The following is a 235,418-nucleotide window of genomic DNA, read 5'->3' as shown; positions in this document are numbered from 1 at the left end:
ACCCCCTGGACTTGTCCCATAAATCCTGCTTGTCTGCTTTTGACCCTTAGCAGTTGTAAATCCTCCTGCCGTGGGCAATGCCTGCCCTGGTCCAGATCCCCAGGACCCCAATCCTAGCTGGGGCTACCTAGGTGGACCTGTCACCTGTGAGGGCTTGGGTCCCTTACCTCCTCCAACATCTTTGGACAAAACACTGCATTGTTCACCTGTGCCCATGGAACTGGAAAAAGAAAGCCAGACTGCAGAATTTTCTGGACAAGATAAGGACCCATGTGTGGATACAACATATGTGGGTGTAAGAACTTTCCTAAGCTCTGCTAACTGAAGAGCCTGCCTGGAAAAGAATCACTGAGGAAAGATTTGCAGAGAGGAGGAGCATACCTTGAAGAAGGTAACTTCTGTTCTACTCTCAGTGCTGCTTCCAATTTAGTATATGACCTTGAGAAAGTCACATCTCCTCTGGATCTTGGTTTCCCATCTGTGAAATGTCAAGATTGATTCTAAGGTCTTTTCTGCCTCTAAAAGGCACTGGTTTGCTAAAAAAATAAAGGATGGGGAACAAAATAAGGAGCATTCTTCTTCCCTGAAATTGAAAAAAAAAAAAAAAAACTAAGAGGAAACCCCCTCAATCCCTTTCTCTTCCTGTTTTGCTTTTTCTATGTTGCGATTCATTAATTTTTTAAATGGCAGTAGCTTCTTCCAATAATATTAGCACATCAGTCATTTATCCTATAGATGATTGAAATAGAAAATGCCTTAAGAAGGGAGGAGCAGTCATTTATTTAGCTGAAAAGTGTTGGGGTATCAGGCATGGCTGGATCCAGGAGCTTAAATAGTACTGCCCACTTGCTCACAGGCTCTTACTCATTGATCTAGCTTCCATCTTTTAGCTCTGCTTGTCTTTATAAGTTTCCCTTGTTTCCTTTCTCCAAATAGTTTTCTCACACCATTCTTATAACTTTAGCCCCCTCCCTAAGGAGAAATATGATTCCCTAGCATATCTGCCAAAAAGAGAAAAAAAAAAAATCCTGAGATGCTAGACATTCTGTATCACAGACCCCTTTGAGATTCTGATGAAAGCTATAGGCACACCTTCCAGGGGAAAAAAAAAATGCATACAAAAAAAATTACTACATGTTCATCAAATTTCAAGTGACTCAGCTCTGTTTAAGATCCTATGAACTAAGCATGATATCCCAGATTCACTGGTGACTTGAATGAAACTGAATGTTCAGAATTATGTCGGCCAATGCCCTCATCTTAACAGATACAGAGGGTGAGGTAAATAACTTGCCAAGTCATACTAACCTAGGACTAAGACCTGCTGCAACCCTGTCCAGCATGTTTCCCTTCCCTTGTGCTGCCACCTTGGGATTGAGTATATTCTCCAACAAAGAGCAGGTATCTCGCTGCCTCTATAGAAAAAAGGGAGTCCTTGGGAAGGAAGAGCCTGTGCCCAATTCCCAGAGAAGAAAGTACCATTTGAGAGAGTCCTCTGGAAATATTTTCTTAGCAACACAAAAATTTCAAACAAGTCTGTCACAGAATCCTGATGCAAGTGTGGCCTGGAGTGAAGTAGGAAAAGGAAGACAGAGCCTCAGCCCCTTGGCCTCCTCCTGCACCTCCTCAGCCCCTTCCCTGGCCTGCCCCAAACACTCAAGGGCTCCACAGCATGAAGTCTGAAGATCACCAGTGAACGGGAGTTGGAGTCAACAGGACCTGGGTTCAAGATCTTGGGCAATTGACCTTGCCTCTTCTCATCTGTTTCCGCATCTATCAAATGGACACGATCATCAGAGCCCAGCAGGATGCACAAAGCATTCAATGAGCTCACTGTGGTGTAAACACTGAACTGTGAATCACTGGGCAGACGCAAGTTATAATTTGGACCTCGGGTATCTGAAGCCACAGTCACCAAAGGTATTCCTTGAGTTGCTCAGTTCCAATGACCTCAGACATGATTGGTGTTTGGAGGCCACCCAGGCAGCACAAATAGCAGTGACAGCCTCATACCTCTTTCCAGAAGGAAGGTTGACCAAGCCATGGCTCACATCCCCAGAGAATGCTAGGTTCCGGATCTGCCCCCAACCAGGGCCTGCATTACGCTGACCTCTCCAGGAAGTCTCACTGCGGTGTACCCCAGCCAAAGCCACGAGTTCATCAAGAGCCCTTGGGGAGAGCAGATCCTCTCTGCTCTGACCTCGCAACTGGTCGTAAAGCAGCCCTACTTTATCATCTCCAGCTACCCAACCACTGCTGGGTCATTTGTCACCCCTGAGGCATGCACAGGGATACATTTTTACAGCAAGTAAAGTAAAAAGGGCAGTGGCTTAGCAAGGGCAGTAGTTAATCCTGCAGTTCTGGGCTCAAATCCCACTCCTGCCACAACCTCAGTTTCCTCAACTATAAAATACTAATAATAATAATAATACTTACTTCATAGGGATATTAGAAAGATCAAATGAGATTATGAGGGTAAAACAACACCATGCCAGTCACTTGGCACCCTGAGATAAAGGGTAGCTATTCGCAGAGTATTAGTTATTCAGTTCATTAGTTTGATAGATGAAGTTCAGAAAATCTGAGTAAAAGGACAAAGAAAAAAAATTCAGTGCTATTCATCAGATGTCAGGGTTTTAGGACTGAGGTCCAACTTGAGGAAAAAAGACACAAGTTTATGACAGAGTAAAAGAATTTTGTGTCTTATAGCACAAAGAAACGTATCACTCAAAGCAGTCAGCCCAAACTAAAAGGAAAAGTGAAATTTAATAAAAAATAATGTTATAGAACATTCTAGAGTGACAAAGCCAGAATATATGTGTGAGGGAAGCCTGGGTGTCTTAGGGATAGTGCATCCCATGATAAAGGAGTGGGAGAAGGGGACACTGGGCTGCTCTGAACATGTACCTGGGTTCAAGGCCCATCTCCACTGTCTGAACCAGCTACTCAGGCCTGAGATTGATCACCCTGCCTGAAAATAGTGGATACAATTAGCACTGACCTCACAATGGGATGAGACGAAATACAGAAGAGCTTGGCCAGACTGGGCATTATTTTTAATATCTGTGGGCCACCTTATGTGTACTGAACCTTCTTAAACCAACAGCTCCTTTAAAAGTCTGATAAAAACCAGAGAAAACTGAGCATAACAACCCAAATCTCCTAACAGATACATGGATTTCAACAGATTTTACTCTCTTGATATATAGAAGTGGCCAATCCAGAGAGAAACATACACAAGAGAGATGGAGCCCTCACAGAGCCCAGCCTGGATGAGAGGTGGCTGAGTCACCAGGGAATCCCATTTACGTGTGTGACAGGATTTGGGGTGGGGTGGTGTCTACCACCATCGTCTCCTGGTGAGACCCCAAGTGTCAGGCTTTGTCTACCATCTGGGGCATGGAGGTGATAGGTAAGTGCCCTGGGACTTTGGGAGGGTAGTGCATGGGACCTAGGCAAAGTACTGAGCATCACTTCTCCAGATGAAGGTTGGCCTCACTCTGCCTGTTATCCCCAAGCGTCCTCAGCAGATGCCAAAAAAGAGAAGAGCAACCAATCCTCAGCTCAGATTCTGGGTGGACTTCCACCTAGCCCTGGAAACAGACATGGTAGCTTCCAGCTACCCAACCTGCTCTCAGTAGATTCCTTCAGGACCATCTTCACCCTCCCTATCAGTCCACAGAAACTTTATTTAGGCTGACTGAGGGTGAGAGTGAAGCTATGAAGAAATGTCATGTCACTTCAGAAGAACTTGCATCCTTTCACAGTCCTCCCACCTTGTACCTGGACCTGCCTTCTGAAGCTTAGCAGCCAAGAATTGGCCATGTTTGTCTTCCTATTTAGTTCACTGAAGAGTGTGCGTTGGGAAGTGGGGAGTGAACAAATGTTCAGTCTGCTCTGACGTTCTTTCCCAGGCTCCTCCCCTTCCCTCCCTCCATTGTGGCCACACTGGCCTCTGCTGTTCCTCAAATTGGGGAACACTCCAGTACTCTTGCCTGGAAAATCCCATGGATGGAGGAGCCTGGTGGGCTGCAGTCCATGGGGTCGCTAAGAGTCAGACATGACTGAGCGACTTCACTTTCACTTTTCACTTTCATGCATTGGAGAAGGAAATGGCAACCCACTCCAGTGTTCTTGCCTGGAGAATCCCAGGGACGGCGGAGCCTGGTCGGCTGCCTTCTATGGGGTCGCACAGAATCGGCTACGACTGAAGCGACTTAGCAGCAGCAGCAGCAGCTCCCTACTCAGGGCCTTTGCACTTGCTGACACCTCTGCCTAGTTCCCCTTCTGTCCATGTGGCTTCCTCCCTCAACTCCTTTCCATCTTTCCTCAAGTGTCACCTCTCAGGGGTCATCTGATTCCTCTGGCTGTCCTATTTAAAACTGACCTCCTCACCGCCCACATCATTCAGCGCTTATTGATGCCTAGAATGTTATATGACCCACTGGAAAAGACCCTGATGCTGGGAGAGATTGAAAGCAGGAGGAGAAAGGGACGACAGAGCAAGAGATGGTTGGATGGCATCACCAATTTGAAGAATATGAGTTTGAGCAATCTCCGGGAGATGGTGAAGGACAGGGAGGCCTGGCATGCTGCAGTCTATGGGGTAGCAAAGAGTTGGATACAACTGAGCGACTGAACTGAGCATGTTATATATTTTTATCTGTTTTTATGTTTTGTTTTTTGTCTTCCTGTGCTCACTAGAAATGCAAGCTTCGTGAGGGTGGATATTATTGTCTGTTTTGTTCACTCTTATATCCTCAGCATCTAAAATAGTGCTTCCCATACAGTAGGTGCTTGAATATTTTTGAATGAATGAGTGTATGTTACCTCCCATGAGTGTCAGAATGCTCTCACAGCAGAACAGAGTGCTAGGGGACCTCATGGCAGGGGCTCCTACCTCTAACCTGGGAGCTGGGCCAGGGGCAGTCCTGGTCAGGGAAGGCTTCCTGTAAGAAGTGGCATCTGAAGAATGTCAGCTGGGTCCTGCCTACCCAGCACCCCTGTGTTTTTGTAGTTAGTGCTTTCATATACCCCTCAGTGGAGGCGGGAGTCTGAAGGCCGGGCATCTGGTCATAGCCCAGCTCCCAAATCCCCACCCTTCTCTAGGCTTCTGTCTATTGTCTGACAATCAGAAGCACTGAGTCAAAGACAACCCCTAAGCTCTGCCAATCTATGATTCCACTTTTGTTCTCTCTTCAATGCACAATCCTCCAAGACAAGCTATTTGTGGAGACAACTTCATTGGGATTAGTAAGATAAAGAGCATTGGCCCTTGCTGATGGCCTCATTCAGAAAAGCAGCATCTATATACAAGGCTTCCAGAACAGCTCAGGAGCAGATGAAAGTGTAAAAACCTGGTGACTGTTCTCACGTGTAGTGCCAGCTGCTACTGCTGGAAGCACGTTCGTGTCTCTGCCAGACACCACCTGAAACCCAGCAACCACTCACACCTGTACTTCACTCCCCCACTGTTCTTTCACTTATCCTACAAGCAATTGTTGAGCACCTACACAAAGCCAGGAGCCAACAAAACAAAAGCAAATAAAACACAGGGTTTGTCTTATGAAAATTTCAGTCTGGAAGAGGAGATTGGACAGTCCCTGAAGACACAGGAATTTTGGAAGGACACAGTGTCGTTGCCATTGGAGGCCAGTAGATAAAGGGGTTTGGGAGTTCCAGGGAGAAAGGATTCGAGTTGAAGCCCTAACCTTTGATGTGTTGGTGTTAGGAGGTGGAGCCTTCAGGAGGTAATTAGGTTTAGATGAGGTCAGGAGGGTAGGGCCTCTGTGATGGGATGGGTGCTCTTATAAGAGGAAGCAACACCAGAGCATCCTGTCTCAGTCATGAGAGGACGCGGTGAGAGGGAAGTCACTTGCAAGTCAGGAACAGGGTCTTCACTGAGGACCAGGTCTGCTCGTGCCTTATCTCAGACTTCCAGTCTCCAGAACTGTGAGAAAGAAATGTCTGTTGTTTAAGCCACCCCGTCTGTAGAGTTTGTTTGGCAGCCCAAGCTGATGGATACAGGAGGCTCTAAGAGGCAACAAATGAGAACCTGGATGAAGAGGCATGTCAAAGAGGTGAGAGGTGACAGGGTGGGTATCTTTAAAGGACTGGCCCAAGCAGTTCCATGTCCATAGTGTTCCCAGAGCAGTTTTCCTAAGACAGGCTTAGCAGGTACAGGAATCCCCACCTGACAGACTGGGAAGCTAAACCTCTAAAAGTTCCTTTCCAGGGTCACATGGCTGATAAAGGGGAGAGTAAGAACAAGACTAAACACTGCCTGGCCCCAGCCTAGAATTTGTCCTCTCCTACCAGGTCTGTCTGTGTGATAGACGTGTTTCAAGCCTAGGTTCCAATCAGAGCATAGCTTGGAAAGTGGCAGTATAGCCTGGTCATTAGGCTGAGTTCAAACCCTAGCTCTGCAGTTGACCAGCTGTGTGGTCCCAGTGAAGTGATTTAACCTTTCTGAGCTTTAGTTCCCACACTAGTAAAACCTCCATGATAGAATCTTCTTCACACAGTTGCTATGAGGAAGAAATGAGCCAATGCATGGAACTGAGAAGTGTTGGGCTTACAGAAAGTGTTCAACTAGTGTTAGTGATTAGCTCAGTGTGGGGACACAAGGAAAGCCAAGGGTCTCAGAAATGGCCAACAGGAAAGTGAAAACCTTCTGTCTGAACCAGGGTTAATGGGTGTTAGAGGGTTCTCTTTTTGCTGCTCCACACCAGCATGTGGAATCAGAGTCTCCTGACCAGGGATCAAACCCAAGACCCCTGCATTAGAAGTGCACAGTCTTAACCCCAGGGAAGTCCCAGAAGGTTCTCTTCTGAAGCTACTTATGTCCACACTCCAACTCTCCTGGGAGAAATCCTATTTGGGGAGATCTGACAATAAAGTCAAACCAGGAGAAAACAAATAGTGCATTCAGATCCTCTGAGCAGGGACAGATGCCATTAGGGCCTGGTGAGCAAAGCTCAGCGGCAGAACTAGGTTCAGGAGCTGGACTTCCAAGCAGTCTTCTAGGCTAGGGAATCTCAAGCTTTTTGACTACAACCCACAGAATGGAACATTGCACACGGCAACCCGGTACACGTAGATATCGATATATAGGTATACATATACCAGGGTTTCTTGAGGGTTTGAGTTGAATAATTTATTCCTAAGGGAGTGGGGAGAGGGCTCTCTTGTGAACTGTAGGATACTTAGCAGCATCCCTGGCCTCTACCTGCTCAATGTCGGAAGCATTTCCTGTCCCGCTTTAGTTGTGACGATCAAAACTGTCTCCAGACATCTCCAAACGTCTCCTTGGGAGACAAAATTGTCCACGGCTGAAAACCACTGAGGCATACAGATATAAGGAATATAAGTTTCATAAAGTTTATACTTGCTTTGTACTGTTTCTCATTTTGTATTATTAATTAGATGGTCACTTAAAATAATGCTAACTGTGGCCCACTAACTCAATTTCACATGCAAGAGATGTGGTTTAAGGAATGCTGTTCCAGGTGAGGGTTTCTACTTATCTCAGACCAGAAACTCAGTTGTAACTGTTTTCCAACGTCCCCTGTCCTTCCTGGAGAAGAACCTTTGCTAAGAATTGGGAAGATGTTTGGGTTGGGAAAGTTTTATATCATCTTAGGACCCCTATCCTACCCTCTGTAAAATGGGTGTCAAATGCCTACCTCAAAGGCTTGGGTGGATGGTAATGAGATAATCCCCAGAATAATCACTGCTGCTGCTACTGCTGCTAAGTCGCTTCAGTCGTGTCCAACTCTGTGCGACCCCATAGACAGCAGCCCACCAGGCTCCCCTGTCCCTGGGATTCTCCAGGCAAGAACACTGGAGTGGGTACCTCTGAGCAATTGCTACGTGCTAGGCACTACACTTGGGGGTTTACACACATGCTCATTTAATTCTCATAACATGCTATGAACAAGGTTACCATTACTTTGTAGATAAGGAAACTGAAGCATGAAGAGGCTAACTTGCCTAAAGATACAGATTTTAGAAGATGTGGTGGTTTTAAAAAAAACTTCTACAGCTTCTTCTTATTAAGAGGCAAATAGAATGCAGGGTCCTAGTGACCCTGTAGGACTTCCAAAGTCCTGTAACATAATTCAGTTTCCCCATGTCTTGCTCTCTTGGGATGCTTGCTCTTGGAACCCACCTGTCATTTTATGAGGAACCCTAGGCCACTTCAAGGGGCCACAGTAGATGTTCTTGCCAGCTGAGGTCTCGGCCAACAGCCAGCCTCAACCACCAGGCGTGTTAAGTTACCCTTGAGTAAGAATCACCCAGCTGAGCTCAATCAACTCCCAGAATCATGATAGATAACAATTAATGACTCACTGTTCTGTATCACCAAGTTTATTTTATAGTAACAGATAACTAGTAAGGAAGGGAGGACCTAAGATTTCTACATGGACAGTTTGATCCTGGAACCCACACTCATAACCATTACCCCTAGCACCAGCAAATGCCCGTGATATGTTCATTCTGACACAGCTAAGGGAATGCTGGGCAAGATTTAACTTACAAAGGAGACAGAGGGCACAATAAAGGAATAGAGAATCTGGGCAGGAAGCATTTGTACTTTGTGGTTTGAGTTCCCCCCTCACCCAGCTTTACTAAGATGTAATTGAAGAGTAAAAATTGAATAAGGTGTATACATGATGTTATAAGTATACACTATGACATGATCACCACAATCAAGTTAATCAACATATCTATCACCTTATCTATCACCTCACACGTTACCTTTTTGTGTGTGACAAGAATATTTACTATTAGCAGATTTCATCTATACAATACAGTATCATTAACTAGAGTTAACCATCATGTACATTAGATCTTCAGAACTTACTCATCCCTTATAACTGAAACTTTGTACCCTTTGACCAACATCCCCCCATTTCTCATACCTCTCAGCCCCTGGCAACTACCATTCTACTCTGTGTATATAAACTCAATGTTTTTAGCTGGTCAGACTCAGGGAGTAAGAGAACTGCTGCTGCTGCTAAGTCGCTTCAGTTGTGTCCGACTCTGTGCGACCCCATAGACGGCAGCCCACCAGGCTCCCCAGTCTCTGGGATTCTCCAGGCAAGAACACTGGAGTGGGTTGCCATTTCCTTCTCCAATGCGTGAAAGGAAGCCGCTCAGTCGTGTCCGACTCTTCGCGACCCCATGGACTGCAGCCTACCAGGCTCCGTCCATGGGATTTTCCAGGCAAGAGTACTGGAGTGGGGGTGCCATTGCCTTCTCCGAAGAGAATTACTCCCACAAATGTAACACAGACCCACGGCTACCACCTCTGGCCTCTTCCGGCTGATTTAGTATATGTAAGTAAAGCCCGGTAATCTGCATTTTTCGCAAATGATTCCACTGGTGGGTAGACCACATTTGGAGAAGCACACAAACCCTGTCAGGAAAAGGATTAGGTTTTACTCCCCTTCCACATACACCAGAGTCGACTGTTTTCCAGGACCTGCTTGGGTAAACACCGAGTTGGCCATCTGCCTTAAGCCTAGGTGGCTTCAGAGAAACGAAGTTTCTCCTCTGATCTTTCTGTCCCAAGTTGTTGACCTCCCACCCCTGCCTCCGGCGAGTAAGAAGCCAGCGGCGTGTAAAGGAGGGGGGCGGGGGAAAGGACGGTGTTGTAACAAGCTTGGGGAGCCAGTTCCCAGAAATCACACAGCAGTTGTTACCATGTCTTTTAAGTCACACCAAGAGGTTTCAATTTCCTTCTCTAGTAGGCTCATAAATAAGTGGCATAAGATTTCTGTTTTCTGCCGCTGCCAGGAGTTGGCGACCGCTGTTCAGTAGCGGGGGGCTCAGTGCGCGCCGAGGTGCACTGGGCTCTCCTGCGGGGCTGGCGCCGCCGCGTCTCCAGCTGCGCACATCAGGGATGAAGCCTCCCGGGACCGCTCCTAGCCTCCCAGAGTCGGGCTTCCTTCCTGTGTACGTGCAGAGACTGGGAAACAGTACTTTAGACACTGCAGTGACCGACACCGCTCCAGGGCTCCTTCTCCGGAGCAGGTGCTGGGAGCGGGACAAGCTCTGCGGTGAGGCAGACCCGGGCGCCACCTGTCGTCCAGCGCGCCTAAGCGAGAGGAGTGTGAAGGCATGAAATTGCTTTGCAATTCCCTGACCTCCCCAACTAACAGGTCAAAGAGAGGGAAAGTGCACCAAACACTGAGTGAATTTACTGAACTTCCTCTCTGTACCAGACAGGTAAGTCTACATCTGAGTCTCTTTTGGAGAACTCTGGGAATAGTGAGGAAGATCAAACTAAGATTGCATTTTTCTACCTGAGTATACAGATGTGCCAGGGACTTCACAGAAATGTGGGATCGATGTGGGGCATCTCCTGAAGCACCAATTTTATGGGGTGAGACATGTATTAAAACATTTTAAATATAAAACTAGAATCTTAAAAACCGAGGGATTTGAAAGAAATTTTCCTCTCCCTATGCTATGCTCAGTTGTGCCCAACTCTTTGAGACCCCATGGACTGTAGTCCGCCAGACCCCTCTGTCCATGGGATTCTCCAAACAAGAATACTGGAGTGGGTTGTCATTTCCTCCTCCAGGAGATTTCCTGACCCAGGGGTGGAACCCACGTCACTTGAATCTCCTGCATTGGCAGGCAGATTCTTTACCACTGAGCCACCGAGAAACCTTGAAATTGTGCTCCCCAGACATTCCAGATTCTGCTTTTCCTCTCTCCTGCCGGTAGAGAGATTTTGATGGGTAAGCCTGAAAAGCTCTAGATTAAGAAACAGGTGCTGTTGAAGAAGCAGTAGAAGGTGCAGTTAGATAGGCTTGGACTCCATGGAGGCCTCCAGGCAGGAGGTGAAGCCCTGGTGTCCAGGAAAACTGCTGAAGCAGGGGAGCTGCAGCCCACCAGAAGGATTTGGAAAGGGACTGGGGATAGTGGGGTCAGGGAGGACATTCCTAGAGAGAGAGATAGCAAGAACAAGACCTAGCTGGTGGCCACTGTGTCAGTGGAAAAATGGGCCATTTGGCTGGGGTTCTGTGGGCTTTTGAAAGCCCAGCAGGAAATATTTTTTAAACTGATAATCTAGTGAGAATGTGAAGACAAGGCAACCTCATGCAGTACTAGGGCGTGGTCTTAGTGAAGGTGTGTTGGAAGGCAGTTTGGCAATATCTGTAACATTTTAAGGGAATGTTCCTTCAACAGAGCACTTGTAGGCTTGTGACCCACAGGGAGACTCTTACAAGCCCACAGGGATGTACAAGGATGTTTACTGCAGCTTTGTCTGGGGAAGGGGTAAAATGGAAACTATGTAACTGTCCATCCAGAGAAAAATGCTTAAATAGATTATGCACAGTCCAGCTATGAAATGCAGTGTGATGGTTAGAAGGAATCCAGTCACTGGCTGTATACTGACATAGAAAATCTCTAAAATGAGGTGGACACTATGGAAAGGGCAGATTACCTAACCATACATACAGTTTCACTCCATTTACGTACATTTTAAAGCTATATATTTGTGTGTGTAACTCTCAACAGGAAATGGGAATGAGCGTATGTACTAGAAAGAAAAAAGAACAGAGAAAGGTTTTTCTTTTTAATTGTATATTCCCTGTTTGGCTTTTTTTGTATACAGGACATATATATATATATATATATATATATACACACACACACACACACACACACACACACACATTCCTAAAGTGCTCTAAGGTTTTTTGGTTGGTTTTTTTTTTTTTTAATTGCAGTCAAATACACATCACATAGGGCTTCCATGGTGGCTTAACGAGTAAAGAATCCGTCTGCAGTGCAGGAGACCAGGGTTCGATCCCTGGGTTGGGAAGATTCCCTGGAGAAGGGCATGGTTACCTTCTCCACCTCTCCAGCATTCTTGCCTGGAGAATTCCATGGACTGTATAATCCATGGGGTTGCAAAGAGTCAGACACAACTGAGTGACTTTCACTTCACTCACCCATAAGATTTACTGTCATACCCATTTTTAAATGTGTAATTCAGTGGAGTTAAATATATTCATTGTTGTATACCAATCTCCAGAATCATCTTGCAAAACTGAAGCTCTGTACCCATTAAACAGCTCCTTATCCACCCCCCACCTCCCTGCCCTGCCCCGTCAACCACCATTCTGTTTTCTGTTTGTATGAGTTTGACCAGTCTAGACACCTCACGTACAGTATGTCTTTTTGCAATTGGCTTATTTAACCTAACATAATATTCATCTATGTTGTAACATATGTCAGTTTCCTTTCTTTTTAGGGATAAATAATATTCCATTGTATGTATATACCACAGTTTGTTTATCCATTTATTCTCTGATGGACATGTAGGTTCCATCTTTTGGCTTTTGTGAATAATGCTGCTATGAACATGGGTGTATAAATACCTCTTCAAGACTCAGATTTCAATTCTTTTAGATATTTATCCAAAAATGGAATTGCTGAATCATCTGATAATTCTAATTTTTAAGGAACTAACATATTGTTTTCCATAGCAACTGCACCATTTGACATCGGCACTAACAGTGCCCAAGTATTCCAGTTTCTCCAAATCTTCAACAGTTGTTATTTTGTTTTTTTTTTTAATAGTAACCATCTAAATAGATATGAGATAGTATCTCATTGTGGTTTTTTAAGATTTTTTTTTAATGGACCATTTTAAAAATCTTTATTGAGTTTATTACAATATTGCTTCTGTTTTTTATGTTCTGGTTTTTTTGGCTGGGAGGCTTGTAGGATCTTAGCTCCCCCAACAGGGATTGAACCTGCACCCTCTGCATTGGAAGGCAAAGTCTTAACCACTTGACCTCCAGGGAAGACCCTCTCACTGTGGTTTTGGCTTGCATTTTCCTAATGGTTAGTGATATTCAGCATCTTTTACATGCCTGTTGGAAGTCCTTTGCCCATTTTTAAATTAAATTATTTCTTTTTTATGGTTGAATTTCAAGTAAGTATTTAAGCCAGTTTTATTGGGTATCAGTTCAGTTCAGTCGCTCAGTCGTGTCTGACTCCTTGCGACCCCGTGAATTGCAGCATGCCAGGCCTCCCTGTCCATCACCAACTCCTGAAGTTCACTCAGACTCACGTCCATCGAGTCAGTGATGCCATCCAGCCATCTCATCCTCTGTCGTCCCCTTCTCCTCCTGCCCCCAATCCCTTCCAGCATCAGAGTCTTTTCCAATGAGTCAACTCTTCGCATGAGGTAGCCAAAGTACTGGAGTTTCAGCTTTAGCATCATTCCTTCCAAAGAAATCCCAGGGCTGATCTCCTTCAGAATGGACTGGTTGGATCTCCTTGCAGTCCAAGGGACTCTCAAGAGTCTTCTCCAACACCACAGTTCAAAAACATCAATTCAAAAATAAAACAAAAACAAAAACATCAATTCTTCAGCGCTCAGCTTCCTTCACAGTCCAACTCTCACATCCATACATGACCACTGGAAAAACCATAGCCTTGACTAGACGGACCTTTGTTGGCAAAGTATTAGCTCTGCTTTTCAATATGCTGTCTAGGTTGGTCATAACTTTCCTTCTAAGGAGTAAGCGTCTTTTAATTTCATGGCTGCAGTCACCATCTGCAGTGATTTTGGAGCCCCCCCAAAATAAAGTCTGACACTGTTTCCACTTTTCCCCATCTATTTCCCATGAAGTGATGGGACCAGATGCCATGATCTTCGTTTTCTGAATGTTGAGCTTTAAGCCAACTTTTTCACTCTCCTTTTTCACTTTCATCAAGAGGCTTTTTAGTTCCTCTTCACTTTCTGCCATAAGGGTGGTGTCATCTGCATATCTGAGGTTATTGATATTTCTCCCAGCAATCTTGATTCCAGCTTGTGCTTCTTCCAGCCCAGCATTTCTCATGATGTACTCTGCATAGAAGTTAAATAAGCAGGATGACAATATACAGCCTTGACGTACTCCTTTTCCTATTTGGAACCAGTCTGTTGTTCCATGTCCGGTTCTAACTGTTGCTTCCTGACCTGCATACAAATTTCTCAAGAGGCAGGTCAGGTTGTCTGGTATTCCCATCTCTTTCAGAATTTTCCACAGTTTATTGTGATTCACGCAGTCAAAGGCTTTGGCATAGTCAATAAAGCAGAAATAGATGTTTTTCTGGAACTCTCTTGCTTTTTTGATGATCCAGTGGTTGTTGGCAATTTGATCTCTGGTTCCTCTGCCTTTTCTAAAACCAGCTTGAACATCTGCAAGTTCACGGTTCACGTATTGCTGAAGCCTGGCCTGGAGAATTTTGAGCATTACTTTACTAGCGTGTGAGATGAGTGCAATTGTGTGGTAGTTTGAGCATTCTTTGGCATTACCTTTCTTTGGGATTGGAATGAAAACTCACTTTTTCCAGTCCTGTGGCCACTGCTGAGTTTTCCAAATTTGCTGGCATATTGAGTGCAGCACTAAAATAAAACTCTTGGAGATAAACTAGGAGTTTGTGATTAACATATACACACTACTATGTATAAAATGGCAACCCACTCCAGTGTTCTTGCCTGGAGGATCCCAGGGATGGTGGGGCCTGGTGGGCTGCCGTCTATGGGGTCGCACAGAGTCAGACACAACTGAAGTGACTTAGCAGCAGCAGCAGCAGCAGCAGCAGCACCCTCACCCTAGGAGAAGGCAATGGCACCCCACTCCAGTACTCTTGCCTGGAAAATCCCATAGGCGGAGGAGCCTGGTAGGCTGCAATCCATGGGGTTGCAAAGAGTCGGACACGACTAAGTGACTTCACTTTCACTTTTCACTTTCATGCATTGGAGAAGGAAATGGCAACCCACTCCAGTGTTCTTGCCTGGAGAATCCCAGAGACTGGGGAGCCTGGTGGGCTGCCATCTATGGGGTCGCAGAGAGTCAGACACAACTGAAGCAACTTAGCAGCAGCATGTATAAAATAGATAACAGGAACCTACTGTATACCACAGGGAACTATATTCAGTGTCTTCAAATAACCTATAATGCCATGGAATCTGAAAAATACATATATAGTTTACTCACTTTGCTGTACACCTGAATCTAATACAACATTGTAAATTAACTATACTTCAATTTTTTTTTAGTAGTTTAAAAATCTTTTTAGACTTACTCTCTTTTTTAGTGTATGGTTTGATAAATTTTGACAACTGTATGCATTTGTGTGACCAATACTGAAATCAAGATCTAGATGTCAACACCTCCAAATTTCACTCATGCCTGTATGTAGCCACTCTCCTCCCACTTTCAGTTCTAGAAACCACTGGTCTTCCCTACAGTTTTCCCCAGTGTCATAGATATGAAATCCTCCCTAGAGGAACTAAATATGGGAAAAGTGAAAGTCATTCAGTCCTGTCTGACTCTTTGCAACCTCATGGACTATACAGTCCATGGAATTCTCCAGGTCAGAATCTGGAGTGGGTAGCCTTTCCCTTCTCCAGGGATCTAACCCAGGTCTCCTGCATTGCAGGTGGATTCGTTACCAGCTGAGCCACAAGGGAAGCCTGACTGTTATTCCCCTCATCAGACTCTGTGTTTCTCACAGTGGAATCTTATGAGCTACTTGGGGTTTTTTCTAGTGTCTGAAACACAAAGCCTATATAGCATTTTTATCTGGCATTTTTGAACTTCATCCCCTGGAAAACTCTGTAAAAGCAAAGACAAGACTGATAACTTAACATCTTATATGTCTCCTTTGTGATGGCTGAAAATATCCTGTAAACACATAGCAGGCTGACCTCTGCTGGGGAGACCTTTTCAGCACAGCCAGCAGCTGAGGATCTTTGTGTGTGAACATGTGGATGTTGGTCTTTCTTTGGGGTAAATAGCTAAGAGTGGAATTGTTGTGTTGTATCATAACTTTACCAAAACTTCCATACTGTCTTCCAAAATTGCTGTACCATTTGCATTCCTGTCAACAATGTGTGAGATCTTTAGAAGCTCCACATCCTCACCAACACCTGGTAATGCTAGTCTTTGCAAATTTAGTCATTCTAGTAGATATATTGGAGAAGGCAATAGCACCCCCACGCCAGTACTCTTGCCTGGAAAATCCCATGGACAGAGGAGCCTGGTAGGCTGCAGTTCATGGGGTCGCTGAGGGTCGGACATGACTGAGCGGCTTCCTTTCACGCATTGGAGAAGGAAATAGCAACCCACTCCAGTGTTCTTGCCTGGAGAGTCCCAGGGACGGGGGAGCCTCGTGGGCTGCCGTCTATGGGGTCCCACAGAGTCGGATGAGACTTAGCAGCAGCAGTAGCAGCAGTAGGTGTATAGCTTCTATTGTGGCTTTAATTTGCATTTCCCTAATGACTAATGATATTGAGTGTCTTTTTACATACTTATTTTTATGTGTGTTTTCCTAATGACTAATGATATTGAACATCTTTTTATGTGCTTACATCTTTGATCATATGTCTAAATTATCTGCTCATTTTTGTTTTAAATCTTATTGACTTTTAAGAGTTCTTTATATATCTTAAGCCCAATTCTTTGAATATATATGTGCTTTGCAAATATTTTCTCCCAGTTTGTCTCATCTTTTCATTTCCTGAACAGTGTTCATGCTTTTTATTGTCCTATGTGTTTTTTGAATTTAAGAATCAAGCAAACCCAGCAGACAACCCTGCATGCTTGATGAGGTTTTGAGGAAGGGAAAAGTTGTTCTTTGGGCAAAGGAATGCAGAGAAAGGAAAATTCATCCTCCTTCGTTGGGAGGACTGAATGGACAAGGGGAAAGACAATTGCTCCAGGTTCAAGGAGTGTCCAAGGCCTCATTGCTGACTGTTCTGCAGAGTGAAGGTAGAGCTCTCCAACAGGACCAAATAATGACATGAATAAATATGTAACTGCAAACAGGAGAAGGTGTTAAAAAGGCGAAATGCACAGTGCTCTAAGAGCTAAGGACAAGCCCCCTAGCCTGGTTGGGGGGTGGCTTTCCTGGAGAATGAAGCCTGAGCTAAGCTTTGAGGATGTGGGAAGGGAGCATTCCAGGCAGAGGGAACTCTCCATGCTCGGGCAAGAGGATGCTTTCTGAAAAGGCCTGGGTGGAATGGTGCCGGTTGAAAGGCCAGACAAGGACCAGGTCAAAGTCTGGAGGACTTGGGATGTTTTTGTCTTCATCCTAAGATATTGGGATCAAAAAAGCAGATGATGTGATCAGATGTGCATTTTGGAAATATTAATTTGGCTGCTGAGTGGAGAATTAATCAGAGAAGAAATGGAGAGTTAGTGTTCAGTCAAAGTTAGTTAGTCTATCTCTCTAAAATGGCTACAATTTAGCAAACAAACAAAAACCCCAGAAAATAACATGTGATGACAATGATACCGAGAAATTGGAACCTTTGTACATCGCTGATTGAAATGCAAAATGGTATAACCAACCCATGTGGAAAATAGATAGGCAGTTCCTCAGTGACTTAAACATAGAATGACCATTTAACCTGACAATTCCACTCCTAGGTATATACCCCAGAGAACTTAAGACAGGGACTCAAACAAAACTTTGTATATGAATGTTCATAGCAGCATAGAGCAAAAGGTGGAAGTAACCCAAATGTACCTCAGCTGATGAATGGATAGACAAAATGGTACAACTGTAAGTGGAATAGTGAAAGTAAAGTCGCTCAGTCGTCTCCGACTCTGCAACCCAGTGGACTGTAGCCTACCAGGCTCCTCCATCTATGGGATTTTCTAGGCAAGAATACTGGAGTGGGTTGCCATTTCCTTCTCCAAGAGATCTTCCCAACCCAGGGATTGAACCCGGGTCTCCTGCAATGTAGGCAGATGCTTTACCGTCTGAGCCACCAGGGAAGTCCCTGGTGGAATATAAATGGAATATTACTTAGCCATAAAAAAATAATGAAAAGTACTAATACATGCTACAACATGAATGAACCTTAAAAACATCATTCTAGGTGTAAGAAGCCAGATACAAAAGGCCAGATGTTGCATGATTCCATTTATATAAAATTGTAGTGTGCGCAAATCCATAGGAACAGAGATCACATTAGTGGTTGCCAGGGCTAGGAGAGGGGGTAGTGAGGAATGACCGATAATGGGTCCAGGGAGGCCTCTGGGGATGGTGCAAGTGTTGTGGAACTAGAAAGCAGTGATAGTTGCACAACACTGAATACACTACATGTCACTAATAGTGAATTTCATTTGTATTTGACTACAATAAAAAATTCAGTTTGTCCTCATCTCCCCTTATCTATGCAAGAAGGAAATTGATTTCATTATGACCTTCTGATCCTTTTTTAAAAAATATTTATGGAGAAGGTAAAGGCAACCCACTCCGGTGCTCTTGCCTGGAAAATCCCATGGACGGAGGAGCCTGGTGTGCTGCAGTCCATGGGGTCGCGAAGAGTCAGACACGACTGAGTGACTTCACTTTCACTTTTCACTTTCATGCATTGGAGAAGGAAATGGCAACCCACTCCAGTGTTCTTGCCTGGAGAATCCCAGGGACGGGGGAGCCTGGTGGGCTGCCGTCTCTGGGGTCACACAGAGTCGGACATGACTGAAGTGACTTAGCAGCAGCAGCTGGGTCTTAGTTGTTGCACTCTGGATCTTTGATCTTTGTTGTGGCATATGGGGTCTTTAAGTGCAGCATGTGGGATCTAGTTCCCTGACCAGGGATCAAACCTGGACCCTGCTTGCACCACCGGAGAAGTCCCTGATCATAACTTTTTAAGATCCTGTAACTGCTCAGCTAGAGTACTTTGCACGCTGCCTACCTATAGGATGACTTAAGTAGAACACTGAATAGGCAATAATATTAGACCGTAAAATGAGAAAGTACTCTCTCTCCAGTTTCCTTTAGTCCTTCCGATTACATCATATTGAAAGTCTGACTTTGGTGCTAGTAAAGCCCAAACACCCCTCTTTCACTTTCCCCTCTCTGTTTCTCTCTTCCTTCCTCCCTCTCTTGTTTAAGTAAAGAAGTCACACACCTTAGGCCCAGGGCTTTAGGCAGGCAGTCTCAGAGCTCAACTTTAATCATATTGTTTCATTTTCATTGTATTTACTTCTGCTGAAAGCTTCTCTTTAGAGCAAGTGGCACTAGTATTTCAACTATGCAGATGACATAAAATTTTTCCTTTTAAAATATATTTTTTAAGTGGTGAAGTTATTTTTTGTTCAGTCAGAAATTATTTTTAAATATACATAATTTATTATTTTTATTATCTTAAATATACAGAAATAATAGAGGACCCCAGAAATAGCAAAAATTATGCTGTGACTTTACTAATGACTGAAGTTTGGGAAACAAGACACTGTTCAAATACTGCTGTTACTTTTCAGGAACTGGAGCCCATCAAACCTGTGGAAATTATAGGCTGTGGACCAAGTTCTGGCGAAGGCTCAACTTGTAGCAGCCCCCACCCACCCCACCCTGTCACCGTGTCACTCTGAGGGAGTACATGGAGTGAGCCAGGGAGGCCTGCGGCTTGGAAATTAAAGCTGAGGAGGCAGAATCTGGCTTTTCCCCCAAGGCCCTTGGAGCTGACCTTGAAGGTAACTGGGGACTCAGCCATGATTCTCTCACAGAAGTCCTCAACAGGGGAAGGGATGGATGAGTGGTGACAAGAATCAATCAACTTGATGTGTTTCAAAACTATTTTATTTTTTTTTTTTTTCTGTTTGCTGTGCTACAGCATGTGAGATCCTACTTCCCCAACTAGGAATGGAACCATGCCCCCTGCAGTGGAAGCTCAGAGTCCTAACCACTGCACAGGGAAGTCCCCAAGAATCAGTCAGTCTTGTCCGTCTCACTACTTCCCAAACCCCAACTCATCCTCCTGAAGTGAAAGGATCTTCTAGAAATGGGTCTTCATGAGTTATGTTCACAGTGCTGGTCATAGCTATCCTCCCACGAGGATGCTACCAGCAGAGTCCACTCCTCTCTAAGTAGCCTCGACAAGCACTCAGACTTCTTTTCATCATTCATCCATTCAAGGAGCCCCTCAGAGCAATCATTACTAAGAAGCCCCCAAATGAACACTATTTCTAAATCTAAGATCTAAAAGGCTATTCATTTTAAGGTATAATAAAAGCAGCTCTCTGCATTTTAGTCTTAGAAAAATCTTCCTAGATAAGAAAAAACATTCTGAGGAGTTTTCAGTGTCCTTCAAATTGATGCCTTGAGAGCCTCAGGACTTGAGTGTCGATGACTGGATTAAGTAGCACACCAGCTCTGTAGCTTCCGGGGGTGGACAGGGAGTGGGGCGGGACCTATAAAAAATGCTAAAACATCACTGGCGTAAATAAGTGGAAAAGTTAACTGGTCTCATTCCTGCTCTAAAAGACAGTTCTTGATGTGGACTTTTTTTTTTTTTAACCCACTCTTTTCTTAAAACAGGCCTAACTTTGTGCAGTACACATGTTTGGTCAGAGTCAACAAAACATTAGCAATCACAGCAAAGAGAGTATCTTTAAAGTTCTACTTCTGCCTGTGCCTGGGAACATTCTCATACAAATGTTTCTTCTCCCTTTAAAAACAGAATTTAAGAGAAAAAGAAAAGATGTGCAAATAGTGATTATATTTTGGCACAAAGTGTGTCACAAATCAACATATAACTTTGTATAATTCCCCAGCAGAACCTAGCCAAAAGAAAGCCTTCCCCAGCTGAACTCAGCTTCTAGGGAAGAATAGTCCTGTTTACAAACATGGAAGAGATGGGCAGTAGGAACCTGGTTCTGGTTTAGGGGGCAAGATTGGAAGGTCAGGCATGGAAGGGGTCCTTGTTGGACCCCGGAAATTCTCACATGTATCATCAGCACATGGCCTCATGAGCAGCTCTGTCCTTGGGCTTTCCTAGACACAGGAAGGGGAGAGCCGAGTTCTACACTCTGATCCAGAAGGAGCAGTGATTTTGGGTAAGAGATTTCCACCTAGAAAATAGGTCCCGATCTCAGGGTGTCCCTTGTCCCGAAGTCAGGAAAAAGAGGAGTGGAAGGTAGACAGCCGATGTTGCTTCTTGCTTTTCCTTTATGCCTACATGAGAGAAGAAGTAGTTTTCTTCCTAAGTGCCTGGTGGTAAAAAGTGATAAATTTCTTTGAACCATGCAGATGGGATAGAACTAAAGCATGCCAAAAATAATTGAAGTTAGCCTCACCATAGCTGAAATTTTGACACTAAATAATGCACAGTGTGAACCTGTTTATGAGGACTGGGTAATTTGTTAAATAGTCTTCATTTTGCACCCTTTAATCTGCCTCCCCAAAATTTGTCTGATTCAGAAAAATCACAAAAGGGAGTTAACAAGAAAATAAGTACGTGGAACAATAAGAGATACTCCCCTGAATTTTTTTCTTAGAACATTAATTTTGCTTTGCCAGCAGAAGTGGACCCCTCTGGGTGGTTAATCCATTTCTATGCATTTGTATTTCTAGAAAATCGGTTCCTTCTCATCCTCACTCAATCAAATCTAAAGGGGAAAGTTTGACAGTATACTTGAGATAATGTGGGCAAACATTACCATGTAGTGCTCCTAGGAATGGAAGTGAAGAAAATCTCTTAAGGGGTAGGGCACTTCAGCCACCCCTAAGCTATGGAATAACAAAAGCTGACTTTCTCCTTGGTAAAAGGAGAAAGGAATAAAGGGGTTGAGCACAATGAAACATTTTGATACATTGTCTGGCTCATGGACTTACTTAATGAAGTACTAGTGAGCCCAGGTGGCCAAACCACAGACTGGGTGGCTTAAACAACAGAAATTTATTTTCTCATAGTTCTGGAGGCTGGAAATCTAAGATCAAAGTGTTGGTAATGTTGGTTTCTCCAACGCCTTCTCACCATGGCCTGACATGGCCTTTTCTCTGGCCTGCACATCCCTGGTGTCTCTGCCTCTTATAAGGTCATCAGTCTTATTGGAGTGGGGCCCTACCCTTATGATTTCATTTAACCTTTATCACCTCCTCATAGGCTCTATCTCCCAATACAGTCACATTGGGAGTTAGAGTTCTAACCTATGAATTGGTGTGCTAGGGGGTGGGCTGGGGGACACACAATGCAGTCCATTACAGTGTATGGAAATTTTCAGGAAGGATACACAGCAAATTGTTGTTAATATAACTTCTGGGGAATGGTGCTGGGGTTCCAAGTTAGTCCTATTTCTTCTACAGGAATTTTTTAAATGACACTATTTTAATAGTTGGTGATGATGATAAAAGGATATTAATTGGAAGAGGTGCCAAATTTTAGCCTGCCCATTACACATACAGAGCCCCAACCAGCCCTGAGTGCAGAGTAGTGCTCCATGGCTAAGAAAGCCTACTTGGAAGGCATTAGCATCCCAAGTGGTCCCCAGTCCATCACTCCTGGGGCAAGAGATGTCTAAGGAAAAAAAGGACCAAGTGGGGAAATAGCACCATCCTGTTGTCAAGACCCATAGGCAAGAGTGCCATCCATAGGACCCCAGCTTGGGTGGTAAAGGGCCAGCAGAGTAGCCACGGGAGCAGGGTGGAAGGGGCATTTGGGGTCTGAAGGCTCTTCACAACACCCTCCAACCTCTCCACTCACTCCTCATCCCACAGTCTTCCTGTGAAGTCAGCATTGCTGGTTGGAAATAACATCTCCAGGGCTTATACAAGAAATCTGAGGAATAAATGAGAAGTTGCTTCCATTCCCTGAACTTGTACAAACCTCCTAATTGCTTCCATGTCTGTGGTTGTTAGCCACTAATTATTAGGTGTTTTGCCTCTGTCAGCATTTTCACAAACTATTCCTTTCTGTGAGACATGATAAGTACTTAATCAGGGTTGAGTTAGAGGCATGTGTACCAGAGGGAGGGGGAGAGGGGTTTTGAGGGGGTGGGAGGGTGGATAGGAATGGTGAGGCTGTGTACGTGGTTTTGCAGCTGTGAGCCAATATGGAAGAAAGAGCACTGAACCGCAAGACACTAAAATGAGCCACAAGGCACTGAAACAATAATAGAAACAGCAGCTGCCTTTTTCAAAAAAAAGTTGAAATGTAGTTGATTTATAATGATTTACAATGTTGTGTTAATTTCTGCTGTACATCAGAGTGATTTAGTTATATATATGTATATATATTTTATATTCATTTCTATTATGGTTTATCATAGGATATTGAATATAGTTCTCTGTGGTATACAGTGGGACCTTGTTTTTTTATCCCTTCTATATAATAGTTTGCATCTGCTAACACCAACCTCCTACTCCATCCCTCCCCCAACCTCCTCCCCGCTTGGCAATCACAAGTCTGTTCTCGATGTCTGTGAGTTTCTCTATAAGTTCATTTATGTCATATTTTAGATTCCACATATGTGATATCATACGGTATTGGTCTTTCTCTTTCTGACTTACTTAGTATGATAATCTGTAGGTCCGTCTGTGTTGCTGCAAATGGCACTGTTTTGTTCTTTTTTATTTTTTGTTGTTCTTTTTTACGGTTGAGTAGTATTCCATTGTATATATGAACCACATCTTCATCCATCCATCTGTTGTTTCCATGTCTTGGTTAGTGTGAATAGTGCTGCTAGGAATATAGTGGTGCATGTATCTTTTTGGATTAGAGTTTTGTCTGGATATATGCCCAGAAGTGGGATTGCTGGATCATATGGTAATTTCGTTTTTAGTTTTCTGAGGAACCTCCATACAGTTTTCCATAGTGGCTGCACCCACTTACATTCTCACCAGCCGTGTAGGAAGGTTCTCTTTTCTTTACATCTTCTTCAGCATTTGTTATTTGTAGACTTTTTAATGATGGCCATCTGACCAGTGTAAGGTGGTACCTTACCGTAGTTTTGATTTGCATTTCTCTGATAATTAGCAACATTGAGTATCTTTTCATGTGCTCATTGGCCATTTGTATTTTTTTCTTGAAGAAATGTCTATTTAGATCTTCTGCCCATTTTTTTGATTGGGTTGTTTGGTTTATTTTGTTGAGTTGTATGAGCAACAACAACTGCCTTTAACTGTGCACTTGAAATTGAGCCAGACACTGTGCTGAGTCCTCTGTATACTCTGATCCTTACCAGAAAACCTTGATGTTGCTCTTTCAGATGCAAAGCTCAGAGAGAGTCAGCCACCAACCAGCAAGAAGCGTGTGTCAGTGAGTGAACTGGCTACACATAACAGAACACGAGTAGCAGTGGCTTGAACAACTCAGAAGATCTTTTTTCTCATGTGAGAAGTTTGGGAGTAGTTAACCCAGGGCTTGTGTGGTTGCTCCTTACCATTGAGGATGGAGGCCCTATGTCCCTTTCTAGCACTTGCCTGCGTTGTCCTTCTAATGTGGACACCAGGTCTCTCTTTTGGACAGGAAAAGGAAAGGGACAGGAACAAAAGGCACATCCTGCTGACTCTGTCCCCCTTTTATTTAAGGAGATTTCCAGAAAGTTCTCTCTCTCTGTGCTTCTACTGTATCACCTGGCCTTTTTTTTTTTTTTTTTTTTTTTTTGCAAGATGGCTATTGTGTGCCTGATACTGTGCCAAACATTCACATGTATTGTATTTATTCTTCATAACAGCCCTGTATGAGAGCTTTTAACAACCCCTGGGCTCTGGTTTTATCCTTTCTATTATATAGCTAAGCAATCCAAAGTAATCACTTTCTGACCCCCCGTTTTCTCATCTGTTTTATGAAGGACCAGACTAGAGAAGGAGTTTTTAAAGTCTCCAGACCCTTACAGGGACCATGGATAAAACCCAGGAAGAAGGGTTGTGAATTTGGATGGGGAAAACCATTTCATTCTTATTTTCTCTAACCTCTAGTTGAAATTTAGCATTTCTTTCTATTATGACTGTAGACAACAGACCACAGTAATAGTAGCAGATTCTGTGACTTTTTTTTACCAAAGGAAATCACAGATATTTTAGAGCCTATTATAGTTGTTTCAGATATGTTAAGATGTCATTTATGTTCATCATTACCTAAAACTGTGGTCATTATTACACCTGCCATATTTAATGTTAATTAAGAGGCATACATCTATATAGATCTACCTTACAAATTTTGTTTTTAATATTTTAGTAACTTAAAAAAATGGGGCTTCCCTGGTGGCTCAGCGGTAAAGATTCTCCTGCCTGTAATGCAGAAGTCACCGGAGACTCACATTTGATCCCTGGATTGGGAAGATCCCCTGGAAGAGGGAGTGGCAACGCACCCTAGTATTCTTGCCTGGGGAATCCCATGGACAGACAAGCCTTGCGGGCTAAGGTCCATAGGGTTGCAGAGTCAGACATCATTGAAGTGACTGAGCATGCATATTTCAAAGTAATTTACTTTCTTCATAATCATGTGTATTTTGCTTTATGCCTTTAAAAACATTTTCTGAGAAGGGATCCATAGGCTTCATCAGACTGCCAAAGAGCCCATGGAACAAATAAGACAAAGCTCCTGAAATATGAGAACTCTGCCTCTCTGGCTGTAAATGAGACTGTGCCACTAACTATCATGGTCGTCCTGAACAACTCCCTTCAGTGCTCTATTTCCTCAGTTTTCTCTTCTGTAAAATGGGAATAATACTAGCGTTATCTAGTTAAGAGCTACTAAGAGAACCAGAGAAATCTGCATGTGAGTACACACAGATGCAGAGCTTATGCCTGTTCAGCTGTGCAGAGTCAGCTTCTTAAGTGGTAATAAATGAGGGTTATTAAGTTGTTCAACTTTAGACCTATTTCCCAGAGATGCTGATTTTTTTCAATCACTTCTAGATAAGTGTCCTGAGATAGTCATATAGATTGGGATTGACCTAGGAAAAAAACTCAATAATAAAGGGGAAATTGCACCTTAAATGCACTTGAATAGAACTACTGAAGAACACAGGAGAGAAAGTGAGATTTTTCCCAATGGATCATATAACTCCAATTATCCTAGGCTCTGAGAAACTAGGAGCCTAGGAGCCATGGAATTTTCCAGCTAAGAGTTCTGGAGTGGGTTGCCATTTCCTTCTCCAGGGGATCTTCCCGACTCAGGGATTGAACCCAGGTCTCCCACATTGCAAGCAGACGCTTTTACTGTCTGAGCCACCAGGGAAGTTGGGCTTCTCTGATAGCTCAGTTGGTAAAGAATCCGCCTGGGTTGGGATGATCCCCTGGAGAAGGGAAAGGCAACCCACTCCAGTATTTTGGACTTCCCTGGTGGCTCAGATGGTAAAGCATCTGCCTACAATGCGGAAGACCCCGGTTTGATTGCTGAGTTGGGAAGATCCTCTGGAGAAGGAAATGGCAACCCACTCCAGTACTCTTGCCTGGAAAATCCCACGGACGGAGGAGCCTGGTAAGCTACTCCATCCATGCACTCACAAAGAGTCGGACACACTGAGCGACTTCACTTCTGAAAAACTTCAGTCAATAAACCATGTCTAAAAGAAAAAAATCACAGATCAATCAGTCATTTCCTCTGTAATCTCTAAATACAGGGATAATTGGACAAATGACTAGAAAGTTGAGAAAGTTGGTTTCTTTCATAGTCTGTGCCTTTAAAATATCTGTGAGTACTTACCAAAAATTTATTCATCCAAGATATCTGCTGAGGTGACTATAATGTTTTAAGTAGCAAAGTAAATATCTACAAATATCTTATTTGTTCAACAATATTTTAGAAATGAGCTCAAATTATGTTTGGGGTGTTAACTTCATGCTTTCATAGTCTTAAACTCAAAGACACAGTGTACTGGGAGGTAGGTAGTCAGCTTGGCCAAGAAAAATGGTTCCTAAACAAGGTGATATTTTGATCGGTTTCCCCAAGGACTTTTGGAAATACCCTGGGATGTTTTTGTTGAAGAGGATGTCTGGTTTGCACAATGGAAGCTGCCCTTTTTTTCTGGCTTTGAGAGAATGGAAGTCTGATTCTGCTGTCTTAGCCATATAGAGAAGAACTCGGCTAAAAGGTAGAATTGAGGAAAACTTTTATTCTACTAAAATAGAAAAAAGCCTACTTCTATATTTAAAAGAAAAACAACAGAGAAAAAACTCCAGTTTTCTTATCTTGATATTAATGAGAGGTCATTCATTTATTTACAAGTGTTCCTTGATTGCCCACCTTTAGCAAGGCACTATGCCAAGCACAACAGATGTGGCCCCTGCCCTCCTGACACTTAAGACTAATGTTGATAACGTTAAAAATTTTAAGAGACAGGCTCTGTGCTAAGTATTTTACTTATGTGAATTCATTAACGCTTCCCAGTCACCCTAGAAGGAAAATACTGTTACCCCACGTTACATTACAGGTAAGGAATCACAAGTTTAAGGAGCGTGTTCAGGTTTACAGGGCTAGTCAAGGACTGAGCTGGGATTCAGTCTTGGCCAATCTGATGCCACAATCTGTGCTCTGAAACGGGTTGGCAAACTACAGCCCACTGGCCAAGTCCAGCCCAATGTCTGCTTTTGTAAATAAAGTTTTATTGAAACAGACAAGTTCCCATTCATTTACATGATGCCTTTGGCAGCTTCCGTGTAACAGTATTAGTCCAGTAGTTGCAGCAAAGACCACATGGCCCATAGAGCCTAAAATATTTACCTGTCCCTTTACAGGAAAGAGACTGCTCTAAAACTTCAACTCCCACTGCTTCCTCTCCCACATAAATGACAAGAGGTAAGTAAAATAATTGAAAATAATTTTTTAACATACCATGATTCATGAAATGGAACCCTGTGAAAGAGAATCACTGGAGTGGTGGGGCATGAGCTCTTTAAAATGTGAGTCCCCAGAGAGGGGACCTTGAAGCTGAGATCTGAAACCTGGGACAGAGCTTCTCCCTGAAGAACTTGTAGCTTATTTAGCTCCCCCTATATCCACTACATCTGCAAAGGATGACAAAGAAGACAGTCTCCTTTCTGGAGTTAAAAGATTGCCTCCCCCTTTAAATGGGAGCCTGGGAGGATTCAGTGAGGGGAATGGCAGATGAAAATGTTCAGCATGGTACTTGACATCCAGTTGGCACTTCCCGAACAGCCCTCCTTCCTTCTGTCTCCCATCCTTGCCACCTGCTGAACCAAAATTGGTCTGCTGCCTAAACTTGCAAAGGTTTATACATCGTGAACACAATGCTTTATTCTTTAAAATGGGCATTGACATTTAATATAGTAAAGTGAGGGTTGGAAGTACGTGTCCTAACTCAGAATAAATTGTTTGGTCCAGTGGATGAGTCCCAAGGGGGAAAAATGTGCTAGCTAAGTCATTCCATTTGTGGTTAGGGCACAGATTCCCTTTCTTGATCCAAATGGCCAAGGCTGAGGGCAGAGGCGGGGTTGGGCAAGTGGGTGCAGGATGCTTGCCTTGGCAGTCTTCTGCGTGAGTCCCTCTAAGACTGTCAGTCTCCATTTTATATGGTACCTTCATCCATCCATTACCAACATTAAAGGCCTCATCTTTAACCGGGCTCTGGGCCATTTGCTTGACAGTGAAAAACTGCTGAGTTTTCCTGCCAAGTATATATCCATATATTTTTTATAGATATATATTGCCTTCAAGGCCACTTCTCCTCTTAACAGTTAAGGTTACTATATCTGCCCACTCCTTTGGTTCTTTAGAAAAACACAGACTTTGTGGTTAGACCTGGCTTTATGCCCTTGTTCTGTTCAACTAGCTGTGTGACCTTGGGGAAAACTTTTAACTTCTCTGATCCTCAGTCTTGTCATTTTTAATAATAATATCTATTACTGTCATCCATTTATACAATATTTGAGTGTTTCTTGTGTGCCAGGCACCGTGCTGGGCTCTATGGATTTCACAGCAAACAAGACAGATGAGATCTCAATCCTTGTGGCTCTTATAGTCTAGTAGAGGGAGTTATTATAATCAAGTAAATAAATGCTTAAGATTGTTACAGATGTGATCAGTGATATGGAGGAGACAGGGTGATGTAATAGAGTGAGCTACTTAAGTGATACTGAGGCAAGACCTGTAGAATAAGAATGAGCAAACCATGGGAAGAGCTGTAAATTACATCAGGCAGAGGGAGAAAGGTCTGGAGGCAGGGAAAATGTGTTTTAGGAAGACAGAGTAGTCAGTATCCAAGAGGCGCAGTGGTACAAGACAAGGTCAGAGAGGTGGATAGAGACCAGCTCACATGGGCCTTTTGGGTCATGACAAGGAGTTTTAGGTTTTATTCTGATCAGCCTGAGAAGCCAATGAAAGTGATTGAGATATGTATAGGAATCGCATGTTTTAAAGATCTGTCTGGTTACTGCATGGTGAAGGGATCATAGGGAAAAAGGGTAAAAACAGGGAGGCCAAGGTTGTAAGGATTACCTAAAATTACAAAGGTAAAATAATGAGCATGCCTCCTGACACATAGAATTTCTCTATGAATGTTAGTTAGCCTGTTTTTCTGAAAAATCTAAGCCTGTCTTATCTAATACAGTAGACAGTGGCTTCATGTGGCTGTTGAGCATTTGAAATGTGACTAGTGCAATCATGCAAATGTATTTTATTTCATATTAATTAAATTTAAAAACTAGTATTTGACTCGGGAAGAACTTTTGAAAAACTTGGATATATGAGTCTATTTTTTAGCTGTAAATTTTACAAAATCTGAGTATAGAGTCAACTATTTTTGATGAAAATTTAATGTCCAAATTGAGATGTTCTATAACAGTAAAATGCACACATGATTTCAAAGATTTAGTATGAAAAAGAAAATGTAAAATTCTGTTAATAATTTTCATATTGATTATATGTTCAAATTTTGGACATACTAGGTTAAATTAAATGTTATTTAAAAAATTAATTTCACTTATTTTACTGTTTTTAAAGCTTTAAAAAAAATTTTTAATTAACATATGTTGCTGAGTCCAAGATTACTACTTCTTGCCATACAACAAGCTAATAAATTAAGAGGTGAGATGTTGGGACAAGGAATAGAGACTTTATTCAGCAATCCAGCAGACTGAGAAGATGGCAGACTAGTGTCCCAAAGAGCTATCTTCTCTAAGTTAGAATTCAGGCTTCTTTTATGGTAAAAGGAAAGGGGGTGTGGCTCGATGTTGCAAACCTTGGTGCCAGAATCCTTTGTTCCTGCCTTCCTTGTAGGTCTGTTTGGTAACAATGTTCCTGTAAACCTCCAACAGGACAAATGTCATTCTCTGTTCTGTGGTCTTTAGAGGAAAAGTGTTGTATCTTTAAAGGTCAGAGCCTTGAGAATGGGTTCTCCTGTATATTGCAGGCTATAGGCAACATTCTTTTACAAAGGTGCAAAGCCAGCATGACTAAGCATGGGCCACAGAGCACATGGGTTAGAGCTAAAGAAATAGATCCAATATGGAGTCAGGTTTATTCTTGTCTGTTACACATAAGTGTCTCGTGTATTACTATTGGACATGCTGGTCAAACAGATACAGAAATCTAGAAATTTAAACGTGCAGGATGTTAACTCTTGATTATGTCTCCTATCTAGAAATCTCAATTTGAAGATTAGAACTGGGAAAAAATAAAAAGCAATAGTATCTTTTAGAAACACTAAGAATACAGGATCTGCATGTTAATTATATATTTGATGTCTGTCTCAACCTCAGGGAATTCATTTGGCATCCCTGACTATTCCTGGATATTGAACCTTACTTTAGCGAATTCAAGCACTCCAACTCTGGGAGAAGGAGCCCAGGACTTAAAGAACCTGCAGGTATAAAGCTGAATCCCCAAAGCCAAGCTAAGTAACCTTGTGGTATTAATATATCCACTTTGAGCAGGAAAAGGACCAAGTAAGTCTAGCATAGATTGAAATCTCTAGCTCCAGGGAGCATAGATGCACAGAGCCTCCTAAAGGTTTAGGACAGTGTGTTCATAGTAAATCACTGGGACAGGTAGGAGTGATTTCCATCTCTGCCTGCAGATTCTCCACAAAGCAATTAAATAAATTGCTTTAACTTAAAGTATAGTTAAAGTTTGTACCAGGGTCTGTATATAGAGCTTTAGGTTCGTTATCCCATTCAAACTTCATGAAACCTTCTGAGGTAGGTGTTAAGGTTTAGTGACTTGTCCAAGATCAATCATATCACACAGCTGCTAAGAGGCAGAGCAGGGATTCAAACCCAGGCAGCCTGACACCAGAACCTACACTCTTAGTCACCATACAGGCAGCAATCCTATTGACATGCCAGTGACCCAAGGGACCACCCTTGAATATAAGACTTCTTCTCTACTTCCATCACTTCTAGCCATTGCTGAGACTCGCTTACCCCTTGCTAGTCCCTGCTCTGCTCCCAGCCCTGAGCTAGCAGGCCATGACTAAGTGGGCAACTCCTTATGATTGAGAGATGGGTGTGTGCCACTGAGAAATCACCCAGTTGCTCCCTCCAGAAAGAAAAACAAAGAGTAAATGATTATTTTGCTATTCTCCAGATATATCACTGTACCCACCACAGGGTCTAGTATGCTGCATTCATGTTCAGCTTTCATTCTTTCAACAAATTTATGTGATCAGTTCCCTGTCTTGTGAGATGTGAATGAAAACTTCACAAATACTATCACTATTAGTAATATTACTGGTCATCATTAGTAACACTAATAATCAAGTTATATTACTATTAGTAATTGGTCTTAATAATGGTAATACTGTAACACCTTAATTAATAATATTTGTGGAGCACTTGCCATGCTAAATACTATTAATATCACTTAATTGGCACTTAGTAATTTTTTTTCTATCTTGAGCACTTAATTTTCTGTGTTTAATTCTCACAACAATGGTATAAGGAAATTCCAGAAGCCTCAGAATACTACACAACCCATGAGAGCACTGGGTTATTCAGTGTTTCGGCTATAAATTCCTGAAAGAGGGTCATTCACCCGTGTGATAGCAGGATATTCACTGGCCCCTTACAACTGTAAACAAAACAGACATGGTCTCTGCACTGGGAAAATCACAACAGAACCACCCCCTGGATGGAAAACACTTATTTTCCTTTTACAGAGCAGGGTTGCAAGAACGAAGAGACAAAATCTCTACAGTTTCCAGAATTGATTGGTGGGCTTGCATCTCTAAAAATGTTTCTTGTCTCATGCTCTATACCTCTGCAACATCCAACTCCTTCTCATTCCCCAAAATGCTCTGAAGGTTTTCATGATGTCCTCCAACCTTTCTTTTTGTCCTTTTTATCCTCTTAATGAATTATTCCTCCTCCAACAGACTAATTCAGATATCTTCTTAGTGAAGATCTACCAAACAGGTCCCACTGCTTGTTTGTTCTTGGTATAAAAAGAAAAGAATGGAGTGCTTCTTCCTTTAGGCTCAGTAGTGCCTTCCTTCATCCCCAGTCTCCAAGCCTACGCCTCTAGCCTGTGATCTCATGAGGATGGAGGAAGGCAGGGACTGTTTCTTATTAGGTGTCCTGTACCCAGCTATTGTCACAAGGCCTGTCACATATTATTATTGTCTCTAATGTGCATTAAATATTATGTGCCAAGCCTGTGGGTCCTTGTCTTCTAGTTTATATTATTTTCTGCCAAAAAACTGAAGAGGGAGTAACCACTGTTTTGTTGTTGTTCAATTGCTAGGTTGTGTCTGACTCTGCGATCCTATGGACTACAACATGCCAGGTTTCTCTGTCCTTCACTATCTCCTGGAGCTTGCTCAAATTCATGTCCATTGAGGCAGTGATGTTATCTAACCATCTCATCCTCTGTCACCCCCTTCTCCTTTTCCTTCAGTCTTTCCCAGCATCAAGGTCTTTTCCCATGAGTTCACTCTCAACATCAGGTGACTTTCAAAGTATTGGAGCTTTAGTTTCAGCATCAGTCCTTCCAATGAATATTCAGGGTTGATTTCCTTTAGGACTGACTGATTTGATCTCCTTGCAGTACAAGGGACTCTAAAGAGTCTTCTCCAACACCACAGTTCAAACGCATCAATTCTTCGGCACTCAGCTTTCTTTATAGTCCAACTCTCACATCCATACATGACTACTGGAAAAACCATAGCCTTGACTAAATGGATCTTTGTTGACAAAGTAATGTCTCTGCTTTTGAATATGCTATCTAGGTTGGTCATAACTTTTCTTCCAAGGAGTAAGTGTCTTTTAATTTCATGGCTGCAGTCACCATCTTCAGTGATTTTGGAGCCCAAAAATATAAAATGTGTCTTTGCTTCCACTTTTTCCCCATCTATTTGCCATGAAGTGATAAGACCGGATGTCATGATCATAATTTTTTTAATGTTGAGTTTCAAGCCAGCTTTTTTCACTCTCCTCTTTCACCTTCATCAAGAGGCTCTTTAGTTCTTCATTTTCTGCTATTACAGTGGTATCATCTGCATATCTGAGGTTGCTGATATTTCTTCCAGCAATCTTGAGTCCACCTTGTGATTAATCCAGTTCAGTTCAGTTGCTCAGTCGTGTCCGACTCTTTGTGACCCCATGGACTACAGCACGCTGGGCTTCCCTGTCCATCACCAACTCCCAGAGCTGACTCAAACTCATGTCCATCGAGTCAGTAATGCCATCCAACCATCTCATCTACTGTTGTCCCCTTCTCCTCTCGCCTTCAATCTTTCCCAACATCAGGGTCTTTTCTAGTGAGTCAGTTCTTTGCATCAGGTGGCCAATGTACTAGAGTTTTAGCTTCAGTATCAGTCCTTCCAATGAATATTCAGGACTGATTTCCTTTAGGATAGACTGGTTGGATCTCCTTGAAGTCCAAGGGAGTCTCAAGTCTTCTCCAACACCACAGTTAAAAAGCCTCAATTCTTCAGCGCTCAGCTTTCTTTATAGTCCAACTCTCACATCCATACATGACTAGTGGAAAAACCATAGTTTTGACTAGACAGACCTTTGTTGGCAAAGTAATGTCTCTGCTTTTTAATATGTTGTCTAGGTTGGTCATAGCTTTTCTTTGAAGGAGCAAGCGTCTTTTAATTTAATGACTGCAGTCACCATCTGCAGTGATTTTGGAGCCTCCAAAAGAAAATCTGTCACTGTTTCCATTTTTTCCCCATCTATTTGCCATGAAGTGATGGGACCAGATGCCATGATCTTCGTTTTCTGAATATTGAGTTTTAAGCCAACTTTTCACTCTCCTCTTTCACTTTCATCAAGAGGCTCTTTAGTTCTTCTTCACTTTCTGCCATAAGGGTAGTGTCATATGCATATCTGAGGTTATTGATATTTCCCCCAGCAATCTTGATTCCAGCTTGTGTTTCATCCAGCCTGGCATTTCTCATGATGTACTCTGCATAGAAGTTAAATATGCAGGGTGACAATATACAGCCTTGACGTATTCCTTTCCCAATTTGGAACCAGTCTGTTGTTCCGTGTCCAGTTCTAACTGTTGCTTCTTGACATGCATACAGATTTCTCAGGAGGCAGGTGAGGTGGTCTGTTATTCCCACTTCTTTAAGAATTTTCCACAGTTGTTATGATCCACACAGTCAGAGGCTTTGGCGTAGTCAATAAAGCAGAGTAGATGTTTTTCTGGAAGTCTCTTGCTTTTTCTATGACCCAACGGATGTTGGCAATTTGATCTCTTGTTCCTCTGCCTTTTCTAAATCCAGCCTTGAACATCTCTAAGTTCATGGGTCACATACTATTGAAGCCTGGCTTGTAGAATTTTGAGCATTATTTTGCTAGTGTGTGAGATGAATGCAATTGTGTGGGAGTTTGAGCATTCTTTGGGATTGCCTTTCTTTGGGATTGGAATGAAAACTGACACTTTCCAGTCCTGTGGCCACTGCTGAGTTTTCCAAATTTACTGGCATATTGAGTGCAGCATTTTCACAGCATCATCTTTTAGGATTTGATATAGCTCAACTGGAATTCCATCACCTCCACTAGCTTTGTTCGTAGTGATGCTTCCTAAGGCCCACTTAACTTCGCATTCCAGGATGTCTGGCTCTAGGTGAGTGATCACACCATTGTGGTTATCTGGGTCATGAATATCTTTTTTTGTATAGTTCTTCTGTGTATTCTTGCCACCTCTTCTTAATATCTTCTGCTTTTGTTCAGTCAGTTCAGTCGCTCAGTCGTGTCCGACTCTTTGCGACCCCATGAATTGCAGCACGCCAGGCCTCCCTGTCCATCACCAACTCCTGGAGTTCACTCAGACTCATGTCCATCGAGTCAGTGATGCCATCGAGCCATCTCATCCTCTGTCGTCCCCTTCTCCTCCTGCCCCCAATCCCTCCCAGCATCAGAGTCTTTTCCAATGAGTCAACTCTTCGCATGAGGTGGCCAAAGTACTGGAGTTTCAGCTTTAGCATCATTCCTTCCAAAGAACACCCAGGACTGATCTCCTTTAGAATGGACTGGTTGGATCTCCTTGCAGTCCAAGGGACTCTCAAGAGTCTTCTCCAACATCACAGTTCAAAGGCATCAATTCTTCACGCTCAGCTTTCTTCACAGTCCAACTCTCACGTCCATACACGAGTACTGGAAAAACCATAGCCTTGACTAGACAGACCTTTGTTGGCAAAGTAATGTCTCTGCTTTTGAATATGCTATCTAGGTTGGTCATAACTTTCCTTCCAAGGAGTAAGCATCTTTTAATTTCATGGCTGCAGGTCACCATCTGCAGTGATTTTGGAGCCCAGAAAAATAAAGTCTGATACTATTTTCACTGTTTCCCCATCTATTTCCCATGAACTGATGGGACCAGATGCCATGATCTTCGTTTTCTGAATGTTGAGTTTCAAGCCAACTTTTTCACTCTCCTCTTCCACCTTCATCAAGAGGCTTTTTAGTTCCTCTTCACTTTCTGCCATAAGGGTGGTGTCATCTGCATGTCTGAGGTTATTGATATTTCCCCCAGCAATCTTGATTCCAGCTTGCGCTTCTTCCAGCCCAGCATTTCTCATGATGTACTCTGCATAGAAGTTAAATAAGCAGGGTGACAATATACAGCCTTGACGTACTCCTTTTCCTATTTGGAACCAGTCTGTTGTTCCATGTCCAGTTCTAACTGTGGCTTCCTGACCTGCATACAGATTTCTCAAGAGGCAGGTCAGGTTGTCTGGTATTCCCATCTCTTTCAGAATTTTCCACAGTTTATTGTGATCCACACAGTCAAAGGCTTTGGCATTAGGTCCATACTATTTCTGTCCTTTATTGTGCCCATCTTTGAATGAAATGTTCCCTTGGCTCCATCCCAATTTACGTATGAGGTACATTTATATATTAAGCTTAGAAGCATTAAGTAATTTGTCCCAATGTCACACAACTAGTCAAATGACAGAGCTAGAATTAGGATTCAAATAATCAAATCATCCACCTAGAGCATTTTTCACAGCATATAGCACCTAATAAGCATGTAATCAGTAAAGGCTAGCTACTAGAACTATCATCCAAAGTTGGACAGCTATTAAAATAACTTGACATTGTAATGTGTCTGTTGAATTTATTTACTTTCTTAGTTTTGCTCTGAAATTTACAGCCTATCACACCAGAATTTAACAGGACTTCCTAAAGATCATAAGACCTAACCACTTAACTTTTTGAAGGTCTTACTGTATTTAAAAAAATAAAAACTATAAAAAGGTTTCTAAAATTCTGATATATTTTTAATATTTACTTCGGGCATATTAAAACTTTTGATTTATACAAAAATATAACTGTATGTATAACCTCATTCAGATACAAATTCAAAAAGCAAATGTTATACCCTTCTTGAAAGTCACTTCCAGCTTTCTCTGCAGTAGGTTCTGTGAATTATAGAAAACTAATATTCTGCTGTTATCCTTGGTTATGTATCTGGCTACCTTAAAGGGATATCTCAGTTCTGTATTCCTAGTGGGCAATGCTTGGGGTCTGATTAATATTCAGTAAACATCTCTTGAATGAATGTAAAAGCCAACAGTTCGCTTTTGGTTCCAGGACTGCTTAACACTCTCAAATATTATTGAGGACCGCAAAAACCTTTTGTTTATGTGGGTTCTACCTATAACTGAAAATACTGTAATATGTTTATTAATTCACTTAAAATAACAATACACCCATTATATGCTAACATAAACAATCTTTCTATAGATAATTAAGTTTTCCAAAACAAAAAATGTACATATAATGAAGAGTGGCATTGTCTTACATTTTTGAAAATCTCTGGCTTAATAAAAGACACCTGGATTCTCATTGCTCCTGCGTTCAATCCATTGCGCTATCACAGGACACATATCCTCTGGAAAAATCCATTGTACATTCATGAGAGGAGTATAAAGTGAAAAGTGAAAGCGAAGTCAGTCGTGTCCGACTCTTTGCGACCCCATGGACTGTAGCCTACCAGGCTTCTCCATCCATGGAATTTTCCAGGCATGAGTACTGGAGTTGGTTGCCATTTAACAACTTATCAACACTGTTTTGATCTAGCTGTAGACCCCTTTCGACAAAAACACACTTTAAGAAACATTAGAGGGAAAACTATTTTTGAACAGGATCATGCTTCAGGACTCTTCTGTACACAGCACAGCTGGCATTTGAGAGGTCAGAGCAGAGGAGTAAAAGGAACATTATAGAAACAGCCTTTCTCTTTTCCTTTTTTTCTCCAGAGCCCGGTATCGCGGAGTCTCGCCGTAACCCAAGATGGCAACCATTGCTCATTTTCAGTCCGTACAATGACGTGATAGAGCGACAGTGCCGCACCCTCTCCCTGAGGTTTTACTACATTTCCCAGGATGCTTTGCCAACGCCGACGATATTGGCCGGCGCCGACGGAAGAGCACCTGACTGAGCGGAAGTAGAGATCTCAGAGGCGAGGAAGGTGAGGACGAGAGGAACAGTGAAGCTGTGAGTAGCCACATGGGTCTTTAGTCTTGGCGGTGAGGGACACAGCTACGGGAGGAACGTTTGGGAAGTGTAGGGGTGGCCCTCCTTAACTCAGGAGCGTCAGACTAATGTGTTCTTATACTAGGCTTGGGAACTGGGAAAAACAAAACGTTGCTGTGGAGTCAAAGTCTCCGTATTAAAATCGTGCTGTTTAAAGTTTTCTTGGGACGAGATAGGGGCTAATTCGGGTTCTGTCGCAACCCAAGGGTCTGCGTGATTTTACTGCGACCGGAGGAGGGGAGCTGCTGACGGTCTGACTCAGCGTCTACAGCACTAGTTCTGAATTGGCTGCACCTGAAAGTCACCTGGGATGCCGTTTTAAAACTACAGATGCCCTGGCTCCACGCCAGACTAGTAAATCAGAATCTGTAGAGTATACAGTCTGGTCAGCAAGACTTGCTAAAGCGTTTTGAGTGTTAACGATGTGCATCCAGGGTTAAGAACCACGCTTTTCATGGCTAATTCTGACCCCTTCGGGAATCCTGATTAGGGCTACCAGAGCCAAGGCCTCCCTTCCACTGTAACCTGCGTGGGCTGTATCACATGCAAGTGGGTGAAGTTGATGATTGCTCTGTTGGCACGGATTATATTTTGAACTGTACCAGAAACTTATTTTTGAGCTTCCTGCGGTGGTGCTGGAAATTATTTACGACCTGGTTATTCAATATGAATAAAAATTAGAAACGCATCGTTTTTCTTGCCATTGTTTTCGCTTCTGCCAATTTTTTGCAACCCTGAAAAACTAGGAGCAGTAGAAGATGGAAGAATCACATTAAAAGCGGTGTCTCCTCTTGGCTTGTAAGAAGTTCTGAAAAGGGTAGCAGTTAGAATTACATTTGGCATTATTTGTGGGCTTATTAAAGCCTTTATGTATGAATATATAATTGAGTCAATGAGAAGAAGTTCGGATGTGATTTGAATTTTGATGCAGAAGTTTGTTTAAATGTGATAGTTAGCATTGGATAGGTAGGTAGATAGCATTACCTAACCTATTTTCTCTTTCGCAGTTTCAGCTTCACCTCCCTCACTGATTCAGCAATGGGGGAAAAGTTGAACTGTAGGGTTCCAGAGGATCTGTTCACTGGTTTGAAAGTTACAGATCCCCAGGAAGCAGAGTGTGTTCACCCTCCAGTATCCAGTGGCAAAGAGCAGCATTCCCAGAGCGAGCTGCTCAAGGATGTCGACGCCCAGCCCCAGGAGGACCAGGAGGAGGAGGAGTGCTTTCATGACGCCAGTGCCTCATTTGAGACGGAGGAGCCGGGAGCAGACAAGCTTGAGAACAAACCTGAGGATGATATGAATCCCTCTGAACTAGATGAAGAATATCTAATGGAGCTGGAGAAGAACATGCCAGATGAAGAGAAAAAGGTAAATGTTCTATTTAGTGTGCATGATTTGCCACATAAACTTTTGTGAAGTGCTAAATTTGATTGATACTATTATCATAGATTGCAGCATTTGTGGTAAAGAGTGACTTGCCCATCTGTGTCCTTATTGCTTTAGTAATGATGGATCTGAGATAAATCAGTGACATGGTGGGGCCGCATTGAGTGTGTCTGCTTAGCAAAGAAGTTTCCACTTTTTTTCTGTGAACTTTGAGTTCTTACGTTCATCTTGTGCAACTATTTCTTATATATATACCCTTTAGCTTTTTTTAATGATCTTATTGATGGTTGGCTGCCGAAATTCCTGTCGTGGATATTTTTTGGTCTTAGTATGCTGCCTGTTTGTTAATCCTTTGTTAGCAAAAAATGACTGCCTGAATATCCTGGTGTTGATTCGCTTACTGGGACCTGTGTCATTTACATTTTGTTCTTGAGGAACAGAATTATGTGTGATAATAGCTCATTTGTTAAGCACCAGTAATATGCCAAGCACTAAGCTTAAAATGTTGCTTGTGTTTTCATTTAATCTTTACAACATGCCTATGAAATGTATACTGTTAGTATCTCCATAAGATAGCAGCTTAGGGTAGTACAGTAACTTGCCTAAAATCACATATCTTTTAAGTAGTAGAACTGTTTCTCAAACCCGGATCTCTTTGATTCCAAAGGTAAAATATAATGCAGAATTTAATAACAAAAACAACTGTCTTCCTACAAAGCAGATCCACTAATAAAATGTATACTGTCCTGCTACTCTGCCCCTGGGCTAGTGACTGAGCAAGCATTTATTTTGGGAGACAGAGGCTTGGTGTCTTCTATATATTCTTCCTTCTGATCTCAGAAGCAAGGTGGCTTAAAGAGGTACTGTAACATCTGAGTTTGTCTGCAGAGAATATGAGTGAGATTTGTAGCTTATGCCTCTGAAGCACTCACTCACCGAACAGGTTATGATGCATTGGTGATGGGCTGAGATGGTAAACATGCAGTGTAATAATGGGAGGGGGGATGTAGCAGGAAGTGAGGAGAAGCATCTTAGGCACTTTTCATTATCAAATCTTTTGGTTTTAACACGCATGTGTTAGCTTTTGTACTAGTGTGTGTCACTAGAGGAGAATGATAAAGGGCAAAAATAAGCCAAGTTCATAAACTACCTCCAGCAGAAACGACTCAGAAAATTAAATCAAGTACTATTTAATAACATTAGAGAAATGATTTTCCAGAAAGTGTTTAGCTTAATTTTCATAACACTGGTCCTTTTAAAAATTAAGATATAATTTACATGTTGTAAAACTTTAAGTTATATTGTGTACTACTCACTGAGTTTTGACAACTGTGTATACCTGTGTAACTCACAGCAGTTGTAGTATTAGCTTTCTTTTATGATGCTTTGATAAATATCTTTGTGAAATTAGTATTAGGAAATCAGCTAAACAGATGAAGAAATGTCTCTTTGTTGCACATAAGGTTTAGTTTTATAGGTCATTGGGAAAAGGATATGTTTAAGCTTGATTCTTTTAAAGTAGACACAGTTCAGATAATTCAACAACAAAAATAAACACAAAGGGCCACATGGGAAGACTTTCAGTCTCAGTAATAATTTTTAAATGCAAATTAAAACATATGTCATTTCTCAGATGAGAACATTGTTCAGATGTTGACAAGAAAAGGAAGTAGCAACTAATGTACTAACAGTGGGAGTTTGAATTGCTACATCATTTCTGTGGTGTACAGATAGCAAATTTTTATATGAGCATTTCTTTAGATCAGGGCTACCATGGAACCTTCTACAGTGATGGGAATGTTCTATATCTCCACTGTCCAATATGGTAGCCACTGGCGACTACATTTTAACAGTCATCTGGCCATTAAGCAGGTAAAATATGGCTAGTGCAGCTGACAAAATGAATTTAAAAATTATTTTTTTAATTTTAGTTAAATGGTCGCACGTGGCTGGTGAGTACCATAAAGACGCTTTGCAGGATCATTCATAATTTCAGAAAACTAGAACTAATGTTGAACAGAGGGGATTACTTTAAACGGTTTTGGCATATTTATATGTGGTGTACAATGAAATCATTAAAAAGAGATAAATCTTGTCTCGACATGGATTAATGCCTGAATGTTAAATAAATTAAGCAGGTGTTATAATATGATTTATAATAAATATGTATTTGGTGTTTATCCAGTTCCTGACAGAGTTCCTAAGACCTTTGACATTTCCTAAGGGAAAAGAGATGAAGGTTTATTTTGTTATTCATAGCAAGGCTTTTTCAACCACATCTGAGTTAATGAGATGACTTTGGGAAAATCCCTAAGGATGAGGTCTGGTTGTCAGTTTGGGGCTCTCAGCCCCACTCCCACTCCACCCCACCTCTGGGGAGGGAAGAGATGCTGAAGGTTGAATTAATCAATCATGCTTACTTAATGAAAGCTCCATAAAACCCCTAAAGGATGGGGTTCAGAGAGCTTCAGAGTTGGTGAGCACATACAGAAGCTGAGAGGGTGCACATCCATAGAGCCTGGAAGCTCAGTGCCGCTTCACACAAACCTTGCCTTACGCATCTCTTCCATCTGACTGTTCCTGAGTTATATCCTGTATAGTAAAGTGATAATCTAATAAGTGAACTCTTTTTCTGAGTTCTCTGAGCCCCTCTAGCAAATTAGTTGAACCTGAGGAGGTTGTCGTGGAAGCTGTCCATTTATAGCCCATGGGTAAAAAGCAGAGCTGACAGCAGCAACATGGGTGGACTTGGAGGTCATTATGCCAAGTCAGAGAAGCCAGAGAAAGACAAGTACTGTATGGTACCACTTATATGTGGAGTCTAAAAAATAAAGCAAACTGGCGAATATAGCAGAGAAGAAACAGACTTGCAGATACAGGAAACCAACCAATGGTTACCAGTAGGGAGAGGGAAGAAAGGAGGGGCAGTATAGCGGTAGAGGAGTAAGGGGCACAAACTACTGTGTATGAAATAAGCTATGGGATGTACTGTACAACACGGGATATAGCTAATATTTTATAATAATTAGAAGTGGAGTGTAACTTTTACAATCATGGATCACTGTGTTGTACACCTTTATATATAACATATAATATTGTGCATCAACTATAGTTTAAAATATATATACACATATAAACAGACCCCCCCCCCCCCCAAAAAAAAAAAAACAAACAGCAGTGACAACCTGGACTTGCAGTTGCCATCTGAAGTGGGGATGGATCCAGTCTTGTGGAACTCAGCCTATAACCTGTGGGGTCTGGCACTGTCTCCAGGTAGGTAGTGACATAATTAAGTTAAAGTGTAGGACACTGGCTGGTGTCCACTGTAGAGTTGGAGTTGCTTGGTGTGGAAGAAACTTCTACACATGTTCTAAGTGAGTGTTGAGAGTAGAAAAGACATGCAGGTGTTTTCTTTGTCAGAGGTTATAGAACAGTCCGGAGAAGGCGATGGCACCCCACTCCAGTACTCTTGCCTGGAGAATCCCATGGACGGAGGAGCCTGGTGGGCTGCAGTCCATGGGGTCACGACTGAGCGACTTCACTTTAACTTTTCACTTTCATGCATTGGAGAAGAAAATGGCAACCTACTCCAGTGTTCTTGCCTGGAGAATCCCAGGGATGGGGGAGCCTGGTGGGCTGCCATCTATGGGGTCACACAGAGTCTGACACGACTGAAGTGATGCAGCAGCAGCATAGAACAGTCAGTGATTCCTTTTAAGTTACAAACCTGTGTGAAAATAGTTTATACATGAAAATATATTTATACAGGAATGCTTGGAAGGGTATACACCAAATTATAAAAAGTGAGTAGCTCTGAAGGATGTGGTTATTGGAGAATTTTCATTTATATTTAATACAATTTTATAATGTTTGCAGGATTTTTTTTTTATGATAAGCATGTTACATATGACCAACATCAAAAAAAGTAACTCCAATTTGAGTATATAAATAAATAAATTTTTTATTCTTTATAACCAGGGCAGACTTTTTACTAAAGTAAGTACATAAAGCTGACCTTTGGAGATTTGGGAGAGATTTACTATCATAGGATCTATGTATTGCCAAACGTATCAGGTATCAATAGTTGAAGTCTGTTATTCAAGTTGACTTGACTTGCCCTGTGGCTGAGGAGAAGATCCAGGCTCAAGTGAGTGCCAGTTCTCAGCAGAACTTGTAGATTAGGAGTAATGGAGGAGGGAGGCAGTTAAGGTTTGGTTAAAACTGGCAGAATCTCTTCAAGAAAGCACTGTGTGTGCACGTGTGTTTCAGCAGCAATCCTGACTATTTGTGAAAACTTAAATGTAGACATGAGTACCCAGAGGGATGGGATTTTTAACTCACATTTGAGATGTACTAGATCTGCAAAGCAAATAAATGATTTTTAAAGGCTTGACTGAGGTGGACTTACCTGGTAGCAGATGAGAATTATTACTATAATAATATTATGATACAAAGATGCTTATAGTTTGGGAAACTATAGAATATATTTCTTTGTGGTGGTATTGATGTAAGAGAATCATTTTTTGTGGGCTGCTTATCAAAGTGGAGTTCTCTGGGTGTTCTTATGCACACACTAAAATTCAAAGACCACTCTCTTGGAACCTTGCACACTGTCTTCCTTCATTAAATAGCTGAGTAAGTAAGGTTTTCTCTCTCCCATGAGGGCCAGTAATTGGTCTTACAGATATCAGAGATTTTATCATTCATTTATTCAAGAAATATTTGCATTTCTTCCACATGTCACGCATTGTTTGAGACATTTAGGAATACGGTGGTGAATAAAACACTCATGTCTCATATTCTAGTTGGGAGGTATGGGTGGAGGTGGGGGGAGTGATGAAAAACGCATGGGGCCTGGTGGGGTGGGCGGGACTACTTTATTTTTTTTTATTGGAATATAATTGCTTTACAATATCGTATTAGTTTCTGCAGTACAACAGCATGAATCGGCCATATGTATACATGCATCCCTCTCTCTAGAACCTCCCTCCCACCCCCGTCCCACCTCTCTAGTCGTCACAGAGCACCAAACTGAGCTCCCTGTGCCGTGCAGCAGCTTCCCGCTAGCCCTCTGTCCAACACGTGGTGATGCGTGCATATCAGTGCTGCTCTCCCCGTTCAGCCCACCCTTTCCTTTCCCCTCTGTGTCCATAAGTCCGCTCTGTATGTCTGCATCTCTATTCCTGCCCTGCAGGTAGGTTCATCGGCACCATTTTTATAGATTGCATATATGTGTGTTAATATATGGTATTTGTTTCTCTCTCTCTGATGTACTTCACTCTATGTTATAGATGCTAGGTCCATCCACATCACTACAACTGACTCAATTTCATTCCTTTTTATAGCTGAGTAATATTCCATTATGTACCTGCACCACATCTTTTTTATACGTTCATCTGTTGGTGGACATCTATCTAGGTTGCTTCATGTAGGCAGGACTACTTTAAATTGGTTGGTCAGGGAAGACCTCTCTGGGGACGTGCCATTTTAGGAAAGACTTTGCGGGAAAAAGGAGTCAAGTGTGTGAGGATCTGATGAGAAAATATTCCATATAAAGGGAGCAGTTAGTGTTAAAGGTTGTACAGTAGCTGTAAACTTGATGTATTTTTGGCATGGGCTTCCCTGGTGGCTCAGATGGTAAGGAATCTGCCTGCAATGCGGGAGACCTGGGTTCAATCGCTGGGTCAGGAAAATCCCCTGGAGAAAGGAATGGCCACCCACTCTAATGTTCTTGCTTGGAGAATCCCTTGAACAGAGGAGCCTGGCGGGCTACAGTTGATGAGCGTGCAAGGAGTGCAAGGCCTGGGAGCTGGAGCAAAGTGATTAAGGAAGAGAATGGGATGATGAAGTAAGAGAGAGTCTGATGATGGAACACCTTGGGAGCTGTGAGTAAGGAATTTGAATTTTTTTCCGAGTGCACAGATGGAAAACAGATGGGAAATTTTAAGCCAGAGGAAAGATGAAAGTTATTAGCATTTTATTGATATTCTGTTGGTCATGGGGACAGGGATGGTGCAGAACACTGAGACCAGTTAGGGCTTAATCTGTAGCCTGTGAAAGATGATGGTAGCTTGAACTGTGGACTGAGTGGATTCATTTTGGAGGAGAAGTTGACGAGACATACTGGATTCCTTTGGGAGGGCTGGACAGAGGAATAAGCATGATTCCTTGGCTTTGGCTACTGGGTAGCTGGTGATGCCCATTAGAAATACGCAGATGATGGACGGCTTTTTGAGCTTGTCAGGTCTCTGGTGATTTCATTTTTGTGTGCAAATAAAAAAGGTTTTTTATTTGTGAGCGAGAGTGCAGATTGCTTCCTTTTAACGGATTTGCTCCTTGTTGCCAGTTGTGTGCACATCGGGTTCATTTACAAAAAGTCTGTTGCTTGGTGAGCATGGACTCAGAGCATGTTGTTTCTGCAATTTTAAAACATTTTCCTTAGGTTCTGAAATTGTAAGGATTGTTTTTTGCTTTAGGGCTGTTTAATCTTTAACCAGGAATAGTTATTGGTTTAGTGCTGAAGTTCTTTATTAGTCTTTCCCTCGTCACTCCCATATTTCTTAAATCCCACATTACTTTATCCTTTTGATTTCCATGTATCTGCTGCCTCATTGCATTATTTTTTTTAATATTATTTGTTTTATTTATTTGTCTGTGGCTGGTCTTAGTTTTTGCATGTCGGATGTAGTTCCCTGACTCGGGATTGAACTCAGGCCCCTTGGATTGGGAGCACCGAGTCTTATCCATTGGACCACCAGGGAAGTCCCCATTGCATTGTTTTCATAATCTTATCAGTGTTGTTGTAACTGTGGGCATGGTTACCAGGAACAGTTCTCTTGATTGCTTCCAGAAAATTTTCAGTAACTTAGTGCCCTGCATATTCTGTTAACTTCATGAGAAAACCCTTTCTGATTTGTTCTTTTCCTTTTATTTCATTTCTAATGTGCATTCTTTTGAACTAAGGTTGCCATATTTAATTTTATAGCGTTTACCAGTATTAAGTTTAATGAATGCTACTGACAAGTGATTAAATAAAATCCTAGAATTTAAGAACTGGAAGGGACCTTAGATTTCTGATCCTGATTTTAAGCCAGGGGAAGTAAGGGTCCTTTACTCTAAAACATTTGGAAGTTATTTGCAGATGAAAGAGTTAAAATGGCATTCAGTGTTTCTTTTGTTTACTAAGGAAGATCTCATTGTGTAGATAAGTGGTTCTCAAACTGAATTGTGTCTGAGAATCACAGGAAACTTACTAACCATGCAAAGCCCTGATAAGCAACCACAAAATTGTGAGGTAGCAGCCAGGAGTCTCCTTTGTTAACAATTGAAGTTAGTTGATTAACAGCTTTGTGTTCATTTCAGGTGTACAGCATAGTGATGCAGCTGTTCAGCTCAGTTGTGTCTGACTCTTTGCGACCCCATGAACCGCAGCACGCAAGGCCTCCCTGTCCATCACCAACTCCCAGAGTCTACCCAAACCCATGTCCATTGAGTCGGTGGTGCCACCCAACCATCTCATCCTCCGTTGTCCCCTTCTCTGCCTGCCCTCAATCTTTCCCAGCATCAGGGTCTTTTCAAATGAGTCAGCTCTTCGCATCAGGTGGCCAAAATATTGGAGTTTCAGCTTCAACATCAGTCCCTCCAATGAACACCCAGGACTGATCTCCTTTAGGATGGACTGGTTGGATCTCCTTGTAGTCCAAGGGACTCTCGAGTCTTCTCCAACACCACAGTTCAAAAGCATCAATTCGATTCAGTTGTACTTTTTCTCAATTATATTTCTTTATGGGTTATTACAAGATATTGAATGTAGTTCCCTGTGCTATACAATAAATCCTTGTGGCTTATTTTCCATGTCATTTGGGTTCAGGTAGAACTGTGACTCCACTTGGGGAGACAGAGAGCTAGATGGATGCAGATGACTAAGCTTCCAAAATAAGAAATATTGACTAACCAGTATACTGACTCCATCTAACATCAGAAGAAGAGCTTACTAATAGGATATATATATTTTTTTACCCTGATCTTGCACTCAGGGTTCTAAAAGATTAAAAGAATAGGACAGAATGTAAGCAGTACCAAAATAAGAAAATTTATTTCTGTTGAATTGAGTTTTGGGAGATGGGACTTTCTGAGTCAAGAAACAGGAAACTGTTTCGAAGATCAGTTGTCTTTCCTCAGAAGGACAAGGCTTAGTGAGAGGTTCTAACTACAGCTTCAATCTAGAGATTCTCCCTCCAAGTTCCTAGTAGACTAATAAAAGTGACTTGTGGAAAGAGCAAATGTGTGAAGCAAATGATGTCTTATTTCAAAGAAGACAAAACTGAAGCTTCTGTTTCCTTTTTAATGATAAACCATTCCCTTCAGGATAATTTGTAGGTCAGTGTATCTAGCCTTTTCAGTGTAGGGATTCCTCTTCCCATCTAAATTAGGGCTGAAGCAGAAAGTTTTGTCTGTGCTTCCACTTTCCAGCCCTTTAGCAAGTATGTAACTTTTTTTATTCCTCTTTTTTAGCCAGATAAGATTGATCTCTGTTTGCTGCTGCTGCTGCTGCTGCTAAGTTGCTTCAGTTGTGTCCGACTCTGTGCGACCCCATAGACGGCAGCCCACCAGGCTCCCCCATCCCTGGGATTCTCCAGACAAGAACACTGGAGTGGGTTGCCATTTCCTTCTCCAATGCATGAAAGTGAAAAGTGAAAGTGAAGTCGCTCAGTCGTGTCCGACTCTTCGTGATCCCATGGATTGCAGCCTACCAGGCTCCTCTGTCCATGGGATTTTCCAGGCAAGAGTACTGGAGTGGGGTGCCATTGCCTTCTCCAGATCTCTGTTTACTGTGCTTTAAGTTTGTACTTTTTTATTTTGTAGCAATTACTTTACAAAGCTGCAGGGGGAACCAGAGAGCTGCTGATAGATTTACAATATGGAAATTAATCTGTGGATAGTGAACCTCTTGTTTTTCTCCCTGTTGTCTATAAACACATATTCACTACAGAATTATTTAATTATGAGAAGTTTTTTTTAATGTACTTAATGCAAGTTTTTATCATTTAATAATGATAGAAGGCATATAAACTTGTAAGTTCCAAGTCAAGCTTATTGTATTTATGTTTTGTTCACTGACCTGAAGTATAGCAAATATCCGTAGCCAGCCACTGCATTGAGAGGGTCTCTGGTGGAGAGTGGATGTTTTGTGATTAATAAGGGAATGGTTGAACACCTTCTGATATTTTTTCCAGGTTACACCAATATCTAAAGTTGTGTCAGTTGAAATTCTGTAGGATTCTGAGTTACAGAAAGCCATTCCCTACACCGAGCTTAAAGAGGAATTCACCTGTTTTTTTCCCAGTAGTTATAGATTTTTACATTTAGATCTGCAGTCCAGTTGGAGTTTATTCTTGTGTGTAGTGTGACATAGAAATCCAAATTTTTCATTTTTCAAATAACTACCAACTTGTCCCAGGACTGTTTCAAAATGTCCATCTTTGCCTCGAAGATCTAGTTATATTTTAGTGTCAGCTGAGTTTGTTTCCTTTCCCAAATGCTTACCTTCTTCCTGTTTGTCAGATTATCATTTAAATTTAGGTTATAGTGGCATTAGAACCTCATTTAGACTCAGACTGGATTACCAGAGATTTGAGTAGTAATAAAATTTTAAAATAACTGGAGAATTATTTTAAAAGTATAAAACCATGCTGTGGAGATGGCTTTCTGCAGTATAATATTTCAGTTCTTTCATAAAGGACTATGCCCCATGTCATGTGAAATTATTTTACCCTATGACCCAAGAAAATAATTTCCTAGAAAACAGAATAAAAGATCCCATGCATCTGTATATTTGTAAGGGCAAAGAATAAGGGAGACCTGCGTTCAGTCCCTGGGTTGGGAAGATTCCCTAGAGAAGGGAAACGCTACCCACTCCAGTATTCTGGCCTGGAGAATTCCATGGACTGTGTAGTCCGTGGGGTCGCAAAGAGTTGGACATGACTGAGTGACTTTCACTTTCAAAGAATAAGTACTTGCAGATTGAATTCATCCATCTTCAAGGAATCCATTTTGCTAACTTACTGGAAAATGAACTTGGATTAACTGTAGAAGAAAAACCCAAGACCAGTGGTACAAGTCCCTGATTCACAGTGAGGTGGAGGTTTATTTTTAACATAGGTCTCAGAATCGTTATAGATCAGATCTCTGACTTGATGACATGTTCTGAAGTAGTGTCATCTTTCACGTGCCCTAATTCTTGGTAGCAAGGGAATTTAAAGTCACTTTTTCTTCAGGACAGTGAAACGTGTAAGCTCTGTGCTTTTACCTTTCTGCAGCAGTTTCTGTGTCTTGCTCAGTTATTTCTTCCTGCAAACAATTTGTTATTTCCATACAGTGAAAGACAATATACTCTTGTAGTTAAAAGCATGAAGGGTTAGACAGATCTGTCCTAGTTCCATCATTTAACTTGGTATAAGGTGGGATAATAATACTACCTTTCTCACAAAGTTATTGTAAGGATTAAATGACTAGCACATGAAAGCAATCAGGCAGTGTTAGTTGTTAGCAAAGTTGCAGCTAAACTTCAGTGGAGTGTAGACTGCAGAATACTTAGGGGCCTAGAGCAGCCTCTAAGATCTCTGAAGTCCTTTCTGGATACGTTTCTCACAAGGTGGTAAGCATAAGTGAATATTTCAGATTTTTAGAATTATGTTAACCTCAGTTAATAATACATAAATTATTCTTCAAGTTAATCTATGAAGAACAAGTTGAGTGTTTGCTGGGGGATGTGGGACTGGGGTGAGAAAGAAGGTATTACAGATTTGGAAGGGACACCTGGGAAGCGTCTGAGGTTCTGGCCGTTTGTCCTCTTTGTGTATTTTATAACTTTACCACTTTACTGTTAGGTAGATAACCGTTTTTATAGCTATTATATTTTCCTAACTTGACTCTCCTATCATCATGAAATGTTCCTTGTCTCGAGCAATATTTCTTGTTTTTAAAACTATTTAGTCTGATACTTCTAGAGGCACTGCTATAGACAATATTTTCATCCTCCCAAAATTTATATCTTAGACGCTTACTCCCAATGTGACGGAATTAAGAGATGGAGCCTTTCAAAAATGATTAGGTCGTGAGGGTGGAGTACTCATGAATGAGATTTGTGCTCTAATAAGAGATCTAAGAGCCCTTGACCATTCTGTCACATGAGGCTGTAGTGAGAAGACCCTTAGGATCCAGAGAGCAGGCACTCACCAGATATTGAATCTGCCAGCCCCTTAATCTTAGACTTTCAGCCTCCAGAATGCTTGTTGGTTATAACCCAGTCTTTGATACTTTTGTGATAGCAGCCCAAACTAAGACATCCACTCTCTTTTATGGTTACTGATTCATATATTTTTGATATCCTTAAACTTTCATCCTGTTTGCATGTTTGAATCTGAAGTGTGTCTTAGAGACAGCATGTGATTGGATCTTCTTAATTTCAGTCTGACAGTCTCTGCCATTTCATTAGTGTTTAGTCCATTCACATTATGCTTATTGACATGGTTAAATTTATATCAGACATTTTGTCTTCTATATGTCTCATGTCTTTTTTATTCCTTTTTCTTTTACTACAGTCTTTTGTGTTAGATAATTTTTTTTACTGTACCATTTTAATATTTCTGATTTAGCCATCTGTTTCTTAGCTAAATTTTCTTGAAAGTGAAAGTTGCTCAGTCATGTCCAACACTTTGCAACCCCATGGACTATACAGTCCATGGAAATGTCCAGGCCAGAATACGGGAGTGGGTAGCCTTTCCCTCCTCCGGGGGATCTTCCCAACCCAGGGATCGAACCCAGGTCTCCCACATTGCAGGCAGTTCTTTACCAGCTGAGCCACAAGGGAAGCCCTAAAAGAGAAAATAACGTATTTATAGAGCATTTGGTATATTTCCCATTTATAATGCCCTTCATTTCTTCATGAACTTTTACTGTCTGTTGTCATTTTTTGTCCAAAGGACTCCCTTTAGTATGTCTTGTAAGGCAGGTATGATAGCAGCAAATTCTCTGTCTTTATCGTGAATGTCTTTATTTAGCCTTTATTTTGAAGTATGGTTTTCTTAAATATCTAATTCTTGATTGACAGTCTTTTTTCTTTTACCATTTAGAATGTGTCATTGTACTGCCTCTGCCCTTCATTGTTTCTGGTGAGAAATCAGATATTGACAGTTTTGTTGTTCCCCTGTACTTGATAAGTTGTTTTTATCTTGTTGCTTTCAGATTTTGTCTTTGAGCAAATTTGACTCTGGTGTCTCTAAGAGATGGATCTGTGTACTTGGGGTTCACTGAGCTTCTCGGATCTTTAGATTAACTCTTCATCACAGTTTTGAGATTTTTAGTCACTTTTTCAAATACCTGGTCTCTCCTCATTTCTGGAACTCTAATCACATATATTGTGACAGGTCCATTCCCCCCACCCCCCGTCTTTTTTTCCCGCCCTTAGTTCTTCAGATTGGATGTCTATTGCTCTAACTTCAAGTTTACTTATTCCTTATGCTGATATAAGTCTGCTGAGCCCATCTGTGAATATTTTATTTCAGTTATTGACTCTTTCATCTTTGTTTTCATTTTGTTTTTCTTTGTAAATAATGTCTGTCCTTTTTTCATGGTTCTGTTTTTTTAAATCATTGTCATCATGCTCATTTAAGTTTTTAAACATACTCCTTTTAGTTTTTGCAACAAATTATTTATAACTTTTTTAATTTTTTATCATCTTAAAATTTTAGAAATTTATATTGGAGTGTAGTTGATTTATAATTTGGTTAGTGCATATATACAGCAAAGTGAATCAGGTGTGTGTGTGTGTGTGTATCTCCATTCTTTTTCAAATTCTTTTCTCATATGTCACCACAGAATATTGAGTAAGAGTTCCCTGTGCAATAGTCAGTCTTTATTAGTTATCTACTTTGTATTTAGTAGTGTGTGTATGTTAATCCTAATCTCCCAATTTATCACTTCCTCCCTGTGTTTTTCCTTTGGTAACCATAAGTTTGATTTTGAGATCGGTGGGTCTGTTCTGTTTTGTAAGTAGGTTCATTTGTATCATTTTTTTTATTAGATTTCACATATCAGTGATTTCATATGATATTTGTCTGACTTAACTTCAGTTAATATAATCTTTTGATGATGGCCATTCTGACCAGTGTAAAGTGATATCTCACTGTAGTTTTGATTTGCATTTCTCTAGTAATTAATGATGTTGAGCATCTTTTCACATGCTTTTTGGCTATCTGTATATCTTCTTTAGAAAAATGTCTATATATTTCACCCATTTTTTATTGGGTTGTTTGTGTTTTGTTTGTTTATTTTGAACTGCATGAATTGTTTGTATGTTTTGGAGATTAACCCCTTGTCAATTGCATTGATTAAAAATATTCTCATTCTGTGAATTGTCTTTTCGTTTTATTTATGATTTCCTTTGCTGTAGAAAACTTAAAGTTTAATTAGGTCTCATTTGTTTATTTTTATTTTCATTACTGTAAGAGGTGGATCAAAAAAGATATTGCTGTGACTTATGTTGAGCCTATGTTTTCCTCTAAGAGTTTTATAGTTTCCAGCCTTACTTTTAGGTCTTTAATCCTTTTCATTTTTGTCTATGGTGTTAGGGAGGGTTCTAATTTCCACTATTTTACATAATAGCTGTCCAGTTTTCCTAGCACCACTTATTGAAGAGACCATGTTTTCTGCATTGTATGGTCTTGCCTCCTTTATCACAGATTAGTTGAAAATAGGTGAGTGGGTTTATCTCTGGATTTTCTGTCCTGTTGCACTGATCTTTATTTCTGTTTTTGTGCCTGTACTGCATTGTTTTGATGACCGTGGTTTTGTAGTATAGTCTGCAGTCAGGGAGCCTGATTCCTCTAACTCCCATTTTTCTTTCTCACGATTGCTTTGGCTATTCAGGGTCGTTTGTGTTTCCATACAAATCCCTAAAATTTTTGTTAGCTAATTCTGTGAAAAATGTCGTCAGTAATTTGATAGGGATTGCATTGAATCTGTAGATTGCTGTGGATAGTATAGTCATTTTGACAGTATTGACTCTTCCAATCCAAGAACACTATATATTTTTCCATCTGTGTCATCTTTGATTTCTTTCATCAGCATCTTGTAGTTTTCTGAGTACAGGTCTTTTTGCCTCCTTAGGTAGGCTTATTACTAGGTATTTTATTCTTGATGTGATGGTAAATGGGATTGTTTCCTTAATTCTCTTTCTGATCTTTTGTTGTTAGTTTATAGAAATGCAAGAGATTTCTGTATATTAATTTTGTATCCTGTGGCTTTACCAGATTCCTTGATGAGCTCTAATAGTTTTCTGATGGCATCTTTAGGATTTGCTGTGGATAGTATCATGTTATGTACAAACAATGACAATTTTACTTCTTATCCAATTTGAATTTCTTTTATTTCTTTTTCTTCTCTGATTGCCATGGCTACTACTAAGTCGCTTCAGTCGTGTCCGACTCTGTGTGACCCCATAGACGGCAGCCCACCAGGCTCCCCTGTCCCTGGGATTCTCCAGGCAAGAACACTGGAGTGGGTTGCCATTTCCTTCTCCAATGCATGAAAGTGAAAAGTGAAAGTGAAGTTGCTCAGTCATGTCCGACTCGTCACAACCCCATGGACTGCAGCCTACCAGGCTCCTCTGTCCGTGGGATTTTCAAGGCAAGAGTACTGGAGTGGGTTGCCATTGCCTTCTCCGATTGCCGTGGGTAGGACATCCAAAACTGTGTTGAATAGAAGGGGGAAGAGCAGACGTGCTTGTTCCTGGTCTTAGAAGGCGTGGTGTGTGTGTGCTGTCCTGTCTTAACTCTTTGCCCTCCCATGGGCTCCCCGTCAGGCTCCTCTCTCCATGGAATTTTCCAGGCAAGAAATAAGAGTGGTTTGCCATTTCCTTCTCCAGGGGCTCTTCATGACCCAGAGATCAAACCTGCATCTCTTGCATCTCCTGCATTGACAGGCAGTTTCTTTACCACTTGTGCCACCTGAATGATCTAAATTTTTCACCATTGAGAGTGATGTTAGCTGTGGGTTTGTCATATATGGCCTTCATTTTGCTGAGATGGGTTCTCTGTACCCACTTTCTGGAGATTTTTTTTTTTTAGTGATAAATGGTTTTTTGAATTTTGTCAAATTCTCTTTCTGCATCTATTGAGATGACCGTATGGTTTTTCTTCTTGAGTTTGTTAATGTGGTGTATCACACTGATTGATTAGCATATGTTGAAGAATCCTTGCATCCCTGGGGTGAATCCCATTTGATCATGGTGTATGATCCTTCTAATGTATTGTTGGATTTGATTTGCTAATATTTTAAGGATTTTTGCATCTGTGTTCATCAGTGATATTGGCCTGTAATTTTCTCCCTTTTGTGATGTCTTTGTCTGAATTTGGTTTTAGAATAATGGTGGACTCGTAGAATGAGCTTAGGGGTGTTCCTTCCTCCGCAGTTTTTTGGAAACATTTCAGAAGTATAGGTGTTAACTCTTCTCTAAATGTTTGATAGAATTTACCTGTCAACATTTGTTGCAAGTGTTTTGATCACAGTTTCAATATCAATACTTACGATTGACATGGTCATATTTTCTGTTTGTTGTTCAGTCTTGGAAGATTGTACCTTTCTAAGAATTTATGATCTTTTCTATTTCTGTGATGTCTATTGTAACTTCTTTGTCATCTCTAACTTTATTGTTTTGAGCCTTCTGCCTTTTTGTATTGGTAAGTCTAGCTGAAGATTTATCAATTACATCTTTTCAAAGAACCAGCTTTTACTTTCGTTGATATTTTCCTTTGTTTTCTTCATCTCTATTTCATTTGCCTGCTCTGATCTTTATATCTTTCCTTCTACTAACTTTGGATTTTGTTTGTTCTTCTTTCTTTAGGTTTAAGGCTGTGTTGTTTGATATTTTTTGTGTTTCCTAAGGTAAGATTGCATTGACATAACTTCCCTCTTAGAACTGCTTTTGCTGTATCGCATAGGTTTTGGATCATCATGCTTTCGTTATAATTTGTGTGTAGGTGTTTTTTAATTTCCTGTCATTTCTTCAGTGATCTGTTGGTAGTTCAGTGTCAAATTGTTTAGTGTCCACGTTTCCTTTTTTTTTTTTTTACAGGTTTTTTTTTTTCTGTAATATATTTTTAATCTCAGTGTTGTCAGAAAAGATGCTTGATATGATTTCAATTTTCTTAAATTTACCGAAGCTTGATTTATGGCCCAAGATGTGACATATCTTGGAGAATGTTCCATGTGCACTTGAGAAGAAATTATATTCTACTTTTGGATGAATTTTTCTATGAATATCAATTGTCTGTCTCGCTTAATGTGTCATTTAAGGCCTGTGTTTCCTTATTGATTTTCTGTCTGGATGATCTGTCCATTAGTGTTAGTGGGATGTTAAAGTCCCCCACTATTACTATCTGTTTCCCCTTTTATGACTGTTAGCATTTGCCTTACATATTGAGGTGCAACTAGGTTCAGTGTATATATATTTATAGTTGTTAAATCATCATCTTGGATTGATCCCTTGATCATTACGGAATGTCCTTCCTTGTCTCTTTTAACAGTCTTTTTTTAAAAAGCCTGTTTTATCTGATGTGAGTATTGCTACTTCAGCTTTCTTTTGATTCTATTTGCACAGAATACATTTTTCCATCCCCTCACTTTCAGTCTGTTTGTGTTCCTGGATCTGAATTGGGTCTCTTATAGGCACCCTGTACACAAGTCTCATTTTTGTATATATTCAGCTGTTCTAAATCTTTTGGTTGGAGCATTTAATGTTTACATTTAAGGTAATTATCTATCTGAATTCTTAACTACCATTTTGTGAATCATTTTCAACTAGATTTTGTTAGGTCTTTTTTTTCCCCTTCCCCTTTTGTTCTTTTGTGACTTGAGGATTATCTTTATTTAGAGTTGTGTTTGGGCTGCATTTCCTTTTTTGTGTGTGTTGTAGTTTTTTGGTTTGTAGTTCCCATGAGGTTATGATATAGCAGTCTATATCAGATCAGTTCAGTTCAGTCGCTCAGTCATATCCGACTCTTTGCAACCCCATGGACTGCAGCACCCAGGCCTCCCTGTCCATCACCAGCTCCCGGAGTTTACTCAGACTTATGTCCATTGAGTCGGTGATGCCATCCAACCATCTCATTCTCTGTCATCCCCTTCTCCTCCTGCCTTCAGTCTTTCCCAGCATCAGGGTCTTTTCAAATCAGTCAGTTCTTCACATCAGGTGGCCAAAGTATTAGAGTTTCAGCTTCAGCATAAGCCCTTCCAGTGAATATTCAGGACTGATCTCCTTTAGGATGGACTGGTTGGATCTCCTTGCAGTCCAAGGGACTCTCAAGAGTCTTCTCCAACACCACGGTTCAAAAGCATCAATTCTTCGGCACTCAGCTTTCCTTATAGTCCAACTCACATCCATACATGAGTACTGGAAAAACCATAGCTTTGACTAAATGGACCTTTGTTGGCAAAGTAATGTCTCTGCTTTTGAATATGCTATCTCAGTTGGTCATAACTTTTCTTCCAAGGAGCAAGCATCTTTTAATTTCATGGCTTCAGTCACCATCTGCAGTGATTTTGGAGCCCAAAAAAATAAAGTTGGACACTGTTTCCACTGTTTTCCCATCTATTTCCCATGAAGTGATGGGACCAGATGCCATGATCTTAGTTTTCTGAATGTTGAGTTTTAAGCCAACTATACAAGGTTGTTTTTAAGTTACTGGACTTTTATTTTCAAATGCATTTCCCACTTCCTGCAATTGTAGTCTCATCTCACAGTTGCTGGTTTTAATATCTTACTTGTATGGATGAGTTTTTACATTTACTGTTTATTTGCCTTTATTGGTGAGCTTTCCCACTTGTGATTTTCTTGTTTCTAGTTATGGTCTTTTTCTTTTTCCTTCCTTTCTCCCCTCACCCCCCCCAACCCCTGCCTAGAAAAGTTCCTTTTTATCATTTGTTGTAAAGCCAGTTTGGTGATGCTGAATTCTCTTAGCCTCTGCTTGTCTGTAAAGCTTTTGATTTCTCTGTCAAATATGAATGAGAGCTTTGCTGAGAGTATTCTTGGTTTAGATTTTTCCCTTTCATCACTTTTAATATGTCATGCCATTCTTTTCAGCAAAGTTTCTTCTGAAAAATAGCTGATAACTATGGGGATTCCCTTGTATGTTAAAGTTATTTGTTACTGTTAATGTTTTTCTTCGTGTCTAATTTTTGTTAGTTTGGTTAATATGTGTCTTGATGTGTTCCTTCTTGGGTTCATCCTATATAGTAATATCTGTGCTTCCTGGACTTGAGTGTTTTCTTTCTCGTATTAGGGAAGTTTTCAGCTAAAATCTCATCAAATATTTTTTCCAGGCCTTTCTCTTCTCCTTCTGGGACCCCTAAAATGTGAATGTTGGTGCATTTAATGTTCTCCCGGAGGTCTCTGAGATTGTCCTCATTTCTTTTCATTCTTTTTTCTTTATTCTGTTCTGTGGTGATAATTTCCACCACTCTTCCAGCTCACTTATTTGTTCTGCCTCAGTTTTTCTGCTATTGATTCCTTCTAATTTAGTTTTCATTTCAGTTACCATACTGTTCATCTCTATTTGTATTTTAAATCTTATAGCCCTTTGTTAACAATTTCTTGTATCTTCTTGGTCTATTCCTCCATTCTTTTTCCAAGATTTCATATCATCTTTACTATCATTACTCTGAATTCCTTTTCAGGTGGATTGCCTATCTCTTCTTTATTTAGTTGTTCTTGTGGGGTTTTATCTTGTTCCTTTGTCTGAAACGTATTTCTCTTGCCATGTCATTTTGTGTAGCTTTCTGTGTTTGTGGTCTCCTTTCCACAGGGTGCAGGAGAGTAGTTCCTCTTGCCTCTAGTGACTGCCCCCTGCTGGGTCTTGTCCCTCTGGTGGGTAGGGCCGTGTCAAGGAGTATGTTTTGAGGTGGCTGTAAACTCAGTACAGCTTTAGGCAGACTGATGTTGTGGTGACCAGGGCTTGCACTGGATATTGAGTGGGACCTCCCCTTTGCTCTGTGGTTGCACTGCCCTGTCAGGGGCGGGATCTGCTCCCTTGCTATTGGAGTAGAAGCCCCCGGAGGTGTTTCTGAGGTACGATTCTGAGCTGTGGTGCAGGATAGGTGGGATTGGAGCACTCCCACGGGAGAGGTCCCTGAGTGCCTCCCTTGGAGCTGTTCACCTGTGCGTGTGCTCTGTCGTGTCACGTTTCACCGTTGTGCGGGCTCACGGGTTACACCGTTGTCAGCACTGCTCTCAGCCCTGTCGTAACCCTGGGTAGGCCTGTGGTTGGCCCTGGTGTCTCTCAAGCATTATTTTCACCAGGCCACCAGCACAGATTCACTGAAGGTGGGTCTCGGCACTGTAGTAGCCATGCCCCTGGACCTGCTGTGGCAGCTATGGCAGCAGCTCAGCCTCTGGCCTGGCCCAGCCCCCTTGTGTATCTGCCCACAAAGCCCACAGCTCTAAAGCTGGACCCATCTTAGCTTTGAGAGCACTCATTGTCTATTGGGATGTTCTGTAGGTGCTGAATTTACAGAATGGGCAGCACGGATGTAAATCCACAGTTTGCACAGCCATGAGCAGAGATATCATCTCTTCTCTCTCAGTCGCATGGCTCCTGGGACTCAGCTGGGGTGTCAGCCCGCTTCTCCATGTGCACTCCCTAGCTGGTGTCTTCTCCTGAGGCTGCGCCAGGGCACATGAGCCTGCCCAGGCAGAATGGGGCCAATGTACAAAAACCCGGGTTTATGAGTCTGCCCACAGGTGGTGGGCAAGCCACTCCTCCTAGTGCCCGTGGTGGCAGGGGCCAGGGTGAGGGGGAGAGGCTGCAGTGGAGGCCGCGCCCGCCGTGCACTGCTCAACCATGGAGCTTCATTTCTATGGAGGCCCAGGCTTCTTCCACAGGCATTCCCGGTTCCTGGTTGTGGACTTCCTTGCTCCCATCCCTACACGCTGTTTCTTCATAGCCAACAGCAGTCCTCTACCCGGGTCTGTTCTCCAAACCCCACCTTCCAGCCCCCAGCCCCCATCCACACTAGCAGACCCACACTTCAGGCTGGGGTGCATGGGGCTGTGGCACACACCATCCGGGTAGGTCTCACTCTGTCCTGCCTGCCGCCGACCAGTTGCTGCACGCTGCTCCAAGCCCCCAGAGGTCCTTTTTGACCCTGCTGATCTCCCTGCTGGTGAGGGGGCTTCCCCAGGTGCGGGACTTTTTCTTTTCCTTCAGCTCCTCACCCCTCCCCAGGAGTGCAGGTCCTGTGCTGCTTCCTCTCTTTCCTCTGTCTTGCCCCTCCTGTGGGGATCTTGTTTGTCCTTCAGGTGTCCAAGGTCCTCTGCTGGCTTTCTGCGGGTACTCTGTGAGAACTGTTTCATTCGTAGTTGTATTCTTGATGTATTTGTGGGGAGAGATGAACTCCGTGTTCTCCTGCTCTGCCATCTTGATTCCTCCCTTCTATAGCCACTTTTTGTGGGTTAGATCTAGTATCCCTGTATAATCAGATATTTCTGTCAGCTGCTGCTTTTTCCTGATTGTGGTCAGACTTTCTCTTTGCCTGTCTTACAATTATTTTGTTGTTGATGAATCTGGGTATTTTAAGTAATATTGTTGCAACTGTAAAGTCTGACCCTCCCCCATGCCCCAGTTATTTTTGTTGTTGCTATTTTGCCTGTCTGCTTATATGTGTAGTAATTTATCTGGACTTACCTGGACTTAGCTGTGTGATTCATTTCCTCTGGGATGTGTGGCCACTGATGGCTCTGTTTAGTTGGTTTTGGTTTTTGTTCTTGTTTTTTTTTTTTTTTTTTTTTTTTTAAATTCTGGCTTTCTTGAGGTTGTGTCTGTTTCCACACAGTGTAGTGGCCATCCAATACTGGTCAGAGATTATATTCAAACATATCAAACCAATATGGCTTCCACTTACTATCAGTGGATCTGTATGTGAATTCACAAGTATATTCCAGGTTTAGATAGTCTTCAGGTCTGCACCTCTTGTGTTTCCTTAGTGCATGTGCACAGGCTTCTGATAAAACAAGGATGCGTGAATAGTTGCATCCTTCTCGAGCGTGCACACCAACTCCAGTCAGCCAGGATATTTGAAACGCTTGTTAAGTGTCTCTATGACTCTGTCTTTTTATCTTCCCATTACATTTTTCTCTCCCATGGCTTTTTTACGTTTGTCTTTGCCCAACCAGGACTGCAATCACAGATCAGTAGAACCCCTGGCTTTCCCCATTTGCTTGGCTCTCAGATTACAGCACCACGAGGCATGGATTATTTCACCTTCTTTAAATCAAGTCAGTCCTCCAGCAGTAAAACTGCTGGTTATTCACAGCCTACCTTGTGGTGTGAAAATTACCACACTGAATGATGGGAGGAAGAAAGGGAGCAGTCCCTAGGAAGTATGCCAGGGATTTTCATGGTGATTTCCTGAAGTTCAATAGTTTTTTCATAAATAAGCATTGTTCAATTTGTCGTAAGCCTGTGATCCATTTCCAGGACACTGAAATGGTTGTGTCTGATCTTTTTGTCGTTTTGTAGTTGCTCTTAGAGGGTTTGGAAACCTCGTTTAGCCACATCAGAAGTCTCATTTAGTATTGTTTTGAACTGTGCAAGTATTTTACACTTTCAAATGTTAAAATTAAATCAGAAAGGATAAGGGAAATTAACCCTTAAAATGGATTACAAACAGAAACAAATTGCTGTAACTATATCAAATTGATTACATGTTAGCATAACTATTTCAAGTTAATTACATAGAGAAGGTAATTTCAATAAATTTGGACATAATACTCTGGGTGTATATCCTTAGTAGAATATATTCTAAAGTTGGAAAAAAATGAGATCTTGAACTTTATGTAGTAGATAATAAGTAGTAATAGTCACATAGTATTTGAAATTTTTGTTTATTGTTGGATAGAGCAAAATGAGTTAAGTATTTTGCTGTTACTGGGATTTCTGTTTTATTTCTGTATTTACTCCTGGGATTTCTGTTTTATTTAAGATGTAGTTTCATGAATCTCTTCACTGAGAGGACCTAAAAGCAATGACTCCCTCATAACACCTAGATCTTGGTTTTGAAAAAATGACTGATTCCAGGTACAGGAAAGGTAGAGTACAAACTATTGCACTTGGAATATAATGTATGCCTGCAGCAAAGCTTACCCTTAGGGGGATAGATCCAGGCAAAGACTCGTGCAGATCCTGAGAGTGGGCTAAGAAGTCTTGGGTAAGAAATCTGGAGTATGGCCTAAAGGGGCCCCACAGGAGGAAGAGTGCAGTCAGAGGAGGCGCTTGACTGGCCTATTTTGCCCAGGCCTAAGGAATGTGCAATGTTCTTCAACTCATGAAACCATCTAAGCATTTTGTAACCATCTAGACTTTCTGCAGTGCTTTTTAAAAAAATTCTCTTATAATTTTTAAAAATAACCCGAGGTAGAATGAATTGCCCAGTTAGAGGCGTTTTGTACAGTTTACATTCAGAGGAAGATCATGTGGGGAAGGAAGTGAAGGTAGTCCTGGGGAAGAGGTCTGGTTTGTGTTAGACTTGGAAAACAGCAAAATTTGGTTTGGGCAATTGAAAGGAAAATCTGGAAGAAAAACAATGGCATTTCCAAGGTGGGTGCATAAGCAAAAGAATGGAATGAAGAATAAGAGATCCAACTATTTAGAAGAAAGGACTTGTGTAGTAATGGGAGATAAGACTGAGTAGGTTGGAATAGAAGTTTGTTGCAAAAAATAAAAGATCTCTGAATCTTGAATTTTTTTTTTTTTTTCTAACCTGTAAAATAGGTTAATACCTACATGCGTATCTCTCAGAATTGTCTTGGGAAGCCGATGAGTAGAGCTCTAATGTGTATGATAGCAGATGTCAAGCAGTGAAATCTGTACTGGTAGAGTTTATAGTGAACTGAATAACAGGCTGAAAAGTTGGCAGTTGCAGTGATAACTGTTGAAATAAACTCCCTTCATCAAGGGCATTGTGTTTTTGAGGTTTTCCATGACAGCTCCTGTGATGATTCACAATACAAAATAATGTCATTATTTCCCCCTGAGCTCTCAGTGATGGGGAGGTCTACTGAGTTTAGAGTCCTGTAAAATTTCTTTGGTTCCCATTCTTAAGGAAACAAAATTCTAGAACAGATGTTACCCCATGCGGCCTCCCCAGAATCTGGAGGCATGTGAGAGGGCCCCTAACCACATTAGACCAGAACCTGGAAGATTTGCACCCAGTAATGCCGCAGGACACCAGCCCTGCCAGTTCACTTATGTGTGATGCTCTTGGCACTTGGCAGGCTGAGTAAGACTATGCACTGTGGAGTCTGTCCTTGGATTCCACAGCATTTCACAGTGTGCGTGCCATCCTCGGGTTAAAGAATGTGTTCCGGCGGCAGAATAAATCCTAGTCTTTGTACTAGGATCAAGTTAGTCTCCTGGCACAGCCGGGAGACAGTGCAGCGTTCTTTTCAAAGTGCTATTTTTAGCTGTTGCCAAGGAGATATTCAGCATGATATTGATAATTGCATTAATCCTCAATTTAACACAATCTGTGAAAGCAGCAGCTCTTTTCCAGTGTTTATTACTTAATGGGTCACTGAGTTGTGATTTATCAGACCAAAAAAATAAAACGCCTTCCTTAGAATAATTGGCGTCTGTAGTATGTTCCAGAGCCTCTTGGCCAGTTCAACTTTTAGGCCCAGTTGTAACAACACAGTGAACTTCTCTCAGGCTGCCTGCTCAGGCTGGCCCCTGTCAGTAATTCCTTCTGGGTGTACTTTGGATCTAGGCTTTTCTTTTTGGAATATTAATGTTCTCAATTTACCAAATAATGATTAAACTCTTAAAACACACTCTTCACGAGAGCCTGATCTGGCAGTCTGAATGACTGATCTGTGTTCATAAAACATTCCTGGTAAGTTGGCATTGGAGAACAGATTATAGATCAGAAAGTAGCTTAAAATTAGAGAGATTGAAATTGTTGATGGATGGGCATTGAACTCTTCATAACTTAATGAACTGCCCTTCCCTGAAGAATTTTTATTTTTGATAGTACTGTTTTAAAAAAATATATTACAGACCTGTGATGCATTTATTCATGTGATCCTATAATTTTCTCTTAATTCATTAATATGCTACCCTGCATTAATATATTTTCTAATGTGAAACCAATTTTTCATTTCACTGTTAGAACTTTATTAGCCAGTGATATATGGTTGGTTGTGTTTGTGTGAATTTAAGATTGATTGAAGTCACCTCTATTTATAGGGTTTTCATTTTGCCCTAATTGAAATTATTTTAGAATTTTTAAGTGTTTTTTTTTTCCCCCACCCATTTCTCCACATACCCTCCTGCCCCAACCTTTGAGCTTGGTGTTTTTTGTTTCATAATTTGTTTAGATTCTGCATATAAGAGAGAGCATATGGTGCTTGTCTTTCTCTGATTTATTTCCCTTAGCATAATACCCTCGAGGTCTATCCATGTTGTGGCAGATAGCAAGATGTCATTCCTTTTTTTCTTTTGTCTTTTTTGTCTAAGATGTCATTCTGTTTATGGCTAAATAATATTCCTTTGTGTGTGTATAACCGCAGTTTCTTTATCCATTCGTCCTTTTTTTTTTTTTTTTTTTTTTTTGAGGTATGTTTCTTCTGTCTTTGGCTGTGTTGGGTGTTCTTTGCCACGTGCAGGCTTTCTCTCATTGTGGTGAGCAGGAGCTGCTCTTTGCTGTGGTGGGTGGGCTTCTCATTGCAGTGGCTTCCCTTGCTGCAGAGCGCAGGATCTAGGCACGTAGGCCCGCCCGCGGTAGTTGCAGCACGTGGGCTTAGTTGCCCCATGGTGTATGGGATCTTCCTGGACCAGGGATTGAACCTGTGTCCCCTGGATTGGCTGGTGGATTCTTAACCACTGGAAAGCCAGGGAATTCCCTATCCATTTGTTCACTGATGGCCATTTCAGTTGTTTCCATATCTTGGCTATTGCATATAATGTTGCAGTTGAACATGGGGATACAGCCATCTTTTTGAGTTAGTGCTTTCATTTTCTTCAGATAAACACCCAAAAGTGGACTTGCTGAATCATATGGTAGTTCTTTTTTAAGTTTTTAAGAAATGTCCAAAAAAAAAAAAAAAAAAGAAATGTCCATATTGTTTTCCATAGTGGCTTCACAATTTACATTCCTACCAGCAGTGCACAGGGGTTTTCTTTTCTCCACATTCTTGCCAGCACTGGTTATTTCTTGTCTTTCGATGATAGTTATTCTAACAGGTGTGAAATGATATCTCATTGTAGTTTTGACTTGCATTTCCCTGCTGATTAATGATGTTGAACATCTTTTCATGTTCACCATGTATGTCGTCTTTGGAAAAATGTCCATTCAGATCTTGACCCACTTTTTAATAAGGTTGGGGCATTTTTGCTTTTAAGTTGTATGAGTTCTTTTTGTATTTTAGATTACCCCCTTATCAAGTAGATGATTTATAACTATTTTCTTCCATTCATTTTGTTGATGGTTTCCTTTGCTGTGCAGAAGCTCTTTAGTCTGATGTGGTCCCACTTGGTTATTTTTGCTTTGGGTATCAGATTCAGAAAATCATCACCAAGACTTACTTCAAGAAGCTTACCACCTTTGTTTTCTTCTAGGAGTATTATGGTTTCAGGTCTTACATTCAAGTCTTTAATCCATTTTGAGTCAACTTGTGTGTGTGTGGTGTAACACAGTGGTTTGTTTTCATTCTTCTGCATGTGGCTGTCCAGTTTTCCCAGCACCACTTACTGAAGAGACTGTCCTTTCCCCATTATATATTAGTGGCTCCTTTATCATAAATTAATTGACCGTATGTGTGTGGGTTTATTCCTGGGCTCTCTATTCTGTCTCAGTGATCAGTGTGTCTATTTTTATACCAATACCATACCATTTTTATTACTAGAGCTTTGGAAGTGTAGGTTGAAATCAGGGAGCGTGATGCCTCCAGCTTTGTTTCTCCAGATCACTTTGTCTATTTGGAGTTGAAATAACTTTTAACTGGATTCTTTGTGGGGTTTTCTTTGCTTCCAGCGATTCCCTTTCTTATGTGGAGAAAATTCCCCTTGTTGAGTGCTGGTCAGTCCCCTGTGTTCACTCTGGTCTCTTGACAGCCAAGGCATGTGACTACGCTTGGCTCATTGGATGCTTCTGATCGAAACTTTAAATCTAAATTAGGACAAAGAAAGGGGAATGGTTAGGGTCTGTTGGCTGTTATTACAGCCCTATCTTGGCAAGACTTTTCTCCTAGAAGACACATCAATATTTTTTAGCTTTTTGACTTCAGAGTTGCCTTGAGTCCTGTCTGTTTTATAAGCCCATGTTTTAGGCCTCCCCGTGATCGTGTGAGCCCCACGGTAGCTTTCCAGTAAAAAACTACTACAAGAATACCTTGGGAAAGGTTAGTAAGTTCATTCTCCAGGGCAATACCTAAGACTATGAGAGGCCCCAGTCCCCAGAGAATTTTCTAAATAGCAATGAATACTATTAATACTGAGAATGATGATATGTTAGGACCTTGTTACTCTAATAAAGAGTTTCCTCTGCCTAAAAAAAAAAAAAAAAAAATTTTTTTTTCTTTTTTGCCCAAGATAGTCCTTTTGCTTGCCTCCAGAAATCCTAACCGGGCTTCCCAAATGGCTCAGTGGTAAAGAATCTGCCTGCCAATGCAAGAAGACGTGAGTTTGATCCCTGGGTTGGGAAGATTTCCTGGAGGAGAAAGTGGCAACCCACTCCAGTATCCTTGCCTGGGCAATAATGGACAGAGGAGCCTGGCGAGCTACTGTCCATGGGTTCGCAAGAGTCAGACATGACTTAGCAACTAAACAACAAAAATACTAATCAGTTCAATAGAGAATATTACAGTTCAGGCACCTTCCTCTGGGTGGTTGTAGGTAAATGTGGCCACATTTTTATATTTTGATTGTCATCACCACTACCCATCTTATTTTTTCCTGTATTCCCTTGGAATAGGCCTTCTTCAGATATGTTATAAATGAATTATTATTGTCTGCTGAACATCTGGCCTATAATAGATGTCGTAAAAATTAGATTCTGTTTATACCTATTTCTTAGTTTCTTTATTGAGATTCATCAAGTGTTCTTTTTCTTTCAGAGTATAGTAATAAGGTATTTGGAAAGCACCCAGATCTCAGCAGCTCATTTACAGATCTTCTCCAGAAGCATTATATTTTTTTAATTTGGTTCCTAATATTTAGAGTACCAACTGTTTAGGATGTCAGCTTGTATTGTCGATGAAAAAGTCTGCTAATTTTGTTTCCTCCCATTGGAGTTTTTATTGAGTCAGAAACTTCAAGAATGAAGGAAGAGATTTTTGGAGATTCTCTATTTTTTTTTAATGCTGTCAAAGGTGGCATGCTAGCTCTGCTTATGCTGGCCAACTCGCTGAGGTGTTCAGGGCTGAGAGCACACGGGCTCGGCACGTGTCTTTTTGGCTCCACAGACTAACATTCACTCTGCCTTTGAGTCCCATGAGTGCTCTACCATCTGTGTGAATTTCTGTTGATAGAAGAGGCTAGGAAGAGAGATTCCTCTGGGTTTCTTCAAATTCCCCTGTGTTAGCCTGCTAGCAGCATACCGCCTGACCCTGCAAATAAGACTCATCCCCCATAGTGCACTCTGCCAGCCTCTCTATGTCTGCATCATGACACAGAGTGCAGTTGTAGCTAAATAAGTATTACACTATTTATTTTACAGAAAAATAATAGCTAATTTTTGAACCCTTATTCACCAGTGGATTGGAAACTGTACATACATTATCACATTAACCCATAAATCTATTAGCCTTAATTTTTAGATGAAGAAATTAATGCCCAGAAAGATCTGAAACTTGTCCAAGATCATCTACAATTAATAAGTAGCAGATCTAGAATTTTAATTTATAAAGGTAAGCATACCAGTGGGTATATTAGTTTCATTTTTAGTAAATGGAAATTACTGTCCATGCAAAAGCCGGAAACAAAGAAAACCTGGGTTTTGTCTTTTTAGTGTCAAGAATTCACTGGATGTTTAGCCAGATGGTCATGTGTTTTTTTTCTGTGTGTTTGAGATTTAGATAAAACTGACCCAGTTCTCAAAAGTCAAGCTGCTGCCCGTTGAATAGCCTAATGTGTAATGAAAGCTGGCCTTTCTGTTCACTTATCATAATACTGTATTTATGTCATTCTCTGATCTTTTTCAGAGAAGGAGAGAAGAGAGCTCTAGACTAAAGGAGGAGGGAAATGAGCAGTTTAAGAAGGGAGGTAAGATGTGTTTTTCAGCACTGATGCTGGCTGTCTTGACTCATTCTTTTGTAGAGTCTGTGAAGAAACACTGAAGAATGTTTGGAAACAGCTAGCAGATCTGAACTGCTAACAATACTGAAGAACAAAGCTCTTTGAGTTTTTGCTTTGGGAAACTCTGATCTGGAATGTTAAAAGGCTATTTGCTGCATTGCTGTAAAAAGAGGGTCTCAGTTCCTCACTTTGTGACAGTGCTGTGAATACTGGCCCACTGCGTCCTGTGCTGCCTAGAAAAGGGTTTTGCTTACACTTGAGTTGCTCTTTCAGGTTCCTTTTTCTGTAGATGCCTTAACTAGAGAGATGGTCCTTCTTCATTTCTTGTATTTGCTTAGGGATAATTGAGGTTCATTTTTATAATTTGGGAGAACTGTTTGATCTTTTTATCAAATTTGTCGCATCTCAGAGTATGTATGCTTTGGATATCTAGGAGTAGTAACATCTTCCTTTTGTTATTTTTAGATTAAAAAAAATTTTTTTTTATCATGATTTATCAATTATCACTTCTTTTTTCTAAGAGAACTAAAGGTTCTCTGCAAGTTTTATCTCTTTATATTTTAGTATTAAATATTTCAAACCTGAGAAAGGAGTGACTAGGCAATTATCTTTTAGTATCCTAACTATAATTCTGTATGTGGCAATGAATGTATGAGTTGATCACCATTTTCTCTCTAAGGTATTTAGTCAACTACTGGTTTTTAACATAGTTGCTTTTAGCTCTATAAAATGTCTCTCCAGACATTTCATGGAAGCATTTTTAGCCTGGTTGACTCCATGAAAGCAGAATATCTTTAATGAAAAATATATAGAGTTTTTTCTTCATCCTGGGCTGTTAATTCCAGATTTTAGTCTCTTTCCTCTGTCCAGTTTCCTAATCCCCTTTCAAAACTCTTTACTAAATTGATAAGCCAAGTGAAAGGTGAATGTATAGAATGGAAAGCTATACATCCTGAGGTCATTTGGAATACAGTGATATCAGAAATAAAATCATAACGACTTCTTATATTTTCCCTTATCCTCAGATTACATAGAAGCTGAAAGTTCTTATACTCGAGCCCTGCAGACGTGTCCCTCCTGCTTCCAGAAAGACCGGTCTGTTCTGTTTTCCAACAGAGCTGCGGCAAGGATGAAACAGGTATGTGTCTTGGACCCTGTCTTTTTCAGAAGCACATGAACTTGCACTGTGTTTGTAGGCTAGCTTCTCTCCAGAAACAAGCACAGGGGCTTTAAAGTCGCTGCCTCTCTTTTCCTACCCCTATATTTCGCTGATTTAAAGGGCATGAGAAGGATAGAAGCATAATTTTGAAAAACTTAAGTCAGATTACTATTCGTATTCCTTATTAAAGTGGCTGAGTGAATACTTTCACAGAAGGAAGCCTGGCACAGTTTCTACTAAACCAGGGTAGGTTAATGAATCAAACAGCCAAGTAGTACATGTCCTGGAATAGCTCCAGCTGCTTATTCCAGGCCTCTGAAACTTCAGATAAGACTCGAAGGGACGGGAAGCAGTGCTTGAAACTGGACTTCAAGGTGCTTATCCCTGAGATTCTGATTTTCTGTTGAAAGTATGGATATAGGGAGAAGCATCCAAGAGTTGGGGTGAAAAGTACCCTTAAATGCAAAATAGGTGTCAGGGAAAATTCAGAAGCATTTTTGTATTTCCAAAGGATTGAGAACCTGATGTTGCAGGGTGAATGTAGAGTAGAGGAGAATGTAGTGATATTTGTTGGTATTAAAAGTTAGATTGGTGATTTGTTGATATTCCTGTTTAGACACCTAGTAAATCTTGCTGGATTGAAATGGTGAGAGCTTGAAAAAAAAACAGTACCCCTTGTTAAAGACTGCTTATATTCAAAGCACAAGGGTAGAGGTTTTTTTTTTACCTTTAAGCAACCACAAAGCAGGCATAAGATTGGGTGAAGTGGTTTTCTGTTTGTTTTGATCAGGTATCTATGTCATTTTCATTTTGATGTCAACTGATGAGGGTTTTTAAAGCGGAGAGTGGGGGGGTGCACTTGAATGTTTGGACATTCAACAAGTTTTATTTTAATCCAGGCTTGTATGTTTTGTTACTGGATTCAGCGTCCAGGGTGAAGTTTTTAATATTTTTAGAGTGATTCATGTGACACGAGAGAGGGAATAATTCTAGAGCACATAGAATATACAAACAGACATTTTGTATTAGGGGAAATAAAACAATTTTTAGATTTATTTAAAACAACATTCATTAATACGTTCTACCATCGATCAGAATTCACAACTAATGGTCTTTCCACTTAGCTGGAAAATTCTGATTTCACTTTTGCCTCTGGGAGGTATCAAGCCACATTCATAGACTGGAAATTGTCGTTGTGAATTGAGATCGAGGACACCTTCAGTGTCAGAGAAAACACACCATACCCGTTTGGCTCCTGGAATTTGGGATTCTTTGTTCTCACAATTACCAAAATTAGTGACATTGCTAGCATTAGGCTGCTGCTGCTGCTAAGCCGCTTCAGTCGTGTCCGACTCTGTGCGACCCCATAGACGGCAGCCCACTAGGCTCCTCTGTCCCTGGGATTCTCCAGGCAAGAACACTGGAGTGGGTTGCCATTTAGGCTAGCATTAGGCTAGTATGAGCAACTCGTTCCTGAGTTAGGAAGATGGATGGCCTTGCTAGTCTTCTGTCTGAAAAGAACTCAGCCAAGGGGAACTCAGAAGAGACTTGCTCTGTAACTCTGACCTCTACAAGGGATAAGTTTGCTACTGGGCTCTTTTTGTTTGTTTTATTCTTTCAACTTTCATTCTTAATATTTTAAGAAGATTCTAAAATTACAGACTTGAAGACGTTCAGGAATGCACTGAAGTGATTTAAGGAGCCTATTCTGAGTATAAGGAAGTGATGGGTTAACTATTTTAAGAAGAATCTCTGAAAGACAAGTTTGCAGGCTCAGCATCCCTGATTGGGTATGCCTGGCCAAGCTTTATGTTTCGCGTCTGGAGGGGGAAAAGGCAAACTTGGAGTTAGGGCAGGTTTCAGCTCTAGGCCTGACTACACAAGAGTAAACAAAGTCCCCCCAAAAATAGGTTCTAAGAATAGCTACTTGGGGGCACAAAGAATACCACCACATCAGCTGTACACACAAGTTATAGAGATTTACTCCTATATCAGAAATCTTAAAAATGATATTGTGTGTCTCAGACTTAACAGTTATCTAAAAGTTGGGAAAATACTGACTTCCAGTTTTCTATACTGCAGGACTTCTTGTTAGAGTTTTTAATATGTGAATTGCTGTTTTGGACATTGGAAGAGATAATGTCGTTAGTGTTTCCCAGACAACTCTGGAACCTTTTTTTGCTTATTGTGGGTAAAGTACACATACTATAAAATTGACCATTTTAACCATTTTTAGATATATTCATAGTATTAGGCAATGATCATCATGTCCAGTTCCAGTAATTTTTTATGACCTTAAGAAAAACCCATTAAGCAGTCACTCCCCATCCTGGAACTGTTTTTGATTGAATCCTGAAACTCAATTTGGTAGACAGTGCTTTAAAATATTCTACAAAGTATGTGGCATTTGCCATAGTAGCCATTATGGAAGTATTAAACACTTGTTTGAACTAACATCTAACATTGTAGAACATTTCCAATTTGGAAAAAAATAGACATTTTAGAGCCTAGAAAAATTAAATAGCAGATGAATATCAGAGCTAGAATCTAGTTCTTTTGAGAATCTGGTTCTCAAGCTAGAATCTAGTTCTTTTGAAATCCTGTGTTCTTTTCACTACACCATGCTTCTCAATTCAGCAAATTAAATTAGATATTTGGCAAATTCTTTTGTATTTTTGTTTGGTCAGTGAATCAATTAAGGTTCATAACTGAGACTACATGACAAGCCATGCTCTATCTGTATATGGACCACCTCTGTACTTTCTGGAAAATACCACTTTGGGTGTGATATGTAACAGTTCACCAAAGAGGAAGGTTACTCATTCAGTTATTCATGTATCAGTCATTTGTCCTGTTTATTGATCAGAGTTTTCTCACTATCAACATTCTAATGTAAAATGTCGGAGGCCAATTGCAGCAGTCTTTAAATAAAGATACTTCAGGAGGAAGTTCCTTGAATAATTTGTTGCCAGGAGACTTTCAAGTCAGCTGTCAGCATAGTTTGAATTTTAGCTTGGAAGTGGCATGCATGTTTTGGTGTGATTTCCTTAAAGAGCATGCATCTATCTCTGTAAGCAATTATTAATGATCAGTTTATGTCATTGAGCCTTTAAGCTGTTGAGACAGAATTAGGGTGACACATATTAATGATCTATTTCCTTTTAGGACAAGAAAGAGATGGCCATCAGTGACTGCAGCAAAGGTACAGCTTTTTGGTCTTGTACATGTTAACATACAAGAGCATTACCTCAGCTGTTGTTTAGCTGCTGAGTTGTGACTGACTCGTTTGTGACCGCATGGACTGTAGCCCACCAGGCTCCTTCGACCATGGGGTTCCCAGGCAAAGAATACTGAAGTGGGTTGCCATTTCATTCTCCAGGGGCTCTTCCTGACCCAGGGATTGAACCTTTGTCTCCTGCTTTGGCAGGTGGATTCTTTACCACTGAGTCACGTGGAAAGCCTATTAGTTCAGCTAGACAGCAAATACAGAGGCTCTCAGTCAGGTGTGTACTTGTGCACATGCACGCTTCTGGGGCTGCTAAATGAGAAGCTCTGGGTCTTTCTTGGAGGTGTACTGTGCAGTAGTCATCTTAGTGAAAGCATTTTTTGAATGGATAGTTCAGTCAGTTTATCCTGTATTGGTAGATACGTGGAGAAAATTCAAACCTACCTTGGCCACAGAAACAGTATATACTTCTTGTGTGCTTGCCTTTGAAATGAAGATCTCAGCTGCTGTTGGGGCTTCTGAATCTGTGTGCTTGGATAGTGGTGGTGGTTGCTCTCAGGGAAATGGTGCTCCATTCAGATGTTGTACTTAATCCAAATCTCCTTGCCATCATTTTTTATCAAGTTCAACACAGTGAATCCAGTCTTTGTCATCTGATGTCTGAGTTCCATAATGATGTTTGCATTCTCCCACCTCATAGAGACAGCTCCAGACATAGGGTCATTATTGTTTTTGTTTTTTTTTTCCCCAAAATTTCCTGACAGGCCAGATGGTTGTCTTGTCTTTATAACCTGCTTGGTGTGGGAAACACACATAATCTTGTTCCTTGCATCTTGCTACTCGCATGAGTTTTTTCAAGCTAATATTGTTTTTTTAATTTGTATTTTCTTTTCTATTTTGGATAATATTTTCTCTGAGAGAATCAGATTTTAAAAGAACTTTATTTAAAAAAAAAAAAAGAAGAACCCTATGTATTATCTAATCCTTCTCTCAGACCAAGCATGAATTCCCTCATCTGTTTTGTTTCTTTCGATTTTTTAATAACATTAACTAGTCACCCTCTCTTCTTTATACTTGGCAATTCATTAGAGTCTCTGAATGAAACTTAACACATTAGGATCCAGCAAACTTATTCTGATCTATTACTGTCTTGAGCTGGAAGTAATTCTAAATGTACTGTTTTGTTTGGAAGAAGGTATTTAACCTTAATCTCTGTGAGATGTGTGGGTTTGACGAGTTTAAGTTAGGAACAAGCTGCGATTTTCAGAGTTCTTTTCTTGGTAACCAAATGGTGAGAAAATGGCTTGTAAGCTGATTAGCGGGGAATACACTAGAAAACTACATTTCTAGCTGTCGCCCTCAATCTAGGAGCCAAGAGAATGAGAGGAAGTGGGGGGAAGTGTTTGTTTTCCAGATTTGTTTTTGGTTTTGGTTAAACCAAAATACATGTGCTTATACTTAGTTGTTATGGCTACATATGGTTTATTGAATCCATGTGCAAAATACATTAACAATAGTACAGTTTATTTGGATTAAGTAGTATAGATTATTTGGGTATACAGGACCTTTCATTCCCCTGGCCCCCAAATAAACACATGCCCACTCTGTGTACAAACTTTGGCAAAGGACTTAACTCATTTGGAGCTCTTTGCTATGAAATACTATATAAGAAACTGTATGAAAACTGTGGAACAGTATTTAATGCCAGTCACCTTTATGCTTTTAGCCTTAGCATGTAAATAAAGTTTAAGTTAATTCTCTATAGGGATTGAGAAAGCAAAGCACAAGTTAGAGTGATAAGTTGGTGTTAGAGGTTTCTATAAAGTAGTCATAGGGAATTCCCTAGTGGCACAGTGGTTGGGACTCAGTGCTTTCACTGCCGGGGCCCGAGTTCAGTCCTTGGTTGGGAAACTAAGATCCTGTCAGCTGTGCGGCCAGTAAGAAGAGTAATCCTGGAAGGATTCCATCTCTTCGGTCAATATTTGCATTGTTAGAAGTTATCCACTAGTTGAGAAGGGGGCAGTATAGGAGTTAAAATGTAAATTAGGGGGTTCAGTTTTTTAAAAGATGGTGTAGTAGAAGTCACTGGAGTATTTTAAGAGAATATGGTGTGCTAGACTAAGGGGAGGTTGACAGTGTGTAAAGATGAAATCCTGCAGTTTAGGTTCTTTCAGAAAACCTTCTCCTGAACCAATATCCCCTTCCAGCCACTGCACCATTTCTGTCATCTGCTTCATTGAAAGACTGTCTGCCCATCCATACCATGTGGTTTATATCTTCAGCCCTGCCCTGTAGTCTGGAGCCCTGTACCCCACTGCAAACTTGACATCTCCCTGCGACATATGGTCCCATGGCGTAGCAGATGTGCCCAGAACAGACTCTGGTGCCTCCCAGTCCCCCACACATACATGAATGCATGAAAACAACTTGGTAGTTTTTTTCATACTAGTAAATGGCATTATTATCCATTCACTTGCTGAAACTCGAAAACCTTTGGAGTCATCCCTGAGTTATTCTCTCATTCCACATGGCTTAATTAATTAGCAAGTCCATTGGGCTCTGATTCAGAGACATGCCCTTAATCTGGCCTCTCCTTTCCATCTCCACGTTTAGCAGCTTAGTGAGCACCCTCTGGCATCTGGGCTATTGCAGTGCCCTCCCAGCTGTCTCACCGCTTCCACCCATACCCTTCACACTATAGCCAAAGTGAGCTTTTAAAACTGTAAATCAGATTATGTTTTAATTCCAGTGGCTTCTTATCACACTTAAAAGGTCTAGTAAATGAACTATATTCCAATAAAAGTTATAATAAATAACTAAAATACACAATCAGCAAGGACTTACTCCATAGCACAGGAAACTCTACTCAGTACTCTGTATTAACCTAAATGGGCAAAGAATCTGAAAAAGAATAATAGATGTGTGTGTGTATATAACTAAATCACTTTGCTGTACACCTGAAACTAACACAACATTGTGAATCAACTGTATTACTCCAATATAAAAGCTTTTTAAAAAATACAAAATAGAAAAAGTCCAAGCTCCTTTCCCTGGCCAGCAAGGCCTCCATGACCTGCTTGTTGTGTATCTTCAACCTCATCTCTTCTGCACCTCTACCTATCACCAAGATGCCAAAGTTATTCCTGCTTTTAGATCCTTTACTCTTTTTAGTTCTTTTTCCTATACTGTCTCCCTCAGCTTTTCAAATAGCTGGCTTCCCTCAAATAATCCCTTTTCATATTCTTTCCACTCTTTATAAAGTCACTTATTCCCCTCTTCTCTTGAATTTACATCACCTTGTTTTATTTCTCTCTGTAGCTCTACAGCTATCTGAAATTATTTGTATGCCATCTTCTGTTGCCTCCTGGAATAGCTTAAAGCTTCATGAGGACTTGGACCTGGTCTGTTCTGGTTACACTGTACTCTGGAGGGTCACTACCCTAGGTGCATATATTAGGTATAAACAAACAGTTACTGAAACCATGAATGAATTTAAAAATGAGGATATCATTTGAAAAGAAAAAAGTTTTAGAGCCATGATACTGCTTTTTAACAGAAAAAAGAAAAAACACAAAAAATAATAGAAGAATGTAGTGTACTTGAACCAAAACATGGGCACCAGATTATTATAAGGCATTTGTTGTTGGATAAAAGAGAGGATATTATACACTAGTGACCTAAGGGTGTTAGAGCAAGAGTTTGAAGGAACAGTGAGGATTTAGCTAAAAATACAACCTCAGTTGTCATTATGTGACCTCTGTAGTTGAGGCCTAGAAAACAAGAGAGTAAATGATAGTCTGCCACTGTTCTGCCTCAGTTCTTTAACATGCACCTTCAAATTCCCTCTCACTTTTTCACTGTGCACTTGAGCTCTGTTGTTCTGGATTGTTCTAAAGTGGGTGAAGGATCTAGGTGGAAACCAGGACTTGGGGTATAGACCAGGGTTGGGTAAACTACAGCCACAAGCCAAATGCAGCCTGCATGCCACCTGCTTTTGTACAGCCTGCAAGCTAAGAATGGTTTTTACATTTGTAAATCATTGGAAATAAAATCAAAAGAGAAGTAATATTTCAGGACACATGAAAATTACGTGAGATTCAGATTTTCATACCCATCAATAAAATTTTATTGTGATACAATCACCCTTATTTGCTTATGCATTGTCTGTGCCTGCTTTCATGCTGCAATAGCAGAGTTCAGTAGTCATAACAGTCTATCCCACAAAGCCTGAAATCTTTACTACCTGCCCTTTACCGAAAAAGTTTGCTGACCCTAGGTATAACCTTTAACAAATAACTCTTCCTACGGAGCCATGGAGAATGATTATTGAGGAAACTTGATATAACTGAGGGTGTGTAGGCCTTTTCCTCATGGTAATAGTTACTTCTTCCCTTTTTACAGCAATTCAGTTAAACCCCAGCTATATCAGGGCAATACTGAGGAGAGCAGAGTTGTATGAGAAGACTGACAAGCTGGATGAAGCCCTGGAAGACTATAAATCCATATTAGAAAAAGACCCATCAGTACATCAAGCAAGAGAAGCTTGCATGGTAAACCTGATGTTTTACAAAAATATTTTCTGTTCCTTGTGTTACTAGTCATTGAATCTTAAATAATCTTCTGAGACACAACTACATGTCATTTCTATGCTTTTGAAAAGCTTATTGGAAGGAATATGCAGGAGATAGAGCTTTGAAATGGCGGCTGCAACGCACTGCGCCCTGTACTATTTAACCTTCATTCTAAAACTGTTGTATAAACCTTTGACCTCTAGGGTTAAAAAGAACTTTATTTTGTTGTTGGACTAGGGAAACCTTGTCTGCTTATAGGTGTACAGTTTAGTCGAAAGTGAGCCTTAATATTACAGATAATAAATTTGTGGTTTTCTTTTCCTTACTCAGTCACCAAGTTTCTACTCATTGTCATATGTGCAGAACATTTCCAGTTGAATATATCCTAATCTTTTTATCCTTCTTAAAATGACTCTAGTTCTTGTCCTTGTCACTAAAAATCCTTTTCCTTCTAAATGTCATATTTTTATGTCAGTAGTAAATTAAAACTAAATATTACTTGTTTTCCTCTCTTTAAAAGTAACTGTATATTTGTGCTTTTACCTTTATCTTCACTCTTTATCTCCAATGCATAGAGTATACTCTTAAGGATTTGCTACAAAATTGGATGTGTGTCTCACTGCCCCAAAATAATAGGTGTTCAAATAAGTTCGACTGACACTGGCTTTAACTAAACAGGTTTCTTGATTGCCAGACTTTTCAGAGGGCATTAGAATAGGGAGGTCTGTCCTGAACCCAGTATGTAGCTGAGATGGCAGGAGCCAGAGAGCTACAGACATCTTTTATTTAGCCAGACTTTTTGGTTTTGTTTTTTTAATTGAGGCTACTTACCAACATTTAAAAATGGAAAGAATTTTTAAATGGATAAACTTTTATCCATTTCAAGTGGATAAAATTAAATGGATAAAAATCTAAGTCGGGCTCCTTTTGAAAATTGGAAAATGTGGACGTGCGGGCTCCTCCTGCACTCGCACATGCTGGCGTGGGGCTGGAGCTCCGATTACGTGGCTGAGCACACCAGTGCTGTTGGCTTACACCCGGTCCATTACTTATTTACGTTTCCTGTCAGTTCCCTGAGGGCATCTGAGCCCCTACTCCACAGGATCTCCCCTTTAGTTCATGGGACTGTTTTTCCACCAGGCAGACCTGAGAAATGTTGACTCGTCTCCATGCATTAATATCAGTATCCTAGGTAGTTTGGGTTTTGTTTTGCTTTGTTTTTATACTTGAGGTGAGTTCCTTCGGTTAAAACAGGTCTTTTATTTACCTAGATATGGAGTAATCGGAGAAAGGTTCATTTGGGTAATTAAAATACATACGCAATTTGAAAGCAGTTTTAATCCTTTATCTGACTTTTAACGTATCTCTGAATGGTGTTAGGATTAACTTAAATTGGACATGAGGAAAGGGAATAGAGTACTTAAAATCCTGGCTAAATTCATGTTGGCCTTTATCCTCGTCAAATTAGTGTTAAGACAAAGGGAGCCTTTTATTAAAGCTTGTTGTTATAGGCGTAAAGAATTTATTTTATCTTGAATTATTACAACAGAGTTAATACTGGAATCGCAGTGTGTGTGGGGGCAACTCCAGAGCTAAAAGTGCCCAGAGAAGATCTGTGGCTCTCAGCTGGAGGCGGTCTGGTTCCGGGGGACATTTGGCTGTGTGGGGGTCACTTTGCCATGGTGGGGAGGGTCCTGTTGGCATCGCTAAAGGCCGGGGGTGCGCTGACCACTGCACTGTGCACAGGGCAGCCCCGACAGCAGACTGCCCCATCCAGACTGTCGGGCCAAGGTTGCAAAGCCCTAATCTGGGTGATCGCTTCAGAATATCGAGTATCAATCTGATGCTTTCTCAACAATTAAGTTACATAAAGAAAGGACTTCAAGTTAAAAAACACAAGTGAGCAGAAAATATTTATAAATATCAGCCATTATCCCACCACCTGAATATACCACTGTAAACATCTGATGTTTATATCCTTTCAGATGTTGTGTGTGTGTGTATATATGTGTATTTTTCACCAAATTTTTATTGAGGCCCTGCTGAGTCCACTCCAGTGATCCAGGAACTGTGCATAGCATTGAGCCAAACAAAACTCCTGTCTCTGTAGTGCCCCCACAGAGAAATATTTGGGATTTTTCTATAGTTGGTAGGATGATATATGTGTGCTTTAACCTGATCTCATTTTCACACAAGGTTTGTAAAAATGTTTCTCAAATTCAAAATAAAGCCAAAAGATTTTCACAACCCTGTTTTGGTGCTTTTTCCCTCAGAGATTACCTAAGCAGATTGAAGAACGCAATGAAAGACTGAAGGAAGAGATGTTAGGTAAGTCTGCCTCCCTTGCCTTGTCTTTACCGTAAACAGCTCAGAAGCTGGGGAACGCAGCCATCCGTCCTTTTATTCATTAGAGGAGAACTCAACAGTTGGAAACAGCTTTGAGGCCCTTCTGTGGTTCAGTACCAGTATCATGGGGCACCAGCACCTTGGGGCTTGTGACTTCTTACTCAGTTTTGACTCTAAAGGACCAATGTGGTTTAGAGTGGATATCAGCTTTTCAAAAACTAAACTTCCATTTTGCTTTTATTTTTTTGGTAAGTTTTCCTGCCTTCAAAATGCAAACATAATTAACTCCCAACTCTGGGAGTGCCACCAACCTCTCTTTCAGATCATCAGTTTCATAAAAACAGTTGAGTTTGTTCACTGAGGAAACAACTTCAGTTTTTAAGTTCATTAGGATGCAGTCAGCACAAGCCAGTACCCTGTGAAAACCAAGGGGATTTTTGTTTTGAAAATAACATTCAGAGGCCCTTTAGTATTTGAGAAGACATGAGAGGGTAAGAATTCGTAGTAAATGGGAAGAGGGGAAAAAACTGTGCGGGTGGAGGGTCAGGTGAAATAGTTTCATTTGACCCATGTTTTAGTTCTTATATTGGCCAAACCGTGTTTATGGTTGGGATTAGAGGGCTCTTCGTTGTAAACAGTCTGCTTGACCGAGAGGAGTAAAGGTTCCTGGACAGAGACCTGCCCAGCACAGTCTGCTTAGAACCTGTGTGACAGTTGTCTGTTCATGACCTCCTGTGTATTTTCCTTATGAAGAATCTACATCATGAATTGCAGTCGCATGGGCCAAAAGGAAAGATCACTTAAAATAAATTGAGCCTGGCCATTTATGGCCTTTAGGAATCAGTGTCAGAGAATGAGACAGATTTCCCAAAAGATCACTGACAGAGTTGATTGAGGAGAAACTACTGGCCTAGTAAATCCAAGTGTGGGCCCTGCTGGGTGGACTCAGACTCCTAGGAGAGCTGCTTCAGACATGGGCAGATCTCTGGAGCCTTCCTCAGTTCTTCCAAAATTGGCTCTTTCCCTAATTTGCATTTTTAATCAAATTTGACACCATGTTTGAGCCAAAAAGTTATTTTGGAGGTACTTTTTCTTCAAAGAAGGAAGAAAAGAGTATTCCTCACCTATTCACAATGATTATTTATTTTAGCAAAAAGGAAAAAGGTGTTTGCATTTAGCTGAGCTGGATTTTGTGCTGAAAGAGAAGACTTGGTGAATGACCGTACTGGTCACTTAGGCACTGATCTCTGGGTCCATTTTTTTTTTTAATCACCATGAAACAATAAATGGATAGATATAAACTGAATCTTACTGCCATTGTCAGTTCCAGATGGAATTAAGTTCCATCTGTCCTTGTCACTTAGTTCTCATAAGCTAATGTTTCTTGTCCTGTGGTTTTGGCAGTTACTTACGTTGCTCCTTTCATGAAATAACTTAAGTTGCTTGGTAAATAACGCGTCAGTTTGTTGTTACACATCAGTAGTCTGAATGACCGGACTCCTTTATTTTCTTCATGAATATAATGATAGTGCATAAAATACTGCTTCTTGGTATCATCTACCATAGGAGAGCCTGAAAGGGAGAAGTCACTCTCAGCATTGTATGAGCTTCCTCATTGTAACGAGGAAGGTGTGTTCCTTCCTCGTTACACATGAACTAGCTTTGATTCGTGCACTTTGAGATCCTTGGAGGCTGGTCCCTCCAGATGCGCAGAGCCATATCACTTACTCAGAAGTCCCGTGCAGGCTTTTTGCAGTGGACTGCATGACTTTTAGTTTGTTCGGTACTCTTGATTTTCTTTTCCTTTTCTGTCTGTAACTTGACTTCCTTTTTCTTGGAAATGTACCCCCCTCCTTGGGAAAAAAATTCTAATTGAAACTATGAGTGGGCAGAACATACTTGCTCCTCTGTTCTTAGCCTGTTGTTTGTAAATGTCATCCTTAGAACAGGAGTGGCCATTGGTCATAGTGCCACAGTCCTTGCCAGAGAGGATGATCGTGCTGACGTTAGATTAGAGGAAAGGGGTCAGTCACTGGAGTGTTTACTTGTTTGCCCTCTTCTCTTCTCTGGGAAGACAGCCTCCTTGTTGTAGCCAGGGAACATAAGGTTTAAAAGGACTGCAGGGTATAGTCACTGGTTTGATGAGGTGGGAAAGATGCCCTGGACAGAGCATCTAGCTTCTGTTCTGCCCATTCCAGATGATCTGTCTTCCCACCTCAGCTGAGAGTCTGTCCTGACCTGGAAAACCTAGAGCTGGACTTGAAACTTATTGACTCCTTCAAAGGTCAAGAGCTGTGGGCGAGGTGTTGCCCCAGTGACCCTGCCTTTCTTTCGCTAGCTTCCAGCTGCTCGGCACACACGGGGGCCTTGTTTGTCATCCAGTCCAGCTTTCCACTTGTACCATCCCCTCCTTCCACCTTCTTGGAACATGTTACCAGTCCCCTGAGTCCTGAAGTTACTCAGGTGTTCGCTCCTGGCCACTAGCATCCTAATGAGTGTGCATTTGTGAACTAAATTAAGAACACCACCTTGTATGATCCATGTTAAAAAGTGAGATTTGGAGCTGGAGGTAACTTGTTCATGTTATTGTAAGGGTTCTTTTGACTATTCCTTCACATTAAGGGCTTCTGTGCAAGTGATTCAGGGTCCTAGAATCTGGTCGTTCCCTCGCCTGTTACTGGCCCTAAAAGCTGCTGCAGCCAGGCTCCTTTGCCACGTTCTTCTTCCTGCTGCACTCCCTAGTCCTTAGCTCAGACTGTGCACTTGCCACGTGGTGGGTCTGGCCAGCAGAGAGTCTCAGCCAGCCCGCGTTGCTGTTGCCGCTCAGTAGGGAAGGCCAGTTGGGGGTTTTCAGTGCCCTCCCTGCACTTTGCCTCATTTCCTGGTTGCTATTCCCATAGCTCCTCCTCTCGGGAGAATCACTCCTGCTGCTTTGATAGTTAGCTTGGTAAGGAACTGACTTCCACTTGCACCCAGGAGCTAATATATAAGCATTTGAATTGGGTGTAAATTTTATTTTCTGTTTTCTGTGCTGTCTCTTAATTTGCCTTTTGCTCAGAGGACATTAGGAGTCAGCTGCATGGCTTAGTTTCCTGCCTCAGAAGAGGAAATGCAGTGTCAGGATTCACTTGTGTGCAGCCTGGTTCTCCTAATAGAGGATCTATTCCACGAGGCCTCCACCTCAGTGATCTTGAGAAGGTGAAAACAAACTGTCTTCCTGCCTCTCCTTACAGTAAGCTGACTACTGCACAGTCACTGTCTCCAAAGAGAAGTGATGTATAACAAGTCAGTTGGTTTATTACAATGCAGTGTTGCTTGCAGACACAGAAATTCAATATTTATCAGAAGTGGATCCAGTGCCAAGCCTTGGTCTCTAGTCGTAAGTGTTCTTGTCTGAGCCCAGGCACTGTTGGACTCTTCTCTTTGCCATGGGATCTGGTCTGAGGGATGAGATCCTTGCAGTTAAGGACATGTGGACACGTTCAGGCCGAGTGGTGGTACCAGGTTTGCTACAAGTGGAAAGAAGGGAACCTGATTGATTACTGCCCAGATAAGGGGCGGGTGAAATCTGGCAGCCAGTGGAGAGTGTCGGAGATGGGCCAGATGGCAGATGGTCCTGTCTGGGGTCTGCAGAAGCTGCTTGAGGCTCTGAGAGTCCAGCCTGACTGAGCAGCAGCAGGAAGTCTGTGAGCATGTGATCGTGTGCACAGCCGAAAGCTTGCTCTCGCTGAAGGTGCTTGTCTACCACCATCATAAACAATAAGGGTGAGTTGTGCAGACACCACAACTTGGTTCTGCCTTAACGTTGGGCTCTGTTTCCTCATGTCCCCATTGGTCCTACGCTGATTTTAGAGCGTCGTCAAATTGAACCGTAGTTGATTTACAAAGTTGCTCAGCAGAAGAAGAAAAAAATACCTTCAGTGCAGAAGAGGCAGGTTCCATCCCTGGGTTGGGAAAATTCCCTAGAGAAGGAAATGGCAACTCACTCCCATATTCTTGCCTGGAGAATTCCACGGACAGAAGGGCCTGGCAGGCTATAGTCCATGGGGTCGCAGAGTCGGACCTGGCGTGACAACTAAACAGACCGTCAGCACCACTGTGTTAGTGTCAGGTGTACAGCACAGTGCTTCGGTATTTTTGCAGATTATACACCATTTGAAGTTTTTACAAGATAACAGGTATAATTCCCAGGGTATCCTTTTGCTTATCTATCTTATATATAGTAGTTTGTGTCTTTTATTTCCATACCCCTAATTTCAGAGCTTCTTTACCCGACAGCATAGACATCAGCTGTTTGTTGAGTGAATAAATGGCCTCTTTCTTGTAATGTTGCACTAGCTCTCTGTCGGAACCTTTGGGTTTGTTCTTCACTTTGCCACACAGCATTATTAACACTGAAAACTGTTCTCCAACTATCAGTGGCCTTGGCCGCACCCTCCCACCTTCCTTTCAGTCCTATGGACTTGCCGCCCTCCCTTGCCCTCCCTTGCCCCCCTGTCTCCATCCATTTTTACTGCACTGCCTACTCCCTCTGTCTCAGACTGTTGCAGTTCTGCCTGTCCTTGGTGACTGAAATGCAGATTCACGTACACAGCTCTGCCAGGTCTCCCTCCTTCCTGCCCAAGCTGGAGGGGATCATCTGCTTACTGACTCTCATAGCATTTTACATCCTGACTCCATGTGAACTGGCTTGTGTGTGTTCTTTTCCATCAGACCTAAGCTTATTTTGGTATAAAGACAGTGTCATGTATCTTTGCATCCCCACTGCACATACATACTTGGTACATGTTGGTTAATTCAAGTCAGGTAACCTCAGGTCTTCTCTTACATGGAGACTGTTTGATCATGTTTCTTTATTACGTGTCTGGTACCTGCCAGGGATTTTATGTGCGTTATCTATTTAGCAGGCAGACTTCCCATCTTCAGTTCTGCTGTTCTGGTGGTAATAGTCAAGCTATTGTGGAATGTTAGGAGGGCAGAGATACGAGAATAAAAGGAAAAAGTGATGCCACATGTGTTAGATTGGGACCTTGGAGAAACAGAAGCAAAGATTGGATTAGAAATATGAGGGGTTTATTAGAGGGAACACCTGCGAGGGGAGGTGAGCAGAGACAGGGAACTGGACGTGACTGGGATCCTGTCAGGTCCCTGAGAGGAGTAGGGACCTGGGTCAGAGAAGTCCTGCCTTGCAGGTTAGTCCCGGGGACGCCTCAGCAAAGCCACTGGGGAGCCAACACCTGTGACAGGGGCCGGTCACAGAGGCCCCTGCTCTGTTCTGCAGGGCTCGGTCACTGACTGAACAGCTGTGGGACCTGCGACCTTGGCGTGGAGGCGCCCTGCATCCAGAGAAGTGTGTGTTCTGGCTGCCACTCAGTGGAATCAGCCAGGCCAAGGTCCCCAGCTCCTTGCGGTGCAGGCGCTTCAGCCTGATGGGCAAAGCGAGGGCCGGTGCACGGCCCCTGCTCCACTCTGTCCTCAGTGTGAATACTTGTGCTCTGGCTTCACTGCCATCTCCAAGGTACAGGGGCCTCCTCACCACCTTCAGTACCTGCTCCCATCCTTCAGGGCCTCTGCCCTCCTGAAACGCCTGCCTCACACCCCCGCACAGGCCTGGGGGCTCCTCTGCGCTCACCCCAATCTGTGTCTGCCTGCTAGACTGTGAGCATCTCAGAAGTTACACCAGAGTAACTCGTACTTTTTAGATCCCAGTGCCTCCTGTAGTGGACACCAGATAATACACACATTTGCCCTGGAGATTGTTGTTCCAGCCGTGGACGTGGCCATGCAGTGATCCCTTCCCCCGGGTGGTGGCCCCAGGCTTGGCTGACAGTCCAGAGCCTTGGGACAGGCACCTCCTTGCTTCACTCACTCTGTGTCAGAGGAGCCAAGGATTGTGCCAGCAGAGACATTTTATTGGGCTTTTTTAAATGTTTGGTTCCCTCCCTGTCCTCTTTCTTCAGTCCCAAGACAAACTGCCAGAGTTCTGGCTGACTCTCGCTCTCCTGGGGAGGCCCTGTCTTTCCTGGCTTCCTATTCACGCATCTGTCTCCTGGTCTACGCGGGGCCTCTCTGTGCTGCCCCTGGCGCGCAGGGACGAGGCCTGTGTGATGACTCTTCCTCCATCAGCAGCGCTGAGCACGTGTGTTCCAGGTTTGGGAAGCCTGTCTAGAGAGTGGTCAGTCTGGGTTTCTGTGAATATGGTGAGCTTTTCTGGGGGCTAAATCTCAGACTGAGTCCAGAAGTTCTTTGCAAGAGTTCCCAGGAAAGGCCTTGGCATTTAAAGGCATGCATCTTTAAGTTCTTTATCTGGGATTTATTTCAAAGTGGGAGATCTCAGAGTAACAAAGCTGCCAACAAGGGCAGCAAGGTGAGAAGGAACCTGTACCTCTGATGAGCAGGGGTTTCTTTTTCTTTTATCCTCTTCCTCCTCTCCACTGGAAGCAGACCTGCAAGAAAAATTAGAACCGTTTAGAAATGATTGAAATGCGTATTTACTCATCCTAGCCAAGATTTTCCAAAACACCCTAGTTTCAAATATTCCATCCTGTTGCCCCACAAATCCCAGTCTCCCAAATGTCCTGGAAACTCCTACTTTTGTATAAGCTCCATGTCCCCCTTACATGGAGAATCAACATAAAAATCCATGGTTATGCTGTGTGTGTTCATTTGACTTTATGACGTGAACTCACCTGGTGATTGACAAAGAAAGCCCAAAACTCGGGGAGGGAAACTAGGCTGTTGAGGTTGATGGAGCTGTGCAGGAGAACAAGATCTCCTGTTTCCCCAGAAATGATGAGTTTGGTTTGGAAGCTGAGGCTTGACTTGGAAAAGCAGGAGGCTCTTGAGTTTCAACCTCAGGTTCAGTAGAAATCTGCTGAGTGGAATTAGATTCAGCAAGTGGCTCTGCTGTTTCATGGAGAACAGACTTGGAGGCGCCTCAGCCCTCCCCGCAAGGCTTGGCCTTCAGTCCCCGGGGCAGCAGCTCATCACTCAGCCCAGAGAGCCTGTCCCCTGGGGATTCTGGCCAGTGTGGCCAAGAAGCTTTGCTGTCCCAGCGGGGCCCCTTGTGCTCATCTGTGCAAGCGATGACTCAGGTGGATGGCACTGAAATGACTGCTCTGCTGTTGGTACATTGGGGGCTGAGGGTTTCATAATTTTAAAAGCAGGAGCTTTAACTGCAGAGGAATACTCTGTTTTGTAGTCAGATAGGAAGGCAGTTGGAATCTCCCGCTTCTGCCGACTCCCTGTTTTTACTGGACTTTTTGCTTTTACGTTGCAGGTAAACTAAAAGATCTTGGGAACTTGGTTCTCCGGCCTTTTGGACTCTCCACAGAGAATTTCCAGATCAAACAGGATTCCTCTACTGGCTCCTACTCCATCAATTTTGTTCAAAATCCAAATAACAACAGATAACAAAGATAACAATAGCTTTTAAAGCTGGCTTGGAAATTGTGTGCTGCTTGGATTAGCAAGGGGAAAGGCCCTGCTAGTGTTTAACTTCTAAAAGCATCTGATCTCAGAGACAGGCTGTCTCGTAGAGCCCAGTGCTCCCTTCTGCCCTTTGTTTTACGATCAGGGTGAAATGCACTTCCTGATACAGTGAGCCTAATTTGATTTCCATTTTACGGTGGTGTCTGTGCTGCTGTTGCCCTGGTTCCAGCTGTCCTTTGTTTTGTCCAGGAGAAAGCCTGCTTATCGAGACGCACCTCCCTGAGCTCCACAAACACAAACCCAGCTGGAGTCTCCTGGGCCGAGCAAACCTGCTGGGCAGAGACCACCTGGCCATGTGTGATGGGGTCCCCGCCTGCTGTCCCCTCGCCCCGATAGCACACACTGCCCTGTGTGGGCTCCAGCATCTCCTGGTTTCCTCTGGTAATAAATGCTTTCTGTGACAGTCTGAGCTGGGTTGTGAATTTTGTCCCCAAAATAACAGCTAGAGCGGAAGGCGTTCTGGCTGTAGGAGGCAGTGTTGATTTCGAGCAGTGTTACTGGAGTCCAGTCCTCCCAGAGCCTGAGCTGCCACCTTGAAGACGATCTGGAGGAGCTGAGCATCCACCATGTACTAAGATTCAGAAACCCACTTCACAAGCTGTCCCAGGCCTCTCAAGGTTTGTGCAGTTGCTTATGAAATCAGTGTTTTTGACCAAGTAACCAGTCTTAGTGATTTCAACTTAAAATGGCTTCATTTAGGAATGCTGGTATGTGAATCCCAGAACAAAACCGTATTCTCTTAGATTCCATGAACCCAGAAATTTCAAAGGTAGTTTTTTTCTAATCCTCAGTGCTGGTGAAAAGCTTTTGCTTATTATGGTTTAAGTGTTAAAAGCAGTGACATTCAGGTTTCATGTTAGAAATGAAGTACACATATAATTCTGTAATGACATGGCAGTATGCATGCTCCCAGTGTTAAGAATTGTGCTGTTCTTTTGATCAGTTCCTCAAAGCTTCTTAGCGTCTGTTGTTAGGCAGTGGAATGATCCACACTCTGTGGTTCGCTAAGCCTGTCTCCCAGGTTTTTTGGCAGGGGTAGCATGAGAGATCTTAGCTCCCCAACCGGGAATTGAACCCATGCCCCCCTGCAGTGGAAGCACTGGACCCCCAGGAAGTCCTGTCTCCTAGATGGAAATCAGATTCTTCATGCAGTTTATAAGGGGGAAGGAAAAAGAATGTGGTTAGTTTTGCTTTGCTGTCTTCATGATAAATCTGGCATCTAATTTTTCCCAGAAGGTGTGTGAGAAATTGCACAAGTAGCACAGAAACCTTGGCTGAAAGCTGCATGGTCCGCCTGGCGGTGGTACATGCTCCCTGCAGCACTCCACCGACCTCTCGATCTCAGCACTACTCCACGCTCAGAACAATGTAAGGAGGGGACTTCCCTGGCAGTCCTGTGGTTAAGACTGCACGCTTCCACTGCAAGAGGCATGGGTTCAGTCCCTGGTCAGGGAACTAAGATCCCAGGTGCCACACCGTGCTGCCAAAAAAATAAAGCAAAAAAAAACTTAAAGAGCTCTTTGATTTATGTGGACTAATGCCTTGATATTTATCAATATTTATATAGAAGTTAACATAGAAATTTAAAATAAAATTTATTTTTTGTTAGTAAGTTATTTCATAACCACTATGAAAAGTTTTGACCTCGTAGACACCTGAAAGGGTCCCAGGAGCCCTTGGGGAGCCCTGGACCACCTTGAAATTCGTTTTGTCAGATTATGGTGGCCTGTATTTACCTCGTGTTATAAGATGTATGATTTAAAAGTCTGTGATGCTTTTGTCACCCCACAAAAAAGGTATACCAGAATAGACTTCTAAGGTAATCCACGCTGAGACATTTATTTTTATGCCAGTGACATTGCAGTGGATCACAAAAATTTTGGATCTTCTAGAATTTCCTTGAAGACTCAAACACATTTTAAAAAATATTACTTATTCCTTATCTGCCTCCATGAATAGACCGTGAGCTTCTGGAAGCTAAGGGCCGTATTTATCTTCATAGCACCTACTGCTTTACTAGAAGCTTAGTAAACTGTTGTTGAAGGCTGTTCCACAAGAAGTGGTCTCAGTGTGAACAATCATTCTATCCAAACGTCTCTAGGTTCTGTGGCCTTTATTTCTTGATTTAGTACCTGTGTTGGTTGGTTGGTTTTTTGCAGCTTAAAAAGACATTTGTAGAGAGCCCCTTAAAGCCGGTCGAGCCCCTATTGTGCAGCCACGTAGAATATCCTCGGATGGTGATCATTCACCCTGGCCTGTAAACATAATGCCTCCTGATTTTTAAATTTTCATTTCTGCATCTTGGATATTTACAAGGATTTGTCTTGAGACTTTCAGAAACCCCCAGCTTGTCCTCTGGTTTCATGCTCCCCTTATGGTCTCTATTTGTGTGTCCGCAGTCTCGGCCACCTCCTGGTTCTCACGTGAGCAGCTTTCTCATACATGGGAGCCTCTGCAGTAGGCCTACCCAGGGCTTGGCTCTGTTACAGTCACACTTGGGTGGTAGTTTTTCTGTGCAGAGTATACTGTGGATTTAGTTCATTTTGCGCATGCATCATGGATCTGAAGTATGGTTAAATCCTATTCTTAAAATCCAACCCTTTTCTAAGAACGCCTTTTCTACGTTTCCATCACAAGCATTGCAGCTGGGTTTTTTCCCTATCCTTTTGCACCTAGTCTGACCCACTGCCCAGATACCGTAACTTAAAGTTATCGTGTGTACTGGACTAGAGCATGTTACCGCATGCCGAGATGCTGAGGCAGGGAGTGGCCGAGCTGCTAGGTTATGACCTGAACGTTGCAGCACTGGGCCTGTGTTTCAGCTGCAGTAAAATGACAAGACCTCACACACTGGACCTCCAGAGTTTCTCAGATAGAGTCAAAGGTGTGAATGTTTAGTCCTACAGCACTTTGTGTAGTTGAAGATAGAGAACTGCTTGAGGAAATGTGGCGGGGCCTGGTGATTCTTTCTGGTGCTCCCTGATCTCTATGCTGGTGTCCGAGCCTGTTGCTGAGTTTCTCACAGCTCTCAATCCAGACTGCTGTAGGAAGAGGCACAGGGACTTTTTATGGAGGCATGTTACTGTCAGGTTGGACTGGCGTGGAATGGGGAGCTGGCAGTGGCTGTTAAATCTAAGCCCGATTAGAAGGTGTATTGGGAAGGTTATCTGTTCCCAGGAGCTAATGAGCAGACCTGCAAATTGCCTTACAACCGGTTTAGCAAAACTTGGAATGTCAAAGGGGAAGACTATGATAGGAGGCCAAGGAGGATGGAAAGAAGTTAATGGCTGCTTTAATCGTGAGAAGGATCTTTAAAGCACAGGACCCAATAACCTTCTAAGACTAGAATGTAAACCTGAGACACCACACCGGACAGGAGCCAGCAGCAGCTTAAACTCATTTCCTCCTCAGCTCTGGGTGTGCAGTCCTCTGTGGGAAAGGAAGGCCCTTGGCTGCCAGAGCTCAGTCTTGCTGAGCCTGCAGCCCAGGGGTCACTGCCAGCCCACAGTTCTGTCCATGTTGCTCTCGGATCACTTCTGCTTTTGACCCTGTCTTACTTGTTAAGGCACTGAAATCTTCCTCTAATCCTCCTATGGGTGTATACTGTGTACCTGATAACACATTCCCACACCCTAGGAAAAATCTCCTGGAAGCAATTTCAGTGAGATGTTCCTCATCCTTTGCAGCCTACCCCTCTCTGCACTTCAGTAGTAAGCAGCTTAGTCCTTCTCTCATCTGAATTTCCTTTAGAAAAGGAAGCATTGATATGTGAACATTCCACCAGAAGTGGCTGGAAGTTCTCTTTCTTCAGGGAAGCTGCACAGCTAATGCAGAGAATGGCAGTTTCCAGTCACTATCTGTTGTCTGGAGAGCAGCCTTGAGCTCATACTAGACTGAGTCCATTAGTACTCCTGAAAATGAGAAATGGGTTACTTGCTACCAGCCAGCCCATAGAGCATCAGAGTGACTGCTTAAGAACTTCCAAAGGGCAATCAAGGAAACTAGAGGTTAGTTTATGAAAACTAGTGAGGATGTCCTCATACTTCAGAGTATCAAAAATTTCAGTCTTCCTGTGAGTTAGTAATTTTTAAGGTAAACATGGGTACGTGGGGTTTATTTCTTATACCAGTCTGCCTTTACAGATGTTTGAAATGTTCTAGGGTTAAAAAAATACTCCATTTTCTTCTAATTTCTCAACCCTCTGAGGGCTGCAAGCTAGGAATAAACTCCCGAGAATTTCTATCGGCCAGACTAGAATTAGACTCCCTACAGCTTCCTTTCACATTCCCTCCCTCCTTAGCTGAATGAAGCACGGCAAAGCCTGTCACCCCACTGCCAGGGTAGCCCACAGCTAATAATCTGTGGTGATATTGAGTCCCAGCTGCCAGTTGTACCTTGCTAAAAAAAAAATACAGCCTACCCAGATGGCAACCCCAAATCAGGCACTGGGGCTCCTCCAAACATGTCATGATTGACAGATGTGAAGGGAATCAACCCAGATGCTCTTCAGGAAGCCTTTAGTTCCAGGTGTGAGGAGCCAGATCTGCAGACAGTGGAACCTCCTAGTACCAGGTGGAGTGCTGTGCCAGTGGAGGTCCGCATCTGACACCCCACCTCATCACACCAGGCACACTGCCCTCCAAGTCAGAAATCAGCAAGTATGAGCGTCGTCAAGCAAACTAAAGAGGAGGAGGAGGCCACGGTTGGGAAGCAAGGGAACAGTGTGAGATGGGAAAGTGTTTACATTTCAAAGGATGGAGGCTTTGGAGGACTCGCTGGTACTTAGTCTGAAGGACACAGGACTGTTGTGTAGGGATAGTTTGGCTGCCCAGAACAGATACGCTATCTGCAGTGCTACCTCAGGGAGTTTTAGCTGGGAAACTGTCTTTATTTCCAAGAGCCGTGTGACTGACTGGATTCTCAGTCAGCTCCAGAGGCCAGGAGGCAGCTTTTCCAGCCACTCCCTTTCTACCGGCATGAAAGCAGCTCTGTGGAAGCGCGTTCTGTGAGGTTGCTTTGTGTCTCACTGAAGCCCCTGGCCCTGTGTTTCTAGAGCAGGGACACATCAGGCTCCTCTTTACCTCGGGGCACTGCCCATTGCTGAATCCGTTTGCCTCCGTTAGGTTACAGGTGTGGGCGGTCTGCTCAGTATCCACAGGCTTCAGGCCCTGGGCACAGGCAGAATTCAGAAAAGTAGTAGTATTCCCTGAGTGAACTATAGAGTTCCCTGCACCTGTGTTTTTGGCCTTGGCTGAATAGGAACTCGAGCTAGTTGAGTGAGACACCTGTTTTCCATACCTCATCTTGGCCAGTGTGGCCACTAAGTGATTCTTCTGTCAATAAGGTAACTGATAGAACTAAGATTAAAATACATGTCTCTACTGAGTAAAGCAGGTTATTCTGTACTGCAGGCAGATTCTTCACTGACTGAGCTACAAGGGAAGTGCCTGTTGAGATAGAAGCATCATCCTAATATCACCCACTCACTTTGCCTCCTCTATGTGAGGTTGCTTCTAAAACCGTGCTCCACAATGCAATGAAGGGCTAATCCTAGAAGTATTAACTCTTTAGGACAATGACCTAGCCACTGGTTTAGCCAGCTCTTTCTTCCTCTGGCACAGAATGCCTGAGTTGTATTCTTTCATCCCAAGGTCATCACCCTTTGATATCAAAGCAAAGGCCATGAAACTTCTTTGTGAATAAGCCAAGATTTGGCAGGGTGCTGTTCACCAGAGAAAAGTATGCTTAAGAAACACTTACAGTATACTCTCTTCAAAGCACTGAGGGAAGAATCATTACTTGAAAGAGTAGAAATGAGCTGTCACGTATAAAAGCAAGAAAACGGCTTACTTTTATGTGCAGTGACATGCCAGCATTCCCAGGGAGATACTCCAGTGGCTTCCTTCTTACACTCATTTAGGTAAACTGAAATGGGAGAATGTTTGCAGTTAAAGACTCTTGTGTATATACTCTGGAATAACAGGCAGCCTTCTAAAGGATTGTTTTACTTAAATGAAAAAAAAAAAACAAAACAGAATTTACCTGACTTTAGGTTTCTAGATCAGCCTTTAAAAATCTCAGCTGTCCGGTAGGTGTCCAGAGGCTAATTTTTCCTGACAACTGAGTGTTTTTCGTCAAACACTTGACCTCAGATTGGAGGTACTCAGCTTTTAAAGAAGCCACCATTTATCCATAAGAGTAGAACTACTTGAAATTAAGACAAACCCAACAGTAGATGTTTAGTTACATCCAGCTCTGAATGGTAGATTATTTGTTTCTATCAGAAAACAGTAATGTTTGTGCACAAGTTCCTTATTAAGCTAGTTTCCCTTCCTCCATCCTTGGTCATAAAGACATCCCATAAAATCTCCCAGTGATTATAGGTTGTTCTCCTAAGGAAGCAGTGCTGCTTAAAAACAGCTTCCTAGAGAACAAGTGGTTGAATCTTAACAGTTTAAAAATAATCTTTAAAACCTAACTCCTAAGTAGTAAACAAATAGTTTTTAAATAACTAAATTTTAAAAAAATCAAGACTTTATTGAATATATGTTACACAACATTCTTTAACATTTAGGTCTCAGCATAGTTTAGATGAGAAACAATTGTTGTCATTCAAGTCTACAAAATGAAATAGGCTTGTGAAGATTTGAAATACAGATGAAGGTAGCATGAAGCAAAGCTTAAATATTAAGCAACTAAAGCAATGAAGGTGAAATAGCAAACATGGTATGTCTAGATTTTAAATACCACCAAGTTTCATTTTTCAAAAAATGAAAGTCTGGTTTATAACACACACCACTGAGAATTGTCATAAAAATATTTAGATACTTAAAACCTGATCTCTCCCAGTTCTTTTTGCCTTTATGTTACTTCGTCATTTCCATCACTCTGCAATTAGAAGTTTTGATTATGCAAAATCTGCTGTGATCTGGGAGTTATCAGAAATGAGCCTGAAGTGGTACTGCTGGGTTACGGATCTGAAAGAACAAGAGGGACCCCAGCCTAAGCTCTGGGCCAGAGCAGAGCGTCGCTTGTGTTTAGAGCTTCCTGCTGCTGCAGTTCCTGAGCTGACTCTTTCAGACTTGATCAAATGTACAATGACTTCATGATAAAAAATTTTCTATAAAGACAATCTTAGAATGGAATCAAGACTTTTAGTTACAGCGTAATTAGGGTTGGCATTAAACTCGCTAGAAGCAAGACTGCCTACCTTTTCTAGGGTTGTAAAACAGATCCTAGCTGGTATAGTAAATGTTCTAAAACTTACCCAGAACTGTGTGTTAATCCTGAGTGTGTGGTTAATAAGTAATTCCAAACACATATAGTAAGATTATGCAAAGTTTGAGCACTGAAGCCAAATGCTCAGTTATCATTTATGTTGCTTCAAATGAATTTTGTATTTTTATTTTTGGCATTTTTTTCCTTTTGTATTAAGTAATCACTATGGATTACCTTTCTGGTTTAAAAAATAAATCAGTATTGCCACTAAAAAACTTCAGGTATATTATTAAAAGTACGGCACCATCAAATATAAAATGCCTTAAAAATGTAGTACTAACAAGTTCATCTGGTTTTCTCAATGTTTTCTCCATTCATTAAAAAAGAAAAAGTAAGGTGTTTTATAATGTGTAATTTTCATAGATAAAACATTATGGTCTCTGTGAATAAGAATTCATACTTTATGCATGAAAACTTCACCGTCTTTATGGTTCCTGCTGCTTGTTCCCCAGGATCAAGTCCCATCGGACACCTCTGAGGAATTCTTGCACTTAGAAAGAGGGGCTCTCTGTGGAGAGAGGTCAGTATCAAAATTCAGATATTATCACCTTTTGTGAACTCGATAAAATCAGTAAGGACAGGAAGAATAAAGCCTTTCCAGCTCAGCAGGATTAAGAACTAGTTCCTACAGAGTATGTTTTCACTCCAAGATTGACAATAGCCTATCCACTTGGAGTCAGAATTTGAAAGTTAAGAATGTAGTTATGAAAATGTGCAGAAAACATTAAATACTGGTGGCAAATAAATACATCTTAATATGTTCTAACAAGCAAATGTATATTTAAGATAACATAGTCCTGCTTTATTAAAGAAAAGATCCAAATTTTCTTGGTGGGGTATAGGGACACTTTACCATCCTTTTAGTAGGATGTTAGATAATCGTTTCTGAGCTGATTAACAGTAAACCTTGGAGAAAGCAGTTTTAATATGAAAAATAATTCAGCATTTCTGTCATCATCCTGTGCCTTTTAGGCGTGTCCAAACTGTACTGAGAACTTCACGTTCAAAAGAAGGTACTGTCAGTGATTCTTCACACACAGAATTCAAGAGTTCTTTGCGTATTTCACATCACTTTCCTCCTCATCTCATGCATAATTTATTGCAATAGGTTTTTTTTAATAAAATATTCCCCTAATACCTTTTCTTCAGTTTAATATAGCACAATATGCAAGTGCCTCTTTATAGACTGTTGGTTTTAATCACTGCCTGAACATTTACTTCTTAGTGCAGCTTTAAAAATCTGAGTCTCCAATTTCATTCAGTCCTGATGCTCTGGTGTTCTCTGTCATTGTGGTACAGGTCCATGAAACCAGCAGCCTGCTAATGTCTTTGTGCTGAAATATAGTAAAGAAAAGGAAGAAAATGTAGTTAAGCACAAGTAATTATGATAAAAATGATGTCCTTGTTTTTTAAGCCCTATATAGATTGTGGGATCACACCTGATTTTTTACTTAAAATCAATTAAATTTGACCAATGTGCATTTTTTTGAGAAAACAACTTATTGCCACTATAAACCAGCAGAAGCATTCCTATTCTTTCCAAAGTATATCTGGCCAAATTCCAATACAAACAAAATGGTTATCACCATCACACAGTCGATCTGCACTTGAGTATATTTTTCAACACTTATTTGTGAATGTTTGCCTAATAAAAGGGGGATTTTAGCCTTGTCCTTTACGCTGCCATTTCACAAGTAACAATATAAAAGTTTGCAAGTCAGTTTTGCTGCTGTGGACCATGAAACACCAGCAGTCTTCCTCTAGCACAGGCTACCTACAGGATTAAGAAGCAAATTTATATACAAAACCAGGTAAAAATTGCTGCAGATGACACTGTCTACACACATGTAAGAACGAAACAGAGAGAGAGGGGTGGAGGGTGCCTCCCCGGGGTAGACACGCAGCACATCCAAAGGCATCAGCAGTACTGTTTTGCAGCCAGAAGACAACTGGTTCCATTGACCACAGTGTCCTTGTTACACCAGCAGACCAAGTTACCAGCAGAGCCACTGTGCACTGTACCTCCAACAGAAAGCCCGACTCTGAACAGAAAATTTATATAGGACGAGGCTTACCAAAATCACTGCTAAGGAGCATGACCAGAAGGCCCAACATTACAACCTCACTTTGATCCCAGGAAGTGGTACAATCCCACTGAAACCCTCTACAGTTGCCTTTCCAACCTGGAAGCCTAAGTACCAGTAAGGGTTTGAGTTCCAAAAGAGGTGATCTCTGGAAAGAATGATGATTTTTTGTCAAATGTATTAAAAAAAAAAAAAAGATATGGTATCTTCAGTGGAATAATAATAGACAAAGCAAAAAGGGAAAAAGGAAAACCATCCCCATCCTTCCCAGTATTTGACTTCCAAACATTTCAGAGTAGGTGTAGTTCTCATTTTTTGATAGCACTCTTGATCTTATGTAAACTTCCCAGTGCTGCCAGGTTTCATTCACTTACTGGATCAAGGCTTATAAATTTCACAGGGCATTCTATCACATTTCTTCTCCAGCAATAGAAAGTTACTTCTAGCCATAAATACTGCACACATCAAAACAACAGTAGTCCATGCTTACTAAAGCAATGGAATCATTAACATGATTTTAAAATCTGACATTGAGCTAAGAAAAGTTTTTATTTTCTAAGACTATTACACTAATATAATACTAATAAATTTAGACTCATGGAAATTTGGAAGTAAATATCCCCATTGTATAAACTGAAAGAGAAAAAAAGGTAAAGAGCCAATTCTATATACAATTCTATTTCTATTTTTGACTCTCCCAATATCTGGCTTCAACCTTAGTGAGGCCTATTCAAGTTGGCAGGAAAGCCAAAGATTGAAGTTTACTATTCCTCCTGTGGGAGATGAAGAAAACTGAAAATGCTATTCCCTCAAGGGGTCACCAGTACCTAAGACTCCTACACAATATTTAGTCCAAAATATTCTAGCCACAATCTCTGATCCAAAATGTGCCATTCTGACCTGGTTTGCAAATTTCAGCTCATACACAATGATACAGCCCAATTACAGCTCTTCACTAGCTTCAAACAGCAGAGTTAAGTAGCATTAATTCAAGGAAGCAAAAAAAAAAAAGATCCTAAATTCAAAAGCAGCATGACAACAAAAATCCCTAAGCCCTTCCTGCCTTACAAAAGCCCCAAAGAAGCTTTTTGTGCATTATCCAAGGAGGTTTTACTAAATGTGAAGAAATAGATTACAGCTGTACTTCAGCATTATCTTTTGCCACCGTCTTGAATTTTGACTTGCCTTATGTAAATGACAAATGAGGCTGATTTAATTCACTAAGTGTATGTTTATATACAGATATATATTCTTAATATATATATTAAGTAATGACTAAATAGTTAATGAATATAAAAGAGACAAAGGACTGAGAAAAGACAAGTCCACTAGTTGACTTTCTGTTGGGCCTCAGTCACTACTTGACATAATTCTGCAACTGGACACCCAGCTTCTCCCACCCTAGGAGATAACTCCTCTCCATCATGAAGTGCTCAGGAGGCGGCTCTCCTTTTTTTTTTTTTTTTTTAACACAACAAGTAATAGTGACTGAAAGCTATTTTCACTCACAAAAACTATCACCAATATGAGGTACACCCAGCTACCAAGGTCAATGAAAACAAAGGAAAAAGAACCAGTGCATTCTTTTATGTCTAGCCTAATCTACTTAGGGAATGATAAGTGATGACATGATGCCCTCTTCACTTTGTGGCAGGGCTTAGCACAGACAGACCTGCCCGTTTCACTGTTAACTTCAATGCTCCCAGTCTGAATCCACAGTGGTCTGTCAGACACTGTAAGGGAGCAGCAGCGCTCGTCACTGTCTGATGTAATAGCTGCCATTTGTTGAGACCTATGGTAGAAAAAACCAAGTTAACAAAAATAGAGCATTTGAGTTCTTTTTCATCCATTTACCAAAAAAAAAAAAAAAAAAAAAGACTAAAATTCAGTTGAATTTTCACAATGAATTTATTCTAGATAGCTTGCTGGCTTCACACAATGGCAAGCGCTGGTAGACTCGAGGTGTGTACACACCAGTCTTGGCCAGGAGAGGGCACTCTCCAGCCCAAGTCAGTTGAGCCGCAAAATGCCTTAAGGCTCATGAAAATGTTGCCCGCCAATCCTAACTCATGGTTTAATTCTGACAAAAATCTTGTACTAGCCTAACACTAGCCTAGTGGTGAGAGAGTCCTGATTGTCTCAGTATTCAACAAGGGCCAAAGCTGTCATCCCTACCTGCATTAACGAGCTCAGAGACTCTGCTTTGAAGAATCGCCAAAACTGCCTGAATCCCTTTCTCTGTAATGCCAGTGGCACCTCTTCGTACCATTCAACAGCTGAACTTACTGTGAGGTCAGACCTGCTTGAAATAGGTTTGACAAGGAAAGCTTTCTCTGAGGCTTTCAGAAGAGAGACCAAACACCAAACACTAAAGGGTTACTGTTCAGCCTTATTTTTTATTAACCTATTTGCTCGTTTCTTTTTCTCTAAGTACAGTATATAAGTAAGTAACAACTCATGTATCATATCAGTGTAGGCCACTCTGGGATCACTGATTTAGATAATGTCCAGTCCTATAATATTAAGTTCTAAATCAGAAATAGTAGCTAATCAAAACCTTAAAAAAGGCTTTTCTGATACTGAAAAAGAAGAAACTTTACACACCTGATCTATAAACATGATTACTTACTGAATTTTAACTCAACAGATTTCTTAAATGATGTTCAATAATGAGGTTATTTACCCTTTTGTTTATGGGAAAACAAATACACTATCAGCTATAACCCAACAGCAATCACACAAGTAGAAATATGAATGCACAAAAAATTATCTTTTGAACCTCTCTCCCTCCATGGGTAAAACTTAGGTTTCAACAATCATTCTAAAGAATCTCCTTTTCACATCTAGGCAAGAGGAGGGTCAAAAAGCTGCATCAAAGAATAATCTTACCCTATGCATTAACCCCACCAGTGCCCAGAAATGCCGTGTAAAATATTAACATGCAAGACCCCAGTCCACAGAGCCTGGCCTGTGAGTCTTGTGCTAATGCTGAGTTTCCCCTCAAAGCTTTTAGGGTCTCAAGGTTTTTCTTTAGAATTGACCACACAGGATCCATTAGGAAGAACCAGGAAACCCTGACAGTGAGGTAGTAAATAGGAGAACCTCATGAAAGGCAGGGATTTCACTGGAAAGTACTTATTTTTGTCCTTTTGAAGAGAAAAGCTTACATGCAACAATGGCAACTACTCCCTGGGATGCAAGCAAAGACATAAAGGGGCAAACCAGAACAGGGTAAGAATTTTCCTTTTTTAGAGCACATGAAGATGAATGAAATAGAGGAGGTCACACTCGTAGAGCAAAGCCCAGAATTAAAAACTAAAGAACTAAAATTACATACATCCTGCTGCCTCTCTTAATACAGTGTAGCATGATGCAACATGAACCACCAGGAAAAACATTTTACAGTAGACATTCTGGTTTTTCAGCCTCAATGCTGTTTTTCTAACCAGTTCTTTTTTAGGGTTTTAGACAAACTGCATAGTTCTTCCCAGCATTCCAGGACGCCCACCAAGATGTGCCACTCCCAGCTGGACTCCCTGCTAAAAACTAAATGGTGAGGGGAAATCACAGGTTGGTAAACAACAGCACCTCAAAAATGAGCCGCAGATAGAAATGACTACTCTCTGGAAAATACAACCACAACACACACAGATCAAGGCCTTGGAATGTGAGGTATTTCCCTGCTAGAAATGGGAAACAATCTCCTACTAAAATCACACCAGTGGCACTAAGAAGGAATGTTCAAGTTAATGTCCACTTTTTCACCAATTGGCAAAAGATTAAAATAATAAACACTGAGGTTCCAGGAAACAAGAAAACCAAAAACTGCTAATTTATGCTACTTAAAAGCTGACAAGTATACCTCTGTAGTTCTAATGCCTTTGGAAAGTCTTCCTAAGAGGACTTCTGCCCCACTGAGCCCCACCAGCTCAGACGCTGCTCATGCCTTTGAAAGCCTTCTGAGATGGTGACTGGTCATTAGTACACAAGTGTCTGAAGCACAATTACTCTTCCTCATTCAAGAGCTGCAGTGTTCATGGACTTCTCACTATAACCTCCATGACCTCCAACCCAGTTGCTCTCCACAGGCGACTGTTGAGACTACTCAGATCATGCCACTTTTAGGTATCTAATCATACTATGATTAGTGGGATTTTCAGATTTAAAAAATGGAAACCCACTCCAATACTCTTGCCTGGAAAATTCCATAGATGGAGGAGCCTGGTGGGCTACAGTCCATGGGGTCGCAAAGAGTCGGACATGACTGAGCGACTTCATTTTCACTTTCAGACAAGAAAATTTAAGTTTTTTAAAAAAGTTTATACTGCATGTATGTTGCAGAAAGATACTATCCGAAGCTACCAGAATGAAATTTCTATGCCACATACAGAAAGTGGTAGTTATAACAGCAAGTATTTATGTTAAGTCTTATGGCCAGGCACTTTATTGCACTGAACCTTTAAATTCTCACAATTACCTTTTGAAGAGGTAATATTTTTCTCCCCATTTCACAGATCATGACACTGAAGTAACCTGCCTAGGATCACACAGCTTGGAAGTGGCAGATCCAAGTCAGGCTTTGCATAGGAAGCCTATCTAGCTCAAGAGCCTGTACTTTCCACCATGTGCCTGAAAAAGTGAAAAAGACCGATCCTTTGCTCAATTAAAAGACTGATACCAAGTACTATTAGTGCAAAAATGTTAACAAACACTCCAGCTCACCTGCATCTGGCAAGTTATAGTCTCATAAGTATCCATTTCTATCCTTTACACTCAACAGGATGATCCTCTCACATTTCTTAAAAAAAAAAAAATGAAGTCTCCCCAGGCAAGCAGGGGAGGGCGGGGAGGAACCCTATTATAAAGTACAATAGGTAACGTACCTAGGGGAACGGGGTCGGGGGAGGGGATGGGGGTGTGCTCCGTGCTCCTTCCAAGCTTTTTCAATAGCTTTTGTGCTCAGTTCGGCAGCACATTTATCAAGCTTTTTTGGTAGCTTTTAAGTGAATCTTTGTGCTGCAGACAACTAAGTGAGGGATACTGAGGATTACAAAATTATTTTAAATATTTAAACAACAAAAAGACCTTGCTAAACCTTGATGTGCATTATAATTACAAGTTTTTTAGTTTACATGAAAAAATTATAATACAGCTGTAACACTTGGCTATGTTAACTAGGGGTACCTAGTTTTACTTCTAGATAGCTACACCGGATAGAAAAAGAATCATAAGGAGGTTTAAATGATGGTTCTGGTAATAAAAGCGCTCTAAGATTTCTAAGTCAATAAAAGGAAGTTAACTGTCACATTCTTAAAAGGAAAATTCCATTTTTTAATGAGATCTTACAAATATCAAAAACTTAATATTTATGTTCAAACTAAGCTTAAAGACAAGTAATTTTAGAACTGGCCAGTTTTCAACATCAAAGTTTTATGGTTTCACAAACCAAAATGTCTAAAACAAAAGGCCCACAAGTTAGACTACATATACTACAGCCATCTAATTTATTCTGTGAACAGTGAGAATTTGACTCAAATTCACTGTTTCAATAAATCCTGGTAACTTCTGAATCTGGTTTCATTTCCTTTACACATCCCCACAACCAGTCCTTAATTTATGCAAATTCAAGTTTGGCAATTAGTTTTTTCAAAGATTAATTAGATGCATTAAAACCTGACTCTATCCAAGATGGATTTTAAGACAGGGTATAAAAATTCAGTATTTCCTACCAGAGTGTGATAAACAAGATGATCTTAGAATTCCAAACAGAATTATCTACATATGTCAAGGAATATGTTTTTTCATTAGTAGTACTGACATAAAAAGTGGAAAAACAGTACCCATATTATGAAAATATGGTAAAGAGTGGGATGGCATGTAAACAAGTTTTGGAAACTAATTAATTCCATTACTAAAATCATTTAAATGATTTTCATATTCACAAAATTGTTTTTGTCATTAGGAAGTGATGGTTTTAACCCAAAACCTACTCTGGTAAATACAGTCATAAGCAGGGCAAAGACTAAGAGTTTTGCCAAGAAAATGCACTGGTCATAACAAACACCATCTTCCAACAACACAAGAGAAGACTCTACACATGGACATCACTGATGGTCAACACCGAAATCAGATTGATTATATTCTTTGCAGCCAAAGATGGAGAAGCTCTATACAGTCAGCAAAAACAAGACCAGGAGCTGACTGTGGCTCAGACCATGAACTCCTTATTGCCAAATTCAGACTTAAATTGAAGAAAGTAGGGAAAACCACTAGACCATTCAGGTATGACCTAAATCAAATCCCTTATGATTATATAGTGGAAGTGAGAAATAGATTTAAGGGCCTAGATCTGATAGATAGAGTGCCTGATGAACTATGGAATGAGGTTCGTGACACTGTACAGGAGACAGGGATCAAGACCATCCCCATTGAAAAGAAATGCAAAAAAAGCAAAATGGCTGTCTGGGGAGGCCTTACAAATAGCTGTGAAAAGAAGAGAAGCGAAAAACAAAGGAGAAAAGGAAAGATATAAACATCTGAATGCAGAGTTCCAAAGAATAGCAAGAAGAGATAAGAAAGCCTTCTTCAGCGATCAATGCAAAGAAATGAGGAAAACAACAGAATGGGAAAGACTAGAGATCTCTTCAAGAAAATCAGAGATACCAAAAGAACATTTCATGCAAAGATGGGCTCAATAAAGGACAGAAATGGTAGGGACCTAACAGAAGCAGAAGATATTAAGAAGAGGTGGCAAGAATACACAGAAGAACTGTACAAAAAAGATCTTCATGACCCAGATAATCACGATGGTGTGATCACTGACCTAGAGCCAGACATCCTGGAATGTGAAGCAAGTGGGCCTTAGAAAGCATCACTACGAACAAAGCTAGTGGAGGTGATGGAATTCCAGTGGAGCTATTCCAAATTCTGAAAGATGATGCTGTGAAAGTGCTGCACTCAATATGCCAGCAAATTTGGAAAACTCAGCAGTGGCCACAGGACTCGAAAAGGTCAGTTTTCATTCCAATCCCAAAGAAAGGCAATGCCAAAGAATGCTCAAACTACCACACAATTGCACTCATCTCACACACTAGTAAAGTAATGCTCAAAATTCTCCAAGCCAGGCTTCAGCAATACGTGAACCGTGAACTTCCTAATGTTCAAGCTGGTTTTAGAAAAGGCAGAGGAACCAGAGATCAAATTGCCAACATCCACTGGATCATGGAAAAAGCAAGAGAGTTCCAGAAAAGCATCTATTTCTGCTTTATTGACTATGCCAAAGCCTTTGACTGTGTGGATCACAATAAACTGTGGAAAATTCTGAAAGAGATGGGAATACCAGACCACCTGATCTGCCTCTTGAGAAATTTGTATGCAGGTCAGGAAGCAACAGTTAGAACTGGACATGGAACAACAGACTGGTTCCAAATAGGAAAAGGAGTACGTCAAGGCTATATATTGTCACCCTGTTTATTTAACTTATATGCAGAGTACATCATGAGAAACGCTGGACTGGAACAAACACAAGCTGGAATCAAGATTGCCGGGAGAAATATCAATCACCTCAGATATGCAGATGACACCACCCTTATGGCAGAAAGTGAAGAGGAACTAAAAAGCCTCTTGAGGAAAGTGAAAGAGGAGAGTGAAAAAGTGGGCTTAAAGCTCAACATTCAGAAAACAAAGATCGTGGCATCCAGTCCCATCACTTCATGGGAAATAGATGGGGAAACAGTGGAAACAGTGTCAGACTTTATTTTTCTGGGCTCCAAAATAACTGCAGATGGTGACTGCAGCCATGAAATTAAGACGCTTACTCCTTGGAAGGAAAGTTATGACCAACCTAGATAGCATATACAAAAGCAGAGACATTACTTTGCCAACAAAGGTCTGTCTAGTCAAGGCTATGGTTTTTCCTGTGGTCATGTATGGATGTGAGAACTGGACTGTGAAGAAGGCTGAGCGCCGAAGAATTGATGCATTTGAACTGTGGTGTTGGAGACTCTTGAGAGTCCCTTGGACTGCAAGGAGATCCAACTAGTCCATTCTGAAGGAGATCAGCCCTGGGATTTCTTTGGAAGGAATGATGCTAAAGCTGAAACTCCAGTACTTTGGCCACTTCATGTGAAGAGTTGACTCACTGGAAAAGACTCTGAAGCTGGGAGGGATTGGGAGCAGGAGGAGAAGGGGACGCCAGAGGATGAGATGGCTGGATGACATAACTGACTCGATGGGCTTGAGTCTCAATGAACTCCGGGAGTTGGTGATGGACAGGGAGGCCTGGCGTGCTGCGATTCATGGGGTTGCAAAGAGTTGGACACGACTGAGCGACTGATCTGATAGTTCTTAAAAATGGGCACCACTCGCACAGTGCAGGACTATAGGTTGGTTAGGAAGGAATGCTGGAAACCAGGCTGCCAGAACAATACCACCCAAACTTAGAAGATTTCTATCCAAAACCAAATTACAGATGGATAATAGTGACTACTCAACAATGTGGATGCACTTAATGCCACAGAACTGGTTAAAATGGTAAACTGGGTTAGGTATATTTAATGTGTTTTTAAATACCAAAAAAATAAAATCTCAGCAAATTACAATGATCTATTAATATGAGAAGAAATGAGTTCCACCTACAGTCACAAAAAAAGTAAACAGGAAAAAGGCCCTGTTTGAGTCTATAAAGGTTAAGTCTCTTACTTGAGTAAACAAAGAGCTGAGCTGTTTCTCATCTCAGCATCAACTCTCCATGGTAAAAACACCAAGACACCCTGGAAAACTAAAAATGCATAGATCATCTATATCCCCAGGACTTTAACTGCTAAAGCTTCCATCTGTTAACATTTCTGTTCACTCTTTGTTGAAATAAGGTATACAGTAAACATACACAAGCAAATAGAGTATAAAGAGCCCAGTAACTAAGTCAGAATGAGGTAAAGTAATTGAGAGAGCTTAGCTGTTTTATTTCTCCTGACAACTGGCACGGCACCAGCCTCCTGGTCTATTTCTGAATTCCCTCTATCAGGCATTTTAATTGTTTTAATATCAATCATACTTGTACAGTCCCAAATAAAAAAGTAAATTTGTCCCAACTTACAAATAGGGTCTTCAGAGTTTTCTGGCAAATCCCCTACTGGAGACCACCACTGGATACAAATCAGAACACTGTCCTGACTTTACATATTACCAACTTTTCTAGACATTTCCCAGTCTCTTCTCTGCTATGAGTAGTAACAAATGTGAACCAATGCAGCACGAAGTATAGAGAAATTCACAACTTACAAGGGAAAATCTTATTTTTTAGATCCAAATGATTGGTTTCTTAAGGTATTCCAGTTCCCAACTCAGGTATTTAAGGATGTATATGTATATAATGGAATGTAAATGTGTTCTAAAGCATAAGCACCAGCTCAAATAGGGGTGCAACTCAGTACATTCATTTAGTTGATTTTAAGTTCCATATTCCTTTGCCTGCAGTCCACCCTCATATCTATATTCCTACTGTCTTTTCTACTCACTACTATAAACTTGATTCAATATCCAAGTAGGGACACTATCAAGTCCTGCAAATGGGCTTCAGACGAGTGAATTCTACTTTCTCTGTTTCACTGATAACTTAGATCTCTGGTTCTACATCTATAAAGAGCTCCTTCCAAATTTAAACCAGACTCTTTCTGATCTATAAATTCTAGAAAACTAAAACACACTCTGATGCTTTACATTTAGAGATAGACATCTCTAGCCTTCATAGCTTTTACTTTGCTTAGTTTTTCACCCTTGCTAATCTTGTTCTAACCAGTCTTCTTGGATCACTAGAGACTTGGCCGAAGCCTAGTATTCTCTCTGTTCAGGGGGAAATACCCACTTGGTTGTCTCCATAGATAACAGACGGTAAAGAAACCACCTGCAACGCGGGAAACCTGGGTTCAATCCCTGGGTTGGAAAGATCCCCTGAAAGGGCATGGCAACCCACTCCAGTATTGTCTGGGAAATCCGATGAACAGAGGAGCCTGGCAGGCTACAGTCCATGGGGTCACAAAGAGTCAGACACGACTGAGCGACTATGCACAACACAAAGAGCTAAGTGTCTCCTTTTTTGTCATTAAAAAGAAACTTAAAGAGAAAAATGACTACAATTACCCAATCCAATTCTATCTCCATCTACAGTGGACCCTGGACAAATATATCTTAGCTGCTTAAAAAGTTTCTCTTTGAATAAAACACTGTTTAGTATGCAGCTATTGGATTAGTGTTTAGAACATACATCTTAAAGATTACAGAATTTCTTTCAAACTAGTTTCCTTATTGAAAATTCAGATGAAATATACCAGACTGCTGGTTTAAAACTGAGGGCTTAGTTGGCATGATTAGAGATCATGCACAATTGTGATTATGCTTCAACTTTTTCCTCCAAGGTATGGTATCAAATTCAGTTTTACTTTTATATTCAACAATCATGATTTTTTTCTTCTTTCCCCATGGCTTCTGAAACAAATTTAGTTCATCCCACAAGAGCACATTTGCCCAAGCACTTGACTCCATTAGCAATATCCGCTGTCAAAAGATGTTAGGATAAAACTCACCTGGATGGTTTCATCAGACGTTGGAATGACATACCTTAGGTGACTCTGCCTATGTTTAAAACTTCCTAAACCTTAGATTTGAAACTTTCAAAAAATAATGAACAAATTCACTAATCTGAAACAAATACTCTGAAAACCTTTAAGATACTTCCTTAAAACCCCTCAATCACACTGAACTTCTTTCAGCCTATTATAATCAAAGAATTTAAAAAATACTAGTTATTTCTGTTTGCAGGAAAGAATATGTTCTATTCAAGTGAAACATCTTTTTTAAATTGTGTGTTTATTATAATCAAAAAGCATTGACTGAGTTCCCCAGAAAAAATTCTACTTGTAGAAATCAGTACCTTACCTTAAGGAAGCTGACAGACTATTGATTTCAGTCTCCATTAAAATCTTTTCATAATTCCATAGGAACTACAGTATTTCAAACTGGTTACTTAGGAATCCACAAAAAGTTGCTCTCTTTAAAAGTTCCAAGTTTCCAAAAGTGTCAAATTGACATTGTATCATACTTAAAGGTTAAGTTGGATGCATACAATATGAAACCAACTTACAAATATTGGGAGAAACTTGCCTCCAAAAGGCCATCAGATTTTTCACTAAGAATACAAAAATCTAAAAATGGAAAATAAGAGATCAAATCTTAGGGACAGATGGACCATGTAGAAAATAGTTAGCTAAGTTACAAGCCCCAAAAGCAATGATACCTGAGGCAGAAGATCAAGCAGAAAAGAGAGTCTTTGTAATTACCCAAATGTAAAACAAACCAAAAAAAATGAAGCATGCGGTGAAATATTAAAGCTAAATATCAAGTAATTAAAACCCATGTACTTATGAGAAATTGGCTGGAGGATGGGCTCAAATCTAGAAGCTTATCAGACCTCTAAACTACAAAACCTCATTTTAAGACTATATTGATTAGTCCCTCATTTCAATTTTATCTATGCTCAGATTATATATTCCCTGATAGGGCAAACAGGAAAATACAGGTGATTTTTTTTTTTCATCTTCTCTATATACTATTACAAAGAATAATTCTCTACCATCCTGAAATTTTTCAAAGCTTTTTGAGAAACACACACAAATAATTTGGATTTAGTCGATTTTATTTACAGCTTGTTTTTTTTTTTTTTTTTTACATTTCAAAGCATTACACAATTACAGTTTCTCATTTTCTGACCTGCAAACAGATAACCTTAAACGGAAATATTTTTTTAAAAATTATCAAACTAGGTACATCCAGAATGCAACAATTACATATATGACAATTAATTCACAAAGTGTAATTTACCAGGACATATCCTAAGAATTTAGGAACAGCCAGTCAGTCAGGAGAAATCTGACCAAATTTAGCAATGAACTATTTACATATCCAAAGACAAATCTATCTAAACTCCCAAACCAGAAGTTTGAAAGTTTTTGTTAAGTCCCCACTGAACAAGAGAGAGGGCGCGATGATTCAGACCTAGCCAGCCTTGACAGTCTTAATCCTCAGGACTGGGCTGCTTCCCCCCAGTCTGCAACTTAACAGCAAGCATCTCAGTTTGTCAGACATCCAAATATCAAACTCCTGTGCCATTATGCACATAGAAAGTACTGATTAATTAAAAAATAAGAAGTCATTAAATATCCTCACTATTCCCCCCCAGCTCACCAGCCCTTAAGATCCCAGATATGCAACCTGTGTCACACAGTGACAGGCGATATTTTATATATGTATGCATCTATGTACACACACATACATGTACATGTGTGTATATACATATACACACAGTACTAGGTACAAATGGCAATTAACAGTCCCTGCAAAAATTCATTTTCAGTTGAGGCTATGGCTCCTATGCCTTGGGATGGTTTTAGACTTCAAAACTGAAAAATACTGCTAAAATCTCCTTTCCTAAAGACAAAATTTGATTGCTTGTTCAGTTTAAGCCTCTCTGTCTAAAAATGGCTATAAGATTAAGTATAAAAAAGCAGCCAACTGAGTGCAGTTTCTCTCTCGGGTTTAGCCAAGCTGTCTCATAGAAGTTACCCCTCACTAGACTAGAAAACCTGGGGCGCCTCCCAAAGGTTCTTGCCTACCTTACTGTCCATGTTCACGATTCAAACTGTGTCAGCAGAGCCCGCACTTCAGGGGTCAGCTGCTTGGCAGCCTTAGCTGCCTCTGTGATAGCCTTGCGATACAGGCCCTTTCTCTTCTTATTAAAGCGTGACTGGAAGTTTTCTAAAAAGGGGGAGAGTTGCGAAAGAGCCAGAAAAGATGTTGTTGGAGACCCAAACCATGAAATACGGGCCTCCTGTCGGACTAAAATGCCGCTATCTTTCCGGCTCACAGTTATGGTAAGAATACGGGCTGGCCACCAGGGGAAGCCATATATCTTGGCCCAGACAATGTCCCCTACACATATGGTCCTGCCATCTGGTGTGACGCACTTAGAGACGTTTTTGGAAAAGACTTTCATTTTCAAGGAATTACTGAGCTTTTTCTCTTCCTTCGAAGAGGAGGAAGTGGAGGTGGAAGGTGCATGCATACAGCCTGGAGGAAAATCAAAACTTTCAGAAGAACTACACTCAGAGTTGGAGGATTTCAAATCATCTGTGCTATCAATGCTACACACTGAAGCACTGGAAGAGTCAGACTTCTTTTGATTTAGGGTCATGTAAACAGAGATACTGCTTTTGCTGCCCTTTCTGCCCAGTGTCTGCGGTTCCTCCTGCTCACCAGGCACAAGCACTTCAGTTGTGTCCTGAACCCCACTGCTGGCCTCTTCAGGGCCTGTGGAGGGACTCTGATTTTCTGAAGGGGCCTCACCTGCTGAGCGGGTAGAGGTGCAACGGGACTGGGGCTTGGGTGCCATCTTGCTGCTTCGCATTTTCTCCAGTCCGGTCTTCAGAGAAGAGTCATTTTCTTCATTCCTGTACCTCTGGGGCTTTAAACGAACCCGGGGTGGAAGGGAGCCTGAGCTAGGGTTCTGATACCGACGTGTGAAATGGACTTTTGAATGCGCACTTCTGGATGTAGAGGTTTCACTCTGCTTCTTCTGTGCCTTTTCTTTGGCAATTTTCAGCACTTCCCGAGCTTTTGCATGATCCATGTTTTTATTCTGGAGCACTTTTTTAGTATTTAACTGAGCTTTTGATGTATTTGCCTGAGCAGAAACTTTGACTACTCTGCCTCTGCTGTGAGGAATATTTGAAACCTTAACCACAGCACTTCTTTTCTGGCTTTCATTTTGGCTTCTCCCATCCACCTTATGGTCAGTTTTCAGTTTTTTGTTCACAGTAGTTACACTTTCACTTCTCCGTTTTTTATCTTCATATTTAGAAGGGTCACTTGCACTACCACCTTTCCTAATTTCTTTTTTTTCAGCAACAACACTGTTTTTACACTTGTCACACAAAACTTGCCTGGGTCGTAGTTTAATAGCATTCATTATTGAAGTAGGTTCTTCCCTGTACATTTTTCGTTTGGGTCGCTTAATTTTCCGAGGAGGTGGCTGAGGTATTGATTGGTTATATGTGTCCCTGATAAACAAAGGGGGAGGATAAGGTGCTCCTTCATGGAAGAGAGGTGGTGGTTTGGAAGTCCACAGGCTTTCGGCCAAGCTGAGCTCAGGAGGCGGGACGGGAGAAGGGTCATTGGGAACAGCACCATTCACTTCACACTTGACTTCTGTCCCTTCTTGGAATGTATTACTTTGGAGCTGCATGGCTTCGGGTTTATCCTTATATTCCCTTTTGGGAAATACTGTCACAGGGATCCCATGGGGCCCAAACCTTTGAAAGAAATGAAAGGAAAAAAAGAAACCATTAAGTTAGCATCTACAATTCCATTTCTTGAAAGACCACCTACTGTTTATGTGACCTTCCTTGAAAGCTATTTCACTTTAAAAAACAATCCAAAAACCTACGGATGGACCTCCCCACAAAAGTCCCAAAGCATACCATTCCATTTTTTTTGTCTTACATTTTGGCATACACTCAACAGGAAATACTCAATAGTTGCTCTAAGCAATGCCATGATAGCTGCTGTTATTTTAAATAGATCTTTTCAGTCTTGAATCAGTAAGGAGTTTCTGTCAGACAGCTTAATATTTAATGTCATTTGCTGTAACACTCTCTCAACTAGACATGTCCAATAAATGCAACTATAAATGTGTAGTATATGGATCTTCCTCTGGTTATATAATAGCTTTTAAAAGCTTCACAAAGCCAATTTGGCCTTACCTACTCCAAAATATTGAATCAGTAAAATCCTATCTCAACTTTATTGTTTAAACCCTAAAGATTCACAGGTATTTACTTCTCTACTGTTCTACCCTAGCTCATCCCATTCATCCACCCCGCCCTATCCCCAAGGGGGTGGGGGTGCAGGGAAACAACACAGAAATATTAGAAATTCAGATAACCTCAAAAGCAGAGAGCTACAGAACTACGGCTTTTGAGCTTTTTAAAATCACATCACACATTAAGAAATATCTTCACATTGCAATCCAATAAAATGTTTATGCATGTATACATGCATGCATACATATGTAAATACACACAACTGAGCAAAAGCGTCACTAAATACTTAACCTTATAATATGTTATACGTAATTGTATTTATTTTTTTCTACTCTGGTCTATTTTCATTTGTTTTGATGCTAGTCAGATGCAGTAAATGGATTTCAGAACTTTACAGATCCAAACCCAGTTTGTGAAGCAATGGTAGAGAACAAAAATCTCTACAATGATCAATTTCTAATAAAACAGGAGTCAAATAACCTTGCTTCTCAGGTGGACTTACTGTGGTTTGATCTGCCTGAGCTAAACATCAAGAACCCTTAAATCTAAACTTGCTATATACTCAGAATCTTGCACATAAAAATAAAAGCACACTACCAATTTCATCAAGTACATGTTAACGTGCTAATTTTAAGCACTAATTGAGTAAAACAGTATTGAACACAATACAGTTCTAATGCCAATCCTCTAAAGCAAAAGTGCGTAGAACCCAAGAACTGGCTTCAAATAGTCAGGTGGAACCCCTGACCTTATTAGATGCAAATGTTTTATATAGATCTGTTTTTCTGGAGAATGGTTGAGTCTTGGTTCTCACATTCTCTAAACCATCCTTATGTCCCTGAAAATGTACTGAATTCTTCACTGGAAAGAAATCTTAAGATTGAGTTCTTAGGGCTACAGATACCTAAACTTGGGCAGGGATACAGGAAGAGCCAACACCAGGATATTTGGTTCCAAGGCCTGAATGGTTTTCTTCCTGAAGTCTTTTGTTAGCTTGACTACCACAAACCAGCAACTTTTAGCAAATATAAGCCACAAAGGAAGAGGAACGCCGTCTTTACCTAGGGTGGGACAAGTCTGGGTCTGTGCTAATCCACAAAGGAAGGACAAATTCCTCACTATGTCAGACTGCAAAATTAAATTTCAACTGTATACTTCAATAAAAAAAAAAAAATTTTTTTTAAAGTAGCTTTCTATTCCAGGATAGCATTTTGTACCCAAGTGTTTGCTTCCTGACTACTTAATTGCAACGTACTTTGAGTATTTGCCCTTATACGTAAGTGCTCAACACTTTTTCAAGATGACAGGAAGGCAAAGGTATTTCTGTGTTTTCTTCTGGAGCGACATAAAAAACTTAATGAGGTGAGACCGCTATTTTGTATTAACAGAATTCCCTAATTTGTATAAGCCATCATTTGTCCCATTATACTTTCACTTATTTCTATAATTGAGAAAAGAACAAATTTCCTTCCTTTCATTAGGGATAACTAACTGCAATCATCTTAGTTTGTTTTTTTTTAACAACTTTGTATCCTCAGGCAGTCCTGAACCCCTCTAAATTTAGTTTTTGCTTGTATAAAAGAAAATAGCACTATTTCCTACCTTAGAGAATTCAGGGAGGTTAACAGGTCAATAAATGTTAACCATTTTTCAAGTAATTTAATCTTACTTTCAACTAACAATTTACCTGAGTTTCAGATCCTTTTCTGTCTATCTTATGTATCATCTGGCCAATTACTTTAAATCTGTTTATGTCAAATAAGCTGTGAAATCTCATATGTCCACCTTCATGGAGTTTTTAATAAGAACATTAGTTTCCCCACTAGATCTTTTGCCTTTCCCTCTCATGCATATACAAGTAGTACATATTTTTAATAACATAGGGAAGCACTTGATTGTATAATGATAATGGAAATTGTAGGCCAAAAAAGAGAGGGGAAAAAAAAGAAAGAAGTCTAACTGGTAATTGTGGGTAGTGGATTGGCAAATATTTTTTAACTGATAACAAAACTTCCAAAAAGAACTAGAATGATAAATTTAAGAGGAAAAAGGCATCAATGTCCTACTCCATCTTAGTGATCATTTTGGTTACTGTTCCAGGAAGAACACTTAATACCATGGCTGTTTTCAAACTGAGTGTGGAAAGGCTGGTTGCAAAATCAACAGTCATGTCTATTTGTGAGTCATGTCTATGATTTAAATTTTTAAAAATGTGTAAATATATGTAACTGCAGTGCATCTGTCTCTTGTAATATGTGTTTATAGGGGTCACAGATAAAACATATTCGTTACTATGCTCAAGTATGAAAGCCAATGACTTATGAAACTGTAACCTTAATAAGAATATAAAGTAGCAACAAAACTATGGTCTTCTAAAAACCCTAAAATCTAATTTCTCAAATACAGTTGGGGAAATTTATAACACACCACCACTCAACGGTGTTTGAAAAGGGAGATTCTTAAGCCCTGCCCCAAGACTGAATGTGAAGACTCTCCTAGGCTGGAACACAGGATCTAAATTTTTAGCAAGTACATCTGCTTTACCTTTTTCTAAGGTAAAGATATTTATGTCCCATGTGAATGCTCACCAAAGGGTGGCCTCAGCAGAGGAAGATTTTAATGATCAGTGGAGAGGAAGAAAGCAGACTAGTATCCCTTGCATGAGCTTTTTCCAAAACAACTTTTTACAAATACTTCAAGCGTTGAGTAGAAAGATTCAAACCATCTCTTTCCCCTCCCCTTCTTTGTGCAGCATGAGGATATTTATTAACACATTAGCAACAACTCATTCTAACTCCTATCCATTTCCAATCTTTAGTACCCAAATCTTCTAAAGGAAAATTATTCAGGTATTATAGCTTAATTAAAAATAGCTTTTGGATATAAAGTAGACAGGAGACCTCCCTGCCCTACTTCTGTGGATTCCTGTGAATCTAGTTCAGAACTAGTTTAAAACTAGCCATCATCTTAATAATCTAGGAGTAATGAATATCAAAATTCTGAGGGCAAATACTGGGGCTTAATAGTTATTTTGTGTCAAAGCAAGAGAATATCACTATGAAAAAGAATCTTCAGCCAATGCAGATGTGAAACAATTGCTCAGAAAAGAAGTTCAGACAAGTTAGTTGAGACAGACGCCAGTGTTCCGTTTGAACCAAACCTCCCTCCAATCAAGTGTATGAAGCAAAGACAAAGGGAATCCTTTCTCATTCAGAATTCTTTTCTCTTATGAAAACCTACAGTAGGAAAAAATTACATGCAATTAACCCATTTTTTAAAATATCTAGATGTACTTATTTCAAGCAGATGTTTTCAGAACATCTACCTCCCTCCTTAAATCACCAATAGGTTCAATCCTAAGGGAGGGAAAACTGAAGCAAGCTGATTTTGGTTCACAGTGCATCTCTGCAAGATTGGTTGTTAGGTCAAATGAAATTAGTTCAATAGTCAGCTACATGAGGTAGAAAATTTTATAAAAATAAAATACAATGTACATATATGCCTCAAAAAATTAAACACATCCACTTCTGAGTATTTAGCCAATAACTGGAAGAAAAAAAAAGTTTCTCAAAGAGATATTTGCACACACACATACATAGCAGCATTCACCATAGGCTAAAGATGGAAACAACCCAAATGCCTATTTACAGACAAATGGATAAAGTACAATGCACTATTACTCAGACTTAAGAAAGAAATCCTATCACATGCTACAACATGTATTATCCTTGAAAACATTATGCTAAGTGAAATAAGTCCATCACAAAAAGACAGTACAATTCCACTGATAGTAGTCAAACTCACAGGAGTTACTTAATGGGTACAAAGTTTTAGTTTTTTAAGATAAAAAGTTCTGAAGATCTGCTTCACAACAATATGAATACTTAACACTGCTGAACTACATACACTTAAAGAGTATACTTTACGTTTTTACCACAATTAAATTTTTTTAATTGTCTAATGAAGAGGGGCAAGTTTGATGAGAAGCAGTATATTTCCATGGTGATAAAGGAATTATTACTGCAGGGGAAATAGTAATTATGATGGAGAATAACAGAACACCCTGACCTGAGAGAAGACTCAAACGGAACATCACCAGTGAGGCCACATGACCACAGACCTGGAGCCCTGAGCACACAACATCGCCTGTATAACCTGAGCCTCTGATGAGTAACAGGCAACTAAAGGGAGGAAGAGTCCCCATTTCATACATTCTATATTATACTGCAACTAAATGCAGTTCATTTACTCAAGGAAAAAAAGTTTTAAAGGACATTTTTGGGAAAATTGACAAAGTAATGAAACATGAGCTACAAAACAGATACATGTTCTCTTATCAACATTTCCTGAATTTGAAAACTATGCTGTGGTTATGTAGGAAAATATCTTTGATCTTAGGAAATAAATGCTCAAATATTAAGGGGTAAGAGAGAATGATGTATGCAACCTACTTCAAACAGTTCAAGAGAAAAACGTGTTTATATAATGAATGATAAAGCAAATGTGTCAAAATGTTAAAAATCAGTGCAGCTAAGATAAAAGAGTTTAAGTTCTCTATTTTGAGATTATTTCAAAGTTTAAAAATTATTCTAAAAAGTATAATCTTAAATTTAGTTTACACCTCAGTTCCATCAAAACTTTCAAGCAGGGACTTCCCTGGCGGTCTAGTGGTTAAAACTCCATGCATCCACTGCAGGGTACACGGGTTCGGTCCCTAGTAGGGGAACTAGGGATGCTGTGGCACAGACAAGACAAGGAGGAAAAAAATTAAAACCTCCAAAGAAGTATATAAAAAAGAAAATTTGTTCTGCTTAAGCATAAATGCCCACAAATTCACCTCAAGTACCATTAAGCACAAAATCTATTCAAATACAAGTATGCTAATTAGTCAGATAGTATAAAACTAGTTCCCAGCCCTAGGATCAACTGCAGTAGGTGAGACAGAATGCAAGAGTCCCTGCTAAAAAAAGGTTCTAGACTAGAGGGAAAGAAAGCACTGAGGATTAGTGACTAGGCAATGAGCCTTGCAATCGACTACACCTGGAAGGGCCCAAGCAGATTAAGTAAAGAGCAAAACAGGAGTGGCAGAGAGTGGTTGCCTGTTTTTGAATGTTGGTAACCAACTAAAGTTAGGTTTTAAAAAAGCAAAAAACTTAAGCCAGCCAAAGAATCTGCTTACCTGAATGTGTTTCTGCAGAAATTTAGAAAATGCTGGCAATAGGAAAGCCATGTTACAAGCCTTAAAGACATTGAAGTCATTAAGGTCCCTGAAAATGGCTACAAGGCATTTTAATGGTGGGAAATACTTAATAAGATGTGCTATTTTTTTTTGTAAAGTGAAAGTGAAGTTGCTCGGTCGTGTCTTACTCTTTGCGACCCCACGGACTGTAGCCTACCAGGCTCCTCCGTCCATGGGATTCTCCAGTACTGGAGAATTCCAGTACAGAATACTGGAGTGGGTTGCCATTTCCTTCTCCAGGGGATCTTCCTAACCCGGGTCTCCACATTGGAGGCAGACGCTTTAACCACTGAGCCACCAGGGAAGCCCCTTTTTCTTTTTTTTGTAAAGCTTCACTGTAACTAGTGCTAACAACTTGGGAGTTTGTGAATTTTACTAAAGCCACATTTGTTTTTTAGAAAAAAAAAAAAAGGCAAAAAATAAAAAGCCAACAGGTGATAAGATGCAGCACAGGAATTACCCATCAGCAAACGGACACCCCCTTCCATAGGAGACAGTTCAGAGGCTTACACAAGCAATAAAACACAGATAATCCATATAGTGGGAAAAGAGGACATGTTGACGAGCGTGTGTATGAGGGAGGGTTAGGTAAGAGTATAAGGGAAGAAGAATACTAGTCTCCTAAAAAGACAATGCCAGTGAGGGTTTCTGATTACATAGTGATGGGACCAAAAGTACAAATCACTTGTTAAAAAGTTCAGCTATTCTAGTCTGGTCCCACCATTTAATAAGTAAAAAGAACACAAAACATCTTCCTTTCCCTAAGTTTGAAATTTGTCTTCATCAAAAGTGAGCCCTTTTCAATTATGTTTTAGAAGCATGTAATAAGCAGGACTAAATTTCCCAAATGACACTGTAACTTTCTCTTCATGACAAAGCCCATAATTCCCTCAAAATCCACCTGCCCCAAGGGGTTACTGGGAAGAAAAAATTGAGACACATCCCTCACCATCCATCATGAAAACTCCTAGTTATCTCACTCCTTCATAAAATATAAATGTCATCCTTCCTTATTAAAACGGGAAAGTTATACTTCACCAGTATTACCTGAAGCTTACAGACTTTTTCAAGTTATTTGAAGATGCAGGTTATCCTGCAGGCCACAGTGCATTAGGTTGGGTGGCTATTCAAGCAAACCTATTTAGATGACTGTAGCAGCTGCTGTCATCTTAGTTCTGCCACTTAATAGCTGCTTCATAAAACTATGAATAGTTAACAACTATATAGTACTTACTTTGTGCTAGGCACTATTCTAAATTATTTACAGCAACTGATTAACCATCACAATTTGTAGCTGATGAAAGACTAAAGCACAGAGTGTAATGACATTCCCAAGATCACATAGCTAGTGAGCAGTACAGCCAAGATACAAATCCAGGCAGTTGCCCCCAAAATCAGAATCTTAACCACACTACTGCTGCTTCCCCTCACTTCATCAAGCTACTTAACCCCTCTCCCTCCACCTCTAAGGGAGTGGAGGAGCTAACAAGCCCACATACTGTTTTCTGAACCCCATCGAGGTGGACAGACCTCAGAACTTTTCCCAGCTTTCAAAAGATAATAAGCACTGATTCATCAAGCATATTACTAGTTCAGCGGTGAAATGAAACAACTTCACGCTAAATGGGATAAATACATATAATATCCTCATATAACTTCAGTCAGGTTAGGTTTTGCCACAAAAAATTTAACAGAAAATTGGTTTCAGAGCTTTTTCAATATTGGAATTGAAGTAACAAGAGTATAAATAATTACTGTATACTAGGGCTGGTGGGCTGCCGTCTATGGGGTCGCACCGAGTCGGACATGACTGAAGTGACTTAGCAGCAGCAGGCATAATATATGGTAACTATTATTATAGTAAAATTAATACATATCTGAGACTTCCCTGGTGGTCTAGTTGTTAAGACTCTGCATTTAACTAAAGGGGGCATGGGTTTGATCCCAGGTTGGGGAACTAAGATCCCTGGTTGGGAATCTGTGCAGCCTAGCCTAAATAAATAAAACAATATTTAAAAAATAAAATATATTCGATTTTGTTAACCGAGTGAATGGATATTTTTAATTAAAAGCCCCAAGTATTATAAAGGCAATCTGCAAGGACTGTGGGTACCCAAATGGGTGAGGGAGGGAAGGAAGATGACTTTAGCAACATAAAAACAAAACATCCATGTATTATGAACAAGAATGCCAGGAAAAATTAACTAGGGGTGGGGAGCATGGACAGGCTGCGTAAGTTTTAAAAGAAATCGCTGTAATCCTAAGGATGTACTCCATCTTCTAAAAAGTCTATGTAATTCCCTTTCATAAATATAGGTTTTGGAAGAAAAGAAAAAAGAGGTTAATCGTGAATAATTTAGAGTTTAAGCTCCCACTCATATACCTTCAACTAATCCTCTGAAATAAGGGTCCCCAACCTCCAGGATCTAATGCCTGATGATCTCCAGTGAAGCTGATATAATAACAATAGAATCAAGTGCACAGGAAATGTAATGCACTTGGATCATCCTGCAACCACCCCCCCGACCCCAGTCCGTGGAAAAACTGTTCCATGAAACCAGTCTCTGGTGCCAAAAGGCTGGTAACTGCTGCTCTAAAAACAACTACTTACCTGGATATTCTGGAAATATGGAACTATAAAGAAAACACACTTCAATCTTTTACAAAGCAAAATGGTCATATGTATGGTACTCAAATTATTTAACTCCCTAACAGTAAATTCTTCTTTTAAAATAACCATCCAAGAAAATGATAATGACCATGAAGCAGCAAAATATTTTTACGAGCTGACAAATCTTGATTTCACTTTTGTACAACATCACTTAGAGAAACATACTTGAAAATGAACACTGGTATAATAAAAGAATCTTAATTATCAACATAAATACTCATCAGAGTTTTCAAACACTTGGAAAGAATTCCCTTGGTCCTGGCTCTAAGACACCAATACATAGTCTTAAGTTCTCTATGTTTCCATTATTATTTCTATGTACTTTTGATATTTCTGTATTATATCCAATAGGATCTATCACAGAGAGGTCTAAGTTATTTCTCAATGGATGGACTTTTTTAAAAGCAACTAATTCAATTAATTTCACTATTTCTGTTTTACCACAAACAGGTTTCCAACAACTTACTATAGGTTAGTCTTTAAAGTCTTTTCCAATTCAATCATCCAGCACTTAATCAATGTGATCTTGTGCTCAACAAGCTTCCAATCTGACATTTTGTGATTCCTCCCATGAAGTAGACTCCACTGTTGCCAGGACCAGGCCAACCAAGGCAAAACATTTAAGACCTAGGACCATATATGAAGAAGAAACCCCATTTTCAAAAATGCCCCAAAGAGTTCACTAAATTGAACTAGCTGAAAAGCAGCTCACATTTTAAAGTCAAGCAGCTACTCTTGGTGGCGTGAGAACAGAGCGCTCTGCCATTTCTACCTACCAGGGTAACTCCCCACAATTGTAAGCTAAATGGTAATGGGAAAAAATAGTTTTATGTATTAGAACAGGGCTGTTTGTAAATCTTAAAGAATTGTATGTCATTCAAAAATGCATCCTCGGGGACTTCCCTGATGGTCCAGTGGTTAAGATTTCGCCTTCCAATGCACGGCAAGGAGGTTCGATCCCTCCTTGGGAAGTTAAGATCCCACATGCCTCTTGGCCAAAACACCAAAATCTAAAACAGAAACAATATTGTAACAAATCCAATAAAGACTTAAAAAAAAAAAATGGTTCCTCAGTGCTTTCCTATTCAAATCACAAAATGTAGTTCTCACAAACCACTGTGACTATCAGCTGTTCATCTTATTCCATGAGCAAAAAGGTGTCTTCAATACACCTGCTAATTCCTACAACTTATAGTTTTAGGCAATTAACTTAATCTCTGAGCCTTGGTGTCTTAATCTGTGAAATGAAGATTAATAGAATTTAACTTCATTGGACTTCCTAGAGTAAAATGAAACAATATCTACAAAGTACCTGGCACAGTGCCTCCAATGGGAGTGGGAAATACATAGTAACTATTGTTAATTATAGAAAGTAAAGCTTGGCAACCTTCTTAAATGGTGGGAATAAGCAGAAAAGAGAAGTCAAATATTATAGGAATTATTTGTTTTAAAAAAGGCTAAAAAACCCCACAATTTTGTTAAGGCCACTTGGTCCAAAGGTAAAGAGACAAAAATTGACTTTTTAAACTTCTAGTGGGCAACCAGACTTAAGGAACAATTTGCAAGTCTAATTACCAGTTCTACACAAAGGATCTGACCTGCCACCCAAGTGGCCCATGTATTGCTTACTTTGTAACTACATTCCAGTCAAATTACCCAATAACTTTAAAAACAGGTTTAACAAACTTATGGTCCTACTATTTTGGCAAAACTACCCCTAAAAGTCAGTTATCTCCAAATATGCTCTAAGAGTCATCTGTATCAGAATCAGCTTGTTAAAAAACAAATTGGTAGAGCGAAGCTCAGAAATCTTAAAGCACATTTGTTTTGAGAAAAACTGCTCAAAAGATTTTAGCCAAAACATTCTCTATTAAATCCATCCAGAGTATAATTTAACCTCCACTTTCCTGCATGATCTGCAACTAAAGCAAGCTCTGTTCTGGTGTGCCTGAACTAATGAGGGAATTAAGACAGAATGGGACTAATAAATATCAAGAAACAAGGATGTACTTTGGAGGCACAAGTTAACTACTAAAAATATCTTTCATTTTTAATCAATGTGAAATTAACTCAGCCATAACAGAGAAGATGAACACAAATTCTTTAATGGCCCCCCCACAGAAAAGCTGATCTTAGGAAGATTAAACTTAGTTCCATCAAGAGCATTGCTTTAAGACAGTACACAGTGAAGTATGGTCTTATTCACACATAAAAGGCTGAAATTTAACCTCATTTTATTGGAGACCCAACTCCAATAAAACATGCCTGGCATAATTTGTGTGTAACACATCTAGTTATCCAGTCTACAAAATTCATTTTCAATACTATGATATTACAAGATTCTTTACATTCAAACTAGACTTTTAATGTTCAATAACTAATCACTTCCAAAAAAATCACTGTAGTCCAACCAGCAATGACGAGTTCACTCTCAATACAATATATATACAAGCACAGCAGTGGCTGTCCTAAGCTGCCTGGGTCAAAGTGATTGGCACTCATCTCTATGCTATTTTACTGTCGAAATTCTTTATCAACACATTTGGATATAAGCAGAATAATCAAAAATATTTTTAAGTGTTTTAAATATGCACAACTCAACACAATCATTCAAGCATACTACTTCAGGGCCTAAATTCTCAGCCTGGACACTTAGTATAAGCTACTCATACCACTACTCACTGCTTCACCAGAATGGCTGTATATTTTTCCCACCAAAAGTAGGGCTATTGCACCATACGTTTCATGATGTCTGTAAAGAAAAAAAATTATTGTCTTGGTTTATATTTCCTTAAAAAAACAAGTACATCTATAAATTGTCTTAAGAATTTAGTGAAATCTGAAGTTGTCTAAAGAAATCACCTCAGTTCTTATTAATGCAACCTGCATATACAAACAAAAGTATTTGTAAAAGATCATTTCCAAAATACAACTAGCTACAATCTTTAATAAGTACGTACCACAAAATTAAAAATGCACAAGGACTTTTAAGCGTAAGCATTTACTTCATGATCCCTTAATTCATATCAGTTCCCAAAAGACGGGATCAGAAAGATTTTTTAGGACTTCAACGTGGCTTTATAACTTTAAAGATGTGAAGAATAGTAACAGTTTAAAGATCCCTCTTATAGAAAGAAACCACAGGTTTCATACATATGTCCCTTCAAAAGACTCAGTGGTAAAGAATCTGCCTGCCAAGCAAGAGACCTGAGTTTGATCCCTGGATCAGGAAGATCTCCTAGAGAAGGAAACAGCAACCCACTCCAGTATTCTTGCCTGGAGAATCCAATGGACAGAGAAGCCTGGTGGGGCAAAGAGTCAGTCACAACTTACAGAAAGACTTATTTTGTTTCAAGCATAGATTGAGAGGCCTGAGAAACTACATGTTCAGAAGCTCTGGCTGAAGGTTTTTGCCCTCAGCAAGTTATCTTGCCTGGTTAAACTTTTCTATGTTTGGAATTACTAAAGTTAGAGGTGTGTTTAAGGGAGAGGCCTAGACGTCTGCAGGCAGGCAAAAGATATCATATCATTTCTACTGACCCAAAACAAGGCCCTTGGGGGCCTGTAGGGGGCTACAGTTGTCCCATCTGTTTACTCCTGAGGGAAAAGAACTATTTTTAAAATGTTATGGAAATGCATCCAAGGGGATGCAATTGGAAGAAAGTCACAATGTGGAAAATTCTACCAAAAAGGCTATGGATTAACAAATAAACTGCAAGGGAATAAAAGTAATGGTAGAAGAACTACAGATGAAAACCTTAAGGAACTTAACCAATTGCAATGTAATAAACTTTACTTGAATTCTGATTTGAACAAAACTTAGATGTTAATTTTGAGACACTGACTGCATATTATGATGTGAAGGAATTGCTACTATATTAGATACAACAGTAGTACAGTTAAAATTTTAAAGTCCTTATCTTTTTAGAGATCTGTACCAAAATATTTATGGTAAAATGATGTTTACGATTTGCTTCAAAATAACCCAGTGGAGGTGTGCATATGATAAAACAAATCTGGCTAACAGCTGACATATGTCAGAGCAAGGAACATCCACTTACCATAATACCATGGATGTTCATTTACCATAAGAAAATTAAATATTGTACAACCAATGATTATTTTGTCTAAAATAAGCATTAAGACAGTTTAGCAACCTGAAGGAATGTTTTCTATATAATACTATATAATGCTAGATGAAGAAACAAACGTACCAAAGTCAAAATTTCAAAAGCATAAGGTTAAGGAAGAAAACACAATAGGAACACCAAACTACATTTGGGAGTTACTTGATTACTTTATCTGCTAGTCATTAGACTACTGTCATTAGACTTTGCTAAAGTAGACAGGGTTAATTTAAACTACCTAAGAGGGCTGAGGATAAAATAGTGGATATGCCTAGAATAAACTAAATAATGCAAGCCTCAACGTAAAGCCATTCAGTTTCAAATAAATACTCAACTACACAATATCTGTTCTAACTAGATATTCAAATATCCTCATTTTTAGGGTGACCATGTTTTTTACTTGCCAAAGCAAGTTACTTTGAATAAAGAAAGGAGATCAACAATCAAACCAGGTACAGGAAACCAGGTACCTGTATAGGATGGTACAGGAAAACCAGACCACTTGGTCACCCTATTTAGGTCTATAAATTGAGGTGTAAAGTTTGTTTGCTTATTTGTGTCTCAAGTGAATTGCCTTAAGTCAAAATGAATTAGCCTCATAAAGACTAGAGACTGAATCCCAGACAGGCAAAGAGATTTGCCCAAAGTCAAGGTATTAACTGGAGAGGAAGATGCTAGAAGTCAGCACCCATGTACCCTGAAACTCTGTCCAGATCAATGTACCATTCAGCACCACTTTCTTTTCTTTAGGGTTTTTTTTTTTAATTACATGTGTTCTGCTCCTTTTCCACAAAAAGATTCTCTTCAAAAATGTCTTCTTCAATCAAATAATTCTAAAAATAAAGCAAAAAATAATTCAATGACAGGAAGGTAAAGAATGTCAAACAAATGCTTACAAAAAGCAAACTCTTGATCAAGCCACATATATATATATAAAATCCTGTACTCTAGGATCAGACACTCTTGCTACATGAACAACTCTTCTAACTTTGAAAGACATTTCTGTGCCACACGTCAGAATAAAAAAATTAATAAAAGCATTAACTGGCCCATTGGAAGACTGAAGAAAAGTACACATACTATGATGCACCTAGTAGCCTCCCAAATGTTAATTATTTTCTGATATCTCACTGAAGAGGCAAGAACCAAGGCCTCAGAGCTTACTCCGTTCCCAGTATACAGCTATGAAAACGGGGAGTCTCCAGAGCAGGTATGGCTATGAGCTGACTAAAAATATCTGCCTGGCTCCAACATACACAACCTCTGTATTATCCCATATAGCTATTAACAGAAGGATAAGCATATATTTCAGAAGCATGCACTTCTTTACTTACTACTTAACAGGAAATTTGCCAGCCCAACTGCCTTTCTAATATGAAATTAGAAAATGCACAGGCTTTAGAATCAGATCAACTACATCTGAATCTTTGCAATCTACAAGCTAAATAACTGGCCAAATTGATGGAATTTCCTCCCATATAAATGAAAAATACCCCCAGAATTAAAGAATGAGGTCCAAAGCCTGTTTCTTAACAGGTACTCAAAAAAAAAACAACAAAAAAAACAGGGAAGCTCTTGTCTTAATTTTTATATTGGAGTACAGTTGATTTGCAGTGTTGTGTTCATTTCAGGTGTACAGCAAAGTGATTTAGTTATACACAGTCTATTTTTTTTCATATTCTTTTCCCATATAGAGGAAGCTGTTGTTATTTCTACCTAAAGGTTTCACTCAATGGCCAATTCAAATAGGAAACAACTTATTTTTATTTATCTCTTGGTCATGCAGCCTTGTGGGATCCTAGTTCCCAGACCAAGGATGGAACCCGGGTCCAGAGAGTGAGAGTGCAGAATCCTACCCACTGAACAGAGAGGGAATTCCTGATACAAACTATTTTTAAAGCAACTGATGACTGTACTCACAGTCTTGGTAAAATCTGTAAAGATTTCTCTCCTGGATCATCAGTTTAACCCCAAAACTGTGCATGAAAGTATGCAAAGCAAGCACAGATTACAAAATAATATTGGCAGATCTATTTTTCCAAATTTTATTATGAAAGGATATTCAACTAATCAATCACTGACCCAATACTTCCTCAAAGAGCTAAATTTTAAAAACTGTTTTATTTCCTCACCACTTCCATAATGTGTATGCTTCCCATGTACGTTTCTAGGAGGGTCAGATTGTGTCTCATACATATAGTATTCAGAATAGCTAGGAGGGTGCCTTACATAAATGTGCTCAACAAATATTTGTGGAATGAAAAGTTAATATGGTTCCCTTTAATGACAGGATCTTTTCATTTCAAAACATTAAAATGTAAAAGGTTCATAACAAGAGCTACAAAAGCTGCTACAAAAGTACATTAGAAGTACTGTAGGTAAAACAGAACTGCAATTTCCTATGAAAGAAAATTTTTAAAAACAAACAAAACACCTGGACAATGAGCACCTCAAAACAGGAAAGCACTATGGATTCCATTTCCAGAAACAACTTACCTTTTTGCACCTTCCTTTTGCAGATTTGAAATCCAGATTCTCACACAATCACTGCCCTTCACTTCTGTTTGATTCAATAGCATACACACTACTGACCATACATTCTCTCTCTTGCTAATAAATACATCAGTAGAAAGCACACTGGTCTTATTCTGCTTTCTGTTTTACGAAAACAAAAGTGCAAAAGTCCTAACCCAAAATTCTTTATAAAAAAACTAAAAAAAAATTTTGAAAAGTGTTTGCGGTAATGGTAAAGACTCCCATCTTTTCCCATACTTCTATTACGCACTTCTTCCCCAAACGAGGAAAGATTCTTGTGTCTTGATGGGAGGGCAAGCAGTTAAAAGCAAAACACACTAAAATAAGCCATTTCTAAACAGGTGAGATACCATCAGAGTGTGTGCTGTTGCAGGAAACAGAATGGAGAGCCGTGAATGGGAGTCTCTGCACTTCATATCTGCAAAAGAAGAGAATAAAAAGGTTAACTTAATTCTAGACTCGGAACACAGTATCTTCACCTGTATAAACCAAAGCCCCAAAACAACCTAATGTAAGAAATGAAAATGTGCTAAAGAGGTTTATGGGTGAACTCAACCATTCAAACTGTATCCAGTTTTAGAAGTTAGTATTTGAACACCTTTATACCACATCATCTTGATATTAAAAGTTAAATAACGAAAATCCCATCTCTTCTTTAAACTTCTCTTAAAATTTATCGTAATTACCTAAATATGCTTCCGTATTAAACAGTTATATAGGGGGAATTCGTTCTAACATTGAGAATAACAATCAAAAGGCTCATTTTGAATAAATGCTCTTCCCTTTATAAGGAGTGACAGTTAACCTTTCCGGAACCCCAATGCACACACCCCTTTCTCCAACCTCATTAAAGATTAATTTCGGAACACAGCAATGTCCCCCACCCTGTATCCCGTACTCTGCGAAAATTCTTCTGCGTTTTGCATTAACCCACCCGACTCAGTGTGGGTGAGCCAGGGTCAGGTGTGAAAGGAGGCTGGGACTGGGGGGGGGGGGAGGGAAGGGGAGGGGAGGGCGGGGAGGGTGAGACCCAGGAGCCCCTCAAGCACTCGCGCCCCCCACCTGGAAGCACACCTGCCTCCAGGCGCCCACCTGGGGCAGGGATCGCCCTTTCGCGGCCCCGCGCCCCTGCCCCACTCGGAGCGCGCGCCACGCGCCGCGCGGTACCCGAGGGCGGCGCAGGCGGCGGGACGCCTGAGAGGCGGGAGCCGGGTGTAGATGGGCAGCCTGGACTCGCTCCCTCCCCGGGGACCGAGCGGGCCGGGGCGTCCCGGGGGGCTGCTGGGGGCGGGCGCGGTACCTTTTGGACAAATCCATGAGGACCCCGGAGAAGAGCTTCTCCCCGAGGCGGAACGACACGACGAGCGCGTCCTCAATGATGTGGTCCAGCGTGACCCGCACCTCCGAGCCGGGGATCAGTTGCGACACCGCGGAGTCCCCGCCCGCCGGCGGCACGAGAGCCGGGGCTGCTGGCTGGGGCAGCGGCGGTTCCTGGCGCTCCTCGGGAGCCCGGGGCTCCTCCGGCGGCGGTACAGGAGAAGGTGGCAAGCTGGGCCCTTCCGGAGGCGCGGCTGCCCCCGGTTCCACTACTCGAGCGGGCAGCTTCTCCTCAGGCTCCAGCTCCAGCCCTGCCGCCTCCGGGCTGCGGGCGAGCTCCCCCGGCGGCGGCGGCGGCGGCGGGAGCGGCGGTTCATCGGCCTGAGGAGAGGACTGCTGCCCGTCAGCCTCGCCGTCCGGCACAGATGCTTCAGTAGCCGTGACCGGGAGGGGGTCAGTGCCGGCCTCGCTGCCGGGGATGGGCTCCATCTCCGGCTCGGCCTCGCCGGCGCCCCCCTCCCCGGGGGACGCTGCAGTCGCTGCCGCCTCTGCAGCCACGGCCGCCATTTTCTTCCTGGCTTCTCCCTCCTCCGACTCGGGTTGTAGCGGCGGCGGCGGCAGCGCTGTTTGGTTCCCTAGGCCTTCCCCTCCCTCCAGCAAACAGTTTTGTCCCGCCCTTACCCCGATGCTCGTTATTGGCACCGCGCCATTGGTCCTGCCCTACACCCCTCCCACACTTGTGACATTTCATTGGTCAGCTGGGGATGTCTATCATTCAGTCGGTCCAGCCTTCTCATACAGAGTAGGAACTTCTCGTTGGCCAGACGAGTTGTCAAATGCCTAATCTTAGAGGAGAAGTGGGGGGGCGGGCTCAAAGGGGGCGGGGGAAGTCACAAAAGCTGAGCCTTGTACCTATCGCCTCTTTTTATTGGATGGAAGAGAAAGTAAAGTCTTATGGTTGGCCTACGCTCCTGCCCATTATCAACCAGGTTTTTCTCGGAGGTGGGATAAAGGAGGGAATCACGTGGCGTGCCTGTTCTTTCAAAGGCTACAGAGGGGAGGAGTAACGAGGTAATGAGGGAGGGGAACCGCTTCCCAAGAATCTCTGCGCAGAGGTCCTTAGAATAAATGTTATTTCTAGGAGCGGACCTGCTTGCGACCGAGTGTGGGCAAGAGAAGCTTCTTTGGGAAGGACAACTAAAGTTTGAAGATAATTCTACAAACACTTTTTGAGCTCCTCCTATGCTAGGCACTGTGCTAGTGCTAGGGATAGAAAGATGTGAAAGACATTCTCCATAACCTCATGGCAGCCGCTTCAGCTCCCACACAAGGAGTGTCTCATTGAGTACTCTCCACTTTCTAGGAACAATGCACCTACTTATTTCAAAGTAGGAAAATGCTAATGAAAACAAGAAGAACATCATACATACTGGATTAAGCTGATGAATGTTTCAGAGACTAGTTCTGCGGCATTGCTGGACTTCCACATGAATAGCAATTTTTCAACCCAAATTCACTGGAAAGTGGTCGCACCTGGTTTCTTGCTTCAGCCTTTATCGTTGCCTCATGTATGCTACAGGTGCAAAAAGCCTCTCTCTTCAGTGTCCTAATGCCCCTACTTGTCTATTCCCACTTTAAGTTTCTTGATTTGTTTGTTTGGAAGACTCTACTGAACCCATTTCTCTCAAAATGTACCTCAGAGTGAGCCTTTTCTCCAGAAGAGATCGTATGCACTGAGAATGCCTACAGGAGGCAAGCAAGAAAGGTTACCAAAATTAGGAGTGAAAAAGGGAATCATAAAGACTCATCACAGCCAATACTTACTAAGCATCCCCTATGTGCCAGGCACTGGTACAAGCACTTGGTATAACACCTCAGGTAATCCTTAAAATACTCCTATAAGGCAGTTACTGGTAATGTTATTTAGTTGCTAAGTTGTATCCAACTCTTTTTCCACCCCATAGACTGTTAAGTGCACCAGGTTCCTCTGTCCATAGGCTTTCCCAGGCAAGAATACTGGAATGGGTTGCCATTTCCTTCAGGGGAGCTTCCCAACCCAGGGATGGAACCATGGCTCCTGCCACATTTCCTGCATTGCAGGCAAATTCTTTACCACTGAACCACCAGGGAAGCCCAACTGTTATTACACCTGTTTTATGAATAAAGAAATTGAGGCACAAAAAGGGTGCCCAAGGTCATATAGTAAATTGCAAAGTCAGAATTCCAAGGTTTTGTGTGTGTGGTTTTTTTTTGGGGGGGGTGGGGGGAATGGGGGGTAGATACATTAGGAGTTTGGGATTAACAAATACACACTACTATATATAAAATAAACAACAAGGACCTACTGTATAGCACAGAAAACTATAGTTAATAGTTTATAATAACCTATGATGGAAAATAACCTGATAAATATATATATGAGTGAATCACTTTACTATACACCTAAAACTAATACATTATCGATTATCTATTTATATCAATAGATTATCAATCAACTATATTTCAATTAAATATAAATCAAATATATTTCAATTTTTTAAAAAATCTACAGTTTTACATTGAAAGGATTGAAAATGGGAAAGAAAAATCGCCATAGGCCCTATTTCAAGCCCTGGAGCTCTTGGGAAAGGCAAGTAGGAAATCCCAATCAGGGCAGGTTCAGCATCTCCAAAGTAACAGAAGGAAATAAAGGTACTGATCCATTCTGTACCAGAGATTTCCCCCATAAGCTCTCATTTAAAACCCTGTGAGTTAAACCTTCTCCCTGTTCTACAGGTGAGAAAACCGATCCTTAGCCAGGTTACAGGTCTTCTTAGCCATCACACAGATGGCTAGCAACAGATCCTAGAGAATGCAGGTCCTTCAAGAGCATGATTGTTTCACTCATGCATTGAACAAATAATCTGTCCCCTGCAGGCTAGATCTCTTGCAGGAAACAGCCATGGATCCCACCTTACAGAGTTTTTACCATGATTGCTTTTCTATATTTCAACATAATCAATTAAACATTACATATAGTTCTATGAAACTTGGAGACCCACACAGAGTTCCCACATTGCATAATATCCCACAGGGAGAAAAATACAGTTCAGGTCCTAGGATATGATTACCTCTTGCAGTAATTCACTGCAAGATGCTGCAGTAAATCCTTTAAATTAAGGATTTATAGCAGGTAGTGCAATACCAAGTAACCCTTCTAAATAAATCACCATTTTCAGCCTGCAGCTCAAGATTCTCTACCGGCTTCCTAGCCTCTTCTGCTTGTCCTTCAAGGCTCTCTCTGTTCCTACTTTATCTTTTGGGGTCTGCTCTCCCTTGCTCTTCAAGCTTTCTAATACTGGGGAGATCTTTCATCCATTTATTCAACAAATAAATATTCAAGGCCTACTATATGTCAGTTGGGGATTCCCAAGTGGCTCAGTGGTAAAGAATCCACCTACAATGTAGGAGACCCGGGTTGGTTCCCTGGGTCAGAAAGATCCCCAGGAGAAGGGAATGGCAACCCACTCCAGTATTCTTGCCTGGAAAAATCCCATGGACAAAGGAGCATACCAGGCTACAGTCTGTGGGGTCACAGAGAGTTGGACACAACTGAGCAACTGAGCACACACACACTATATGTCAGTTACCGGGCTAGCAGTCAGAAGGCAGGCAGAAAGAACATGTAAGCTTCCTGGGACTTATTTCTCTACTTAGGGAACTGGAAAATAAGCAATGAATAAATAACATGATTACAAATTGTGAGCAATGCCATACAAGAAATAAACAGGGTGAGGTGATAGGGAATAGCTAGGGGAGAGGCAGAGAGTGTCTCTTCAGATGAGGTGGTCAGAAAAGACCTCTCTGAGGACAAGACATTTTAACCAATGCAAAGGATTAAGAAGGAGCCAGGGACTTCCCTGGTGACCCAGTGGCTGGGACTCCAAACTCCTAATGTAGGCGGCCTGAGTTCAGTCCCTGGTCAGAAACTAGATCCCATATACCACAACTAAGACTCAACACAGCTAAGTAAATAAATACATTTAAAAAGAAGGAGGAGCCAGCTATTGACACTGCTGAAGGAACATTTGGGTCAAAAGGAACAGCAATTGCTCAAGTCCTGTGACAAAAGAGGGCTTGGTTTACTCCAGAGAAACCAGTGTGACTTCCCTGGTGGTTCAAATGGTAAAGAGTCCGCCTGCAATGCAGGAGACCACAGTCGAATCCCTGGGTCAGAAAGATCCCCTGGAAAAGGGAATGGCAATCCACTCCAGTATTCTTGCCTGGAGAATCCCATGGACAGAGGAGCCTGGCAGGCCACAGTCCATGAAGTCCCAAGAGTCAACCCTAATGATCAAGAAATCTCTCATTCAATGTGGTTGAAGAGGAACAAGAAGATAAACTAGGGAGATAAGGCTGGAAAGGAAAACAGAAGTCATATTTTATGTACTTCAAATACAAAACCAAGGATCTGCCCTCAGGGGTTTCCAGATCTACTGGGAATCCAGCTTTTACATGTGCTGCTATATCCTAGTCTCCACTGCCTTCAGCCTTCTCCTGGCATAGGGTCAGCAGAGAGGAGGTATTTGTAGGATGGATGAAGTGCAAGTTAAAGTCGCTCAGTCGTATCCGACTCTTTGTGACCCCATGGCTGTATAGTCCATGCAATTCTCCAGGCCAGAATACTGGAGTGAGTAGCCTTTCCCTTCTCTAGAAGATCTTCCCAAACCAGGGACTGAACCCAGGTCTCCCACATTGCAGGTGGATTCTTTGCCAGCTGAGCCACAAGGGAAGCCCAAGAATACTGGAGTGGGTAGCCTATCCGTTCTCCAGGAGATCTTCCCGACCCAGGAATCGAAACAGGGTATCCTGCATTGCAGGTGGATTCTTTACCAACTGAGCTATGAGGGAAGCCTGTACAGAATGGATAGCCACATGGCATTTGTTGCTGAATTGAGAGAGGTTTTGATGAATAGTTGAAAGGTTGGTCCATTTATGCTGCTAGAGCAAAATGCCACAGACAGGTGACTTATAAACAACAGAAAGTTGTTTCCTATAGGTCTGCAGCCTAGAAATACAAGACCAAGGTGCCAGGACAGTTCAGTGAGGGCCCTCTTTCAGCTTGCATAATTTTTGTTGTATGCTCACTGGCAGAAGGGGGCAAGAGTGCTTTTTTGGGCCTCTTTCATAAAGGCATTAGTCTCTTTTCGTAAGGGCCTTGTTTTAGTGACCTAGTGCTCAGTCACATCTGACTTTTTGCAACCCTCTGGATTTTAGCCCACCAGGCTCCTCTGTCCATGGAATGTTCCAAGCAAAAATACTGGAGTGGGTTGCCATTTCCTACTCCAGGGGATCTTCCCAACCCAGGGAATGAACCTATATCTCCTGCACTGGCAGGTAGATTCTTTACCACTGTGCCACCTGGGAAGTCCAGTCTAGTGACCTAATCATCTCCCTAAAGTCCCACCTCCTAATACCATTGCCTAGGTGGTTGAGATTTCAACATGTGAATTTTGGAGGGACACAAACATTCAGACCATAACAGATGAATAGTTGTTTGGTTGGACAAATTGTTGAAAGGATGGGTGGATTGAGAGATGAATGTCAGGGATAAGAAATCCAGCTGACTAACCAAGCGGATTCTCACTGTCTCAAACCGACTTTGATCTGAGTTCTCCAGAGTACTACAATTTGTGTATGTGTTCAGTCGCTCAGTTGTGTCCAACTCTTTGTGAACCCACAGACTGTGGTTTGCCAGGCTCTTCTGTTCATGGGATTCTCCAGGCCAAGAATACTGGAGTGGGTTGCCATACCCTCCTCCAGAGGATCTTCCCTACCCAGGGAAGATAAAGTAAAAACCCAAACACTGGGGTGGTGGTTCATGAAGACGGATAAATATGGCTAATTATGTTTTAGTAGTTTTTGTTTCCTGGGCCTGGTCTCTCGGGAAATCGAATTACAGACAGACAAAAACATGGGTCCTGGAGACTCAGGACAAAAGGAAGTAACTGTCAGCACATGGTCGTGAAGTCATTTTGGCTGAATAAATTGCTCCTCCTGTTCTAGGCCTATTTCTGTCCAAGTAACCAATATTTCTCTTCTAAAATCAGATGACCCACTCCCAGGCCAAGACTGGGATGATAACTACCGACAGACATGTCACTGGCTCTCCATGTGTCTCAGCGGTTCTCAATGTATTAAGGGATCTCTGAGAATCCACTAAAAAGTTGTTTTACATACTGTGTAATCACATTTATATAAAGTACAAAAACAAAACAAACTTACTACTACTACTACTAAGTCGCTTCAGTCGTGTCCGACTCTGTGCGACCCCATAGACGGCAGCCCACCAGGCTCCCCCATCCCTGGGGATTCTCCAGGCAAGAATACTGGAGTGGGTTGCCATTTCCTTCTCCAATGCACGAAAGTGAAAAGTGGAAGTGAAGTTGCTCAGTTGTGTGCGACTCTTAGCGACCCCATGGACTGCAGCCCACCAGGCTCCTCCGCCCATGGGATTTTCCAGGCAAGAGTACTGGAGTGGGGTGCCATTGCCTTCTCCGAAAACAAACTTATGCTGTTACAACTCCTCCTTTCTTAGCAGGAGAAAGGGGACGGTACATCTAGTGACTAAAAGGGAATATGAATGGAGTTTCCTGGGACTCTGATATTTTTCTGTTTTTCATCTACTCACTAGTTATAAGGAATGTTCAACTTATAAAAATTCATCAACCTGTGCACATATGTACTTTTTTGTGTATAGATTTGTATTAGTTTTCCTTTACTGCTAGTGTCTTAAACAACACATTTATTTTATCAGTGTCTTGGGTCAGAAATTCAGGCAAGGGTTAGCTGGGTCCTCTATTTAGGGTCTCTCTCAAGGCTATAACCAAGATGCCAGCAGGGGCTGCAGTGTCATCTGAAAATGTGACTAGGGAAGGGCCCACTTCTAACCTCACTCTCATGATCCCAGCAGGATTCAGTTCCTCAGTGGCTGCCGGCCAGAGGCTGCCCTCAACTCCTTGCCATGTGTGCCTGTCCAGAGAATAGTTTGTGACTGACAGCTTGCTTCATCAGAGCAAGCAAATGAGAAGAGCCAGGGAGAAATGGTGCAAGGAAGACAGAAGTCACAGTGTCTTATAACCTAATCTCAGAAGAGGCAACCTGTCACTTCTGTTGTGTTCTGTTCAAAAGCAAGTCACTAGAGCCAGCCCAAACACAAGAGGAGAAGATCACGCAGGGGTAGAAGTACCAAGAAGGCAAGGATTCCTGGGAGCTGTTGGACACCTCATTTCAAGGTTTTAAAAGATGAAAAGAAAAAATATTCTAGATGTTTCCCCAAACCTCCCCCAACCCCGACACACTCATCCACAGACTCTGCTGAAGCCTCTTATTCAATGCAGATGCTTTCCACAGCATATTACCTGCGCCTAGTAACAGATCCTCACCTCAGACTGGCAGGTGGAAGGGGCCATCATACTAAAAAAAAATAAATCCTGGGATTTCCAGTGGGTAAGACTCTGAGCTCCCAGTGCAGGGGGCCAGGGTTCAATCCCTAGTCAGAGAACTAGATCCTACTCAGCGAACTAGATCCTGCATGCCACAGCTAAAGATCCTGCATGCTACAAGGAAGATTGATCTTGCATGCTGCAACTGAGACCCAGCACAGCCATATAAATAAATGAATATTGAAAAAAAAAGTAAATCCCAATACTGAAGAAAAGAGAGCCATCATCTATCCAGCTATTTAGTGAGCACCTATTATGTGCCAGGCTGAGACAGCAGCCAGAAGAGCCTGGGGGAATTAAGCACATCACAGGTGGGCACCATCCTGAGTCATCTTCCTCCCTGGTCTCAGGTGTTCCTTCACATGGTCCCTGCCCCTCTCTGTATATGCTCAAGAGCTGCCATGTCAACATAGTTCCCTCAAAAGGGACCCTAAGGGTACTGCTTGGGAGGGAGTGGTTCTAGGCTGAATGTCTCAGTTTGTCTGGAACTGAAATATTTCCTGTGACACAGGATGTTCAGTGTTAAAAGTTGAACAGACCTGGAATTTCCCCGGTGGTCAAATGGTTAAGAACTAAAATCCTGCATGCTGCATGGCACGGTCAAAAACAAAACAAAACAAAAAAAAACCCAAATTAAAAAACAAAACAAAACACCACTCAGGCCTAGCTAGGCAAACCCTAATGGTTGGCCAGACTTCATGCTTTGTATCTTACAGAAATGAACATTGATCTTTGCAACGACCAAGCAAGAGGGGGAGCCTCGGACAGGTCAAAGAAAGCTTCCAAAGCTAGAGACTGGGCCTCACAGTCTCCAAAGAATGCACTCTCGGCAACTTTGATCTTTTGGCTGTTTCTTATGTTTCCTTAGCCATTCCCTGGGACAGGATCCTTGGGTAAATGGCAAATCAGTGTGCATTTTTTGGGTCTAACCTTCTAGTTTCAAGCCGACAGGTTAAATCTGACCTTTAAAGTAGAGAATCTAAAAAAACAAAAATAAAACCTGACTTTAGATTCTAAACACCTCTGATTGAACCCACCCCCTCATAATAATTCCAAGAACTTTTATTTACTTAACATTCCTCTAGGTTGGGTTCTCTCCTCATGTCAAATATGGTAGCTATTAGATTATTAGATCCTTGTAAAGTAAGGACTTAATTTTATAACTTCCTTAGCACAGTGCTAGGCCAAGTAATAATGTCTAATATTTATCAAGTACTTACTTTACATCAAGCCTTAAATCAATTAAGCCCTATGAGGTATAATCACATAATTATCACCATTACAGAGTAGGAAACTGAGGAATAGAGAGGTTAAGTAAGTTGTCCAAGGTCACACAGCTAGTAAATATAGGCACCAAAGAGTAACATCTATTTGCTTGTTGATTACAAAGAGCTCCCTGTGCTTTTTCTGAAAAAAACTATCATTTGCTCTGACAGATTTAAGTGAATCTTTCTGAAAAACGGGTGGAAACCTCAGCTAAAGAGATTCATATGATATGACATCCATTCTTGAAAAAACACAAACTCATTTTGATAGAATTACTTCTGTGTCATCACAGTTTCTCTCTGTCTTGCTTTCCTTGTCTCTGCCTCTAATGATAATGATCACCTCTACCTCAAAAAAACAATCATCTCTACATTTGTAGGTGGTGGGCTTCCCAGGTGGCTCAGTGGTAAAGAATCCACTTGCTGATGCAGGAGATGCCAGTTCGATCCCTGGGTCAGGAAAATCCCCTGGAGAAGGAAATGGCAACCCACTCTGAGACAGAGACAGAGGAGCCTGGTGGGTTACAGTCCATGGAGTCACAAAGAGAGATGACTTAGCAACTAAACAGCAACAACAGAGCTGTTACATTTGCAAATACAAACATAATAGAATATTCAGTTCTATGTTGCTTTGGTTCATTTTTATATCAAGTTCCTACTTTCTGTTTTATTTGTATTTGTTTTTAAAATAGCAGAGATTCTTCTTAGGAAGGAATGTGCATACAGCTATACATAGAAAAAAGCCCTTGTGACATCAGTCTTGTGCATCATTTGACCTCTCCCACAGAACGCAGTGCTTCGGCTCAGTGGTAAAGAATCAGCCTGCCAACACAAGAGATGCAGGAGACATGGATTGGATCCCTGGGTCGGGAAGATCCCCTGGAGGAGGGAACGATAATCCCATGCAGTACTCTTGCCTGGAGAATCCTATGGACAGAGGAGCCGGAGGGCAGGGGTCGGGGGGGTTGGGGGGTCCACTCCATGGGGTCTCAAAGAGTCTGAACACAATGGAGCATGCACAGAGCATAGTGCCTGGCATACAGCAGACCCTCAAAAACATTTGTAGTGACCTCCCTGGCAGTCCAGGTTAAGACTTCGTGCTTCCCCTGCAGGTGGCATGGGTTCAGTCCCTCATCTGGGAACTAAGATCCCACACGCAGGACTGCCAAAAAAAAATGGTAAAATTCATAAACATGACTAAATGAATAGTTATTACTAGGGAGTAGGATCACTGTCGGAGAAGGCAATGGCACCCCACTCCAGTATACTTGCCTGGAAAATCCCATGGACAGAGGAGCCTGGAAGGCTCCAGCCCATGGGGTCGCTAGAGTCGAACATGACTGAGCGACTTCACTTTCACTTTTCACTTTCATGCTTTGGAGAAGGAAATGGCAACCCACTCCAGTGTTCTTGCCTGGAGAATCCCAGGGACAGAGGAGACTGGTGGGCTGCCGTCTACGGGGTCGCACAGTCGGACACGACTGAAGCGACTTAGCAGGATCACTGTGGGTCTCTTTCTCTTTTTGCCCATCTGCATGTCCCAGTTATCTTAATTTTCTCATTTTTCTACATAGAACATATATTTCTTACAGAAAATGTTTAAAATCTTTCTTCAGCAAATAAATAAGTGTATAAAATGGAAACTGGGTAGTCTTGTAACAGGAAGATCACAAACATGGGCTGCCTGGGTTGGGTGTGCAGAGCCTCAGGCATGACTCAGAGACATGGGATGTGATGGGGAGAAGGCACAAGAGTTCCGATCTGAGAACCCAGAGCCTTCGCCAGCCTGCCCTTTCCATTCTACTTTGGGTCACAGCACATCATATTTTGCTCTCATATGTTTACTGGGTGAAAACAAGAAGTCCTCAAAGAGTTCTCAAGGACTGTGAGTGATTCATAAGGAGCTCTTCCACCTTGACTGTTTCAGTGGCTCAGCGTTCATTAGAGGTGGCGCGGCTCCCACCCTCCGCCTGTCCCTGAACCCGCAGAGGTGACCCCTTTCCGTAAGTATTGGCCCCCATATCCAAATCTGAATTCCTTCCATACTCAGCCCTCTCCACCCAGGTTTGTGGCTGCTGGGGAAGAAGGGAACAGACAAGCCAATTTACTTGTCGTCCTTGCTTTGTTCGCTTGACCTTGAGGCTCTTGACTCAGCAGAGCTCCTGGTGGGGGGAGCCCAGTGTGGGGAGGCTGGCAGACTTCTGGAATGAAAGGCTAGAGACCTTGGAGGGCTCTTGAAGCCCGCGCTCCTTCTCTTGGCTTTGGTCACCATAGTGACTTCTCTCTGAAGCCTCAACCCTGTGGTTTTTGCTCGATATTCATTCATAACAAGGCCACCTCTGCGTTTTCCACCCACGGGGGAACAGGCACTGAGTACATTCACAGTCATGCAGCTGACACACTGGGCCTTTAAAGCAGGGAGGGGAGGGTGGCAGGCCGATGGTGTGCGGGGAGCCTGAGCCTGAGCCTGAGCCTGAGCCTGGTGGAAGGGAGGCAGTGCTCTGCTGTGCAGAGGGAAGGGTCAGAGCTGGGAAGGGGTTGAGACCCCTTCCAGTTCTGTCCCCTCAGTTTATAGAGGAGAAAGGACTCACCCACAATTTCTCATCATCAAGTGTGTGCAGGGCCCATGTTCTCATCCTAAATTTTCTAACTTCTTGGCCTTTTGTGCCAAGCACTGGGGTCCCACTTCCTGGGACTGTCACTAAAGGTTACCAAATTTATGGTAATCAGATTGTGATGAGCCCCTGGTGAAAGGCCAATACTAGAGTTCCTGTAGGGAGACAAAGCATTTTGATTTCCAGTACAGATTTGCAAGTAAATTAGCTCATTTAATCCTTAAAATTACCCTGCAAAGTGACTGTGATTATTTCCTTTTAAATTGAGAAACCTGAAGCTTCAGAGAATGGTTGAATCTGTCTATTTGGAGTCAGAGGCGAATTTGAATGCTACTCTGCAATTTACTAATGATAAAGGATGGTACAATAGCTCATTAGTTCAGGCAATGACTTCAAATTCACTGAGATCAAGTCCAGCCATTGTCCTGCTGTGTGACGTTTGACAGTTACTTCACTTCTCTGAGCCTTTATTTCTGCATCTGTACAAACATGATAATAGAACCTACTTATAAGTCATTGTGAGGATTTAATAAAATAATGAATATAAATCACTTAGCACTATGCCTGACATTCAATAAGTGGTTTTTGTTATTCCAAAATTACAAAGTACTCTCCTGCTAGAACTTCTGGTCACAGACAAAAACAGAAAAGTCTACAATCTCCCAGACTCACCCAGAGCCCAACACCTTTGCTGTGTGTTAGCCAAGGAGCAGAGTACTTGAAAAAAGGACATTCCATAGGGAGGAAGGTGAATTTGGAAAATGCTTTTCATAGCTTGATTTTCAATTTTCCAAAGATTTAGACAAGGGAAGAGAAGGGAAGAATGGAAATCTGTACCTCCCTATAGCCTTGCTGCCAATACTTTCAGAGCTATGCTGCCCAGCAGGGTGGCTGCCTTCTTTGTGTGGTTACTGAAGACATGAAATGTATCTGGTCCAAACTGAGATGTGATATAAAGTATAAAATACACACTGACCCTTAAAGACTTGTGGGAGAAAAATTTTATAAAATATCCCGTTATAAACATCAGGATCCTACTGTATACCACAGAGAACTATATTCAACATCCTATGATAAACCATAATGTAGAAGAATATATTAAAAGATGAATGTGTATATATATATGTAGAACTGAATAACTTTGCCATATAGCAGTAATTAACACAATACTGCAAATCAACATAAATAAATTATTAAAATTCAAAAATAGAGTATCTTCATGTTGGGAATAATTATATATATATATATATTTTTTTTTAACACCCCCCCCCCCTCCGCCGTGCCATGTAGCATGCCACCCCTGCTGCTGCTGCTAGGTTGCTTCAGTCGTGCCTGACTCTGTGCAACCTCATAGACGGCTTCCTACCAGGCTTCTCTGTCCCTGGGATTCTCCAGGCAAGAACACTGGAGTGGGCTGCCATTTCCTTCTCCAATGCATGAAAGTAAAAAGTGAAAGCGAAGTCGCTCAGTCGTGTCTGACACTTAGCGACCTCATGGACTGCAGCCTACAAGGCTCCTCCGTCCATGGGATTTTCCAGGCAAGAGTACTGGAGTGGGGTGCCATTGCCTTCTCCAGCCATATAGCATGAAGGATTTTAATTCCCTGACCAGGAATTGAACACACAGCCCCTGCAGTAGAAGTACAGAGCCTTAACCACTGGACCACCAGGGAAGTCCCTGGAATGATATTTTAAGTAAAATACATTATTAGAGTTAATTTCACCCATTTCTTTTCATATTTTTAATACAGCTACTAGAAATTTTTCAGTTATATATGTGATACATATTGTATTTTTGTAAAACTGAGGTGGTATAGAAAATTCTAATTCTAGCTCAGCTGACCTATGTAGAACATCATCTCACATTTCTCTCCTTTAATTGTCATAACAATATTATCTGAAAGATATTGTTATCTATATTGTACTAGTAGAGGACAAACTTAGGGATACTAACCCTTTATTTTGCCAGATAAAGTCACCAAATCACTATTATTATGTACTATATCATTTCATAAAGAAAAGACTTCTTTAGTAAGAAGTTGAACATTTCAACTATATAAAACAGTATGTTAACACCCACAACTGTCCCCCATAAGAAAAAAAAAAGCAGGCATTCTTATTATTTTGCAGGCACTGGGATAATATATACTTTATACCATTCATTTCTATAAAATCCATGAGATTGGTACTATTATCCTCACTTAACAGATGAGGAAACTGAGGCTCCGAGAGCCATTTAGCTTATAAATTGGGGCTATAAGAATATAGGTTACAAGGTCCCCAGAGAAAGAGAACCAGGAATGGCTTTCTTAATATAAAAGAAGCCATTTTTGCCTAAGCCATTTTGTAATCAGCCTGGCTGCACTGCTTGCCCTTGAACACATCTCAGAAATCCTTGATTTTAGAAAACAAAGAAATGCAGGAGCAGGGAAAAGGCAGTCAGACAATAGTTCAGTGGTAAGTCCTAGTTCCTTCCTCAGTATTCAATGCAAAGAAATAGAACAAAACAACAGAATGGGAAAGACTAGAGATCTCTTCAGGAAAATTAGAGATACCAAGGGAACATTTCATGCAAAGATGGGCTCGATAAAGGACAGAAATGGTAGGGACCTAACAGAAGCAGAAGATATTAAGAAGACGTGGCAAGAATACACAGAAGAACTGTACAAAAAAGATCTTTACGACCAAGATAATCATGATGGTGTGATCTCTAACCTAGAGCCAGACATCCTGGAATGTGAAGTCAAGTGGGCCTTAGAAAGCATCACTACGAACAAAGCTAGTGGAGGTGATGGGATTCCAGTTGAGCTCTTTCAAATCCTGAAAGATGATGCTGTGAAAGTGCTGCACTCAATACGCCAGCAAATTTGGAAAACTCAGCAGTGGCCACAGGACTGGAAAAGGCCAGCTTTCATTCCAATCCCAAAGAAAGGCAATGCCAAAGAATGCTCAAACTACTGCACAATTGCACTCATCTCACACGCTAGTAAAGTAATGCTCAAAATTCTCCAAGCCAGGCTTCAGCAATATGTGAACCGTGAACTTCCTGATGTTCAAGCTGGTTTTAGAAAAGGCAGAGGAACCAGAGATCAAATTGCCAACATCTGCTCAGTTCAGTTCAGTCGCTCAGTCATGTCCGACTCTTTGCAACCCCATGAATCGCAGCACGCCAGTCCTCCCTGTCCATCACCAACTCCCAGAGTTCACTCAGACTCACGTCCATCGAGTCGGTGATGCCATCCAGCCATCTCATCCTCTGTCATCCCCTTCTCCTCCTGCCCCCAATCCCTCCCAGCATCAGTCTTTTCCAATGAGTCCACTCTTTGCATGAGGTGGCCAAAGTACTGGAGTTTCAGTTTTAGCATCATTCCTTCCAAAGAAATCCCAGGGCTGATCTCCTTTAGAATGGACTGGTTGGATCTCCTTGCAGTCCAAGGGACTCTCAAGAGTCTTCTCCAACACCACATTCAAAAGCATCAATTCTTCAGCACTCAGCCTTCTTCACAGTCCAACTCTCACATCCATGCATGACCACAGGAAAAACCATAGCCTTGACTAGACGGACCTTTTTTGGCAAAGTAATGTCTCTGCTTTTGAATATGCTATCTAGGTTGGTCATAACTTTCCTTCCAAGGAGTAAGCGTCTTTTAATTTCATGGCTGCAGTCACCATCTGCAGTGATTTTGGAGCCCCCCAAAGTAAAGTCTGACACTGTTTCTACTGTTTCCCCATCTATTTCCCATGAAGTGATGGGACCAGATGCCATGATCTTCATTTTCTGAATGTTGAGCTTTACGCCAACTTTTTCACTCTACTTTCACTTTCATCTTTCAAAAAAGCAAGAAAGTTCCAGAAAAACATCTATTTCTGCTTTATTGACTATGCCAAAGCCCTTGACTGTGTGGATCACAATAAACTGTGGAAAATTCTAAAAGAGATGGGAATACCAGAGCACCTGATCTGCCTCTTGAGAAACCTATATGCAGGTCAGGAAGCAACAGTTAGAACTGGACATGGAACAACAGACTGGTTCCAAATAGGAAAAGGAGTACGTCAAGGCTGTATATTGTCACCCTGCTTATTTAACTTCTATGCAGAGTACATCATGAGAAACGCTGGACTGGAAGAAACACAAGCTGGAATCAAGATTGCCGGGAGAAATATCAATCACCTCAGCTATGCAGATGACACCACCCTTATGGCAGAAAGTGAAGAGGCACTAAAAAGCCTCTTGATGAAAGTGAAAGAGGAGAGTGAAAAAGTGGGCTTAAAGCTCAACATTCAGAAAACGAAGATCATGGCATCCAGTCCCATCACTTCATGGGAAATAGATGGGGAAACAGCGGAAACAGTGTCAGACTTTATTTTTTTGGGCTCCAAAATCACTGCAGATGGTGACTGCAGCCATGAAATTTAAAAAATGCTTACTCCTTGGAAGGAAAGTTATGACCAACCTAGATAGCATATTGAAAAGCAGAGACATTACTTTGCCAACAAAGGTCCGTCTAGTCAAGGCTATGGTTTTTCCTGTGGTCATGTATGGATGTGAGAGTTGGACTGTGAAGAAGGCTGAGCACCGAAGAATTGATGCTTTTGAACTGTGGTGTTGGAGAAGACTCTTGAGAGAGTCCCTTGGACTGCAAGGAGATCCAACCAGTCCATTCTGCATGAGATCAGCTCTGGGATTTCTTTGTGTTTTTTTTTTTTAATTATTTTATTTTTTAACTTTACAATATTATATTGGTTTTGCCATATATCAACATGATTCTGCCACGGGTATACACGTGTTCCCCATCTGGAGCCTATTATACAGAGTGAAGTAAGCCAGAAAGAAAAACACTAATACAGTATACTAACACATATATATGGAATTTGGAAAGATGGTAACAATAGCCCTGTATACGAGACAGAAAAAGAGACACTGATGTATAGAACAGTCTTTTGGACTCTGTGGGAGAGGGAGAGGGTGGGATGATTTGGGAGAATGGCATTGAAACATGTATAATATCATATATGTAACAAATCGCCAGTCTAGGTTCGATGCATGATACTGGGTGTTCTTTGGAAGGAATGATGCTAAAGCTGAAACTCCAGTACTTTGGCCACCTCATGCGAAGAGTTGACTCATTGGAAAAGACTCTGATGCTGGGAGGGATTCGGGGCAGGAGGAAAAGGGGACGACAAAGGATGAGATGGCTGGATGGCATCACCGACTCAATGGACGTGAGTTTGAGTGAACTCAGGGAGATGGTAATGGACAGGGAGGCCTGGTGTGCTGCGATTCATGGGGTCACAAAGAGATGGACATGACTGAGTGACTGAAGGGAACTGAAGTCCTAGTTCCTCCTCAGGGGATATACATAATAATATATCTTTTAAGTTCTGCATGAACAAAGGCCCCACCCTGGTGGGGAATGAAATGATGATGTTGACCCTCCCGACTTCAATTAACTAAAGGTTAGTCTGTGACCTTGGCCCCAATTCTATTGTGAATCCTCCTCTGCTCAAGCCTGTTCAGGACTTTGCATGTCCATGGGGTCAAAAAAAGTGTCAGACCTGATAGAGCCATTAACACTTTTTTTTTTAGCTTAAAATTTTGCTGTTGGGGGGACACTGCTTTGAGAAAGATCCCCAGTGTTCTCCTCACCTGCCGCTAGTAATAATAAATCCTACCTTCTAACCCCATCTTTGGTTCAACATATACCAAGAGCCAAGAGGCAAACCCATTTTTCAGGTAACAGAATTTGAATATTAAATGACAAAAATAATGCATCTTAGAAATGAATATTCTGTCCTTTACTTATGTGAAAACAACCCATGGATGGGGAAGTACAGTGCCTCACAAGCAGAAGAGCACTCGTTCTAAGGGATTTTGGGCAAAAGAGCATCAGATGAGGGCATGTGGAAACAGGGTGTGATTGACCAGGAGATCAGGGAGGTCCTGCTCTCTAGGGTAAGGTGAGCCAGCTTTAGCTGAGTTGGAGGACTGTAATTAGTTTCCTAGACAGTCAGGTGTTTCCAGATAGTGTGGGCTGACTTAGGTTTAGATTTATAACTTGGATCAGGCCACTGGCATGCTTAGTCGCTCACCCGGACTCTTTGCAACCTCATGGACTGCAGCCCGCCAGACTCCTCAGTCCATGGGGATTCTCCAGGCAAGAATATGGGAAAGGGTTGCCAGGCCCTCCTCCAGGAGATCTTCACAATCCAGGGATTGAACCCAGGTCTCCCACATTTGCAGGTGAATTCTTTACCATCTGAGCCACCAGGGAAGCCCCAGGCTCCATTTTGTAGGTCCTGATATATGAATGTGATTTATCAATTCGCCACATTTAATCAATACTCTCAGTTTTACTAGAGCATTGATTAAAACTTTAAGTGTTAGCTCTGCTCTGCACTACTGCTTTCTGTGAATGCTGGGATCAGGCTGGATCTCTAACTGGAATTCATAGGCTAGGATAACCAGGGTCTTGGTCCCTGAGCTAGCTATTTTCTTCATCTCATTTTTGACATTCTGAGGCAGGAGATAAATGGGCCCCAGGCTCAGCAGCCAGAGTTTGTCCCCCTGGGGACAGATACTCCCAGATGAGGATTCAGATAATAGCTAAGTCCTGCCCAGATAAGAGATAAAAGACCACATATTCCTCATTCTCCAAGTCCAGGAGACCTTTCCAATTACACATGCACAGAAAGGCTCCTTGAAGGTCAAGAGGGAGGGGGCATCACCCCATAATAAGTGATGTCAAAGTACACATAAGCCTCTTGACTAGAATCCATCTTGGCTAAGAGATGCACAAGTACACAGGGGAGTGTCCTGCTGCTGCTGCTGCTGCTGCTAAGTCGCTTCAGTCATGTCCGACTCTGTGCAACCCCATAGACAGCAGCCCACCAGGCTCCTCCGTCCCTGGGATTCTCCAGGCAAGAACACTGGAGTGGGTTGCCATTTCCTTCTCCAATGCATTTGCCAAATACACTCAGAACTAGGAAAAGCAAGGTGATTGGCCAAGGGAAACCCAGAAGAAATACCCTTTAAGAGAGATTCAAATCACCACAAGGGTGCGACTCTCTCTGAGCCTGCCAGTGTGTCTATCCACACTTAGACTTTTTTTCCTCCTGATAAACACATTGTTAGTTTCACTACTTTTCGTCTCTATGTGGAAATTCATTTCTACACAGCTGACAAGCCAGGGTCTTGTCCCTGGTGGTCTAGTGGCTAAAACTCAGCACTCTCTCTGCAGTGGCCTGACCTCAACCTCTGGTCTGGAACTAAAATCCTGCATCAAGCCCCCACAGGCTGAGGCCAACTGAGATCAGCTCTAGGCAAACAGAGATCATTTGTCCGGTCCCCAGAGGCTGCGTGCATGCATTTAAAGCCTTTGAGAGAACATAGCACACCAGGGAGATTATTAGCATGATTATAAGCAGGATGCCACCCAATATTTGGAGGGTACTTTGAGGCCAAGGTCCCCACGACGCAAACCAACTCAGATCAGATAGATCAAAGAAAAACCCTGTTGAAGGAGTCACCTTCTTAAGTAAAATGGTTTGCTCAATGATCTTACACAGCCGAGTCTCAACTTCCCTAAATTATTAATCCAAGGGCAGCAGTGGTGTTGGCCACAGTACAGATACCTCCTTGTTCATCTAAAAGATAATCAACGGCTATCTATTATCAAGAACAACTTTGGTCAGAGTCCAGGGATTTTTATTGGGCAGCTATTGATTTAGCAGTTCAGGCACTCAGACAAGTTTAAAAGTCTGCCACTATTTGGCACTCTTCTCACTCTCCTCCTCATGAAAGAAAGTGCTGATAGCTTATAAATACTTCTTCCTATTCTTATGGTGTGACATGGAACATAAGTTATGGAAAAGAGATTGTGGGAGAACCAAACGGCCACCCTGAATATCCCAGAGCTTGGAGATCTTATTGATAGAAAACCTTTTGAGGTGATCCAAGGCTTCAGCAATACATGAACCGTGAACTTCCTGATGTCCAAGCTGGTTTTAGAAAAGGCAAAGGAACCAGAGATCAAATTGCCAACATCCGCTTGATCATTGAAAAAGCAAGCGAGTTCCAGAAAAAACATCTATTTCTGCTTTATTGACTATGCCAAAGCCTTTGACTGTGTGGATCACAATAAACTGTGGAAAATTCTAAAAGAGATGGGAATGCCAGAGCACCTGACCTGCCTCTTGAGAAACCTATATGCAGGTCAGGAAGCAACAGTTAGAACTGGACATGAAACAACAGACTGGTTCCAAATAGGCAAAGGAGTACGTCAAGGCTATATATTGTCACCCTGCTTATTTAACTTCTATGCAGAGTACATCATGAGAAACGCTGGACTGGAAGAAACACAAGCTGGAATCAAGATTGCCGGGAGAAATATCAATCACCTCAGCTATGCAGATGACACCACCCTTATGGCAGAAAGTGAAGAGGCACTAAAAAGCCTCTTGATGAAAGTGAAAGAGGAGAGTGAAAAAGTGGGCTTAAAGCTCAACATTCAGAAAACGAAGATCATGGCATCTGGTCTCATCACTTCATGGGAAATAGATGGGGAAACAGCGGAAACAGTGTCAGACTTTATTTTTTTGGGCTCCAAAATCACTGCAGATGGTGACTGCAGCCATGAAATTAAAAGACGCTTACTCCTTGGAAGGAAAGTTATGACCAACCTAGACAGCATATTGAAAAGAAGAGACATTACTTTGCTAACAAAGGTCCGTCTAGTCAAGGCTATGGTTTTTCCTGTGGTCATGTGTGGATGTGAGAGTTGGACTGTGAAGAAGGCTGAGCGCTGAAGAATTGATGCTTTTGAACTCTGGTGTTGGAGAAGACTCTTGAGAGTCCCTTGGACTGCAAGGAGATCCAACCAGTCCATTCTGAAGGAGAACAGCCCTGGGATTTCTTTGGAAGGAATGATGCTAAAGCTGAAACTCCAGTACTTTGGCCACCTGTTGTGAAGAGTTGAGTCATTGGAAAAGACTCTGATGCTGGGAGGGATTGGGGGCAGGATAAGAAGGGGATGACAGAGGATGAGATGGCTGGATGGCATCACCGACTCGATGGACGTGAGTCTGAGTGAACTCTGGGAGTTGGTGATGGACTGGCAGGCCTGGCGTGCTGCGATTCATGGGGTCGCAAAGAGTCGGACATGACTGAGCGACTGAACTGAACTGAACTGAATGGCTAAGACTCTCTGCTCCTAATGCAGAGGGGCTGGGTCCAATCTCTGGTCAGGGAACTGGATCCCACATGCTGCAACTAAAGATTCTGAGTGCTGCAACGAAGGTTGAGGATCCCATGTGCCACAACTAATACCCTGTGCAAGCACATAAACATTTTAAAATATTTATTTTTATTTATTTGGCTGCGCTGGATCTTAGCTATGGCGCATAGGGTCTTTTTTTAAGTTGTGGTATGTGGGATCTAAAACGGTTAGGAAATGAGCAAATTTAATTCAGATGACCATTTTATCTATTACTGTGGGCAAGAATCCATTTACAGTAACCATCACAGTAATCCAAGTCTATGTCCAAACCACTAATGCCAAAGAAGATGAAGTTGAACAGCTCTATGAAGACCTACGGGACCTTTTAGAACTAACACCAAAAAAAGATGTCCTTTTCATCACTGGGGACTGGAAAGCAAAAGCAGGAGGTCAAGACATACCTGGTGGTGGTGGTGGTTTAGTCACTAAATCATGTCCAACTCTTGCAACCCCATGAACTGTAGCCTGCCAGGCTCCTCTGTCCATGGGATTTGCCAGGCAAGAATCACACTGGAATGGGTTGCCATTTCCTTCTCCAGACATATCTGGAGTAACAGGCAAATTTGGCTTTGGAGTACAAAATGAACAGGGCAAAGAGTTTTGGCAAGAGAATGCACTGGTCAGAGCACCCTCTTCCAACAACACAAGAGAGGAATCTACACATGAATGTCATCAGACAGTCAAATACTAAAATCAGATTGTTTATATTCTTTGCAGCCAAAGATGGAGAAGCTCTATACAGTCAGCAAAAACAAGACTGGGAGCTGATGACTGAGTACATGAACTCCTTATTGCAAAATTCAGACTAAAACTGAATAAAGTAAGGAAAACCACTAGGCCATTCAGGTATGACCTAAATCAAATCCCTTATGACTACACAGTGTAAGTGACAAATAGATTCAAGGGATTATACCTGGTAGACAGAGTGCCTGGAAAACTATGGACAGAAGTTCATAACATTGTACAGGAGGTGGTGACCAAAACCACCACCAGGTAAAAGAAATGCAACAAGGCAAAAAGGTTATCTGAGGAGGCCTTACAAATAGCTGAAAAAAGAAGAGAAGTGGAAGGCAAAGGAGAAAAGGAAAGATATACCCATCTGATTGCAGAGTTCCAAAGAATAGCAAGGAGAGATAAGAAAGCCTTCCTCAGTGATCAGTGCAAAGAAATAGAAGAAAACAATAGAATGGGAAAGACTAGAGATCTCTTCAAGAAAATTAGAGATACCAAGGGAACATTTCATGCAAAGATGGGCTCAATAAAGGACAGAAATGGTATGGACTAACAAGCAGAAGATATTAAGAAGAGGTGGAAAAAGAACTGTACAAAAAAAGTTTTATTCACTCAGATAACCATGATGGTGTGATTACTCACCTAGAGCCAGACATTCTGGAGTGTGAAGTCAGGTGGGCCTTAGGAAGCCTTGTTCATGTTCTATGAACAAAAACCTGCAGAGGTTATGGGATTCCAGCTGAACAATATCAAATCCTAAAAGATGAAGCTGTTCTAGTGCTGCACAAAACATGCAGCAAATTTGGAAAACTCAGCAATGGCCACAGGACTGGAAAAAGTCAGTTTTCATTCCAATCCCAAGAAGGGCAAATAGGATTTGGAAAAGGCAGAGGAACCAGAGATCAAATTGCCAACATCCGCTGGGTCATAGAAAAAGCAAGAGAGTTCCAGAAAAACATCTACTTCTGCTTCATTGAATATGCTAAAGCCTTTGACTGTGTGGATCACAACAAACTGAGATGAGAATACTAGACCACCTTACCTGCCTCTTGAGAAACCTATATGCAGGTCAGGAAGCACCACTTAGAACCAGACATGGAACAATGGACTGGTTCCAAATTGGAAAAGGAATAAGTGAAGACTCTATATTGTCATCCTGCTTATTTAACTTATATGCAGAATACATCATGCAAAATGCCAGGCTGGATGACTCACAAGCTGGAATCAATACTGCCAAGAGAAATATAAAAAACCTCAGATAGGCAGATGACACCACCCTAATGGCAGAAAGCAAAGAGGAAATAAAGAGCCTCTTGATGAAAGTGAAAGAGGAGAGTGAAAAAGCTGGCTTAAAATTAAACATTCAAAAAACTAAGATCATGGCATCTGGTCCCATGGCAAATAGATGGGGAAACAATGGAAACAGTGACAGGCTTTATTTTCTTGGGCTCCCAAATCACTGCAGATGGTGACTGCAGCCATCAAATTAAAAGATACTTGCTCCGTGGAAGAAAAGCTATGATGAACCTAGACAGCATATTAAAAAGCAGAGACATTACTTTGTCCACAAACATCTGTATAGTCAAAGCTATGGTTTTTCCAGTAGTCATGTACAAATGTGAGAGTTGGACCATAAAGAAGACTGAGCACTGAAGAACTGATGCTTTTGAGCTGTGGTGTTGGAGAAGACTCTTGAGAATCCCTTGGATTGCAAGGAGATCAAACCAGTCAATCCTAAAGGAAATCAGTCCTGAATATTCATTGGAAGGACTGATGCTGAAGCTCTAATACTTTGGCCACCTGATGCGAAGAGCCTGTTCATTAGAAAAGACCCTGATGCTGGGGAAGATTGACGGCAAGAGGAGAAGAGGGCGACAGAGGATGAGATGGTTGGATAGCATCATCGACTCAATGGACCCAAGTTTGAGTAAACTCTGGGAGATAGTGAAGGACAGGGAAGCCTGGTGTGCTCCAGTCCATGGAGTGAAAGACAGTCAGACACAATTGAGCATCTGAACAACAGCAAATGTGGGATCTAGTTCCGTGACCAGGGATTGAACCCTGGCCCCTTGCATTGGGAGCTCAGAGTCTTAGCTACTGGATCACCAGGGAAGTCCCTAAATTTGTTTTTAATATGATTTCTAGTGTTGGTGTCCTTAGTAGGGGTAGTGTGGATGCAGTGACTGTGGTATGAAAATCTCCCCATGCCTTTCTCTGGTATTTCAGGCTCAGTTCTTTAAGAGTGATTTTAATGATAGCGTGTTTAGAAGGGAGGAGAATGGTGGAGAGAAGAACTTCCACTTATACCCTCTTTTTAATAGGAGTTGCTTGAAGTTGGAAAACTATCTACCATGCTAAGGGCATGGTGGCTATCAGTAAATGTTAACTGCTTTTTCTTGAGTTATGATGCATGCTCTTCTGCTCAAGGCAAATAATTCTGCCTGTTGTGCTGAATTACCTGCAGGAAAGGTCTGCATTCAATGAACTCATATTGAGTAGTGACCTCATCACCAGCTTGATATTTTCACTGTTTATTTTCAGTATGAGACCCATCCACATAGAGAACTAAATCTGGGTTATATAGGCCTATGTCCTTTAGATCTGGATGTGGGGTACCTAATTGGAAAGTGACTGTCTCGCAGCCATGTTCTTCTGCACATGATAAGGGAAGCCAAGCCAGGCAGCATTTAAGATGTTAGATAGAGACAAAAGCAGAATCTAGAAGCAGTGGGTCTACTTGAGAGAAGATGCTGATCTTAGAACAACAGCGTGAGATGTTTTAGATAAACATCAGTTCAGACTGGTTGAGGCTATTATTAACTGAGTTGCAGCTGTGACTGCCGTAAGCTGATTTGCGTGAGCCCTGGCTCCCATGTTCAGCAGCCTGCTGCATATTTGGCAGGTCTCGTTCTTCCTCTCCTAAAGCCTGGGACTTCCCTCGTAGTCCAGGGGTTGAGAGTCAGCCTTTCAATTGCATGGGACATGGGTATGATCCCTGATTGGGCAACTAAGATCCCACATGCTGGGTGGGACAACTAAGCGCCTATGCCACAATTAGAGAAGCCGTGCACAGCAACTACTGAGCCCACGAGCTCTAAAGCCTGTGAGCTGCAAAAAGAGAAGCTGGAGAGCTGCAAGGAAGACCCCGCACAGCCAAAAATTAAAAAAAAAAAAAATTCCTAAAGCCTGATTATTCCTTTCATGGAGGACTACAAAGACTTGTCATAGCTGGGGGGCCCCGGGGCCGGGGATTTGGGAGGGCTGTCTAAAGGTCAGTAGGTGCTTTTTCATGTTTGTCTTCCCCTGAGGATGGTTCTGGTGTGGTTTTGGTGAGTTCCTAAAACAGGGAAGCTTTTGAGGAAAAATTAGGAATCCAAAGCCTGCAATATCCTGCCAGGCCTAAAACCTTTTTTTTTGTTTTGTTTTGTGTTTACGGTAGGCTTGGGAAAGTTCTGTATTCACTGTATGCACTTTAGAGAAAAGTAAAGTCCCCTAGTGCTTTAAATCATGTCCTAAATAGCAAATATACCGATTGCAAAATTCACGTTTTTTTCCTTTGAGGACTTGTGACCTTTGTTTGGAAACTGTTAGAGTAAATATATTGAGTCTAATTTAGAGACTTCCTGTGTGGGTGAACATAACAACACATCACCCACATACTGTAAAACTGAGGGGATTGTAGGGTGCTCAGATCTTGGTAGAGGGATTGGGAAAAATAAGTGGAAGCCTCAGTAAATCCTTGAGGCGTTGTGGTCCAAGTATATAGCTGAGTGTTCCATGAAAGACAAATAAATGTTGGTGATTCAGGTCCACAGGGATGCTAAAGAAAGCTGAACTTAAGTCTACTACTGTGATCCATTTAACAGTTGGTGGGACCTGTGATAATAGGTCTTTGGATCGGGTAGAACTGGAAAATGAGGAATCGCAATTTATCGACCTTAGGTCTTGGACAAATTGCCATCCTTGCCCACTTGGTGTTTTAGTTGGGAGGATGGGAGTATTACAAGGTCTGGTGCAAGCAACAATAATCTTTGTAAAATTTAAGATTCAACAATGGGGATGATTCCTTGTGTAGCCTTTGATATTAATGGATATCCAATCAATTTAGACAAAAGTTTGGTAGATTATGTTTTTCTGAGTCTAGCACTCTTGATTTTGCTAAATGTCTGATGATAGAGTTGCCCACAGATTCTGGAGAACTTCAGATAACTCTGGAGTCTCATAGGGTGAAACATCTTCAATACTATTCATTGCAGATTATGGCGTACGTAATGATTGTGATTCGGATGGGCCAGGGAATTCAAGGGTTATTTCTCCATTGGATGTGATCTTTATGTGCCCTTGTATTTTTTTTTTTTTTTGGTGGCTCAGCTTGCAGAATCTTAGTTCCCTGACCAGGGACTTACCCTGCGGCCATGGCAGTGAAAGTGGAGGGCCCTAACCACTGGATTACCAGGGAACTCCCCTTACCCTTGTAACTTATTTTTAGAATATTGATTTATTTGGCTGCATCGGGCCTTAGTTGTGACGCTCGGGATCTTCCTTGTGTAATATGGGACCTTTTGTTGTGGAGTGCGGGCTCTCCAGGTGTGGTGCGCAGCCTCCAGAGCTACCAAGCTCAGTAGCTGCCATGCACAGGCTTAGTTGCCTCGTGGCATATGGGATTCTAGCTCTCCAACCAGGGATGAAACCTGCATCCTCTGCGTTATTACCAGGTGGGTTCTTAACCACTGGACCACCAGGGAAGTCCCTGACCTTGTAATTGAGATCAAAAATCTTAGCCCATTAAATTCTAAAGAGGCTGAGTCACAGAGTAGAAAGGTATGATTGTTGGAGATTGGTCCTACGGTCAACTGAACCTGTTTTGATTCCAAACTGTATCTTATTTGAAATCCCATTTTATCCTGTTTTCTTACTCTGAGAGATAAGCTGTTTTTAAAAGATAGGGCTTGACTTAGGTTTAGATTTGTGACTTGGGCTGGGCCACTGGGGCAGCCTCCATTTCCTGATGGAGGAAATGGGTCCTGATGTGTGAATTTCCTTTATGAGAACTCACATCTGGTCAAACAAATCCAGTTCTCCATCAGTTCTACGTCCCAATAATTGTCCCAGAAAGGGACTGCAGTTTGCATTTGGTTACAAATTTGATGAGCTGTTGTGGCTTTTGTTTTCCTTTTTAGAGTCCCATTATAGATTCACATCCTTTCCTTCCCCACACACCCCAGTCTGTACTTGAATTTGCAGAAAGGTAATTACAGTTGAAGTGACACGTGTACTTAAGAGGAAATCAACACCTCTGCCTTCATCCTGCATGAATATGGAAGAGGAATTTCTATCTAACTAGTCTCCCTCATTTTCGCTTCTGCTGGCAACTGTCAGGAATCTCTGGAGAAGGTCGGGCTGTAGCTGGCTGCCTGTCTCTGTCTTACCCACATCTTACCCACGTCTTTCCAAACAGTGCCTGAGGCCCTGGGAGACCACTCCAACTTCTGCCCTCTTTCTACCTGACAGGGGATTAGAATCGAGCTTCCCATACTTGAGTTACAATTGATTTCTAACTTGTCTACCTCCTGGTTTTCGGCTCTCAGGGAGATCACACTTCTGAAAGCTGAGGAGAAACCTGCTGGGTGTGAACCTCCAAATTCAAATCCTGACACTGCAAATTTGCAGGGTGGGTGATTAGAGAGGCTGGCATCTTAAAGCCACAAGTATAAAGGGAGGCCATAATAATCACATCTTTTAGTCATACTGGGCTTGTGATTATAATAACTATTACTTGCTAGATGCTTTGCAAATAAGAAGTCATTTTGTTCTCACAGTAACTCTTATTCATCATACAAATGAGAAAACAGACTAAGGAAAGTGAAGTGATTTGCCCCTGATCACACAGTTGGTGATAGCTAAGCCAACACCGCAAGCCTGGCCTGACAGACTCCAAAACTTATTTGTTATATATATAGATATATATAGATATTTTTTTTTTTTGGTCACATATCACAGCATGTGCAACTTCCCCCACCAGGGACTGAACCTGTGCCCCCTTCAGCGGAAGGACAGGGTCTTAACCACCAGTGAGTCCCAGGCTCCAAAGCTTGGAACTGCAAACTAGCTTCCCCAAGGTCGTGTCATGGTTTGTAAGAGATGGAACCAGAATTCCAATTAAAACAAAAATGAGAGACCATGCCTTTTCCCAGAGAACTTGTAAAGATGAAAGAAATGGTGATATCAAATGCTAGTGAAGGTGAGTGAGATGAGCTTTCCTTTAGGCACTCAAGCCTCTGCAATTTGATATTTTCTTTTTGAATAGCAACTTGATAATATAAACAAGGTCCTTAATTTTTCAATTTCTAGGTAAGTGTTTTTTAACTTTATCTACAAAGAATTTTATCACTATGTACCATGGCTCAGTTAGTAAAGAATCCACCTGCAATGCAGGAGACCTGGGTTGGGAAGATCCCCTGGAGAAGGGAATGGCTACCCACTCTAGGATTCTGGCCTGGAGAATGCCAAGGATTCTTATAGTCCGTGGGGTCTAAAAGAGTCGGACACGACTGAGTGACTTTCACTTTCACCTTGTTTAAGGGGAGGGAAAAGGAACAACCTAAATTTCACTAACAAGGTTTGGTAAATTAATTATAATATGGCCACTCAGTGGTATATTATGCAACTTTAAACGTTGTATTCAGATTGCTGCTGTAAAAAATGATATTTGAATTTGGAATGAAGGGTTTACCTTGTTCTTGGGTCTCAGACATGTGAAGAACAGTATACCATTGAGAAATTCTAAGAAAGTTTTGAAAATTCACCACTCCAAAGTAAAAGAATATCATCACCATTAAAAAAAAAACTTGTATTTATAAAGATTTGCATTAACATGAAAAGTGTTTATGATATAAGTCTTTAGATATAAAGTATTACAATATTATTTAAATGCATAAAAACTCCTGGTAATACTCTAAAGTATTAATATTTTACATTTGAATGTTAGAAATAGAAGGCATTGTAATTTTCTTCTATTTTTCTGCATGATTAAAATTTTCCATAAGGAGCAAACTTGACCAAGGAGGTGCGACTTATATGCTGAGAACTATAAAACATGAATAAAGGAAATTAAAGATGATTCAAAGAAATGGAAAGATATCCCATGCTCTTGGATTAGAAGATTTACTATTTTTAAAATGGCCATACTACCCAAAGCAATACATAGGTTTAAAGTGATTGCTATCAAATTACACAAGACATTTTTCACAGAACTAGAACAAATTATCCTACAATTTATACAATTAAGGGAACCATAAAAGACCTAGAATTGCCAAAGTAATTTTGAGGAAAAAGAACAAAGCAGGAGGCATAATCTTCTCGGACTTCAGACAATACTACAAAGTACAGTAATCAAAACAGCGCAGGACTTCCCTGATGATCCAGTGACTAAGATCTCATGATCCCAAGGACGGTGGCCCAGGTTTGGATCCATGCTCAGGGAACTAGACCCCACAATACTGCAACTAAAGATTCTGCACTCCCACAACTGAAATATCCCACATGCCACAACTATGACCTGTCACAGCCAAATAAATTAAAAATAAACAGCATGGTACTGGCACAAAAACAGACATAGAGACCAATGGAACAGAATAGGGAGCCCAGAAATAAACCCACATACCTATGGTCAATTACTCTTTGACAAAGGAGCAAGAATATAAAATGGGGAAAAGACAGTCTCCTCAGCAAGTGGTGCTGGGAAAGCTGGACAGTTCCATGCAAATCACCATGTGCACACACAAAAAACTCAAAATGGCTGAAAGACTTAAATATAAGACACCATAAATCTCCTAGAAGAGAACATAGGCAAACCATTCTCTGATATAAATCACACCAATATTTCTTAGGTCAGTCACCCAAGGCAATAGAAATAAAAACAAAAAAAAACCAATGGTATCCAGTCAAACTTACAAACTTTTGCACAGCAAAGGAAACCATAAACAAAACTGAAAGACAAAACTGAAAAGAAAGCAAAACTGAAAAAACAGCCTATATAATGGGAGAAATATTTGCAAATTATGCAACTGATAAGGGCTTAATTTATAAAATATACAAACAGCTCACACAACTCAACAACAAAAAACAACAGGATCAAAAATTGGCCAGAAGACCTAAATAGACATTTCTCCAAAGAAAAAATACATTGGACTATACTCACATGAACGGAGAAGGCAATGGCACCCCACTCCAGTACTCTTGCCTGGAAAATCCCATGGACGGAGGAGCCTGGTAGGCTGCAGTCCATGGGGTCACGAAGAGTCGGATACGACTGAATGACTTCCCTTTCACTTTTCACTTTCATGCATTGGAGAAGGAAATGGCAACCCACTCTAGTGTTCTTGCCTGGAGGATCCCAGGGATGGGGGAACCTGGTGGGCTGCCATCTGTGCGGCTGCACAGAGTCAGACACGACTGAAGCAACTTAGCAGCAGCAGCAGCAGCAGACTCACATGAAAAGATGCTCAACATTGCTAATTATTATAGAAACGCAAATCACAACTACAATAAGGTACCACCTCAAATCAGTCCGAATGGCCATCATCCCTAGTGGTCTAGTGGCTAAGACTCTGAGGTCCCAATCAGAGGGCCCCAGTTTGATCCCTGGGGCCACAAACTAGAACCCACATGCCACAACTAAGACCTGGCACAGCAAAATAAATATTTTTAAGTATATATATAATATTTTAAGTCTACAAATAACAGGACTTTCCTGGTGGTCAGGAATCTGACTGCCAATGCAGGGGACATGAGTTCCATTCCTTGTCTGGGAAGATTCCACCTGTCAAGGGACAACTAAGCCCATGCCCTGCAACTAGAGAAAGCCCACCTGCAGCAATGAAGACTCATCACAGCCAAAAATAAATAATAACTACAAATAACAAATGTGGAGAGCGTGTGGAGAAAATGCTACCTTCCTAAAATGTTGAAGGGAATTAAATTTGTGCAGCCACTATGAAAATGAGTATGGCAGTTCCTCAGAAAACCAAATATGAATGGTATCCAGCAATTTTACTCCTGGGCAGATATCCAGACAAAATTATAATTTGAAAAGATACATGCACCCCTATCTTTACAGCAGCACTCTTCACAATAACCGAGACATGGAAAAACCTAAATGTCCATCAACAGATGAATAGATAAATGCTGCTGCTAAGTCACTTCAGTCGTGTCTGATTTTGTGCGACCCCATAGACAGCAGCCCACCAGGCTCCCCCGTCCCTGGGATTCTCCAGGCAAGAACACTGGAGTGGGTTGCCATTTCCTTCACCAATGCATGAAAGTGAAAGTGAAAGTGAAGTCACTCAATCGTGTCTGACCCTCAGCGACCCCATGGACTGCAGCCTACCAGGCTCCTCCATCCATGGGATTTTCCGGGCAAGAGTACTGAAGTGGGGTGCCATTGCCAGGTGTTATATATTTACAATGAAATACTGCTATTGCTGCTACTGTTTAGTTACTAAGTTGTGATCATCTCTTTTGCCACCCCATGGACCGTAGCTTACCAGGCTCCTCTGTCCATGGGATTCTCCAGGCAAGAATACTGGAGTGGGTTGCCATTTCCTTCTCCAAGGGATCGTCCCAACCCAGGGATTAAACAAACAAAATAGTGCTGTTTACAGCAACATAGATGCAACCAGAGACTATCATACTAAGTATTCAGTAAGTCAGAAAGAGAAAGGAAAAATACCATGATATTATTTGAGCAATCTAAAATATGACAAATGAACCTATCTATGAAGCAGAAGGGCTTCCCAGGTGGAGCAGTGGTGAAGAATCCACCTGCCAATGCAGGAGATGCAGGAGACTTGGGTTCAATCCCTCGGTTGGGAAGATACCCTGGAGAATGAAATGGCAACCCACTTCAGTATTCTTGCCTGGAGAATTTCATGAACAGAGGAGCCTAGCTGACTACAGTCCACAAGGTCGCAAAAAATTGGACACGACTGAGTACACATGTAGACACACACACATGAAGCAGAAATAGACTCACAGACATAGAGAACAGATGTGGTTGCCAAGGGGCAGAGGAGGTGGTGAGGGGGATAGACTGGCAGTTTGGGGCTAGTAATGCAAACTATTACTTATAGAATGGATGGACAACAAGGTCCTATCATATGGCAGAGGGAACTATATTCAATGTCCTGGGACAAACCATAATGAAAAAATATAAAAAAGAAATATATATATGTATGAATCACTTTGCTGTACAGCAAAAATTAACACCACATTGTAAATCAATTAAACTTAAATTAAAAAAAATTTTCCATAAGGATATTTTCCCCTTAATGGATAAATATTAGCCACTATAAAGAGTATTCAAAAGTATGTACTCTGGTCTTTGAAAGCTATTTCAAGAGAAGGAAAGTCATAATCAATAACAACATCTTTGGACTGGGTATAAAGCAGCTCAAAATGACTAATTTGAAGAAAGAATGATCTTCTATTCAGACTCTGCTCCTCTCCCTTTCCTTTATACCCCTTTACTTGTTTTATTTTCTTTTCACCACTGGTCACTATAAGGAATGATGGTTGTCCCTTCCATACACCTCCCTCACTGCCCCCACCCCTGCACTTAGATAAGTCTCTAGCTGTCAGTAGGCCTCAAAAAGACTTTGCAGAAGGAATGCATTCACTCTTGCCTGACTTTCCCCTAAGGCCAAAGTGCTATCATCGTCACTCCAGCCAGGAGTTCAAAGAAGAGAAATGGCGAAGGGAAGGACAAGAATGTAATATTAAAAGATCTCTGGGAACTTCCCTGGTGGCCCAGTGGTTAGGATGCCACATTCCTCATGCAGGGGACCTGGGTTTGATCCCTGGGTCAGGGAACTAAATCCCACATCTGCAACTAAGATCTGGTACAACCGAAAAAAAAAAAAAAAAAGATCTTTGGGGCTTCTCTGGTGGTTCAGTGGCAAAGAATCTGCCAGCCTGACAGTGCAGAAGATATGGGTTTAATCCCTGATCCAGGAAGACCATGTGCCACAGAGCAACTAAGCCCATGGGCTACAACTACTGAATCCTGCAGGTCCTAAGAGCCTGTGCTCTGGACAAGAAAACCACCGCAGTGAGAAGGCTGTGCACCACAACAAAGACCCAGCACAGCCATAAAGAAATAAATAAAATTACCAAAAAAAAGGATCTCTGATCCAGCTCATTGGCAGCCTGCAATGGGTCAGGATTCCCATAATAAATCATGCCCACTGCCAAACTTGAACAGAATATTTCATTGTTGGCCAAAAATGTTAGTAAAAATAACTTCCATATTTGTAATGCTTACCACATGCCAAGGTCTGTGTTAATAAATGTTTATGTATATTAATATCATCTCATCTTTATGACAGCCCTATGGGTAGATATTATTGTCCTCATTGAAGATATTTAGTCTCAGAGAGATTAAAAGTCACCCAGATGGCAGGTGGTGGAGCCAGCATCCAAAATGAGAGCATTATGGTTTTGTTTTCACTCCTTGCTAAGCATGAGAGAATAGAGATTACCAGACACCATCTAAAGTCACCAACTCAGGATTTCCCAGTGTCTGGCCCTGGGATGCACTGAAAAGTATCCATAGGTGACCTGAAACCCACCAAAAGTTGAAGACCCAGGCCCAGTTTGGTCTTAATCCAAACTCACCTTTTTAACCATTTACTCACCTTGGACCCAGTACCAATCATATTTTGTTACTTCCCCAGAAGAATCTTTGTTTGGTAGAACCATTGATGGTCTTTGTGAAGGCTGTGGTCCAAAGATCAGCTTTCAGCATGTGACTCTGTCTTTGGAGTAATGGAAACCAGTCCACAGGCTCAGAGGAATCTAACAGAAAGGATCTCAAAAACCCAGATGGTCTAATAACATCTTTTAAGCTCAGAAAGGTGCTTTTCTTTCAGCCTGGAGCCCCACACCCTCTTTAGCACATACCCCTCTATCTTTCAGGTCACAGCTTCCCACAAAGCTTTTCCTATTTACTTGTGTGATTAATATTTGTTGTTTCCTCCTGCACTGGACCAAACAGAGCAAGGACCAGGGCCTTGCGTTGCTCATCTCCAAACCCTAGCCCCAGACCTAGCATGTGGTAGGTGCTCAGTAAATCATAGCTAACCTTTATAGACCTCCTACTATGCGCCAGGTTCTGTGCTGAGCACTTCATGTTTATTAAGTCACTTAATCCTTGCCACAACCTAATCCCCCTTTCACGAATGAACACACTGAGGCATAGAAAGACCAAGTGGTCACAAGAGTCTAAAAGGCTCAAACACACCACACTAGTCCACGTGTAAAGCCCAGTTTTAAACCAAAGCTGTCGAACTCCAAATTTGAAACTCTTGACTGATTCATATTATGGAGGTTGATCAATCGACGGTTTCATTAATGGCCTGTGGAGCAGCCACACCCACAGTTCACCTGCTGGCAGTCAGACAGAACACTATGCTCAGTTGTGTCCAACTCTGCGACCCCATGCACTGTAGCCCACCAGGCTCCTCTGTCCATGGGATTCTCCAGGCAAGAATACTGGAGTAGGTTGCCATTTCCTTCTCCAAGAGACCTTTCCAATGAAGGGATTGAACCCAGGTCTACTGCCTTGCAGGTGGACTCTCTAGCATCTGAGCCACCAGGGAAGCCCTGCTGGATATTAGGGCTAATGTCTGCCTGGGCAGGGCTGATCCGAGTGTCCAGGCAATGTGGCCAAGCACCAGCCATAAGAAAGATTCAAGGTACCCTTGAGATACATCCTGGCTCCATCACTTACTCTCTTTGGACTCCAGTTCTCCCATAGGCTATGTGGGCTAGTAATTATCACCCTCAAGATTATTACGAAGGGTAGATGACCTGATATTCATGAAACAATCTCCCACAATGTGTCATACCTGGAAGCAGGAATGCAACACAGTGTTTCCTTTCTTTAATCAACTTCTCCCTTTCTGCATCTCAGTCTAAAGACTGAGCTCAGGCTCTAGCTTTTCCAACAAACGTTCTCCGGCTGAGATACAAAAGCAGCTGTGGCCTTTGCTTGCGTCTGCCTGCTGCCTCACTGAACACTTCTGCTATTTCTAGCTCGTCTCTCATCAAGGTCCTTTTCTTTTTCCAAGGTAGCTAGGATACAGGCTTGCTAGACCTGGCTCTGATTTCCCAGAGGTGGCCGAAGCAGGGCCTTGGACAAGTAGCCACATGGAGAAACTGAAAAGCACAGAATCAAGAGAAAAAAATTTGCCCTGAGAATGGAGTCAAGCCCAACCAAGCCATCTCCTCTGACAGCATCTCAGAAGCAGAAACAGGCAAGGGGGTGGGGGAGGGGAATCTTTATTCATTCTATCTTTCCTTCCTTCCTCTTTCTCCTTCCCTCCAACCCTCTCTTCCTTTCTTCTTTCTTTCTTCCCTCCCTCCCTCTCTTCCTTTCTTTCTAGACAAAGGTCAGTACTTTTGAAAGGACTGAATGATTTGAAACTCCAAATGACCCAAGTCTCATGACCAGGACTCATGACAAGCTAGGAAGGACAGTATTTTTGTAGGGACAGGCTACTGTGGCAAGTTTAAGCATAAGGAAAAGTCAGGCTCAAAAGCTCGTCCCAGTGGGTCTTTGTTTTGGTTGAGTAAACTTCCTGCTTGGCTGCGCAAATAACTGGCAGAACCTCTCCTGCAAGGACAATGGATCTCTTTCTGAAATCACTCTCTGGAGCACCAGTGAGAATAGGGGAAGGGGTACAGGAGGGAGTTCGCACACAGACCTAGGTCCATATGTCCCCTTTTCAAGGTAGGCCTCCGGATTCCTCTTTATATATAACATTTCCCCAATAAACACGTGGACATAGTGAACACTCCAGACCACTCAAGAGAACAGAGTGAAAAGTTAGCCTTCTTTGTACCCCAGTTCTTAGGATTTGGGGTACAACTATTACTATTATCTTCCCCCGCCCTCCAGAGTATTACATAACATCAGGTCTCCTAGTCCAAGCGTTTTGCTTCCTATAAATTATTTCAATCACCAAAATGTACGGAGCCCCTTCTATGTGGCAGGCACTAGGCTAGGTACAAAGGATACTATGATAAGCATAGATCCCAGCCCGTGGCCTCAGAAAGCCTACAGTTTAGAGAAGAGCACTAATAAATAAGTAACTGTGGGAATTCCCTGGTGGTCCAGTGGTTAGGCCTCTGAGCTTCCACCTCCGTGGGTGGAGATAAGGTTGTGGCTTCGATCCCTGGTTGGGGAGCTAAGATCCTGCAAGCCATACAGTACAGCCAAAAAATAAAATAAACAAGTAACCTCACATACCTAGCTGTGAAAAGTGCCATAAGGGAAAAGTACAGGCATAGAGGGCTTCCCAAGTGGTGCTAGAGGTAAAGAACCTGCCTGCCCATTCAGGAGACATAAGAGACAAGGGTTCAATCCCTGAGTCAGGAAGACACCCTGGGGAGGGCATAGCAACCCACTCCAGTATTCTTGCCTGGAGAATCCCATGGACACAGAAGCCTGGAAGGCTATAGTCCATAGGATCGCAGAGTCGAGCACAACTAAAGTGCCTTAGCACACGCACACAGGCATAAAAAATGCCTGGCCAAGGAAATGATATTCAAGCTGGCACCTGAAGAATTTTAGGAGTTCAGTACAAGCAGGAAAAGGTTTTTCTGCCAGAGGGAAGAGAATATGCAAAGGCCCTGCAAAGGGAAGGCATCTGCAGGAAGAACTGGGAGAAGGCGGTGTGGCTGCACAGAGAGGGAGACGTAAGGTGAGGTTCGAGGGTAGGCAGGGCTGGCTCACACAGCCATCTGGCAGCTCTGGCAACCAGCCCAAAGCTTTTCAGACTTGCGACCATAACAAGGCCCTGTGCCAAGCACTTTGGAGAAATCAAAGACCGTGCAAAAGTTGAAAAAAAAAAGGACAAATGAAGCAAAGGCTGATAACATGGAATTCAAGCCAAGGAGGCAGAACAGTCTTTGGGTGGGTTAGGAGGCAGGACAGAAGCCTTCACCAGGCCAGGAAGGGAGGGAATAAGAGTTGTTTGTACACTCATGCTCATAGCAGCATTATTCACAGTGGCCAAAATGTGGAAGCAACCCAAATGTCCCTCAATGGATGAACAGATAAACAAAATGTGGTCCATATAGACAAAGGAATATTATTTGGCCTTAAAAAGTGGGGCATTCTGACACATGATACAATATGGATAAACCTTGAGGGCTCTATGCTAAGTGAAATAAGCCAGTCACAAAAAGACAAATACTGTATGATTCCGCTTATGAGATACCTAGAGTAGTCAAATTCAGAAAGATAGAAAGATTCAATAGTACACAGGTTGCTAGGGGCTGGTGAGGGGAGGGGAATGAGGAGTTGTCATTTTATCGCCTGTATAAGTTCCTTTGTCCACACCACAGGCAAGATACAGAATAGCTCCATCACCAGAAGGATAACTCCTGTTGCCCTTTTGCAACCACACTTACCTCCCCACTTCATCCCCAACCCCTGCAACTCATCCATCCTCCATTTCTAAAATTTTTTCATTGCAAAGCATTATGTATGGGACTGTCCCACTTGACAAGTGCTTAAGATTAAGTTTCAATCCCTGTTTGCGGAACTAAGATCCCACATGCTGTGCAGAAGTGCTTAAGATTCAGGTTCAGTCCCTGTTTGGGGAACTAAGGTCCCACATGCTGTGCAGAGTGGGGGCCCCCCCCCCCAAAAAAAAGTGTTGTATAAATTGAATGACACAGTATGCGGTCCTTTAGAATTGAGCTTCTTCCACCTCAGTTCCATGGAGATTCATCCAGGTTGTTGCATGGGTCAGTAGTTTACTCTTTTATGTTATTAAGTGATAAATTATTCCATGATATGTTTGTACTTCAGTTTGCTTGACCTGTCACCACTGAAATTTGGGTTAATACCAGTTTTTGACTATTACAAATAATGTTGCTAAGAGTGTTTATATACTGGCCTATTTTGTGAGCGTAAGTTTTTATTTCTCTGGGGAAAATGCCTAGGAGTGCTATTGCTGGATTATATGCTAATTGCAGTAATTAGTTTTTAAAGAAACTGCTAAACTATTGTCCTATATGCAGGACAAGAAGCAACAGTTAGAAACAGACATGGAACAATGGACTGGTTCCAAATTGGGAAAGGAGTACATCAACACTGTATATTGTCACCCTGCTTATTTAACTTACATTCAGAGCACATCATGCAAAATGCCAGGCTGGATGACTCACAAGCTGAAATCAAGACTCACAAGCAGTGAGAAATATCAACAATCTCAGATATGCAGATGATACCATTCTAATGGCAGAAAATGAAGAGGAATTGAAGAGCCTCTTGATGAAGGTAAAAGAGAAGAGTGAAAAAGCTGGCTTAAAATTCAACATTCAAAGAACGAAGCTCATGGCATCTGGGTCCATCACTTCATGGCAAATAAATGGGGAGAAAGTGGAAACAGTGACAGACTTTATTTTCTTGGGCTCCCAAATCACTGCAGACGGTGACTGTAACCACAAAATTAAAAGATGCTTCCTTCTTGGAAGGAAAGCTATGACAAACCTAGACAGCTTATTAAAAAGCAGTGACATTACTTTGCCAATAAAGGTCTGTACAGTCAAAACTATGGTTTTTCCAATAGTAACGTATGCATGTGAGAATTGTACCATTAAAAAAGCTGAGTGCCAAAGAATTGATGCTTTTGAACTGTGGTCCTGGAGAAGACTCTTGGAGAATCCTTGGATAGCAAGGAGATCCAGCCAGTCCATTCCAAAGGAAATCAACCCTGACTATTCACTGGAAGTGCTGATGCTGAAGCTGAAACTCCAATACTTTGGCCACCTGATGCGAAGAGCCTACTCATTGGAAAAGACCCTGATGCTGAGAAAGACTGCAGTCAGGAGCTAAAGGGGGCAACAGAGGATGAGATGGTTGGATGGCATCACAAATTCAATGAACATCAGTTTGAGCAAACTCCAGGAGATAGTGAAGGACAGGGAAGTCTGGCATGCTGCAGTCTATGGGGTCAGAGAGTAAGACATGACTTAGTGACTAAACAACAAACTCTTTTCCACTGACACTCCCACCAGTAAAATGTTAGTGATTCCTATTCTCTGCATCCTCAACAGTATGTGTTGTCTAATTTTTATTTTAGCCATTCTGATAGATGTGTAATGGTGTCTTATTGTAATTTTAATTGCATTTCCTAATAGTTAATAATGTTGAACATAAGATGTGATTATTTGTTATCTACATATTCTTTTTGATGAGCTTATTCATGTTTTTAACCCAATTCTAATTAGATTGCTTTTTTAAAACTACTGACTTTGATGGTTCTTGATATATTCTAATACTAGTCCTTTGTAAAATACATGGTTTCCAAATATTTTCTTCCACTGAGTAGCTTACTGTTCATTGTCTTCATGGGGACATTCACAGATCAAAAATTTTATATTTTGATAAGGTCCAATTAATCAACTTTTTCTTTTATGAATCCTACTTTTTGTGTTAAATCTAATAACTGTTTACCTACTCCTAGATGTTTTACTCTTTTTCTACAAGTTTTAAAGTCTATGATCCATTTTGATTTAACTTTTGTATGAAGTATGAATACTTCTTCATCCAGGTGGGGCTTCCCTGGTAGCTCAGTCAGTAAAGAATCTGCCTGCAGTGCAGGAGACCCAGGTTTGATCCCTGGGTCAGGAAGATCCCCTGGAGAAAGAAATGGCAACCCACTCCAATATTCTTGCCTGGAAAATCCCATGGACAGAGGAACCTAGTGGGCTACAGTCCATGGGGTTGCAAGAGCCAGACACAACTTAGCAACTAAACCACCACCAGAGATGAAGTGTGAGGTTTATGTGGAGGCTTTTTTTTGCCTATGGACATCTAATTGGACTTGTTTGATTTTTCAGAAGACACATTTATTCAGCATCATGATCAGACTTCAGCTTCCCTGATAGCTCAGTTGGTAAAAAATCTACCTGCAATGCAGGAGACCCCAGTTTGATTCCTGGGTTGGGAAAATCCACTGGAGAAGGGATAGGCCACCCATGCCGGATTGTTGGGCTTCCCTTGTGGCTCAGCTGGTAAAGAATCTGCCTGCGATGAGGGAGACCTGGGTTCGATCCCTGGGTTGGGAAGATCCCCTGGAGAAAAGAAAGGCTACCCACTTCAGTATTCTGGCCTGGAGAATTCCATGGACTATATAGTCTATGGGGTCTCAAAGAGTCAGACACGACTGAGTGACTTTCACTTTCTATGATCAGACTATTAGATTTAGTCATCAGCAACAAAACAAACAAAGAAAAAAACCCAAACCTACATTAGAACCCTTTTATTCTGATTAAACTCCTAGAAGAGATCACAAGCAAAACATTCTCTGACAAGTCGTGCTAATGTTTTCTTAGGTCAGTCTTCCAAGGCAATAGAAATAAAAACAAAAATAAACAAATGGTACCCAAACTTATAAGCTTTTGTATAGCAAGTTATAAATAAAACTAAAAGACCACCTACAGAATGGGAGAAAACATTCGCAAATAATGCAACTGACAAGGGCTTTACTGCCAAAATGTACAAACAGCTTGTACAACTTAACAGTAAAAAAAAAAAAAAAAAAAAAAAAAAAAAAAATCCAATCAAGCATTTGCCCTAGAGACCTAGTCTTTGCACAGGTTCCTTGAAGGACAGGATATTAGTAGCAGCGTTTTAAACTGGAAGAAAGTCAAGGAGAGGTAGGAAATAAATGCAGTAAGTATATGGATATGCTTAATGGAACTGAAATCTAACAAGAAAATCCCTTCTTGGAGCCCCATGACCCCCTTGGAACCCTGTGATACCTGGAGGTGGTGGAGGAATTTCCCAAGCATGAAAAGAATGGAAGCAACTCATGGAAGAAGGACAACATATGCAAGAGACTAGTGGTGTGAAAACATGGAGACATGTACTTGGTGACAAGGAAGTAGTTCTAGGAACCTGTAGCAGGACAGATCATAGGCACAAGTCACCTCTAACAAGAAATCAAAACAAACCACTCAAACAACCTTACCCTCCAAGGGCAAAAACCAAAAGAAAGAAGGAATATAACCCTAAAGCCTGGGAAAAGGAGACCTCAAGTGGAACAAATTAGGGGAAAAAAAAAAATCCAATAATAAAACAGGCATTTATCCAAAGAATAGATAAACACATGGCCAACAGGCACACAAAAGATGCTCAACATCTCTAATTATAGAAATGCAAATCAAAAGTATAGTGAGGTACCACTTCACACCAGTCAGAATGACCATCATTAAAAAATCTCCAAATAACAGATGATGGAGAGGATGTGGAGAAAATGGAACCCTCCTCCACTGTTGGTAGGAATGGAAGTTGGTGCAGCCACTATGTAAAACAGCATGAAAGTTCCTCAGAAAACTAAAAAAAGAATTACCATATAATCCAGCAATCCTGCTGCTGCTGCTAAGTCACTCCAGTCATGTCCGATTCTATGCAACCCCATAGACAGCAGCCCACCAGGCTCCCCCGTCCCTGGGACTCTCCAGGCAAGAACACTGGAGTGGGTTGCCATTTCCTTCTCCAATGCATGAAAGTGAAAAGTGAAAGGGAAGTCATGTTCGACTCTTTGCGACCCCATGGACTGCAGCCTCCCAGACTCCTCCATCCATGGGATTTTCCAGGCAAGAGAACTGGAGTGGGGTGCCATTGCCTTCTCCTACTCCAGGGCATATATCTGGACAAAACTATAACTAAAAAAGATACACTCACAACTATCTTTATAGCATCACTACTGACAATAGCCAGTGGAAACAACCTAGGTATCCATTGACACAAAAATGGATAAAGATGTGGTAAATATATACAATGGAATACCATTCAGCCATAACGGAGAACAAAACAATGCCATTTGCAGCAACATGAATGCAACTAGAGATTATCATACTAAGTGAAGCAAGTAAAAAAACAGACAAATACCATATGATATCACTTACATGTGAAATCTAAACTATGACACAAGTCAATCTACTTATGAAATAGAAACCAGCTCACAGACATAGGGAACAGACTTGTGGTTGCCAACGGGGAGGGGATTGAGGGAGGGATGGAGTGGGAGGTTGGGGTTAGTAGACGTAAACTATTATATAGAATGGATAAAAAACAAGGCCCTACTATATACCATAGAGAACCATATTCAGTATCCTATGATAAATCATAATGGAAAAGAATATTCAAAAAAAGTATACAAATGTATACCTAAATCACTTTGCTGTACAGCAGAAATTAACACAACATTGTACATCAATTATACCTCAATTTAAAAAAACTCTTTGTTGTGAAGCTTTACATTTTCCACAGGACAGAAAGTAAAAATAACCTTTATACAATTAGTCACAAATACAGTCCTTGAGTTTTTTGTTCCTACACATAAGGAGTGACTAAAACACGTCTCCTTTGTAGAAACTAGGCCCTGCCACCACCTTGCTTGGCTGAGTTCACAAATCTCTTGTAACCTGTAGCTTCTCTGTCACTTCTCTGGCTCTCCTCTCCTGCTAAGCGTAATTTCCTGGCAGTAATTAAAACCATCTGCCACTGTCATAATTACTGCTGCTGCTGGAACTGCCATAACCACCTTGGTTTCATGGTTTGACAAAATATTGGTCTCCACCACCAGAAAGGCCAGAGTTTTCATCTCCCAAGTTTCTTCCTTTTGTGGGCCTCAAATTAAAAAATTAATTGTAATTGCCCTAGCAACTAAAATATCACTAGCTTCCACCACCTCTGAAACTGTCTCCACTATTACCAAATCCATTACAGTCATCCCCACTTCCATAATATCCACCACTACACCATGACTGCCAAAAAAGCCGCACTGACCACTGAACTTTCCTCCATGACCAAAACCGCCGCGACAACCACCACCGACTTTCAGGATCACTCCTTGGCTGGATGAAAGCACTAGCTATTTCTTGCTTAGCCCAAGCTTCCTTGCTTCATCAGTACAATTTTTTTCTCTTTCTCTATGTTCCAGCTTTATTGAAATATAGTTGACAGACAACACTGTATAAGTTTAAGGTCTGCTATGTGATGTTTGATATACATATATATTGTGAAATGATCGTCACATTACAGTCAGTGAACACAGCCATCACCTCATACAGATACCATGTGTGGGGTAAGAACACTTTGAGATCTATTCTCAACAAACTTCAAATATACCATACAACACCGTTAACCACAGTCACCACGCTGCATATCAGATCCCCAGAATGTACTCATAACTGAAATCTTGTACCTTTTGACAGTATGGAGTCATGGCCATCAGCAGTTACAAAAACACAGATGCTTTCTTCTCGCCACTGCTTCAGTCAGTCATGCTTTCAGACACTTCAGTTTTCTCACAGTGTTCAAAAGAACCTCTTGGATGATGTTCTTCGGTATCTTCTTTAATGCAGCCAGCAAAAATATTTGTCACTGTTATCCTCTCTGGACACAGCCCTCTTTGGTTCCACGAATCTGCCACGTACCTCGTGTGGCCTCGCACCCACGGCTGCAGCCCCCTCCTCCACAGTGGCAGGGGACAAGCCCAAAGCCCTGGAATGCTAGGGGTTTGGACCTTTCCTGACCTCACTCAGCGAGCAAGCGTTCCCCACAGCTCAATATGGCTCCTCAGACTTTGATCTGTTGTTTCAAATTTCAAGGCTCTAATGAAGAGCCTCGCAGCTGTTGGCCCTCTTTGGGGGCCTCTAACTAAACAGGAGAGCAGTGGGAGGGGGCTGGAGCATGCTTACTCAGCACTGACCAGCAGGAGAAAGTGGGTTTGCTTGACTTTGAATCATCACCTGTCTCCTCGTTACTCACTCCCAGTACACACAGAGAGGCTCCACTCCTTTAGGACACAGGGAGTTACGTTTTGTTAGATAAACTGACATTACCTCTTTTATAAATATTCACAGAATCTCCCTAGGGTACTAGAGACCTTTCTAGGTGTCCCCAGAATAAGTTTGGACACCATTGTTCCAGAAGCTTTTGGGAGTTTGATGTACTGATTGATTTCACATGATTTCACATTGATTTCACATGACAATCATGCTAACAGTTACCACATGTGATGTACATATGCCAATTGCTTTGCACTATTTATCTCTTTTTATTGTCACAATATGCCTAGCAATTAGGTATTTTCATGCCTATTTTATGGATAAGAAATTGGGGATGAGAGAAGTTGATAGGAGAACTGGAATTTAAACCCAATCTTTCTGATTTTAAAGCCTGTATTGAAAGTGAAAACAGAACCCACAGAATGGGAGAAAATTTTTGCAAATCATATCTGATAAGGGAGCTTTATCTAGAACATACAATTATTCTTATAACTCAGTATTAAAAACGCAACCCAATTTAAAAATGGACAAAGACATTGAGTACACTTTATTCTGGAGAAGATATACAAATGGCCAAAAAAGCACATGGAAAGCTGTGTAATGTCATTAGCCATCAGTTCAGTTCAGTTCAGTTCAGTCACTCAGTCGTGTCCAACTCTTTGCGACCCCATGAATCGCAGCACGCCAGACCTCCCTGTCCATCACCAACTCCCGGAGTTTACCCAGACTCACGTCCATCGAGTCAGTGATGCCATCCAGCCATCTCATCCTCTGTTGTCCCCTTCTCCTCCTGCCCCCAATCCCTCCCAGCATCAGTCTTTTCCAATTAGCCATCAGGTAATGTAAATTAAAGTTAAGAGATACCAATCTCACCCACTAGGATGGCTATTATATTAAAAAGATGAAGAACAGCAGTGTTTGGTCAGGATGTGAAAAGGTTGTGACCCTCATATACTCTTGATGGGAACGTAAAAAAGGTGCGGCTGCAGTGAAAGGGTACAGCTGGGTGTTCCTCAAAGGGTCAAAACAGAGTTACCATGTGACCCAGCAATGCCAATCCTAGGTAAATATCCAAGAGAAATGGAAGTATAATGTTCACACAAATACTTGTATGTGAAAGTTCATAGCTACATTATTCATAATAGCCAAAAAGCAAAAACAATTCAAATGCCCGTCAACTGATGAATGAATAAATGCACTGTGGCATATTATATAACAGAAAATTATTTGGCAACAGAAAGAAATGAAGTACTGATACATGCTATAACCTGGGTGAAATTTGAGAACACCATGCTAACTATAAGAAGCCAGACACTGAAAGACTATATATCTTTTGATTTCATTAAGTGTCCAAAATAGGCAAATCCAGAGAGACAGAAAGGAGATTAGTTGTTGCCTACAGCTGAGGGAAGTCTAGGGGAAATGGGTCTGAGAACTAAGATCCCACGTGCCACGGGGCAACTGAGCCCATAAGCTGCAACTAGAGAGAAGCCTGCCCAATGCATTGAAAGATCCCATGTGCTGCAAGCAAGACCTGATGCAGCCACATAAATAAATACTAAGAAAAAGGAAAAAAAGGATCAATATTCGGCCATACATACCCCTGCCATGCAGATGTCACTAAAATAGATCACACTACTCGATATTCAGCCTCAGAATCTTCTCAACGCAGTGTTCTAATCAGCTACCGTACCTTACCACCGATGGTGCAGAGTTAGTGCATAAGCTTAACACCTACTAGCTATGTGTCTGAATTGGGTTGTTTCTAACATCCTGATGAATCTGAGCCTCTAGGTTTGCAATCACAACAGAAACGGTATGGGAGTGGTAGGAAAGGAACACAGGCATTAGAATCAGAAAGTCCTGGGTGTGAATCCCAACAGTGCCACTTACTAGCTTTTGCAATCTTGTGTAAATTAGCTCTCATTGAACCTCCGTTTAGTCTTCTCTATAAAACAGGATCAGGGTCCGATACACATACAGGGTTGTACAAATTAAATTAGATTGTGGTTGTAATGTAGCTTTTGCTTGCACACAGAACACAGACCCATGCAGCAAGTGTGTTCGACACTAGGAGACTTGTCTTCCACCCTGCTATGCCCCCCTCTCCATCCCTCAGAGCAGAGAAGCCCTGACAAGTGTGGCTCCTGACATGTGCTGCCTGAAGTCCCCTCCTCCCAGGGCTGTCTCTTCTGTCAGTGTCAGATGCTTCTCTGCCCTTTCAATGCCCCCGGGGCCTGCCAGCACGTCAGGGAGCTCAGAGCAGCCTCACAGTCTTCTGGGCAAGGCAGAAGCTGGAAAGAACCTTCAGAGATCAGTGAACTGTGGGCTTTCCCTCTGGTTTCACGCTTGGCTTCTGCTTAACAGCAGCAGCAACAGATGCTGGATGCAGGTGTGGATATAGTTTCCTAGAAGCAGGGCTGTAGCTAGGCTTTTTTTTGTCATTTAGTATAGGTACCCAGAGCCATTGTGGGAAAACTGGGCTTATAATTTCTCTAGGTCCTAGATGGCAGGTTCAAGGCCCAAGTATCACAAACCTTCCCACCTCATCCCACCCCCTAACCCCATGCTGTCTGAGAGTGGAATTCTCTGGGAAGTAGACTCTGAGATAGAGATTTGCATGTGAAAAATTTACTAAAGATGCTTTCAGGACCAACAGCAGTAGGGTGGGAAGGAAGCAGCCTGGAGCACGGCAGAAGTTGAATTATGATGTATATGCAACAAAGGTCCCAGTGCATCCTACTGGGAGCTCGGGAGCTGGAGTGACCTGGGCAGCATTGCCTCCTACTCTTGATGTACATTGACCAGTGGGGTGTAGCACTACAACCACTGGCAAGTTCTGGAGAGGCACCCCAATAACACCCTCAGCAGACAGGCGAAGAACAGCTTGATCCTGGAGTCGTAAACCTGCTCGAGGATCCGTCATATGTGGTCATGATATGTTGTATTTCTTCTAAAAGGCAAAATGGAGCTTCAGGATTCTCCTCCAGACTGCTCCAGGCAGCCGTCAGTAATCCATGGGGGCTGACATGCTAGAGAAAACATATGCGTCATCCCTACCCTAATCTTAACCCTTCATTTTGCCAAGTCTAAAGCTGAGGCTCAGGGACTCCCTGGCAGTCCGGTGATTAAGATTCCCCTTCCAAGGTGGGGGTGCAGGTTCAATCCCTGGTTGGGGTGCTAAGATCTCGCATGCCTTGGGGCCAAAAAACCAAAACATAAAACAGAAGCGATATTGTAACAAATTCAATAAAGACTTAAAAATGGTCCACGTCAAAAAGAAGAGGCTAAAGCTCAGAGAAAGAAAGCCACTTGCTCAAGGCCACACAGATGAGTTAAAATCAAAGGCAGGACTAGAGTACAAGTCCCTTAGCTCTGAAACTGATGCTCTAGACCTGTTCAGATTTAGATTTAAATTATTCAAATTAAATAAAATTAGAGACTGTTTCCAAATCGGGAAAGGAGTACGTCAAGGCTGTATATTGTTACCCTGTTTATTTAACTTATATGCAGAGTACATCATGAGAAATGCTGCACTGGATGAAGCACAAGCTGGAATCAAGATTGCTGGGAGAAATATCAATAATCTCAGATAAGCAAATGACACCACTCTTATGGCAGAAAGCGAAGAAGAACTAAAGAGCTTCCTGATGAAAGTGAAAGAGGAAAGTGAAAAAGTTGTCTTAAAATTCAACATTCAGAAAACAAAGATTATGGCATCCAGTCCCATCACTTAATGGCAAACAGATGAGGAAACAGTGGAAACTATGACTGACTTTATTTTTGGGGGTTCCAAAATCACTGCAGATGGTGACTGCAGTCATGAAATTAAAAGACACTCGCTCCTTGGAAGAAATGTTATGACCAACCTAGACAGCATATTAAAAAGCAGAGACGTTACTTTGCTGACAAAGATCCATCTAGTCAAAGCCATGGTTTTTCCAGTTGTCATGTACGGATGTAACAGTTGGACTATAAAGAAAGCTGAGCGCCGAAGAATTGATGCTTTTTGAACTGTGGTGTTGGAGAAGACTCTTGAGAGTCGCTTGGACTGCAAGGAGATCCAACCAGACCATCCTAAAGAAAATAAGTCCTGAATATTCACTGGAAGGACTGATGCTGAAGCTGAAACTTCAATACTTTGGCCACCTGATACAAAGAACTGACTCATTGGAAAAGACCCTGATGCTGGGAAAGATTAAAGGTGGGAGGAGAAGGGGACAATAGTAGATGAGATGGTTGCATGACATCACCAACTCAATGAACAGGAGTTTGAGTAAACTCCGGTAGTTGGTGGACAGGGAGGCCTGGTATGCTGCAGTCTATGGGGTCGCAAAGAGTTGGACCCAACTGAGCAACTGAACTGACTGAACTGAGAGTTTAGTTTCTCATTTTCACTTGCCATCCTTCAACAAAGCTAGCAGAGGTGATGGAATTCCAGCTGAACTGGTTCAAATCTTAAAAGATGCTGTTAAAGTGCTGCACTCAATATGCCAGCAAATTTGGAAAACTCACCAGTGGCCACGGGACTGGAAAAGGTCAGTTTTCATTCCAAACCCAAAGAAGGGCAATGCCAAAGAAGGTTCAAACTACAGCACAATCTCACTCATTTCACATGATAGCAAGGTAATGCTCAAAATCCTTCAACCTAGGCTTCAACAGTACATGAACTGAGAGCTTCCAGATGTACAAGCTGGATTTAGAAAAGGCAGAGATCAAATTGCCAACATACGTTGGATCATAGAAAAAGCAAGAGAATTCCAGGGAAGCATCTACTTCTGCTTCATTGACTCCACTAAAGCCTTTGACTGTGTGTATCACAACAAACTATGGAAAATTCTTCAACAGATTGGAATACCAGACCACTTTACCTGCCTCCTGAAAAATCTCTATGCATGTCAGGAAGAACCACTTAGAACCAGACATGGAACAATGGACTGGTTCCAAATTGGAAAAGGAATAAGTGAAGACTCTATATTGTCACCCTGTTTATTTAACTTATATACAGAGTACATGCAGAATGCCAGGCTGAATGACTAACAAGCTGGAATCAAGACTTCCAGGAGAAATACCAATAACCACAGACAGGCAGATGACACCACCCTAATGGCAGAAAGTGAAGAGGAAATAAAGAGCCTCTTGATGAAGGTGAAACAGGAGAGTGAAAAAGCTGGCTTAAAACTCAACATTCAAAAAACCAAGAGCATGGCATCCAGTCCCATCACTTCATGGGAAATAGATGGGGAAACAATGGAAACAGTGACAGACTTTATTTTCTTGGGCTCCCAAATCACTGCAGATGGTGACTGCAGCCATGAAATTAAAAGACACTTCCTCCTTGGAAGAAAAGTTATGATGGACCTAGACAGTGTGTCAAAAAGCAGAGACATCGCTTTGCCCACAAAGATTTGTATAGTCAAAGCTATGGTTTTTCCAACAGTCACATATGGATGTGAGAGTTGGATCATAAAGAGGACTGGGTGCTGAAGAATTGATGCTTTTGAATTGTGGTGCTGGAAAAGACTCCTCCTGAGAGTCCCTTGAACAGCAAGGAGATCCAACCAGTCCATCCTAAAGGAAATCAGTCCTGAGTATTCACTGGAAGGACTGAAGCTGAAGCTGAAGCTCCAATACTTTGCAAAGAGCCTGATGCAAAGAGCCTACTCTTTGGAAAAGACCCTGATGCTGGGGAAGCTCAAAGGCAGGAGGAAAGGGGGGCGACAGGGGATGAGATGGTTGGATGGCATCACTGACTCAATAGACATGAGTTTGAGCAAACTCCAGGAGACAGTGAAGGACAAGGAAGCCTGGCATGCTGCCGTCCATGGGGTTGCAAAAAGTGGAACGTGACTGAGTGACTGAACAACAACAACACTTGAAGCACTCAATAGCCACATGTGGCTGATAGCTACTCTATTTGATGAACACACGTTATTAGAACAGTTGCATCATGGAGAAAAATTCTACTGGGCAACACTGCCCTGGACCCACTACCCATGCTGCCCCTTTTTCCTCAACTTCAAAAGTTAGGACATCCCCTAGACACTTTTGTTTCCCTTAGCAACCCATCTGTCAGTGCTTGGTAATGGTGAGTCATGACACGGTATATGTAAATGTGAATGTTAACAGAAATATCTACCTAAGTGCAAGTCCTCCTGGGGCTACTAGGGACCCAGAGATGGATTGTTTTCTGCAAAAGGAAGTCATTATTTGTCAGGAAAGATGTACAGTTCATACTTCATTTACTCATTCATCTATTCAACAAATATTTTATCAAGTTAAGTCTAGATTCAGGCACTAAGCTAGTTACTGGGGATTTGTTGTTATTATTGATGGTTTGGTTGCTAAGTCATGTCTGACTCTTTGCAACCCCATGGACTGTAACCTACCAGGCTCCTCTGTCCATGGGATTTCCCAGGCAAGAATACAGGAGAGGGTTGCCATTTCCTATTCCAGGGTAACTCCTGACTCCGGGATCAAACCCAAGTGTCCTGCATTGCATCTCTTGCATTATAAGCAGATTCTTTACCACTGAGCCACCTGAGAAGCCCAAATACTACTGGTACTTTTGGGAATTTATACATAGCCAACCAAACCTTATCATGACTAAGAATGAAATTTACTCCCTAATAACTCAGCCAACTTATTAAGTTAAATCAAGAAGTTTAACTTAAGTTTAACTTAAGAGATTGCCACAATAGAATATTCTAGAGTATTACCATAGTCATTTTCTCAAAGAATGAACCAGAGATCAAATTGCCAATATCCGCTGGATCATGGAAAAAGCAAGAGAGTTCCAGAAAAACATCTATTTCTGCTTTATTGACTATGCCAAAGCCTTTGACTGTGTGGATCACAATAAACTGTGGAAAATTCTAAAAGAGATGGGAATACCAGATGACCTGACTGGCCTCTTCAGAAACCTGTATGCAGGGCAGGAAGCAACAGTTAGAACTGGACATGGAACAACAGACCGGTTCCAAATAGGAAAAGGAGTACGTCAAGGCTGTATATTGTCACCCTGCTTATTTAACTTATATGCAGAGTACATCATGAGAAACGCTGGACTGGAAGAAGCACAAGCTGGAATCAAGATTGCCGGGAGAAATATCAATAACCTCAGATATGCAGATGACACCACCCTTATGGCAGAAAGTGAAGAGGAACTAAAAAGCCTCTTGAGGAAAGTGAAAGTGGAGAGTGAAAAAGTTGGCTTAAAGCTCAACATTCAGAAAATGAAGATCATGGCATCCAGTCCCGTCACTTCATGGGAAATACATGGGGAAACAGTGGAAACAATGTCAGACTTTATCTTGTTGGGCTCCAAAATCACTGCAGATGGTGACTGCAGCCATGAAATTAAAAGACGCTTACTGCTTGGAAGGAAAGTTATGACCAACCTAGATAGCATATTGAAAAGCAGAGACATTACTTTGCCAACAAAGGTCCGTCTAGTCAAGGCTATGGTTTTTCCTGTGGTCATGTATGGATGTGAGAGTTGGACTGTGAAAGAGGCTGAGCGCCAAAGAATTGATGCTTTTGAACTCTGGTGTTGGAGAAGACTCTTGAGAGTCCCTTGGACTGCAAGGAGATCCAACCAGTCCATTCTGAAGGAGATCAGCCCTGGGATTTCTTTGGAAGGAATGATGCTAAAGCTGAAACTCCAGTACTTTGGCCACCTCATGCGAAGAGCTGACTCATTGGAAAAGACTCTGATGCTGGGAGGGATTGGGGGCAGGAGGAGAAGGGGATGACAGAGGATGAGATGGCTGGATGGCATCACCGACTCGATGGATGTGAGTTTGAGTGAACTCCAGGAGTTAGTGATGGACAGGGAGGCCTGGTGTGCTGCGATTCATGGGGTCGCAAAGAGTCGGACACGACTGAGCGACTGAACTGAACTAAACTGAAACAAAGATATTCTTACAAAATGGGTATCATAACCTGGAACCCAGGTGCTGGGGATACTAAGATCAGTTAGATGCAGGTCTTGCCCTTGGGATCTAGTAGGGGAAACACGAGGTATACCTTGATGGAAGCATCTAGGAGGGACACCTGTAGAAAGTTTTCCAGGTAGGTAAGTGCTTTTGCAACCACAAAGGACAGAGAAGTGAACAGTTGTAGAGTGACTGTGTCCCCCAGGGAACCTTTGGCAATGTCTGGAGACACTTCTGGTTGTCACAACTGGGGAAAGGGGTGCTACCGGCAGCCTAGTGGGAAGAGAGCAGGGATGCTGCTGACTGTCCTACAATGCACAGGGCAGTCCCCAGGACAAAGAATGATCCCACCCAACATCCTGCTACTGTCAGGGTGGAGAAACCCCGGGTAGGGGCTACACTGGGGATCTGCAGGTGCCACCTTCAGTCCCATAGCCATGAGGAGGGACGGTGAGTAAGAGCACACAGGAACTGAGAAGCTAGGTTAGAGGGCCTCAGGAGGCTATTGAAGAAGCTGAGCAGGTTCAGTGGCAGGATTAGATCTGCACCTGAGAAAAGCCCGTGTTGGGGTCCAGGGTAAGTTACCCCAAAATGTGCCTCAATGGCATATTGATCATTTTGAATTAAACTTTCTTACGAAATGGCCAATGCAAGAGTGACAGTCTGGCCTCCTTTCTGTTTCCCTAAAAACAGGAAATATCTCTCCTGTGAAAAGGTACATTTCTTGCATCTGGAGGTATAGAAGTGTTGCAGGAAGGGGGACCCCTTCCAGGGGCTGCAAGTGGGCTCCTGTCTAACACTTGGAAGTGAATGATCTGAGGTGAACACACATACTGACAAAGCAAGAGGCTTTGTTGAGAAGGGGAACCCGAGAGGAGAGCAGCAGGGTAAGGGAACCCAGGAGAACCGCTCTGCCCTGTGGCTCAAAGTCTCGGGCTTTATGGTAGTAGTGTTGTCTCTGACCAACCATTCTGACTCAGGGTCCTTCCTGGCGGTGCACGCATGGCTCAGACAAGATGGATTCCAACGAGAAGGATTCTGGGACTTTGGCAGGACACGTGGACTGGCGTCTCCTCTCTTCTTTGGACCTTTCCCAAATTCTTCCGACTGATGACCACTTGTTAATTCTGTGTTCCTTACCAGGACCTCCTGTTGTAAGATAACTCATGCAAGAGGTTATAATCTTGCAGGGCCAAGGCAGGTGGTTTCAGTCAGTGGGTCCCCTAACAGAAGGACACCTTTATCACCAAAGATAAGGAATTAGGGCCGAGAATCCTATATAAACAAACCTTGTTACATCTTTTATTTACTATTCCAAGCCCAAACTCGGTTTAGATTCTTCATTAATTGAGCACCCAAAGCCTAAGTGTCTTTGTACTATCAATTCCTCACAAATATATTGCTTCTTTGTCTAAAAAGTATAAAAGCCGCCTGCTTTGGCCACTTCACTCCTATAGGACCTCTCTGTACACAAATTAAGATGTGTTTCTTTTTCTCCTGTTAATCTGTCTTGTGCCAATTTTATTATTAGTCCAGCCACAGAACTCAGCAAGGATAGAAGGGAAATTTTCCTTCTCCCCGACACCCCTCCTAATTATTGGGTAACCAACAGACTGAAGGGCTTGGAAGCTGGGAGGCCTCGGGAGGCTGTTGATGGTGGTGGCCACGGAGACACAGCAGAGACACAGCAAAGAAGGTGGACTGTGGAGGAGCCATGACGCCTGGTGAAGGGCTGAGGTAGAACAGGGGAAAACTGAGCACTTGTCACTGCTGTGACTGAATAACTTTTTGTCTAATTGAAACTGAGCAGGACCCTGCAGGGCCCTCCTGGGTACAAAAGGCCCTCTGTGCCCCCTGTTCTTGTTTGCAGAAAAAGGCTTTAGTCTCCTAGGTCTTCCCTGAGTTCCAAAGAGCAGACTCAAGCTGTTACTAATTAGGGAAGTGAGGGAATGCAGAAACAAAGGAAAAGCAGTCAAGAAACATTAGTTCAGCATAGGAGTCCTAGTTCGTCCTCAAGGGATTTACATAACAGTCTAACACACAACTTTGAGTTGTTTCGATGGAACTAGGACCCCCACTCAAGTGGAGGATGGTGACTTCACGCTGAGCATAAGCACACAGACCCCAGACTGGCGGGAACCGGGAGGTAGGTGATTAAGATTTCCAAAATACCACCCTGTTATCTCACCACCAATCAATCAGGAGAAAATCCTACCTCATGCCAAATGCTACCTATAAAACCTCTCCGCTGAAAGCCATGGAAGAACTCAGGCCATCTGAGCACAAGCCGCGGTACGTCTTGTGTGGCACCCTGCAAACATACACTGCACTTTCCTTTAGCACAGCCCGTGGTGTCAGCATATTGGCTTTGCTACATGTCGGGCGAGTGAACCCAAATTCAGTTCAGCAACGTAATTAGCTGCTTAATGTCTTTCTTCTTCCCCACTAGACTGAAGCTCCAAGAAGGCAGGGATGGCACATCTTTTCATTCACTTCCTGGACTTGGGCAAGTTAATTCTTTTGAGCTTTGGTTTTCCCATTTATAAAATGCAGATGACACTGGCAACCCTCCTTCTTAACTAAGTATTAGGATTAAATGGACAATCCAGCAATTCCACTTCTGGGTTATAAAGAAAAAATGCTGCCATTCCAGTTTTCCATGAATTTAGCCACTAGTCACTGCTGTCACCCACCTGAGGGTAATTCAGGATGGAGAAGATAAAACAGGAAGCATTCTGTGCTTTAGATATACTGGCCTCTAGAGAACTCAAGTGCATATGTAACGAAAAATGTCAAACTACCCCATACGTTGCTGTTGCTGTTGCTTTAGTTGCTAAGTCGTGTCCGACTCTTTTCTTACCTGGTGGACTGTAGCCTGCCAGGCTCTTCTGTCCATGGGATTTACCAGGCAAGAATACTGGATTGGATTGCCATTTCCTTCTCCAAGGGAATCTTTGCGACCCAGGGATCGAACGCATGTCTCCTGCATTGGCAGGCGGATTCTTTACCGCTGAGCCACCAGGGAAACCCTTACTCCATACATAAGAAAGTACTAAAATTGTTAACTTGAGATGTCTGTTCTTTGTGATTAGCAGTAATCTTTCCATGCTTGATTACATATTTCCCCAGCAAAAAGTCTATATACTTTCTGGCTCCTCCCTTTTCAGAGCAGTTTCTCAGAGGTATCTGAGAGGCTGCATTCCAGGCTAGAGTCCACAGTAAGGTCCCTAAATAAAACTTGACTCACAACTTTTACATTATGCATTTTTCTTTCAGTTGGCAGAGTATATACCCAAAAGAACTGAAAACAGGAACCTAAACAGATATTTGTGTATCCATGTTCATAGAGAGTACTTTCAGTACTATTCAAAATAACAAGAAGGTAGAAGCAACCCAAATATCTGTCAGTGAGTGAATGGATCAACAAAATGTGGTCCATACATACTACAGAGTATTACTCATATGTGACTAAATGAGATTCATACGTGACTAAATGAGATTTTCATAATGCTACAACATGAGCCTTAAAGACAACAAGCTAAATGAAATCAGCCAGACACAAAAGGACAAATATTTTGTGATTCCACTTTTATCAGATGCCTAGAATAGGCAAATTCATAGAAATAGAAAATAGAACAGTGGTTACCAGAGGCTGGTTGCACCACAGTGTGAATGTACTTAATGCCACTGAATCGTATGTTTAAAAATGGTTAAGACAGCCAGTTTTATGCTGCATATATTTTACCATCACCACAACAAAAAGCTTTTTGTGTGTGTGTGCTGTGTGTTGGCTTCTGTGGCATGCAGGCTTAGTTGCCACATGGCATGTAGGTTCTTAGTTTCCCAACCAGGGATCAAACAAGTGTCCCCTGCATTAGAAGGCAGCTTCTTAACCACTGGACCACCAGGAAAGTCCCAACAAAAAGATTAAATGAGATCATTTTATAAGGCCTCTTAGCATAGGAATATTCATTATTCTCATTTTTTTCCCCTATGAATGTTCTAATAAAGGGAGGAACCAAGAGCCAGGGGAGCAGAAGCAAATTTTATATTTGCTCTGGGGTTACACTGAGCCTTGTTTCTTCAAATTGTCATACAAGCTGGCTCACTGTCTGTTGTCGCCCCAGGGACCATTCACAGCTGAGATAACACTGGAGTGAGGCTACAGGATGGAGGGTACAGGTCTGGGAAGCCAAAGCTATGGCTTCTATAAGCCTGAAACCAGCAGGACTATCAGTCTCTAGAAGGGTCTCCACACCCTTCCAGGGCAGGAGCTGGGGTGGGGGTGGGGAGTCCACCTGGGTCTTGCCCCCTAACAGCCTGAGGGTCCATCCTTTGTCTTCACCAGGCAGGGATTTCTGGGCCTTGAGACATTTGCATTTGGTATCTTGACTGCTGACCTGCCAGCAGCTGCTAAACCATGATATGCTCTCTCTGAAACTCAATGGGCAGGCAGCAAATAAGTCAACCTGGCCTTCCCAGCTTTTGTGTCATAATTCGTATTTTATTCCTTGTGTAGACAGAAAATAGCCAGAGCACCTGCTCTTAGAGGTGTCAGTTGCCACCAGGTGTCAGTTGCTCTTAGAGGTGTCAGTTGCAACATTATATGTATACCATTTTAGGGGAAAGATTTTTAGCAGCCTTAATCTAACCCACTCATTTCACATCACAGCAAAGCCAGCACCATGCCAGAGAAGTCTACAGACTCGGGTTCAAATCCCAGCTGTCTACTTACAAACTCTGCAACTCAGAGCAAGTTCTTTAACTTCTGGAAACCTCATTCGTTCTCAGTAAAATAAGGATTATGGTACCTTTCTCTTGGAGATCTTCTGAGGAATGAACTCCAAGGCAGCTGGCTGGAGGGAAGCTTGGCTGCAACTCCTCCAAGAATGCCACCTGCACGAACCCCACCTTTCTGCACTCTCACCTGGTGTTACTGTCTCCCTGACATTTATCCTCACCTGAGATTGTCTATGCGTATACTTGTTGGTTTTATTCTTCACCCTTCCTCTGCCAGAAAGTAACTCTGACCCACGTGGTTCAGCACCAGAGGCTAAATCTAGCACATTGATGGCATTTAGTAAATGTTTGTGAAATAAATGACACTCAAGAGTCACTCTGGGGTTACACTGAGCCTTGTTTCTTCAAATTGTCATACAACACATGGGCACTTTAGGTAAATTATTTCAGTAACTGTTAAGTCATCAGCCTAAGAGAGATACATTTAGCTGTGTGGACCAGAAATAGTTCATATCTCCAAGAAAAGGAGAGAAATAAAGGCCTTTGTACCAGACACTCCTCTGCTGGAACCCAGTGTCTAGGTAACCTGGGAGAAGCCCTGTGTTTCTGAGGGTGAAGGTGGGAAGAAGATGGATGTAAAGAGGATAAGGCTGAGTGGGGGAATAAAACAACCCAGAGTGGGACTGGGTTTTCTAGGATTCTGACTCTTGTCTAGGCAGTACATTGTGGACTTGGGTTCTTAGAAATCACTGTGCCAAACCAGGGCAGCTTAGCAGTGAAATACATAGGCTCTAGGTCCTAGGACCATCCCTTACCTCCTGTGTGATCCTGTAACCACAGAACCAGGCCACACTGGCTCTATCCTGGTCCTAACAAGACACTGAGCTGTTTTTCAGAAGTGATAAACAAAACTGCAAGCCATGCAGAAACACGTGCAGAGGAGAAAATTTTGACCTCAAACAACACCTGGAACCAAATTCACCTTCCACCCTTCCACCCACAGAACCAAAGGACCGGGACAAGACTGGAACTTGAAAGCTGGAATCCAGAAGAGAAGCACTGGTTGTCCAGGAATATCTGGTTGAAGCCCCTTTCCCACACCTGACCCTAAATGGCCAGGTTCCAGAGCCCTCCAATCAGAATCTGCCTGGCCAGGGCTTTAGCATACCAACCCCTGGTTTTCTTGACAGTCCAGTGGCTAGGATTTTGTGCTTCCAATGCAGGGGCCACAGGTGTGATCCCTGGTCAGGGAACTAAGATCCGGCATGCACCGAGGTGAGGCCAAAAACAAACAACAAAAAGAAGCGTACCAGCCTTCCTCCCCTAATTCATAAAAATTTGACAGAGCCGCCAAATGGGGAAACAGATTAGAGCTGATCCTCCTGTCTCCTTGCCAGCCCACCATGAGATACAGCTCAGTCTTTTCTCAAAGCCTGGTGCCATAGTATCAATTTCTATGCATGTCGTGCAGTGAGCCCTTTGCTCAGTAACAACCTGAAGTCAGGTGCGTTTCCTCTCCGGGTTTCAGTTTCTGTGAACTGGGATGATAATAATACAAGGTACTTTACAAAGATAATTACAAAGTTATCTTGTAGTTGAATGAGATCAGTCACCCAACAGTCAGCATGGTGTGCTATTGAAATATATTTCTATTTCTGAGATGAAGCCACTTCCGCCTGGGATACCAAGTCAGCAAACCAAAACCCAGATAACTTCCATGTCCCTGTAAATGTTCCACCTGACCAGACACACAGTATGCCCAGGCAGCCAATCACCAAAAGCCATACTAACCTTGGGCTCTATACTTATTTCCTTGTTCCTTATTCTTTATCCTATAAAAGCTTCGTACCTTCTGGCCCATTTTGCAATTCTATGGACCCTTAGGAACAGGGACTTCCCTCTTCATTAAGTGTTAAAGTTTTTGTATCACCTGAATTGTCTTCTTTAGTCATTTTTAACAGCACTCAGCACAGGAGAGCAACAGAATCATCCTTAGCTATGTTTTCATTCAGGTGAAATGTTGAGATCCAGCATAGAGAGAGACATGACTGTCAGTTGGTGGCAGGGCTTAGAACTCACTGCTCTCCATTCCTGCTGTGTCCACTCTCTGTGGTGGCTGTCATCTCTTGTCCCCAGGGCCTTAGGTCTAAGAGGGGAGCCTGAATATGTAAAAAAATAAATCTCAGTTACAAGCTCAACCACAGTTCAAAAGCATCAATATGAACTGTGGTGCTGGAGAAGACTCTTGAGAGTCCCTTGGACTGCAAGGGGATAAAACTAGTCAATCCTAAAGGAAATCAACCCTGAATATTCATTAGAAGGACTGATGCTGGAGCTCCAATACTTTGGCCACCTGATGCAAAGAGCCTACTCATTGGAAAAGACCCTGATGCTGGGAACCACTGAGGGAAGGAGGAGAAGTGGGCAACAGAGGACAAGATGGTTGGATGGCATCACTGACTCAATGGACATGAACCTGAGCAAACTCTGTGGGATAGTGCAGGATAGGGAAGCCTGGCAGGCGGCAGTCCATGGGGTGGCAAAGAGTCAGACACGACTTAGTGATGAACAACAACACAAGGATGACAAATGAGGCTTAGTATGTACAGTAAAGTAGATGCATGTCTTACGATGTTAGGTCTTCAGAAAGGACCCCTATCCAGAATGACAGTAACGAATATAGTGTATTGAGTGCTTTCTCATATGTGTAAGACATAGTTTGACTGTCTAAAACGATTATGTTATTTAGTCTCCAGCAACCCTAGCAAGCAGGATCTGTCATCACTCCCACTTTATAGATGTGGGAATTAAGGCCATAAGAAGTTTAACTGATTCAAGGCCATAATAAGAAAGTTTTGGGACTTCCCTGATGGTCCAGTGGCTAAGACTCCACACTCCCAATGCAGGGGACTTGGTTGCGATCCAGATTCAATCTCTGAGGAACTAGATGTGCAACTAAGCGTTCACATGCCCCCAACTAAAGATACGGTATGCCAGAACTAAGACCCGGCTCAGCCAAAATAAATTAATTAAATAAATATTTTTAAAAGTTCTAGGGAATTCCCTGGCAGTCCAGTAGTTAGTGGCATGGGTTCAATCCCTGGTCTGGGAACTAAGATCCCACAAGTCACAAGGCATAACCAAAAAATAATAATAATGAATATAAAATTTTTTTTAATTGAAAATAAGAAAGTTCTAAGTGGAATTATGTGGCATTCTGTCCTTACCCTACCACAGATTGACGTTCCAGTATTAAAAAGTCCTCCTGTGGATCATAATATCTTTTTTTTCCTCTTGTGTTTTTGGCCATAATATATGGCTTGTGGGCTTTCCCAGGTGGTGCAGTAGTAAAGAATCTGCCTGCCAATGCAGGAGATGTGGGTTTGACCCCTGGGCCAGGAAAATCCCCTAGAGGAAGAAATGGCAACCACTCCAGTATTCTTGCCTGGAAAATTCCATGGACAGAGGAGCCTGGAAGGTTGCAGTCCACGGGGTTGCAAAGAGTTGGACGTGACTAAGCAACTTGCACACACGTGCTTGGACACACGTGCGCACAATACTGCTTGTGGGATTTTAGTTCCCCAACTAGAGATCAAACCCAGGCCTCAGCAGTGAAAGCATAGAGTCTTAACCATTGAACCACCATGGAATTCCCAGATCATTACATCCTATATACTATACTTACTATAACATATAAGACTATACTAAGCCCTGGCAATTATGTGCATATTCAAAATGTATGAATCTGTTCACAGTAGAATCTCAGTGCTGACAGGACTATTAGCAATAATAACAGCTAATATCGTGTCAACTATTCTGGCAAGTTCATGTAAATTTTATAAACAAGACCACAAAGTAGGAATGATTATTATTCTTGTCCAACAGAGGCAGAGAGAAGTTAAGTAAGTGGCCACTGGAATGGCATGGCTGATGGCGGATAAGCAGAGCAGGGGGTTGAACCCAAGCAAGCCCCAGGCAATTCTGTGTCTTCACCTTGCCTGTCCTCACTCTCGGTAAATGACCTGCCCTGCTGCTTGATAATCTGTTTGAAGGTTCAGGTGACCCTTTGTGAATCTGAACAAAATAAAAAGTCATAAATACTCTCCTTAAACACATAACTCTTTGTGATTTTAGGGACTTTCCAAAGCCTCTGTCTGATATTTATCAGAAAACCTACCAAAAGGAATCTCAGCTCAACCTAGACCCTCTACTTCTAATCGCCCCACAACATCCTCATCATTGGCCTTCAACCTTGCTTGACCATCTCTAAGACTGGAAACATCCTACCTCCCAGGCAGCTAATTCTTCAAACAGCAAGATTCAGTAGCAACTTCTCCCCTCTGCCGAGATGATGGTGCCTCCCAGAGCTCAAGCACAGAGCCTGGAGCCTTGGAGAGCACGTCAGCTCCCAGATGGCTCTTCAGAGGACAGCCCTGGGTCTGTCCCATCCTACCCTTGCTTCCTAGAAAGCTTCTGATAGGCAGGGAACCCAAGCCTCTCATCCAGTTCCTTATCTCCCTCTCGAAGCAAGAGAAGTAGAGATGAGGGCAATGCTTCAGAAAGGATGTACTTGTCCCTGCTGGTGTGGATGGAGAAGGGAGCCTAAAGACCCTTCTCGATCCAAGAAGTGCATGTGGATACCCTCCCACTGGCTTGCTATGCATCCTTGGTCAGAGACTGGACTGCACCTTTCTGGGCCCAGGTTAGTCCTTTTGCAAAACTGCAGCGGGGATGGGGGTAATTATATTGAGGTTGCAAACCCAAATGTTCACTGGGGCCAAGCTAATGATAGAAATATCCAGGAGTATTTATTACCTCTACAAGAAAAAGTTTCTCTTCTGATTTCCTTAAAACACGCCACTCTCATTTTCTATTTCTTATGGAGCTCTGGAGGCAAACTAAAGTAATGAAGACAAAACTGCCAATGGTGAAGAAAATGGCAAGGGGCACTTGGTCTCAGTGGAGGGGACAAAAGGGGACTGTAGCCCCTTTCCTGTCTGCAGGGGCAGCTGAGGGATGCTGACTCTGTCGACAGGAGCGGCTGACCCTCAGCAGCACCCATGTGGACCCGCAGGTCTGGTATTAGCGGATCTTACGTGCTTTCTAAAAAAAACCGGACACATTAATTTCTATGTGAAACCTCCCAGTTTTTAGAACGTTGGCTCAAATTTTTCTTAAACAGTGGGAGAGCCAAATACAACATGTTCTGATCTGCAATCCACCAGCCTGCAATCTCTGGAGCCGGTATTTTTAAAGCTTTTCTGCTGAACGTTCTCTGGAGGAGAAGTGAAGAGAGGAGGAGGACAGGAAGGAAGGAAGATGGCAGGAGCCGCAGGGGAATCTCTGAGACCTGGTTTGGCCTCTGCTGAGCCTCAGAACCTCTGCTGGTTCAGCAAAGGGGAGAGGGAGGGGGAGCGGGGGGTCCTTTCCAGGCTGGGAGGCTGTGTTTACTAAACTAGCCTTTCCTCTTGATTTCAGTTCTCACTCGGGAGAAACATAATGGCCCCAGGCCTCAGGAGTGTCTGAGCAGGTCTGAACAGGAGGCTCTGGTTTGTGGTTGGAGAGGCGGTGCCCTGGCTGCCGGGCTGATGGAGAGAGGACAGGACAGGAGAGGAGAGGGGGCCCAGCATCCTAGGGCAGAGGGGGCCCTAGGCCTCAGCCTCAGGCTGGACCGCTGCCTGCTCCCTGGCTTGCTTCTAGCTCCCAAGGAGCCCTGGATATCTTTCCAACTGTGTCAAGGAGGGAGTTTATAGCCCATGGTCAGCATGGCTGACCGCCAACCTGGCAGGTGGCCAGAACCCAGAGCACATTGAAAAGGAGTATAAACAAGGCCCCTGGTGGGCAGCTGTGACCCAGAATCTTCCAGTAGAAGAGAAGCAATCAGGGAAGAGGAACACTAGAGGGACCCTGCCCCCTGCCTCTCAGGCTCCCAGGACTCGGCCAGCAGCACGGACAGAATGGGCACCAGGCAAGCAGCCATCATAAAAGAGCTGCAGGAGTTCACTTAAGGGGCCTTTCAGCCTCTGAGATGCTGTGAGCCCATGACTGTGATTCAGCTTTTCTCTCTGTATAGAGGGCATCTGTGGTTGCCCCTCGCCTGGAATCCATTGTGCTCCTTTTGTTGGCAGCACCCTAGTTATCTTTCTAGAAGCCACCCCTCCTCCACTCACAGCCCATGTGGATCAGGTGAGGCTAACCTGGTCTTCCTTCCTTCCTGGATCCAGGATGGGCAAATGGGTCAGGCCTGGCCTGACTGATCAGCCCATTTCTTCTTCTGCTGGAGACCAGCAGAAGCCTCTGATGGCTTCTGGTCTCATTCCATGAGACCACCCCAAGGAATTTTGCTGGAACTTTTGGGAAAAGAGACATTGTCAGCAATCAGCTTCCTGAACAGCTGGAGGTGCTTGGAGACCATCTGGCCATGACACAGGGGCAGCTTGCTTGAGGAAGACACCATCACAGAAGGAGACCCCATGGAAAGAGAGGCAGAGAACCAGACAGAGGTAGGGAGAGGGGACCAGACTGATGGATACATGGATGTGTATAAGAGACAGGAGATGTGATACCTGATGCTATAGTTAGAGCCTCTGGATCTAGTTTTAACTGATGAAGTATTGAATCCCTAGACTTTTCAGAAAAAGAGTCAAGAATATGCCACTGTGGCATAAAAATTACTTTGCGCAGAAGGCATTTTGAGTTCCTGATATTTTTTTATCTGTTTAAAAACACAGCTTCTGAAAAGAACTCAATTGTCCTAAATCCCTCCCTGGGGAGCAACAAGGGACGATTGATCAGAGAAGAGAATTACCCACATAAACAGACATTGTCATAAAGTGATCGTATCTCCCATCTAGCCTCCTAAAGGCCCATTTCTCTTTCCTCATAGTCATTTGTTTTCCTGGACGTGCCCTTCTCTCTCCTCCCCCTCCCCAGTTAAGATGGTACATATACCCCAAATTCTAATCACATTCTTGAGTCACATTTTTCTGTAAATGCCTAGTTGTTGTGAATAAACCTATCTATTTTTCTTAATAATTTGTCTGTTGCTGGTTTAATCTGCAGGCCCCCAGTTATTAACATAAGAGGGTAGAAGAAAAGTTTTTCCTCCCTTACCTCAGTTATATAAGCAAAAAAACAAACTACCTCTGACATCAGTTTCTAGGACTCCAACATTTCATACGAGATTATATAATTATATTTTGTAAATCTATCATTTAATCTATAATTTGCTTAAGGAGTAAATTCTACTTAATCTACATTTTTTTTTCTTTAGGCCACAGAGAAGCCGGCAATGACCCAGGCCTCTGAAATCCTGCCCTGGTTGCCTGAAACTAGAGGAGTTTTCCCAAGAAGGCTCAAGGATCCTGGCTGCATTCCTACCCTGCCTGAACACCCAGCATATATCCTAGACAGCCCTAGTCAGTGCCTAGACCTGCGAAAGAGAATGTCATAGGTCCCCGCAGTGCCTTTATTCATTCGTTAATTCAGCACACATTTATGGAGCACCAACTCTGTTCAGAAATGAAGTTCTTATCCTCAGAGATCTAGAATTTGGTGAGAAAAACAGATCAATCAGAAGAATTTCATCAGAATGTGACGACTGCTACGCTAGAAATAAACACAGAGAAGGGACCTCCAGACTGGGCAGAGTGACAGGCATGTTGCAGAAGCTTCCTAAAGGAAGTGACCCCTGAGATGAATTCCACAGGATGAGAACGAGTCAGCCCAGCTGGATAGAGGGTAGAGGATGTGCTTTCCAGGCAGAAAGGAACAGGAGATACAGATTCCAGGGGGTGGGCGGGGCTTCGGCCTGCCAGTAGGACAGACCAGGAGAGACGGGGAGCAGGAGGAGGTGCAAGGGATTGCCATCAGGGAGCAGGACCTGTTTGACAAGCTGGTTTGGATGAGCACTGCTTCCTGTGTGTGTGATCACACAGATAGTTCAGCACCAAACATGAGGCCAAGGCAAAGCCTGACTCATGCCTCAGAGGAAAAACAAAGCAGAGGATCCTCAGCCAGGGCCCTGGGTCAAGAGTGTGCAACAGAGCCCCACCGCACAAGTATTGGTGATCTCTGCCCACAGAGGGAGCTTGGCCCTCCTTATTGGAAATGACTGAAGGCAGGGCTCAGAATCTCGTCTTCCATCTCCTCTCCCACCCCTTTCTCCTTGAGCTCTGCAGGGCGTGTGAGATGGGAGTGATCATAGGTAAAAGCAGGTACTTTGGGCCAGGCAACCCTGGGCTCCAGTCCTATATAATAGCTGGGCCATGAACCCTCAACCTCTTCCTCAACCTGTGTCTCCTCCTCTGCAAACTAAAGCTAACAATAGTACTGATTCAATAAAGGAAAGCTTATCTGGTGAGTCATGAATTCATCCATTTACTTTTTTTTAAAACATTGTCTCATAGCATCCCTCTCTTCTGGGATCCATACCATGCTATGTCCTCTGTTAAGACTTTCAGTCACAGGGACTTCCTTGGTGGTCCAGTGGCTAAGACCCAGGCTCCCAATGCAGTGGGCCTGGGTTCAATCCCTGGTCAGGGGATTGAACACATGCTGCAACTTCATGCCACAACGAAGATTAAAGATCCTATGTACTACAGCTAAGATTGTGCTGTCAAATAAATTAAAAAAAAAAGACTTTCAGTCACAGAACTTTGGCCTCTTCCATGCCACAGGGATGGGGCATGGACTGTGCCCAGCCAGTTATACTGTCCTCTTTTGGCAACAGTGGTTGATTCCTAGGGTGGATTAGAGACTCAAGTGTGCCAACCAGAGTCTGGATCTCTCCTCCCTGGTGGTACTGAGCTGGAAGAATATGAGTTTGGGGAGAGCCCGTCTACCTGTGGGTGAAGTCACTGCTTAGAAGGAAACAGAGCCAAGATAATGGCAATGATAACCACCATCACGATGATGGCATCATCATGCATTGCTGCTGCTGCTGCTAAGTCCTTCAGTCGTGTCCGATTCTGTGCAACCCCATAGATGGCAGCCCACCAGGCTCCGCCATCCCTGGGATTCTCCAGGCAAGAACACTGGAGTGGGTTGCCATTTCCTTCTCTAATGCATGAAAGTGAAAAGTGAAAGTGAAGTCGCTCAGTCGTGTCCAACTCTTCGAGACCCCATGGACTGCAGCCTACCAGGCTCCTCCGTCCATGGAATTTTCCAGGCAAGAGTACTGGAGTGGGGTGCCATTGCCTTCTCCTCATCATGCATTACTTAAAGTCAAATCTGATCCTGAACTTCCTGGTTTGAAGAACAAATTCATTCACATTTTCCTCATGCCAGTCTAGTTTGGTTTCCTTTGCCTGAAGCTCCAAGACTCTTAAGCCATTTGGCATGTGAAATGCTGAGCACAAAATCTGTCCCCATAGGAAGAGCTCAGAGAACTGTCACCACAATGAAAGAGGTGAAAATGGTCTTAAGCTCCTTTGCCATCACCCCTTTCCTTCCCAGAACACAGTCTCACCCCTTTCCATCCGGCCTGGGGAATGGGCTGCTGACTGTGTTGGCTTCCCATTTGTAAGAATGGGCTGGGGGAAAAGGGTGGGAGGGAGGTTCAAGAGTATGTATGTATACTTATGACTGATTCATGATATACAACAGAAACCAACACAACATTGTAAAGCAATTATCCTCCAATTTAAAGAAAGCTGGCTAAAAAAAAAAAATCAGCTCAAGATTTCCCTTCCTCAGAGGCTTTCAATCTGGTCTCCCTCCCTGTGAGCATGGAACTTCCCTGGTGTAGCTTCATAGGAGGCTTTGGGCCAGAAGGAATCAGGGTGTAATAACCTTTGTCAGCTTAAAGCAGAGCATCTTGGGGCTTCCCTGGTGGCTCAGTGGTAAAGAATCCACCTGCCAGTGCAGGAGACACAGGTTCGATCCCTGGACCAGGAAGGTTCCACATGCCTCAGGGCAACTATGGCTATGTGCCACAACTCCTGAGCCTGTGCTCTAGAGCTCACAGGCCACGACTACTGGGCCTGTGAGCTCTAGAGTCTGTACTCTGCAACAAGAGAAGCCAGTGCAATGAGAAGCCTGCAGCTACCGAGTAGCCCCTGCTCACCAAAACTAGAGAAAAACCCTCGCAGCAACAAATACCACACAGTCAAAAATAAATAAGTAAATAAAATAATCCTGTCACTGCAGAAGTGTGACTCAGTCACCATCTTTCTGGGCTTCTCTTTCCTTGTCTATAAAACTGGGACAATTACAGCTCCTGTCTCTCAGAGAAGCTGTGAGGACTAAATGAGAAAAAAGTGAATAGCACCTAGTATTGACAGTATGCTCGATGTATTCCAGGCGTTGTTCTAACCACTTTACAAACTTAGTCCAACTGACTTCCACAATAAGCCAAGGAGGTAGGTACTACTATTATCATTCCCACTTTACAGATGAAGAAACTGAGGCACACAGAGGTTAATAACTTGCCCAGGGTCTCAAAACTAGGAAGGGGTAGAGATGGGCTGTGAATCCAGACATTCTGACTTGAGTCCACATAAGTGGCTAAGACTCTAGGCTCCCAGTGTAGGGGGCTGGGGTTTGATCCCTGGTCAGGGAACTAGAGCATGCATACCACAACTAAGAGTTCACAAGCCTCAGTTAAATATCCCCCATGCTGCAATTAAGATTCACCAAAGCCAAATAAATGAATATTTAAAAACAAACAAAAACCCATGCCAGACAGTTCAAGATAAGGAATTTAATATGGGCAACTAGTTAGAGAGGGGCTAGAAGAGATGAAAACCAAGGAAAGGTGGGGCAACTATAGAGATTAACAATTGTATGCTTGTGTGTGCTCAGTTGTATCCCAATTCTTTGTGATCCCATGGACTGTAGCCCGCCAGGCTCCTCTGTCCATAGAATTTCTCAGGCAAGAAAACTGGAGTGGGTTGCCATTTCCTTCTCCAGGGGATCTTCTTAACCCAGGGATCGAGCCCACATCTCCCGAATTCACAGGCGGATTCTTTACCACTGTACTGCCTAGGAGCTCTAACAACCATATAGGAAATCACTATTTCTCCAGGGCTAAAGGGACCAAGGGAGGAGTTGGTGTCACTGCAGCCCAAGAAGGGCCTTGGCTCCTGGTAGGAGCTAGGATATTGGAGGAAGAAGCCATCCTCTGGAGTCATTGCCAGAGGCTGCAGAAACGGTGGTGTCAGGGGTTTGAGGGGGTGAGGAGGTGGGCACAACCCAAGTTCTCCCTACCCTCTGCTCTCTGATCCTCCAGTACCTCCCACTGGCCAAACTTAATAGGAAGTCCCTGTGTGGCTCAGTTGGTAAAGAATCTGCCCAAAGTGCAGGAGATCTGGCTTTGATGCCTGGGTTGAGAAGGTGCTCTGGAGGACAGCACGGCAACCCACTCCAGTATTCTTGCCTGGAGAATCCTCATGGACACAGGAACCTAGCAGGCTGCAGTTCATGGGGTCAGAAAGAGTCAGACATTTAGACCGAGGGACTAAGCACAGCACAATAGGAAGTCAGCAGGCAAGGGATAGATCTGAGAGCAAACAGTAAACGATCCACATGCCACCACCCCCTTGTGCCATCTAGCCTCCTCATCAAAATGCAGGGCACGTAAGGGCAACTGCACCCACAAATGGGAATTGTGGGGACAAGAATTTAGATCCCTGACTTCTAGTTTAATGTTGTGTCTGGTACAGGAGCAGAACCTAGCAGTTATGAGCATCCTGTGACACTGAAAAGCAGAGGAAGAGGCCACTGGGGCTCCTGATGGTGCCTCTGGGTCGTGGCCTTGGCACATCTAGAGGCTTCTATACACAGCTCTACACAGCTGGGTGCAGATCTGCCACAAGAAGCAAGCATTGTTTTTCTGTTTAAAGGGAGTGAGAGCAGCCTGAATATCCCCAGCAACTGCTCTGAGATCTGAGAGAAACAGATGCAGCTGCTGCTGAAAACCAGGAGGCAAATAAGTGGAGTGAGGTGCCTGTCAGCTCCCCACACCCTCCTTTTGCAGAAGCCATTGTCTCAGTCCCTGCAAAGTCCCCTGCAGGCCCCGTATAGGCTCCGTGAGAAGCTGGGAAGCAGCTGCCACTTGCAGCCCTGGAAGCTGGCAGGATTCCACAGGTGCCAGCATGAGCATGGGCAAAAGGTCCAGGCCAGAGCACAAGAGATGTCAAGTCTGAGCAGGTCCTGCCAGGATGGAGAAGAGGTGGTCATTGGAACCCTTCCCTTTGACCAGGATTCTGCCTTTAGGGATTTATCACAGAGATAATCTTGCTGCTGCTGCTGCTAAGTCGCTTCAGTCATGTCCGACTCTGTGCGACCCCATAGACGGCAGCCCACCAGGCTCCCCCGTCCCTGGGATTCTCCAGGCAAGAACACAGCAGTGGGTTGCCATTTCCTTCTCCAATGCATGAAAGTGAAAAGTGAAAGGGAAGTCGCTCGGTCGTGTCCGACTCTTCGCGACCCCATGCACTGCAGCCTACCAGGCTTCTCCGTCCATGGGATTTTCCTGGCAAGAGTACTGCAGTGGGGTGTCATCACCTTCTCCGGAGATAATCTTACACAAGTGCATAAAGGCTTCTGGACAAGGCTATTCACCGCACTGTGGGTTATGATTCACAGAAGACCAGGGGGGAAAAATGTAGCCAATTGGAATTGATTTGATTGAGCAAATAATGGTGTAGCTGAACAACAGAATGCTCTGTGCATCTACAAGGAATGAAACATCTGTATGAGCTGTAACAGATTCTAAAGTAAAAAAGGCAAGGGACAGAATAGTGTGCCTAGTGTACTGAGGGGGCAGGGCAGCAGGGGATATTCTTACATATATTTACATATTTATATTTACATATATATCTATGTATATTTACACAAGCACCTCTTGCTATCCAGATCTATTTGGTTTCCGAATTCAGATAGCAGGGATTCAACGCAAGGGATGCTACATTATTGGAATCTTTGACTCCTGTCTTTCCTTTCAGATAGCAAATAGCAGGAGTTCATTAACAAACAGTTCATCCAAGAGGCTATATGAATCTATTTTGTCCCTGAGTTGGAATAGTGTTTGGATAACCAGGGTAGACAGTAGGGATGTCTGTATGTATAAAACTATATGTCTGTTTATGGAAAGAAAAAAAAAAGCCTGTGTCTGTGTGTATCTTCTCTCTGGAAAGATGCACAGGGAATTAATTAGTAGTGGTTGCCATGAGGAAGCGTAATTCAGCCCTGGGGAAATGAGGACTTGTTTTTCAGTTTACAAATATGAGTTGAGGTGGTTTTAATACTTGGGCCCCCAATTCTTTGAGAGGTGGAGTCTATGTCCTGTCCTGTTCCATCAGAACTGTTTTGTATTTGCTTAGAAGGATGAAGAATGGCAGGCATGATACTATGTGACCTTGAAGCCTAGGTCATAAAAGGTCCTGCAGTTAGATCCGGGACACTTTCTCTCAGATCCCAGCCACCATGCCAGGAGAAGTCCAAGCCACGTGGATCGGCCCTGGATGGGCACTGTAGTCCAGTGCCACCTGGGCTTCAGCTAACAGCATATGCAACCATGTGAGAGAGCCGTCTTGGAAGTCAGTCCCCCGAGGAGCGTTCAAATGACTGCACCCTTAGCTGCCATGTGACCAAATCAATGTCAGAAACCCCAGATGAGAATACCCTATATGAAGCGCATCCGCATACAGAACCACAAGAGTCAATGACACATTGCTGTTTCAAGCCACTGAGTTTTAGGATAGTTCTTTGTGTGTATGTGATTATTAACTGAAACATATATATCATCACACATATTACCTATTCAAAACTAAGAGCATCTTCCTTGTAAACCCACAGGGATGGTACTAAATGTTAAATGTGCAGTATCTCAATGATTCCTTACAAGTTCACTGTATCTGCATTTCACAGATGAGAAAACTGAAGCTCTGAGAGTTTCTTTGGTTATTACTTGTCCAAGATCACACCTCAAGAAAAGAAGCCCTACGGGACTTCTCTGGTGGTTTAGTGGCTAAGACTCCACATCTGCAATGCAGGGGACCCAGATTCAATCCCTGGTCAGGGAACTAGATCCCTCATGCCACAAGATCCCATATGCCACAATGAAACCAAAGATCCTGCAGGGCATAACTAATACCCAGCAGGGCCAAATGAATACTTTAAAAAAAATAAACATTAAAAGAAAAATATAGCCCTGAGATAAGAAACAAGGAGGCCTCTAACGTCTCAGGGCTACTGTACCTCCTGGGACCCTGCTCTCACTCTTTCCCACTATGGGCCTCACCCTCTCCAGTGAGGGGTTGGGGAGAGGTGAGAGTTGGAAACTCACAGCCCACAGGGGCCTGGTCAGTAACACAGAGGGCCAAAGTGGACATGGTGGACTCAGCTTCTGAAAGCCAGCTCAGAGTAGCCAGATCCTTGGATTTTTAAAATAGAATCCAAAAATCAGATTTTTATGCACAATCTATTTTTGTTTTAAAGTTAGCAACTAGTCTTTTTTTTTTTTTTTTTTTTTAACTTAGTAGACTGAAAAGCAAAACAAAGACAGAAGCCTGTGGGTTTGCCTCTCTGGACTAGATCTCCAAGGAGTCTTCTGCACAGACATCCTGACTTTCAGCAGAGCCTCACTGGGGAGATGGTGCAATTCCAATCCCAGGAGGCTCAGATCTGAGAAAGGAGACGGGTGGTGAAGACAGAGACGCCCCAGCCTCTCCAGCGGTGGTGAGGGGAGGCAGGGGGTGCCAGGAAAGCAGGCCACAGGGAGCCACAGCAGTGCTGGAGGGCAGCTGAGCCTGCGGTCAGCTGCCCAGAGCTGCCCGCCTCCCCCAGCTCAGTCTGCTCTGTGGGACCGAGAGAGGCAGCCAGAGCACCAGGGGAGACTAAATTTCTGTTGCAATGGGAAACCACCTCCGCCCACACTAGCCGTTTTCTCCACCTCTCCTGCTCACCCTGCTGCTTTTCCAATGGGAACCCTGCCCCCTTCCTCCTGTGACCGACCCTCCTTAGCGAAGGGGATCGATCCCCTCCTCAGCCATCTCCTTGGGCCTCTCTCCCCACCCCCCACTCCCTAGTGTCTTCGATTCCCTCCTGAGCCTGCTGCCCATTCCATCTTCAGCTGACTAGTCTTCCTCTGAGATCCAGCCTGACAGAGCGCAGCAGAGTGATTGATGAGCTAGGGAACTCTGGCTGGCAGGACAGCCAGCCAGAGACAGGGCTCTCACAAGATAGCTGAGCTGCCCAGGGAAAGCCCCCAGCTACCAGTGTGCTCCCTGAGGTTCTCCCCCTGCCCCCCGCTCCCCGTGCAGCCCAGATTGACATGGCAGCCACTCTGGACAGAGCAGATAACCACAAGGGCCACTGGGTATACAGTACCTGGCACACAGCAGTCCCTCAGCCAATGAGAGCACTCTGCTCTCTCTCTGTTCGAAAAACAGAGACCCAAGGAGATGAAGACGGTGAGCTTCTTAGGGCTGGACATGTTCTCATTCAGCCATGCCTCTCAGTTCAAGTGTTTATAATTTGTACACTCATTCATTCATTCATGCAGCCATGAGAGTTTGCTAGGAGCAACTAAGATAATTGCTAGTGTGATCAAACCACTGGGACACGGGGGTTTGAATCCAGGCTCCATCACTTCCTAGCTGTGTGAACTTGGGCATATCACTTTACCTCGTTGGTGGTTCAGCCACTAAGTTGTGTCTGACTCTTGTGACTCCCATGGACTGTAGCCCACCAGGTTTCTCTGTCCATGGGATTCTCTAGACAAGAATACTGGAGTGGGTTGCTGTTTCCTTCTTTAGGAGATCTCCCCGCTCCAGGAATTGAACCCGGGTCTTCTACATTGCATTTCTACTCTTCTAAAAAGCTGTTTTCTTTCCTGCCTCTGAGCTGTGCACACACAGTTGCCTCTTCTAGGATTGCCCACTTCTCAGGCTGTTTCTATCCCCTCTATGTTCATCTCAACTTAATTTTTTTTTTTTTCCTGAACTTGTTAAGGCCATCTCCTCCTATAAGAATCTGTATGGGCTCAGGAACAGACTGTGTTTTTCTTACTTCTGGATCCCAAACCCTTGGCACAGCCCTGCCCCTGGTAAACTCTCTGAGTATAGGTTGAATGAATGAGTGAACAAATGAATGACGGTGAGACCTGAAAAATGAATTGAGTTAGACAGGCAAAGAGCAGGGAAGGGAGTGCTAGTCCAGCCAAAGGGCTTGACTTGTGCAAAGACCAGGAGGCAAGAGAACGTGGTGTAATCGGAAAATCAAGAAGACCGACAGGTCTGCAGCTACCTGTATTTTCTCCAAGCCCTCTGCCCAGCTAGCACACGTGGGATCCTCAGTAAGCACGGAGGCCTCCCTACTCTCTTTCATGTGTCAAACAAAGAAACAATAGTAGGATGGGCAGAGCTCGAGAGCCCCCCAGGGAAAGCTGCCTCACTCTACGCCAGCCTCAGGCTGACGCATCGTACGTAGGCCCTCTATAGCTTTTGGACAGTGACTAAGGCTGAAAGGACATTTACGCCTCCGCTGCAAAAGTGACAGGACTCGATCATTCCAGAAAGTTATTACAGCTCCAATAAAGTCTTTACAGCCCAACCTGCCCAGGAAATGGGGAAGGAGGAAACTGAGGCCCAGAAAAGGGGATGGATTTGTGTTAGCTCACCCAGCAGATCAGTGTCAGAGCTGGGATGGGAGCCCGGATGTCCTGCCTGCTAACACAGAGCTTCTCCCTCCAGGTCTCCACTTCCCCAGTCCCCCTCCCTCCCCCTCTCCCTCTCCAGCCTTTGGCCTTTCAAGATGTCAGAAGCCAGCAGATTGGAGCCAACAGAAAATCTCTGAGTGCCTTTTACAGAGTGAAGGCGTTGTGTTACAGGGAGGGCAGATGGGGCAACCCATTAGTCAGCTAACACTGAGTTCCTGTGGGTTCCATTAGTGCCTCTGATTAACCCATTAGCACCCACTGGAAACAGGAAGCACAGAGACCCCCAGAGGGGATGAGTAATGGAGTGAGCCAGCTTTGATAAGGCCAAGGGAGCAGAGCTGGAGAGACAGAAAGGGGTCTTTCCTCTTTCCTTAGAAGGTGAGTTTCCTTGGAGAGGGTGCCAGTTAGTGTCAGCGATGAAGAAGCCCAGGAAGGACTCAGAAGTCCGACATTTCAGAGCCGTAGGGAGCCAGCTGAGCTGATCCTTTGTAGAGATGTGAAAACTAACAGCAGAGAAGAGGAATTTGTCTCTGAGTCACTCATGGAGAAGTCAGGATTCCTGGCCATTATACTACATTACAAGACTCAAGTGTGCTGCAGGAATTACAGTGAAACATTGAGCCAGCCGTTATTGGAGCACCAAGCTAACTGCTCTACATATTTATCTTATTCTCACAGCAACCCTGGGAGGTAGGTACTTTTACCCCAAAACTGAGGCTCAGAGTGGTTGAGTCATCTGCCCCAAATCACAAATCTAATAGGTGGAAGAGCCAATATTCAGATGCACGCATACTGATTGCCAAGTCCTAATCTTTGTCATCATGCTGTCTTGCTGAGCAGCAGAAATAGATAGAACCACCATTTGATAAACACTGTCTGCAGAGCCCTTCACTTGGTCGTGCTTTTTATTTTAAGCACTTGAAGAGGATATCCTCTTATTTTACAAGGAGAGCCCAAGGCACAGTGAGGCCAAGGAGCCCACCTATGTCATACACACAGATATTGTCAGAATCAGGATGCAAACCCATTGATCGTACTCCATTGTTAAGGCTCTAGGCCACTCCACCACATGATTGTGAAGACCCCCCACTCTAGGACAAGTGTGTGAATGTGCTCTCTGCTTGGCATGCAGGCTGATCCTTCTACTTATTTATCTTCATCCACTCAGACAACAAATGTAATATTGAGGGCCTGCTGTGTCTGCCAGGCCCCTACTTACAAGACCAATGGGATTCCAGTATTTGTGCAGTTTCCATTCTACTTGAGGGACAGGAAAGACAGACAGCAATTTCATTAGGGTAGGGATGACCTAGTCCTAGCGGACAGAGAAGGCCAAACTGGGACTTATAGGTCAAATAAGCATTTCCCAGGCAGAGGAGCTGGGAGCAGGACGTGCAGTGGTCCAGAGGTATAAAAGTCCACCAAAAGCTGGGTTGGGCCAGAGATTTATCTCTGGGAGGAGCCAGTGGAACTGGACATTCAGGAAGTGGCTGGAAGGAGGATTTTATCCCCAAGAAAATGGGGACCACTTTTGAATATTATCTGTGCCATGAACATCTGCACTGAGAAAGCCAGACTCTGGAAGAAGGATGTGATGGGCTGAGGGTAGATGCCTGGAGGCAGGTTTGGTGGAGTTTCCAAAGATAAGGAGGACTAGGGTGATTGATTAGATATGGCAATGAGAGGCAGGGAAGAGGTCTGGTTTCTGACTGGGCTGACAAGAGAATGGGGGTGGGGGTTGGGAGGATGAGAGACAAGTTCCTTGGACCTGTTGAGTGTGAGAACCCAAGGGGCTCTATCTAAAGTATGGCTGGACTTACTAGCCTGGATTTCAGGCCTATGGGTCTTAAGATTTTGCAGAGAACTGACTCCAGACTTCCTTACCCCATGCCTCAGTTTCCTCATCTGTAAAATGAGTAATAATAACATAATCTCATAGAGTTGTGAAGATTAAAAGGATATAGAGTATATAGTTAATGTTGAAAGCATTTAACATAGTCCCGGGTATGTGGGGGTGCTTCTTTTTTTCCTTTGTGTGCTTTTTATTGGCTATCTAGATCATTCCACCAGGACCTGTGATTTTCCATCATCTGAAACCATGTAACACTCAATGCAGCAATGCTGTTATTGCAGGTAGGATGTTAGTGCTATCTAGCCTGATCTTGAAATTAGAGTAGACCCATCCAGTTAACTCTGGAGATTCAACTCACTCACTCCACAGAGAAGACTTTTAACCGTTATCTTAATCTCTCTACCCCTCTCCTCCTCACTTGTCCTCATTATCTGCTTCCTCTTGAGTTCTCTCCTTTAATCATTCCCTGTTATATAAATCTCCCTCCATTACTCCATGAGGATGCTTAATAAAGGCTAGTGGAATCAATATATGAATGGATGATTCTTTGGGCTGTGTCTGCTACAAGTTATTTGGAAAGAGTCATGGACCTTTTTTATACACCATGATCTAGTGGGATTTATCCCATGGATACAAGGACTTTTCAATATCCACAAATCAATCAGTGTGAAACACCACATTAACAAACTGAAGAAGAAAAACCATATGATCATCACGATAGATGTAGAAAAACTTTTGACAAAATTCAACTCCCACTTATGATAAAAACTCTCCAGAAAGTGGGGGGAAAAAAAAAAAAAAACCTCTCCAGAAAGTGAACACAGAGGGAACCTGCCTCAACATAATAAAGGCCATATATGACAAACCCACAGCTAACATCATTCTCAACAGTGAAGAGCTGAAAGCACTTCCTCTAAGATCAGGAATAAGACAAGGATGTCTACTTTTGCCACTTTTACACAATATAGTTTTGGAAGTCTTAGCCATGGCAGTCAGAGAAGAAAAAGTACAAATTAAAAGAATCCAGATTGGAAAAGAAGAAGCAAAACTGTCAGTCTTTGCAGATGACATGACACTCTCTGCAGAAAATCCTAAAGATGCTACCGGAAAACTACTAGAGCTCATCCCTGAATTCTGTAAAGCTGAAGAATACAAAATTAATACATAGAAATCTTTTGTATTTCTATACACTAACAATGAAAGATCAGAAAGAGAAATTGAGGAAATAATCTCATTTACCACCACATCAAAAAGAATAAAATATCTAGGAATAAGCCTACCTAAGGAGGCAAAAGACCTGTACTCTAGTACTCTATAAACTATAAGATGCTTATGGAATAAATTGAGGATGACACAAATGGCAAGCTACATTTGAAATGGCAACCCATGTTCTTGGGTTAAGAGAATCAATATTGTCAAAATGAGTATGCTACCTAAAGCAATCCATAGATTCAATGCAATCCCTATCAAAATACCAATGGTATTTCCACAGAAATAAAACAAAATGTTTTAAAAATGTGTATGGAAACACCACAAATTCTGAATAGCCAAAGCAATCCCAAGAAAGAAAAAGAGTGCTGGGGGCAAAGCAGACTATAGTCAGTGTTGGCCCTGACACCAGACTATACTACAAAGCTACAGACATCAAAACAGAATGGTATTGGCATGAAAACAGAAATACAGATCAGTGGAATGGGACAGAAAGTCTAGAAATAAAATCACACACCTACGGTCAATTAATCTATGACAAAGGAGGCAAGGATACACAACGGGGAAAAGACAGTCTCTTCAAAAAAAAAAAAAAAAAGACAGTCTCTTCAATCATCAGTGCTGGGAAATCGTGACAGCTACATGTAAAAGAATGAAATCAGAACATTCTATAACACCATACACAAAAATAGGGGGTTTCCCTGGTTGTTCAGTGGCAAAGAATCCACCTGCCAGTGCAGGAGACAGGTTCGCTCCCCTGATCTGGGAAGATCCCACATGCCATGGAGCAACTAAGCCCGTGTGCCACAACTCTTGAGCCTGTGCTACAGAGCCCGGAAACTGCAACTACCGAGTCCAGATGCTGCAGCTACGGAAGCCCCAGTACCCTAGAGCCTGTGCTCTGCAAAAAGAGAAGCCACTGCAATGAGAGGCTCAAGCACCTCAACTAGAGAGTAGCCCCTGCTTACTGCAACTAGAGAAAAGCCCACACAGGAACAAAGACCCAGCCCAGCCACAATAAATAAATAAAATTATATATACAAAAATAAACTCAAAATCGATTATTAAAGATCTCAATGTAAGACAGGATACTATAAAACTCTTAGAGGAAAACATAAAAGCAGTGCACTCATTGACATAAATCGGAGCAATATATTTTTGGATCCACCTCCTAGAGAAATGAAAATAAAGATAAAAAAAACAAATGGGACCTACTTAAAGTTAAAAGCTTTTGCACAGCAAAGGAAACCATAAACAAAATGAACAGACAACCTACAGAATGGGATAAAATATTTGCAAATGAAACAACTAATAAGGGATTAATCTCTAAAATATATAAGCAGCTCATGTAGGTCAATATAAAACGACAACAACCCAGTAAAAAATGGGCAGAAAACTTAGATATTTCTCCCAACAAGACATATAGATGGTCAAAAAGCACATAAAGAGATGCTCAACATCACTAATTATTAGAGAAATGCAAATGAAAACTATAGTGAGGTATCACCTCATACCAGTCAGAAGGGCCATCATCAAAAACTCTACAAACAATAAATGCTGGAGACGGTGTGCAGAAAAGAGAACCCTCCTACACTGTTGGTGCGAGGGTAGACTTATACAACAACTATGCATGTTCCTTAAAAAACTAAAACTAGAATTACCATATGATTCCCTGATCGGGGAACTAAAATCACACAAGCCAGAAAAACAGCAACAAAAAGAAGGTATCAGATCAGATCAGATCAGTCGCTCAGTCATGTCCGACTCTTTGCAACCCCATGAATTGCAGCACGCCAGGACTCCCTGTCCATCACCAACTCCCAGAGTTCACTCAGACTCACGTCCATTGAGTCAGTGATGCCATCCAGCCATCTCATCTTCTGGCGTCCCCTTCTCCTCCTGCCCCCAATCCCTCCAGCATCAGAGTCTTTTCCAATGAGTCAACTCTTCGCATAAGGTGGCCAAAGTACTGGAGTTTCAGCTTCAGCATCATTCCTTCCAAAGAAATGCCAGAGCTGATCTTCAGAATGGACTGGTTGGATCTCCTTGCAGTCCAAGGGACTCTCAAGAGTCTTCTCCAACACCACAGTTCAAAAGCATCAATTCTTCGGCGCTCAGCCTTCTTCAAAATTTATGGTTACTAAAGGGGAAAGGCTGGAGGGAGGGATAAATTAGGAGTTTAGAATTAACATATACATACCACTATACATTGGAGGAGGAAATGGCAACCCACCCCAGTCTTCTTGCCTGGAGAATCCCATGGACAGAGGAACCTGGGGGACTACAGTCCATGGGGTGGCAAAGAGTCGGACATGAGTGGGCCACTGAATCACCATCACCACCACCACCATACATAAAATAATTCACAAGAATCTCTATTTTGAAACTTTCTTGAGATAAGAATGATTTGTACACTTTTAAAGACTAGAAAAAAAATAGGCAAAGGGAAATCCACCAGGGAAGCCGCTCATGGGATTAGTGCCCTTATAAAGGAAGCTCCAGAGAGAGCGCTGTCTTTCATTTTTTTCTGCTGCTCAGCATGAAAGAATCTTAATTCCCTGACCAGGGATTGAACCTGTGCCCCCTGCAGTGGCAGCTCCAAGTCTTAACCACTGGACCCCAATTCATGTTGTTTATAAGCCCTCAGTCTGTAGTCTTTGCTTACTGCAGCCTTAACAGACTAAGCCGGGCCATGTAGGTCACTGTAGGGACGCTAGCAGATGGGGTAGAGGGAACCAGAGAAAGAGAACCAGGCATGGCTTTCTTGACTTAAAAGAAGCCTCTCTTTTTTCTTGGCTCTACTACATGGCTTGTGGGATCCTAATTCCCTGACCAGAGACCAAACCCAGGTCCCCGGCAGTGGAAATTTGGAGTCCTAACCCCTGGGCCGCAAGGGAATCCCCAAGAAGTCATTTTTGACCTAAGCCATTTTGTGATCTAAGCCTGGCCACAAAACTTGCCCTTGAACAAGTCTCAGTAATTAGTGATTTTAAGGGAAGTGAGGGAATACAGGAACAAAAGAAAAACAGTCAATAAACAATAGTTATCAGTGACAAAACAGTCCCAGTTCCTTCTCAAGGGATAGACATAACAATCTGATTATGTCTTTGAGTTCTGCGGGAACTAAGGCCCCCACCCTGGTGGGGAATGGAATGATAATGTTGACCAACATGACTTTAATCAACCAAAGCTTAGCAGTAGTAGTGTGTGCTCAGCTGTATTTGACTCGTTGTGACCCCATGGACTGTTACCCACCGGGCTCCTCTGTCCATGGGATTTCTCAGGCAAGAATCCTGGAGTGGGTTGCCATTTCCTTCTTGGACTTTGTCCAATATGGCCCCAATTCTGTGATGAATCCTCTTCGCCTAGAACCCCTTTATGAATATGCATTGATTGCCCTTAGCTTAAAACTTCCCCAAGTTTGCTGTTCAGGGAGACACTATCTTAGGAAAGATCTCTGGTAAGTAAGATTCTTCTTACTTGCTGCCAAGTGATAAAGCTTTCCTCTCCCCCATCTTTGGTTTGGTTGTATCTTTCCCCTGACACCCACCAAAAGGCAGATCCAGTTTCCAGGATTAAAGGCAATGTCTGACCAGTGAGAGCTGCCCAGGAGAAGCCTGTAGGAAAGAATAACAAGAAGAGTTGTGGGCAGTCTAGACTGGTAGTAATTAGTCCACAGGAAGCAGCGTGGACAGAGGAGAGAAGTGGGTGGCAAAGTTCCACAAGGAGCAAGCAAGCCTCTACCCTATAGACTGATCCACAGGGGTAGGCGAGAAAATGAACAGCTGCCCCTGAGGGTCCCGGGTAGGGGTGTTAGGTGAGGGAGCGGGGGGAGGGCAGGTTTCAGGCCAAAAAGGGGAAAGGAAGGTGCAGAGAAGAGGCTGAAAACCCAGCAGTTTTCTGATGAGGACTGTGGTCTCGTGACAGCACCATGGCAGGGTGGTCGCAGAAGCGGGGACCCTGGGTCAGATTAGGAGCTGTGCGGGGAGGGGTGCGGCGGGGGCTCTTGTGGGAACCAGGGTTCAGGGGAGGAGGGACGGATGCGGTGCGAAGCTCGGGTTTGTGGTGGTGAGGGATCTAAGAGTTTGGCAGTTACACCTATTCTGATCCACACCTTTAATAAATGTTTACTACTACTTCTACTATTTCTCCAGGCAACCAGAGGAAGGAGCTTCTGAATTCCTCCTGGGCGGCTCTCCCAGTTCACCCCGGAGGGAAACAGGCTGGGGCGGGTCTCGGATTCCAGCCGAGCGGCTGGAGCCACTGTGCACCCCACGGCTGCCCTCGGGCAGTTCCAACCGATCCCTTATCAGCCAGTAGCTCCCCAACCCGGCGCGGATCAAATGCTGCTTTCAGAGCCGAAAGGAGCTGGGCGTGTCTTCCGTGCTTTGCAAAATCAGGGGGTGCGGGGGGAAGCATGGGCGAAGTTGGAAAGCCTGGGCCAATCTTCTGGCCCTAGTAGGCCAGAGCAAGCAGAGCACGGGACTCGCCTTAGAGCTGGGCTGCAGCGGGGTGGGGGCCGAAGCCGCCGGAGGCACCGAGCGGAGAACCGGGGAGCAGAGACCGAGCGGGGAGGCGGGGCGGGCGGGCGGCGGAGACCGAATCGCAGGGGCCTCCCCTTTCCCGCTTGGGAGAGGCCTCCACAGACACCCCCACACTCCCCGCCGCTGCAGGCCTCCTCCGGCCCAATTGACCCTTAGAGGCCCCAGGGGCCGAGGCGCCCCCTAACCCAGGCGCTGGTCCACGCCTCTCTACCCTGAGGGAGGCAGTCCCCAACCTGGCTGTTAGCCACGTGCTGGGTGGCCTTGGACAGGTTGCCTCCAGGCTCTGGGTCTAAGTTTTCACGTTAAAAAGAGGATGCTGGACTCAAATTCTCCAAGGAGAATTTCTCTCAGCTCCAAGGAGTTGAGCTGGACTCAGCTCCTCCAGGTTGTAGCAGTTTCTGCAAGGACATACCTTCTGATTTGGAACTCTTCTTTCCCCTGTGGCCTTCAGGTGGACCCTGGGTTATCTCAGATGCTATTTATCCATTTCGTATTCTTGGGGGCAGAACTGTTCCTGTGCATCTGTGCTTCCCAGCAGAGGTCTGCACACTTTTTCTAAGAAGGGCCAGATGATAAAAAGTTTAGGCTTTCTAGGCCATGAGTTCTCTGTCACAACTATTCAACTCTGCCCTTGGCAGCAAACGCAACCATGGAGGATGGTGAACTAATGAGCGGCGCTGTGTTCCCATAAGACTTTGTTCATGGCAGCTGATTTCAATTTCTTTTAATTCTTGGGCATCAAGACAATATCGCTGTTTTTAGATACATCGTTTCTTTCACTTAAAAACGCAGAAAGCATTCCTAGCCTAGCAGGCTGCACTAAATCAGTTTGTAACCCCTGGTTTACAGCCCAGGCTTTGTAATGTGGGGTTTGGAGCTGATTCCTTCACTTTTCTGGAGCTGTTTTCCCATCTACAAATCCCTGACAAACTTCAGCCTGGTTGTGGATGAAGCCAGACCACAAATGAAGCTACTACATAATTGATGTTATTTTCTGTGTTGCAGCTGGTGTCCGCAGCAGAAGATGGTGGCTTAGAAGTCAGGATGGTGTCCTGTGGGGTCCCACACTCCCCCCATTTCCTGAGTGCTTATTATGTGACAGGCACTGTGTTAGCGGTTTGCATGCTAAGTTGCTTCATAGTGTCTGACTTTTTGCGACCCTATGATCTATAGCCAGCCAGGCTCCTCTGTCCATGGGATTTCCCAGGCAAGAATGATGGAGTGGGTTGCCACTCCAGGTGATCTTCCCGACCCAGGGATGGAACCCCTGTCTCATGCCTTCTGCATTGGAAGCCCGGTTCTTTACCATTAGCATTACCTGCTAAGCCCACTGGGTTAGCTGCTCACATGCAAATCTCAATCATCCCAGGCTTAGAGACAGAAATTGTAGGCAGGTAGCGTAAGGGGTCCCAGAGAAGGAGAACCAGGCACGGCTTTCTTGACAGAAGAGAACCATTTTTGGCCTAAGTCATTCTGTGATCTAAGCCTGGGGCACAAAGCTTGCCCTTGAATGGGTCTCGGTAATTAATGATCTTAAGAAGGGACGTGGCATCACTGACTCGATGGATATGAGTTTGAGTAAGCTCCGGGAGTTGGTGATGGACAGGGAAGCCTGGCGTGCTGCAGTCCATGGGGTCACAAAGAGTTGGACACGGCTGACCGACTGAACTGAACTGAAGAAGGGACGGGAGGGAATGAAGGAACAAATGAAAAACAGCCAAGAAACAATGGTTCAGTGATAAAATAGCCCTAGGCCCTCCTTAAGAGACATACACAACAATCTGATTATGTCTCTGAGTTCTGCAGGAACCAAGGCCCCCGCCCAGGTGGAGGAGGGAATGATGATGTAGACACTCCTGCCTTCAATCAACTAAAGCCCGGACCCTTCATGAATATGAATATACCCTTAGCTTAAACATCTACTTCTGCTTCATTGACATCACTAAAGCCTTTGACTGTGTGCATCACAACAATCTGTGGAAAATTCTTAGAGAGATGGGAATATCAGACCACCTTATCTGCCTCCTGAGAAATCTGTATGCAAGTGAATAAGCAATAGTTAGAACTGGACATGGAAAAATGGACTGGTTCCAAATTGGGAAAGGTGTATGTCAAGGCTGTATATGTCACCCTGCTTATTTAACGTATATGCAGAGTAAATCATGAGAAATGCCAGGCTGGATGAAGCACAAGCTGGAATCAAGATTGCTGGGAGAAATATCAATAACCTTAGATACGCAGATGACATCAACCTTATGTCAGAAAGTGAAGAGGAACTAAAGAGCCTCTTGATGAAAGAGGAGAGTGAAAAAGCTGGCTTAAAGCTCAACATTCAAAAAGCTAAGATCATGGCATCCAGTCCCATCACTTCATGGCAAATAGATGGGGAAACAATGGAAACAGTGACCGGCTTTATTTTCTTGGGCTCCAGAATCAGTGCAGATGGTGACTGCAGCCATGAAATTAAAAGACGCTTATTCCTTGAAAGAAAAGCTATGACCAACCTGCTGCTGCTACTGCTAAGTCGCTTCAGTCGTGTCCGACTCTGTGCGACCCCATAGATAGCAGGCCATTAGGCTCCCCTGTCCCTGGGATTCTCCAGGCAAGAACACTGGAGTGGGTTGCCATTTCCTTCTCCAATGCAGGAAAGTGAAAAGTGAAAGTGAAGTCGCTCAGTTGTGTCCAACTCTTAGCAACCCCATGGACTGGAGCCTACCAGGCTCCTCTGTTCATGGGATTCTCCAGGCAAGAATACTGGAGTGGGGTGCCATCGCCTTCTCCGATGACCAACCTAGATAGCATATTAAAAAGCATTAAAAAATTACTTTGTTGACAAAGGTCCATCTAGTCAAGGTTATGGTTTTTCCAGTAGTCATGTGTGGATGTGAGAGTTGGACTGTGAAGAAAGCTGAGTGCCGAAGAATTGATGCTTTTGAACTATGGTGTTGGAGAAGACTCTTGAGAGTCCCTTGGACTGCAAGGAGATCCAACCAGTCCATCCTAAAGGAGATCAGTCCTGAATATTCATTGGAAGGACTGATGCTGAAGCTGAAACCCCAATACTTTGGCCACCTGATATGAAGAACTGACTCACTGGAAAAGATTCTGATGCTGGGAAAGATTGAAGGCAGGAGGAGAAGGGGATGACAGAGGATGAGATGGTTGGATGGCATCACCGACACAATGGACATGAGTCTGAACAAGCTCTGGGAGTTGGTGATGGGCAGGGAAGGCTGACGTGCTACAATCCATGGGGTTGCAAAGAGTCAGACATGACTGAGTGACTGAACTGAACTGAACTTAGCTTAAAACTTACCCAATTTTGCTGTTGGGAAACACTGCTTTGGGAAGAATCCCCAGTGTTCTCATTGTTATCATCTACTTGTTTAGTTGTGTCTGACTCTGAGACTCCATGGACTGTAGCCTGCCAGGCTCCTTGGTCCATGGGATTTCTCAGGAAAGAATACTGGAGTGGTTTGCTATTTCCTCCTACAGGGGATCTTCCTGACCCAGGGATCGAACCTGCATCTCCTGCGTTGGCAAGCAGATTCTTTACCACTGAGCCACTTGGGAGGCTCCTATGTTCCAGTATTAATCCTTCCTTCTCCCTTTCTGGGGCTTGGTTGTGTCTTTTGAGTCAGCATCCACCAAGAGGTGAACCCAGTTTGGGGTTAACAAGATGACATATTCCTACTTTACAGGTGAGGAGGCCGAGACTCAGAGCCCAGATTTGAACTGGATGTTAGATCAGAACCCCTTTCCTTGTTTCCTTGTTCTTCTGTTTGATAAAACTTAAGAGTTGCTTAGTTTAGCAATGTGATCTCAAACAGAACACTATTTTTCTAGACATTTATAATCTCTCTGGTCAAAGGACGAGAATTAATTCCCATTATGTGCATCTGTCATTTTGTTCCCATTTTTTTCAGAAGAGAAAACTGAGGCTTGAAGAGGTTGAGGCCTGAAGTCTAGGCCTGGCTGAGCCCTAAACCAAGCCCTTTTGACTGAGAACAGCTTCCATGTAACTGGTTAAATAGGCTCCAAGCCCAAGCCCCGGCTGGGTTTCCTCCTGTCCCTTCCCCCACGTCCGTGTTGGCAAGTTGTTTTGATTCATCCTCGAAAATATATCCGGAACCTATCATTTGAGGGAGGGAGAAGAGCTGCTTTAGGGCTACTGTGATCTTTTGAAAATGCAGAGTAAAACACTGGGAGCTTTCCTAGCTGACTTGGAATGAGATCCCAAACCTTCCCTAGCCCACAGGACAATGTGCCTGTGTGCCATCTAGCCCAGGTCTAGCCACCTCCTGTCTCCCACTCATGGCCACATTCCCTTGGCCCCCGCCTCAGTGGCTTCCTACCTTCCACTGTGACAAGAGACTGAAAGAGAGAACACAGGCGCAATATGGTCACAGGGCAACCGCCTGGTAAATGGCAGCGTGATGACAGCGTGATAGTCCCTCTCAGGCTCAGCACTGTTGACATTTGGGGCAAGATCGTTCTTTTGTTGTGGGGGCCATCCTGAGCCTTGAAGGGTATTTAGCAGCATCACTGGCTTCCACCCACTAGAGGCTGGTGGCAACCCCTCTCAACTAATGATAACCAAAAATGTTTACAGGTATTTCCACATTACCCAAGGAGACACAATTACATACAGCTCAGAATCATGGATCTCAGGGAAAATGCCACAGGAGCCAAGAGGGTGGTGTGGAGGCAGCAAGAACAGGAGGTGGATGTGAAAGGCAGCAAAGCCCACATCCCCCTCCTTGCAAAACTCCACTGTCAGCTCCTCTTGCTCTGTCCCAGGAGACCCTTTGTCTCTGCAGGAGGCTTCCTTCTGATAAGGCTGCAGTAAACTGTGTGTGTGTGTGTGTGTGTGTGTGTGTGTGTGTAAGAGCTGGAGAGGGAAGGGAGAGAGGGAGAAAGAAAAGAGACAAAGAAAGGAGACAGTGATGGGTATGAGAATGAGAGATGCTGCTGATAGAGGGGGAAAGAGCTCTGTGAGGCTAGAAGCCCCTCTGGCCTCCAGGTCCCCAGCCTCTGAACTCTCTGAGCCACATCCCTGGGGGCTTATGGCAGTAGAGTCTAGGGTCCTTTGCCCCTCTTCTAAGTGAGCCCAGGAGATGACTCAGTGGCCCTATCCTCAGGCTGGATGGAGTGTGGAGGGGGAGGCACCAGCCTGGTCTCGCCCCTCCACCTGCGGCCCACCAGCTGTTCCTTTCCATCTGGCCTCTCAGATTCCTCAGAATTGGACTCCGCCCCACTCTGGTTCAGCAACCACCCCCCTGTATCTGGAGACCTGGAGTCCTCTCCTAGCTGCCTCCCTGCTTCCACCCTCACCCTTCCTATCATTTGTTCTCCATGCAGATGGAATGACCTATTATTAAAATTGCGGTTCAGATCATGCCATCCTCCCTCACAGCCCTCCAGTGAATTCCTTGGACCCCAGAATCAAAGCCAAACATCTAAACCCCTGGCACACATTCAGGCAGATGTGGTCCTCAGCCCCCAGCTTTTACCCTTTTACCTGACGTTCCGCTGCCTGATCTCCCCAGTTCTGTGTCTGCAGCATGCCTGGCCAGACAGGCCTTCCCTTCCCTCCTCACCTTAAAACATTCCCTCAAACATGGGCACTTCTCCCGTCGCATGTGTTTCAAGGCACTTTGAACCACACGGCTTACCTTCTTTGTTTGTCTGCCTCGCCTTGCCTGGAATCTCAATTCCTTGTCTGTCACTAATCCCTGCATCCACAGGGCCCATGTGGCTGGCACATAGTAGGGGCTCCATACGCACTTACTGAATAAACAAAAGAACGAACAATGTGATGGTCTTAAGAGCCCCTGTCCTTGCTATGACTCTGCCGACTGAAAAAAGATGTACAACTTGAGAGCTGTGAGTTAAGGTTTATTTGGGGGCAAAATGAGGACTGCAGGCCGGGAAGCAGCATCTCAGAGAGCTCTGAGAGACTGCCCAAAAGCGGCAGTGAGGGAAAGTCAACATATAAGGTTTTGGTGAAGGGGGAGTTCAATACCATGAAGCACTCAATTTACAAAAGGTTTTTTGATAGTCATGAGGGTCTGATGTCACCATGAAGGGATTTAGTGCTTCTCTAGATAAGAGGAGATGCAAGGATTGATAGCATAAAATCTGTCTCTATAAACATCCATCTATCTAAAGACCCGTCCCACCAGATTCCCTGGAGCATAGAGTGCCTCAGTCCACCCTGAACTCTCTCAGGGATTGTTGAAGGTCAACAGCTATAGCAGCATGGGCTTCAATCTCCGTGGAGGCAGACGGTAAATGCCTTTGTTGTTCAGTCATTGGCAATGCTCTTGGTAACTGCCAATTTGTAGTTGACAGCTCCGTGCCTCATCACAGGCTTTGTGGCCTTGGGCTCAGTGAGGCTCACAGGCAGGGCCGGCTCAGCCTAGAGTGATGGGGCAAGAGGCACAGATTCAGCAGCCCTGTGAACAGATGAAGATGTCATCAGAGGCAAATGTGAGATGTCCCTGGTCACAGTGGAGGGGGACACTTGGGGAGTTGACTCCACAGCTTCAAGAATCCTTTCCCTTCTTTCTGCAGTTTCAGGGGCGCTCTTTTTGAGAGTGCCTCAGTGTTACTATTATTAAGCTGGCTTCCCTCCACACGGAAGGACAATCCTGGGCGTAGTGCCCGCCTGTGCCCAGAGATGATCCTGGTGGGGAAAAGGGGTCGCCCCTCCTCCCCTGGGCCCCGCCTGCCCAGGACAGCCTGCGGAGCGCGCCACCAGAGGGCGCTCCAGGTCACCGCATCTCCTTGCAGCGGCCGCCAGAGGCAGCGGGGCTGGGTTTTGCTGCCTGTCCCACCTGCTGGGGCCTCTCTCTCTCTCCCCATCTCCCTTTCCTTTTCCCTCTCGCTCTCTTTCAGGTCTTCCTGTAAGAAGTGCGGCTGTACATGGCCTTCTCCATGGAGAGAACTCCACATCCTCACCCACTACCTGCAGCCAGTTCCTCTCTGAGCCCCTCACTGCGCAGTCACAGGCCTCGTGACTTTCTGAGATGGAAAAGGCTTGTCGGGGTCTCTCTGCTTCACCTCACTGAGGGTGAATCTAAGGCAGTGAAACAAGATGTTAAACCTGGAATTTTTCTTTTTTGTCCTGATAGCTCGTGAGGTCTTGGCTCCCAACCAGAGATCCAGCCCAAGCCTCTGCAGTAGAAGTGCAGAGTCTTAACTGCTGGACCGCCAAGACTGGATGTATATCTTGACTCTGTCACTTAAGACCTGGGCCACCTTGAGTTGGTTCCCTAATCTCTCTGAGCTCAGGCTGCAAACATTCCAGCCTCTTAGGGATGTGGGAAGTTATACATGCAACATGTTTATTGCTGTGCCTGGAGCTTCCCTGGTGGCTCACACCATAAAGAATCTTTCTGCAATGTGGGAGACCTGGGTTCGATCCCTGGATGAGAAGGTGTCCTGGAGAAGGAAACAGCTACCCACTCCAGTATTCTTGCCTGGAGAATCCCGTGGACAGAGGAGCCTGGTGGGCTACAGTCCATGGGGTTGCAGAGTCCATACGACTGAGAGACTACTACTTTCAGTTTCTGGAGAGAGCTATTATCATTGTGAAAGTGGCCTACTTAAGGCCACCTGTCAAGCCAAGGTGGCAGACCTGGGCCCAGAATCCTCTCACTCTGGCCCCAGCCCTTCCTCTGATGGGCAAGGGTCACCTCTGGTTGCTTATGGGATCTTAGTTCCCTGACCAGGAATTGAACCCAAGCCCTTGGAAGTGAAAACTGCGGAGTCCTAACCACCAGACTGCAAGGGAATTCCCAAGGGAGATTTTCTTTGTGGCTCTTTTTGTTACTCTTGAATACTGAAACATGTGAATATATTACCTATTTTGAAGCTTAATTCTAGAACTCTCTTTAATGAAAGAAAATGGTGACCAAAGCAAAATTATATAATACAACATAATATGATAGGACATGATATAATGTAATATATGTGGGTTAGAGAGAACTCATCTGGGATTCCTTCTCCATCCTCTTCTTCCCTCCTTTCTCTACTTCCTCCTCCCTCTCTTCAGGGAACTGCCTTCTTTGGACCAGCCCAGATGGTGAGCTGTCTCAGAACTCATTCATTCATTCACTTGTCATTGATCTATTCACCAAATGTGCTCTGGGACAGAAGGATTTAGGCAGACATAACTACTTTCTGCTGTCTATGGGGGAGAGAGAGATTATGAACCCACAACTACCCAACAGAGTCACTGCAATTAATATGAGTGCCGTGGCAGAGAGGTAACGTGGCAGCACAGAAAATGGGCCTCACCTAGCCTCCAGGGTTGGAAAGGCTTTTCTGAGGAAGTGACTCCCCGCTCCGACCCCTTTTATTCTTGAACAAGCTCTTATACTTTCTTTTGAAAGAACTAAAAAATGTACAAAAGTATAGAAAATATTATCATGAACCCCATGCAGCCATCACCCAGCTCCCACAATGAGCAGCATGGTTAATCTTGTTTTGCTTCTGCACCACCCACTCCCCCACTTCACCCAATTATTTTGAAGCAAATCCCAGGTGTCTTATTATTTCATCTTTAAATACTTCATTGTGCCGTGCTGTGCTTAGTCGCTCAGCTGTGTCTGACTCTTTGGGACCCCATGGACTGCAGCTCACCAGGCTCTTCTGTCCATGGGGATTCTCCAGGCAAGAATACTGGAGTGGGTTGCCATGCCCTCCTCCAGGGGATCTTCCCAACCCAGAGATCGAACCCAGGTCTCCCAAATTGTAGGCAAATTCTTTACCATCTGAGCCACCAAGGAAGCCCAATAATACTGGAGTGGGTAGTCTATCCCTTCTCCAGGTGATCTTCCTGACCCAGGAATCGAACAGGGGTCTCCTACATTGCAGGCAGATTCTTTACCAGCTGAACTACCAGGGAAAACCAAATACTTCATTATGTATCTCTAAAAGATAAGGATGAAAAATCTGCATGCAATGTGGGAGACCTGGGTTTGATTCCCAGGTTGGGAAGATTCCCTGGAGAAGGGCAGGGCAACCCACTCCAGTATTCTTGCCTGGAGAATTCCATGGATAGAGGAGCCTGGTGGGCAACAGTCCATGGAGTCACAAAGAGTCAGACACGACTGAGTGGCTAACACTTTCACTTTCAAAAGATAAGGACTCTTTAAAAAGAAAAATATCTCAGTGGTAAAGAATCCACCTGCCAATGCAGGAGACATGGGTTGAATCCCTGATCCCCTGGAGAAGGAAATCGCAACCCATTCCAGTATTCTTGCCTGGAAAATCTCATGGACAGAGGAGCCTGGTGGGCTACAGTCCATGGGATTGCCAAAGAGTCAGTCATAGCTAGTGACTAACCAACAACAAAAAATCACAACACCATCATCATGCCTAAACAAAAGGAATGTTTCCTTAGGAGAGGAAGTGACATTATGCTTAGAGCAGGAGAAGCAGGTGCAAAGGCCTGAGGTAAAGAGGGGCATTTTATATATATATATATATATATATATATATATATATATATATTTAAGGAATAAAGAGAAGACCTGTGTGGCCGAAGCAAAGAAGAGAAGGGTAGTGGCAGCGGCTGGACCATCTAAGGGTTTGTAAGCTGCAGTAAGGACTCTGGCTTTGAACCTTACCCTTATAGCAATAAGTAGCCCGTGAGAAAAGTGAAAGTGAAAGTCGCTCAGTTGTGTCTGACTCTGAATTCTCCAGGCCAGAGTACTGGAGTGGGCAGCCTTTCCCTTCTCTAGGGGATCTTCCCAACCCAGGGATCGAACCCAGGTCTCCTGTACTGCAGGTGGATTCTTTACCAGTTGAGCCACAAGGGAACCCCAACAATACTGGAGTGGGTAAGGTAGCCTATCCTTTCTCCAGAGGACTTCCCAGCCCAGGAATCGAACCAGGGTCTCCTGCATTGCAGGCAGATTTTTTACCAACTGAACTAGAAGAGAAGCCCATAGCTTGTGAGTGGCTTTAATCAATGTTGAGGGATGATCTGTGGGCAGTGAAAAAACAATTCCAGCTGAATACCTGGGCCTCCCATTGAACCTGAACTGTGCTTTCATGTTTTGGAGGTTGAACAGTTATTTATTTCCTTCAAGATGTTCAGACAAGGGCTTCCCTGGTGGTCCAGTGGCTAAGACTACGCACTCCCAATGCAGTGAGCCTGGGTTCAATCCCTGGTCGAAGAACTAGATCCCACAAGTTGCAACTAAGAGTTTGCATGCAGCGACTAAAAATCCCAAGTGCTGAAACCAAGACTCGGTGCTGCTGAATAAATAAATTAATAAATATTAAACAAAAAACATGTTTCGACATCTGTGTTCCTGTTTGACGGAGTGTGAGCTCTGGAATGAGGCCGATTGGAATTCAAATCCCACCTCTGCTCTTTATAAGGGCTGTGAGTGGGGAAATTTCTCTCCCTTTCCAAGCATCGTTTCCCTCCTCTATAAAAAAGACCTACAGATTCTTTGCTTCAGAGTTCCCTGTAGAAATGGGGTGAAATTCCATAGGGAAGTGGCAGGCTTCCCTGCTTCCTGACCCCGCCATATTGTCCTTCCTGAGAAATGTGCTGTAGAGTGAAAGAGAAGCCCAGGGCTCAGGGCCCACCAGGGTAGGAGGCACCCAGCCAGCAGCCTTGAGCTCCACTTTCTGCTCTCTCTGAAATCTCGACCTGAAGTTTACAGCCCTTTGGGTGGGGCTAGGGTGGGGATCATGGAGGGAAGCCATATGGTACCTAAGCTTGCCCATTGGCTGTTGGAGAATGGTGGTGTCCCAGGTAGAAAACTGCAAGCTCTCAGGGAATCATAAAACATGGTGAGTCCCCTCCTCCACTGCCGGTAGTGTGGTTTTAGTTTTTGATAAGGCCTGAGTCTTCTTCCTGGCTCGGGACCCAAGGCCTCCCAGTCAAGGGTAAGATCCCAGTGATGATTCAACTGTTACCCTTGGCCAGGATTTGCAGTCTCAGCGTATTCACCCAGGAGAGCCACAACTCGGGCAGGTCAACCCCACTGACTTTTCCTCTTTTTGTGTGCCCACACGTGAGCCCCTGGCTCAAGTGGACGCTTGCACCTACACGCACATACACATTACACATTTCCTTATGTGTATATGCACCTTTCTCCACACAGACTTGAGTACCTACATGTGCACCTACATGTGCATATATGCACATAAACAGGTGTGTGTGTGTAAACCGACACATACACACACGCACACATATACACACTGCCCTGCACATACCCACATTCCTTAAAACAAACACACACAAGCAAAAGTGCACATGATCAGATACACCCACCTTCGTGTTCAGGACGTACTCCTGCTGTGGTAGAACGTCTTTAAAGATGCCTGCCATTACTTCTTTTCTTCTCCGTATGTGCATGCTGCCCTACCTATCCAAAGGTAAATTCTATTCCTTTCCTCTTGGATATCTGTGGAAGAAGCAACATTCTGAGATTTCTGAATCCAAGCTTTATGAGGACTGGCAGTTTTACTTCCTCCTTGCTGGAAGTCCGCAGCTATGTAAGAAGTGCAAACATCCTGAGGCCACCATGCTGTAAGGAAGCCCACGCTAGTCATAAAAGAGAGAGAAGCCATGCTGAGGGGCATTCACATGTTAGACACGCAAACTTAGACCTTCCAGCTCAGCTTACTTACTAGAGGAATATAACTTTGTGAGTGACCCTGATGATGCCATTTGGGGGAAATGACCATCCAGCCATACCCTGCACAAATTTTGATCCACAGAATGATGGGAAATAATAAATAAAACTTTGCTGGTTTAAGCCATTATATTTTGGAACAGTTTGTTATGCAACAATAGGTTATCAAAACAACCACACGCAACACATAATCACTTATGTTCACATATACAAAAACTCATGTACACTTCTGAAAAGGCATACCTGCATACATGCACATATCTTTGTACTAGATACCTTTTTTTTTTGGCTGTGCCATGCAGCTTGCTGGAGAAGGGAATGGCAACCTACTCCAGTATTCTTGCCTGGAAAATTCCATGTTCAGAGGAGCCTGGTGGGCTACAGTTCATGGGGTAACAAAGAGTTGGACTCAACTGAGCACAGCACAGCAGCATGCATTAAGGAGAATTCTCTGACCAGGGATTGAACCCAGGCCCTGGCAGCGAAAGCCTAGAAACCTATTAGACCACCAGGGAACTCCTGTACTAGACACTGTTGACTGTCTATCCAACTCCCATTCCTACTCGTCTTCCTTCCTGACTGAACTGTCAGCTGACTACCATTCCACCAAGCAGCTTTGGGCTTTGAAAGGCTGTTTCCATCCTCAGTTCCAGGAGAAGGATCCTGATGAGTCTAAACCAAACTTGGTGGTCTCATCCCCTCAACAAATAGGCTTAGCTTGGCCATGTTTAGTTCTACCCCGTGAGACATGGGGGGAGGCAGGCTTGAGCTTCTGGGAAAACTTCCTCTCCAGAGAAAGCCACCCCAGAAACACTGGATTTTTTTTTTTTTTTTTTTTTTTTTTGCTGTGCCATGAGGCATGCAGGATCCTGGTTCCCCAATCAGGGATCAAACCCATATACCTGCAGGGGAAGTGTGGACTCCCAACCACTGGACCACCAAGGAAGTCCCCGTCACTGGATTCTTAATGTCTGAGTGTGGGATATGGAAATGCTACAGTCATTTTGTTACCATGAGAATGCAGAATTAAGCCAAGAGGAGAGGTGGTTGTTGTTCAGTTGCTAAGTCATGTCTGACTCTTTGTGACTCCATGGACACCAGGCTTCCTTGTCCTTCATATCTCCTGGAATCTGCTCAAACTCATGTTCATTGTGTCAGTGATGCCATCCAACTATCTCATCCTCTGTCGCCCCCTTCTCCTCATGCCTTCAATCTTTCCTAGCATCAGGGTCTCTTCCAGTGAGTCAGTTCTTTGCATCAGGTGGCCAAAGTATTGGAGCTTCAGCTTCAGCTTCAGCATCAGTCCTTCCAATGAATATTCAGGGTTGATTTTCTTTAGGATTGACTGGTTTGATCTTGCTATCCAAGGGATTATCAAGAGTCTTCTCCAGCACCACAATCTGAAAGCATCAGTTCTAGGTGCTCAACCTTCTTTATGATCCAACTGTCACATCCATACATGACTATGGGAAAAACCATAGCCTTGATTATAGGGGTTTCCTTGGTGGCTCAGATGGTAAAGAATCCACCTGCCAATGCAAGAGACCTGGGTTTGATCACTGGGTTGGGAAGATCACTTGGAGAAGAAAATGGCAACCCACTCCAATATTCTTGCCTGGAGAATCCCATGGACAGAGGAGCCTGGTGGGTGACAGTCCATGGGGTCGCAAAAAGTCAGACACAACTGAGCAGCTAAGCATGCATGTATGCACCTTTGTCAACAGGCCCTTAAAGACATTATTGATCAAAGTGGTCAGTCAGCTTGAGAGTCCTCCTTCCCCACCTTTGGAATTCCAGTCACATGAGATAAAAGCTTATTTATTGTTTGGGAAGGGTTGTTTGCTTGTTTTTTGCTTGAAGTCTAAGGCATCCAACTAATATCTGCCCTCCCTTCAGTAAATAAACACTCTCACATAACTATATACAAACAGATCCAGAGTCATGCTCAGAAAGTCACAGCTGAGCACATGTGCACTCTGCTTTGCATGGAAACACCAGCACATAATAATACTGCACATGTATAACCCATGATGTATAGTCTTCTCTTGTGTTGTTGGAAGAGGGTGTTTGTTATGACCAGTGCATTTTCTTGGCAAAACTCTATCAGTCTTTGCCCTGCTTCATTCCATATTCCAAGGCCAAATTTGCCTGTAACTCCAGGTGTTTCTTGACTTCCTACTTTGCATTCAAGTCCCCTATAATGAAAAGGACATCTTTTTGGGGTATTAGTCCTAAAAGGTCTTGTAGGTCTTCATAGAACCATTCAACTTCAGCCTCTTCAGCGTTACTGGTTGGGGCATAGACTTGGATTACTGTGATAGTGAATGGTTTGCCTTGGAAACGAACAGAGATCATTCTGTCGTTTTTGAGATTGCATCCAAGTACTGCATTTCGGACTCTTTTGTTGACCATGATGGCCACTCCATTTCTTCTGAGGGATTCCTGCCCGCAGTAGTAGATATAATGGTCATCTGAGTTAAATTCACCTATTCCAGTCCATTTCAGTTCGCTGATTCCTTGAATGTCGACATTCACTCTTGCCATCTCTTGTTTGACCACTTCCAATTTGCCTTGATTCATAGACCTGACATTCCAGGTTCCTATGCAATATTGCTCTTTACAGCATCGGACCTTGCTTCTATCACCAGTCACATCCACAGCTGGGTATTGTTTTTGCTTTGGCTCCATCCCTTCATTCTTTCTGGAGTTATTTCTCCACTGATCTCCAGTAGCATATTGGGCACCTACTGACTCTATACATGGACATCACCAGATGGTCAACACCAAAATCAGATTGATTATATTCTTTGCAGCCAAAGATGGAGAAGCTCTATACAGTCAGCAAAAACAAGACCAGGAGCTGACTGTGGCTCAGACCATGAACTCCTTATTGCCAAATTCAGACTTAAATTGAAGAAAGTAGGGAAAATCACTAGACCATTCAGGTATGACCTAAATCAAATCCCTTATGATTATACAGTGGAAGTGAGAAATAGATTTAAGGGCCTAGATCTGATAGATAGAGTGCCTGATGAACTATGGAATGAGGTTCGTGACATTGTACAGGAGACAGGGATCAAGACCATTCCCATAAAAAAGAAATGCAAAATGGCTGTCTGGGGAGGCCTTACAAATAGCTGTGAAAAGAAGAGAAGCAAAAAGCAAAGGAGAAAAGGAAAGACATAAACATCTGAATGCAGTGTTTCAAAGAATAGCAAGGAGAGATAAGAAAGCCTTCTTCAGCGATCAATGCAAAGAAATAGAGGAAAACAACAGAATGGGAAAGACTAGGGATCTCTTCAAGAAAATTAGAGATACCAAAGGAACATTTCATGCAAAGATGAGCTCGATAAAGGACAGAAATGGTATGGACCTAACAGAAGCAGAAGATATTAAGAAGAGATGGCAAGAATACACAGAAGAACTGTACAAAAAAGATCTTCACGACCCAGATAATCACGATGGTGTGATCACTGACCTAGAGCCAGACATCCTGGAATGTGAAGTCAAGTGGGCCTTAGGAAGCATCACTACGAACAAAGCTAGTGGAGGTGATGAAATTCCAGTTGAGCTATTCCAAATCCTGAAAGATGATGCTGTGAAAGTGCTGCACTCAATATGCCAGCAAATTTGGAAAACTCAGCAGTGGCCACAGGACTGGAAAAGGTCAGTTTTCATTCCAATCCCAAAGAAAGGCAATGCCAAAGAATGCTCAAACTACCGCACAATTGCACTCATCTCACACACTAGTAAAGTAATGCTCAAAATTCTCCAAGCCAGGCTTCAGCAATATGTGAACTGTGAACTTCCTGATGTTCAAGCTGGTTTTAGAAAAGGCAGAGGAACCAGAGATCAAATTGCCAAAATCTGCTGGATCATAGAAAAAGCAAGAGAGTTCCAGAAAAACATCTATTTCTGCTTTATTGACTATGCCAAAGCCTTTGACTGTGTGGATCACAATAAACAGTGGAAAATTCTGAAAGAGATGGGAATACCAGAGCACCTGATCTGCCTCTTGAGAAATTTGTATGCAGGTCAGGAAGCAACAGTTAGAACTGGACATGGAATAACAGACTGGTTCCAAATAGGAAAAGGAGTTCGTCAAGGCTGTATATTGTCACCCTGCTTATTTAACTTCTATGCAGAGTACATCATGAGAAATGCTGGACTGGAAGAAACACAAACTGGAATCAAGATTGCCGGGAGAAATATCAATAACCTCAGATATGCAGATGACACCACCCTTATGGCAGAAAGTGAAGAGGAACTCAAAAGCCTCTTGATGAAACAAAAGTGGAGAGTGAAAAAGTTGGCTTAAAGCTCAACATTCAGAAAATGAAGATCATGGCATTCGGTCCCACCACTTCATGGGAAATAAATGGGGAAACAGTGGAAACTGTCAGACTTCATTTTTCTGGGCTCCAAAATCACTGCAGATGGTGACTGCAGCCATGAAATTAAAAGACGCTTACTCCTTGGAAGGAAAGTTATGACCAACCTAGATAGCATATTCAAAAGCAGAGACATTACTTTGCCAACAAAGGTTCGTCTAGTCAAGGCTATGGTTTTTCCTGTGGTTATGTATGGATGTGAGAGTTGGACTGTGAAGAAGGCTGAGCACCGAAGAATTGATGCTTTTGAACTGTGGTGTTGGAGAAGACTCTTGAGAGTCCCTTGGACTGCAAGGAGATCCAACCAGTCCATTCTGAAGGAGAACAGCCCTGGGATTTCTTTGGAAGGAATGATGCTAAAGCTGAAACTCCAGTACTTTGGCCACCTCATGCGAAGAGTTGACTCTTTGGAAAAGACTCTGATGCTGGGAGGGATTGGGGGCAGGAGGAGAAGGGGACGCCAGAGGATGAGATGGCTGGATGGCATCACTGACTCGATGGACGTGAGTCTGAGTGAACTCCGGGAGTTGGTGATGGACAGGGAGGCCTGGCGTGCTGCGATTCATGGGGTCGCAAAGAGTCGGACACGACTGAGCAACTGATCTGATCTGATACCCCATGATACACACCTACACACAAAGGAAGTATATATCCTTCTACATACACAGATACAGGGGCACTACACAGACTTTCTCAGGACATGCATGCAGTGTCATTGTAGAGTACCGCAGATATAAATGCTCCTGGGCAATGTGCATTTTTGTACAGAGAACACAGACACACACACTGGCCACATTAGTGTCAACATGAATTTAGCGATTTCTGCCCATGTCTGAATAGCAACAACAAACAGAGCTCTGAGGGGCTCCCTGGCTGCAGTGAGAGCCACTGGCAGAGGCCAGCAGCACCTCACGTGGGACTGACAGAAAGTTCTGGAAATAGGAAGAGGGACTTGCAGACCAGAACATGGCCCAGGAGGTGGGAAGTCAATTCCAGTGACCTAGACATTCATGGCAGCCTCATGGTCATGGAGGCTGAACTCAACACAGCACCAAGGAAGGCTGTGAGAAACTTGTTTCTACCCTCAAAAGGGAAAGAAAACCTCCCCCATAGCTGCCCAGCACCTTCTTCCACACTAACACAAAAACCTGTGCTGTGACAAAGCCCAAGCTAGCTTGCCTTCCAAGGGCCTCTTTTGGCTTTCTCTGTGGGCAAACATTTGACACTGCATGAAAGAGGATTTTCACCATTTATGGCCATGGGCATTCCAGTTAAAGATGAATACATGCAAAGGCACTGTGGTGCAAAACAGCATCGTGAGTGTGTGGGGTTCCAGTGACCATGGGTTTGCAGCAAAGTCAGGGCACAGCAGAAAATGAGGCTGGGGAGGGGGCAAGGGCCACATCAGGCCCCTGGGTTTATCTCTAAACTCCACAACCCCGTTCAATCACCCTGACTCCCAGTGCCAAGCAACTCTGCACTTAGGCCTCACCCTCCATTCACTGGTCTTCTCATGCCAAACTCCTACATCAAACTGATAAACCAGATGTTTTGGGAGATAAAGTAGCAATAAGCAAATTTCCTTTCTGGCTTGCTAATGAGGTTATTTGGACTTTATTCTCTCAATACCCCTTCTTTTGTATCTTCCTATAACCCAGACGATCTACCAAGGATATTTTTGTTAAATTAGTTTTTATTTATCATCTGATAATGTAAACTCATCTTTCAGAAATTTCATATTTCTAAAGTTTAATAAAACACAAGTTCTAAAATAAAATGTATGATACAATCCTATTTTGGGTAAAATGTTGGCATGTATATTTATGTGCATATCATAATAACGTCTGGATGGGTACATACACCAACTAGCAAACAACTGTCATATCTGAGTTATGGGATTACAAATGATCTTTCTAGTTTTTAAGCTTTTCTGCATTTTTCGAAATTTTATGCAAAAACCATAACTTACTTTTAACATCAGGAGAAAATGAAGTCAAACTAAAAAAAGATTTTAGGGACTTGCCTAGTGGTCTAGTGGCTAAGACTCTGTGCTTCCCCTCATTCCCCCTAGTGCAGTGGGCCCAGGTTCGATCCTTGGTCAGAGAACTAAATCCCACACGCCACAACTAAGAGTTTGCTGCTGCTAAGTCACTTCAGTCATGTCCGATTCTGTGTGACCCCATAGACGGCAGCCACCAGGCTCCCCTGTCCCTGGGATTCTCCAGGCAAGAACACTGGAGTGGGTTGCCATTCCCTTCTCCAATGCATGAAAGTGAAAAGTGAAAGTGAAGTCACTCAGTCGTGTCCAACTCTTAGCGACCCCATGGACTGCAGCCTATCAGGCTCCTCCATCCATGGGATTTTCCAGGCACAGTACTGGAGTGGGGTGCCATTGCCTTCTCCAACTAAGAGTTTAGATGCTGTAATTGAAGATCCCATGTGCCACAACTAAAAGATCTCACATGCCAAAACAAAGATTGAGCATCTATGTGCCTCAACTAAGACCCCACTTAGCCAAATAAATAAATAAAAATAATATATGTTTTTAAGGAGTTTATCTGCTTTTTAGCCAAACGCATAAAGCTGGTTGTTAGAAAGGAAGAATAAAGAGAGAATTTCAGGGAGAAATGGGGAAAGGAAACATGAAATCAACTTGTGGATGATAGACTTTTCCAGGTGTCCTTAGAGCCCTGACCTAACCCTTATCACCAGAGTCTTGCAGCCATGCTCTGAACCAAGGCCAGACAAATAGCTAAAGAAGGTCATAGACACAGCTGCCACCTCAAGGATCATCTGATGCCACTGAGGTGGCAACCTGAGTCACATGTGCAGGAAATGCATGCCTGGCAGTAAATGAGAGGTGAGCTAGAGAGCTAAGTCAGCTGGGGGTGAGGAGACATGGGTTCTGTTCCCAGCTCTGGCACCCAGCAACCTTGGGCAAGTTGCCTCACCTCTGTGAACCTCAGTGTCTTATCTGTCAGAGGTATAATGATGATAACTGGGATACTGTGATGATCAGATGAGATAACCTATCTGTGACAGCTTTGTGAACTCTGACGGGTGCCATAGGTCACCTGTCAATCTGCAACAGGGCCTCTAATGTAAAGGAATCCATCCCTATGATGAAAATTCAGACTCAAGCTGTAGGCCATGTGGAGCAGGGTCACCTTTGAATGGGGCTTCCCTAGTGGCTCAGCAGTAAAGAACCTGCCACCCAGTGTAGGAGACATGGGTTTGATTCCTGGGTCAGGATGATCCCCCAGAGGAGGAAATGGCAACCCACTCCAGTATTCTTGCTTGGGAAATCCCATGGACAGAGGAGCCTGGTGGGCTGTAGTCCACCAGGTCACAAAGAGTCAGACACGATATAGCGACTGAGCATGAGAACCACCTTTAGATGGTCTTTAAAAGTCCTACCACACAGACTGCAGCCTGCTCAGCTCTGACATTACATACAGAACATAAACTCAGAAAGGGAATTCATGTCTTCACTCAAAGACCCACACAGCTGGATCCCCACTGTAGAGCAGTGCAACCCAAGGAGAAAAAAATAGAAGCGGCCACTTCCTGGCCTTCTCTGAGTGTTCAATCCTTTCCATAATTTAACTGCCTGCTCTGGGTAATTACTTTTCTCCTGCTTATGAGCTTAGAGCAATAGTATTTCCCGATTACTAGAGACTTAATAAGGCTAAATTATAATGAGTGTCCTGTGGAATTACATACCGCATTAGCACCAAATGAGTTCATTAGAAATTCATTAGGAGTGATTCCTATGGCTGCCACAGGTATTAATCATGGTTAGCTAGCGGCAGGAGAGGGGGCAATGAATAACTGCACAGGAACTGTATGAAGACCTTTCGGCACCTGACTTTAGCCTGAAGCAATATTTTACAAGGGTCACAGGCTGCTTTGGTTCTAAGTTTGGAGGGCAGGTTGTTTGGATGTTGTTGGGTCTATCCTCCTTGCTTCCTCCTCCTTGCTGGCTATGGCCCCAGCAAGGGTCAGATGGGAGACATGGCGGGGTGGCTCTGGGCTGCTGAGAAATTATAAAGAGGATTCAGGGTTCTTGCCTGCCCAGCATGCACTTCCCCTTCCTCTGTATGAGGCCTTACCTGTTCCTTGAAGGGCTGCCTCTACCCCTGCTGCACGTGGGTCTTCATGGGACTGTCAGTCAAGACCCTCCACCCACCCCCAGGAGTTGAATACAACCTAGTTAGGCCAACAGAACTTTGTCTCCTGGTACTTTTTTTTTTTTTTTAAGTGAGCTTGCTTGGTTGCTCAGTCGTGTCTGACTCTTTGTGACCCCATGGATTGTGGCCTGCCAGGCTCCTCTGTCCGTGGGATTTTTCAGGCAAGAATACTAGATTGGGTTGCCATTTTCTCCTTGAGGGGATTTTCCCAACTCAGGGATCAAACCTGAGTTTGCTGTGTCTCCTGCATTAGCAGGCAGATTCTTTAGCACTAAACCACCTGGGAAGCCCAGGGTGTCTACATACTGGTTCAGTAATAAATTATTTACAGTATTATGTGCAATTTAAAGACAAAAATACACACAAATACAAACCTATGCATGCTAAGTCGGTTCAGTCGTGTCCAACTCTTTGTGACTCTATGGACTGTAGCCCACCAGGCTCCTCAGTCCATGGGAGTCTCCAGGCAAGGATACTTGCCTGTAGTGGATTGCCATCCCCTTCTCCAGGGGATCTTTCCAACCCAGGGGTTGAACCCACGACTTTTACGTTTCCTGCATTGGCAGGCGGATTCTTTACCACTAGCACCACCTGGGAAGCCCAACACAAACCTACCACTGTAATAAAATGTCATGGTATTTTTAACAGCTATGTATTTCTGTGTATGATTCCACTTGACTCAAGAGGCTCCTAGGTCATTTGCTATAAATTGAATTTCCAGTTAAGACTTGGAAATCATAACATAAATAACACTACAGCACCTTGAGACTTTGCCTGCTTTAATGATACTGGCTGAATTGACTGGCTGTTTTAAAAGCTATTTTTAATCTTTTTGTATTTTCAGGAGAATTTTTACATTCTCTTATATTAATAGTATTCATTAATATGATTCAGTATCATTTAAGGAAAAGAGGCTCACAAGGTGAAAAGTCAAAATGACCACTAAAAAATAGTCCTTTAAATTAGGTAGCCTTTATTAAGTATTTGCTAGGTCCTATGCGCCTTCCTACATACCTTCATGTGTTGAGTTATCCAGTCCTCCCCATGTCTCTAGGAGTCAGGTTTAACTGTTAGCCCCATTCTGCCCACAAGGAGTCCCAAACACAAAAGTTAAGTGAACTGTCGATATAGCCAGTAATTGGTTGAGCTGGGAATTTGAGTCTCCAGTGGAGGACTATAAGAAGGGATGGTGGGGGACTTCTCTGGTGGCTCAGTGGCTAAGAATCCATGCTCCCAATGCAGGGGGCCTGGGTTCAATCCTTGGTCAGGGAGTGAAGTGAAAATGTCAGTCACTCAGTCATGTCTGACTCTTTGTGACCCCATGGACTATAGCCCACCAGGCTCCTCTGTCCATGAAGAATTCCCAGGCAAGAAATACTGGAGTGCGTTGCCATTTCCTTCTCCAGGGGATCTTCCCAGCTTTGGGATCAAACCTGCATCTCCTGCTTGGCAGGTGGATTCTTAACCACTGAACCACCAGGAAATCCCCCAGTATATCCATACGTTGGATTAATTTAAGGTCATTAAAGTGATAGCAGGGGATGGGGCTGGCAGGCAGGCAGGCAGAGTGATGTAGAAGACTTGATAAGGGTAGTTGGCATAGGTAATGGAGTTGGGAACCACCACTGATGAGGGGTAATACCACTGAGCTGTTCAAAACTTGGCTGAGAGCCAACCATGAATTTGTAGTGGTGGTGTGCTCCTCCCCCACCTTCGGTTGCGTGTTTTCTTCTGGTTGTAGTCAGCAGTCTAGTGAGGGGAGGTGGAAAGACTTTTTTTTTTTTTTTTGGCCAAAGATGGGACCTGGGAAGCCAGGGTGGCCAAAGGACATTGAGAGTCCTAGCAAAAGAAGTAAAGCATCTGGGATTTCCCTGGTGGTCCAGTGGCTAAGAGTCTGCCTTGCAGTGCAGGGATGCAGGTTCAATCCCCAGTCCAGTAACTAAGATCCCACACACTGTGGAGAAACTAAGTCTACGAGTGGCAACTCCTGAGCCTGATCCTGCAACTAGAAAGTCCGCGTACTGCAGCGAAAGATCCCACGTGAAACAACGAACATCCCATGTGCCACAACACAGACCCAGTGCAACCAAATAAATAAATGTGAAGCACCCATGGGCTGGATAGGAAGGGAAATGAGGCCAAGAGTAGGAGATGAACCTGGGGAAAGGGAATGAGCCATGAGGCTAGGAGATTCATTCAATGGGGTGGGGACTGTTTTCTCTTCTGCTGTGTATCTTCTTTCCCTAACACAGCCAGGTGCTTAGTAAGTGTACTTTGAATGAATGAATGCATGGGTTGTAACTCTGATGTTAGAGCCAGAGACTGGCATTCTGCTTTTCATCAGAGAGCCACAGTGGTGGCAGATATCACTTCAGGTCAGAGAAAACTGAGTTCACACCCAATCTTGATCAACAACAAGCTGTGTGACCCTAAACAAGCCACCTAACCTTTCTGAGTCTAGGCTTTCTTTTCTGTAAATAGGGATAAGGACAGATTTCTCAGAAGTTTGTTGCAGGGATTAAATGAGATGCCATGTGTCGAGTCCTTAGCACTGTGTCTGGCATTTAGGGATCACCTGCTAAGTACCATAGGAGGAATTATGGTCTCCAAGAGCCTGCATGGTTCTGGAGGCTGCATCCGAATTCAACTGCTGCATTTAGTTAGAGGTCACGACTGCAAGACCTGAAGTAAAACTGCCTTTTCAGTCAACTAACCATGACATTTCTGAGCCTGTTTCCTTATTTATATAGTAGGGATAATATCAAGGCCTACCCAATAGACTGGTTGGGAAAATTTGAGTAATAATTTATGTAAAGCATTTAGCTTGCTGCGGGTGCACAAAGATGCTGGCTGCTAGGATTCCCCATTATTGGAGATGAGGAAGAGTGGGCTTGGTTGAGGGCCTAAGAATAGGAGTTTTGGACCTGTCAGTCTGAGATGGCACAAGACATGAAGTGGGGCTGTTAGGTGGGCAGTTGAATGTAAATTCAGAGAGGAGGTCTCAGATGGGGAAAATATCTGGGAGTCATTGACATACAGATGATATTTCAAGCCAATAAACTGGGGACTTCCCTTGGTGATCCAGTGGTTAAGAATTCCCCTCCAATGCAAAGGACATGGGTTATAAAACTGGTCACAGAACTAAAATCCCACATGCTGTGGGCAACTAGAGATCCCACATGCCTCAACTACTGAGCCTGCACATTCTAGAGCCTTTGCACCACAAGAGAAATCCATGCATTGCACAAAGACCCAGCACAGCCAAAGCTAAAACAACAATAACAAACCAGCTAAAAATTCAGCATTAAAAATAATAATAAGCCCATGGACGGGATGAGATCACCAAGGAAATAAGTGCTTAGAGAAAAGGCAAGAATGAGGACTGAACTCGGGGGCACTGGATGCTTAGCGATGATGGACATAATTGTCACTGCAAAGCTGGTGACCAGACACAGTGATGCTGAGGCTGCATAGCCAGCCTGCCCCAGCAACATTTATTTAACACGCTCTTATATACTGTGCCAGGCTCTGAAAAAGTTGCTTTACGAAAATTAACTCATTTAATACTCATAGCAACCCTTTAAGTTAGAAGCAATTATTATCTCCATTTTGCAGATGAGAGAACTGAGACACAGGAAGATAGCTAACTTAACCAAGTACACTCTGCCAGCAAGTAGCGGAGCTGGGATTTAAACCTAGGGAGCCTGACCTCAGAGCCTCTCTCTCCTCTAATTTTAAATTTCTAGGTTCTATTTGTGGATAAACCAAGTGTCAACTGGATTTTCCAAGAGAATGCTTAATTTCTTATTCTCTGACCATTGAGAGCAGAGCTAGGAGAACTGTCGTGGAATAAATTGCCATCAGAGGTCCCACTCAGCCTGGGTACTCCAGGATTAACCCTAGTTAGCATTTCAGATTCTTGGTTGAGGAAAGAAGAGGAAGGGGATGGGTGGCTGATCAAGGAATCTATAACTCTGATGGATCACTCACTTCATACATGGCCTTGGAAAGTCTTGGGGTGAGGAGGTTAGGGGGAGGTCAAGGGTTCATGTTCCAACTGTGGACTCAAGCACCTGCATTTGCTACTTTCTTCACTTGTTATTCTCAGAAATAATGGTGGCTGATTTGACGCAGGAGCCAGAGTCCAGGTGGGAAGTTGGGGTGGCCCAGGGGGGATTAACCTTGGGGCCATTCTTTATCTCCATGGGGAATAACTGCTCTAGGGGTTCAATTGCCCCCATAAAACCTCACTGTGACACGGAAGCGGTTTGAGTTCATTTACTCCTCTTGGAAGGTTCTCAATGAGTGTCTGAACAAATAGGTGAACCTCAGTTGAAGAGGGAGAGAGAGAGAGAGTGGGTGGGTGGAAGGCTGGAGGGTCAAATGCACAGGGATTCCAGTTAAGAGGAACACAGCTGAGTCAGGTGTCCCGGTGCCAAGCCTGTCCCTTCCCACACCCCTGCCCCTCCCATCCTGTCTGTGCTGCTGGCTTTGGATGAGCTACTGAGGAGAAAACGGTTCTGACCATTCACAAGGAAGTCCATGTGAGAGAGTGAAGTTGAGGTCTGGTGAATCCATCTGGTCCATCTGCCAGCCACTGCCCACGATCCCTGGCCTGGAGCTTCTCGGGGTAACACAGCACAACTACCGGGGATTCCAGGGCCCCACCAGGCTGACCAAATCAGAACTCCTGTGGGCCAGGGCCCATAGGTTTCCATTTTTCACAAGCCCTCCTCTCCTGCACCCTTAGCAGTGTATGATTAAGACCACACTTGGAAAACAGTCTCACAGCCTATTCCAGACTGCTCTGAACCAATAAAACAAAATCAGAGATGTCCCAGTGCTTACTAGGTACACAGCCATAGACAAGTAGGAAATGCAGCCTCTTTCCTTAAAGGGATTATAATCTGATTGGGAGATAAAAGACACATTTTGTGAAGAGTTAAAATAATGCTACAATAAATATAGTGGGCATCCCTTGTGGCTCAGTGGTAAAGAATCTGCCTGCAATGCAGGAGACTTGGGTTCGATCCCTGAGTTGGGAAGATCCCCGGAGAAAGGAATGGCAACCCACTCCAGAGCCTGGTGGGCTATGGTCCATGGGGTTGCAAAGAGTCAGACATGACTGAGCCTCTAAGCACACACACACACACACACACACACAGAAATAATATTATCATTCAATGAACACCTACAAAGTGCTAGGTCCTGTGCTAAGCCCTTTATTTATATACTCTCATTTAATCCTATTTAGTCTCTGGAAGACGGGTCTGATTTTGTTTTATTTATTTGGCTGCATTGGGTCTTAGTTGCAGCACCCGGGATCTTTGTGGCCATGTGTAGGATTTTAGTTGCAGCATGCAGGATCTAATTCCCTGACGAGGGATCGAACCCAAGTCCCCTGCATTCAAAGCTCAGAGTCTTAATCACTGGATCACCAGGGAAGTCCCAGAAAACGGGTATTTTTATTCCAGCTTGTCAGGACGCCTGAGTGGTCTAAGGCGTCAGACTCAAGCTTCTGCTTCCCATTTACTAATGGTTTATTTGCCAATTTTCCTCACACTAGCCTTCCCTGACCCTTAAGAGGTGACAAGAGTGATGCCTCTGTTTTTCAAAATATTCCGATGTAACAGACTTTATCTCATTTATCACACCATGTTGCAATTGCCTGTTTACTAGGCTGGGTATCTCACAAGACTTGAGGACAGATACTTGGTAGTTCCAGGGTCTAGTGCACAGTAGGTACTCAGATAGTGTTTTCTGAATGAATAAAGATTCTGTCTGAAGTCTCGGTTAATATTGTGACTCTAAAGCCCAGGTTTCCCCATGAGCCATTACAAGCAGCTGGTACACACCAGGCAGATTCCTGTAACTGATTTATCTATAAGTTGGAGTAATCGAAGAAGGCTCCCTGGAGAATGTGGAGTTGGGAGGACAATTCAAATTTGGAAAGACAGGTGAAAGGTGAGCAGTCATTCCAGGCAGGCCTAGGCACAAAGGTAAAAGGGCATACTTCCTAGAGACCCCAGGGGATTTGAGGAGACTATATCCCATCCCCTAAACCTCTCTAGCTTAACCATCTTACATCTAACCTACATCCCAAATACTACTGTGGAATTACTTTCCTCCAAGCTTTCCTGGGAGACGGCAAATGCTCTTATTGGCTTCCTATGCCTGCTGCTGCTAAGTCACTTCAGTCGTGTCCGACTCTGTGCTACCCCATAGATGGCAGCCCACCAGGCTCTGCCATCCCTGGGATTCTCCAGGCAAGAACACTGGAGTGGGTTGCCATTTCCTTCTCCAATGCATGAAAGTGAAAAGTAACTAGACCAGTGGATTTCTCCGTTTGGAAAGTCCCTTTAAATAATGAATGGGGTAGTTTCAGTTTCCATGAAGAAATAAGATCCATTAATGTCTATGATATACTGCTAGGTGGGGGAAAAGGCAAGGGAAAACAGTGTCTTTAGATATCAGCAACCGGGCAATCAGGGGCTAACCCAATTCAGTCCCAATGTGGCAACACATATTAAGAGTTGTAAGAATGTTCCAGATCCCATAACTTGGTAATCCTTTAATGCAAGAAAATACATGTAAACAAGCTCACTGTGGCCTCACATTTAAAGGGGTAACCTGGGCACCCCCTAAAATTCCAACAGCAAACATTATGCAGCCGTTTCTAACAATAAACATGGCAGCTTTGTGACTTCCCTGGTGGTTCAGCAGCTAAGACTCTATGCCCGGGTTTGATCTCTGCTCAGTGAACTAGACCCCTCACGCCACCACTAAAGATTCCGAATGCTGCAACTAAGACCCAGCACAGCCAAATCTGTATCGATATATAAATGGCAGTTTTACAGAAACATGGGACTGTATTTACAAACCAATACTGAGCAAAGAAAAAGAGAATGGAACATTGGATTTACATGGTGACTATGGCTACTATATATATGTTATAATTAGAGTCAGTGAGAAAGAAAGCAAGGATGAGAGAGGACAGAGAGGAGCGAAAGAGATAAGAGAAAGAAAAAGTAATGGGATTATGGAAGGTTTTTGGAAATGTCTTTAAATGATGCTGAAAATTGTCTTGGTAGTAAATATGAACTATACTCAGGGACTCTGTGACTCTGAGTGGGATACTTAACTTCTCTGAACCTTGGTTTCCTGGTTTCCTCCTTGAAAAAATGGGGACAGTAATGGTATTTACTTCATGGAGTTGTTTGGAAGATTAAATGAGAGAATCCGTGTGGAACACTCAGCATCACGCCCAGTGGATGGTAAGCACTCAGTAGGTGCTAGCTATCACTGTCATTGTTACGTCGCCAATGCATCTCCTGGGTCCTGCATTGGCAGCTGGATTCTTTACCATGGAGCCACCTGGGAAGCCCTATGATAGCCACAGGCACCATGTAAATGCAATATTCCATTCTCTTCTTCTTTACTCAGCACTGCTTTGTAAACACAGCCCCATAAAGCTGTGTTTTTTTCTATAAAGCTGCCATTAAATATATATATATACCTGGCTATGCCAGGTCTTGGTTGCAGTGTTCAATATCCTTCGTTGCGGCATTTGGGGATAAGGGGAAATGGATCAATGAAGGGAAATTCTCATATGCTTTAGATAGGAGTGTAAACTGTTCTCGTATAGATATAGTTTTAACTTACATCTAAGTTTATATATAACTTTAGGTACAAAATCCCTTTGTTCTAGGAATTGCATGTCTAGGAATTCATCCTTAGCAAATAATCTTAGTAAATGAGCCGACATGTACACCAAGGGGAGTGAATGAGAATTTTGTCTCAGAGTTATTTATAACAGAAAAAGATTGGGAACAACCTAAAGGCCCAGCAATAGTTACATAAATTGTGAAATATACATACCATAGAATGTGGTATACCTTTATGTAATGATACACACATGTACTTACATCATTACATAAAGAATACATGACAGAACAATATAATCTTATTTACAGAAGAAAGTATAGGCATTCACTTAAAAGTCTGAGAGGACAGATACCAACTGTTATCAAGGACATCTCTGCCAGAACTGTCACTTGCTCTGAATTAGGAAATTTTAATATATATAATTTAGCATCAGAAAATCCAAGATAGGGTGGAGGGGAGACAGTATGGGTATGTGTTGATGTTGTTGTTTTTAAAATAAGACCCTTGGCTGGGGTAAGGAATTCTAAAATTGAAAATTGTAGATTTGCAGAATGTGGCAAAACTGGTTTCATCAGTTCAGAAACCACTCAGTCCCAGGGCTGAGGTTAGCAACTGTGGTGAATTCTGCTTTGCATATAAATGATGGGGATTCTAAGGGACTCGAAAAAAGGAGACAGATGCAAAACTTTCCTTAATAATAATAAACATGAAAGCCTTTGTAAGTGCTTCACACTTTGCATGGCCAATCTATTTGATCCAGAGAGCAGTCCCATGAGACAGGCAGAACAGGAGTTATCACGAGGGGATGGAGTCCCTGAGTGTGAAGTGGTGCCAGAGTCAGAACTGAGACAAGGGGACTTCCCTGGTGGTCCAGTGGTTAAGAATCTGCCTTCCAATGCAGGGGACACGGGTTTGATCCCTGGTAGGGGAACTAAGATCCTGCATGTTGTGGGGCAACT

General features: G+C 42.7%; 2 protein-coding genes, 2 long non-coding RNA genes and 1 other non-coding gene across 20 annotated transcripts; 3 read left to right on the top strand and 2 right to left on the bottom strand.

Annotated features, from left to right (window-relative positions):
- Nucleotides 1–5,849: 5,849 nt before the first annotated feature.
- TTC1 (tetratricopeptide repeat domain 1) lies at nucleotides 5,850–86,641 on the top strand. 4 transcript variants are annotated; one of them, XM_044947380.2, is made up of 12 exons: nucleotides 5,850–6,080; nucleotides 19,299–19,511; nucleotides 27,499–27,559; nucleotides 30,481–30,587; nucleotides 37,434–37,667; nucleotides 38,716–39,078; nucleotides 67,349–67,409; nucleotides 68,468–68,580; nucleotides 71,767–71,803; nucleotides 76,229–76,377; nucleotides 78,672–78,726; nucleotides 86,024–86,641. In XM_044947380.2, exons 6-12 carry the CDS (start codon nucleotides 38,749–38,751, stop codon nucleotides 86,155–86,157), a joined length of 879 nt encoding a protein of 292 aa, XP_044803315.1. In that variant the 5' UTR covers nucleotides 5,850–6,080; nucleotides 19,299–19,511; nucleotides 27,499–27,559; nucleotides 30,481–30,587; nucleotides 37,434–37,667; nucleotides 38,716–38,748; the 3' UTR covers nucleotides 86,158–86,641. The 4 variants fall into 4 exon arrangements, with proteins under 4 accessions (XP_044803315.1, XP_025148093.1, XP_044803314.1 ...); XM_025292308.3 differs by having other exon boundaries at nucleotides 5,851–6,080; nucleotides 37,434–37,645; nucleotides 38,718–39,078; XM_044947379.2 differs by having other exon boundaries at nucleotides 5,852–6,080; nucleotides 37,434–37,671; nucleotides 38,718–39,078.
- Nucleotides 86,642–92,747: 6,106 nt separating this feature from the next.
- On the bottom strand, nucleotides 92,748–169,504 carry PWWP2A (PWWP domain containing 2A). 13 transcript variants are annotated; one of them, XM_006073445.4, is made up of 4 exons: nucleotides 126,343–127,038; nucleotides 108,996–109,960; nucleotides 97,270–97,389; nucleotides 92,748–94,847 (listed from the first exon to the last, which is right to left on the bottom strand). In XM_006073445.4, exons 1-4 carry the CDS (start codon nucleotides 126,924–126,926, stop codon nucleotides 94,834–94,836), a joined length of 1,683 nt encoding a protein of 560 aa, XP_006073507.1. In that variant the 5' UTR covers nucleotides 126,927–127,038; the 3' UTR covers nucleotides 92,748–94,833. The 13 variants fall into 13 exon arrangements, with proteins under 13 accessions (XP_006073507.1, XP_044803308.1, XP_006073508.1 ...); XM_025292303.3 differs by lacking the exons at nucleotides 92,748–94,847; nucleotides 97,270–97,389; nucleotides 126,343–127,038 and adding exons at nucleotides 121,053–121,132; nucleotides 123,277–123,340; nucleotides 125,004–125,383 and having other exon boundaries at nucleotides 107,272–109,960; XM_025292304.3 differs by lacking the exons at nucleotides 92,748–94,847; nucleotides 97,270–97,389; nucleotides 126,343–127,038 and adding exons at nucleotides 121,063–121,132; nucleotides 123,277–123,340; nucleotides 125,004–125,383 and having other exon boundaries at nucleotides 107,272–109,960.
- On the top strand, nucleotides 115,626–115,755 carry LOC112587170. The gene has a single exon (XR_003111697.1). It is a non-coding gene; the product is annotated as a small nucleolar RNA SNORA33 (small nucleolar RNA).
- An 18,086-nt stretch (nucleotides 169,505–187,590) lies between the features above and the next one.
- LOC123335016 lies at nucleotides 187,591–190,641 on the top strand. The gene is made up of 2 exons (XR_006553232.2): nucleotides 187,591–188,782; nucleotides 189,553–190,641. It is a non-coding gene; the product is annotated as an uncharacterized LOC123335016 (long non-coding RNA).
- Nucleotides 190,642–204,100: 13,459 nt separating this feature from the next.
- On the bottom strand, nucleotides 204,101–207,734 carry LOC123335017. The gene is made up of 3 exons (XR_006553233.2): nucleotides 206,960–207,734; nucleotides 205,554–205,620; nucleotides 204,101–204,157 (listed from the first exon to the last, which is right to left on the bottom strand). It is a non-coding gene; the product is annotated as an uncharacterized LOC123335017 (long non-coding RNA).
- Nucleotides 207,735–235,418: the final 27,684 nt, after the last annotated feature.

The sequence above is a fragment of the Bubalus bubalis genome, chromosome 9 (assembly GCF_019923935.1).
Source record: "Bubalus bubalis isolate 160015118507 breed Murrah chromosome 9, NDDB_SH_1, whole genome shotgun sequence".
Classification (NCBI taxonomy): domain Eukaryota; kingdom Metazoa; phylum Chordata; class Mammalia; order Artiodactyla; family Bovidae; genus Bubalus; species Bubalus bubalis.
The sequence above is the reverse complement of the archived record's forward strand: the minus strand, read 5'-3'. Positions and strand labels throughout refer to the sequence as shown.

Excerpts from the sequence above, each read along its gene's own strand:
- TTC1 (XM_044947380.2), top strand. The coding sequence starts at position 38,749 with ATGGGGGAAAAGTTGAACTGTAGGGTTCCAGAGGATCTGTTCACTGGT. Across the intron at positions 39,079-67,348 it reads TGCCAGATGAAGAGAAAAAG|AGAAGGAGAGAAGAGAGCTC; the intron begins GTAAATGTTCTA and ends GATCTTTTTCAG. Across the intron at positions 78,727-86,023 it reads ACTGAAGGAAGAGATGTTAG|GTAAACTAAAAGATCTTGGG; the intron begins GTAAGTCTGCCT and ends TTTACGTTGCAG.
- PWWP2A (XM_044947373.2), bottom strand. The coding sequence starts at position 126,926 with ATGGCGGCCGTGGCTGCAGAGGCGGCAGCGACTGCAGCGTCCCCCGGG. Across the intron at positions 109,961-126,342 it reads CTCATGGATTTGTCCAAAAG|GTTTGGGCCCCATGGGATCC; the intron begins GTACCGCGCCCG and ends TTTCTTTCAAAG.